This window comes from Salvelinus namaycush, chromosome 20, assembly GCF_016432855.1.
Source record: "Salvelinus namaycush isolate Seneca chromosome 20, SaNama_1.0, whole genome shotgun sequence".
NCBI lineage: Eukaryota > Metazoa > Chordata > Actinopteri > Salmoniformes > Salmonidae > Salvelinus > Salvelinus namaycush.
The window spans coordinates 17,588,808-17,876,956 of NC_052326.1; the positions used below are offsets into that span (position 1 = coordinate 17,588,808).

At 43.5% G+C, this 288,149-nt stretch overlaps 1 protein-coding gene across 1 annotated transcript; it reads left to right on the plus strand.

The window, feature by feature from the left end:
- The first annotated feature begins 91,276 nt into the window (after nucleotides 1-91,276).
- On the plus strand, nucleotides 91,277-229,343 carry LOC120065097 (succinate--CoA ligase [GDP-forming] subunit beta, mitochondrial-like). The gene is made up of 11 exons (XM_039015815.1): nucleotides 91,277-91,401; nucleotides 132,935-133,076; nucleotides 167,276-167,375; nucleotides 168,681-168,771; nucleotides 170,640-170,792; nucleotides 171,251-171,340; nucleotides 173,123-173,219; nucleotides 174,600-174,761; nucleotides 176,012-176,154; nucleotides 218,940-219,060; nucleotides 228,108-229,343. The coding sequence occupies exons 1-11, from the start codon at nucleotides 91,318-91,320 to the stop codon at nucleotides 228,221-228,223; spliced, it is 1,299 nt and encodes a 432-aa protein (XP_038871743.1). The 5' UTR covers nucleotides 91,277-91,317; the 3' UTR covers nucleotides 228,224-229,343.
- The last annotated feature ends 58,806 nt before the right edge of the window (nucleotides 229,344-288,149 follow it).

The following is a 288,149-nucleotide window of genomic DNA, read 5'->3' on the forward strand; positions in this document are numbered from 1 at the left end:
GTTCCTACTTTTGCTGAGCTTCCATCAGAATCTTGTACAAGGGGTCCTTTGTCCAGAATAATCGTTGTTTGGATTTAGAATGTCCTCTTCGTCTGTCGAATTAGCAACCAAAGCTAGCCAAGTGGCACGAAGCTGTCCATCTCCACCAAACGCAGAGAACGGAACATGCCAAAACTCCCGATAAACTTTCAATAATCTGATAAAACTATATTGAAAAAACATACTTTACGATGATATTATCACATTTATCAAATAAAATCAAAGCCGGAGATATTAGTCGTCTATAACGAAAGCTTTTCAGAAGGCAATCCAGAGTTCCTTCCCGTGCCTTCCTGAACAAAGGAAATTGGGGTCATGTCATTCCAAGAGCTCTCTTTTGACCTCAGATCAAGCTATACACCCCATTTCACGTCTCACTGCCTGTTGACATCTAGTGGAAGGCGTATGAAGTGCATGTATATCCATAGATTTCAAGCAAATGAATAGGGAGGCCCTGGAACAGAGCCTCGATTTCAGATTTTTCACTTCCTGATAGGAAGTTTGCTGCAAAATGAGTTCTGTTTTACTCACAGATATAATTCAAACTGTTTTAGAAACTTGAGAGTGTTTTCTATCCAATAGTAATAATAATATGCAAATTGTACGAGCAAGAATAGAGTACGAGGCCGTTTAAATTGGGCACGATTCTTTCCCAAAGTGAAAACAGCGCCCTCTATCCCAAACAGGTTTTAAAGGACAGAGAGAGACATACCAATCATGTCCTTTGTCATGAAATTCTCATGTTTCTCATTTAGCATATGAATTATATTCCATCTATTCTATCAAACGTAGAGGTAACTCATGAAAATGTTGACTTAAATCATTGCTATTTTGCATCTGTGAATTAAGATAATTAAATAATATCCATAGATGCACGATGTTAATATATGAGGCTACAGTTTGTATTGTGTCTTTAATTTATAGAACATACTGAACAAGAATGCATTGCAGATAATGCATGGCTAATCTTGAGCACTGAGTCAGAAGGGCACTGAGCCTGCTGTCCATGGTGCTGAAAAAGCAGCTGGAAGTATCATTCTAAAGCCAGTCCTACAAGCTGCAGCAGTAGCTGTCTGTGGTACTGAAACCAGCCCTACTAGTTGGTTTTGACTTGATGGTATATATACTGAACAAGAATATAAACGCAAGATGCAACAATTTCTCCGATTTTACTGAGTTACAGTTCATATAAGGAAATCAGTCAATTGAAATACATTTATTGGGCCCATATCTATGGATTTCACATGACTGGGCAGGGGTGCAGCTATGGGTGGACCTGGGACGGTATAGGCCCACCCACTGGGGAGTGACATTCAGAGACTTGTCCCGAAGCCACTCTTGTGTTGTCTTGCCTGTGTGCTTAGTGTTGTTGTCCTCTTGGAAGGTGAACCTTCGCCCCAGTCTGAGGTCCTGAGTACTCTGGAGCAGGTTTTCATCAAGGATCACTGTACTTTACTCCGTTCACCTTTGCCTTGATCCTGACTAGTCTCCCAGTTCCTGGCAGTGAACATTCCCACAGCATGATGCTGCCCCCACCACGTTTCACCGTATGGATGGCGGCAGGTTTCTTCCAGACGTGACGCTTGGCATTCAGGCCAAAGCGTTCAATATTGGTTTCATCAGACCAGAGAATCTTGTTTCTCATGGTTTGAAAGTCTTAAGGTGCCTTTTGGCAAACTCCAAGCGGGCTGTCATGTGCATTTTGCTGAGGAGTGGCTTCCCTGGCCAATCTACCATAATGGCATGATTGGTGGAGTGCTTCAGAGATGGTTGTCATTCTGGAAGTTTCTCCCATCTCCACAGAGGAACTCTAGATCACTGTCAGAGTGACCATCGGGTTCTTGGTCACCTCCCGAACCAAGGCCCTTCTCCACCGATTACTCAGTTCGGCCAGGTGACCAGCTCTAGGAAGAGTCTTGGTGGTTCCAAACTTCTTCCATTTAAGAATGATGGAGGCCACTGTGTTCTTTGGGACATTCAATGTTGCAATCCTTTTTTGGTACCCTTCCCCAGATCTGTGCCTCGACACAATCCTGTTTCGGAGCTCTACGGACAATTCCTTCAGCCTTATGGCTTGTTTTTTGCTCTGACATGCATTGTCAACTGTGGGACCTTAAATAGACAGGTGTGTGCCTTTCCAAATCAAGTCCAATCAATTGAATTTATCACAGGTGGACTCCAATCAAGTTGTAGAAACATCTCAAGGATGATCAACTTCGAGTCTCATAGCAAAGGGTCTGAATACTTATGAATACTTATGTAAAGAAGGTATTTCTATTTTTGTTTCTTTATACATTCGAGAATTTAAAAAATATATATATTAATAATAATAATAATTGCGCTGAGTGATTATGGGGTATTGTGTGTAGATTGCTGAGGATTTATTTTATTTAATCCATTTTAGAATAAGGTTGTAATGTAACAACATTTGGAAAAGTCAAGGGGTCTGAATATGTTCCGAAGGCACTGTATTTGCAAATTGTGAAAATTATAATAATGCTATTTCAGTGTAAGAGCTGTTTGAAAAGACCTCCTGATAGTTTTGCCTGTTTGATGGGATGAAGTTTTGGCCTTCCATGGTGACATCACAATGCAGTAAATTAATAGACCAATAAGAAAGAGAGTTCCAAACCTCTCTGCCAAAAACAGCTTATTTTCAGTTTTTAGCTCCCCACTTAGACCACTCCCAGGCAGTCCTAGCTAAATTCTTGCTTGCTATTTTTGTTAATTTCTGACAGTTTTAATTGAAAGAAAACAAATCAAATGACATTTTATTTGTCCCATGTGCCGAATACAACAGGTGTAGAACTTACCATGAAATACTTATTTACAGGACCTTAACCAACAATGTAGTTTTAAGAAAAATAAAAGGAAAATATTTACTAAATAAACTAAAGTAAAAAAAATAAAAGAGCAACAATAAAAGAACAATAACGAGATTATGTACAGGGGGTACCGGTACAGCAGCGTAAAAAAAAAGGTGGGGGGTGAATGCAAGCAGTTCGGGTAGCCATTTGATTAGCTGTTCAGCAGTCTTATGGCTTGGGGTAGAAGCTGTTAAGAAGCCTTTTGGACCTAAACTTGGTGCTCCAGTACAGCTTGTCGTGCGATAGCAGAGAGAACAGCCTATGACTAGGGTGGCTGGAGTCTTTGGACAGGTCCTGGATGGCAGGAAGCTTGGCCCCAGTGATGTACTGGGCCATATGCACTACCCTATGTAGCACCTTGTGGTCGGAGGCCGAGCAGTTGCCATACCAGGCGGTGATGCAACTAGTCAGGATGCTGTCGATGGTGCAGCTGTAGAACTTTTTGACGATCTGAGTACCCATGCTAAATATTTTCAGTCTCCTGAGGGAGAATAGGTGTTGTTGTGCCCTTTTCACGACTGTCTTGGTGTGTTTGGACTATGATAGTTTGTTGGTGATGTGGACATGACGGAACTTGAAACTCTCAACCTTCTCCACTACAGCCCCGTGAATGAGAATGGGGGCGTGCTCGGCCCTCCTTTTCTTGTAGTCCACGATCATCTCCTTTGTCTTGATCGCGTTGAGGGAGAGGTTGTAAACTGGCACCAAACTGCCAGGTCTGACCTCCTCCTTATAGGCTGTCCTACCACCGTTGTGTCGTCGGCAAACTTAACGATGGTGTTGGAGTCGTTCTTGGCCACGCAGTTGTGGGTGAACAGGGGGTACAGGAAGGGACTAAGCACGCATCCCTGAGGTGCCCCTGTGTTGAGGATCAACGTGGCAGATGTGTTGTTGCCTACCCTTACTGCGTTGGGGCGGCCTGTCAGGAAGTCCAGGATCCAGTTGCAGAGGGAGGTGTTTAGTCCCAGGGTCCTTAGCTTAGTGATGAGCTTTGTGAGCACTATGGTGTTGAACGCTGAGCTGTAGTCAATGAACAGCATTCTCACATAGGTGTTCCTTTTGTCCAGGTGGGAAAGGGCAGTGTGGAGTACAATAGAGATTGCATCATCAGTGGATCTGTTTGGGCAGTATGCAAATTGGACTGGGTCTAGGGTTTCTGGGATGATGGTGTTGATGTGAGCGTTGGAGCCGTTGTAGTAGGATTCAATCTTAGTCCTGTATTGATGCTTCGTCCGAGGGCATTGCGGGATTTCTTATAAACGTCCGGGTTAGAGTCCTGCTCACTGAAAGTGCAGCTCTACCCTTTAGCTCAGTGCAGATGTTCCATGTAATCCATGGCTTCTGGTTGGGGTATGTACGTACAGTCACTGTGGGGACGATGTCATCGATGCACTTATTGATGAAGCCGGTCACTGATGTGGTTTGTTCCTCAATGCCATCGGATAAATCCCTGGAACATATCCCAGTCTGTGCTAGCAAAACAGTCTTGTAGTTTAGCATCTGCTTCATCTGACCACTTCTGTATTGAGCGAGTCACTGGTACTTTCTTCTATGGTTATTACTTGTAAGCAGGAATCAGGAGGATATAATTATGGTCAGAGTTGCCAAATGGAGGGCGAGGGAGAGCTTTGTACGAGTCTCTCTGTGTGGAGTAAAGGTGGTCTCGATTTTTTCCCCTCTGGTTGCACCTGTGACATGCTGTTTGAAATTAGGTAAAACAGATTTGAATTTCCCTGCATTAAAGTCCCAGGCCATATGATTGTTTTGGAGCACCGCCTCTGGATGAGTATTTTCTTGTTTGCTTTTGGCCTTATACAACTTGTTGAGTGTGGTCTTAGTGCCAGCATCAGTTTGTGGTAGGAAATAGAGAGCTAAAAAAACATAGATGAAAACTATCTTGGTCAATAGTGTGGTCTACATCTTATCATGAGATATTGTACTCTACCTCAGGCGAGCAAAAATTAGAGACTTCCTTAATATTAGATTTTGCACACCAGCTGACAAATAGATTCAGACCACCACCCCTTGTCTTACCGGAGGCAGCTGTTCTGTCTTGCCGATGCACGGCAAACCCAGCCAGCTATATATTATCCATGTCGTCATTTAGCCACAACTCTGTGAAACATAAGACATTACTGTTTTTAATGTACTGTTGGTAGGGTAAACTTTAACGGAGCTTATTCAGTTTATTCTCCAACGATTGCACGTTGCCCAATAGCACGGATGGTGGAGGTGGGTTACCCACTTGCCAACGAATTCTCACAAGGCACCCGGACCTGCGTCCCCTGTATCGGTGTCTCTTCTTCATGCGAATGACAGGGATTTGGGCCTGGTCCGGTATCAGCAGTAAATCAATCGAATCCAACTTGTAAAAAAATATATTTATAATTCGTCCAGTTCAAGGTGAGTAATCGCTATTCTGATATCCAGAAGCTCTTTTCATAAGAGACTGTGGCAGAAACATTATGTACAAAATAAGTTACAAACAACACAAAAAAAAACACAATAGCACAATTGGTCAGGAGCACCTTAAAATGGCAGCCATCTCCTCCGGCACCATTACACATAGTAAGGTACTTAATTGTTAATCAGAAATAATTGTATATTTTAGATAAAAACGGCAGCATTGGACCTATAACATATCAATCTTACAAAGCATAACCTTGTGTAGCCTGTTTTAATCCTGACTATTGATTGAGTGACCTTTATGTATATGAACAAGCCTCGCAATGGGGCAAAAATTGATTATTACCTCCTATATCTGTTGTTCAAAGCTCTCAGAACCCCTGGCCTGTCAATCAATACACATAACTGTAGCTGAGATTCTTCAATCCAAATAAAGAAAATAATGAAGTGTCGATAATAATTGAAGTGTGTGGTGTTGAAACTGAATTAATGTAATGCATTAGAGAACTAGTTTCACTTTGTTCAGGCTGAAATAAGACATCTCAATGACTAGGCTAGTCGGCTTTACATATATAATCTCTCCCACATTTTGATCAACAGCTGCTCTGGCATTCTCTAGGGCTATACTCCTGAACCATATTCTGAACTTACATCCTGACTTGTTTGAAAGGTGAACTCTCTCCTGTGTCTGTCTCATTATTACAGAAGGTGTTAGCCTACTTAGAGGGAAGATAACAGTGCAAAAGATTGATCACCTGTAGATTTGCTTCTGTTGTATTGCACCTATTTAACATTTTTTTTTAGGTGTCGTTCTAAAATTAACCATGGTAGATTAACCAAATGTGATAATCAGGTTTATATCTTAAATTAAAGTGTGTTACAAAAGTGTGAAATATAACTGTGACTCCACTAACTTTAAGAGACATCTACAGCACATGAAAAATGAGCGCGTGTTAGGGATGACAGTAAGATTTACGGTGTAAAGTTTGTAAGAATGCTTAGCTCCACTGTCTTGCATCGAGAACCCTGAATCTCGAGTGAAATTGAAGTTGATGGTGAACTGTAGAGCTCCAACTAGGTCAAAACTATTTCTGGTCTCCCGCCATAAGAGGTGCTCTAACACACTTGCAGAGGATGGTGGCAGAATATCAATCTAGCTGCAAATGAACCAGCTGGCACTGCGGATATACAAAACTCCTGGTGCTTTCTGCCTGGTCAAAGCCAGATTCCAGCAGCCAGTAGCTCCTATACTGGATCTGGGCCGATGAAACTGAGCCCACACAACAGAGAGAGGGATCACACCCTGTTCTATTCATCATGCACTGTTTGAAGATTGCTGTCTTAACTCAAAGAGATGGAAGTTCAGTTGCAGATGTTTCAAAAAAAGTACTGCTAGTACAACAAAAACATGTATTTATTTCTGTAAACAATGTTTTTTAGTTTCTTTCAAGAGATTAACTTAATATGAACATTTATGAACCCATATTATCCCATTGAAAATGTTTTGTTTCTTTAACCAAATATTTATTACCATTGAGCTGCCCCTTGGTTGAGGCAAGTGAGTTGGAGGCATATACATTGAGTGTACAAAACATTAGGAACGCCTGCTCTTTCCATGATATAGACTGACCAGGTGAATACAGGTGAAAGCTATGATCCCTTATTGATGTCACTTGTTAAATCCACTTAAATCAGTGTAGATGAAGGGGACGAGACAGTTTAAGAATCACAGTCACCCCTATAGTATTAAAGTGTCATCTGCCGATTACAAAGCGTATGAAGACCTCAAAGTCTTTCAGAATGTTCTATCTAGACCTCAAGACCGGTGTCCAATGCCATTTCCAATTGTGGAAGACTTCAATTGTGGAAGACTTCAATGTAAAGATGAACCCAGCATTGTTCGCTTCTGACCACGCTCTAGACAATTCTACCAGGGCCAGTAGATTCTCAAACAAATCCAATACTATCCAAGTCTGTATTGCCTGTCTGACGTTAATGTCGAATAAGACTATAAAGGCAAAAGGGGACTTAAGGTTGATGTAATCCTCTTGTGTAATGGTTAGAGGAGTGATAAGGATCTGTGTTTGTTTTTCCCTCTCTACTGCATAGGCTAGGAATTGACTGACACTATCTAAGCCTCTGGCAATTATCTGACATGCCAGAAGGGTTTACGCTCTGAAGACTAATTAGTTTCATTAACCTGCGTCAAAGATAAAAAACAATTGCTTTAATTTAATTGAAATACTGGTACCTCATCCCTCTGCTCTCTCGTTGCTTTCCCGTCTCCCTTATCTTTCTCCGTCTTTCTCTTTCTAGAAAAGAAATTGCTATCTACAACCTAAAAGTGTTCTTCGGCTGTCCCCATAGGAGAACCCTTTGAAGAACCCTTTTGGTTCCAGATAGAACCCTATTTGGTTCCAGGTAAAACCCTTTCCCCAGAGGCTTCTACATGAAACCTAAACGAGTTCTACCTGGAAACAAAAAGGGTCCTAACTGGAACCAAAAAGGGTTCTCCTATGGGTACAGCCAAATAACCTTTATGGAACCCTTTTTTTCTAAGAGCGTACCATTGCCTCATTCCGTTCGTTCTATCTCTCCCTCGTTCTCCTCTCTCTGTTTCTCACCCTCTTTCTCTGTTTCTCACCCCCTCTGATAATACATTTCCAGATGCAGAGAAACACTTCACTGGTTTGCTGAGCTTCTGCACAACCTGTACCAATGTGTGAACTTATTTTCAGTGTCATATTCCGTGAGGCTTCTTAAATGTCTTGTCAACTCTCTCCCTCCCCTTACCATATTTCCAGACCCTGTCATCTGCATTATGTTGCCTTTTTTCACTTATATCATATCTGTTCTCAGTGTAGACTGGCAGGTTAAGAGCAACTAAGTCTTATTAGTAAACTGATAACTAATACATGGCCTATCTAATTAACACATGGAAATAATCTGAAAGCCCCAAAATACACCGTGAAACTCTGGAGAGGTAGTGTGAATTCAATACAATTTCATGATATACTTTCAAAGTTTAATATCTTGTATTTCAGATATGGTGATTATTTACTTTTAGAAATCAAAATGTGTCCATTTGTTTTGTGTGTCAGCTGAGATTGTGTGTCATTCATGCTGCTAACACAGGGAATGAACAGCAACAGAGAGTACTTTTAGATGTGACGATTTCATACATAATTCAGGGAATATTTAGGTTCTTGGATTTAAAAAAAAAAATCGATTAGAGAGGAAAAGTAAACACGATCACCATCCACCACTCTAGCAGAGTCTTCATCCTGACGGGACAGCAGTGAATAAACAGCTAACATCCTGCTGGTTCTCCAATAGCATGTCACATAATGCGTGTCCTGGGTCTTAGATACACAAAGACACATAATGAGCTTGGTATTGATGAAGCGAGAAATATAAAACACACACAGGAGAGACCAAATTATCCCACTCATCCTTCCTTGATCCTCCTCTCCCTCATCCTTCTGTATCCCCCTTTGTCTAATTCTGACTGTGTAACCATGCTGTTCCTCTATGTTGTATATACGCATTTGGTCCCTGTACACGGGAACGCCTGGATGAGAGATGACATCCATGGGCTTGTTTGGTCTTGCGTGCAAAGTGACACAAACAGGAATGCACAGCGGGAATTGTTCAGGCCTGCCCCCCTATGAAGATGTATTGGTGTTTCGACAAGAGAGCCAGCGCTCACCACTAATGAATGACCTTTTAGAACTGTGAGTGAATGAATTGAAACCCCACTGTCGATGCTTTGGCTATTCATGGACTCCCTATCTTCTTAAAGGAATTCAGCTGAAAATATCAGAGCTTCATCTTGACCTCTAACAAACAAAAGAAAGACAGGACAGTGCAGTTCAATTGAAATCTCCTGGGGTATTGAAGTACCAAGCTGAGGTTTCTACATTTCACTCTGTTGCAGCAATTATTGACAAAGCTACAGGAATAAAATCACTCTTATTGTGTAGAATTAGTCAATTTGTTTGATACTGGGCAGATATCACCTCGAGGTATACCAACCTGCATACCACTGCTGGGTGGTAATACAATTTCATTTGTCCACGTGCGCCGTGAAATGCTTACTTCGAAGCCCTTAACCAACCATGCAGTTTAAGAAAAATAAGAATTAAGAAAAATATTTACTAAAAAAACCAAAGTAAAAAATAAAAGAGCAACAATGAAATAACAATAACGAGGCTATATACAGGGGGTACCGAGTCAATGTGCGGGTGTACAGATAAGTCGAGGTAATTGGGTAATATGTACAGTTGAAGTCGGAAGTTTACATACACCAAATATATTTAAACTCAGTTTTTCACAATTCCTAACATTTAATCAGAGTAAAAATTCCCTGTCTTAGGTCAGTTAGGATGACCACTTTATTTTAAGAATTTGAAATGTCAGAATAATAGTAGAGAGAATTATTCTTTCAGCTTTTATTTCTTTCATCACATTCCCAGTGGGTCAGAAGTTTACATACACTCAATTAGTATTTGGTAGCATTGCCTTTAAATTGTTTAACTTGGGTCAAACATTTCAGCTAGCCTTCCACAAGCTTCCCACAATAAGTTGGGTGAATTTTGGCCCTTTCCTCCTGACAGAGCTGGTGTAACTATGTCAGGTTTGTAGGCCTCTTTGCTCGCACACACATTTTCAGTTTTGCCCACAAATGTTCTATATGATTGTGGTCAGGGCTTTGTGTTGGCCACTCCAATACCTTGACATTGTTGTCCTTAAGCCATTTTGCCACAATGTTGGAAGTATGCTTGGGGTCATTGTCCATTTGGAAGACCCATTTGCGAGCAAGCTTTAACTTCCTGACTGATGTCTTGAGATGTTGCTTCAATATATCCACATAATTTTCTTTCCTCATGATGCCATCTATTTTGTGAACTGCACCAGTCCCTCCTGCAGCAAAGCAACCCCACAACGTGATGCTGCCACCTCCGTGCTCCACGGTTGAGATGGTGTTCTTCGGCTTGCAAGCCTCCCCCTTTTTCCTCCAAACATAACGATGGTCATTATGGCCAAACAGTTCTATTTTTGTTTCATCAGACCAGAGGACATTGCTCCAAAAAGTACGATCTTTGTCCCCATGTGCAGTTGCAAACCGTAGTCTGTCTTTTTTATGACGGTTTTGGAGCAGTGGCTTCTTCCTTGCTGAGAGGCCTTTCAGGTTATGTCGATATAGGAGTCGTTTTACTGTGGATATAGCTACTTTTGTACCTGTTTCCTCCAGCATCTTCACAAGGTCCTTTGCTGTTGTGCTGGGATTGATTTGCACTTTTCGCACTAAAGTGCGTTCATCTCTAGGAGACAGAACGCGTCTCCTTCCTGAGCGGTATGACGGCTGTGTTGTCCCATGGTGTTTATACTTGCGTACTATTGTTTGTAGAGATGAACGTGGTACCTTCAGCGATTTTGAAATTGCTCCTAAGGATGAACCAGTCTTCTGGAGGTGTACAATTTTTCTTCTGAGGTCTTGGCTGATTTCTTTTGACTTTCCCATGATGTCAAACAAAGAGGCACTGAGTTTGAAGGTAGGCCTTGAAATACATCCACAGGTACACCTCCAATTGACTAAAATGATGTCAATTAGCCTATCAGAAGCTTCAATAGCCATGACATCATCTGGAATTTTCCAAATTGTTTAAAGGCACAGTCAACTTAGTGTATGTAAACTTCTGACCCACTGGAATTGTGATACAGTCAATTATAAGTGAAATAATCTGTCTGTAAACAATTGTTGGAAAAATTACTTGTGTCATGCACAAAGTAGATGTCCTTACCGTCTTGCCTAAACTATAGTTTGTTAACAAGAAATGTGTGGACTGGTTGAAAAATGAGTTTTAATGACTCTACCCTAAGTGTATGTAAACTTATGACTTCAACTGTAGGTAGGGGCAAAGTGACAGTGCAAATAGTCCGGGTAGCCATTTGATTAGCTGTTCAGCAGTCTTATGGCTTGGGGGTAGAAGCTAAGCATGGTTGGTCCCTGGATGCAAAACCAGATGCTGCTGGAAGTGGTGTTGGAGGACCAGTAGGGGCATTCTTCCCTCTGGTCCAAGGAGATCCCAGGGCAGTGAAGGGACATTGCCTTGCGTCGAGTGCCGTCTTTCGGAAGGGATGTTAAGTTGGTGTCCTGACTCTCTATGGTAATTTTAAATCCCATGGCTCTTATCGTAAGAGTAGGGGTGTTATGGATCAATTCCAAACCTGTCCACATTCCATCATGGCCACCTAATCGTCCCCCTCGTTCTTAATTGGCATACAGTATATCCCTCCTCACCTCTCCACCATGCTAGCTGATGTATGGTGAATGTTCTTGCACAAAAATGGTTGCTGTGCATTACCCAGGTGGGTGCCACACATTGGTGGTGGATGAGGTGAGTTTCCCTCCTACTAGGTAAAGCGCTTTAAACACCTCAGTTGGTAGAAAAGTGCTCAATAAATTCAATTGATTATTAGTTTATCAGAGTGGCTGGCATTCTCCTTTCACGTTGTCTTTAAAACGTGGGCTCCCGAGTGGCACATCTCTGCATCTCAGTGCTAGAGGTGTCACTACAGCCCTGGTTTGATTCCAGGCTGTTTCACAACCGACCGTGATTGGGAGTCCCATAGGGTGGCGTACAATTGGCCCAGCATAGTCCAGGTTAAGGTTTGGCCGGGATAGGCCGTCATTGTAAATAAGACATTGTTCTTAACTGACTTGCCTAGTTAAATACATTTAAAAAATACATTTTATCAATGATTTAACAGTATGTAGTAAACATGTATAGGCTTGTATTTAAGGAACAACTAATAGATAACTATAGGAATTAGTTAAGATAATATTAGGTAAACAGTATTTAAAGTTACTATTGTGGCCATTAAAATAACTCCTATCTCTCAATGAAGGTTAAAACGAAAATTGAAATGTGAAAAAGAGTTGGTTGAATTATTGATTCTAATATACATTTTTTGAAGGAAACGCATGAACCTTAAATGTGTAAAACCAAAATGTCTGCATTTCCAGCTATAAATTGAATCTATAGTGTTAGACCAGTTTTAAGGGATAATTGCTATCTGCCAGGTTCATGGGGCATAAGATGCTATGATTGATGGTGGCACTGCCGGATGATGCTGGTTGGGAATAGGATATTAATAAGCTGCCATAGAATAAACAGACAGCTACTGCTTACTTCCTCTCTGAAGCCTCACACCTCCCATCTCCATTTCAATCACTGCCTTCTGAGTGGGACGGGACACAACCCAGTACAGTACAAGACTCAGGAGCCACAGAGTGGGAGGAGCCACGCTCCCCTGGTTGACAACCCTGGTTAGAGTCTACTGCCGCACACTGACGTATCTATGCTCCTCATCATCCTTTGTTCTCTGTTTCTTCCTCTGTGATTTGTGAGTCAGAGAGTGCAGTTTGCAATTTTACCGATTCAATTGGCTTTCTGTCTATATAAACATTCTTTATCTCAGATCGAACCAAACTTCCTACAATCAATGCTGTTGCTTGGTGTCTTCCTACGATCATATGAATTAACTCTGCCACCAATATCCTGATCCCTCTGTGAGAGTCATTGGGGTTTGACTTACTAGTCACTCATCAGTTTCCTCTGGCATGGGTCATTTAGAACATATTTAGGGTAATCTACTCTAAATCTGAGTTAAGGAGAGGCAAGAGTCCTCTCTTAGAGAAAAGGATTCCAAAATGGTTCTTCGGCTGTCCCCATAGAAGAACCCTTTTTGGTTCTGGGTATAACCTTTTGGTACCAGGTAGAAGTCTTTTGGGTTCCATGTAGAACCCTCTGTGGAAAGGGTTCTACATGGAGGGTTCTACCTAGACCCAAAAGCGTTCCACCTGCAAACAAAAAGGGTTCTTCAAGGGGTTATTTTATGGGGACAGCCAAGGAACACTTTTAAGTTCTAGATAGCACCTTTTTTTCTAAGAGTGTATAGACCTGTCGTTTCTAATATGCAGTGTGCATTGTATCATTGCCTCCAAATATAGGGCTCTGTTGAGGGTTTGATGCAGCTCTCAGCCTGTAAGTAGGATGCACTAATGCACACTGACATAAATAGGTCCCACATATTTGGCAAAGCATCACTGGGATATATTTGGATGTGTTGCAATAAAACATCTATTTGCTCTCTCTCCTTTTCTCTTTTGCTCTCTCTCATCTTCAATGTCTTTGTCTGCCAAGTGAAATGTTTGCTTTTCCCTTCACCTCCAAAGGAACACTGTTAACACTAGAAAAACCATGGTTTATTTTCACTGGTGCTCTCAAGGCAACGTTCACACATGATGTCCCAATGAACACGGCTCTCTAGGAGAAGTATGTATGTAATGTGAATAAAGTGATCATGAATAAGCCTGCTTGTCATATTGTGAAGGGGGGATGTTTGAATGGGGCAGCTGTAGCTCGGCCAAGATGCTGTCTCTGTTGTCAATACTGTAAGTAAGATGAAGGAGCTGCTTAGCTGAAATACAATAAAGACATTTCTGCTCCGGAAGTGTGAAATTATTGGTCTGCAGGCATGTTTTCCTGTACTGTACATACTTAAATAACAATACAGATAGCAGCAGTTAATCACAGGGAATTGTCTGCCCATGTTATATGGTTCATTGATGTGGGACATGCACATTATCTGAGATGATGATGTAATCAGATGCAACTAGAGAAGCCTTGAGATCACAGTGAAGCAACGGTCAGGTTAAAGACTATTTGTGATACATCTCTGAATTGTTCAATGAAATCAAACCCACATTACACTATTACATTAGTCTGCATAAAAATATACTTTATTGATTATGACAAGTGTGATTGAATCTGGCGCCCAGTCTCGGTGGTCAGGTAAAGGCTTAACAGGACCAGGAAATTAAGCAACCAAGTGAACATGCTTTGAGCCTCCAAATTGCTGAATTGTTTCACCATGGTCAATAGTTACCGTATGCTGTATGCACTGCCAAAATGTGTCTCTGGCTTGAAATTAATAGATTGCTTTAACGCTTTTGTCATACCATAATCTCAGTGGATGATATGGACACTCAATGTGAAATTTATCAACATAAGACTTAGAGAAATACTGTCACCCTTAATTTGTTACGATTTCACATTTTTTCCACCAGAGGAATCCCTATTGTATTCTATTCAGTGTCTCATGAACCAAATGGTTTGGAGCTACGTCTACCAGGGAGCAATGAATGAGGCCTCAGTAAGACACATGATGAAGGCTCTGCAGTGGCCATTTAGATGGACTCTGCACATTCATTAACAACTCATAGCCCTTTTCTACAGTCAATGACTAAAAGTACCCTCTTTGGCCTCATGGGTGGAATGTAACTAATATTTTTACTAAAGATGATTAATTTTAAAAACTATGAAAATCCGATGTTTCTATGTCAAACAGTTATATTTCAGTCGTCTGTGATGTATATAAAGTGTAATATTGGGATGCAAACTTAAAATGTAATAGATTTCAACTCTATATCTGACATGGGTACAGGTGTCTTCTTTTTTTGTTGTTGCCCATAACCATGTGTGTGAGGTGTACACTTTTGTTTCAAGGTAGATTTGTTTAAGGCTACCAAGAATCACTCTGTGTGACCATGATTTAGCCCACTGCAGTAATTAAGGGGGAGATCTGTCTAGAGTATGGAGGCCTGAACAGTATCCGCTGTGTCAATACTAACCGCTGAGAGAGAATAGATAAGGAATAATATTTGACTTGATGTGTATGAAATTGTTTGGTGAAATATGCATAAAAGGAGAGTATTTTCCCATAATTTTGCACCTTTGGATAGATAGGTGTACTTCCGATTTTGATCATAATGATTTAGTGACTGCAAACATGTTTTCTCCCTCACTTTGCACTGGCCACGCCACATATTTCAATGTGGAGAATTGGGTAATATTTAGTTGATATTGTACGTTGATCAATAACCTTACAACATATTTTCACACACTCAAAATGGCAGACAGAAATGTGTTGAATTCCCAATGTGTTATCAAATTCCAATGGAAAATCAATGTCTGATTTTTTTGTTAAGTTGTCACCTAAATATGTTATCAATGTGCTTTCAACCATTTAAAAGCACAACAAAGTTTCAAATGGGATATTTTGTTTATTCATACAACAACTTAATGTGCTATCACTGTGCTTCATCTAATAACACAACCAAATTACCTGGATTGCGGTTGAGATTACATAAAAAAATTAAAAATGTAGTCATTTCACAGAACCTCTTATCTAGAGCGACTTACAGTTAGAGCTTTAATGGTAAGATAGTTAGGTGGGACAATCATATATCACAGTCATAATAAGTACATTTGTCCTCAATAAAGTAGCTATTAGCAAAGTCAGAGTTAGTAAGGGGGGAGTCAAGTGTGAGTGTTAGGCGTAAGGAGGCAGATTGCTCAGGTTGGGGTGAAGGGTTTGAGCATAACCTGAAGGTAAAGAGGAGCAGTTCCTCTTGCTGCTCCGTAGGAAAGTACATGGTACATGGTGCTGATAAGTGAGGCTTGAGATTCTGCACAGATTATTATAGCAATTGTGAAGATCTCCACAGACCTGTGACCTTTGCATGCTATCTTGAACATGCCCACTTTCTATGATTACATAAGAAGACATTTATAGTTACATGAGTGTAACGGATGTGAAATGGCTAGCTAGTTAGCGGGTACGCGCTAGTAGCATTTCAATCAGTTACGTCACTTGCTCTGAGACTTAAGTAGTGTTGCCCCTTGCTCTGCAAGAGACGTGGCCTTTGTGGAGCGATGGGTAACGATGCTTCGTGGGCGACCGTTGTTGATGTGTGCAGAGGGTCCCTGGTTCGCGCCGGTGTCGGGGCGAGGGGACGGTTTAAAGTTATACTGTTACATTGATGCTGTTGACCCGGATCACTGGTTGCTGCGGAAAAAGGAGGAGGTTGAAAGGGGGGTGAGTGTAACGGATGTGAAATGGCTAGCTAGTTAGCGGGTACGTGCTAGTAGCATTTCAATCAGTTACGTCACTTGCTCTGAGACTTAAGTAGTGTTGCCCCTTGCTCTGCAAGAGCCGTGGCCTTTGTGGAGCGATGGGTAACGATGCTTCGTGGGCGACCGTTGTTGATGTGTGCAGAGGGTCCCTGGTTCGCGCCCGGGTCGGGGCGAGGGGACGGTTTAAAGTTATACTGTTACATGAGGCTAACCACAAAATGTGGCCATGGATGTGCTACTCATTTTAAAGTTGAATAAATACTGTTACATTAGTTTGTAAGATAGTCTTAACTTTAGGCTATTTACTGTATGAGAAAAGTATTATTGAATTGTGTTTGATTGACAACCCAAGTGTTGTATGAGTGTTGATGAGCTTTTTCTGTTGGTGAGACATATCACGGCTACAGTTTGAGAGGCTCTATGTAAATACATTGACATCAGCCTCTCTGCAGCTGTCTGTCAAACGGTTACCTCATCATCACTTCTGCTTCTTCATCCTGCTCTTCTGTGTGGCTTTTGCATCGTTTTATTGTCTTTGTTTAAAACTAATGCAACACGGATGTGTTGCCTGGGGCATAGTAAGTGTGTCTTTGTTTTAAAGGTTATTCTGTTAGAAGCATGCCATTTCAGAAGAATTCAATCTTTTCAATAGCAGCACGTTCATGTCTAGCCTACTACTGAATACAATACTGAACCTTGAACAGATTGACAGTGTTCATAGCATTAGTCATACAGTAAAAATTGCGTGAATTATTTGTGTAACTTGCTCAGTTTCCCCAGGTCTAATGGAAAGCCATCCATTTGTTTGGTTATGGTACCCATAGTTCTCAGACATAGGAGTAAACTCTGACACCATCAATAGTCTTTACTCTTCGTCATGTGAAATATGCTAATCTAAAGTGTAGTCTTTTTAAAGAGCCGTGCGTGGAACACTGGCAGACATACATGGCACAGAAATCAGCCCAGAAATCACTTCCATCTATGATGCATTGGAACCGACAAGGCAAACAGTTGCTGGCTGGGGGAATGGATGTTTGTGTGACCACTCCATGCAGCTCTCTCTCTGGTATAAGGGTCTACTGTGCGTCCCTACATCTCTGATCGAAGCCTCAGATTTGTGGAAAAGAAACCAGCTGCTCATTATACTGGAGCCACTGTGTGTGTGTGTGTGTGTGTGTGTGTGTGTGTGTGTGTGTGTGTGTGTGTGTGTGTGTGTGTGTGTGTGTGTGTGTGTGTGTGTGTGTGTGTGTGTGTGTGTGTGTGTGTGTGTGTGTGTGTGTGTGTGTGTGTGTGTGTGTGTGTGTGTGTGTGTCCGTGTCCATCAGCAGACAGAAGCTTTAAACAACCACTAAACCACTGTCAATCATACAAGATCCACACAAACAGACAGTTAAGAGAGAACTTGTTTATTCTGTATTGATTTACATACTGTAGGCATTGTGCTTGGATAATTAGCATAATTGTGTACAGTACACACTTTGATCTGCTCTGCAAACTTATACAGATTGTCTTCTCAATCATCAAAGACACATGATATGACTGATTCTGATTTGTGTGTGGGTAAAGGATGCATGTGCGCAGGCATGCAACTTTTTGCTTGAGGTAAAGCTGAGCTTACTCTGCGGGCACTTCAAAAGATATCCCTTCTCGACTCTCCTCTTCTTCGTTATAATGACTAAAGAAGAGTTGCCTAAAAATCACCCTATCTCTTGAACTCTGGCACACTAATAAACATACAGTATCTCTCTATCTCTGGAACTCTGGCACACTAATAAACATACAGTATCTCTCTATCTCTGGAACTCTGGCACACTAATAAACATACAGTATCTCTCTATCTCTGGAACTCTGGCACACTAATAAACATACAGTATCTCTCTATCTCTGGAACTCTGGCACACTAATAAACATACAGTATCTCTCTATCTCTGGAACTCTGGCACACTAATAAACATACAGTATCTCTCTATCTCTGGAACTCTGGCACACTAATAAACATACAGTAAATGTTGTTCTTCACATGAACTTTTTGTTTGTTTGTTTACCAGGCCAGGTAACTCCAAATGTGTACAGCCTCCATATCAAATAGGATGAAAACCATCTAAAGCTACTACAATATTTGAAGAAATAATACGTTTGCCTTGCTTGTAAATTAATAAATTGCCTCTCGCATACTGCCACTGCCATCTCCGTTTTGTTTACTTCGCCACATAAAACATTTGTTCGTTTCATTTGTGGCTTTTATGAGAACAAAATATCCCAGAGATGTTTAGCCTTTCGACGTCTGATGTTGCCACGCGCTCATTAAAAATGCATGATCTAATTCTAGGCTTTGGGGTCTCTGAAAACTGCTATACTCTATTTCATCAGATGGAATTAAAAAGTGGCTGCTATTAATATGAGTAAGCTTCCCTCAAACCGGATTTACATATGCATACAGTAGGATGCCAGCACTTTGTACAAACGAATTACAAGTCACTATTTATTTATATTAACAGTAATCTAACCACTTTTGATATGGCAAACCAATCCCCATATCCAAAATGGGTGTTAAACAAATTGTTGAATGTAATGTTCAATACAAAACAATGAAAAATGCATTACCAGTCAAAAGGTTGGACACACCTACTCATTCAAAGGTTTTTCTTCATTTTTACTATTGTCACACCCTGGCCTTAGTTATCTTTGTTTTCATTTATTATTTTAGTTAGGTCAGGGTGTGACATGGTGAATGTATGTGTTTTTGTAGTGTCTAGGGTGGTTGTAAGGTTAGGGGGTTTATTAGAGTAGTTGGGTTTATGTTTAGTATAGATGTCTAGCTGTGTCTATGGTTGCCTGAAGGGTTCTCAATCAGAGACAGATGTCATTAATTGTCTCTGATTGGGAGCCATACTTAAGGCAGCCATAGGCACTAGGTTTTTGTGGGTAATTGTCTGTGTCTATGTTGCATGTTTGCACTTAGTCTTTTGATAGCTTCACGTTCGTCTGTTTGTTGTTTTGTTTCGTTTTCCTTCTTAAAATAAAAAGAAGATGTATTTTTCACGCGCTGCGCCTTGGTCCTCTCTCTCTCCCTTTGACGATCGTGACAGAATTACCCACCTCTCCAGGATCAAGCAGCGTGATAAGCGGCAACAGGAGCAGCGCAAGGAGGAATGGCAATGGGAGCGTAATCTGGACTACACAACGTGGGAGGAGATCGACAGGTGGGCGATCGACCCAGGGCGAGTGCCGGAGCCCGCATGGGATTCTCTGGCGCAGTGCGAGGAGGGATACCGGCGAATGGAGGCAGCACGACGACGCGGTAGGAAGCCTGTGAGTCAGCCCAAAAAATTTCTTGGGGGGGGGGCTTAGAGGTAGTGGGCCGAGGGCAGGTAGGAGACCTGCGCCCACTTCACAGGCTAACCGTGGAGAGCGGGAGTACGGGCGAACACCGTGTTACGCAGTAGAGCGCACGGTGTCTCCTGTACGTGTTCATAGCCCGGTGCGGGTTATTCCACCTCCCCGCACTGGTAGGGCTAGATTGGGCATTGAGCCAGGTGCCATGATGCCGGCTCAACGCGTCTGGTCTCCAGTGCGTCTCCTCGGGCCGGCATACATGGCACCAGCCTTACGCATGGTGTCCCCGGTTCGCCTACATAGCCCGGTGCGGGTTATTCCACCTCCCCGCACTGGTCAGGCGACGGGGAGCATTCAACCAGGTAAGGTTGGGCAGGCTCGGTGTTCAAGGGAACCAGTACGCCTGCACGGTCCGGTATTTCCGGCGCCACCTCCCCGCCCCAGTCCAGTTCCACCAGTGCCTACACCACGTAACAGGCTTCCAGTGTGTCTCCAGAGCCCTGTTCCTCCTCCACGCACTCGTCCTATGGTGCGTGTCTCCAGCCCGGTACCACCAATTCCGGCACCACGCACTAAGCCTCCTGGGCATCTCCAGAGTCCTGTGCATCCTGTTGCTGCTCCCCGCACTAGCCCTGAGATGCGTGTCCCCAGCCCGGTACCACCAGTTCCGGCACCACGCACTAGGCCTAATGTGCGTCCCCAGGGTCCAGTATGCCCTGTTCCTTCTCCCCGCACTAGCCTGAAGGTGCGTGTCCTTAGCCCGGTGCCTCCAGTTCCGGCACCACGCACCAGGCCTACAGTGCGCCTCATCCGGCCAGAGCCATCCGTCTGCCCAGCGCCATCTGAGCCATCCGTCTCCCCAGCGCCATGTGAGCCATCCGTCTCCCCAGCGCCATCTGAGCCATCCGTCTCCCCAGCGCCATCTGAGCCATCCGTCTCCCCAGCGCCATCTGAGCCATCCGTCTCCCCAGCGCCGTCTGAGCCATCCGTCTGCCCCGAGCCATTAGAGCCGCCCGTCTGTCCCGAGCCGTCAGAGCCGTTAGTCAGTCAGGAGCCGCTAGAGCCATTCGTCAGTCAGGATCTGCCAGAGCCGCCAACCAGACAGGATCTGCCAGAGCCGCCAACCAGACAGGATCTGCCAGAGCCGCCAACCAGACAGGATCTGCCAGAGCCGCCAACCAGACAGGATCTGCCAGAGCCGCCAACCAGACAGGATCTGCCAGAGCCGTCAGCCAGCCATGAGCAGCCAGATCCGTCAGCCAGCCATGAGCAGCCAGATCCGTCAGCCAGCCATGAGCAGCCAGATCCGTCAGCCAGCCATGAGCAGCCAGATCCGTCAGCCAGCCATGAGCAGCCAGATCCGTCAGCCAGCCATGAGCAGCCAGATCCGTCAGCCAGCCATGAGCAGCCAGATCCGTCAGCCAGCCATGAGCCGTACAGCCAGGATCCGCCAGAGCCGTCCAGCCAGGATCCGCCAGAGCCGTCATCCAGCCAGGATCCGTTCCTCAGTCCGGAGCTGCCGTCCCTCAGTCCGGAGCTGCCCCTTATCCTGGTGCTGTCCCTTATCCTGGTGCTGCCCCTTATCCTGGTGCTGCCCCTTAGTCCGGTGCTGCCCCTTAGTCCGGTGCTGCCCCTTAGTCCGGTGCTGCCCCTTAATCCAGTGGGGTTAAGTTGGCGGGTGGTCAGTTGGAGGAGGCTACGAAAGCGGGTAGTGACTATGGTGGGGTGGGGACCACGACCAGTACCAGAGCCGCCACCGTGGACAGACGCCCACCCAGACCCTCCCCTAGACTTTATGCTGGTGCGCCCGGAGTTCGCACCTTAAGGGGGGGGTTATGTCACACCCTGGCCTTAGTTATCTTTGTTTTCATTTATTATTTTAGTTAGGTCAGGGTGTGACATGGTGAATGTATGTGTTTTTGTAGTGTCTAGGGTGGTTGTAAGGTTAGGGGGTTTATTAGAGTAGTTGGGTTTATGTTTAGTATAGATGTCTAGCTGTGTCTATGGTTGCCTGAAGGGTTCTCAATCAGAGACAGATGTCATTAATTGTCTCTGATTGGGAGCCATATTTAAGGCAGCCATAGGCACTAGGTTTTTGTGGGTAATTGTCTGTGTCTATGTTGCATGTTTGCACTTAGTCTTTTGATAGCTTCACGTTCGTCTGTTTGTTGTTTTGTTTCGTTTTCCTTCTTAAAATAAAAAGAAGATGTATTTTTCACGCGCTGCGCCTTGGTCCTCTCTCTCTCCCTTTGACGATCGTGACAACTATTTTGTACATTGAAGGATAATTGTGAAGATTTCAAAATTATGAAATAACACATATGGAATCATGTAGAAACCAAACAAGTGTTAAACAAATGTATTTTATATTTGAGATTCTTCAAACAGTCTTGAAGGAGTTCCCACATATGCTGAGCACTTGTTGGCTGCGTTTCCTTCACTCTGCGGTCCAACTCATCCCAAACAATCTCAATTGGGTTGAGGTCAGGTGATTGTGGAGGCCAGGTCATCTGATGCAGCACTCCATCACTCTCCTTGGTCAAATAGCCCTTACACAGCCTGGAGGTGTGTTGGGTCATTGTCCTGTTGAAAAATAAATTATAGTCCCACTAAGAGCAAACCAGATGGGATGGCATATCGCTGCAGAATGCTGTTGTAGGCATGCTGGTTAAGTGTGCCTTGAATTCTAAATTAATCTCTGACAGTATCACCAGCAACGCACCATCACACCTCCTCCTCCATGCTTCACGGTGGGAACCACAAATGCAGAGATCATCCGTTCACCTACTCTGCATCTCACACGGCGGTTGGACCCAAAAATCTCAGATTTGCACTCATCAGACCAAAGAATCGAATGTCCATTGCTCGTGTTTCTTGGCCAAAGCAAGATTCTTCTTACTATTTGTGTCCTTTAGTAGTGGTTTGCAGCAATTTGACCATGAAGGCCTGATTCACGCAGTCTCCTCTGAACAGTTGATGTTGAGATGTGTCTGTTATTTGAACACTGTGAAGAATTTATTTGGGCTACAATTTCTGAGGCTGGTAACTCTAATGAACTTATCCTCTGCAGCAGAGGTAACTCTGGGTCTTCCTTCCCTTTGGCGGTCCTCATGAGAGACAGTTTCATCATAGCGCTTGATGGTTTTTGCAACTGCACTTGAAGAAACTTTCAAAGTTCTTGAAATTTTCCAGATTGACTGACCTTCATGTCCTAAAGTAAGGATGGACTGTCATTTCTCTTTGCTTATTTGAGCTGTTCTTGCCAAAATATGGACTTGGTCTTTTATCAAATATGGCTATCTTCTCTATACCAACCCTATCTTGGGGCGGCAGGTAGCCTAGTAGTTAGAGCGTTGGACTAGTAACCGAAAGGTTGAAAGATTGAATCCCGAGCTGAGAAGGTAAAAATCTGTTCTTCTGCCCCTGAACAAGGCAGTTAACCCACTGTTCCTAGGCCATCATTAAAAATAAGAATTTGTTTTTAACTGACTTGCCTAGTTAAATAAATACAATAAAAATATCTTGTCACAACACAACTGATTGGCTCAAATACATTACGAAGGAAAGAAATTCCACACCTGTTAATTGAAATGCATTCCAGGTGACTACCTCATGATTCTGGTTGAGAGAATGGCAAAAGTGTGCAAAGCTGTCATCAAGGCAAAGGGTGGCTACTTTGAATAATCTCAAATATTGTCACGACTTCGGCTGAGGTCGGCTACTCTCCTTGTTCGGGCGACGTTCGGCGGTCGACGTCACCGGCTTTCTAGTCATCACCGATCCATGTTACCTTTTTCCTTTTGTTTTGTCTTGATTACGCACACCTGATTTCTATTCCCTTATTATGTTCCTTATTTACCCTCTTGTCTACCTTTCTGTTTTGTCCGTGATTGTTTTGTGTTACCGTGTGTGTTGGAGGGTTTTCTCTATACGTTATGTTTCCTTGTTGGAGATATTCCTGGATTTGTATAATATTTTGAGTAAAGACTTTTGTGTTTTTCTCAAACCTGTGTCCTGCGCCTGACTCAGACTACGAACCCAGCATTTTATCACAAATCTAAAATATATTTTGTTTTGTTTAACACTTTTTTGGTTACTACGTAATTCCATATGTGTTATTTCATAGTTTTGATGTCTTTACTCTTATTCTACAATGTAAAAAAATATTCAAAATAAAGAAAAACCCTTGAACGAGGTGTCCAAACTTTTGACTGGTACTGTATATGAATCAGATTTCATGTATACTACTGTACATATTTTACATGATTACAACATTGAGCACCATGCTCACAAAGAGAGCCGTTCCTTTAGTCTTGGTGCATTATGTAGCAGGAAGGAGTTGTTGGCGGAGTTGGAGGGGGCACTCACACTCTCTGATTTCACTATTGATATCTCAGGGGATTCACTCCTGGCACCAAAATGTCTGAACACTTTAAGAACAGCCCCGTCGCATTAATTAAGCCTCTGACTAACACCAACACAGAGTCACTCCCAATCAATGCCTCTGGGCCCTAATTGTTTAAAATGCTTTGCTGCAACACTTCTGTGTTCAAAGCTATTGCCTCTGATACCATCTGGATACAGATATGTCCCCTATGTGCTGGTACATCCCTCATCAGCCAATTACATACCTCAGACTGGCAAACCAGACCGTAAATAGACACCTGGCCATGGGTCCAAGACCAAACGTTGGAGAATTAATCAAATAACAAATAGAATAGCACCCTGTCTTCTTCTTGTGTTCCATCCTTCATAATGCATGACCCACCATAAAGGCCTGCTACGGCCGAGAGGGACAGGCACGGAGGCAGGAACACTGGCCGGTTCAGGACGTGATTTGGTAACCTTCTGTTCTGTATGATGAGATCTGAGGGATTATTTTTGTTTCTCTGCTACTTTTTTAATCTAAGTTTTAAGTGCCTTATCAATCTTTGATGTGGACTGTCCTCCTGTCATTGTGTGATGGCTTTGATGTCTCCCTGCACTTCCACTACCTGAATCCCATGTATTTTTCATACTCTCTTAACCCTGGTAATCCTCCGGAACATAGATCTCCTCCGGAGTGTAATGGAGTGTGGTAGAACGCTAATTTGCACACAGCATTAGTCATGTAAAATATATATCCATGTAGTTTGCATGCAAATGAGCATATGGTCTCCCTGTTAAAATAATGCCAAATAACACAAAAGAGGGCTTATCAGAAAAAAATGGATAGAAAATACACAGAAAACATGATATGGTAATACATGTATTTTTGCTCTAGTTTAGTTAGGGCCGAGGGTAGATAGTCTGACTACATACATCCCTCTAGGCTTTCTCCTGTTTACCCTCAGCTCTACGGCTTTGCAAGGTAGGCTACTGAAAGGACTGATTGCACAGCGTGCACAGTGCTGGGTGTCACACATTAAAACCAGTGGTGTAAAGTACTTAAGTAAAAAATACTTTAAAGTACTACTTAAGTAGTTGCTTGGGGTATTTGTACTTTACTTTACTATTTATATTTTTGCCAACTTCCCAACTTCCCTACATTCCTAAAGAAAATATTGTACTTTTTACTCTATACATTTTCACTGACACCCAAAAGTACTCATTACAATTTGACAGGAAAATGGGCCAATTCACACATTTATCAAAAGAACATCCCTGGTCATCCCTACTGCCTCTGATCTGGCGGACTCACTAAACACAAATTAATAATTTGTAAATTATGTCTGAGTGTTTGTCACATTCCTGACCTTATTTCCTTTGTTTAGTCTTTGTTTAGTTGGTCAGGATGTGAGCTGGGTGGGTGTAGTCTATGTTTTGTGTTTCTATGTTGGGTTTGTTGTTTGGCCTGATATGGTTCTCAATCAGAGGCAGGTGTTTTGCATTGTCTCTAATTGGGAACCATATTAAGGTAGCCTGTTTTCACTATTGGTTTGTGGGTGATTGTTCCTGTTCGTGTGTTCCTGGTTTTTCTGTGTTCACTAGTTCGGGACTGTAGCTTCGTTGGTTTTTCGTCTGTTTATTGTTTTTGTTCATATTGAGAAGTATTCTAATAAATTATGGGTACGCACCACGCTGCGCTTTGGTCCTCCTCTCCTTCTACCGACGAAAGCCATTACAGTGTTGGAGTGTGCCCCTGGCTATCCGTCAATAAAAAAAACAGGACAATTGTGCCGTCTGGTTTGCTTAATATAAGGAATTTGAAAAAGTGTATACTTTTACTTTTGATACTTAAGTACATTTTAGCAATTCCATTTACTTTTGATACTTTTACTCAAGTAGTATTTTACTGGATGACTTTCACTTTTACTTGAGTCATTTTCTATTAAGGTATCTTTACCTTTACTCGAGTATGACAATTGAGTACTTTTTCCACCACTGATTAAAACCATGTGCTCTGTAGAAGTGCTGCTCTGCCATGTAATAAAACAAGTTTATAGCGCTACACTCCTGCCCACACTCCTTTTTCTCTCTTTTCATCTGTATGACAAAGTGCACTCTCCCCAGTCAGAGCATAACTCTCCCCTCCAGACAGCTCCAGGATTATGGGTGTGAGGAGGAGGTGAGACTGGGAGGATGGAGGCAATGACTCTGCTCTTCAAAGTCATCATGGCAGACATAGGTTACATAGATTTCTCTCGCCGGCTCCTCTTGACAATCTGCTGGTGTGCGTGATCAGGCCAGGGAAATGGGCCTGATGAGATGGGATTGGATGGCCCAGGCCTAGGATGAAGCCACCTGATCCCTGGGCCTCTGGTGAAGCCAAGGCATCTCTCTTCTCCCATTCAATAAGAGGAGGCAGAGTTTAAAGGCTGGAACTAGCTGATCACCATATGACTAGAGAGCTCTCCGCTCACTCTGTCTGTCTCTCTCTCCCTCTCTCTCTCCCACTCTCTGTCTCACTCTGTCTCTCTGTCTCACTCCTTCTATTCTCTTTGTGCCATTTTCCTATCATTCTCTTCACTTAATATCCTTGTCCGTCGTTCCTGCCATACCTGACTCTCCTTTTAAACCCCTTCTAAGGGATTAACATACATTACACAGTGGTTCTGTAAAAAAATACAATTTCCAGGTCTATGTTTCAGTAGAGACAGAACCTGGGACTCCCCAAGGTCACTAAAGACCTGAATACCCCTCCTTAATTCCTTTTGGTGGCGTGCCAGCGCTCTGGCACTGCATCTATTTGCATCACAGAGCAGACCAGGTGTTGCTTTTAGATTACACTGTGTGCTCACACGAGCGGGGAAATAGCTGTAATCAGGTTAGCTAGCCTAATAAAGAGACATGGCTCTTCCCTCTTCATGAAATTACAACCATTGTAGACACTCAGAGCCACTTATCCCTGAGTCAGTCTGACAACTACTGTCTCTCTCTTCTGATTGGACCGGCTGGGGCTATAGGCAGACTGAGCAGACTGGCCGCAGTGGAGAGGAGAATGGCTAGCTGAATTACCCTGCTCCCCAACAAAACACATGCCACCCAGTCCCAATGCCAGTCTCTCCGAACACATTTGGCACACAGAGTGGAGCATCTGCCATTGACTCCAAAGTCGGTTATGATTCCCAGTGTCCCTGTCACTGCTGTGGCTCTGTGGCTGTCTGGGTTATAGGCTCATTGACATAACCCACAGCACAGTGCATGTACTTACAGCTCACAATGCTCTCTATTAGGGAAATCATAACGGCAAACCACCAGACCAGTAATAGGTTACATGCTGATCTGAACTCCATGACTTGCGGTAATAATTGACAGTGTGTGTTGGAGGAAAGGAAGGTCCAGGCCAAATATTAATCGCAAATAAACCAGCCCCGGGGACAATCATTAGGAAACACACATCTCTCACTATCTATGCTATCAGAGCTATTGAATATACATTATTGATATTTGCCATAAGCTCACGTTTGTCATTCACAAATACATTGAGTTGGGATCAAAGATAATGAGAAGCCTGCTATGAATAAGTTATCCTGCACATGTATGGGAGAGGTATCAGGCATCTGCTCCTGGCTACATGGATGTTGGGTCAGTGCATGGGGAGGGAAAATCCTTGTGCCATTACAAGTCACTGTAAACACCTTGAGTGGGAGGAACTCAATATACTGTAGCGCTAAATAGAGGAAGCTAATAAGCCATTAAGCCACTGTTAGTCATTGTGGGTAACCATGTCTAAACAAATAATCAATATCTGGCTACCAAGGACAGGTGGGCTGAAACATGCTGAAATCTTTGCTTCGTACATTACAGCATTAACAACAAAATAACATGTCTGTTATTATAATTATTACTAATGTTTTTTGCTGTTGTATTAATGATATTCATCTTAGCAGAGATGTTGGATTTTCTGCAAATCTCTCTCCTCCTCTTAGCTAATCCCTATGCAGAGAGAGACACTGGCATGTGTGGAGTATCATGCTACAGAAGACACACGTCTGCCACGTTAAGCCTCTGTGATTCTCCTGGACGCTCTCTGCATGCCATGTAACCCTCATGGCTCCACTCTTCTCCTCTGACATCACTGTGCACAAACGAGCATAATCCAAGGTTGATTTGCCTATGGAAATAAAGATGGTTTAAAGAGTTGTTAAGATGCACCTGTGTACAGTACATGTAGTAAACAATTGATCATGCATTGGAGATTTTAATTGTTGTCACGTTCTGACCATAGTTCTTTTGTGTTTTCTTTGTTTTAGTGTTGGTCAGGACGTGAGCTGAGTGGGCATTCTATGTTGTGTGTCTAGTTTTCCCATTTCTATGTTTGGCCTGATATGGTTCTCAATCAGAGGCAGGTGTTAGTCATTGTCTCTGATTGGGAACCATATTTAGGTAGCTTGTTTTGTGTTGGGTTTTGTGGGTGGTTGTCTTCTGTCTTCGTGTGTCTGCACCAGACAGAACTGTTTCGGTTTTTTCACATTTGTTGTTTTGTATTTTGTAGTGTTCACGTTTATTGTCTTTATTAAACATGATGAACACTTACCACGCTGCGCTTTGGTCCTCTCCTTCGTCCACAGAAGAAAGCCGTTACAATTGTGTTAATTACCTTTTAAGAAATTGTTAAGGAAATGTATTGCAATGATGCACAAACAATGGTTTTAAATGTATAAAACATGCCTTAAAATTGAAAGTTTGAACATTTAAATGACTTTGTCCAGACAAGGAACCGTATATCATGGAAATTCACCAGCAACTGCAAAGGTTCTATTCTGGCATTTGTCCTGACTTGAGCTAAGGTTTAAGAAAACATCAAATGTATTTCTGTATCAAGAAACAACAAGAAAACGAGACTTGCATTAATCAGGGCTTTAAGATGAATCAAATAAATCAGCCCACTCACGAATACAAAAAGGTTTGTGTACAGTCGAGCATGGTCAGCATTTCTCAAGTAGCAGAACAATATAGCTACATTGACACTGTGAATTATGCTTCAGTTCATTTGCAAAATGGCTTTGATGGATTTAATACATTGGACCATTGCCTTAGCAGGCTTCTTAGGAACTGCACTCCTCCACAGTCTGTACATTTCCAATGCAATGCACCAACTGTGCCTCTTTTCAACTATACACTCATATGTTTAAGAACTCAGGAGACTGTAATACATTCACTATCTTAGTGGAAACATCACCTGATCTTATAGGAAGCCTTCTGAAACAACTGATGGGCTCAGTGGACTGAGTGACTGGTTACCAGGAAACCATCAACAGGCCTATTAATACAGAAGCTCATATCTAAATGCTCCATATGTTATATCTGGATGCTCCATATGTTATATCTGTATGGAACATATGTTATATCTGTATGTAACATATGTTATATCTGTATGCTCCATATGTTATATCTGTATGTAACATATGTTATATCTGTATGTAACATATGTTATATCTGTATGCTCCATATGTTTTATCTGTATGCAACATATGGTGTCAAATAAATGCAGGATCAAAATATTCCATGTGTCATGGCTTTAAAGTGTGCTGCTTAGATGAGTTTGGAAATTGTGGTCAAGATGTTGAGGGAATACGAGATGTGAAAACATCATCGGGCTTGTGTGACTCATAGACAGAAAAGAAATAGAATGCCTTCTTTGTTCCATTAAAGTAAAATAAATCCATGCTCTGAACTCTATCAGAAACCCTGTCAGTTAAAACTAAACAAGACATTGATTTTAGCAAAGACAGTCTCAACCTCAAAAGCTAGCTGGGAAAATGAAGGTCTTCAACAAGATCACGACTGTGTCTTTAAATGAAATAAGAACTCTGATAATAAGACAAATATGTCTGCTCATTGTCTGATCCGCACTGCTCTGTTGTGCCATATCTAGCGTCCTGTATCTGTAATAACAACAGGCTTTTGTACTTTTTGTTGTGCTTTGATTTGATGTGTTTTCATTGCAATGAATTTCCCTTGTTCCTTTGGGTTTAATGTTAGATTGGTAACTTTTCTCTGTACTCAAATTCTGAGTCACTGTGATAGTCACCTCTGTGACAGCCACAACCTAACTCAGGTACACAGAGCACTAGGGGTGATAGAGCACCTGGCCTTTTATACTAATTATAGTATGTCTATCGAACTAGATAATTTCTCATAAACTCATGAATCTTGAGAAAAAGTCCCCTCCCATCCCTTTGCCACTGCGAGCGCTGCAGTGCACCAAGTAGAGAAATGAATACCGTCAATAGTAGTTTACTTTGGAGCTGCTAGCATGTTGTCTCAGTCAGGGACAGGGAAGGGGGCAACTGCAGTTCAACTGTCAGTAGCAGAATAAATTCAAATCTAGTAAAGACTAGCTTGTTTTGACAGCATAGCTAAGTAGCTGGTTAATCAAGCCTACACATTAGCGATGATCAGCTGATATAGCCCACCGCAGTAGTGGTTCAGAGATAGCCTACTTAACTAACTCCCTTTCATCTTTGGTTCTAGCTGGCTTAGAGTAGCAATGTGTGATGAGTCAATGTGTTTCAACAGAAAATAAAGGTAAAATCATGGCTACAGGAGCAGTAGAAACGTATGAATGGAGTGAAGGTCAAGTTTTCACTTTGAGCACCTGCCCCACCAAAGGTCTGTGCAAGGCCTTGACCTAACCCCAACCATGACATAAGAGCTGTCTGGGGATGTGTTACTTACTTTCAAGTGTCAAGAGTCAAATCAAAGTATGGTGTGTCCGCTCTGACTTAGTCTCCCCTGTAGCACACTCTAGCCATCACTTAGGATTCCCTACAGTTGTGTTCACTGGTAGTGCCAAGCAAGTGCATCTCAGTCCACAGGAGGTTGTTTTGGAGGTGAGGCTCTTGCTTCTTTTGCCTGGTGAGTAGTCTACCGTGCCGTGTCGGTTGAATGAGAGTATAGTACTCTGACCTCATCTCCTCTGCACCACATTAAAAGTAAAATTTTGTGGAGCAGGTGGCCAACAAGTGTCATGGAAGGGGAAAAAAATACAACAGCTGCAGGTGTAAATTTGTTGTAATTATAAATGATGAAACATAGAGAGTATTTCTCATATTAAAGATTAAATGGATCCAGTTCTGATTCAGGCTCCCCCTCAAACTCCCCCTTCTGTCGGAAAAGAGAATGCCAATTACACACCTGGATAATTCTCCGCCACCAATCAGTAAATATCATTAAAACACTGATTAAATGCCAGGTGACTCACAAAGAATCTCAATGAGGAAAGTGCTATTTTACAAAAGTGCAGGTTGTATAATAAAGTGGTATTAAAATTCACAAATGTGATTTTTTATGACACATCTTCATCATTGTTACCATATTCTTACCTTGTTGCCCACTTCGTCTTAGTCAATGAAAATAAGCAATAAGTAGTATGTTAAATTTTAATATACAGTGACAAGAAAAAGTGTGTGAACCCTTTGGAATTACCTGGATTTCCTCATAAATTGGTCATACAATTTGATCTGATCTTCATCTTAGTCACAACAATAGACAAACATAGTGTGCTTAAGCTAATAACACACAAATTCCTGTATTTTTCTTGTCTTTATTGTATACATCATTTAAACATTCACAGTGTAGGTTGGAAAAAGTATGTGAACCCCGAGGCTAATGACTTCTCCAAAAACTAATTGGAGTCAGGAGTCAGCTAATCTGGAGTCCAGTCAATGAGACATGTTAGTTAGATGAGACATGTTGGTTAGAGCTGCCTTGCCCTATAAAAAACTCTCAAAAAATTTGAGTTTGCTATTAACAAGAAGCATTGCCTGATGTGAACCATGCCTCAAACAAAAAGAGATCTCAGAAGACCTAAGATTAAGAATTGTTGACTTGCATAAAGCTGGAAAGGGTTACAAATGTATCTATAAAGGCCTTGATGGTCATGAGTCCATGGTAAGACAAATTGTCTATAAATGGAGAAAGTTTAGCACTGTTGCTACTCTCCCTAGGAGTGGCCGTCCTGCAAAGATGACTACAAGAGCACAACACAGAACTCTCATTGAGGTTAAGAAGAATCCTAGAGTGTCAGCTGAAGACTTACAGAAATCTATGGAACATGCTAACATCTCTGTTGACGAGTCTTTTCAACACTCGTTTTTCAACACTCCACAGATTTCTTGTTAACAACTATAGTTTTGGCAAGTCGGTTAGGACATCTAAGTCATTTTTTCAAAAATTGTTTACAGACAGATTATTTCACCTATAATTCACTGTACCACAATTCCAGTGGGTCAGAAGTTTACATGCACAAAGTTGACTGTGAATTTAAACAGCTTGGAAAATTCCCAAAAGTATGTCATGGCTTTAGAAGCTTCTGATAGGCTAATTGACACCATTTGAGTCAATTGGAGCTGTACCTGTGGATGTATTTCAAGGCCTACCTTCAAACCCAGTGCTTCTTTGGTTGACATCATGAGAAAATCAAAAGAAATCAGCCAAGACCTCCACAAGTCTGGTTCATCCTTAGGAGCAATTTTCAAACACCTGAAGGTACCACGTTCATCTTTACAAACAATAGTACGCAAGTATAAACACCATGGGACCGAGTAGCCGTCATACCGCTCAGGAAGAAGACACGTTCTGACTCCTGGAGATGAACGCATTTTGGTGCGAAAAGTGCAAATCAATCCCAGAACAACAGCAAAGGACCTATTTCCACAGTAAAACGAGTCCTATATTGACATAACCTGAAAGGCTGCTCAGCAAGGAAGAAGCCACTGCTCCAAAACCGCCATGCAAAAGCCAGACTACGGTTTGCAACTGCACATGGGGACAAAGATCGTACTTTTTGGAGAAATGTCCTCTGGTCTGATGAAACAAAAATTTAACTGTTTGGCCATAATGACCATTGTTATGTTTGGAGGGAAAAGGGGGATGCTTGCAAGCCGAAGAACACCATCTCAACCGTGGAGCACGGGGGTGGCAGCATCATGTTGTGGGGGTGCTTTGCTGCAGGAGGAACTGATGCAGTTCACAAAATAGATGGCATCATGAGGTAGGAAAATTTTGTAGATATATTGAAGCAACATCTCAAGACATCAGTCAGGAAGTTAAAGATTGCTCGCAAATGGGTCTTCCAAATGGACAATGACCCCAAGCATACTTCCAAAGTTGTGGCAAAATGTCTTAAGGACAACAAAGTCAAGGTATTGAAGTGGCCATTACAAAGCCCTGACCTTAATCCTATAGAAAATTTGTGGGCAGAACTGAAAAAGCGTGTGCGAGCAAGGAGGCCTAAAAAAATAAATAAAATAAAAAATAAAAAAAAGGAGGCCTACAAACCTGACTCAGTTACACAAGCTCTGCCAGGAGGAATGGGCCAACATTCACCCAACTTATTGTGGGAAGCTTGTGGAAGGCTACACAAAATGTTTGACCCAAGTTAAACAATTTAAAGGCAATGCTACCAAATACTAATTGAGTGCATGTAAACTTCTGACCCACTGGGAATGTGGTGAATGAAATAAAAGCTGAAATAAATCATTCTCTCTACTATAATTCTGACATTTCACATTCTTAATATAAAGGGGTGATCCTAACTGACCTAAAACAGGGAATTCTTACTAGGTGTCACGCCCTGACCATAGTTTGCTTTGTATGTTTCTATGTTTTGTTTGGTCAGGGTGTGATCTGAGTGTGCATTCTATGTTGTATATCTAGTTTGTCTGTTTCTGTGTTTGGCCTGATATGGTTCTCAATCAGAGGCAGGTGTTAGTCGTTGTCTCTGATTGGGAACCATATTTAGGTAGCCAGTTTTGTCATTGTGGGTGATTGTCTATGTGTAGTGTTTTGTGTCAGCACTATTATTCGATAGCTTCACGTTCGTTGTTTATTATTTTTGTATAGTTCGTTCAGTGTTCTCTTTTTAAATAAATATCAAGATGAACACTTACCATGCTGCATATTGGTCCTCCGATCCTTCCAACTACTCCTCCTCAGATGAGGAGGACGACGAGCGTGACACTAGGATTAAATGTCAGAATTTGTGAAAAACTGAGTTTAAATGTATTTGGCTAAGGTGTATGTAAACTTCCAACTTCAACTGTGTATACATTTGCAAGCATTTCCAAAAACCTGTTTTCACTTTGTCATAATGTGGTATTGTGTGAAGATTGTTGAGGAATTGTTTTTATTTCATAATCTTTAGAGTAAGGCTGTAACGTAACAAAACATGGAAAAAATCTTTTAAAAAATATATATATATTTAATCTTTATTTATCCAGGTAGGCTAGTTGAGAACAAGTTCTCATTTACAACTGCGACCTAGCCAAGATAAAGCAAAGCAGTTCGACACATACAACAACACAGAGTTACACATGGAATAAACAAACATACAGTCATTAATACAGTAGAAAAAGTCTATATACAGTGTGTGCAAATGAGGTAGGATACGGGAGGTAAGGCAATAAATAGGCCATGGTGGCGAAATAATTACAATATAGCAATTAAACACTGGAATGGTAGATGTGCAGAAGATGAATGTGAAAGTAGAGATACTGGGGTGCAAAGGAGCAAGATAAATAAATAAATACGGTATGGTGATGAGGTACTTGGATGGGCTATTTACAGATGAGCTATGTGCAGTGATCTGTGAGCTGCTCTGACAGCTGGTGCTTAAAGCTAGTGAGGGAGATATGAGTCTCCAGCTTCAGTGATTTTTGAAGTTCGTTCCAGTCATTGGCAGCAGAGAACTGGAAGGAAAGGCAGCCAAAGGAGTTGTTGGCTTTGGGGATGACCAGTGAAATATACCTGCTGGAGCGCGTGCTACGGGTGGGTGCTGCTATGGTGACCAGTGAGGAAGGAGAGTTTACAGTCTAACCAGACACCTAGGTATTTGTAGTTGTCTACATATTCTAAGTCAGAACTGTCCAGAGTAGTGAAGCTGGACGGGCGGGCAGGTGTGGGCAGCGATCGGTTGAATAGCTTGCATTTAGTTGTACTTGCATTTTAGAGCAGTTGGAGGCCATGGAAGGAGAGTTGTATGGCATTGAAGCTTGTCTGGAGGTTAGTTAACACAGTGTCCAAAGAAGGGTCAGAGGTATACAGAATGATGTCGTCTGCGTAGAGGTGTATCAGAGTATCACCAGCAGCAAGAGCGACATCATTGATGTATACAGAGAAGAGAGTCGGCCTGAGAATTGAACCCTGTTGCACCCCCATAGAGACTGCCAGAGGTCCGGACAACAGGCCCACCGATTTGACATACTAAACTCTATCATAGAAGTAGTTGGTGAACCAGGCGAGGCAATCATTTGAGAAACCAAGGCTATTGAGTCTACCGATAAGAATGTCGTGATTGACACGATTGAGTCGAAAGCCTTGGCCAGGTCGATGAATACGGCTGCACAGTAATGTCTCTTATCGATGGCGGTTATGATATCGTTTAGGACCTTGAGTGTGGTTGAGGTGCACCCATGACCAGCTCGGAAACCAGATTGCATAGCTGAGAAGGTACGGTGGGATTCGAAATCGTCGGTAATCTGTTTGTTAACTTGGCTTTCGAAGACCTTATAAAGGCAGGGTAGGATAGATGTAGGTCTATAGCAGTTTGGGTCTAGAGTGTCTCCCCCTTTGAAGAGGGGGATGACCGCGGCAGCTTTCCAATCTTTGGGAATCTCAGACGATACGAAAGAGAGGTTGAACAGGCTAGTAATAGGGGTTGCAACAATTTCGGCAGATCATTTTAGAAAGAGATGGTGAGGAAGGCAATTTTAAAGAATTACCAGGCATCCTCTACTGACGGGATGAGGTCAATATCCTTTCAGGATATCCGGGACAGGTCGATTAGAATGGCCTGCTCGCTGAAGTGTTTTAGGGAGCGGTTGACAGTGATGAGGGGTGGTCGTTTGACCGCAGACCCATTACGGATGCAGGCAATGAGGCAGTGATCGCTGAGATCTTGGTTGAAAACAGCAGAGGTGTATTTGGAGGGCAAGTTGGTTAGGATGATATCTATGAGGGTGCCCATGTTTACGGCTTTGGGGTGGTACCTGGTAGGTTCCTTGATCATTTGTGTGAGATTGAGGGCATCAAGCTTAGATTGTAGGATGGCCGGGGTGTTAACTTCTCTGGGATATGTGGGACGGTAGCATCCCACTTGGCCAAAAGCCAGAAAAAATGTATAATTTATAAATATATTACTATAAAAATCTATCTTTCATGAAATCACACATGAAAGACACCAAATTAAAGCTACACATGTTGTGAATCCAGCCAACATGTCTGATTTCAAAAAGGATTTACGGCGAAAGCACACCAAACGATTATGTTAGCTCAGTACATAGCCACAGAAAAACACAGCCATTTTCCCAGCAAAAGATAGTAGTCACAAAAGCAGAAAGAGATAAAATTAATCACTAAGCTTTGATGATCTTCATCAGATGACACTCATAGGCCATCATGTTACACAATACATTTATGTTTTGTTCGATAATGTGCATATTTATATCCACAAATCTCGGTTTACATTGGTGCCATGTTCAGAAATGCCTCCAAAATATCAGGGGAAATTGCAGAATAACAGAAATACTCATCATAAACTTTGATGAAAGATACATGTTTTACATAGAATTAAAGAGTCACTTGTTCTTAATAATGCAACCGCTGTGTCAGATTTCAAAAAAACTTTACGTAAAAAGCACACCATGCAATAGTCTGAGACGGCGCTCAAAAATAACAAAATTTCTCCGCTATGTTGGAGTCAACAGAAATACGAAATTACATCATAAATATTCCCTTACCTTTGATGATCTTCATCAGAATGCACTCCCAGGAATCTTAGTTCCACAATAAATCGTTGTTTTGTTCGATAATGTCCATTACTTATGTCTAAGTAGCTACTTTTGCTAGCATGTTTAGTGCACATGTCCAAACGCTTGCGCAGATGCAGGCGAACTCGGACGAAAACTTCAAAAAGTTATATAACAGGTTGAATAAACTGGTCAAACTAAGTAGAGAATCAATCTTCAGGATGTTGTTATCATAACTATCCAATAACGTTCCAACCGGAGAATTCCTTTGTGTCTCTAGAAGTTATGGAAAGCAAGACGATATCGTTTGGAACGCGCATGACCAGGAACTGGCATTCTGCCAGACCAATGACTGAAACACCTCCCATCCGGCCCCACATCCCACTAGAGGCTTCATTCCACGTTCTACAGACTGTTGACATCTAGTGGAAGGCGGAGGAAGTGCAAACAGATCCATATCTTACAGGGAATTGAATAGGCGATGAGTTGAACATTGACCAGTCTCAGAATTCTCACTTCCTGTTTGGATTTTTTCTCAGGTTTTTGCCTGCCATATGAGTTCTGTTATACTCACAGACATCATTCAAACAGTTTTAGAAACTTCGGAGTGTTTTGTATCCAATAGTAATAATAATATGCATATATTAGAATCTGGGACAGCGTAGGAGGCAGTTCACTATGGGCACAAAATTCATCCAAAAGTAAAAATGCTGCCCCCTATCACAAAGAAGTTAAGCATGTCCCAGTTTAGGTCACCTAGCAGCACGAGCTCTGAAGATAGATGGGGAGCAATCAATTCACATATGGGATCCAGGGCACAGCTGGGGGCAGAGGGTGGTCTATAGCAAGCGGCAATGGTGAGAGACTTGTTTCTGGAAAGGTGGATTTTTAAAAGTAGAACCTCGAATTGTTTGGGTACAGACCGGGAGAGTAAGACAGAACTCTGCAGGCTATCTCTGCAGTAGATTGCAACACCGCCCCCTTTGGCAGTTCCATCTTGTCGGAAGATGTAGTTAGGGATGGAAATTTCAGGGTTTTTGGTGGTCTTCCTAAGCCAGGATTCAGACACGGCTAGGACATCCAGGTTGGCAGAGTGTGCTAAAGCAGTGAATAAAACAAACTTGGGGAGGAGGCTTCTAATGTTAACATGCATGAAACGAAGGCTTTTACGGTTACAGAAGTCAACAAATGAGAGCACCTGAATATCTGAATATTTTCCTAAGGCACTGTATGTACAGTGTCTATACACGCACTAAAGCTGTATAGCCTGCCATTGATATTGATGAGATAAATTCATAAGCACAGAAAAAGGTGTACAGCACTCCAAGTTGTTTCCTATACAAGCTAAATAATGGTTGAGAAATCCAATGTAGCAGTTTTCAGCATAAAATGTCTAGGTATTTAAATAGCTACATTGTGCAGCCTTGAGTTGTAGTCAGGTTTTATTTGGTTTCAGACAGACCCAAGCATTCATCAGATCTGAGATCTTCAAAAACATGAAGAAATGTATTGTAAACAGATGGAGCTTTAAAGAATATGTAGATCATTTTGACAGGTGTAGACAGTGGTATGGCTGAATGGAGACAGTAGACAATCAATTCAATTTTCCATCTCCCATAACATGTACATGTACAACCAGAGGGAACCAGTGATGTATATAGACAATTATAGCTGAATATCCCCAGCAAGCTTGTATTTTAAGGACTGAATAGAAAAGCCGAACAGGGCTTCACTAGTTCACCAAGTGAACTGTGCAGTTCCGGAAAATTATTTCTATTGTCTTGTCAACTAAACTGTATTTAATAGCATGGTCTGAGAATGGGGAGCCTGGTAGAATGTCAGTCCTATGCAGCACGAATGCAGGTCTTGCATGAAAGAAAACAGATTGAACTAACCTGGAATCCAATTTAGAGAGTTAATCAGGACTACGCTAAAGAAGAGAGAAGCAGAGGTGAAGTGGAACAGTGTCTGATAAGATTTCTGTGAGCACACATGAGAACCATTCTGCACGTTCCGTGGAAAAGATTGAGATTGTATGCCCCAGTGTGGAAATCTCAGAGAATGGAGAATCTTACGTGTGTATTTACTACAAAGAGATTAATGATAGGAATTGGGGATTGAATTTCACATATTTTTTCTACTTTCTTTGTTGTCTCTTGTGACCATCGGCCTTGCTCGCGTTGCAACTCAGGTCACTGGCGCCATGTTGGCCATGGGACTAATCTTAGTATCAGTGACGTCCAACAGCAGCCCTAACATTCTCTCGGTGGCCTATTCCTGAAATTTCTGTTAATGGCTCTACTAATACTCCCCAAGCCAGGTCATATTTCATGTTTTATTGGAAAGAGTGCACATTTGAGTTCATAATCGTCTCTGTATTGCGCCAGGGGCTCGTTACTCTCTCACTGCTGTGATTTATGTTGAACTAATCTCCACAGAGAACGCTCTTTATAGCGCGTTCATGTACAGTAATGCATGACCAGGATACCAGAGTACATTATAAAACACTGCAGGGACTGCTCTGTTATGAACCAGCTCGGGTGAGGGGCGGTTGAGGACGTGCGGGTGGGGGGTAAAGAGTGCACCTTTATTCTTTAATGGCCCTCTGCCCTGGAGGAAACCTAGAGGGGCACCAATTGGCATCCCTTGGCTATTATCCCCCCCACCTCAACATCTCTAACATTTAAATTGCAGTGCTACCCAGAGCATGGTAACAGAAGGGTTTGGTTTGAATTCCTCCATTTTGGTAACTGTGCTGCGGGGGGGATGTTTGGGTTTTAAATTGTTGATGTTAAGTTGGTCACAATCTCTCTTGGTTGAGTTGTTCCAACTTATGTTTGCCAACTCCAAATTTAAGATGGCCCGTTTTGGATTCTGATTAGGCTATGGGTGTGCCCTTTTTAGACCTGACCAGGCTGTTTCTGTGCAATGCCACTCCATAGGTTAAATATTATCTATTTCCTCATGCTGTATCTCAAGTCTAATCTGGTTAGCTGTTTTTACATTTAGGTGTTCTGAATCCAGCAACATTTTGGGTGAGTTTCTCCAATGAGGTGGTCCTTCTATGTTTTGGTTGTGGTTTCTTGTTTTTCTGCTTGTAATTTGCACATCAGGGGGAGGACCCCAGCTGTGATGAAAAGGAAGGGATTCATGATTCATGGGGTTGTAGATGTAGACACCCAGGCTAATGGGCTACATGGAGTTATGTAATGAAATAGAGCAGAATGATATTTAAGAATATTTCATCACCCTTTATTAGGAGCCAAGGTTTTCTAATGAATTCAAAATGTATTGCTATACATAGCAAGTTAATGTCATTATTTATTTATTTGCATGAAAACCCTGCTCTGTATCAAAACCATGTTCAGTAACTAACCTCTAGAGACCAGAATAGAAATGATTGGGCACACTAGGTTGAGTTAATCAGTTATTTGTGAAGCGTTATTTGTACCGGGGACATGCACTCTGATGATATCATTGTCTAGCATTATTTTTAATGTGTGTTTTTCTATAAATTGACCCTTGAGATGAGAGGAGGCAACTGTTTAAGCATTGCATTGTTTCATAGATTAATGTATAAATTAGTCCCTTAGAGAGAGAGAGAGAGAGAGAGTGGGTGGGGGGGGCACGGGCAGGAACAGCACCCTGGGGAGGAGATATTCCTTTGTTCTTCTGCCACACTGAAAAGGCAACATCAATGAAGTTGACTGTTTCCCCCAAAAAAAGAAAGATGGAAGAGTGAGGGTGATTCGTTTGGGATTCTGGAAGGGTCTCACCCCTCTACTCCACTCGACCAACTCTTCCAGAGAATGCAAAGAGCATTATGCATGAGGCCCAGAAGGTCTCTGAGCACACTCCATGTTGTCACCCTGCATACAATGTCACCCAGCCACCCTGCACGGGAACTGCATAACACATGTACGAATCAATGAGGGATTATGAGGTGATCATCCCTCCACACTGTTTGTATTGAGGTGCGATTAACAGCCAGTTTCCGCCGAGATAGGACAGTGTCCTTTCTCTCAATAGAGTTTTAAAAACTATGAAGAGAGTCACAAAGGAAGCCAGAGGTACTGTGTTGATTTCTTGTGAAGTGACCCTTGAATTTTTCATTCAGATTTGTTAGGATTTTTTCATGTCACCAATGTGAAACTTTCTTACTATGAAATTCAGAGTAAGGATGTGAAGATAAGAATGGTCCAAGTTCCACATATCAACCAGGTGTGCTTTTCAGATGAAGTCAGAATAATGCGGAAAGGAAGGGGATAAAGGTTGAACCACAGCCTGCTGAGACGGAACTCTGATGGCGTGTCCAGATAAACTATTGAAAAGAAAAAACAAGAGGCACATTCAGTGTTTTCTCATATTACAATAACAGAACATTCACACGCATTAAACCACGAATCAGAGATAAGACAAGTCATACATTTCACCTTTGTACTTTGTTTTGTTGTCTGTTTGTTTGTAGACCAGCTATATCTGTATGTTCCAATGAAGTGAATGGATTGTATCCATTTTCCTGCCTCACTGTAACGATTTTCCTCCTTTTCAGACGAGGAGTATGAAGGATCGGACCAATACGCAGCGTGGTAAGTGTCCATGATATTTTAAAGAACTGAACACGACAAAATACAAAAATAACAAAGTGAATGATAACGAAAACCGAAACAGTCCTGAAATGTGAAACAAACACTAACACAGGAAACAATCACCCACAACACACAATGGAAAACAGACTACCTAAATATGGCTCCCAATCAGAGACAACGATAAACAGCTGCCTCTGATTGGGAACCACACCAGACCAAACACATAGAAAACAAACAACCTAGAAAAAAGAACATAGACTGCCCACCCCAACTCACGCCCTGACCAAACTAAAATAGAGACACAAAAAGGAACTAGGGTCAGGACGTGACAGTACCCCCCCCAAAGGAGCGGACTCCGGCCACAAAACCTAAACCTATAGGGGAGGGTCTGGGTGGGCATCTGTCCGCGGTGGCGGCTCTGGCGCGGGACGTGGACCCCACTCCACCATAGTCTTGGCCCACTTAAGTGGCGCCTTAGGAGCGGCGACCCTCGCCGCCGACCTCGGATTGGGGACCCTTTCAGCGGGCCCCGAATAGACGGGAGACTCCGGCAGCGCCGAACAGGCGAGAGACTCCGGCAGCGCCGGAGTGAAGGGCGACTCCGCGACTCCGGCAGCGCCGGAGCGACGGGCAGCTCCTGACTGACGGGCGGCTCAGGCAGCTCCTGACTGACGGACGGCTCTGACAACTCCTGACTGACAGGCGGCTCTGGCAGCTCAGGACAGACGGGCGGCTCTGGCAGCTCAGGACAGACGGGCGGTTCTGGCAGCTCAGGACAGACGGGCGGCTCTGGCAGGTCAGGACAGACGGGCGGCTCTGGCAGCTCAGGACAGACGGGCGGCTCTAGGCAGCTCAGGACAGACGGGCGGCTCTAGGCAGCTCAAGACAGACGGGCGGCTCTGGCAGCTCAGGACAGACGGGCGGCTCTGGCAGCTCAGGACAGACGGGCGGCTCTGGCAGCTCAGGACAGACCAGCGGCTCTGGCAGCTCAGGACAGACGGGCGGCTCAGGCAGCTCAGGACAGACGGGCGGCTCTAGGCAGCTCAAGACAGACGGGAGCAGCTCTGGCAGCTCAGGACAGACGGGCGGCTCTGGCAGCTCAGGACAGACGGGCGGCTCTGGCAGCTCAGGACAGACGGGAGACTCTGGCTGCTCCGGACAGGAGGGAGACTCTGGCAGCTCAGGACAGACGGGAGACTCTGGCTGCTCCGGACAGGAGGGAGACTCTGGCTGCTCCGGAAAGGAGGGCGTCGCTGGAGGCTCCGGACTGGAGGGCGTCGCTGGAGGCTCCGGACTAGAGGGCGTCGCTGGAGGCTCCGGACAGGAGGGAGACTCTGGCTGCTCCGGAATAGAGGGCGTCGCTGGAGGCTCCGGACTTGAGGGCGTCGCTGGAGGCTCCGGACTAGAGGGCGTCGCCGTAGGCCTCGTGCCATGGATCCTCACCGGAGGCTTCGTGCCATGGATCCTCACAGGAGGCTTCGTGCCATGGATCATCACTGGAGGCTTCGTGCCATGGATCATCACTGGAGGCTTCGTGCCATGGATTATCACTGGAGGCTTCTTGCCATGGATCATCACTGGAGGCTTCTTGCCATGGATTATCACTGGAGGCTTTGTGCCATGGATTATCACTGGAGGCTTCTTGCCATGGATTATCACTGGAGTCTTCTTGCCATGGATTATTACTGGAGGCTTCGTGCCATGGATTATCACTGGATTGGAGAGACACACAGAAGGCCTGGCTCTGGGAGAAGGCACAGGACTCACCAGGCTGGGGAGACATGCAGGAGGGTTAGTGCTTAGCACAGACACAGAACTCACCAGGCTGGGGAGACATGCAGGAGGCCTTGTCCTTGGCCGAGGCACCGGATGCACTGGACCGTGGAGGCGCACTGGCGGTCTCGAGCGCAGAGCTAGCACCACTCGTCCTGGCTGGATCCCCCCTGTAGCCCGGCAAGTGTGGGGAGTTGGAACAGGCCGCACTGGGCTGTGCTGGCGAACTGGAGACACCGTGCGTAGGGCTGGTGCAGTATACCCCGGGCCGAGGAGACGCACTGGAGACCAGATGCGCTGAACCGGCATCGTCCCTCCTGGCTCGATGCCCACTCTAGCCCGGCCGATTCGAGGAGCTGTGATGTAGCGCACCGGGCTATGCGTGCGCACTGGGGACACCTTGCGCTTCTCCGCATAACACGGTGCCTGCCCAGTCACTCTCTCGCCACGGTAAGCACGGGGAGTTGGCTCAGGTCTCCTGCCTGAGTCCGCCAATCTACCCGTGTCCCTCCCCGCCCAAAAAAATCTGGGGCTGCCTCTCTTGCCCGTTACCTCGCGCCAATTCCTCGTAGTGGCGCCGCTCCGCTCTAGCTGCATCCAGCTCTTCCTTGGGACGGCGATATTCCCCAGCCTGTGCCCAGGGTCCCTTACCATCCAAAATCTCCTCCCAAGTCCAGGAGTCCAGAACCCTCTGCTCCTGGTTACCACGCTGCTTGGTCCTTTTTTGGTGGGTGATTCTGTAACGATTTTCCCTCCTCTTCAGACGAGGAGTATGAAGGATCAGACCAATACGCAGCGTGGTAAGTGTCCATGATATTTTAATAAACTGAACATGATAAAATACAAAAATAACAAAGTGAATGATAACGAAAACCGAAACAGTCCTGAAATGTGAAACAAATACTAACACAGGAAACAATCACCCACAACACTGGAAATGGAAAACAGGCTACCTAAATATGGCTCCCAATCAGAGACAACGATAAACAGCTGCCTCTGATTGGGAACCACACCAGGCCAAACACATAGAAAACAAACAACTTAGAAAAAAGAACATAGACTGCCCACCCTAACTCACGCCCTGACCAAACTAAAATAGAGACACAAAAAGGAACTAAGGTCAGGACGTGACACTCACTGCACCAGGATTGCTGAATAAGTCACTAGTGCATGACTGATTTTACATAAGAGTTGGCGATATTGCTTGCGTTCTATGACTGTCGACTGCAAGAAGACTGTAAGCCTGATCCACCCTGCTCTAAGCTAGTTCCTCCTGTAAAGAGCTTACATTTTTCCACCGATACTCAATAAACATCATGTACTGTATCTTGGTAATATACACACTCGATACAGATAACCAATAAAGATCATGCATCCTAGTAATACAGCTGTATGATATATGAAGTTTCAGCGGGTGAAAACACAAGTGTCACTTAGAATTCTGCCGGGCCATTTAGAGGAGTACCGGGAGTTCAGACAAATATTGGTTTTGTGTCAAAAAGCCACTTAAAAATTGGATGTGTTAATCTTCTTGCTAATGGCCCTCTGAACGTCTCCTTAATATTCTCCCCCCAGTCTCCTGCTACAGAGGGTGTCTCCACAAGGTTAATTAGTAGTGGGTCCCCTGTGGTTACCAAAGCGATGAGGGCTTCAGATAGTGGAGGATACCTCCACACAACACTGGAAAACAAGGTTAATGGGCCTCCAATCTCACTCTCTCACCCACAGTCATCTACATACAGTGTGTTACTTCCCATGGTGTGTTACTTCCCACAGTGTGTTACTTCCCACAGTGTGTTACTTCCCACAGTATGTTACTTCCCACAGTGTGTTACTTCCCAGAGTGTGTTACTTCCCACAGTATGTTACTTCCCACAGTGTGTTACTTCCCACAGTGTGTTACTTCCCACAGTATGTTACTTTCCACAGTGTGTTACTTCCCACAGTATGTTACTTCCCACAGTGTGTTACTTCCCACAGTATGTTACTTCCCATAGTATGTTACTTCCCACAGTGTGTTACTTCCCACAGTGTGTTACTTCCCACAGTGTGTTACTTCCCACAGTATGTTACTTCCCACAGTGTGTTACTTCCCACAGTGTGTTACCTCCCATAGTATGTTACTTCCTAAAATGTGTTACTTCCCACAGTGTGTTACTTCCCACATTATGTTACTTCCCACAGCATGTTACTTCCCACAGTGTGTTACTTCCCACCGTGTGTTACTTCCCACAGTGTGTTACTTCCCACAGTGTGTTACTTCCCACAGTATGTTACTTCCCACAGTGTGTTACTTCCCACAGTGTGTTACTTCCCACAGTGTGTTACTTCCCACAGTATGTTACTTCCCACAGTGTGTTACTTCCCACAGTGTGTTACTTCCCACAGTGTGTTACTTCCCACAGTATGTTACTTCCCACAGTGTGTTACTTCCCACAGTATGTTACTTCCCACAGTATGTTACTTCCCACAGTATGTTACTTCCTACAGTGTGTTACTTCCAACTGTGTGTTACTTCCAACTGTGTGTTACTTCCAACAGTGTGTTACTTCCCACAGTATGTTACTTCCCACAGTGTGTTACTTCCCATAGTATGTTACTTCCCACAGTATGTTACTTCCCACAGTATGTTACTTCCCACAGGGTGTTACTTCCCACAGTGTGTTACTTCCACAGTGTGTTACTTCCCACAGTGTGTTACTTCCCACAGTGTGTTACTTCCCACAGTATGTTACTTCCCACAGTGTGTTACTTCCCACAGTGTGTTACTTAACACAGTATGTTTCTTCCCACAGTGTGTTACTTCCCACAGTGTGTTACTTCCCACAGTATGTTACTTCCCACAGTATGTTACTGCCCATAGTATGTTACTTCCCACAGTGTGTTACTTCCCACAGTGTGTTACTTCCCACAGTGTGTTACTTCCCACAGTATGTTACTTCAAATCAAATCAAATCAAATTTTATTTGTCACATACACATGGTTAGCAGATGTTAATGCGAGTGTAGCGAAATGCTTGTGCTTCTAGTTCCGACAATGCAGTAATAACCAACAAGTAATCTAACCTAACAATTCCACAACTACTACCTTATACACACAAGTGTAAAGGGATAAAGAATATGTACATAAAGATATATGAATGAGTGATGGTACAGAACGGCATAGGCAAGATGCAGTAGATGGTATAGAGTACAGTATATACATATGAGATGAGTAATGTAGGGTATATAAACATAAAGTGGCATAGTTTAAAGTGGCTAGTGATACATGTATTACATAAAGATGGCAAGATGCAGTAGATGATATAGAGTACAGTATATACATATACATATGAGATGAGCAATGTAGGGTATGTAAATATTATATTAAGTGGCATTGTTTAAAACCTGTTGAGGATAGAGGGCGCTATTTTCACTTTGGGGAAAAATCGTGCCCAATTTAAACGGCCTCGTACTCTATTCTTGCTCGTACAATATGCATATTATTATTACTATTGGATAGAAAACACTCTCAAGTTTCTAAAACCGTTTGAATTATATCTGTGAGTAAAACAGAACTCATTTGGCAGCAAACTTCCTGTCAGAAAGTGAAAAATCTGAAATCAAGTCTCTGTTCCAGGGCCTCCCTATTAATTTGCTTGAAATTTATGACTATACATGCACTTCATACGCCTTCCACTAGATGTCAATAGGCAGTGAGAGGTGAAATGGGGAGTCTAGCTATATCTATGGTCAAAAGAGAGGTCTTGGAATGACATGACCCCAATTTCCTTTGTTCAGGAAGACGCGGGAAGGACATCAGCTTTGGCTTCTGAAAAGCTTTCCTTATAGACGGCTAATATCTCCGGCTTTGATTTTATTTGATAAATGTGATAATATCATCGTAAAGTATGTTTTTTCAATATAGTTTTATCAGATTATTGAAATTTTTCGGGAGTTTTGGCGTGTTCCGTTCTCTGCGTTTGGTGACGATGGACAGCTTCGCGCCACGTGGCAAGTTTTGGTTGCTAAATCAACAGACGAAGAGGACATTCTAAATCCAAACAACGATTATTCTGCACAAAGGACCCCTTGTACAAGATTCTGATGGAAGCTCACCAAAAGTAGGACCCATTTATGATGTTATTTCGTATTTCTGTCGAAAATGTTTACTATTAGTTTCCGCCCAGATTTTGGGCGCTCTCTCGCTATAACGTAAGCTGTATGTCGTACTAAAGTTATTTTTAGAATTCTAACACGGCGATTGCATTAAGAACTAGTGTATCTATCATTTCCTGTACAACATGTATTTTTTAGTAAAGTTTATGATTAGTTATTTGGTCAGAATAGGTGAGTGTCAGAAATATATCTGGAGATTCTGGAAAATAGTTGCTACGTTTTCACAATGTATAACCACTGATTTCAGCTCTAAATATGCACATTTTCGAACAAACCATATATGTATTGTGTAATATGATGTTATAGGACTGTCATCTGATGAAGTTTATGAAGGTTAGTGAAATAATTAATATCTTTTGCTGGTTTTGTCGCTATCGCTACTGTTGCCTTGAATCAATGCTGTTGTGTGGTTGGCTATTGTAGTAAGCTAATATAATGCTATATTGTGTTTTCGCTGTAAAACACTTAAAAAATCTGAAATATTGGCTGGATTCACAAAATGTTTGTCTTTCATTTGCTGTACACCATGTATTTTTCATAAATGTTTTATGATGAGTATTTAGGTATTTCACGTTGGTCTCTATAATTACTCTGGCTGCTTCGGTGCTATTTGTGATGGTAGCTGTGATGGTAGCTGCAATGTAAAACTATGATTTATACCTCAAATATGCACATTTTTCAAACAAAACATAGATTTATTGTATAACATGTTATAAGACTGTCATCTGATGAAGTTGTTTCTTGGTTAGTTTGGTTGGTTCTTGGTTAGTTTGGGTGGTTTTGTGCAAGCTACCTGTGCTGTGAAAGAAATGTCTGTGCTTTTTTGTATTTGGTGGTGAGCTAACATAAATATACGTGGTGTTTTCGCTGTAAAACATTTTAAAAATCGGACATGTTGACTGGATTCACAAGATGTTTATCTTTCATTTGCTGTATTGGACTTGTTAATGTGTGAAAGTTAAATATTTCTCAAAAATATTTTTTGAATTTCGCGCTCTGCCTTTTCAGTGGAATGTGGGAGGAGTTCCGCTAGCGGAACCCCGGGGCTAGACAGGTTAAAGTGGCTAGTGATACATTTTTACATAATTTCCATCAATTCCCATTATTAAAGTGGCTGGAGTTGAGTCAGTATGTTGGCAGCCGCCACTAAATGTTAGTGGTGGCTGTTTAACAGTCTGATGGCCTTGAGATAGAAGCTGTTTTTCAGTCTCTCGGTCCCTGCTTTGATGCACCTGTACTGACCTCGCCTTCTGGATGATAGCGGGGTGAACAGGCAGTGGCTCAGGTGGTTGTTGTCCTTGATGATCTTATGGCCTTCCTGTGACATCGGGTGGTGTAGGTGTCCTGGAGGGCAGGTAGTTTGCCCTCCAGGACACGTTGTGGATGCGTTGTGCAGACCTCACTACCCTCTGGAGAGCCTTACGGTTGTGGGCGGAGCAGTTGCCGTACCAGGCGGTGATACAGCCCGACAGGATGCTCTCGATTGTGCATCTGTAGAAGTTTGTGAGTGCTTTTGGTGACAAGCCGAATTTCTTCAGCCTCCTGAGGTTGAAGAGGCGCTGCTGCGCCTTCTTCACAACGCTGTCTGTGTGGGTGGACCAATTCAGTTTGTCCGTGATGTGTAGACCGAGGAACTTAAAACTTTCCACCTTCTCCACTACTGTCCCGTCGATGTGGATAGGGGGGTGCTCCCTCTGCTGTTTCCTGAAGTCCACAATCATCTCCTTTGTTTTGTTGACGTTGAGTGTGAGGTTATTTTCCTGACACCACACTCCGAGGGCCCTCACCTCCTCCCTGTAGGCCGTCTCATCGTTGTTGGTAATCAAGCCTACCACTGTAGTGTCGTCCGCAAACTTGATGATTGAGTTGGAGGCGTGCATGGCCACGCAGTCGTGGGTGAACAGGGAGTACAGGAGAGGGCTCAGAACGCACCCTTGTGGGGCCCCAGTGTTGAGGATCAGCGGGGTGGAGATGTTGTTACCTACCCTCACCACCTGGGGGCGGCCCGTCAGGAAGTCCAGGACCCAGTTGCACAGGGCGGGGTCGAGACCCAGGGTCTCGAGCTTGATGACGAGTTTGGAGGGTACTATGGTGTTAAATGCTGAGCTGTCGTCGATGAACAGCATTCTCACATAGGTATTCCTCTTGTCCAGATGGGTTAGGGCAGTGTGCAGTGTGGTTGCGATTGCGTCGTCTGTGGACCTATTGGGTCGGTAAGCAAATTGGAGTGGGTCTAGGGTATCAGGTAGGGTGGAGGTGATATGGTCCTTGACTAGTCTCTCAAAGCACTTCATGATGACGGAAGTGAGTGCTACGGGGCGGTAGTTGTTTAGCTCAGTTACCTTAGCTTTCTTGGGAACAGGAACAATGGTGGCCCTCTTGAAGCATGTGGGAACAGCAGACTGGGATAAGGATTGATTGAATATGTCCTTAAATACACCAGCCAGCTGGTCTGCGCATGCTCTGAGGACGCGGCTGGGAATGCCGTCTGGGCCTGCAGCCTTGCGAGGGTTAACACGTTTAAATGTTTTACTCACCTCGGCTGCAGTGAAGGAGAGCCCGCAGGTTTTGGTAGCGGGCCGTGTCAGTGGCACTGTATTGTCCTCAAAGCGAGCAAAAAAGTTTTTTTTATTTTTTTATTATTATTATTATTATTATTTATTTATTTTTTTTTGGGGGGGGTGGATCAGCTTAATATTGCGGAAAGAATGTTGCTTCCAATGTAATTGTCTGCATCATTTCCAATCCCCCATATTTTTTTGGGTAAATATATATATCCATTCACGTATGCATACATATACACATATATACATACACATACCTACATAGACATACATACTTTTTTTAAAGAGTATACCTTTATTATTATTCCCCGCAAACCCTACCACCGATCCCCCAATTGGAGTAAACTGATAAACATTTCTGTTTTTACCTTCAATTTATACATCTTATACACATTTTACAGACACAGTCTACTTTATAATAGTTCTCTCTTGTTTGTTCTTAGTCCTTCCTCTATTTCTGTTGTCCATCCAGTTTGATTTCCACTTGTAACTGTGCTATTTCACAATAGCTCCGCACCTATACACATTTCACAGATCCCGTATGCCCTACATTGTTTATCTTGTTATTAGTCCCACCCTTCAGCTCCACTCAACCTTTCCCATCTATCTTCCAACATCATCCATTTCGGATTTTTATTTGCCATATATTTTTCAACTGTGCTGTGATGCTTCACAAAAGATTTGAATCTTCCTATTCTCATAGCTTCCACGGATTGTAAATTAAAAATAAACATTTTTGCTAAAATAATTATTATATTATTGATTGATTGACTATGGCTTTTCAAATCCCCCAGTATTGCTATCTGTAGCGTTAGTTCTACGCAAATGTTGCAATTCTTCAACCATTCCTGGACCTGTGACCAAAAACGAGCTACATGCGGACAATACCAAAATAAATGGTCTAATGACTCTGCCTCCTCACAGCAGAATCTACAGAGCTGGGAAGATTGTATCCCCCATATATATAACATTCTATTAGTTGCAAGAATTTTGTACAATAATTTAAATTGAAAAATTCGAAGTTTTGAATCCGGCGTTGTTTTGCGTATCAATTCATAAACCATGTGCCATGGAATGGGTACATCGAAAATCTCTTCCCAACTATTTTGCAATTTATATGGCACAGCTGTAAGTTTTTTGGTCCTTAAATGAAATTGGTATATGTTTTTATTTATCACACTTTTTTTTAACCATTTATGTTCTTTAATATAAGGCCGACATACAAGTTCCTTACTTTTATCCCCTTCCACCTGCCTCTTCCATTTTTGTGGTAATGCTGCAATTAATTGGTTGTAATTTTGGGTAGAGCAGACATTTCCATATGTCTGTGTTAGCTGCATGTGTGACATTACTCCACCAGTCCTATTTATGATATCATTCACAAAAATTATACCTTTTTTAAACATTTCTTCGATAAATACAGTTTTTTTATCAATTACTATATTTGAATTTAACCACAAGATTTGTTGTACTATTTGTTCCGTCCTTTCAGGTGGATTAAACTGAAATTGCAACCAACTTTCTAAGGCTTGTTTAAAAAATAAAGATATTTTGGAGATTATTTCCTTTTCAAGCAACCGAAAGTGAGCAGGTGTAATCTGAATAAAGGGAAAAAGGCCCTTCTTGAACATAGGATGAGACATTCGTACCAATCTACTAGAGAACCAGTTTGGATTTAAGTATAACTTTTGTATGACTGATGCCTTTAGTGAGAGGTCTAATGCTTTAATATTTAATAATTTCTGCCCTCCGAATTCATATTCGTTATATAAATAGGCCCTTTTAATTTTATCTGGCTTGCCGTTCCAAATAAAATTGAATATTTTTTGTTCATATAATTTAAAAAGCAGGTCACTAGGTGTAGGCAAAACCATAAGCAAATAGGTAAACTGTGATATGATTAAAGAGTTAATCAGGGTGATTTTCCCACAAATAGACAGGTATTTTCCTTTCCATGGTAGCAAGATCTTATCTATTTTTGCTAACTTTCTATAAAAATTTATTGGAGTGAGATCATTTCTTTCTTTTGGGATTTGTATACCGAGTATGTCCACATCACCGTCAGACCATTTAATTGGTAAACTACATGGCAATGTAAAATGTGTATTTTTTAGTGATCCAATACGTAATATGGTACATTTATCATAATTTGGTTTTAATCCAGAGAGGATAGCAAATGTATCTAGATCCTCTAAGAGGCCGTGGAGAGATTCTAGTTGTGGTTTTAAAAGAAAACATGAATCATCAGCGTACAATGACACCTTAGTTTTTAGGCCCTGGATTTCTAATCCCTTAATATTAATGTTTGATCTAATTTTAACAGCTAACATTTCGATGGCAATAATAAATAGATATGCCGATAGTGGACAACCTTGTTTTACTCCTCTAGATAGTTTAAAACTTTCTGAGATGTAGCCATTATTTACTATTTTACACCTAGGGTTACTATACATAATTTTTACCCATTTTATAAGAGATTCCCCAAAATTGAAATATTCTAGGCATTTATATATAAACTCCAGTCGTACTTTATCAAAAGCCTTTTCAAAATCAGCTATGAAAACCAGGCCTGGTGTCCCCGATATTTCATAGTGTTCTATTGTTTCCAGTACTTGCCTTATATTATCTCCAATGTATCGTCCATGTAAAAAACCTGTCTGATTAGGATGAATAATATCTGACAAAACTTTTTTTATTCTATGCGCCAAGCATTTTGCTAGGATTTTTGCATCACAACACTGAAGTGTAAGAGGTCTCCAATTTTTTAAATGGACTGGATCTTTATATATACCACTTGGTTCCTGTTTCAGTAATAATGATATCACACCTTCTTGTTGCGTGTCTGATAATCTATCATTTATATAGGAGTGGTTAAAACAAGCTAATAATGGTCCTTTGAGTATATCAAAAAAATGTTTGTATACTTCCACTGGTATGCCATCCAGTCCTGGAGTTTTCCCATCCTTAAAGGCCCCAATTGCATCAAGTAGTTCCTCCTCTGTAATTAGGCCTTCACATGAGTCTTTCTGTACAGATGTTAATTTTACATTATTATTAGGGAAAAAATCCATACAATTAGTTTCAGTTAGTGGAGATGGAGGAGCCTGAAACGAAAATATATTCTTAAAGTACTTTACTTCCTCTTTCAAAATATCATTTGGTGAATCATGCGTGACTCCATCATTTGTAACAAGTTGTAATACGTTTTTTTTGGTAGCATTTCTATATTGAAGATTGAAAAAGAATTTGGTGCATTTTTCCCCATATTCCATCCAGTTCGCTTTATTTTTATAATATATTACACTGGATCTTTCTTGAATAAGTTCCTCCATTTCTTTTTGTTTTTCCTCTAACTTATTCTGTGCCTCTATGGTACCGTTTTTATTGTTATCTAACTGTACTGTTAGTCCTTCAATTTCCTTTGTTAATATGGACTCTTTTGATCGAAATTGCTTTTGTTTTATAGATGAGTACTGAATTGCATGGCCTCTAAAGGCACACTTAAAAGTGTCCCATACAATATGGGGATCTGCTGTACCTATGTTATGTCTAAAAAAGTCAGTTATAAATTCTTCTGTCCTAGTTCTAAACAATTTATCATCTAGTAGGCTTTGATTAAATTTCCAATATCCTCGCCCACGTGGAAATTCTGTAAGAGTAATATATATGCCAATTATGTGATGGTCCGACCGCATTCTGTCCCCTATCAAACACTTTTTAACTTTTGGTGCCAGAGAGAATGATATAAGAAAGTAGTCAAGGCGACTAGCTTGATTAAGCCTCCGCCATGTATATCTCACTAGGTCAGGGTATTTAAGTCTCCATATATCCACTAATTCCAATATATCCATGACATTCCTGATTTCCTTAAGTGCCTGAGGGTGATAGTTTGTAGTGTGATTTCCTTTCCGGTCCATAGAGGTATTTAAGACCGTATTAAAATCTCCCACTATAATAATAGAGTCTAGTGTTGCTTGTAGAGTTGATACATTCTTATATATATTGTCAAAGAAGCTTGGATCATCATTATTCGGACCGTATAGGTTAATAAGCCATATATGTTTATTGTCCAATAACATATTTAAAATAATCCATCTACCTTGAGGATCTGTTTGGACAAGTTGCACATTTGGATCAAAGTTATTATTAATTAAAACCATCACCCCTTTTGAATTTCTTTGCCCATGGGAGAAATATATTTCGCCCCCCCAGTTCTTTTTCCACAAAACTTCATCTAAAACTGTCGAATGGGTTTCCTGTAAACAGTAGATATTATAATCCTTCTCTTTTAGCCAGGTAAATACTGATCGTCTTTTCTTATTATCTGCTAAGCCATTACAATTGTAACTGGCTATACTTATTTCACCACTTACCATAATGAGACACACCTTTCAATTATTTTTATCAAAATATATGTTTGTAAACGTCCTATTAAAAAGTAACATAATGATTGAGTTTCTATATAGTTGTACCATGACATTTGCATCTCCACTAAGCAAACCTCCAATTGGTCCCCACTATTCCACCCGCCAAAAGCCCCCATCTCGAGTTGGGTTGTCATCCCAATGCCCGGCAGACCACCCCCGACCCCCCGCATCGCACAGCCCCGGACCGACTGGGATCCATCCTTCGAAAAGTGCACACAGCGCCATCCACCGAACCGAAGCAGATCCATTGCCAAATGCATTTCCATCGCCCTCACCTCGATTTTTATTACATATTGCTGTGAATCATCCTCTATAGTCCCTAACATCTTTTACTTCTTCCTTCGCAACAGTTGTGGGATACACACATACACCCACACACATTCAGCCCTTACCCCCACACAACCATAAGCTCACCCTCTCAACAATTGCACCATCCCAGAGCCCAACTCAAGATGGGTCATGATTTACAAATGTACTTGCAGTTGCAGCTGCATGAGAAGGCCTGCAAGACCGCGCAAAAAATGAGCATAAATGTAGAGATTTATTTACCATTGTCACATCCTAGATGATGGAGGTCAAATGTACACCTTCTTCCTGAAACACCCACAATACGGTCATCCATTTTGACCATGTTCCCAAGCATCTCCATGCAGTCCGATTGGTTTCGTGCCACCAGGGCCACAATAATATACCCCCTCTCTGAATGTCCGAGTGTGACCCCCTCCCCATGGGTTACTGCAGCTAGTGTTGCCAGCACTGCCACTGCCTGGGTGGGGGCACCCCACCGGAATCCCCACCGGCTAGGTACAAGGTCGTCAAGGTTCTCATTAGCAGCTTTGAGAATTTCCTTGTTTATTATGCTCTCCCTTTAGGGGGCTTTGGCTTTGCAGGACCAACCCTGCCAAGCAGGCTCAGAATCTTGAGGGGGCAGTGCTGCTCTTGGTCCCTGACCTCATTTTGGCTGCATACAGACCGCTTACAGCATGCACATAAAACAGTTAGGGACTTCTCCTTAGTATCTGGGCCATTCATGTGGGTGTCTAGGGTATAGGGCCATGGACCGTACCATTAAAATAGGATAATAAATAATTAGATATAATTTATTTTAAAAATGTAGTTCCCCATGATAGGACAATAAATAAATAAGACGTATAATTCATTATAAAAGTATATCCATCATCTGAACAACATTGAAAGCCCTCTCATACCCGGCCCACAGCAATACACTGGCTCTGGGATATGCAACTATTTCATTACTCACTCACTCAACTTTCCAAACATAACAAATAAAACTAAACACACACCACACCATCCACACATACTGTGCCTTCTGTTTACTTAGTTTTTATCTTCACTATGTAGAAATAGTGCTTGTGTTCAATTAGTTATATGTGAAGATTTATAGAAAAGCTATATTTTGTATTGTATTGTTACAATCAGTAACCGGGCTTGAATTGTGTTTATTTTCCTCATCTATGAGAACTTTGTAATTTTTAAAATAACCATGGAGTAATCTTTGTGTCTCTGAACAACTGGTTATCAATATATAGTTTATCAACGACGAGAGCTACTCGTTTCGCTTTTAATCTATTTTCTTTGAAAATTGGATACAGAACTTTGCGCCGTTCTGCAATTTCTTTCGGAAACTGATCATTCATGCCAATTTTGGTCCCAGCAAGTCTTTTACCCAGGCTTTTAACCATTATTTTATCTTTAAATGAAGCAAATTTGGCAACGATTGGGCGTTCGTACCTCTGCCCTCTCTGTCCGAGGCGGTGTACACGTTCAAGTTGGATCTTATCGATAACTTCGCGTGGAATCTGAAGCGCTGCAAAAAGGAACTCTCTAACTACAGATTCAGGAACCTCTCCTTCTTTCTCTTGGATACCTGTAAGTACCAAATTCTCTCTCATGGATCTAGTTTGTATGTCCAGTAAGCATTCCTTCAGAACGTTGTTCTCCTTTTTAAATTCATTCATTTCGGTTTCAATCTTATTGACTGTCCCTTTTAGCGCGTGTGTTTCCTTCTCCAAAGCCGCAGCTTTTTCATCACTCATCTCTAGGCTTGCCTTCAACTCTTTTATATCTTTACTAACTAATTCAAGTATACCCAGTTTGTCATTTATTGATTTTAACAGATCGGTTTCGACCTTTACCATTGCCGGTGGTGAGAATATTAGATCATCAGTGTCGGTTGAGGAGTCACGTTTTCGTTTTTGAATCGGTTCCCCTGTCTTACTCTCCGTCATGTTTGGGTGTTGCTTGTTTTCGTAATATTTGTCGATAAATGTCTCTAGTCTTAGGATTTGTTTTGTGTTATTATCCAGATTGAAGGTTATCACCCACCAGATTATTTAGTGCTAATATTTTAGTCTAATTTAGCAGATATTTCGAATATTATGTTTTATCTTGAGGTGCTCTACATAACTTCGTTCAGTCCGCCATTACCTTTACGTTACCTTTCTAAGCAAAAAAGTTATTTAGTCTGTCTGGGAGCAAGACATCCTGGTCCGCAGTATGTTACTTCCCACAGTATGTTTCTTCCCATAGTGTGTTACTTCCCACAGTGTGTTACTTCCCACAGTGTGTTACTTCCCACAGTGTGTTACTTCCCACAGTGTGTTACTTCCCACAGTGTGTTACTTCCCACAGTGTGTTACTTCCCACAGTGTGTTACTGCCCATAGTATGTTACTTCCCACAGTGTGTTACTTCCCACAGTATGTTACTTCCTACAGTGTGTTACTTCCCACAGTGTGTTACTTCCCACAGTGTGTTACTTCCCATAGTATGTTACTTCCCACAGTGTGTTACTTCCCACAGTGTATCTATTTTTGATTTGCATTGGTTGAGTTGTGAATTCAAATCAACATAAAATGTCACCATGTCATTGGATTTAGGTTCAAAGTTGGGTGAAAACGTTGATTCAACATCATCACATTTAATTGTTTTGTTGAAATGACGTGGAAACAATGTTGATGATTCAACCAGTTTTTGCCCAATGGGTTATTACCAGTGTTGGTCACTATTAAGATGGAGGTGTGTCTTGGGCAATTCTAGCCGTTGAAATGATTTGCAGTTCAGTCAAGACACAACGATCATTACGACAGTATGGAAAGCTTGCAAATTATAGCTGTTTTTTTTCTTGTTTCCACTACATTAGTGAATTACTAATTGACTTGCATGTTTTATTAAATTACCAAAATGATATACAGCACTATATTTTTTTCAGCCCATGTTTTTTGATGTAACTGATTCTCAAGTAGCTGTTGTATTTGTCAAACATCCCCTTAAGAGAAATAGTAGCAGCGCATAAGCCCCAGCGTAAGCACAATCACAGAGATGTGTTTGCATCAAGTCACACTTGAAATCTCACCCTTGAATAAAGCGTGTTTTCCCAAGAGTATACAGGATCACAGCGCTGAGTATCATGTGACCTCATGCCTCCTCACCCCTCCCCTCCCTCCACTGTGATCTCTGTAGGCACAGCATGAGTTATCACACCCCCCCCACCACCGCCCTGATTGCTTTGATAGCTTTATTGACATTTCCTCTGAGCATGGAACTCTTAGGTCCCATGCATTTTTTATGGCTGTCTGGAGACTACATGGATCCAGAATAATAATCACCATAATAAAGAAAAAATCTACCACAAGCATGTGCCTCTATCATGTTGACTATTTATGTATTAAGCACAGTGGCCCACCTCCAGTATCTCTCTCTTCTCTCCTCCCTCCCAGCTCCTCATCCTTGGTGCTATTCCTTGCAGAGAGAAGGGGATAAGAAGAATCCAGCTGCTTCTCTGAGGTCACAAGCAGAACTGCAGCTGATGTGGCAGAGGTTTGTAAGGGAATGAAAAGGAGAAGAAGAGCAGCTAAGAGTTTTAAAGTATGACCCAGCCCCCCTTTGGAGATGAATGTAGCACGGCGTGCAGCAAGGAGCTTGAGGAGGAGTTTGGCTTTCTGACTCTCATATGCACATCTAAGCTCTTTTCAGTCTCTGCCGGCCTGGCAGTCAGTGCGTACAGCAGGTGCTGTGTTTAGTATTAGTTATGAGATTCCAGCTCCCCAGTGCAGTGAAGCACGCAGTGTCTGATATTCAAGACTGAAATAAAACAGGGGCTGCCTTTGTAGCAGAACTTCAGATGTCACCTTTTTATTGTAGTGTTTTTTGGTCTGTTTATTTATTTTTGTATTTTGTATGTGTGTGTGTGACTAAAGCAGGCCAGGTTGACAGATTGAACATTACTACTTGTTAGCTACCTCTATTTCAACAATATGATGTCAACCTAAGGCTTGTGAAATGTTGCAGATTACATATATTCTTTAAATACCTACAGCTGTGAACGTTTTCAAGCACATCCTCTCACCGGCAAACTTAATCTACTAGACAGATCTCCATTCAGACTCTTCTGGTGATATCAACTATTCCATTTCAACCATGTCTCACCATCTTTGTTCACATAAGGATTGTCTGAGGATCCCTACAGTTACAACACACATGAAAATCAGGCATCTGTCTGATGCCTCCGTTTCATTTCCAACCATAGCCTACATCACATATTATTTGTCTAGTAAAAGGAACTCCTCCAGCTAAGTGAACCTGATAGTTATTTGGACTTTGAGGCTCTGGGAAGGATGTGCAGGTTCTGTAGGCTATTCGTATGGACTCAATCCTCACTCTTAAATTCACTCCAAATACAACATGTAGGCACATACATGTACTTGCTATTTACATCACATAATCATTATACTGTAGGTAGGCCTATATGTCCAAAACAAGCAAACTGAAGGTACTTGCAGGCAATTTCTACACTCAGGAAAGAAAATGGGAAAAAGCTGGACTGCTTGAATATGCCTATATTTATGACTGCAGCCATAATATTGGTGTTACCAAGATACTATTTAGGGTGTCCACCCACTCTGCCAACTGCCCAGTGGGTGAAAATTGCTTTGGCAATGAAATTTCACTTCCTTATGATATAAAATACATTTTACCAATACAAATATGATTATTCATGATCTGAATCGTTCAGTGGGGTCTTTCTCTATCATATCATTAACATAATATACAAAAACTCGTATTTCGTAACCTAATACATCTGATAATAAGCACCGAGCTCTGTCGGTTTCTCGTAATAACTTTTAAGAATTTAACTTTTTTTTTTGTCATCTTCAAAGTTGTTTCCGCAGGTCTCAAAAAGCTAAATTAGCATGACACGAGCTGAATGAAATGTAAAAGGCTTAGAAAATAAAAAGCTTGGGATATGCTCAGTGCTCTGTTGACATTTCACAGAGATATGCTTGTTTTTATGAGAAATCACAGGAATTTCTTATTAATATGAAAAGTGTATACTAAAATATGAAAACACTACATGTCATGTCTCAAAATCGATATCCATCTTATTGTTTAATGTCCTGTGGATTCGCAATAGCCTCAATGAGTTTTGGACCATTTATTTTCTTCGAGAATTATCTACAGAATCAACATATTATTTTACCCATTGGTCAAAAGATGTGTTTTTGATTGGACACCCTATACTATTGTGGACATCTGGGGAGGAGAACTCATACATACATATGTGATACTGGGGGCACGACAGTGGGACAAAACAGATTACTAATTATGTTTGCATTCTGTCATATGAAAAGATGTGCTGAGCACAGAAGACCATGCACTCTGATCTCTATCAAGAGTCTTAATGGTGTCTCTCTCTCATTTCATTTCCCCTTTAGGCAGCAGGTTTACTTTCTCTGTGACTAAGCTTCTAGATTCCCTGCCTGTTGACTCAGCAGTTAAGTGCATTCATTCCCATCTCTCATTTTGTATTCGGGCGGATAGAAAACAAGGCCTTCCTGTGGCTGCCTAATGCCTCATAAAGCTGTATGAAAACATACAATAAAGTGTGAATGCAGGGCTTTGACGGGGATAACAGCACAATAACAAGACTGGCAGCCATTTTGAAGCTCTTATGCAGTACACTCTAAAAAGTAGGGGTTTAACAAGAGTTCTTCTAAGATCCTCAAAGTTCTTTGAAGAACTTTAGGGTTCTTGGCACTGAAAAAGCCCCCCAAAAGGTTCTTCCAAGAACCTCATAGGAGGTGGGGTTCATCGAGGAACCTCCTTAGTTGGTGGGGGTTCTTGCAGGAACTTAACTACCCAACTGAAACACTTGGATTTAAATTTGAAAGGACAGCAGGTGTAGGCACTCAACTGAAAAATGTAAAAATCTCCTCTAAATTGATATTGTTTTATGATGATACCATCTATCTTTTCATATTTGTGCAAATCTTTCTAAAACAGAAAATGGACACAATTCAATGGAAATCAATCAATAAAGAGGTAAGAATATGTAGGCTATTATAACATGTTGAAGGCTAGCTGTATTGGGTGCAGATAATTGAACTGCTCCCTTTTGTCTCCTTGTCTGGAATACAGACAAGGAGGCATGCAAAGGTATGTCAATTGGTATGTTATGCAGATCACATTTACCATCCTCCTCTCTTATCGCTTCAATGAATATCCCATAGGCCTCTACATTATGGACAAGGTATGTGTATGAAACCATTATCCAAACAGCTTTTTTCATTCACATTTACCACAAAAACCAAGGTATGAATACTGTTGTCTGCATATTTTGTTAATCATCTGTATAATTACAATTTTTTGGATTCACCCTTCCTACACCTCTGATGAATATAACAGGAAACCTGTTTGATCACCATGAACAGCAAATAATTCTGGCTATGGATACGGAGAACATCAACACATTAACATCAGCATGCCAGAGGATATACCCATTGGACTTGAGGCTCTGCTGGGAGTTTACCTCATATTTGGATTTTTTAAATTTAAATTTTATTCTGCTTTGCCACTAAAATAATAATAAAACACAGAGAACTAAAATATTGTGTTATTGTTGTTTTTGTGATATGTATTATTATTATTATAATAATAATAACACCGGGGGAGTGGGGGGGTAGTTAAAAAATCTACCCCAAAAGGTTCTTCGATTATCCATTAAAAGGGGTTCCTTGAAGAACTTATAGGGGTTCCCCCACAGTTTACATTTGAAAAACCCCTAAAGGATTCTCCAGGAACCTTTTCTTTTTAGAGTGTATGTGGTGCCTGAGTGTATCATATATACTGCATTCAAAGAGGCACCGTTGCACATCCAAATCACTGAGAGTGTCTCTCTTTTTCAGACAGGGAGAATGAGAGCAGGCATAGAAGTGGGGAGTGAATAAAATGAAATGGGCCTATTTGCATTGAGCCAGAGGAGAGTGGCTGGGGCCTTTAATGTGGGCAAGGTGAATCTAAAGAGAAGGAGAAGAGACTCTCTCAGAATGGAGGAGCTTTGTCAGGGATACCCAGAGGGCCCATGGCTGTTCAGGCTGAGACTCAGCCTGCGAGGAGAGGGATGGATGGAGGATTATTCAGTAGCTTTTCTACTCGGTGCTACGCCACGCCGACCAGACCAGTTAATGAGACGGGCACCGCCTTGCTGTCAATGTCTCATTGACTTCTTAAGAGGGCATCATTAGCACCACACCGAACTGGGTTCAAACTCACTGGCGGAAAATGAGATTAACATACTGATCAGAGAGAGCAAGAGAACGTGTGTAAGAGAGTGAGAGAAAGACAGAGACAGACAGAGGCAGAAACAGAGACATCAAGACAAAAAAAGACAATAGAGTCCAGACTCCACTGGGCAGGGCCTGAGGTCTCAGCCACATGCGGTGAGTCCTGTGGGTTGTTAGTGAAGCCCCCTGCTGTTACATAAGTGTGAGGGAAGGTAGAGCAGACCACCTTCTGGGATCTGTGGCTCTCCTCTCCAGCGATCTCCATGCTTACAGCCTGCTGAGTGGAAATTGACAATGGATTATAGAGGGAAACCACAAAACACTTGACTGTCTCCCTCTACCCTCTATGGGAATGGAGGTGGGGAGCAAGGGAGATCAGATGTGTGACATCATTATCTCCCTCTTCGAGTAGTGCTGAACATTGTAGAAGAGACCTGAGCTGTACATGGGGTTGGACATAAACAGGGGCTGCATAGAAGTTAATGCAGTTTCTAATGACAATAACGCTGGAGGAACATTATACTTAGCAGACAAATTGAAGCTGTCCGCAACTCTCATCATTATCTACATTGTAGGAATTCATATGTTTTGGAGCCCAAGTCAAAATGGCCAATTCACTGCTCGAAACACATAAAATTAGCTTTTCCACTAAGAGTGTACATTCAAAGGCTACTGGGTGGAATCGCTGCTTTTAATTTGAAAGATTCAGTCCCATTGTTCTAAGCCCACACATTCCCTCACTTCCCCTTTCCACCCATCCTTCTTTCCTTTCCTTTCCTCCTCCCTTTCTCCATTCTTCATTTGATGCTAAGTAAAATGCTCTGTAGTTAATCTCAATGGCAATATCGTACCTGTACCATCTCATCTCGCAAGGGGAAGTATACATGTCATAACCATCCAACAGAGTATAATCTCATTTATGTTGGAATAAAAGCACAATGGGATGACATTGAGGAAGTTATCACACTGACACGTTGCATTGTCTATTTTTGCATGTTCTCTTTTTACACCCCAGGAACCATGCTATGATGAAGGCAGGAAGCCTGTGTTACGGAAAGAGTTACACTCTGCTACGAATAATGGTAACAGATTTGGCACCCATACTAATTCCAAAGTAACTGCTAAAGTATAAACTGATTGTAAATCAGGAATACAGCAAGCCATGTTTCTTTCCTAGGGACAAAACACACCTTTGCTTGCTCTGTGAGAGAGAAATTAGGAAAGTTGAAATTTCATGAGTCAGACACATTCATATTCTGAAAGGCATGTCCAACCGGGTGAAAATGTGCAAGTGAATCACCTGTCAATCACTCTGGTTAATTTTAGCTTCCATTAAATGTTATAGCCGACCAAGTTGATGACTCCAATTATATGACAACAATGCATTTTCATACATCAGGCATGTTTTGTTGACAGAATCAAATATTGTCCAGAGCCAGCATCATCACAGTGCCATCCGTTTTGTTACCAAATCACCTTATACCACCCACCACTGCGACCTGTATGCTCTAGTCGGCTGGCCCTCGCTACATATTCGTCGCCAGACCCACTGGCTCCAGGCCATCTATAAGTCCTGCTAGCACACGTTCCAGCAGGTATATCTCACTGATCATCCCCAAAGCCAACACCTCATTTGGCTGCCTTTCCTTCCAGTTCTCTGCTGCCAGTGACTGGAACGAATTGCAAAAATCACTGAAGTTGGAGACTTTTATTTCCCTCACCAACTTTAAACATCAACTATCTGAGCAGCTAACCGATCGGTGCAGCTGTACATAGTCCATTGGTAAATAGCCCACCCAATCTACCTACCCCATCCCCATACTGTTTTTATTTTATTTACTTTTCTGCTCTTTTGCACACCAGTATCTCTACTTGCACATCATCATCTGCTCATTTATCACTCCAGTGTTAATCTGCTAAATTGTAATTATTCGCTCCTATGGCCTATTTATTGCCTTACCTCCTCATGCCTTTTGCACACACTGTATATAGACTTTCTTTTTTCTACTGTGTCATTGACTTGTTTATTGTGTTATTGGCTTGTTTATTGTTTACTCCATGTGTGTAACGGCAGTCTAAGTCGTCCTCCTCCTCAGACGAGGAGAGGCGAGAAGGATCTGAGGACCAATGTGCAGCGTGGTAATTTTCCATGATTTAATTAACACAAAACAAGACACTATACAAAATGACAAAACAAACTAACCGTCACAGTCCTAGCTGGTGCAGACAAAACACAAAGACAGGAAACAACCACCCACAATCCCCAACACAAAACAAGCCACCTATATATGATTCTCAATCAGGGACAACGATTGACAGCTGTCTCTGATTGAGAACCATATTAGGCTGAACACAGAAACAGACGAACTAGACACACAACATAGAATTCCCACCCAGCTCACGTCCTGACCAACACTAAACAAGCAAAACACATAAGAACTCTGGTCAGGACGTTACAATGTGTAACTCTGTGTTGTTGTCTGTGTCACACTGCTTTGCTTTATCTTGGCCAGGTCGCAGTTGCAAATGAGAACTTGTTCTCAACTAGCCTACCTGGTTAAATAAAGGTGAAATAAATAAAAATCTATCTTTACTTCATTTTTGCTCTTGCCCTGGTTATAAAGTAGAGAAAGGCCAGAACACAGAGAATATTTTACTTGATGGAATATGGATCACTGACTATCAAAACCTCAAAACGAGAGACAGTGCAAAGAATAGAATAAACATGAAGCAAATTCACCTCATTTGCCATTATAAAATGTCCCACATTTGCACATGTCAAAAGCGAAATTCATTTTCACCGCCGAACAGATTTGTTTATTTGACTGAAATGGGGCTGAAGAAAACACACTCATCTTTTTTTTCGAGAGGTGGTTCATCACCTCCTCCTCCCCTCTGCCTGCACTCTCCCTCGTCTGCTGACACTGATCATTTCTAAGCGAGTGTCTCTCTCACTCTCTGTCATAATCACTGCTCTTTATGGTCCCTTTGCCCTCTTTTGCCCTTTAAAGATGTCAGGGTAATGAGTGTTCTGGAGGACTGGGTGAGTGGGTTATTTAGCTATTCAGTCGAGCTCCCACAGCCCACGCCTGCTCTCCTCTGCTCCTACCTCCCAAACCCTGTCTACTGAAGAGAGTGGCATGCTGGTACAAGACTAAAAACACAACGTCACAAAAGTGAATTGAGCTGGAGAGGTTCAGAGCAGAAGAGATACGCCTTTGATAATGTGCATGTTCTCTATTAGCTTCAGTCGTCTTTCTGTCCCTGCAATTTACTGTACAGAAATATGTCTAAATGTAGATTTAAAATGAATAACCTCAGCGAGGGCGGACTAGCACTTACAGTATTTGACTGATAGGGCATGGCTTATAACCTGTAGATGATAGATCATTCTCTTAATCCCACTCTCTTTGAACAAATTAAAAGTTCTACCTCGATTGTACTCTGAAGGTAGAGAATATTTGAACAGTAGGCTATTATAGCTTCCTTTCAGCAACTTGATGTCATTGTAACCTATAGACTGAATCAGGAATAATGGTTAAATGAATCAGGGTTGTCTTTTTAGAAAAAAAAACAAATCAAACCAATGTTTGATTAAGAAAATATTTAATATTAGGGAACCAGAGTAGGCCCAACTTAATCTATGACATTGTCACGTTCCTGACCTGTTTTCTGTGTTTTGGTATGTGTTTATTGGTCAGGGCGTGAGTTTGGGTGGGTAGTCTATGTTTTCTGTTTCTATGTTGGTTTTGGGTTGCCTGGTATGGCTCTCAATTAGAGGCAGGTGTTTGACGTTTCCTCTGATTGAGAGTCATATTAAGGTAGGTTGTTCTCACTGTTTGTTTGTGGGTGATTGTCGTCCGTGTCTGTGTCTGCGCACCACACGGGACTGTAGCGTTCGTTTGTAATAGTCTGTTCCTGTTCGTGCGTTCTTCTTGTTTTATGTAAGTTCTCTCGTTCAGGTCTGTCTACTTCGTTTTGTTGTTTTGTAAAATTATCAAGTGTTCTTCGTGTGTTTAGTTTCGTCTTGTTAAATAAAGTTCATTATGTATTCACAACCCGCTGCACGTTGGTCAAATCACTACTCCTCCTCTTCGTATGAAGAGGAGGAGGAACACCGTTACAGAATCACCCACCAAACCCAGATCAAGCAGCGGGTTAACGGACAGCAACGACAGCGCAAGAAGGAGGAATGGACATGGGAGGATGTTTTGGACGGTAAGGGTTGCTACACATGGGAGGAGATCCTGCCTGGAAAGGATCGCCTCCCATGGGAACAGCTGGAGGCAGCTCGGAGAGCGGAGAAAACCGGAGAGAGGAACCGGCGTTATGAGGGGATGCGTCTAGCACGGAAGCCCGAAAAGCCCGTGAGTACTACCCAAAAATTTCTTGGGGGGGGGCTAAGAGGTAGTGGGCCGAGGGCAGGTAGGAGACCTGCGCCCACTTCCCAGGCTAACCGTGGAGAGCGGGAGTACGGGCAGACACCGTGTTACGCAGTAGAGCGCACGGTGTCTCCTGTACGTGTTCATAGCCCGGTGCGGGTTATTCCACCTCCCCGCACTGGTAGGGCTAGATTGGGCATTGAGCCAAATGTCATGAAGCCGGCCCTACATATCTGGCCACCAGTACGTCTCCTTGGGCCGGCTTACATGGCACCAGCCTTACGCATGGTGTCCCCGGTTCGCCTACATAGTGCGGTGCGGGTTATTCCACCTCCCCGCACTGGTCAGGCGACGGGGAGCATACAACCAGGTAAGGTTGGGCAGGTTCAGTGCTCAAGGGAGCCAGTACGCCTACACGGTCCGGTATATCCGGCGCCACCTTCCCGCCCCAGCTCAGTACCACCAGTGCCTGCACCACGCACCAAGCCTCATGTGCGTCCTCAGAGCCCTGTACGCACTGTTCCTCCTCCACGCACTCTCCCTGTGGTGCGTGTCTCCAGTCCAGTGCCTCCAGTTCCGGCACCACGCACCAAGCCTCATGTGCGTCCTCAGAGCCCTGTACGCACTGTTCCTTCTCCCCGCACTCGCCATGAGGTGCGTGACCTCAGCCCGGTACCACCAGTGCCGGTACCACGCACCAGGCCTATAGTGCGCATCGAGAGTCCAGTGTGCCCTGTTCCTGCTCCCCGCACTAGCCTTGAGGTGCGTGTCTCCAGTCCGGTACCACCAGTTCCGGCACCACGCACCAGGCCTACTGTGCGCCTCAGCGGGTCAGAGACGGCTGTCTGCCCAACGCCGCCTGCACTGCTCGTCTGCCCAGCACCGTCTGAGCCATCTGTCTGCCCAGCGCCGTCTGAGCCATCTGTCTGCCCAGTGCCATCTGAGCCATCTGTCTGCCCAGCGCCGTCTGAGCCATCTGTCTGCCCAGCGCCATCTGAGCCATCTGTCTGCCCAGCGCCTTCTGAGCCATCCGTCTGCCCAGCGCCTTCTGAGCCATCCGTCTGCCCAGCGCCTTCTGAGCCATCCGTCTGCCCAGCGCCTTCTGAGCCATCCGTCTGCCCAGCGCCTTCTGAGCCATCCGTCTGCCACGAGCCATTAGAGCCGCCCGTCTGTCCCGAGCCATTAGAGCCGTCCGTCAGTCAGGAGCCGCTAGAGCCGTCCGTCAGTCAGGAGCTGCCAGAGCCGCCAGCCAGTCAGGAGCTGCCAGAGCCGCCAGCCAGTCAGGAGCTGCCAGAGCCGCCAGCCAGTCAGGAGCTGCCAGAGCCGCCAGCCAGTCAGGAGCTGCCAGAGCCGCCAGCCAGTCAGGAGCTGCCAGAGCCGCCAGCCAGTCAGGAGCTGCCAGAGCTGCCCTACAGTCATGAGCTGCCCTACAGTCATGAGCTGCCCTACAGTCATGAGCTGCCCTACAGTCATGAGCTGCCCTTCAGTCATGAGCTGCCCTTCAGTCATGAGCTGCCCTTCAGTCATGAGCTGCCCTTCAGTCATGAGCTGCCCTCCAGTCATGAGCTGCCCTCCAGTCATGAGCTGCCCTCCAGTCATGAGCTGCCCTCCAGTCATGAGCTGCCCTACAGTCATGAGCTGCCCTCCAGTCATGAGCTGCCCTCCAGTCCGGAGCTGCCACTCAGTCCGGAGCTGCCACTCAGTCCGGAGCTGCCACCCAGTCCGGAGCTGCCACTCAGTCCGGAGCTGCCATTAGTACAGAGTTGTCCCTCTGTCCTGAGCTACCTCTCTGTCCTGAGCTACCTCTCTGTCCTGAGCTACCTCTCTGTCCTGAGCTACCTCTCTGTCCTGAGCTACCTCTCTGTCCTGAGCTGTCTCCTCTATGTAGGAGGGGCCTTAGTGAAGGTTCCTGGACCATGGTCGGGGGCGAGGGTCGCCACTCAAAGGACGCTAAGGAGGGGGACAAAGACAGTGGTGGAGTGGTGTCCTCGTCCACCGCCGGAGCCGCCACCGCGGACAGATGCCCACCCAGACCCTCCCCTTGAGTTTTAGGGGTGCGCCCGGAAGAGGAGGAGGAACACCGTTACAGAATCACCCACCAAACCCAGATCAAGCCGTTACAGACATAGAGGTATCTCTCCAATCTATGAAGAATTTTATTTTATTTGTAATACATTTTTTGGTACTTTTTACCCCTTTTTTCTCCCCAATTTTGTCATATCCAATTGGTAGTTACAGTCTTGTCCCATCACTGCAACTCCCATACGAACTCGGGTGAGGCGAAGGTCGAGAGCCATGCGTCCTTCGAAACACGACGCGCCAAGCCACACTGCTTCTTGACACACTGCTCGCTTAACCCGGAAGCCAGCCGCACCAATATGTCGGAGGAAACAATGCACAGCTTTGGACCTGAAGTCAGCATGCATGTGCCAGACCGCCACAAGGAGTCGCTAGAACGTGATGGGACAAGGACATCCCAGCTGGCCAAACCCTCCCCGAACCTGTAATGCTTAGAGAAGATCTTATGTCAAGTGTTGTTGAAGTGTTGTGGTTGCAGGTTCACTTGGCACATCTAAAGCCTTTTCTTTTGGGTTTTGCTATAGGGCACCATGTGCTAACAGTAACTAAATAATATGTGTGAAATGCTTGATAGTGTATGTGATGTAAACAAAGGTCTACTTTCTTGGGGACCTGAATATTGACTGTTTTTTATCAAGCTGTCCGCTTAAGATGAAGCTTCTTACTGTTAATAGTGTCTGTAATCTGGTTCAGGTTATTAATCAACCTACCAGGGTGTTTACAAACACTACAGGAACATGTATTGATCACATTTTTACTAATACTGTAGAACTTTGTTCTGAAGCTGTATCCGTACCCATTGGATGCAGTGATCACAATATAGTGGCTATATCCAGGAAAGCCAAAGTTCCAACAGCTGGGCTGTATAATAGATCATACAAAAGATTTTGCGTGTGGGATTATGTTAAAAATGTTTGTTGGTCTGATGTGATTAATGAGGAGCATCCAGATGCTGCTCTTGATGAATTTATGACATTGCCTCTTCTAATTATTGATTAACATGCACCCGTTAAGAAACTGACTGTTAGAACTGTTAAGGAGGAATTGAAAAACTGTATGGTTGAAAGAGAGTGGCTAATAAGTCTGGCTGTACATCTGACTGACAGAATTACTGCAAATTGATGAATTCTGTGACCTAACTCAACAAAAAGATGAAAATGTGTTATGAACCAAGATCAAGGATATAAAGAATGATTGAAATAAACTTGATTACTTTAAATGAAATTAGGGTCAGAAAGACAAATTCAACTCCATCTTTCATCGAATCAGATGGCTTATTCATCACAAAACCATTTGATGTTGCCAATTATAAAATAAATTATGCAACCACAACTCCATTCTGCTCCTACCGTCCAATAGGCAGAAACTCAAACATGATGTACCCGTGACAAGAACCATTCAACGCTGGTCTGACCAATCGGAATCCACGCTTCAAGATTGTTTTGATTACACGGACTGGGAAATATTCCGGGCAGCCTCAGAGAATAACATCGAGGTATACACTGATTCGGTGAGTGAGTTTATAAGGAAGTGCATTGGAGATGTTGTACCCACTGTGACTAATAAAACCTACCCTAACCAGAAACTGTGGATAGATGGCGGTATTCGCACAAAACTGAAAGAGCAAACCACTGCATTTAACCATGGAAAGATGACTGGGAATATGGCCAAGTATAAACAGTGTAGTTATTCCCACCGCAAGGCAATCAAACAAGCGAAATGTCGGTATAGGGGCAAAGTGGAGTCGCAATTCAACGGGATACACATGAGACGCATGTGGCAGGGTCTACAGGCAATTACAGACTACAAAAAGAAAACCAGCCACATCACGGACAACGACGTCTTGCTTCCAGACAAACTAAACCCATTCTTTTCCCGCTTTGAGGATAATACAGTACCACCATTGCGGCCCACTACCAAGGACTGCGGGCCCCCCTCTCCTTATCAAGGCACAAGGCCAGACCCAAATTCAGACACAGGAGGCAGATGGTTGGAGTCTTACAATGCTTACAATGACTGACCGTTAGTTTGGGGTTGGAATCCGGATGACAGGCTGGCCGATGACCCAATAAGGGTGCAGAATGCCTTCCAGAACTGAGATGAGAACCCCGATTGGAGACCATGTCTACCGGGAGTCCATGGATCCGGAAGACATGCTGCACCATAAGCAGAAAGTAGTTTGGGGAAAGGGATGACGCTTGACCTCATCCTCATACGCTTGACCTCATCTTTACTAGATGCTGTTCTCCCACTAACCTCATTGCAACTCCCCTCCAAGTCTCCGCTACCTTGTATCCTTTTCCCTCTCGCTCTCATCCAACACTTCCCACACTGCCCCTACTCGGATGGTATCGCGCCGTCCCAACCTTCGCTCTCTCTCCCCCGCTACTCTCTCCTCTTCCATCCTATCATCTCTTCCCTCTGCTCAAACCTTCTCCAACCTATCTCCTGATTCTGCCTCCTCAACCCTCCTCTCCTCCCTTTCTGCATCCTTTGACTCTCTATGTCCCCTATCCTCCAGGCCGGCTCGGTCCTCCCCTCCCGCTCCGTGGCTCGACGACTCATTGCGAGCTCACAGAACAGGGCTCCGGGCAGCCGAGCGGAAATGGAGGAAAACTCGCCTCCCTGCGGACCTGGCATCCTTTCACTCCCTCCTCTCTACATTTTCCTCTTCTGTCTCTGCTGCTAAAGCCACTTTCTACCACTCTAAATTCCAAGCATCTGCCTCTAACCCTAGGAAGCTCTTTGCCACCTTCTCCTCCCTCCTGAATCCTCCTCCCCCTCCCCCCCCCCCCCCCCCCCCCCCTCCTCCCTCTCTGCAGATGACTTCGTCAACCATTTTGAAAAGAAGGTCGACGACATCCGATCCTCGTTTGCTAAGTCAAACGACACCGCTGGTTCTGCTCACACTGCCCTACCCTGTGCTCTGACCTCTTTCTCCCCTCTCTCTCCAGATGAAATCTCGCGTCTTGTGACGGCCGGCCGCCCAACAACCTGCCCGCTTGACCCTATCCCCTCCTCTCTTCTCCAGACCATTTCCGGAGACCTTCTCCCTTACCTCACCTCGCTCATCAACTCATCCTTGACCGCTGGCTACGTCCCTTCCGTCTTCAAGAGAGCGAGAGTTGCACCCCTTCTGAAAAAACCTACACTCGATCCCTCCGATGTCAACAACTACAGACCAGTATCCCTTCTTTCTTTTCTCTCCAAAACTCTTGAACGTGCCGTCCTTGGCCAGCTCTCCTGCTATCTCTCTCAGAATGACCTTCTTGATCCAAATCAGTCAGGTTTCAAGACTAGTCATTCAACTGAGACTGCTCTTCTCTGTATCACGGAGGCGCTCCGCACTGCTAAAGCTAACTCTCTCTCCTCTGCTCTCATCCTTCTAGACCTATCGGCTGCCTTCGATACTGTGAACCATCAGATCCTCCTCTCCACCCTCTCCGAGTTGGGCATCTCCGGCGCGGCCCACGCTTGGATTGCGTCCTACCTGACAGGTCGCTCCTACCAGGTGGCGTGGCGAGAATCTGTCTCCTCACCACGCGCTCTCACCACTGGTGTCCCCCAGGGCTCTGTTCTAGGCCCTCTCCTATTCTCGCTATACACCAAGTCACTTGGCTCTGTCATAACCTCACATGGTCTCTCCTATCATTGCTATGCAGACGACACACAATTAATCTTCTCCTTTCCCCCTTCTGATGACCAGGTGGCGAATCGCATCTCTGCATGTCTGGCAGACATATCAGTGTGGATGACGGATCACCACCTCAAGCTGAACCTCGGCAAGACGGAGCTGCTCTTCCTCCCGGGGAAGGACTGCCCGTTCCATGATCTCGCCATCACGGTTGACAACTCCATTGTGTCCTCCTCCCAGAGCGCTAAGAACCTTGGCGTGATCCTGGACAACACCCTGTCGTTCTCAACTAACATCAAGGCGGTGGCCCGTTCCTGTAGGTTCATGCTCTACAACATCCGCAGAGTACGACCCTGCCTCACACAGGAAGCGGCGCAGGTCCTAATCCAGGCACTTGTCATCTCCCGTCTGGATTACTGCAACTCGCTGTTGGCTGGGCTCCCTGCCTGTGCCATTAAACCCCTACAACTCATCCAGAACGCCGCAGCCCGTCTGGTGTTCAACCTTCCCAAGTTCTCTCACGTCACCCCGCTCCTCCGCTCTCTCCACTGGCTTCCAGTTGAAGCTCGCATCCGCTACAAGACCATGGTGCTTGCCTACGGAGCTGTGAGGGGAACGGCACCTCAGTACCTTCAGGCTCTGATCAGGCCCTACACCCAAACAAGGGCACTGCGTTCATCCACCTCTGGCCTGCTCGCCTCCCTACCACTGAGGAAGTACAGTTCCCGCTCAGCCCAGTCAAAACTGTTCGCTGCTCTGGCACCCCAATGGTGGAACAAACTCCCTCACGACGCCAGGACAGCGGAGTCAATCACCACCTTCCGGAGACACCTGAAACCCCACCTCTTTAAGGAATACCTAGGATAGGATAAAGCAATCCTTCTGACCCCCCCCCCCCCCCCTTAAAAGATTTAGATGCACTATTGTAAAGTGGCTGTTCCACTGGATGTCATAAGGTGAATGCACCAATTTGTAAGTCGCTCTGGATAAGAGCGTCTGCTAAATGACTTAAATGTAAATGTATGTAAATGTGGATGAAATGGGCAACCTTGGAGAACCGATTGACTACCGTCAGAATTACTGTGTTTCCATCAGACGGAGGGAGCCCAGTGACAAAGTTCAGAGATATATGAGACCAGGGACAATGAGGAACTGGTAGTGGCTGAAGGAGGCCAGAAGGAGCTTGCCGTGGAGTCTTGTTCTGAGAACACACAGTACATGCAGTGACGAAGACAGAGACGTCAGGGACCATTGTGAGCCACCAGAAATGTTGTCGGAGGAAGGCTAGTGTACGACTGGACCCTTGATGACAGGTCAGCCTGGAGGAATGAGCCCATTCCAGGACCGGACTGGGTTAGGGACAAACAGCCGGTTAGCCGGGCTCCTTCAGGTCCAGGTTGGGAGCGTTGCGCCTCGCGAACCAGGTTCTCAATATCCCAATCCAAAGTGACAGCAAGGCATGAGGTAGCGAGAATGGTTTCGGAAGTCGAGGCTGTGGCAGAGGAACTGTATAGGCTGGTGAGAGCATCAGGCTTCACATTTTTAGACCCAGGATGATAGGAAATAGTAAAGTTGAATCTGGTTAACAGAAGGGCCCACTGGACCTGCCTTGAGTTGAGACGCTTGGCTGAACGGAGATTTTCCACATTTTTATGGTCGGTCCAGACCAGGAATGGCTGTTCTGCTCCTTCCAGCCAGTGCCTCCACTCCTCCAACACCATCTTCACCACCAGGAGTTCTCGGTTGCCAACATCGTAGTTCCTCTCATCAGGATTGAGACGATGGGACAGGAAGGCACAGGGATGAAGCTTCTGGTCCTGGGCAGATCACTGGGACAGGATAGCCCCCACTCCAACATCCGAAGCATCCACTTCCACCACAAATTGAGGCAAGGGGTCCGGATGGATGAGAATGGGTGCTGTTGTGAACCAATGCTTCAGGTCCACAAAGGCTTTGTTGACAGCTGGAGATCATTTGAACAGTACCTTGGGGGAGGTGAGTGCTGAGAGGGGGGCCACCAGGGTGCTGTAATCCCGAATGAAACGGCGGTAGAAGTTTGCAAACCCAAGAAACCGTTGCAACTGTACCCTGGACGTTGGATGAGGCCAATCCACCACTGCTTTCACCTTTCCAGGATCCGTCTGAACATTGCCCTCAGCAATGACATATCCCAGAAAGGTGATAGAAGAGCGGTGGAACTCACTTCTCGGCTTTCATGAACAATTGGTTCTCCAGGAGGCCCTGAAGGAGCTGTCTGACATGGAGAACATGTTCTTGTGCAGATCGGGAAAAAACAGGATGTCGTCCAGGTAGACGAACACAATCAGGTTTAGCATGTCCCGAAACATATCATTGACCAAAGCCTGGAAGACAGTGAGTCCAAATGGCATGACCTGGTACTCATAATGTCCACTGGCTGTATGGAAGGATGTCTTCCACTCATCCCCCTCGCGTATCCAAACCAGGTGGTAGGCATTCCAAAGGTCCAACTTGGAAAACAAGGTAGCCCCCTGGAGAGGTTCAAACACCGAGGAGAGGAGAGGTAGGGGGTAATGATTTTTGACAGTGATATCGTTAAGTCCCAGGTAGTCAATGCATTGGCGCAGGGTCTTGTCCTTCTTCTCCACAAAGAAAAACCCTGCGCCGGCAGAAGGACGAACGGCCCAGTGGCCAGAGACTCCTCTATGTACTCCTCCATAGCTTTGGTTTCTGGTCCAGACAGAGAATACAACCGACCCTGAGGTGGTGTGGTGCCTGGGAGAAGGTCAATGGCACAATCATAAGGACGGTTGCCGTGGAAGTGAAGTAGCACGTGCCTTACTGGACACTTCCAGGAGGTCATGGTAATCAGTAGGAATAGCAGAGACATCCACAGTCTTGCTAACATCCTGAGGAGGATGACTTGGGGAAGGCTGTGCTGCTTGAAGGCAGTGGGAATGGCAAAAAGGACTCCAACCCAGGATGGAGCTTGGGGCCCAGTCAATCACAGGATTTTGTTTTTGTAGCCAGGAAATTCCCAACACAACCGGAACATGGGGAGATGCAATGAGGAGGAACTGTATGGTCTCACTGTGGTTACCAGAAACCCATAATTGAACGGGCACAGTACTATGGGTGACTTCCCCTATAGAGCGGCTGTCCAGTGCCCTAGCATCCATGAGCACAGAGAAAGGCTGAGTGGGAATACCAAGCTCCGAAGCCATCGTGGCATCCATAACACATTCATCAGCCCCAGAGTCAATAAGCACTCGGAGACACTTAGATTGGACTCCCCACAGCACAAGAGCAAAAAGGGGTGTGCAGGTGATGGGAATTAGGGAACTCCCAGTCTGACTCACTATAGTACTGGTACCCACTAGAGACAAGGTTTTCCTAATAGTGCAGGTAGCTATAAAATGTCCTGCCCCTCCACAGTTCAGACAACAGTTATTATTCATCCTTTGTGAGCTCTCCCAAACTGATAGCCTAGTTCTTTCCAACTGCATAGGCTCAGGAGTATCCAACTCACCCGTCGTAGATTCACATGAGAGCCTGGGTGACTTTGACTCCTCTCGGAAGAGCTGCCTTCAGAAACTTCCGGATTCCATAGGAGGTGAACGCGCAATATCGGGTGCACGAGTGTGCCCGAGACCAGACCTCCTCTCACTCTTGCGTTCCCTTAGGCGTAAAGCAGACACATGCACATTTGTGGCCTGCTGGAGGTCATTTTGCAGGGCGCTGGCAGTGCACCTCCTTGCACAAAGGCGGAGGTAGCGGTCCTGCTGCTGGGTTGTTGCCCTCCTACGGCCTCCTCCACGTCTCCTGATGTACTGGCCTGTCTCCTGGTAGCGCCTCCATGCTCTGGACACTACGCTGACAGACACAGCAAACCTTTTTGCCACAGCTCGCATTGATGTGCCATCCTGGATGAACTGCACTACCTGAGCCACTTGTGTGGGTTGTAGACTCCGTCTCATGCTACCACTAGAGTGAAAGCACCGCCAGCATTCAAAAGTGACCAAAACATCAGCCAGGAAGCATAGGAACTGAGAAGTGGTCTGTGGTCACCACCTGCAGAATCACTCCTTTTTTGGGGGTGTCTTGCTAATTGCCTATAATTTCCACCTTTTGTCTATTCCATTTGCACAACAGCATGTGAAATTTATTGTCAATCAGTGTTGCTTCCTAAGTGGACAGTTTGATTTCACAGAAGTGTGATTGACTTGGAGTTACATTGTGTTGTTTAAGTGTTCCCTTTATTTTTTTGAGCAGTGTATTAGCATGTGGGACAGAGTAGGAGGCAGTTCCCTATGGGAACGAAATTCATCCAAACGTGAAAATGCTGCCCCCTATACCAAAGAAGTTAAGGCAATAAGAGAGTCAAGGTCCACCGGCAGTTCCCGAGCAGCTAGCTCATCCTTTACCTCCTCAGATAATCCATGCAGAAAAGTATCGAAAAGAGACTCCGGATTCCAGGCACTCTCGGCAGCCAATGTGCAAAAGTCCATTGCGTAGTCTGCCACACTACGGGAGTTTTGACATAAGTCAAGCAGTTTGCTGGCCACCTTTCACCTTTCTCCTTTCTCCACCTTTCACCTCTGCCATAAATTCCTCCAAATGACCTCAAATGGCAGATTGTTGTTCCCAAACTGCCGTAGCACAGGAGAGCGCCCTTCCCAACATTAGCGTAATTATATACGCTATCTTCGATCGGTCTGAAGAAAACAAAGATGGCTGTAGCTCAAAAATAAGCGAGCACTGAGAAAGAAAACCCCGGCAGGTACCAGGATTCCCTGAATATCGTTCTGGAGGAGGTAAGCGGAGTTCACAGGGAGTCGGGATAGGCTGTACAAACTCACCACAGATAGGGAAACTGGCTGTATCACCGCCTGGTATGGCAACTGCACCTCCCTCAACCGCAAGGCTCTTCAGGGGATGGTGCGGTCTGCACAACGCATCACCAGGGGCAAACTACCTGCCCTCCAGGACAACTACAGCACCCAATGTCACAGGAAGGCCGATAAGATCATCAAGGACAACAACCACCCGAGCCACTGCCTGTTCACCCTGCTACCATCCAGAAGGCGAGGTCAGTACTGGTACATCAAAGCTGGGACTGAGAGACTTAAAAACAGCTTCTATCTCAAGGCCATTAGACTGTTCAACAGCTAAATAGAGAGTCTGCTGCCTACATAGAGACTCTGATTTGATTTGATTGGATAAAGCGGCCTTTACTGGTTCTAACAGCAGACTTATAAGCTTGCTGCCAGCTGGTAGCAAACTGTTGGAAAGAATTGTGTTTGACCAAATACAATGCTATTTCTCTGTAAACAAATTAACAACAGACTGCACTGTACTGCACTGACACAAATGACTGATGATTGGTTGAAAGAAATTGATAATAAGAAGATTGCGGGAGCGGTACTGTAAGATTTCAGTGTAGCCTTTGATATTATTAACCATAACCTGTTGTTAAAAAACGTATGTGTTATGGCTTTTCAACCTCTGCCATATCGTGGATTCAGAGCTTTCTTTAATGGAAGCTTATCTAATGTCAAACATGTAGAGTGTAGTGTACCGCAGGGCAGCTCTCTAGGCCCTCTATTCTTTTCTATTTTTACCAATGACCTGCCACTGGCATTAAACAAAGCATGTGTGTCCATGTATGCTGATGATTCAACTATATACGCACCAGCGACAACTGCTAATGAAGTCACTGAATCCCTTAACAAAGAGTTGCAGTCTGTTTTGGAATGGGTGGCTGTAATAAACTGGTCCTGAAAATCTCTAAAACTAAGAGCATTGTATTTGGTACAAATCATTCCTTAACCTGTTTGGGCTGCAGCCCGACACCGGTACACTTATGACAACATCCAGCTCAAGTGTAGGGCGCGAAATTCAAAAGATATTTTTTTTAAATATTTAACTTTCACACATTAACAAGTCCAATACAGCATATGAAAGGTACACATCTTGTGAATCCAGCCAACATGTCCGATTTTTAAAATGTTTTACAGGGAAGACACAATATGTAAATCTATTAGCTAACCACGTTAGCAAAAGACACCACTTTTTTTTACTCCACCAGTTTTTACTCCATCAGTAGCTATCACAAATTCGTCCAAATAAAGATATAAATAGCCACTAACCAAGAAACAACTTCATCAGATGACAGTCTGATAACATATTTATTGTATAGCATATGTTTTGTTCGAAAAATTTGCATATTTCAGGTATAAATCATAGTTTACATTTCAGCTACAATCAGAAATTGCACCGAAAGCAGCCATAATATTTACAGACACCAACGTCAAATACCTAATTACTCATCATAAAACATTTCTGAAAAATACATAGTGTACAGCAATTGAAAGACAGGCATCTTGTGATTCCAGACAATATTTCCGATTTATTAAATGTTTTACAGCGAAAACAAAATGTAGCGTTATATTAGCGTAGCCACAATAGCCAGAAACACTTGGGCGCCGACGACCAGTTCACATGCACGACAGATATTAGAAATAGCATCATAAAATGTTTCTTACTTTTGGTGATCTTCCGTCAGAATGTTGGACAAGGTGTCCTTTGTCCAGAACAGTCGTTGTTTGGATCTGGAACGGCAAATTTCCCTCATCATTTAGCATGGGCACTTGCCAAGTGGCACGGATTTCTCCAACGTCAACAAAGTCAGAGAACGGAACACGGCAAAACTCCCAAAAAAATTTCAATAATCTGATTAAACTATATTGAAAAAACATACTTTACGATGATATGGTCACATGTATCAAATAAAATCTAAACCGGATATGTTAGTCGTCCATAACGACAGCTAAACAGAAGGCAAATCCATGTCCCCTTTCGCGCGCTCCAGAAACAGGAAATGGACGGTCACGTCATACAAAGAGCTGTTATTCCACCTCAGACCAAGATAAACACGAAATTTCTTCTCTCACCGCCTCTTGACAACCAGGGGAAGGTGTATGAAGTGTACGTAGACTCTTACATATCATGCCCATGTATAGGCAGGAAGTTGAACAGAGCATCGATTTCTGACATTCCACTTCCTGGTCAGGAAATGTGCTGCAGAATGAGTTCTGTTTCACTCAGAGAAATAATTCAAACGGTTTTAGAAACTAGAGAGTGTTTTCTATCCAATAGTAATAATAATATGCATATTGTACGAGCAAGAATTGAGTACGAGGCCGTTTGAAATGGGCACATTTTATCTGGCTACTCAATACGCCCCCTGCAGCCCAAACAGGTTAACCTCTAACACCTCCCAAACCCGGATCCGGGATCACGCCCATCAAAAAAGCTGACTAGCATAGCCTAGCCTAAAGCCACAGGGATATCATATAATAAAATGTTCATGAAATCACAAGTCCAAGACACCAAATGAAAGATACATATCTTGTGAATCCAGCCATCATTTCTGATTTTTAAAATGTTTTACAGGGAAGACACAATATGTAAATCTATTAGCTAACCACGTTAGCAAAAGACACCACTTTTTTACTCCACCATTTTTTTACTCCATCAGTAGCTATCACAAATTCGACCAAATAAAGATATAAATAGCCACTAACCAAGAAACAACTTCATCAGATGACAGTCTGATAACATATTTATTGTATAGCATATGTTTTGTTAGAAAAATGTGCATATTTCAGGTATAAATCATAGTTTACCATTGCAGCCACCATCACAACTCTCACCAAAGCGACTAGAATAACTACAGAGACCATCGTGTATTACCTAATTACTCATCATAAAACATTTCTTAAAAATACACAGCGTACAGCAGATGAAAGACACAGATCTTGTGAATCCAGCCAATATTTCAGATTTTCTAAGTGTTTTACAGCGAAAACACAATATAGCGTTATATTAGCTTACCACAATAGCAAACATCACAACAGCATTGATTCAAGGCAAAAATAGCGATAACGTATAAACCACCAAAATATATAAATTTTTTCACTAACCTTCTCAGAATTCTTCAGATGACAGTCCTATAACATCATATTACACAATGCATATAGAGTTTGTTCGAAAATGTGCATATTTAGCGGCACAAATCGTGGTTATACAATGTGATTAGTGGTCAAAACGTCAAGCAATCTGTCCGGCGCCATCTTGGAGAGGCACCTATTCTAATCGAAAACTATTCATAAACTTGACTAAAAAAATACAGGTTGGACAGCAATTGAAAGACAAATTAGTTCATAACCTCTTGAGCCTATGGGGGCGCCATTTCGACTTTGTAAAAATGAGTTCCCAAATTAAACTGCCTCATACTCAATTCTTGCTCGTACAATATGCATATTATTATTACTATTGGATAGAAAACACTCTCTAGTTTCTAACTCCGTTTGAATTATTTCTCTGAGTGAAACAGAACTCATTCTGCAGCACATTTCCTGTCAGGGAGTGAGATTTCAGAAATCGAGGTCCCTGTTCTGAGGTCAGTTTATAAGTCCCCATGTAAGCCATCGGGCTACATGCACTGCATACGTCTTCCTCTAGATGTCAGTAAGCGGGGAGAATTTGAATGGAGTGGATTGCGCAATCTGGGACCCTATATAAGACCGTGGAACGGAAGTACCGTCCTTTTCAACGGTGCGCTTGGCGCAAGAAGACATCACAATGGCGTCCTGCAAACGCTTTCGTTTTAGTAGTTCTATATCTCCGGTCATGTTTTTATTCGTTATAGGTGTTAAAGACATCATAAGGTAGTTAATTTAAACCGACTTATAGCAGTTTATAGCAGTTTATTGCGATTTTCTGGGATTTCTTTGTCATGCGCTTTCACGAGTTGGACACGTCTCCAGTGGGTGGCTATCGTTAGCTGCTATTTCGACAGGAGAAGAGGACATCTTTCAACCCAAAGACGATTGTTCTGGAGAAAGGACACCTTGCCCAAGATTCTGATGGAAGCTCAGCTAATAGTAAGCAGTCTTTATGCTGTTAATTCGTACTTATGTTGACAAATGTCAAATAATAATTCCGCCATGAATTATGGTGCGGTCTCGCTTTGGCGCACGCTGTATTGCGCAGTAACGTTAATTTTAAAAATCTAACACAGCGATTGCATTAAGAACTAATTTATCTTTCATTTGCTGTCCAACTTGTATTTTTTAGTCAAGTTTATGAATAGTTTTCGATTAGAATAGGTGCCTCTCCAAGATGGCGCCGGACAGATTGCTTGAATTTTTGGCCACTAATCACATTGTATAACCACGATTTGTGCCGCTAAATATGCACATTTTCGAACAAACTCTATATGCATTGTGTAATATGATGTTATAGGACTGTCATCTGAAGAATTCTGAGAAGGTTAGTGAAAAAATTAATATATTTTGGTGGTTTATACGTTATCGCTATTTTTGCCTTGAATCAATGCTGTTGTGATGTTTGCTATTGTGGTAAGCTAATATAACGCTATATTGTGTTTTCGCTGTAAAACACTTAGAAAATCTGAAATATTGTCTGGATTCACAAGATCTGTGTCTTTCAATTGCTGTACGCTGTGTATTTTTAAGAAATGTTTTATGATGAGTAATTAGGTAATACACGTTGCTCTCTGTAGTTATTCTAGTCGCTTTGGTGAGAGTTGTGATGGTGGCTGCAATGGTAAACTATGATTTATACCTGAAATATGCACATTTTTCTAACAAAACATATGCTATACAATAAATATGTTATCAGACTGTCATCTGATGAAGTTGTTTCTTGGTTAGTGGCTATTTATATCTCTATTTGGTCGAATTTGTGATAGCTACTGATGGAGTAAAAAAATGGTGGAGTAAGAAAGTGGTGTCTTTTGCTAACGTGGTTAGCTAATAGATTTACATATTGTGTCTTCCCTGTAAAACATTTTAAAAATCAGAAATGATGGCTGGATTCACAAGATGTGTATCTTTCATCTGGTGTCTTGGACTTGTGATTTAATGATATTTAGATGCTAGTATTTACTTGTGACGCTATGCTAGGCTATGCTAGTCAGCTTTTTTACTGATGGGGGTGCTCGCTGGGTTACATTTTTAAAATTAACGTTACTTCAAGCATACAGCGTGCGCTAAAGCGAGACGCACCGAAATTCATGGCGGAATTATTATTTGACATTTGTCAACATAAGTACGTATTAACAGCATAAAGACTGCTTACTATTAGCTGAGCTTCCATCAGAATCTTGGGCAAGGTGTCCTTTCTCCAGAACAATCGTCTTTGGGTTGAAAGATGTCCTCTTCTCCTGTCGAAATAGCAGATAACGATAGCCACCCACTGGAGAGGTGTCCAACTCGTGAAAGCGCATGACAAAGAAATCCCAGAAAATCACAATAAACTGCTATAAACTGCTATAAGTCGGTTTAAATTAACTACCTTATGATGTCTTTAACACCTATAACGAATAAAAACATGACCGGAGATATAGAACTACTAAAACGAAAGCGTTTGCAGGACGCCATTGTGATGTCTTCTTGCGCCAAGCGCACCGTTGAAAAGGACGGTACTTCCGTTCCACGGTCTTATATAGGGTCCCAGATTGCGCAATCCACTCCATTCAAATTCTCCCCGCTTACTGACATCTAGAGGAAGACGTATGCAGTGCATGTAGCCCGATGGCTTACATGGGGACTTATAAACTGACCTCAGAACAGGGACCTCGATTTCTGAAATCTCACTCCCTGACAGGAAATGTGCTGCAGAATGAGTTCTGTTTCACTCAGAGAAATAATTCAAACGGTTTTAGAAACTAGAGAGTGTTTTCTATCCAATAGTAATAATAATATGCATATTGTACGAGCAAGAATTGAGTACGAGGCAGTTTAATTTGGGAACTCATTTTTACAAAGTCGAAATGGCGCCCCCATAGGCTCAAGAAGTTAAGTTGCAGCTGGCCGAGATCAGAGCGGCATGTTTTGCTCTTCATTGTAATCAGAGGGCTGATATACTATGCATGCCAGTCTCTCTTGGCTAAGAGTTGAGGAGAGACTGACTACATCACTTCTTTTTTTTATAAGAATCATTAATGTGTTGGAAATCCCAAATTGTTTGCATTGTCAATTTACACACAGCTCTGACACACACACATACCCCACCAGACATGCCACCAGCGGTCTTTTCACAGTCCCCAAATCCAGAACAAATTCAAGAAAGTGTACAATATTATATAGATCCCTTATTGCATGGAATTTCCTTCCATCTCTTATTGCTCAAATAAACAGCAAACCTGGTTTCAAAAAACAGATAAAGCAACACCTCATGGCAGAACGACTCTCCCCTATTTGACCTAGCTAGTTTGTGTGTATGCATTGATATGTAGGCTACGTGTGCCTTTAAAAAAAAATGTATGTAGTTCTGTCCTTGTCTATTGATGTTCTGTATTTTGTCATGTTTCATGTTTTGTGTGGACCCCAGGAAGAGTAGCTGCTGCTTTTGCAACAGCTAATGGGGATCCTAATAAAATACAAAATACCAATACCAAATGACTGCATATGCTATATAGGCATAGCTAGTATCGTTGATGATATACTGTATGACTTTAAGTATGTGTAATTTGCTCTGTTAAACCTACTCTTAGGAATGACTTTGATTGCAATAGTAAATATATTCAGTTATTAAGTGGAGATCTTTAAATAATCATTCTAATTATAGCACATTGGTAGTAGTCTGTGACAAATATCTAAGCAGGGCTGGGTTTGGTTAAGACTCTGGATGGGAGACCAGAAGGATAGCTGTAGATGGATCAACTCTCCAGTACGAAGTGTTGCCCAGCCTGTAGTTTTTTCACCCAGCCTGTTTCAAAGGTACAAATTCAGCATATTTTATACAAGGATTTGTTACCATGGTGACATAATCCTGTGGTTGAACTTTCACCATCAACATAAGAGTTGACGTCTTTTTTCAAATCCTATCTCACATAGATTCCGTGTCACAATATGTTGAAAAATGATATTGAAACAACATTGATTCAACCAGTTTGTGCCCTGTTTTCAATAATTTTCAATAGCTCATGTTCGAAGGACAACGGCACTGAGCCTTTTATTGTATTTATTATGAGATTGGAGAACACATTGGGAGGGATCTTAGAACAAACAGAATCTTTACAGATCCTTGATATCCTTCATCTGCACATATGGACTGCCCTCTTCAATTCAAATCACAGGTTTTCAATGGGTTTCAGGTCTGAAAACTGAGATGACCATTGCAAAATGTGGATTTTGTGGCCAATTAACCATTTCTTTGTTGATTTTGAGGTGTGCTTTGGGTTATTGTCTTGCTGGAAGAGCCACTTGCAGCCATGTTTCAGCCTCCTTGTAGAGGCAACCAGGTTTTTGGCAAAAAATAACCTGGTTCTGTGTAAAGTTGACCTTAATGTTTTACAGTAGGGAATACATACCTACTGTAAAATATGGTGGTGGATCTGATGTTATGGGGCTACTTGCTTCCACTGGTCCTGATATTTTAGGCAAAAACCTGGTTGCCTCTGCCATGAGGCTAGATTATTAATTATTATGTTGCTTATAATAAAGTTAGCTAGCTTGCTTAACATTGACAATATGGTCGAACTAGCTACATTACCCATATTGTTGTTGTCAAAAACAGATTTCTTGTCATCTTTTGGTTGAAAAGGTAAAAGGTAATTGGTGAAACATCACAACTCGGCAACTCAGGCAACAACATTTTTCTCTGAGTTTCCCACTTGTAATTACAAATTGGAGTGTCGCTCAAGTGAACTTCCGATAACTCCGATAGCATGTGAACACAGCATGAGCTCATTTTTTTGGAGTTCGCAGTTCTCACCAAATCTCCCTCTCTGTTCATACCATTTAGCATGGACATTGCCATTGAGGGCTTCTACCATTTTAAAGGTGTCAACTGGGTGGGGATTCCTATGGGTTGGGAGAGATCAGCAAATGATCAGAGCATTGTCTTCTTCTTCAAATTTGGTTTGTAAATGGCTTTAAGCTATATCACTGCCATCTAGTGGCCACAATAGATTAATGACACACAATATATGGTTCGGGACAATAGCACTGCAAGATGAAGTGAATCACCTATATTAGCTTTACACTTTTTTCAAACACAAAATAATAAGAAAATGGACTATATTAAAATGGATCCTCAATGGTGCTGCCCATGCCGTCATAGCCTCCATAATGGCACAGATACAGACATGAGATCTCTATCTATCTCTATGGTTCATACCCAGTTTGGCGCAGGGGTTCAGCTTCTCTCTGTTTGTTATTTTGACTAAATGTATGTGGTCTTTATTATTTTGAGATGAGGAGTTCTATGAACGACTGTAATTTATACTATGTAGGCTATTTTAGAGTGTAGAAGTAAGTTGGTATGACCTAATCCAGGTTGGTAGTTTCCTACAACTAGTATGTAGGCTATTTTAGAGTGTAGAAGTGAGATGGTATGACCCAATCCAGGTTGGTTACCAGCAACTAGTATTTCTACCAGGTTGTTTCGGGATAGGATACTAAATTTCTACCTGCCTGTCCATTCATACGAGGAGATTCTACTTTACATTCTACTTTTGTAATTTTTATGGATCAATTTGTTGGCCTATTCAAGTCGACAGCCACCCACTGATCACCTTGTAGTTGGCTAAATAAAATACCATTGGCCATGAGACACGTTACTTTGTCACATAAAGACCTAGCCTAATATGCTCTATTTGCATATTTCATATTGTTTTATATATCTAATAACGACTAGTAAGGTACTCTGCTACATGCCACATTCGCGTGAGTCAAATAAAAACACCCTAATGATTGGTTAATAAATAGTACCTCCAACAATGCAGGTAATGGCTGTATGGTGCAGTTGGTTAGAAGAATCTGCAGCAACTTGAAGGCAACTTCATAAAAAACTGCATGACCTTTGATCACATGATTTTTGTCAAATTCCTGCAGTCAACATTTTTATAACCATAATCAGCACACTTCCAATGATGGTCACCGACTTGAACTAGGAAACTCTCACATTTCCGACTTGCTAACCGGTTGTAGTTATACACGTGCCACATTCAACCAGTTAGCAAGTAAAAAATGTCTGAGTTTCTAAGTTCCGACTAGCACGTGAACGTGGCATTAGTCGCCACAGATGGTTTGTTTACATACTGTAGCAGGTTAGGAAAAGGGTTAAGGTTAGGCTTAGCTACAATGCTACTGTAGAACAAGGAAGTAGCCAGGAGCCAATAGAAAGAGAAGCAAAAGGGAGCTTGGTTTCCCTGAGCGGTTCTTCCCTGGAGTTTCCCTGGACAGGAGTGACATGCTGACCAGACAGGCCACGTCACGTGCGCGAGCGTTGCAAAATAAATTTAGAAATCCATGTTATTCAATTATTGCACCCACACTGCTCGTGCGCGCCAACGAGCGCCTGCATTGCCAAGGGCTAAAATAGAAGTCATTCCTATTTCTGATGCAGATCGCGCTGCAAGTCCTGCCTCTCCCATCTCCTCATTGGTTTATAGAAGCAGGTACCCACGTTCCATCTCCTCATTGGTTATACCCACGTGGGTGATTGAAAGACAAACTGTTTTGCCGGTCATCGTGGTATTACTATGAAAGTTTAGATGCCAATCACCATATAAATTCAAAGATGAAAAAGTCTGGAAGGAGGAGAGATGACTAGAAACGATTCGGTTGACCGTTTTATGTGTGGATTGATTGTCGGAGTAGAGGACCTTGTGCCTTTTAGGTAAAATAACAACTCAATGTTTATATCCCAGGACAAATTAGCTAGCAACAGCAAGCTAGCTAAATAGGACAAATTAGCTAGCATGTGCAAGCGAGCTAGCTAAATTGCCATACATGTTTAATGCTTTTCAACCTGTCCCGAAATTAATGTAATTGGTTCAGAGTTTGTTTTGATATTTTAACCTGCGTGTCGTGATCGCGTTTGGTGTGGTGGGACAAAATAAATGTATGCACAATGGCGCACGCGCGCAGCCGGTTTGGGTTCTGTGTCAGTCAGAGGGCACGTACGAGTGGATCCCTTTTGTCAAGTCGCCTTTCAAAGTTTGTTCCATTATGGGGATAAACAATGTCTGACTTGCGCCTACATGTCGACTGCATGAACTTTACAAAAATCATGTGATCAAAGGTCATGAAGTTGACTGCAGTCGACTGCAAGTTTCTGCAGTTGCTCTTCACCATGGGCGTTGATGATCAATTAAAAAAGTGTTTAACAAGTCAGGTGTCACGATCGTCTTTAGGTGAATGAGTGGACCAAGGCGCAGCATGATATGAATACATCTTCTTTTAATATAACGAAGACGAAAACTGAAGAACACTGACAAACTAATACAAACTCCGTGCACACATGCAACATAGACAATTACCCACAACCTACCTAATGCCTATGGCTGCCTTAAATATGGCTCCCAATCAGAGACAACGATAGACAGCTGTCTCTGATTGAGAGACAACCATTCCAGGCAACCATAGACTTACCTAAACACCTACACTGAACACAACCCCATGAACTCTACAAAAACTCCCTAGACAATCCAACCACCCAAGACGAGACAAACACACACAAACATCCCCCATGTCACACCCTGACCTAAAATAATAAAGAAAACAAAGATAACTAAGGCCAGGGCGTGACATCAGGCTGCTCAGCTGATTGGTTGACATACTGTAAATTGAGACATTTTATGACTAAACTTAACAAAATAATAAATTATATTAACAAAACAAGATAAATGACATAAAACATAATGGAAAAAGACTTTGTACTGCCTTAAATTATATCATGGGCAGGAAACCCAATTAATCTCCACCGTTCATTGAAGTTGATGGGTCATTTATAACAAACACTTTCGATATTGCTAATCACTTCAATGACTATTTCACTAGTGAAGTGGAAAAACTCATAAGTGAAATGAGAACATTGAACAGTAAACCATCATATTTTTGTATAAAATATCTAATAATTGAAGAGAAGGACTGCTGTTTTGAATTTGGTCAGGTTAGTGTGGGAGAGGTGAATTTTCTTTTAATGATAAGCCACCAGGTATAGACAACCTTGATGGGAAAGAATTGAGAATTGTAGCATCTAAAGGAGTATGTGTGAACACAGGTGTGGAAGGAAGCTGAAGTAATTTCACTGCCTAAAATTTCTAACAGCCTCCCAATCAGTTTGCTGCCTGTTTTTAGTAAACTAATGGAGAGAATTGTGTTTGACCAAAACCAATGCTATTTTTCAGAGAACAAGTTAACTACTGAATTTCAGCATGCACATAGAGAACACTCAACTTGTACTGCACTGACTAGATGACTGATGATTGGTTACAAGAAATGGGTAATAAGATGATAGTTGGAGCTCTATTGTTAGATTTCAGTGCAACCTTTGATGTTATTGATCATAAATTGTTATAAAAAAACTCACTTGCTATAGCTTTACATCAACTGCCATCAACTGCCATGGTTGGATAGTTATTTATCCAATAGAACCCAGAGAGTTTTAGTCAATGGAAGCTTGTCTTGGGCCGTTACTCTTCTCTATTTTTAGAAATGATTCACCACTGGTCTTACACAAAGCTAGAATGACTATGTATGCAGATGATTCCACACTCTACATGTCAGCACCCAAAGCCAGTGAGCTCACTGAAATTATAAATAAGGAGTTACAGTCAGTATCAGAATGGGTGCTTAATAATAAACTGATCTTAAATACATCTAAGACGTAAACCTCAACTGGAGTTGTGCATAAAGGGTGTGACCATTGAACAAGTTGAGGAAGCTGAACTCCTAGGTATAATATTGGATGGTCAATTATCATGGTCAAGTTATATTGACAAAGTTGTTGTGAAGATGGTGTGGGGTACGTATGTTATACAATGATTTTGACACAAAAATCAACTGTACTAGTTGTTCAGGCTCTGGTCTTGTCCCATCTTGATTACTGTCTGGTAATATGGTCAAGTGCAGCAAAGAAAGACCTAGCAAAGCTGCAGCTGGCTCAAAACAGAGCAGCACACCTTGCTCTTAACTGCACATACAGAACTAACATCAACAACATGCCTGTCTTTCCTGTTTGAGGGTTGACAAGAGATGAACTGCTTTTCTTTTAGCGTTTATGAGAAATATTACTGTGATGAGCATTCCAGATTGTCTGCATAATCAAATAACATTCAGCTCAGACACCCATACATACCCCACAAGACATACTACCAGGGATCTCTTCACAGTTCCCAAGTCCAAAGCGAATTCACACCAATGCATAGTATTATACAGAGCCATGATCGCATGGAACTCCCATCTCCAATTACTCAAGGAAACAGCAAAATGACCTTCAAATGTTTTATAAAACAACATCTCACGGCAAAATAGGGACTGTAAAATGACACACTGTCACGTTCCTGACCTATTTCTGTTAGTTTGTTGTATGTGTTAGTTGGTCAGGACGTGAGTTTGGGTGGGCATTCTATGTTTTCTGTTTCTATGTTGGTTTAAGGGTTGCCTGGTATGGCTCTTAATTAGAGGCAGGTGTTTTGCGTTGTCCTCTAATTGAGAGTCATATTTAGGTAGGTTGTTTCACAGTGTTCGTTGTGGGTGGTTGTCTCCTGTGTCAGTGTTTGTCGCACCATACGGGACTGTTCGGTATGTTTGTACATCGTCATTTTTGTGTAGTCTATTTTTCCCTGTTCGTGCGTTCTTCGTGTTTTATTGTAAGTTCGTATGTCTAGGTTTGTCTACACATTCGTTTTGTTAGTTAATTCAAGTCTAGTTCGTTTTCTGTCTTAGTTGTTTCGTCGTGTCTTTATTAAATCATGTCATTTCACAAAGCTGCGCCTTGGTTCAATCACTACTCCTCCTCTTCGGTTGAAGAGGAGGAGGACTGCCGTTACACACACACACACAAACACAGACACACTATCACACTCTCACACACAGAGGACATTACACACTCACACACACTCACACTCTAACAAACATAATAACACACTCTCATTTTCTCACACACACATAATATGCACTTGCATTCACACCCACTCACATACAATCATCATATATGCTGCTGCTACTCCGTTTATCATATACCCTTATTCATACATTTTCTACCTTTATCACTCCAGTATCCCTGCACATTGTAAATATGCTACTGGAACTGACTGACCCTGTTATAATATGCTTTCTTACTTTCACTTGTTTTTCTCATTTTAGTTTTTGTGCTACACTATGTTATATGTAGTATTACATTGACATTGATTATTGCATTGTTTGGTTTACAGCTTGCAAGAAAGGCATTTCACTGTACTTGTGCACGTGACATTAAAACTTGAAGAAATCTAAACACACATTGTTGTTTTGTTTGTATATACAGTACTAGTCAAAAGTTTGGACACACCTACTCATTCAAAGGTTTTTCTTTATTTTTACTATTTTCCACGTTGTAGAATAATAGTGAAGACATCAAACTATTAAATAACACATATGGAATCATGTAGTAACCGTTTGCCTTGATGACAGCTTTGCACACTCTTGCCATACCCGCAACCAGCTTCATGCTGTAGTCACCTGGAATGAATTTCAATTAACAGGTGTGTCTTGGTAGGATAAAATGTAAGCTTCCCCAAATTGAAACTCACGAGCTGCCTATGGTCTTCACTATAACACCCATAAAAAGTGTTTGCTCCCATGGATGCTGCTGAGGGGAGGACAGCAAATGGAATGGAGCCAATGGAATGGCATCAAACACATGGAAGCCATGCATTTGACACCATTCCATCTATTCCGCTCAGGGCCATTACCATGAGGCCGTCCTCCCCAATTAAGGTGCCACCATCCTCCTGTGGCGTGCAAACATAAGAGGTCCCATGAAAAAAAACGTGCTGCCTATGAAAATCAAAGGCCAATCCAAGTGATTTGTTCTGGCGCCTGCCAAAGACATGACTCAAACAAGAACCAATTTGCCATTCATACAGTACAAATGAATGTCATATTTGAGGCTCTCTCTCACTAGATTGTAGCCTACAATATACACACATGATTTCAGTTTGTGAGTGATATGGGGATTGGAGATATGTTTATTTCAACATTATAAAGCAAAACTTTTATAAACAATGGCAACCCTGTCATGTTGATCTGAGCCTTGCTGTTGGAAAACCACATTAGTGTCTGATTTTCGGATGTTGCAGTTTCACCTCCCCCGACTAAACTCCTCACCTTCCTCTACGGTCGGTTGCTTTAGCCTTACCACTCTAACGCGCCCAGACCCTTCTCCATTGAATATTTTTGCAACGCCCACTTCCGCCAGCCTTCCTATCACTGGTCAGATTGCGCGCACAAGGTCCTTCACATTGCTCTCTTCCGCGTCAACATGGCGGCATCCATCGTATCCCAGATTGTAGCGAGAGGACTACGTGGAGCAAGCGCCAAGCACTTGTTTCTTGACAAATTCAAGGTACCGACATCATTTATAAATGTTCACAATATGCTTCTGATGTTATAATGATGTTATAATGGCTGGTTCCAGTGTAGTGTATTCGCTGTCATTGTCACCGACAGGTCTCGAGCTTGCCAGCCTGGCTGCTGTAGCCAGAAACAAACAGCTTAAAGTTGAGAAACAGCTCGCTGATGAGCGTGTGCAGTCCATTATCTTACCAACGGTGATGACATTTCATAAAACACCATTTCAAAAGAAGACAACTATTATTCGAACACGACATCAGCACTGTCATATTTGATTTCCATCACAACATCTGCATGCGTTTTTGTCTTAACTGTCCTTGTGTAGTGCAATGTTAGAGCCACTAGATAAAGTACCTTTATCCAATCAGCTTGGTAATGTTTTAAATGCCGTTTTGAATAGATACTATATATTGTGTCATTGTTCTGGATCGCTATTGGTGCAATGGTAAAACTGTAGTGCTGAATTGATTATTAAGTGTCATTGACAACAGAATAGCTGCTAAATAATTAGGTATATTTGTGTGGAAACAGTTTGAGCTAGTTGTTTTGCCAGGCTGATCATGTAAAAACAATGTCATGAAGGTGCGTCGTGTATATAACTAAAATGTGATATTGATTGACCTCTGTTTTTCCCGTGGTAATTCACTATGCAACCTTTGACCCTAATTGACTGACTAAAATGCCTACATAAGTGTTTAATAGTAAAGTCAGCTTTCAAGATGTGGTAATAGTTCAAAGGTCAGTGCTATTTGCACTTTAAACTTTATAATTAATGTAGATAAAGTTTTAATGTTGCTAAATAGATTCTATGGTTTTGCACTTTGTGCATCATGGCAGATGTTTTGGGGTTTGCACAGTTGTGGCAGTTTGTCAGTGACACTTGGGGATAAAGATTAACTTGGGAGTGGATGTGGCTGGATGTCTTTGTTTACTGTATCCAAACCTCCATGAAATATACTGACACAATTAGAGGAGCTTATGTCCTCTGTACTACAGCAGTATTATGTAGTTGTGAAGAACACGTTTTTGAAAGAAGCATGAGTGATTCCTCACAAAACCCAGACAAAAATAGATTTTCATGCTGGATGGTTGACATATTTGACATTTGTATCTAAAAGCATAATTGAGGAATAATTCATAAAAGTTAGCATATTTATTAAATTTTTGGTCTTACCCAGGACTCCATTAAAACTCCAGTGTTTAATCTGTAGGTGCTACAAAGAAAACATTGGTGTCATGAAGCTTTACCGCTTGCTCTAATATAAGTCATATTTTGATTTGAATATTTTTTTTTATTTTTATTTTTTTTTACATTAAAGCTAGACATTGCCACGAGCAGCACCGGAGATATTAAGATGAGTGAGATGCAACACTTCACAGCCACACACACACACACACAGTATCTGCGCATGTGCACGGGCGTTTAACTGTTCACAGTGTGGTAGCCAGGGCATCAAAACAGCGGAGATGTTGAGCCTCGTGCTTCAACGCTCTAAGTTGTTGCGGAAATTGACCCACTATGCTGTCTACTTCATATCGCTGAGTAAACCTTTTAATTCATGAATATTGAAAAATATAAACATGATTATTGAAAAAAACAAAACTATTTGTCTAATAAAAACCTTTTAACTGGCACACAGAAGTACATATCAGGCATTTTGTTTGGGCTGAAACATTTGTATTTAGCTCTAATATAGGCAGAAAATAAATAAATAATTTGCATGACTTAAAATTGGATAACACATCTCAAACAGCCAGTTGAGTTGCCCAGTTAGGGTAAACTCATTTTGTATTGAAATTTGCAAAGACTTTTTAAATAATAATAAAAAGTATACATTTTAATTAACATTGTATGCTTCCTTTATAATTGAAGACGGGCATAGGTAAATAAGGACTGATATCAAATATGAATAAAATGATACAGTTGTGTATTAATATGTAAATTAACGTGTTTACTGTTTATATGCTCATAATTATGGCTGACCCCAATTAGTCGACTGGTCGATTGTTTGGTTGATAGGCTGTTGGTCAAGCAATAGCAAATATATATATATACACACACAGTGCATTCGGAAAGTATTCAGACCTCTTTACTTTTTCCACGTGTTGTTACGTTACAGCCTCATTCTGAAATGTATTAAATTGTTTTTTCCCTCATCCATCTACACACAATACCCCACAATGACAAAGCAAAAACTGTTTAGATTTTTTTGCAAATGTATAATTTAAAAAAATATCACATTTACATAAGTATTCAGACCCATTACTCAGCACTTTGTTGAAACACCTTTTGGAAGCGATTACAGCCTTGAGTCTTCTTGGGTATGACACTACAAACTTGGCACACCTGTATTTGGGGAGTTTCTCCCAATCTCTGCAGATTCTCTAAAGCTCTGTCTGGTTGGATGGGCAGCGTCGCTGCACAGCTATTTTCAGGTCTCCAGAGTTGTTCGATAGGGTTCAGTCCGGGCTCTGGCTGGGCCACTCAAGGACATTCAGAGACTTGTCCCAAAGCTATTCCTGCATTGTTTTGGTTGTGTGCTTTGGGTCGTTGTCCTATTGGAAGGTGAATCTTCGCCCCAGCCTGAGGTCCTGAACGTTTTCATCAATGATCTCAATGTACTTTGCTCTGTTCATCTTTGCATCGATCCTGACTAGTCTCCCAGTCCCTGCTGCTGAAAAGACATCAACACAGCATGATGTTGCCGCCGCCGTGCTTCACCGTAGGAATGGTGCCAGGTTTCCTCCTGACGTGACGCTTGGCATTCAGGCCAAAGCGTTCAATCTTGTTTCTGAGAGTCCTTTAGGTTCCTTTTGGCAAACTTCAAGAGGGCTGTCGTGCCTTTTACTGAGGTGTGGCTTCCATCTGGCCAGTCTACCACAAAAGCCTGCTTGGTGGAGTGCTGCAGCAATGGTTGTCCTTCTGGAAGGTTCTCCCATCTCCACAGAGGAACTCTGGAACTCTGTCAGAGAGACCATCGGGTTCTAGGTCTCCTCCCTGACCAAGGCCCTTCACCCCCGATTGCTCAGTTTGGCCGGGCGGCCAGCTCTAGGAAGAGTCTTGGTGGTTCCAAACTTCTTCCATTTAAGGATGATGGAGGCCACTGTGTTCTTGGGGACCTTCAATGCTTCAGACATTTTTTTGGTACCCTTCCCCAGATCTTTCCCTCGACACAGTCCTGTCTTGGAATTCTACGGACAATTCCTTTGACCTCATGGCTTGGTTTTTGCTCTGACATGCACTGACATGCACTATCAACTGTGAGACCTTATATAGACAAGTGTGTGTGCCTTTCCAAATCTTGCCTAATCAATAGAATTTTCCACAGGTGGAATCCAATCAAGTTGTAGAAACATCTCAAGGATGACCAATGGAAACAGGATACACCTGAGCTCAATTTCAAGTCTCATAGCAAAGGGTCGGAATTCTTATGTAAATAAAGGCAAACATTTCCAAAAAGCTGCTTTTGTTTTGTCATTATGGGGTGTGGAATCGGCTAAACATTGAGATATTAAATAAATGATAGGAAAGAAGCATAGAATCAAAGGAGTGAAAGAGACTGAGTTTCATGTCAGAAGTTAATGGTTCTATGAAGAAAGACAGAAGGCTTTGGAATGTGTTGGGTGGACGAGAGGAGAGCAACGTGTTGAGACAGATGGACATCTGTGGATTAGGGGAAGGAGTGGTTGAGCTCAGGAGGTGAGGACAGATTCCCTTAAGGGAGTAATAAGGGTTTGGTATCCTGTTACCCTCTTTCTGTTGAACCATAAGATGTAAGGATTGGAGAGAAGGGGTGTCTTAAGTGGGATCTATATAACTGTGATGGTGAGAAATGTTTGGCTGTCTGAATTACAGCTGTACAGAACCTTTGGGAATAATTAAACTTGGTTAAAGCTTCTCTAGTGTCCGTGAGTTAATTACTCTGTAAAATAAGAACCTAACAGGGGTATTGTGAGTAGATTGAGGAAAATGCACTGTATGGAAAAATACACTTTTAAAAATGTAAACTAATCGATATGTCAAAAGAACAGACGGCTTTCAGTCGACTAATAGTTTTTTTGTCGGGAACAGCCCTACTTATACAGTGGGGAGAAAAAGTATTTGATACACTGCCGATTTTGCAGGTTTTCCTACTTACAAAGCATGTAGAGGTCTGTAATTTTTATCATAGGTACACTTCAACTGTGAGAGACGGAATCTAAAACAAAAATCCAGAAAATCACATTGTATGAATTTTAAGTAATTAATTTGCATTTTATTGCATGACATAAGTATTTGATACATCAGAAAAGCAGAACTTAATATTTGGTACAGAAACCTTTGTTTGCAATTACAGAGATCATACGTTTCCTGTAGTTCTTGACCAGGTTTGCACACACTGCAGCAGGGATTTTGGCCCACTCCTCCATACAGACCTTCTCCAGATCCTTCAGGTTTCGGGGCTGTCGCTGGGCAATACGGACTTTCAGCTCCCTCCAAAGATTTTCTATTGGGTTCAGGTCTGGAGACTGGCTAGGCCACTCCAGGACCTTGAGATGCTTCTTACGGAGCCACTCCTTAGTTGCCCTGGCTGTGTGTTTCGGGTCGTTGTCATGCTGGAAGACCCAGCCACGACCCATCTTCAATGCTCTTACTGAGGGAAGGAGGTTGTTGGCCAAGATCTCGTGATACTTGGCCCCATCCATCCTCCCCTCAATACGGTGCAGTCGTCCTGTCCCCTTTGCAGAAAAGCATCCCCAAAGAATGATGTTTCCACCTCCATGCTTCACGGTTGGGATGGTGTTCTTGGGGTTGTACTCATCCTTCTTCTTCCTCCAAACACGGCGAGTGGAGTTTAGACCAAAAAGCTCTATTTTTGTCTCATCAGACCACATGACCTTCTCCCATTCCTCCTCTGGATCATCCAGATGGTCATTGGCAAACTTCAGACGGGCCTGGACATGCGCTGGCTTGAGCAGGGGGACCTTGCGTGCGCTGCAGGATTTTAATCCATGACGGCGTAGTGTGTTACTAATGGTGTTCTTTGAGACTGTGGTCCCAGCTCTTTTCAGGTCATTGACCAGGTCCTACCATGTAGTTCTGGGCTGATCCCTCACCTTCCTCATGATCATTGATGCCCCACGAGGTGGGATCTTGCATGGAGCCCCAGACCGAGGGTGATTGACCGTCATCTTGAACTTCTTCCATTTTCTAATAATTGCGCCAACAGTTGTTGCCTTCTCACCAAGCTGCTTGCCTTGTGCAGGTCTACAATATTATCCCTGATGTCCTTTACACAGCTCTCTGATCTTGGCCATTGTGGAGAGGTTGGAGTCTGTTTGATTGAATGTGTGGACAGGTGTCTTTTATACAGGTAACGAGTTCAAACAGGTGCAGTTAATACAGGTAATGAGTGGAGAACAGGAGGGCTTCTTAAAGAAAAACTAACAGGTCTGTGAGAGCCGGAATTCTTACTGGTTAGTAGGTGATCAAATACTTATGTCATGCAATAACATGCAAATTAATTACTTAAAAATCATACAATGTGATTTTCTGGATTTTTGTTTTAGATTCTCTCTCACAGTTGAAGTGTACCTATGATAAAAATGACAGACCTCTACATGCTTTGTAAGTAGGAAAACCTGCAAAATCGGCAGTGTATCAAATACTTGTTCTCCCCACTATCTGTAAAATTACATGTACTGAAAAATATTGTGAAACATATTGAAGATAACAGGCAGATAGAATTATATATATTTTTTTCATATTTACTATTTGCACAGACCAAAAAATCCTATAACAATATTTGTCCATAATCGCTAGCTTTGACTAAATTGCTTTCCCTTAATGGGCAACTCAACCGCCTTGTAGAGCATTTTTTTTCAAGAGGTCCTAACATTTTAAATTTAATTCCAAAATTATGTTTTAGTTTTTTACAGGCCTGTAATTTCCATTTTATACACAATTAATACTGAAATGTTTGATTTTTCTAACGTTCATGTCCTGGTTTTCAACCATTTTTGAATGTTTGTTTAAAAAAATACTGGATTCCGATAAGAAAACCACCTGATCATTTTACTCAATTACATTGGTTGAGATGATTAAATATGGCAAATAAAATTAATGTGTTTTCATTTTTAGAATTGGTTGTCAAAATTAGCTCAACTGCCCGGTTGAGCGGCCTGTTAAAGGGATTATACACTAGCATATCATATCATACATATCATTATACAATTGCATATCAAAGTAGCAGAGAAATAGTTCAAAATGGTCGCCCTCTGCTGGTGATTTGCAGGATGTGCAATGATACAAGTAAATGAAGGGCTATGATTTTCTTACATTGTGATTTACATTTTTTTATATTTTTTATTACTATCATTTTCTCTGTATAAAATGGGCCATACCTATTTTAAATTAGCAGAGATCCCACTCTGGAACTTTGATATCCCCGTAGAGTATATATTAAACTCGGCAAGAAAAGAAATGTCCCTTTTTGTAAAAATCCAAATAACTTCACAGCTCTTCATTGTAAAGGGTTTAAACACTGTTTCACATGCTTGTTCAATGAACCATAAACAATTAATGAACATGCACCTGTGGAAAGGTCATTAAGACATTAACAGCTTACAATTAAGGTCACAGTTATGAAAACTTAGGACACTAAAGAGGCCTTTCTACTGACTCTCAAAAACACCAAAAGAAAGATGCCCAGGGTCCCTGCTCATCTGTGTGAACGTGCTTTAGGCATGCTGCAAAGAGGCATGAGGACTGCAGACGTGGCCAGGGCAATAAATTGCAATGTCCGTACTGTGAGACGCCTAAGACAGCGCTACAGGCAGACAGGACGGACAGCTGATCGTCCTCGCAGTGGCAGACCACGTGTAACAACACCTGCATGGTACATCCGAACATCACACCTGCGGGACAGGTACAGAATGGCAACAACAACTGCTCGAGTTACACCAGGAACGCACAATCCCTCCATCAGTGCACAGACTGTCCGCAGTAGGCTGAGAGCGGCTGGACTGAGGGCTTGTAGGGCTGTTGTAAGGCAGGTCCTCACCAGACATCACCTGCAACAACGTCGCCTATGGCCACAAACCCACCGTCGCTGGACCAGACAGGAGTGGCAAAAATTGCTCTTCACTGACGAGTCGCGGTTTTGTCCTGGTGATTTTATCGTCGAAGGAATGAGCGTTACACCGAGGCCTGTACTCTGGAGCGGGATCGATTTGGAGGTGGAGGGTCACAGCATCATCGGACTGAGCTTGTTGTCATTGCAGGCAATCTGAGCGCTTTGCGTTACATGGAAGACATCCTCCTCCCTCATGTGGTACACTTCCTGCAGGCTCATCCTGACATGACCCTCCAGCATGACAATGCCACCAACCATACTGCTCGTTCTGTGTGTGATTTCCTGCAAGACAGGAATGTCAGTGTTCTGCCATGGCCAGCGAAGAGCCCGGATCTCAATCCCATTGATCACGTCTGGGACCTAATGGATCGGAGGGTGAGGGCTAGGGCCATTCCCACCAGAAATGTCAGTGAACTTGCAGGTGCCTTGGTGGAATAGTGGGGTAACATCTCACAGCAAGAACGGGTAAATCTGGTGCAGTCCATGAGGAGGAGATGCACTGCAGTACTTAATGCAGCTGGTGGCCACACCAGATACTGACTGTTACTTTTGATTTTGACCCCCCTTTGTTCAGGGACACATTATTCAATTTCTGTTAGTCACATGTCTGTGGAACTTGTTCAGTTTATGTCTGTTGAATCTTGTTATGTTCATACAAATATTTACACATGTTAAGTTTGCTGAAAATAAACTCAGTTGACAGTGAGAGGAGGACGTTTCTTTTTTTGCTGAGTTCATGTTCAACAATATATTGAAACATCTAAAATGTTAATTTCAATATTCATAAATTATATAATACTACTCATAATAATACTCCTCAATAATACTACTCATATTACAGAGTGGTAAAGCTTCATATGAAACGGATTAAACATTATGGAGTCTTAAAGGAGGCCTGGGTAAAGCCAAAATGTCATAAATATACCAACTTTTATGAATTATTTCTCAATTATGCTTTTGGATACAAATGTTTAAAAATGTGTCAATACTTCCTCCAAAGGACTATTCTATGGATACATTTTTTTGTCTGTGTTTTATGAGGAATTACTCGTATGGGCTATTTGGGGTCACAGTTTGAAGGTCGCTGAGTGCTTTATTGGACTATTGGCCACAATGTCTGTACTGAAAGTTCTATTGCTGTAGCTAAAGTAGACTAAATATATAGTGAGGTTCAAAAGTATTGGGGCAGTGAAAATGGGTGTTTTGGATCTGTACTCCAGCACTTTGGATTTGAAATTATACAATACTATGAGGTTTAAGTGCAGACTGTCAGCTTTAATTTGAGGGTATTTTCATATCGGGTGAACAGTTAAGGAATTACAGCACTTTCTGTACATTGTCCCTCAATTTTAGGGGACCAAAAGTTTTGGGACATTTTCTTATGTGTATTAAAGGAGTCACAAGATTAGTATTTCCATATTCTTAGCACACAATGATTACATCAAGCTTGTGACTCTACAAACTTGTTGGATCCATTTGCTGTTTGTTTTTTGTTTGTATTTCAGATTATATTGTGCCCACAGGGTGTCTGGGATGATGTGAGCCGTGACCAGCCTTTCAAAGCATTTCATGTCTACAGGCATCATTGCCATTATGATAAATGTAATCAGCGGTATTTCCCTTTATTCAGAGGTGATATGCATGGAGTGCACAGTTTCCCTGGTACCTACTTCTACCCACATATATTATCTACCTGAAGCCCTGGACACAGTTACTGTATAACTCTCCCTCCCACGACTAGGCTAACACGAACAGCACTCTTAGCAAGCGCAGAAGACCATCCCCCTACACACACATGGGTACTTGCTTTGAAAATCTAGTTTGGTATTCTGTGTATAGTGCTAAGTAAGCATATATTTTCATCTAGTTGGTATAATGAGACAGCTGTAGTAGCTAGGGACTATCTGGAAGAAGGCTTCGGATAATGAAAAAGCACACACTGCCAAGTTGTATTACATTGCACATCTTTATATTGAAAAAAACTTTAAATTTTGAAAATTATGCTAGTAACTAGAGTTTCCAGTGTGCATGTGATAAAGGAAGTAACTAGATTCAATTGGATAGCATTAGATGATATATTGTAGTATTTTCTCTTACCCTTGTGTTACTGAGATATCAAGACACAGGCTGTGTTGAGCTCAGCAAATCTTCCTCCAGATTCTAGCCTAGATGGGTGTGTTAATAACTTTCCTCAGCTTCAGGCGTTAAAGCACCCCCATCTCCCCTCCTTCCATTCAGCCTCTCCTTGTGTTCACACTTCATCTACATGCGAGCCTCAGCGCAATCTGCAGGGCCTGGGTGTCTGCCAGCACTCCAAACAATTCATCTTTTTACTCAGTGACAGCACACGCTCTTCTACCCCAGTGGTAAACTTATGCAGAACTTCTAATCTACTTTTTCTGTCTGCAGCACCTGGTTTTGATACCCTCTCTCTCTTATGGGCCCGCTGCCGTTGTGATAAGAGTAACGATCCAGGAGGCTGTTGTCTGTGGCACAGTATCAGAGCCCGTTCAAGATGACTGACTGACTGGCAGGTAGAGTCACAATGGTGTCTCATTGGCTGTGACAGTCATCTGCTCCACAGGGAATTCAATTTCCAATGATTTGTCAATAACAATGCGCAGGAGATCACAATATTTCAGATGGTTGCAGGATGGTGTATGTGGGGGAGAGAAAGTTATGGGTGTTTTTTCTCCTCATAAATCAATCTCCTAAATTATTTTCTGCACAGCGAGATAATCCTCTGGCTGTTTTATTTTATTTTTACTGTTGCCGCACTGTGCTGAATTTGTGAACATTTGCAAATTTTTTAAGGTGTCGCAGCTCTGGCCCCGTAGTACTAACCAGCCTCAGCCCAACGTCAGCGTTGTGTGTGGGATACTGGAGCGAAAGAGGCGCTCAATGAGACTGTCCTGAATATTTTAGCGAGGGGGTGGGGGCTGCGACGACTCTGGTTGCTGGAACTTCAAAAGCCAGGCGGTTTTCCCATCTGTCTACAGCAAGAGCACATTTACATTTCCTTCCCATGGGGGATACAGTAGACCAAGTTAGCTATAACTGGATTTGAATATCATTTTGCCAAGGTTAATAGCCATTTCTGTAGCTCATAAGAGGTGTTTAGGCTTTTTCAATAATTTAGAATGTGCTGCGATCATTCTGAATTTGGCAGCCTCCTAAGCAAGAACGTAATGAATGAATGCACTCATACCCATCCAGTCAATTAATTTCTTCTTTACTGATGATAATTAGGTTGAGAGATGCTGGGAAACAGCAGCAGTTGAAATGGAAAGATAAAGAGCAATATTGTAAAAATAAAATAAAATCAGGATATTTGCTACTGTAGGGCATTGGCCTTCACTAGGCCTATATGTATTCCTCTTGCAACAATGGTAAAGTGTTCACACTTCCGTAGCTCCCACGTCCTGCACAAGTCATCCCAGTATGAGGAGTGTGCTTTGACAGACTGAGCATCCACACATCTTTCCTCAGTCTTATCTTCCCTCATGACCTGACACCTGCAATTACGTCTCTCTATGACGTCTCTTATTAACTATGCTAATTGCTAAACGTCCTATCTGGAGACCCAGAGTCTTGAGTTTGTTCTCCTGCTAAGCCTGTCTGCAGCAGATTAGGCCCTCCTGTTCCTCACGTTGCCGATTGATGCAAATCTCCGTGATCTAAATCCTGTAGCTATGCTCCACTACTCCTGCCTCACCTTTGTTCCCCCTCTCTACCACAACACTGCTCCCATCCCAAACAGGCAGACGTTATGGTTCACGCCTTCCACCATGGCCTAATGGAGCCTCCTCCAGATCTCCTCAAATTCCTTTTCATGGCCGGGACATGACCTTGGCTTACACAGGCCAAGGACTTCCACTACATGTCTTTAGAATGGCAAGGACGAGATCAACTGAGATAGGACAGTGGTTATTAGTGATGGGGGGGGGGGAGTAGTTGCATATCGGGATATTATTTTTGACATATCGTATAGTTTTGGTAATATTATTTCTGCACCTGCACCAAAACTCCAGTATTTTTCCTTCATAGCTTGTTCTCCATATTTTTTTAAAATAGGGAGCCAATTAGTTTTCAGCACTTTTATTTCCATGACTGATCAAAACAACATGTTTTCTCATTGCTTTCTCGTGTCCATCTGCTGCAGACATATCGTGAGCAATGTGTTTGGAACATCGAATCTCAATAAAATCACAGTATTGTATCGCAATACACATAGAATCGTGAGAATCGCAATATATATTGTATCGACACCTAAGTATTGTGATAATGTTGTGAGCTCCCTGGAAATTCCCAGCCCTATTGAGGATGTTGTAGAAGAAACAAGGAAGTAACTACAGTACAGAGAGAGTAAGAGGTTCTGTTGAGTCCATTCCGTTCAAACAGCTTTTGACTATTATTTTATTTAACCTTTATTTAAACAGGGAAAGCCCATTGAGACCCAGAGTCTCTTTTTCAAGGGAGACCTGGCCAAGAAGGCAGCAACAATCAGTATATTACATAGTTAAAACATGCAACAATCCAGCCTAAATAAAATCATTTACACTCCTCTGTAACAGTCTCCCATCAATATTTTAAATTCATTCAGTGGCACTAACATATCTAGATGAAGCATGGATTGTAGACTATTCCATGCGTCTGGTGCACAAGAAGAGAAGGCACTCTTGCCTAACACTGAATATCCTGGGGACTTTAAGTAGCAACCACCTAGCAGACCGGGTATGGTAACTGCTGGTGGTGAAGGAGACCAGACTACAGAGGTAAATAGGGAGTTTACCCAAAAGGGCTTTGTAGATGAACGCATACATTTGTATCTTTCTGCTCACAAAGTGAGGTCCAACCTACCATTTGGTACAATGTGCAATGACAGGAAAACTGTGGGTGTTCTGTCATCAACATTTAATTAGTCCATTAATTTGAAGGGACTATACGTCTGTTTTTTCCGAATAAATGCTGATCTGAATTAAGCTACTAGGCCTAATGCTTCATCGTGCGTGATATTACTACATGGTTGGTTTATATGTGAGGATTTACAGATGATTCACATTGGCCTGTTTACGCTGCCTTTCTGCCCCTTATTTCAGGGTCGCCTCCATCACTGCTAACTAGTATGCAGTGGCTGTCTAATTACAATACAGCCCATCTTTATGAGTCAGAACTAATAGCAAACTACCTCATTAGCTGGAAAACATTTAACTGCAATCAGGACAAGCAATGATTTTTATAACAATTCAAAGTGCAGTGTCTATCCACATTCCAGGTTCTGGTCTTGTAAGTGAATCAGGATTCCAAACCCCTTTAAACTCAACCGGATGGTTCGCTAAACAGAGGCAAAGGGCATGAGTTCAAAACCAGAATAGGAACAAATCAATTAGGTACAATTGGCAAACTTGTAATTTGTTAATTTCTTAAACATTTGATAAAGCCCCTTAAGGAGCATTCTGGTTAATTAACTGGGAGGCCATCCATTGGTGCTAATTAGCCAGAGTCATTTCAAAGGGTTAGGGCCTGGACATGACTACTAATGAGAATTTCAACCCCAGGAGACATCTAGGGACGCCACTGTATTAGAAGAGATTCAGAACTGTCGACACATCCTCTAGAAGCTGTCTGGCTGGCTCTATCAGATTCAGAACTGTCGACACATCCTCTAGAAGCTGTCTGGCTGGCTCTATCAGATTCAGAACTGTCGACACATCCTCTAGAAGCTGTCTGGCTGGCTCTATCAGATTCAGAACTGTCGACACATCCTCTAGAAGCTGTCTGGCTGGCTCTATCAGATTCAGAACTGTCGACACATCCTCTAGAAGCTGTCTGGCTGGCTCTATCAGATTCAGAACTGTCGACACATCCTCTAGAAGCTGTCTGGCTGGCTCTATCAGATTCAGAACTGTCGACACATCCTCTAGAAGCTGTCTGGCTGGCTCTATCAGATTCAGAACTGTCGACACATCCTCTAGAAGCTGTCTGGCTGGCTCTATCAGATTCAGAACTGTCGACACATCCTCTAGAAGCTGTCTGGCTGGCTCTATCAGATTCAGAGCACAGAGGAGGGAGAGAATAAACACATGCATATATAGGATCACTTTTGTGGTGTTTAACAAAGACATAAAAACAACAAGAGTATGCACTTTTCTTGTGAAGCTTGTAGGCCTACATGCATTCGGAAGTATTCAAACCCCTTGACTTTTTCCACATTTTGTTACGTTACAGCCTTATCCTAAAATGGATAAAAAAAAAAAAAATCATCAATCTACACACAATACCCAATAATGATTTTTGCAAATTTATATCTAAAAAAAATTGTTTTATTTTACTGTTTTATTTGAGTATTCAGACCCTTTGCTATGAGACTTGAAATTGAGCTCAGGTGCATCCTGTTTCCATTGATCATCCTTGATGTTTCTTCAACTTGATTGGAGTCCACATGTGGGAAATTCAATTGATTGGACATTATTTGGAAAGGCGATGTCTATGTAAGGTCCTACACTTGACAGTGCATGTCAGAGCAAAAACCAAGCCATGAGGCCGAAGGAATTGTCCGTAGCTCTCCGAGACATGATTGATTTGTGTCGAGGCACAGATCTGGGGAAGGTTACCAAAACATTTCTGCAGCATTGAAGGTCCCCAAGAACACAGTGGCCTCCATCATTCTTAAATGGAAGAAGTTTGGAACCAGAAAGACTCTTCATAGAGCTGGCCACCTGGCCAAACCGAGCCATCGGAGAAGGGCCTTGGACAATGAGGTTTCCAAGAACCTGATGGCCACTCTGACAGAGCTCCAGAGTTCCTCTGTGGAGATGGCAGAACCTTCCAGAAGGACAACCATCTCTGCAGCACTTCACCAATCAGGCCTTTATGGTACAGTGGCCAGACGGAAGCCACTCCTCAGTAAAAGGCAAATGACAGTCTGCTTGGAGTTTTTCAGTGGCAGGGACTGGGAGGTTTAGTCCGGGTCGAGGGAAAGATGAACGGAGCAAAGTACAGAGAGATCCTTGATGAAAACCTGTTCCAGAGCACTCAGGACCTCAGACTGGGGCAGAGGTTCACCTTCCAGCAGGACAACGACCCTAAGCACACAGCCAAGACAACGGAGCAGTGGCTTTGGGACAAGTCTCTGAATACCTTGAGTGGCCCAGCCAGAGCCCGGACTTGAACCCGACCGAACATCTCTGGAGAGACCTGCAAGTAGCTGTGCAGCGACTCTTTCCATCCAACCTGGCAGAGCTTGAGGATATGCTAAGAAGGCGAGAAACTCCCCAAATACAGGTGTGCAAAGCTCATAGCATCATACCCAGGAAGACTCAAGGCTGTAATCGCTGCCAAAGGTGCTAAAATAAAGTACAGAGTAATGGGTCTGAATACTTATGTAAATGTGATATTTTATTTTTAATTACATTTGCAAAATGTTCTAATCTTTTTGCTTTGTTATTATGGAGTATTGTGTGTAGATTTCTGGAAAAAAACGATTTAATAAATTTTAGAATAAGGCTGTAACAATGTGACTCGATTCAGGAAACTAGGCGTATGTCGCAAGTCACGACTTCACAGAAGAGCCGTTTGAATGTAATAAATATATTTTTATCAAAATGTGTTTTTTTTGTTGGCAGAAATGCCTTCTCGAATATGTGAGCTTTCATGTGCCTTAATAAGAAACTATTATGCCATCTGTAAATATGAATAAAGTTGTTAAATTACGAGCCTAGTTGGTTTAGCCAAAGAAAAAGTTGGAAGCCTTACCGCTAGCCATGATTGGCTGAGATGATGAGTGGGCTGGACATGCCGAGAGATGAGTTTGTGGTCTGCGGTGTAGCATCTTGTGTCTATAAAATGAGCTGCTCGTTATGCGTAGATAATCCTTTCTACTGCAGTTTTTTCGAAAGATATAACATTAGCCATGGAGAACTGCAAATATGTTGTTGCTGCTCTCAACATTGCTGCCCTGAATTTATCAGGCGCTATCGACAAAGGTCAGTGGGGAAAAAGTTGTGATGGACTTCATTCTGGAGGATGATCGTTCCATGCTGACTCTCTGACTCTGAAAATGAATCAGACGATGAGGAAATCCCTGATTTTAGGTAAAAACATTTTCATTGAAGAAGACATTGTAGAGTCTTCTGATGACAGTGATGGGGAAGAAACGTCAATCAACAGTGATGTTGTCACGGAAGAAGTTTTGAAATCAGTGGAACACAACGGGTCAAACAAGTTGTGCAAACTAAACAGAAATGACACATGACATCTTATTTAATAAAAGTGGTTGCAGTCTGCCGTGACGCTTTCATCCATGTATACGTGTAAGAATCTAGCTACAGTTTCAGATATTTTACGTTTCTAATGTAGTCAAAGTTGTTTTCATTACAAGTTAAAGCTTGCTGTTAGCTAGCCAGCTGGAGTTTGATGGCTGGTTTGCTATCTAACATTGAACTTATTTGGTTAACTTAACTTTAGCTAGCTATGACATTCGGTTTGTATTGCTAGTAATGTTACTCCTCTGGATTGGGATTATAGTTAATTTTTTAGCTAGCTAACATTAACGTGACATGTCTAAACCAAAGACTCCAAGTTAAAGCTTGCTGTCTTAGTGATGTTTTCTCAGAATGCCATTTTGCATTGCTAGTTATAGCCTAATGTTAGTTAGCTAGCTAACATTGAACCGATTTGGTTAACTTAACTTTAGCTAGCTATGACAATCGGTTTGCATTGCTAGTTAATGCTTGCTGTTAGCTAGCCAGCTGACGTTAGATAGCTAGCTAACATTACGTGTCTGAATTTTTCTCAAATGCCATTTCACATCAATTCTATAATAATGCTAAAATATTTGTCTGGAGTTTCTTTCGGCATCAGTAGAACACGCCTGACTCTCCTCCACCAGTCATACAAGGAGAATGACCTAATAACTCCCATCAGAAAGAGAGATGGCCCAAGCAAGCAAGCAAAGGCAGCAGCGCAGACATCAACTACATGCACTATTTCTTCACCAACTACAGAGTTGGGGAAACACGTGTGGACCTGAATTGTGATAACTGCAATGGCCAAAACCTTCCTCCCATAGATGGTCTGCCTCTACAAGTACCACCTGGACTGGACAGCTAAACAAACTTATCTTTTTTGAGAAGATCAGGGAGTTCTGCAACAAAGAGGCTATGGACATCACATGCCCTGCACCAAAGTCAAGGGCAGGACAGAAACAGGCTCTCTCTTAACACACGCCATAAATTGTAGCAGCAATGTTTTATTTTTTTAAATCCTGCTACTCAGCCACTTTGCCCCTGATTGTATGCATATAACTACCTCGTCTATCACTGATATCATTATTGATATTGTTCTTGTACATACAGTCGTGGCCAAAAGTTTTCAGAATGACAAATATTAATTTTCACAAAGTCTGCTGCCTCAGATTGTATGATGGCAATTTGCATATACTCCAGAATGTTATGAAGAGTTATCAGATGAATTGCAATTAATTGCAAAGTCCCTCTTTGCCATGCAAATGAACTGAATCACCAAAAAAACATTTCCACTGCATTTCAGCCCTGCCATAAAAGGACCAGCTGACATGTCAGTGATTCTCTTGTTAACACAGGTGTGAGTGTTGACAAGGACAAGGCTGGAGATCACTCTGTCATGCTGATTGAGTTTGAATAACAGACTGGAAGCTTCAAAAGGAGGATGGTGCTTGGAATCATTGTTCTTCCTCTGTCAACCATGGTTACCTGGAGGGAAACGCATGCCATCATCATTGCTTTGCACAAAAAGGGCTTCACAGGCAAGGATATTGCTGCCAGTAAGATTGCACTCAAATCAACCATTTATCGGATCATCAAGAACTTCACGGAGAGCGGTTCAATTGTTGTGAAAAGGATTCAGGGCGCACAAGAAAGTCCAGCAAGCGCCAGGACCGTCTCCTAAAGTTGATTCAGCTGCGGGATCGGGGCACCACCAGTACAGAGCTTGCTCAGGAATGGCAGCAGGCAGGTGTGAGTGCATCTGCACGCACAGTGAGGTGAAGACTTTTGGAGGATGGCCTGGTGTCAAGAAGGGCAGTAAAGAAGCCACTTCTCTCCAGGAAAAACATCAGGGACAGACTGATATTCTGCAAAAGGTACATGGATTGGACTGCTGAGGACTGGGGTAAAGTAATTTTCTCTGATGAATCCCCTTTCCGATTGTTTGGGGCATCTGTAAAAAAGCTTTTCCGGAGAAGACAAAGTGAGCGCTACCATCAGTCCTGTGTCATGCCAACAGTAAAGCATCCTGAGACCATTCATGTGTGGGGTTGCTTCTCAGCCAAGGGAGTGGGCTCACTCACAACTTTGCCTAAGAACATAGCAATGAATAAAAAATGGTATCAACACATCCTCCGAGAGCAACTTCTCCCAACCATCCAGGAACAGTTTGGTGACGATCAATGCCTTTTCCAGCATGATGGAGCACCTTGCCATAAGGCAAAAGTGATAACTAAGTGGCTCGGGGAACAAAACATCAATATTTTGGGTCCATGGCCAGGAAACTCCCCAGACCTTATCCCATTGAGAACTTGTGGTCAACCCACAAACAAAACTCCACAAATTCTGACAAACTCCAAGCATTGATTATGCGAGAATGGGCTGCCATCAGTCAGGATGTGGCCCAGAAGTTAATTGACAGCATGCCAGGGCGGATTGCAGAGGTCTTGAAAAAGAAGGGTCAACACCGCAAATATTGACTCTTTGCATCAACTTCATGTAATTGTCAATAAAAGCCTTTGACACTTATGAAATGCTTGTAATTATACACTGCTCAAAAAAATAAAGGGAACAATAAAATAACACATCCTAGATCTGAATGAATGAAATATTCTTATTAAATACTTTTTTCTTTACATAGTTGAATGTGCTGACAACAAAATCACACAAAAATGATCAATGGAAATCAAATTTATCAACCCATGGATTTGGAGTCTGGATTTGGAGTCACACTCAAAATTAAAGTGGAAAACCACACTACAGGCTGATCCAACTTTGATGTAATGTCCTTAAAACAAGTCAAAATGAGGCTCAGTAGTGTGTGTGGCCTCCACGTGCCTGTATGACCTCCCTACAACGCCTGGGCATGCTCCTGATGAGGTGGCGGATGGTCTCCTGAGGGATCTCCTCCCAGACCTGGACTAAAGCATCCGCCAACTCCTGGACAGTCTGTGATGCAACGTGGCGTTGGTGGATGGAGCGAGACATGATGTCCCAGATGTGCTCAATTGGATTCAGGTCTGGGGAACGGGCGAGCCAGTCCATAGCATCAATGCCTTCCTCTTGCAGGAACTGCTGACACACTCCAGCCACATGAGGTCTAGCATTGTCTTGCATTAGGAGGAACCCAGGGCCAACCGCACCAGCATATGGTCTCACAAGGGGTCTGAGGATCTCATCTCGGTACCTAATGGCAGTCAGGCTACCTCTGGCGAGCACATGGAGGGCTGTGCGGCCCCCCAAAGAAATGCCACCCCACACCATGACTGACCCACCGCCAAACCGGTCATGCTGGAGGATGTTGCAGGCAGCAGAACGTTCTCCACGGCGTCTCCAGACTCTGTCACGTCTGTCACATGTGCTCATGTGCTCAGTGTGAACCTGCTTTCATCTGTGAAGAGCACAGGGCGTGCCAGTGGCGAATTTGCCAATCTTGGTGTTCTCTGGCAAATGCCAAACGTCCTGCACGGTGTTGGGCTGTAAGCACAACCCCCACCTGTGGACGTCGGGCCCTCATACCACCCTCATGGAGTCTGTTTCTGACCGTTTGAGCAGACACATGCACATTTGTGGCCTGCTGGAGGTCATTTTGCAGGGCTCTGGCAGTGCTCCACCTGCTCCTCCTTGCACAAAGGCGGAGGTAGCGGTCCTGCTGCTGGGTTGTTGCCCTCCTACGGCCTCATCCACGTCTCCTGATGTACTGACCTGTCTCCTGGTAGCACCTCCATGCTCTGCACACTACGCTGACAGACACAGCAAACCTTCTTGCCACAGCTCGCATTGATGTGCCATCCTGGATGAGCTGCACTACCTGAGCCACTTGTGTGGGTTGTAGACTCCGTCTCATGCTACCACTAGAGTGAAAGCACCGCCAGCATTCAAAAGTGACCAAAACGGTCTGTGGTCTGTGGTCACCACCTGCAGAACCACTCCTTTATTGAGTGGTCTGTGGTCACCACCTGCAGAACCACTCCTTTATTGGGGGTGTCTTGGTAATTGCCTATAATTTCCACCTTTTGTCTATTCCATTTGCACAACAGCATGTGCAATTTATTGTCAATCAGTGTTGCTTCCTAAGTGGACAGTTTGATTTCACAGAAGTGTGATTGACTTGGAGTTACATTGTGTTGTTTAAGTGTTCCCTTTATTTTTTTGAGCAGTGTACTTCAGTATTCCATAGTAACATCTGACAAAAATATCTAAAGACACTGAGGCAGCAAACTTTGTTAAAATTTATATTTGTGTCATTCTCAAAACCGTTGGCCACGACTGCTGTATATTATTTTATTTATATTGACACTTTCTGATATTGCTACTATGAGGGTAACTGTTTGGCGGTGCCGTTTAAACCTTCTGTAGTGAGCCATCCACATAGCAAGACTTAGCAAAGTATTGATATAGAAAATGAATATTGATATGTGGTCGTAACATGATTTTGTGACGTATCACAAAAGTGTCCACCACACAAATATATGGCGCATGCATCTGTTTATGTATTGTACATGTGCACCTCACTCCGGTTGCATGGCCTTAACTTATGTATGGAATACTATGTGATAAATGCATGTGTAAGAGTATATAAAGTATGCTAATGTACTGGTGTGAAGTACTTTACACCACTGCCCAAATGCCTTATTTAAAAATACTTTAATGTACTAAAGTCTTTTTTGGGGGGTATCTGTACATTACTTTACTAATTATATTTTTGGCTACTTCTACCTCACTACATTCCGAAATAAAATAATGTACTTTTTACTCCATACATTTTCCCTGACGCCCACAAGGCTGTTGCCTAAAGATAATCTAGTAGTTGCAATATGTCCTACTCATTCCTCTCATTAGGTGTTATGGTTAGTCTACTGTACAACTAGGCCATCTTGTCATTTAGGAGACCTTGAAATTTCTAAGCGTCTTCTGCAGAAAATAAACAACTTGACTGGACTCCCATAAGCTCCTCTTCCTATTCCCAAAGCTAGGCTGGGTCAATACAGACTTGCTCATGAATAAGCTTGTTAAAAAAAGACACGTATTCCCTTGTGGTGGAAAGCAGCTGCATTTTTTTGTTTTCTGCAAGGACTCTTTTAGGAATCAATCCCGTATCGATGTATTGAGTTATTCTGTCTCTGTGCTCCTAATGGAGGGAGCACTATGTCCAGCCTCTGAGACATGTTAATGATGATAGCCATCCCTGAGAGGGGTAGATCACTGGGCCATTGAAGGGGCATATCCATTCTTCTCTAATGCTTTAATGCAACCACTGGCCCTTTATGGAGCCGGCCAGAGGCTCTTTTATTCATACATCAAAAAAAGTTAAACTAAGCACTCCAGGTTTTGAATTTGAAGAGTGAATGAGTGATGTTGGCCTCTGTCCAGGTGTCCTACAATTTAGTGATTTCGCTCTCTGCTGTTTTGTATGGGCTCTTCATCCCATCCATCATCAGAGTTCTGTTCTAGAAATGTCCTGCTATGTTATTGTGTGGGAGCATTCCTTCGGTTCTGTGTTCTATTGGTTCATATAGGATTTCCCTCCCCTTAATGCATGGCCTAAAATAGGGAAATGGTTAAGGCCTAGCCTACTTCACGAGATGTACCAGCCCATCTTGACAAGGCGTTATTAAGGCCATTTTGTGGAATAGCAGTGATTTGTCCATAGAGGCTCGAGACAGGATTGTGTCGAGGCAGAGATCTGGGGGAAAGCTACCAAAAAATGCCACGGTGGCCTCCATACTCCATTGAAAGTAAGAGCTGAGTGTGCTTCTGGATGTGCTGAATGCCATATGGAGAAAGGAATTCTGATGTATGAGCAATTTGCTACCACCCTTGGTACCCTGGCATTGTCCTTCCACGTCACTCAGTTCTTGGCGGTGCAGCTGCACAATTTGATGCAGCTTCTGCCACAGCACTGTCCTCTGTCTGCCTTTTGTATGAGTACAGACAGTCACCTTGAGTGCTCCACAGCAGTGGTTCTCAACCAGGGGTACTTGGCCTATCCAAATCAAATTTTATTGGTCACATACACATGGTTAGCAGATGTTAATGCGAGTGTAGCGATGCTTGTGCTTCTAGTTCCGACAGTGCAGTAATATCTAACAAGTTCACAACTACAACAACAAGTGTAAAGGGATGAATAAGAATATGTACATATAAATATATGGATGAGCGATGGCCGTGCTGCATAGGCAAGATTCGGTAGATGGTATAGAGTACAGTATATACATATGAGATGAGTAATGTAGGTTATGTAATCATTATATAAAGTGGCATTGTTTAAAGTGACTAGTGATACATTTATTACATCCAATTATTTAAGTGGCTAGAGAATAGAACCTGTTTTTCAGTCTCTCGGTCCCAGCTTTGATGCACCTGTACTGACCTCGCCTTCTGGATGATAGCGGGGTGAACAGGCAGTGGCTTGGGTGGTTGTTGTCCTTGATGATCTTTTTGGCATTCCTGTCACATCGGGTGGTGTAGGTGTCCTGGAGGGCAGGTAGTTTGCCCCCGGTGATGCATTGTGCAGACCGCACTACCCTCTGGAGAGAGCCTTATGGTTGTGGGCGGAGCAGTTGCCGTACCAGGCGGCGATACAGCCCGACAGGATGCTCTTGATTGTGCATCTGTAAAAGTTTGAGTTTTCGGTGACAAGCCAAATTTCTTCAGCCTCCTGAGGTTGAAGAGGCGCTATTGCGCCTTCACCACACTGTCTGTATGGATGGACCATTTCAGTTTGTCCGTAATGTGTACGCTGAGGAACTTTCCACCTTCTCCACTACTGTCCCGTCGATGTGGTTTGGGGGATGCTCCCTCTGCTGTTTCCTGAAGTCCACGATCATCTCCTTTGTTTTGTTGATGTTGAGTGAGGTTATTTTCCTGACACCACACTCCGAGGGCCCTCACCTCCTCCCTGTAGGCCATCTCGTCGTTGTTTGTAATCAAGCCTACCACTGTAGTGTCGTCTGCAAACTTGATGATTGAGTTGGAGGTGTGCATGGCCACGCAGTCATGTGTTAAGAGGGAGTACAGGAGAGGGCTGAGAACGCACCCTTGAGGATTAGCGGGGTGGAGATGTTTCCTACCCTCACCTCCTGGGGGTGGCCCGTTAAAGTCCAGGACCCAGTTGCAGAGGGTGGGGTCGAGACCCAGGGTCTCGTAGGGATGCCGCCTGGGCCGGCAGCCTTGCGAGGGTTTACACGTTGGCCACGGTGAAGGAGAGCCCAAGCATTGGACATTAGACAGGTGGAAATCGGTCCTTTGGTCTGATGAGTCCAGATGTAAGGGGCGCGGCTCTGTTGCGACCTGCAGTGTGTGTGACGTTTGGTGTGGCGTTATCTTATGTTTTTAATTTGTACACTTAGTGGCGTTATTTTATGTTTTTAATTTGTACACTTAGTTTACAAACATTCTGCCAACCATGGATTTCCAGATTTCCAGACAGATACTGGTGGACAAGGAGGCATACAAGCAAAGGGTGGAGAGGACCCTCTCCTCAGGAAACGCAAGGGTGGCCTGGCAAGGGATTAAATCCATGGCTAGCGCCCCCCATATAGGCAGGGGAAAAACCAGTGCTGACCTTGGGGGATATGAGGGCCAGAACATGGCTAATGAACTGAATGTTTTCTTCTCAAGATTTGAATCAGACAACTTCGTGTCGGAGGTAAAACAAATGGAAGCATCATTACAAATGTTTGAGAGAGTTGTTGTTCAACAGTCTGATGTTCTAAAGTTGTTCAGGGGATGTAACACATACAAAAGCCCAGGCCCAGACAAAATAAGTGGGCATGTGTTAAAGCACTGTGCTGAACAACTGGCTGGTGTTTTTACAGACATTTTCCAATCCTCACTCAACCAGCAACACGTTCCAGTGTTGTGGAAAAAATCAATAATTATACCAATTCCTAAAGTATCGAATCCCTCTGTGCTGAATGACTATCGCCCTGTCGCTTTGACATCCTTAGTTATGAAATGCCTTGAGAAAATTGTGAAAAGTCATATTCTCAGTGTCACCCAGAAGCTCCTCGACCCATTTCAGTTTGCCTATCAGACCAGCAGAGGAGTTGATGATGCCATTCTTACCCTCCTTAACATGGTCTATAGACATCTAGAAGGTGCCAAATCCCATGTCAGGGTTCTGTTTGTTGACTTGTCTTCTGCCTTCAACACAATCCAGCCCTACATTCTGGCACAGAGACTCATTCGGGACTTTTCCTTAGATGGGGGGCTGGTTTTGTGGCTGTTGGACTTCCTGAGCCAACGCTCACAGCGAGTCAAAATAGGTCCCCATGTGTCGGATATACGCAATACCAACACAGGCTCTCCTCAGGGATGTGTTTTGTCCCCACTTCTGTACATCTTGTACACTAATAGTTGTACTAGTTCCCATACTGACAGACACCTCGTTAAGTTCGCTGATGACACTGCCTTGATCAGCCTGTTGCATGATGACGAGGAACATCATGGCCCGGTCCTAGATGACTTTGTAGAGTGGTGTGAGGAATCACACTTGGTCCTCAATACTAACAAGACCAAAGAGATGTGCATAGACTTCAGGAAGCGTACAACACCTACCTCTGCAACATCTATCAGAGGCCAGAATATAGAAATTGTAGAGGAATATAAATATCTGGGTGTCTTTTTGGACAGTAAGCTTCAGTGGAGTAAATGTACAGACCAGATCTACAAAAAGAGCCAACAGAGACTGTACTTTCTAAAAAAGTTGGGTTCTTTTAATATAGACTGTACTATATTGACTCTGTTTTACAAATCCTTTATTGAGAGTATTTTAACGTTTTGTATTGTTTGTTGGTTTGGCAATGCCACTGTCAGTCAGAGAAACATGCTGAGAAGGATTATTACCACAGCAAGTAAGGTACTTGGAGTCAAACAGACAGGCCTGGATGAGATCTTTAAGGTCAGGGCCCTCCGTAAGGCTCACAAAATCATTTTAGACCCAAGTCACCCCCTGTACCTGGACTTTGAATTACTCCCCTCTGGGCGCAGGTATAGGGCACCCCTCAGCAGGAAAAATAGAACGAGACAATCATTTGTGCCAGGTGTGATATCCCTCTTAAATAGCTCGGGCAAATGTTCCCATTGACCTTTAAGGCCAGCAGGCTAGTCTTTGTTTTAAATGTTTTAAATGTTTTATTTTTTAAATTTCTTATTTCTTACTATTATTTTTTTTTTATTGGTGCGTGACTGTTATTGAAAGTTGTATTGTCAATCTTGTTTTGTATTTAACGCCACTTTAAATGTGTACATGACACTGCAACAAAATTTCCCCATGGGGACAATAAAGTAAGTAAGTAAGTAAGTAAGAGCCCACAGGTTTTGGTAGCGGGCCGTGTCAGTGGCACTGTATTGTCCTCAAAGCAAGCAAAGAAGTTGTTTAATTTGTCTGGTAGCAAGACGTCGGTGTCTGCGACGGGGCTGGTTTTCTTTTTGTAATCCGTGATTGACTGTAGACCCTGCCACATACGTCTCGTGTTTGAGCTATTGAATTGCGACTCTACTTTGTCTCTCCACTGATGCTTAGCTTGTTTGATTGCCTTGCGGAGGGAGTAGCTACACTGTTTTTATTCGTCATGTTTCCGGTCGCCTTGCCATAATTAAAAGCAGTGGTTCGCACTTCTTGTGCGAATGCTGCCATCAATCCGCGGTTTCTGGTTAGGGAAGGTTTTAATAGTCACCGTGGGTACAACATCACCGATGCACTTGCTAAAAAACTTGCTCACCGAGCCAGCCTCGGACAACAACATTGATGTATGGAGCGTGGAATCCGATTGGTCGGACCAGTGTTGAACAGACCTTAGCACGGGCGTTTCCTGTTTTTAGTTTCTGTCTATAGCCTGGGAGCAACAAAATGGAGTCGTGGTCAGATTTGCCGAAAGGAGGGCGGGGGAGGGCTTTGTGTGCGTTGCGGAAGTTAGAGTAGCAATGATCCAAAATTAGGGATCCTTGTTTTCAGATTAGCTTTGTTAAATTCCCCAGCTACAATAAATGCAGCCTCAGGATATGTGGTTACCAGTTTACATAGAGTCCAGTGAAGTTCTTTCAGGGCCGTCGAGGTATCTGTTTGGGGGGATATACACAGCTGTGATTTGTAATCGAAGATAATTCTCTTGGTAAATAATGAGGTCGGCATTTTGATTGTAAGGAATTCTAGGTCAGGTGAGTAAAAGGACTTGAGTTATGATTACACCACAAGTCGTTATTCATAAGGCATACACCCCCGCTCTTCTTCTTACCAGAGAGATGTTTGTTTCTGTCGCCGTGATGTGTGAAGAAACCGGGTGGCTGTAGCGACTCTAACATATCCCGAGTGAGCCGTGTTTCTGTGAAACAGAGAATGTTAGTCTCTGATGTCTCTCTGGAAGGCAACCCTTGCTCGAATTTCGTCTACCTTGTTGTCAAGAGACTGGACATTGGCAAGTAGTATACTTTGGAGCGGTGAGCAATATGCCCGTCTACGGAGCCTGACCAGAAGACCGCTTTGTCTGCCTCTTCTTCTCCTTTGCATCCCAGTATCTCTACTTGCACATTCATCTTCTTCACATTTATCATGCCAGTGTTTAATTGCTATATTGTAATTATTTCTCCACAATGGCCTATTTATTGCCTTACCTCATTTGCGCATATAGACTTTTTTTCTATTGTGTTATTGACTGTATGTTTTGTTTATTCCATGTGTAAGTCTGTTGTTTGTGTCGCTTTGCTTTATCTTGGCCAGGTCACAGTTGTAAATGAGAACTTGTTCTCAACTAGCCTACCTGGTTAAATAAAGTTGAAATATATATATTTTTAAATGTGGATAGCCAGAGGGACACTCCAACACTCAGGCATCATTTACAAACAAAGCATTTGTGTTTAGTGATTCTGCCAGACAGAGGGAGTAGGGATGACCAGTGGTGTTGTCTTGATAAGTGCGTGAAGTAGACCATTTTCCTGTACGGCTAAGCATTCAAAATGTAACTTTTTGGTGTCAGGGAAAATGTATGGTGTAAAAAGTACATTATTTTCTTTAGGAATGTAGTGAAGTAAAAGTTAAAAAACAGAAACCCCAAAAACTAGGTAAGTAGTACTTTAAAGTATTTTTACTGAAGTACTTTACACCACTGCTAATTTGAAGGGGTCCACATACTTTTGTATATATACTATATATTGCGATTCGATACTGTGATTTTATTGTGATTCGATGTTCCAAACATATTGTTAACCATATGCTTGCTGCGGAGTGACAAGAACTACCCCCCCCCCCCCCCCCCCCATGACTAGTAGTAGCTCTTAGGTTATAACGTGTGTAGCTATAGCTTCAGTCGGCCAACAACAGACTTTTAGCCAGTTTGGTTATAGACATTCAATGTCTATTAAACTCAGCAAAAAAAGAAACGTCCCTTTTTCAGGACCCTGTCTTTCAAAGATAATTAGTAAAAATCCAAATAACAGATCTTCATTGTAAAGGGTTAAAACACTGTTTCCCATGCTTGTTCAATGAACCATAAACAATTAATGAACATGCACCTGTGGAACGGTCATTAGACACTAACAGCTACAGACTGTAGGCAATTTAAGGTCACAGTTATGAAAACTTAGGACACTAAAGAGGCCTTTCTACTGACTCTGAAAAACACCAAAAGAAAGATGCCCAGGGTCCCTGCTCATCTGTGTGAACGTGCCTTAGGCATGCTGCAAGGAAGCATGAGGACTGCAGATGTGGCCAGGGTAATAAATTGCAATGTCCGTACTGTGAGACGCCTAAGACAGCGCTACATGGAGACAGGACGGACAGCTGATCGTCCTCGCAGTGGCAGACCACGTGTAACAACACCTGCACAGGATCGATACATCCGAACATCACACCTGCGGGACAGGTACAGGATGGCAACAACAACTCCTCGAGTTACACCAGGAACGCACAATCCCTCCATCAGTGCTCAGACTGTCCGCAGTAGGCTGAGAGAGGCTGGACTGAGGGCTTGTAGGCCTATTGTAAGGCAGGTCCTCGCCAGACATCACCGGCAACAACGTTGCCTATGGGCATAAACCCACCGTCGCTGGACCAGACAGGACTGGCAAAAATTGCTCTTCACTGATGAGTCGCGGTTTTGTCTCACCAGGCGTGATGGTCGGATTCGTGTTTATCGTCGAAGGAATGAGCGTTACACCGAGGCCTGTACTCTGGAGCGGGATCGATTTGGAGGTGGAGGGTCCATCATGCTCTGGGGCGGTGTGTCACAGCATCATCGGACTGAGCTTGTTGTCATTGCAGGCAATCTCAACGCTATGCGTTACAGGGAAGACATCCTCCTCCCTCACGTGGTACCCTTCCTGCAGGCTCATCCTGACATGACCCTCCAGCATGACAATGCCACCACGCACAGAATGAGCAGTATGGCTGATTTCCTGCAAGACAGGAATGTCAGTGTTCTGCCATGGCCAGCGAAAAGCTCAGATCTCAATCCCATTGAGCACGTCTGGGATCTGTTGGATCAGAGTCCATGAGGAGGAGATGCACTGCAGTACTTAATGCAGCTGGTGGCCACACCAGATACTGACTGTTACTTTTGATTTTGACCCCCACTGTTGTTCAGGGACACATTACTCCATTTCTGTTAGTCACATGTCTGTAGAACTTGTTCAGTTTGTCTCAGTTGTTGAATCTTATGTTCAAACAAATATTTATACATGTTAAGTTTTCTGAAAATCAACGCAGTTGACAGTGAGAGAGGACGTTTTTATTTTTTTGCTGAGTTTATGATGGTAAATGTATCTTCTTGTATAACAGTACGATAAATAATTATGTTCTGAACTGCTAATAAGTTATGTGTTTCAAGGCTGCTAGTTGGTAGCTAGTAGGTGTAAGCCAGCAGGGGTGTAAAAGGGTCTATGCTACTATAAAAGGGTCTATGATACTTATTTGACTCACCACCTGGATTTGGTCTTGTGTATCAAAATTTGAAATTGTGTAGAGACTCAGAGCTACAAAATGGTATATCATACACTGCATTTGAGGAACAATGGGAAAGTAATTCTGCTTTGAAAGTTGATTAACCTTGTAAACTGACTTTTGAGGAAATGGTATTTGAATGTTTTGGTATCTAGTGTAGAGCTCTTCTTTGTCTACACCCATTCAGCATTGTTCACACCCTCTTAAGCTTTAGCCCCACCCACCTCGTTTCGCTCTTGGAGCGTTCAGAGCGCATACTTGATGCTCTGGCCGCTTATTTGTTTACCTCTGGATAACATGAAAACAGCTTAACCAGCTCCGCTGGCAACAATTTCATTACTCTTTTTTGCCGACGTTTTCTGACACCGGTCATATTCAACAGGTGTTGTACACTTTAGCTTAAGACATGTAGCTAGATAAGCAATGAACCTAGCTAGGTGAACAACGTGTAAGATAACGCACGTCACATAACGTTAGCTAACAAGCCAGCCAGCTAATGTTAGCTAGTTAAACTACAATGAACATTGTGCCAAATCATGTTGTTTCTACCCTGCATAAATATGCTGGGAGCTAACCAACCAGGTTCAATGTTAGCTAGCTAACATTAGGCTTTAATTAGCAAACGGCTCTGAGATACGAATAATAATGTCATACACGTAACTTAACTAGGGAGCCAGCCAGCTAATGTTAGTTAGTTAGCTAGCTAACAGTAAACTTTAGCTTAAGACACGTAGCTAGCTAGCTAGGTAAACAATGAACCTAGCTACAAAAACAACGTTTTTAAGATCACATGTCAAGTAACGTTAGCTAATAAGCCAGCTAACGTTAGCTTGTTAAAAAACAATGAACATAGTGCCAAATCATGTCGTTACTACCCTGCTTGAATCTGCGAGGAGCTAAGCGACCAGGTTCAATGTTAGCTAGCTAACATTAGGCTCTAACTAGCAAAGCAAATGGTTCTGGGATACAAATAATGTCATACACATTAGCTAGCTATCTAGACTATCTTACCCGTATACATCATCATGCAATGATGGACGCATCTCCCTGTCACGGATGGCATGCCACGGTTGCCCTTAGTTTGAAGATGTAATCCGGAGACAGGTGTTTTCTCCATCTCTTTAGCTACCATACTCTAATTCCACTGATTTCAAAACTCGATCCTCCAAAAGTGGGGAGCAACACTTATGCAGCTCCACTACACGATACTTAAAAAAAAAAAAAAAAAGCTGCGTTCGACAGGATTACCAACACAGACTGACCAGCTCAAATAGCCTTCTATATGGTAGACCAATCCGAACTTCTTTCTCGGCATGTCCAGCCCACTCATTATCTCAGCCAATCATGGCTAGTGGGAAGGTTGCTTACTTTTTCTGTGGCTTAACCAACAAGGCTCGTAATTTAACAATTGTATTCGTATTTACAGATGGCATACCAGTTTGTTATCAAGGCACATGAAAGTTCACATGTTCCAGAAGGCATTTCTGACAAAAGAAAACAACAAAAAAACGTTAAAATGGCTCTCATGTGAAGTCGTGACTTGCGACATACGCCTACTTTCCTGAAACGGGTCACATTGTTTTAGCTGATACAGAATAAAGAAATCCCAGGATATTGTCAGATGATTAGTTAGCTTTATTCAGAGTGCCAAATATTTTTCCAAAAACAATTGGACTTGGTATGATGTGGGTCTTTACCGTCTTATGTGGACAGTGGCTTCACTCCTGCTCGTTTAGTGCTCTCTCTACATCACTTTTCCGAAAGCTTTTTCCGAAATGTCTTCGGTCAAATATACATTTCTACCAAAATACAAATGTAAAGTGATATGACGTATTGGGACTTTTAGTTGGACTGATAATAAAGATCAGAATGTTTAACAGCAACCTAATTCTGAAATCTTCCCTTTAAAGCTGTAACTTTTGGACAACCTGACTAAATTCACATAGAAATGGGAGTTATGGATCTGTCATTCGCATTGAAAGCGAGTCTAAGAAGCAGTATATCTGTTCTAATGTGTGCTATTTCTATGCGTTTTGTTTTTGCAGCTTTTTCTTTTTGGTTTTGTACACCAGCTTCAAACAGCTGAAAATAAAAATTGTATTTTCTACACTTTTTAAGGGTTTTGTCACAAACTGAAATTAGGCGAATCATTAGAATTTTAGCAACAAGGAAATGGCGGAGCAATTTAAAGTTAAAGTTAAAAGGCTTATTTTTATGTCTTGAGGTGCTTTGCTCTGACATTTTGTGATCACTGGCTAAATGTCAAGATCGTAGCTGGAAGCAAAACTCTCACAAAATGTTTTGGTGCTACTCTACTCTCATTGGTACTTTTTTCTCTCGCTTGAACTTGGTGGCATAAGAACGTCGCGGCCCCGTCCAACCGTGGGGAAAACAACTTGTGCTTATCTAGGTTACTTCATTGGCTCACAGCAACAACAAAAAAAAGTGGTTTGCTTGCTATAGTCAATTACAAAACGATACTGAACAAAAATATAAATGCAACATGCAACTTTTTCAAAGATTTTACGTAAATCGGTCAATTGAAATAAATGTATTAGGCCCTAATCTATGGATTTCACATTACTGGGAATACAGATATCTATCTGTTGGTAACAGGTACCTTACATTTTTTTTAAGTAGGGGCCTGAATCGGAAAACAAGTCAGTATCTGGTGTGACCACCATTTGCCTCCATGCAGCGTGACACATTGGCTTCACGTAAAGTTGATCAAGCTGTTGATTGTGGCCTGTGGAATGTTATCCGACTTCTCTGAAGTTGCTTGATATTGGCGGGAACTGGAATACAGTTTTGTGCACGTCTATTCAGAGCATCCCAAACATGCTCAATGGGTGACATGTCTGGTGAGTATGCAGGCCATGGAAGAACTGGAACATTTTCAGCTTCCAGAAGTTGCTCACAGATCATTGTGACATGGAACCAAGTATTATCATGCTGAAACATGAGGTAATGGAGGGGGATGATAATGGGGCTCAGGATCTCATCACTGTATCTCTTTGCATTCAAATTGCCATTGATAACATGCAGTTGTGTTCGTTGTCCGTAGCTTATGCCTGCCCATACCATAACCCCACCTCCACCGCGGGGCACTCTATTCACAACGTTGACATCAGCAAACCGCTCGCCCACACGACACCATACACGTGGTCTGCTGTTGTGAGGCTGGTTGGACGTACTGCCAAATTCTCTAAAACAACATTGGAAGCTGCCTAAGTTGTAGAAATGAACATAAAAAATGGCAACAGCACTGGTGGACATTCCTGCAGTCAGCATTCCAATTGCATGTCCCCTCAAAACATGGGAAATCTGTGGTGTTGTTACAAAACTGCACATTTTAGAGTGACCCTTTATTGTCCCCAACACAAGGTGCACCTGTGTAATGTTCATGCTGTTTTTAATCAGTTTCTTGATATGCCACACCTGTCAGGTGGATGGATTATCTTGACAAAGGAGAAATGCTCACTAACAGGGATGTAAACAAATTTGTTCACAATATTTGAGGAAAAAAAAACTTTTTGAGTATGGAACATTTCTGGAATATGTTTTTTCAGCTCATGAAACATGGGATCAGCGCGTTACATTTTTTCGTTTTTTTTTCTTCCATTCTGCATTTTAAGAAAAGTACATGTCTAAAGATCACTTTTCAACATTGCCTGGTCCTGAGCGTTCTCACATGGAAAAACGTAATATTATAGGTCTTCCCTCATGCCCCTTTTCATGACGGTGCTAGCAGCCACGTGAGTTAGTGATAACTAGCTAACGTTACTGACTGGAACATTTAGCTAGCCAAGACCAACAATGCAAACAGACTATGCCACTACATATAGTGAGTGGAGTTACAAACGGACTATACTAAACAAGTAAAATGTCTTACCTGTGGTGAAATGTTTTCTACACACACACAGCTATATGTAGCCTACTTGGACAACGGGCCCCCACATTTCCCTCTGTCCCACGCTGAATAGCCTGAAGCCACAAGGGCTCTTCTCGCATGCTCTACTTCCTATGTGGGATTATTGTGAACCGTAGGTCAGGATTTTTGACCTGGTGTTACATGTACATTGAAAAACAAAGCAGCTTTTCGTCACGTTTTGTTATTTCTGTATAACAAATAATTGACAACGAAGTTGGCTCTTTTACCATGGGGATCAGTGGGGAAGAATGTTTGTTTCCCCAATTTGTGGGCGTGGTCAATTCCCCTCGACCAAAAAAATTGCAGTACAATTTTTGCTCATACTTTGATGTGAGGAAGACCAATGTTGATGGTCAGACAGGGATAAAGATGCCAGCAATGTGGAATTGTTTCCTTTGAAACAAAACCCTACATTTCCCAATTCAAGTTTCTTAATTCTGATTAGCCTAAACTTAAATGATCCAATACTGTCTTCCAGTATAAAAAACATATAAGAAGCCCTAGTCACCGCTATATGGTTGTGTCAATGTTTATACATGTGAAGTTCCTCGTCACTGCCTGGGTATATCCTATTGAGTAAAAACAGAGGCAAGAGCGCTAAATGTGCTCACTGATGCATACCCTCTCAGGTTAAGTCTCTCCAGCTCTAATTTCCAGTAACAGAGTTATGGCCTTTCATGTTTTATGACTTCACCACTCAGTAACATTGGCCTTTTTTAATTTTCACAATGACAATGAATGAGACCTGTCTCCCCTAGTGCTTTTTCTCCTTTTCTTCTTCTGTTTCTAAGGCCTATTCATAAAAACTGCTCTGTGTAGGCCTACTTTCTCTTGTTTTACCTCAGTGGATAGATGTGTGTGTGCACTTGATCTATGTGAGGGGAGTAGTGTATGCATGTGATGTGTTTGTGCCCTAAGTGTGATTTTCTTTTGCCTCTCACTCAAACCCTTGTAAATTTTTGTCTTATGTTGCACCTACCCCATATTTTCCAGGAATATTCTTAACATGTTACTGAATATGTCCTGAGTATTTTCAGATGTCATTATCAACAAAGTACAGTAAATGTAAAGCACATGAAAGCAACCGTGTAATGTTTGGATTCAGTCTTCTCAGGTTAACGGTTGTGTTTAGTCTAACATTTTCCCATTATCTCCAAACTGTTCCCTTTTCAATTGCTACCATGCTTATGCATTTCATATTTCTTCTGTAAGATGCATTTCAATTTAGCCCTATCCATATAGGCCAATTCCCATGAGTGTAGGGTTAATAGCACTGGGTAGGTAGTCTCCAGAGCGCTAATGAAGATAATTACTGTAGAACGAGTGTCTCTGGGGAGGGCAGCCTCCTGCCAGCCACCCCTTACTGCTATCTCTCTCCTGGTGCTGGCCTGCAGCGCATGCACGACTCACTACCTTAGCCACACTAGCTTCTCCGTCATGTGTGTACTAGCAAGCGATCTAGCAAGCTAGGTAGTGCTAGGTATCAACAGCCAATCCTGTACGGTCTGGAAGCTATAGTGAGCTTTGATTAGTGCACAGCGATATCGCAGAGTATGTATAAAGTTCTACTTTCCCAAAAGTAGGTCCCACACTGTTCCCGCTCCCTCGCCGCTGCTCGCATCGGCCAATGGTCCTCCCGCACGCTCCAATGTTTCAACGTTCCCAATGTGCTCTGTGGATCTTGGCCGTTAATCTTGAGTTAGTAAGGACTTAACCTTGACTCAGCAGTCACTTGACTTCGCTGTGACTTTTCCATGACTTACAGCACTTTACTGCTAAAAGAGTCAAACAGGAAATGAAATGGAATGAAAGAGAATCCTGTGAAAGTACATACTGTATGTGCCTGAAAATACTTTCAAAAGAGAATGGGAATGGCAAGCAAACTATGGAAATGCAATTTAAACGACAATCACCATGTTTTCTCTCGCTGGGGCTTCAAGATTTCAAATGTTGGCACTGTAGTACTTCCTATGACAAATCACACGCTAATCATATATCCCTGCATGTTGTCCCTTTTGTGGTGAAAGAAACACACAGAAATAACTGCATTTAGGCAGAGAGAAGAGGCAATGGGATAAAAGGGCTATTTGTGAGAGTGCCAGGGTAAAGCGTGGCTTTAGACCTTCCTTGGTATAACCGTGGTTATACAGACCGGTATGTGGGTGTTAGTGGACTGGGGAATAAAGTGCTGTGGGGGTGTCTCACTCCTCTATTGTTTAGTGCAAGCTAACTGTCAGCGCCTGTAGGGACTCCGCCAGCCTCACTTCCTATTCAGCAGCTGTTATTTTAGGATCTTTTTCTCCCTCTTTGGTGGGAGAGACTAGCCATCCCTAATCGCTCTGAAGTGTGTTTTCTGCTCCCCCTCTCCAACTGTTCGCTAGGTACACGACAGCTGCTTTATTTATGCTGGTGTTTTTCAAGTTGCCTGGAATTAAAAGGAGTAACAAAATAACTTTTTTCTCCTCGGCAGACTTTGTCAGAGCTTGTCAGGTCAGATTTAATATTGAGCTCCACTGGTTTTATTACTCCAAACTCATGCTAGCCTGTTAATGATCTACTCACAAGATGTGAGAGCTCTCAAGGCGATGTTGGATCTGAAATGTAACCCATTTCATCCTAAAGATGTCTCCTTTCTGTTGAGTCCTCAGAGACCCAACACCACTTCTCATTATACAATATTATTATTTTAAGATGCAGGTGTTATTATGCTGAAACACTGTAGGCTAGTTCTTTCTGCGCACTTCATAACACTCAGCGTGTGCACTAGGGCTGTGATTTGCCAGGGACATCACAATACGATATCACAATACTTAGACAAGGTGCTGATACAATATGTATTGGGATTCTCACGATTCCATACTGTATGTATTGCGATTCGGTACTGTGTTAAATGTTTTATTTTTTTAAATTTATTACAATTCGATGTTCCAAACATATTGCTCACTACATGTCTGCTGCAGAGAGACGAGAGGGAATGAGAAAACGAGTTTTGATCGGTCATGGAAAATTAAAGTGCTGGGAAAGAAATGTTCTTTTTACTTAAAATGAAGATGGAGAACAGGCTATAAAAAACAAATACTGGAGTTTTGGTGCAGGCACAGCCGACTAGTTATAAAATGTATTGTCAAAAATAATATTGCGATATCTCGTAGAAAATATCCTGATTTATGTAGCCTAACTGTATAGATTTTATTCTTCAACACTAGTGTGGAGTTGTTATAAAATATGTGTATGTATTGAAGTTCAGGTGAGATATTAATTAAAATGCCACTCTCACATCTGAACTTCAACACACACACCTACCACACACACACACACATAGCCAGTGTTCAGAGTTTAGACTACAAGGTGACTAAGAGGAGGGAAGTCCATGGAGTCCCAGAGATAACCTCACATTTAGTGCCAATAAGTAAAGGACAGGGAACTTGTTTCTGTTTGCCTCATGGAGCTTTGGAACATGTTCCGCTAAAGTGAAGTGGACATGAGAGCGAGAATGCAATGTGTTACCTTTTTTAAACAAGGACATAGGCCAAACACTCACAACACACAACTCGCCAGCTAACACGCAACACTGCCTCCACTCACTTATAACATGCAACACCTAACACTACTAGATGAGGAACAAACCATCAGACTGAATACTGGTTGTTGTTGTGTTTCTAAAAAAGCCCCCAGAGAAGTTTCACGAGAGGGTCAGCTCTGAGCTCAGTCTGTGGCTTTGAATAACTTAGGCGTAGGTAAATGCGTTGCCCGAAGTAGGGCAACAGAAGGGTTTTGAATGGAAGCAGTGGACGTGAAAAGCAATTCATATATCTGGTGCCCTGCCATTGAACTGTGTTATACTCCAGTGAGACAGACCGTCTGGCCATTATGAATGTAGGATGGAGCCAGTGTGCCACTGCCATGGGGACTGATGTAATTTTGTTTCACCCTAGAACTTCTCAGACACCCCCTTCAAAGAAAGAAAACAGGCATACTTGTGGAAGACGATTCCTTCCAGGCAGAGCCACAGGACCCGCATATGTCCCTCATTATTCCATGATGTAAGGGAGACTAATCAGCATACTGTAGTATAGGCTGCTTCCTATGGAAGCTGGGCGTTTCTGCTCTAATGAAGTCTCCAGTGCGCCTTACCTGGAAGGGGGTAGCAGTGAACAATGCATGCAATACTACGCCATCAAAAACAGGCTCTTGTAGGGCCTCCCGGGTGGCGCAGTGGTCTAGGGCACTGCATCGCAGTGCTAGCTGCGCCACCAGAGTCTCTGGGTTCGCGCCCAGGCTCTGTCGCAGCCGGCCGCGACCGGGAGGTCCGTGGGGCGATGCACAATTGGCATAGCGTCGTCCGGGTTAGGGAGGGTTTGGCCGGTAGGGATATCCTTGTCTCATCGCGCTCCAGCGACTCCTGTGGCGGGCCGGGCGCAGTGCAGGCTAACCAAGGGGGCCAGGTACACGGTGTTTCCTCCGACACATTGGTGCGGCTGGCTTCCGGGTTGGAGGCGCGCTGTGTTAAGAAGCAGTGCGGCTTGGTTGGGTTGTGCTTCGGAGGACGCATGGCTTTCGACCTTCGTCTCTCCCGAGCCCGTACGGGAGTTGTAGCGATGAGACAAGATAGTAATTACTAGCGATTGGATACCACGAAAATTGGGGAGAAAAGGGGGTAAAATAAAAAAAATTAAAAAAAGGCTCTTGTTACTCTTAAAAGCCCAATGCAGTCAAAAATGTGATTTCCCCCCCCCCCCCCCCCCGTGGTTTATATATCTTTCCACACTAAAAAGATGGAATAGTACTGTGAAATTCTGAATATGATAATAATGCTATTTTAGTGTAAGAGCTGTTTGAAAAGACGGCCCGAAATATCAGCCTTGGTGGGATGAAGTTTTGTCCTTCCATGGTAACATCACCATGAGGTAAATTAGTTAATAGACCAATAAGAAAGAGTTTCAAACCTCTCTGCCAATAACAGCACATTTTCACAGTTTCCCCCTCCTGACTCAGACCACTCCCAGACAGTCCTAGCAAAATTCTTGCTTTAGAAATTGCCCTTTGCTAAGAAGCTATTTTTGTTTATTTCTGACCATTTTAATTGAAAACCATCACAGTAAGGTACTTAATTGTTACGCAGAAATGATTTGATATTGAGATAAAAATGGCTGCATTGGACCTATTTTAACATGATTCATACTTTAGAAAGTCGTTTGCTCTATGCACAATGTACTTCTTATGAATGCACATACTATTTTCTTCATAAACTACTTAAAACAAATTGAATGGATGACTTGAAAGGTAGATTTGAACACATTGATTTAAATAAGTCTTACTGCGTGCTATTGTTGCACATTTTGAGGAATATTCAGAGGTGGAAACTTTCTATGGGAATTAATGGGAATATATGCAAATTAATGTTAATACCATTTAAATGTGATGTTTTTTGCATTGGATATATTTACCATATCATATGGAGACAGTAGTAGACATAATTGCACATTTATTAAATCCTTCCAATAGAAATAAAACAAACTATTTAGTTTAATTAAATAAGTTGACTCTTCAAATGGGATGATTTCACTGAACAACAAAAGGGAATATTGAATGATCCCCAATGATCCATCGCATCTCCCAAAAACATTTTCAACATACATCTGTAAAATGATAGTATAGAAACTAAAGAGGAAAGATCCTCAGATCCACAAAGTCCCTTCCACCAGGTGGCTGATGAGATGTTGGCACGAGTGCCATATTGCATATCCATCCCAAAGCCTTTGCTTGGAAGTGTACTTCGCCAGACTGCCAAGAACCTTGCCCTCATCCAGGCCAAGGTGGCAAGACACGGTCGAGATGATACCATAGGCCTTGTTGATCTCTGCACCAGACAGGATCCTCTTGTCAGCATACTTGGGGTCCAACATGTACGCTGCGACGTGTATGGGCTTCAGGAAGAAGTCTTCACACATTTTTATGTATTTCAGAACTGCAGTTTCTTCTGCTTTAAGCAACATTGAAGTGGGCAGGGCAGTACGGATTTCTTCTCTTACATCTGCAAGCAGAGTCTGAACATCAGACAGGATGGCATTGTCTCCCTCAGTCCGTGCGATGGCTATTGCTGTAGGTTTCAGGCTGCTTACCACTCTCTCCCAAAATAAATCATCCAGGAGGATCCTCTTGATGGGGATGTCCATACTGTGATATGGCCAATTCTTGGAGAGACTCCTTCCCCTCCAGGAGACTGTCAAACATGATGACAATACCACCCCAATGTGTGTTGCTGGAAAGCTTCAATGTGGTGCTCTTATTCTTCTCACTTTGCTTGGTAAGGTAGATTGCTGCTATAACTTGATGACTCTTCACATACCTAACCATTTCCTTGGCTCTCTTGTAGAGTGTATCCATTGTTTTCAGTGCCATGATGTCCTTGAGGAGCAGATTCTATGCATGAGCAGCACAGCCAAAGGGTGTGAGGGTAGGTCTCCTCCACTTTAGACCAAGCAGCCTTCATGTTCGCAGAATTGTCTGTCACTAGTGCAAATACCTTCTGTGGTCCAATGTCATTAATGACTGCCTTCAGCTCATCTGCAATGTAGAGACCGGTGTGTCTGTTGTCCCTTGTGTCTGTGCTCTTGTAGAATACTGGTTGAGGGGTGGAGATGATGTAGTTAATTATTCCTTGCACACAAACATTTGACCACCCATCAGAGATGATTGCAGTACAGTCTGCTTTCTCTATGATTTGCTTGACCTTCACTTGAACTCTGCATCCAGCAAATGAGTAGATAAAGCATGTCCGGTTGGAGGGGTGTATGCTGGGCAAAGAACATTCAGAAATCTCTTCCAATACACATTGCCTGTGAGCATCAGAGGTGAAACAGTTGCATACACAGCTCGAGCAGGACATTCATCAGCATTTCTCTGACTACATTCCTCCATTGAATCAAAAATACTTCTGATTCCAGGAGGACCATGAGCTGTTGCTATTGATAAGGTGTCTGATTCATAATTTTCACCTCGAATAGAAGTAGAGGTATTTTTGTCCGAGGTTGCTTGTTGTGAGGGAACTTTATGCACTTGGTCAGATTCTGTATCTTTGTTGCATTCTTCTCATATGATTTGGCACAGTATTTGCAAATGTACACAGATTTTCCTTCTACATTAGCTGCAGTGAAATGTCTCCACACATCAGATGGTGCCCTTGGCATTTTCCTGTAAAGATTAGAAAAAAATTAGTAAAGAATCAACAAATACAATTCCATGTACAGATAAATAGTTAAGCAGCTAGATTAAACAACTCCTTTTGTAAACTAAATGTTTTAAAATGAAGCATGTATGGAAACAGGTGAATTAACAATCCTCAGTTAGCAGGCTCAAGCAAGCTAAAACCCACATGGTAGCAAAAACTAACTAGCAGAAATTGTTAACAAGTTAGAAATGATTTAAACAGATTTTGCTGTAGGCTACTATTTACTAATTAACAAAAAATATTGTATGTCATATAAAATATATTCACCCCACCCAGTATTGTAATCAAAACTTACCAGAAAGCATGTAGTCCTTGGCTCAGACAGTGTAGTTGTGTGGGCTCAATACCATATCATTACTGTGCAAGAGCTTGAGAATCAGCTGTCATGTGATGGAAGAGTGCACTGTGCATACAGAGGGTTGCAATTCCTTTGAATTGGGGATAGTTTATGCCACAAGACCTAGAATTGCCTTATGTTTGTTCCACAAAAAAGGTTCACTGTTATAAATTAACTTCTTTGAAGAATTTAAGCAAAATTCCCGGGCTTAATTTCTCATGGTAAATTTCCGTAAATTTCCTGGAAAGTTTCCGACCCTTTGCAACCCTACTGCGGGCTAAGTTATTGATGTTCACACTGTGTCATGCAGCCTACTGTAGATATGTGTTATAGGAAGTGTGGGTTTGACCTTGCTTGCTTCCACTGTGAGGTTAAGCAGGGTCAGAGTTCCTCCCTTCAGTTAGTCGTGGATGCCGTCGAGATGGCCTAGTGCTCTCAGCCCGTCTCCTCTCTCCTCTTCTCATGAATGATGGAGAGGCTCCCAGGCAGCTCTGTTTGAGAGTCAGTGCTTCGGCTTGGCCTTGTCAGACCCCTCGCACCACTAAGTCAGATGGCAGCAGCCCCTCCCCTTCCACTCCTCATCTGCATCAGCCTTCAGTCAACCCTTCCTTGTCAGGATTCATTTTTTAAAGGATGTCTGAAATATGGCTTGTTTGATCAGCCCCTCAGACTTTGTTACACTTGAGGAGGCCTTCATTATTCATCAGCGGGGCTTGTAGTGGATCACGACGGGATTACGCCTGCTGGAGTCACACACACGTTCTTAAGCAGGGATGGAATAAGAAAAGAGAAATTAATTATCATGTGGCACTTTTTGCTTCTTGAAAGTACCAAATCTTGAAAACTTGACTGACATGCAAAACATTTTGGGACTCTATCAACAGTGGACTAATGGGAATTTTTTGGTGCAAAATATAGTTTAAGTAGATTTTACCTTTAAGTCTTGGAAATTCTGTAGTTTTTTTTTAGCATTCTGAATTTCTGTTACGGCAATGGCTTTGTTTTCCTTAACAATGTTAGACTGACTGCAGTCGGGGTAATGTGCCCATCTGACAACACTGAGGGCGTTTAACCTTAACACAGGTGTCTCACAGTAAAACCCAACGTCTGTTTAATAGTGCCAACAGCTGGAGCTGACAGCCTAGCTGCATCTGCTGACTGAGCAAACAGTTTGAACACATCCTAGGCCTGTCTACCAGTCTCATTATGGGGGATGGAGAGGCAGGGGAAAGGGAAAAGGGAGGCAGGGTGGAGAGATGGAACGGGAATGAATGCACTCTGGAGAACTGAACATAAGTAAGGCTTAATCAGACACGCCTGCACTTCAGGTATGGTTATTCCTCTAACCGAGAGTCAGTCAAACCTTGATAAACGTTTGGGCATATTGATAATTCCTGAACATCACCAGATGTTGAAACAGCGGCTTGTGCAGTGCAAAGTAATCTTTGCATGTAAGGCCTAATTTAAAACAGAAATCTTAGGCTGTCACTAAGGATACTCCTCACAGAAAACCTGTGCCTGTGTAGTCATATTCTTAGAAGTATGCTTCCTTTCAGGGGAATAGAAAACCAAGTTTAATCTCTCATGGCCTCAACTGCTGTGCTCCCTGATGTTGGATTCCTTCTAGCTTCCTAGTGTTTAGCTAATTACGTCTTCAGTTAAATATTTGGATACTTTTAACAAAACATTTCAGCAATTCCCTCTTTGTCTCTGTCTCCCTCTCTGCAGTGTGCACGGGTGAGTTCCAGGCGATGGCTGAACCTGCAGGAGTATCAGAGCAAGAAGCTGATGCAGGAGAGTGGGGTTACAGTCCAGCGCTTCTACGTGGCTGACAATGCCCCTGACGCCCTGCAGGCTGCCAAGAGACTCGGTGAGTGGACATCACACTAACACTTAGGCCTAGCCTACACTAAAACTGCAGTCTACTGCAACACTGGGTGTCATTCAGACTAAAACCATGACAATATGCTCTAGGGCTACACAGGGCCAAGGTTGCAGGAGTGGCATTAATCAAACATGGTATATTGTGTTTAGCAAACAAAATCTTTGTAGATTCTGGTGTCTCTATACTGCGGTTTGTTTGAGGAGCATCCTGCCACTGTCGTCGCTCTGTTAAAGCTCTGTTTACGTAGCAATCCCCAGACAGTCAGCCCTCTTCCAGACGTGCAAACTGCTGTGGTTAATCTTGGCTGAAGTGTTATCAAGTTTAATTGTGTGTGTGAGGTTTGTTTGGGAGCAGGGCCCATGTTCCTTGCGCTCAGTGATCATACAGGCTCAATTCTCGTCACCCCACTCAACCATACTAATTATTTTCACGCACGCACTCTCTCTTCAGTTTCACTTTCACTTCTTCTCTCTCTCTCTCTCTGTCTTTCTGTATTAATAAGATTTTATTATACACACACACACACACACACACACACACACACACACACACACACACACGTTATTCTATCCTCGTGGGGACCTCAAATTAATTTCCATTCAAAATCCTATTTTCCCTAACCCTTACCATCGCCCTAACCTTAACTGAAACCCTAAACCTTACTCCTAAACGCCTAGAAGAACCATCCCCCCCCCCCCCCCCCACACACACACACACACACTCATATTTTTAATTCAGTGTCTTTGCTGTGGACAGCCATCTCTAGCACATTGTTGTTGGCCAGTGAGATGTTGGGTGCTAAAGGCCTGCCCGGGGAGTTGTCAGTGTCTTGGCGGTGATGCGAGCCAAGATAAACGGAGGAGGAGGAGGTGTAATATCTCTGTGACAGTCCCAGTTGTGCTCTCTTTCACTCAGCGTTGAGAGAAGGGGACATGCAGTTGGACGGGGCCCAGATATTGAGCCCTCAGCAGACCTCTACTCTGCCCAGACCCTTTGGCTGCTGTAATCTCTGCTTATCTCAACCAACACAATGGGCTTTGCTGCTGTCCTGTAGTGTCCATGTTCACTGTTCTATACTGTAGCTCTCTCTCTGGTCTGTCTCTCTCTCTGTCTCTCTCTCTGGACTGTCTGTCCTTAAGGCGTCAGCATGCTTCAGATCGCATAGTCCCTTTAAAAGACCTTCACTTGAAAAACAAGAAAAAAGCGTCAATAGTACTGTTTAGTACTATTTTTTGCTGTAGAGATCTTAGTCAAGCAATTATACATTCAACTAAAGATGTTTGGTGCAGTATTATTCAATGAAAAAATGTGCATGGAAATGAGTTGTCTCTCGTTGAATGACAGCAAAGACCAATCCCCGGTGAAAGGGTGTAGATTTTGGCTCCGAACTTCGGCTTGCCGCCAGAACAATTTTTGCGTGGCCTGAACCGCAGAAAAAACCCTCACCGAACTCCATAACGAACAAAAATGTCATCATAATATATGCACAAACTCTACCGAACTGTTTCGGCTGGGAAACATGCGGACGCCTTTTGTGTATTTGTGTCCATCGACTGCTCTTGGCTTAGTTTAAAAGGGAGGGACTGGCTATTGATGCCTCATTAGTGCAGATGACAACGTTTGTCCACTGTGTGTTACACTTCCCAGCCACCTAAGGTCATATGAGTGGATATGTGTGAGAGCAAAGCTTTCTCTTTAATTTGCTTATTTTAGTTGGAATATGTACTGAGCTGCCCTGCTCCCTGTAGACAGAGAGCCAGTCTGTCTCCAGCCCCAGACTCTGAGCCCAGTATCAGGGTCCCTCTGGAGAGGGGGGGGGCAGCAGCATCACTGGGAGTGGACGTGACCATGCAAAACTCAAATGCATTTCTCGCTCGTGCACACACACACACACACTCTCACACTCTTTCTCACTCCCCAATATACTCCCCTCTGTCGGGCTCACTTACCCATAAAGCAGTGGACCTGACAGCTCAATTGGTTGAGCTGTGGTATCTGGAAGTCCACTCCTGTACAGTAGAGCTGTGCTCTCGGAGGTGGATGGTGATTGATTGTGCCATTACCACTTAGGAGAAATAACGTAGGGGCTTTTCCGCTTAGATCTTCAGCAGCAACTGCTTTTAAAAGATTCAAGCAGCGGTTATGGCTCTCTGACGTCGTGTCATAACGATTGCCACATCCATGTTTTTGAGCGAGGTGGCCGAACATTTAGTAACACAAACACAGATGGGCCAACCATAACTAGCCAATCGGTCACGTAAAGTAGACACATTTATTGGGCACCTCACTGGGACTGCTGAGTACTGGATGACTATAGCACCTCTCTCTCGTTTTCCAGAGGGCCACTCTGTGTGACTGACTGACACTGACTCCTGCCTGCCTGCTCAGAGCTAATGACCCAGCAGCACCTGTCCCAAACACAGCCCTGTGTGGAGGGCGCAGGCAGGAGGGCTGTACATTTTTAAAAATCCCCCTGCACCGTTCAGTAATCTTTCACTCAGTGAACACTGCCACCATGCCTCTCAACCACATCCCAACAATAAGATGGTGGCATTAGAGTATGCAGCAGTCGTGTGCTGATTAGGAAATGGAGTCTCGATAAATCAACCCAGAGGGGGTTTTGACACTTCATCTAGCAATGCAGTGCCTCACAATGTCCTGTCGAAATATCCCTCTTTCGAAAACCTATAAGATTTTTGTGAATTTGAGAAGGGGCTGACTATTTTTTGACATTTCTTCTCTGTAGAGCAGCATAGTCTAAACACCTGCTCAATAATGATATTCAGTGTCAGACAATGGAAGGCTGAACCACTTTCTCCTCAACAGGGATGTTATCCAACACACTGGGTATGGATTCAGCCGGTCTGCCATCATACTATTTTCAGATATGAGAACAACTCATCTAATGAATGAAGATTATTTATATTTTCCTTTTCAACATTGCCCATGCCCCTCCAGCCGTCTAAACACACACACACACACACACACACACACACACACACACACACACACACACACACACACACACACACACACACACACACACACACACACACACACCTGTCCCCAGCAGCCAATGAGCGTGTGATTATTTGAGCTACTTCGGATATCACAACCCTGTTGACAGATGCATCTGCTGTGTAAATCTTGATGTATTTTCACTCTAAATTCACTATAATACTGTATTTGTCTTGCCCTGCGTGTCCGGGAGCCTTAATGCCTGCCAAGCTTTCTGTCCTCTGAGCAGTGATCAATGAACCAGAGATTGAAAAACATTTGCTCTGATTTGATCTTCTCCACATGTTGAGCTTGTTTGATGAATGAGAGCAGTGTATTTTCTACACGCATGCACACACAGATGGCCACGGTCTCTCTCACCGCACATCACCTTTTGCTCCAGTTTCCATTCCATTCAATGTGCAGTATAAGGATTCATTTTCACATTCATAAAGGGTGCCTTCCTGCATATATTGTCCCACTGTATCATGAATCCAAAATGATTGGGACCCAATTTCTTAGAAGGCATACATGAATGTGGCATACTGTCTGTCTATTATCCTGGAGTCTTTATCATGCTGTCTCCATTTGCCCAGGTTGAGTCGGCTTGTGCGATCCTATAGGCTTTGTTTTCCTTATTATCTCAAATTAGCTCAGCATACAGCCATCTGTCATATCAGCACTACTGTCATATTCTCTACATCCTGCCACCTGAAGTCTAGCCCCCAGGTGTTTGCTCTTTCTCTCTCTCCTCCTGTTCCTTTTCCTCCCCCTGTCGTCTTCTGTTTCTCTCCCTTTGTCTCTTTTCCTCGCTGGTTTCAGCTTTTCTCTTTCTCCAATTTTACCCTTTTCTCCCTTCCCTGCTTCTTGGGTCATGTTGAACTTATTCAGAATAGACAAACCGGTAGAATCTCAATTGGAAGAGGCAGGGATGTATTAATTAATTTCTCACAGATATGAATATTCAGTGTAAACAGTGCAGCTTTATGCATGGCAGTCATCTCTTGTTAGAGGGGTAGTTTGATATGTCAGTGCACAGCATAATATTGAGACGGCCTGACATTAGGCTTACCCTTTGAGGCAGGAATGTCAACACTCCTCCAATGATCTAACAAGCAACTCTTCTACTGTTTGCATAATGCGTATTATACGTTATGCTGCCTTTTAGATTCCATGAAACATGTTTTTATTTCAACCTCACCTGTATAAAAGCTTTCAGAAAGCTGTGGTGAAGTACAGCACATGCATCAACAATTCATTGTACAGTGATCCATCCCTGATAGGCCTTATTCTTCTGCTCTCCAAACTTGACTCAGACAGGCACTTGATTTGGTCCCAGGCAGTGTGAAAGACTGAAATGTCTGAAATGATATCGAAAGAGAGTAGTGTCCCCTTAAGCCTTTGTTTTCAATCAGGGGAAAAGTGTGGCCATGATATTGTGTCTGCTGTAGAATCTGTTATGGCTCACATCACACATGCCTCAGGCCTACAACCTGTAAATTGAGTGAAAACTAATTTTATACCATGACCCAAGATCTTCCCAGAAAAATAGCTGCTTACTGTACCGCTTTGTGTTCTGAGGTAATGCTATTTAGAGGAGTGGAAGGGGACAATAATGCAATCCTTTATACTTTATATGACCACTTACTAGTACAGCAGTCTGTGTAATAGTTAGAGGTATGAGAAACAATGCCCTCTGAGTGAATGGTTTTTCTGTAACTAATGCATTCCACGATTGAAGTGCTTCGTGACTACTGTAACACTGTGAGAAAGAGGCTGTCGGTGCAAATGACGGCCATGCTCTCTTCGATCAGGGTTTCAAAATTAAATAGTATTTGTCACATGCACTGAATACAACGGGTGTAGACCTTACAGTGAAATGCTTACTTAACCAACAATGTAGTTTTTAGAAAATACCAACACACAAAAAAGTAAGAGATAAGAATAACAAATAATTAAAGAGCAGCAGTAAATAACAATAGCAGGGCTATATACAGGGGGTACCGGTACAGAGTCAATGTGCGGGAGCACCGGTGTCGAGGTAATATGTAGATGTAGGTTGAGTTGTTAAAGTGACTATGCATAGATGATAACGGAGAGTAGCAGCAGCATAGAAGAGGGGGGGAAGGGGGCAATTCAAATAGTCTGGGTAGCCATTTGATTAGCTGTTCAGGAGTCATATGGCTTGGGGGTAGGAACTGTTTAGAAGCATCTTGGACCTAGACTTGGCGCTCCGGTACCGCTTGCCGTTCGGTAACAGAGAGAACAGTCAATGACTAGGGTGGCTGGAGTCTTTGACACTTTTTATGGTCTTCCTCTGACACCGCCTGGTATAGAGGTCCTGGATGGCAGGAAGCTTGGCCCCGGGGATGTACTGGGCCGTACGCACTACCCTCTGTAGTGCCTTGCGGTCGGAGGCCGAGCAGTTGCTATACCAGGCAGTGATGCAACCCGTCAGGATGCTCTCGATGGTGCAGCTGTTGTAAAACCTTTTGAGGATCTGAGGACCCATGCCAAATCTTTTCTCCTGAGGGGGAATAGGTTTTGTCATGCCCTCATCATTACTGTCTTGGTGTGTTAGTTTGTTGTTGATGTGGACACCAAGGAACTTGACGCTCTCAACCTGCTCCACTACAGCCCCGTCGATGATAATGGGGGCATGCTCGGTCCTCCTTTTCCTGTAGTCCACAATCATCTCTTTTGTCTTGATCATGTTGAGGGAGAGGTTGTTGTCCTTGCACCACACGGTCAGGTCTCTGACCTCCTCCCTATAGGCTGTCTCATCGTTTTCGGTGATCAGGCCTACCACTGTTGTGTCATCAGCAAACTTAATGATGGCGTTTGGGTCGTGCCTGGCTTTTCAGTCATGAGTGAACAAAGAGTTCCAGAGGGGACTGAGCATGCACCCCTGAGGGGCCCCCGTGTTGAGGATCAGTGTGGCGGATGTGTTGTTACCTAGCCTTTCCACCTGAGGGTGGCCTGTCAGGAAGTCCAGGATCCAATTGCAGAGGGAGGTTTGAGGGCACTAGGGTGTTGAACGCTGAGCTGTAGTAAATGAATAGCATTCTCACATAGGTGTTCCTTTTGTCCAGGTGGGAAAGGGCAGTGTGGAGTGCAATAGAGACTGTCTCATCTGTGGATCTGTTGGTGCGGTATGCAAATTAGAGTGGGTCTAGGGTTTCTGGGATAATGGTGTTGATGTGAGCCATGACCAGCCTTTCAAAGCATTTCATGGCTACAGACGTGAGTGCTACGGGTTGATAGTCATTTAGGCAGGTTACCTTAATTGTCTTGGGCACAAGGACTATGGTGGTCTGCTTGAAACATGTTGGTATTACAGACTCAGAAAGGGAGAGGTTTAAAATGTTAGTGAAGACAGTACACATCCTGGTAATCCGTCTGGCCCAGCTGTCCGGAACAGCTGATGCTCTCATGCATGTTTCAGTTTTACTTTCCTCGACGCGAGCATAGAAGTTATTTATCTCATCTGATAAGCTCGTGTCACTGGGCAGCTCTCGGCTGTGCTTCCCTTTTGTAGTCTGTAATAGTTTGCAAGCCCTGCCACATCCGACGAGCGTTGGAGCCGATGTAGTACGATTCGATCTTAGTCCTGCATTGGAGCTTTGTCTGTTTATGGTTCATCGGAGGGCATGGAGGGATTTCTTATAAGCTTCCGGGTTAGAGTCCCACTCCTTGAAAGCGGCAGGTCTACCCTTTAGCTCAGTGCGAATGTTGCCAGTAATCCATGGCTTCTGGTTGGGGTATGTACGTACAGTCACTGTGGGGACGACGTCCTCAATGCACTTATTGATAAAGCCAGTGACTGAGGTGGATCAGAAGTTTACATACACTCAATTAGTATTTGATAGGATTGCCTTTAAATTGTTGAACTTGGGTCAAACATTTTGGGTAGCCTTCCACAAGCTTCCCACAATAAGTTAGGTGAATTTTGGCCCATTCCTCTTGACAGATCTGGTGTAACTGAGTCAGGTTTTTAGGCCTCCTTGTTCGCACACACTTTCAGTTCTGCCCACAAATTTTCTATAGGATTAAGGTCAGGGCTTTGCGATCCACTACCTTGACTTTGTTGTCCTTAGGCCATTTTGCCACAACTTTGAAAGTATGCTTGGGGTCATTGTCCATTTGGAAGACCCATTTGCGACCAGGCTTTAACTTCCTGACTGATGACGTGAGATGTTGCTTCAATATATACACATAATTTTCCTTTCTCATGATGCCATCTATTTTGTGAAGTGCACCAGTCCCTCCTGCAGCAAAGCATCCCCACAACATGATGCTGCCACCCCCGTGCTTCACAGTTGGGAAGGTGTTCTTCGGCTTGCAAGCCTCCCCCTTTTCCCTCCAAACATAACGATGGTCATTATGGACAAACAGTTATATCTTTGTTTCATCAGACCAGAGGACATTTCTTCAAAAAGTACGATCTTTGTCCCCATGTGCAGTTGCAAACCCATAGTCTGGCTTTTTTTTATGGCGGTTTTGGAGCAGTGGCTTCTTCCTTGCTGAGCGGCCTATCAGGTTATGTCGGTATAGGACTCGTTTTACTGTGGATGTAGATACTTTTGTACCTGTTTTCTCCAGCATCTTCACAAGGTCCTTTGCTGTTGTTCTTTGATTGATTTGCACTTTTCACACCAAAGTACGTTCATCTCTAGGAGACAGAAGGTGTCTCCTTCCTGAGTGTTATGACGGCTGCGTGGTCCCATTGTGTTTATACTTGCGTACTATTGTTTGTACAGATGAACGTGGTACCTTCAGGCGTTTGGAAATTGCTCCCAAGGATGAACCAGACTTGTGGAGGTCTACCATTTTTTTCCCTGAGGTCTTGGCTGATTTCTTTTTATTTTCCCATGAGGTCAAGCAAAGAGGCACGGAGTTTGAAGGTTGGCCTTGAAAAACATCCGCAGGTACACCTCCAATCGACTAAAATAATGTCAATTAGCAGAAGCTTCTAAAGGCATGACATCATTTTCTGGAATTTTACAAGCTGTTTAAAGGCACAGTCAACTTAGTGTATGTAAACTTCTAACCCACTGGAATTGTGATAGTTAATTATAAGTGAAATAATCTGTCTGGGAAAATTGTTGGGAAAATTACTTATCATACACAAAGTAGATGTCCTAACCGATTTGCCAAAACTGTAGTTTGTTAACAAGAAATTTGTGGAGTGGTTGAAAAACGAGTTTTAGTGACTCCAACCTAAGTGTATGTAAACCTACGACGTCCGTTTGTCTGTCTGAACCGACACCTCCCAAATAAATATACACTGCTCTAAAAAATAAAGGGAACACTAAAATAACACATCCTAGATCTGAATGAATGAACTATTCTTATTAAATACTTTTTTTTTATATAGTTGAATGTGCTGACAACAAAATCACACAAAAATTATCAATGGAAATCAAATTTATCAACCCATGGAGGTCTGGACTTCAGAGCCGTCCGTCAGTCAGGAGCCGCTAGAGCCGTCCGCCAGACAGGAGCCGCTAGAGCCGTCCGCCAGACAGGAGCCGCTAGAGCCGTCCGCCAGACAGGAGCCGCTAGAGCCGTCCGCCAGACAGGAGCCGCTAGAGCCGTCCGCCAGACAGGAGCCGCTAGAGCCTTCCGCCAGACAGGAGCCGCTAGAGCCTTCCGCCAGACAGGAGCCGCTAGAGCCTTCCGCCAGACAGGAGCCGCTAGAGCCTTCCGCCAGACAGGAGCCGCTAGAGCCTTCCGCCAGACAGGAGCCGCTAGAGCCTTCCGCCAGACAGGAGCCGCTAGAGCCTTCCGCCAGACAGGAGCCGCTAGAGCCTTCCGCCAGACAGGAGCCGCTAGAGCCTTCCGCCAGACAGGAGCCGCTAGAGCCTTCCGCCAGACAGGAGCCGCTAGAGCCTTCCGCCAGACAGGAGCCGCTAGAGCCGTCCGCCAGACAGGAGCCGCTAGAGCCGTCCGCCAGACAGGAGCCGCTAGAGCCGTCCGCCAGACAGGAGCCGCTAGAGCCGTCCGCCAGACAGGAGCCGCTAGAGCCTTCCGCCAGACAGGAGCCGCTAGAGCCTTCCGCCAGACAGGAGCCGCTAGAGCCTTCCGCCAGACAGGAGCCGCTAGAGCCTTCCGCCAGACAGGAGCCGCTAGAGCCTTCCGCCAGACAGGAGCCGCTAGAGCCTTCCGCCAGACAGGAGCCGCTAGAGCCTTCCGCCAGACAGGAGCCGCTAGAGCCTTCCGCCAGACAGGAGCAGCCAGAGCCGCCCGCCAGACAGGAGCAGCCAGAGTCGCCCGCCAGACAGGAGCAGCCAGAGCTGCCCCTCAGTCCGGAGCCGCCCCTCAGTCCGGAGCCGCCCCTCAGTCCGGAGCCGCCCCTCAGTCCGGAGCCGCCCCTCAGTCCGGAGCCGCCCCTCAGTCCGGAGCCGCCCCTCAGTCCGGAGCCGCCCCTCAGTCCGGAGCCGCCCCTCAGTCCGGAGCCGCCCCTCTGTCCGCCCCTCTGTCCGGAGCCGCCCCTCTGTCCGGAGCCGCCCCTCTGTCCGGAGCCGCCCCTCTGTCCGGAGCCGCCCCTCTGTCCGGAGCCGCCCCTCTGTCCGGAGCCGCCCCTCTGTCCGGAGCCGCCCCTCTGTCCGGAGCCGCCCCTCTGTCCGGAGCCGCCCCTCTGTCCTGAGCTACCTCTCTGTCCTGAGCTGTCTCATCAATTATGTGGGGACCTTGGTGAGGATTCCTAGGTCAAGGTCGGGGGCGAGGGTCGCCACTCAAAGGACGCTAAGGAGGGGGACAAAGACAATGGTGGAGTGGTGTCCTCGTCCTGCGCCGGAGCCGCCACCGCGGACAGATGCCCACCCAGACCCTCCCCTTGAGATTTAGGGGTGCGTTCGGAGTCCACACCTCAGGAGGGGGGTACTGTCACGTCCTGACAATAGTTCTTATGTGTGTTGCTTGTTTTAGTGTTGGTCAGGACGTGAGCTGGGTGGGCATTCTATGTTGTGTGTCTAGTTTGTCTGTTTCTGTGTTCAGCCTAATATGGTTCTCAATCAGAGGCAGCTGTCAATCGTTGTCCCTGATTGAGAATCATATATAGGTGGCTTGTTTTGTGTTGGGGATTGTGGGTGGTTGTCTTCTGTCTTTGTGTTCTGCACCAGATAGGACTGTTTTCGGTTTTCACATTTATTGTTTTGTTGTTTGTAGTGTTCACATATTCTTTATTAAATTATGTTGAACACTAGCCGCGCTGCGTTTTGGTCCTCTCCTTCATCCCAGGAAGAAAACCATTACAGTAAGGGTTTTGCAGTTTAAAATAAATCTCAAAGTGCCATGGTAAAGAGTGTCAATTGATCTCAAACACTGAGCGGAAGCATTCATATATAAAATATCCCCATAGTCTAGTAAAGGCATAAATGTAGCTGATTCTAGCCTCCTTCTGGCTTCAAAAGAAAAACAGGCCATATTCCTAAAATAAAAACCCAATTTCAGCTTCAATTTTTTTGTAAGTTGTTGAATATGCAATTTAAAAGAGAGGCCGTCATCAATTAGAATTCCAAGATATTTATATGAGGTTACAACCTCAATCTCCTTGCCCTGACAGGTAGTAATAGGTGAAAGGTTCAGAGGTCTATTTCTTGCATTAGAAAACACCATTAGTTTAGTTTTGTCAGTATTGAGGATAAGCTTCAATTGACACAAGGTATGTTGAACAGTATAAAAAGCAGTTTGCAAGTTCTGGAAAGCTTTTGTAAGAGATGAGGCACAACAGTAAATAACAGTATCATCAGCATAAAAATGAAGTTGTGCATTTTGGACATTTTTGTCTAAATCATTTATATAAATAGTGAATAAGAGAGGACCAAGTACAGAGCCTTGGGGCACACCATTCAGGACAGACAATTTAACAGACATAAGCCCATCAAATTGAGTGCACTGAGTTCTATCAGACAGATAGTTAGCAAACCATGCAACTGCATGCTCCGAAAGACCTACACGCAACAATCTCTGCCTTAGTATAGCATGATTAACTGTATCAAAAGCCTTAGAGAGATCAATAAAAAGTGAGACACAGTGCTGTTTTTTGTCAAGGGCTTCAGTGATATCATTTAAAACCTTCATGGCTGCTGTAATTGTGCTATGCTTCTTCCTGAAGCCCGATTGGTACATTGATAAAATAGAGTTAGTAAATAAAAACTATTTTAGCTGTTCACTTACAAGGGTTTCAAGTATTTTCACCAGGGGTGACAGCTTTGAGATTGGCCTATAATTATTTAAAAGAGTTGGATCTGATCTCCCCCTTTTAAAAGTGGTAGGACAAATGCTGATTTCCAGATCTTTGGAATTTCATTACATTCCAGGGTTAGATTGAACAGATATGTACGTGGTTCAGCTATGAAATCAGCTGCCAGATTTAAAAAGCAGGGATCCAAAAGATCAGGACCTGCAGGCTTTCTTTGATCTACGGATTTCAGGGCTTTATGTACCACCTGCACTGAGAATGGCAAAAAGCTAAAGGTTTGACCGGCTCTCACTGGTTCATCCACACAGGGTTGTACAGAGACAGAGGACACTGGTTCATCCACACAGGGTTGTACAGAGACAGAGGACACTGAATCAAACAGCCTACCAGATGATACAAAGTGCTCATTGAAACAATTCAGCATTTCAGTTTTGTCATATATAGCAACAGAGTCCTTCAAAACACATGACGGTAATTCATTAACATTACTGTTACCAGACATAGACTTAATAGCATTCCAAAACTTTCTAGGGTCATTCAGGTTATCAGTGGTAACAGACATAAAATATTCAGACTTGGCCTTCCTGAGAAGAAAAGAACACTTGTTTCTTAACTGCCTAAAAATAAGCCAATCAGCATCAGAACAAGATTTCCTTGCTTTAGCCCAGGCTAGATTACGGTCGTGAATAATACAAGACAGCTCAGAAGAAAACCATTGATTATCCCGCCCTTTAACCCTGAACCTGTGGAATGGGGCATGTTTGTTTACTATTTGGAAAAAACCATCATGAAAGAATATCCAGGCAGTTTCCACATCAGGGATAAGCTCAATCTTGCTCCAGTCAAAATAAAACAAATCATGAAAGAAAGCCTGCTCATTAAAACACTTCAAATTTCTCTTACGAATAAAACGTGGGTTTGTCTTAGGAACCTTAGTATTTCTAACAGCAACAACAGCACAATGGTCACTTAAATCGTTACAAAAAACACCAACCGCAGAATATTTATGTGGAACATTTGTCAATATCAAATCAATCAGGGTAGATTTATCTGGGCATTTAAGATTTGGGCGAGTGGGTGAGTTAATCAACTGGGTAAGATTCATAGAATTACAAAACATTTTTAAATCATCAGACACCGGCTTTAACCAACACCAGTTGAGATCACCAATCAAGATCATTTCACTGTAAAGAAGTTTAGACATAAGGTGCGTCAAAGAAGAAAATGCATCACCGAGAGCAGAGGGGGGTCTATAACAGCCAATCACAGTTATAGAGAGGCCCTTTGAAACCTCAATATTCAAAGCAAGAAATTCCAACTGTTTACAAATAGTTTCAGACTTTGCCACACTTACATGGAATTTAGATTTTACATATATAGCCACACCCCCACCTTAACCCAATCAGTGCGATAAACATTGTAACCACTTATACAAATATCCTTATCAAAAATAGACTTGCTGAGCCAGGTTTCAGAAAACACAATTACATCAGCATCAGTTGATTTAGCCCAAATCCTAACCCCATCAATTTTTGACAACAGGCTGCGTACATTTAAATGAAAAATACCAAAACCAGATCTTGATTTAAAATCAGAGGGGGTTTGGAGACATTGCATATCAGGGCCAGGGTTAGGTTGCACGTTACCTGATATCAACAAAAGAAGAATAACTAGGCACCTCTGTTTAATAACCTTGCACGGCTTCTCTTTTTTAAGAGACCTACTGCAAGCGAATTCTACAAGTGAGTTTCCAGACAATACAAAACAGTCATTTAAAACCATTAGAATTTGGTAGTGACACATTCGTACTGTTCACATCATGCCACAAATGCATCGGCACTTCGACGAGTGGACCGAGTAAAAAAGAGTGAGTTCCTGCAGACAAAATGTCTAATGAACGGGAGAGCACATTGTCAGATGTACTCACCCTGCGACAATGTTCGTTTTCTCCAGAGTTCAGTAAAGTCAGTGCACAAAGCAAAAAAATAAGAGGCCAACGAAGGTAAGGGGAGAGAGGGACAGCGTGTATGTGAGTCAATGTGAGTGTTTGCGCGTGTGAGTAGATTGGGTGTTGAGCGCGATAGAGAGAACGGGTTGAGCTGCCACTGACAGCCAGGCGAAGAGCAAAAAGGAGCAGCTTGGACAAGACACTCCGCGGACGAAGGAGGAACTCAGGCCAGCCAGAGATAGGGTTACTTTGGTAAACTTCAAGTAATGAGGTGCCGAGTTGAGGAGGACCCGTGATCTTTACACCAGCAAAAATAAAATAGTTTGCACTACATAACAACGAAGTTACGCAACCATAAATAAATAGACTATTAGTAGGTTAAAATGTACTAGTCACAGACAAACGACTTGACATGCTGCCATCTTGGATTAGCCTTGTGTTGCCTAGCTTCACCACCTGGGGGCGTCCGTCAGGAAATCCAGGACCCAGTTGCATAGGGAGGAGTTCAGTCCCAGGGTTGTGAGCTTTGTGATGAACTTACAGGGCACTATGGTATTGAAGGCCAAGCTGTAGTCGATGAACAGCATCCTCACATATGCATTCCTTTTGTCCATGTGGGTAAGGGCAATGGCAATTGCGTCATCCGTGGACCTATCAGGCTGGTAGGTGAATTGGAGAGGGTTGAGTGTGTCGGGAAGGGAGGTGATGTGGTCTTTGACTAGCCTCTCTAAGCACTTCGTGATGACGGAAGTGAATGCTAATGTAGATGTATACGCCAGGAAGACCCCATTGTGTGAGATTATATGAGTATGTTTATGCCCAGTGTGTGCAATGTTCCTGTGTTTGTATAACACCCACTTTCTTTCATAAAGGTGCAGCTGCAGCCAGCTACTATAAGCAAACCTGCTCAGGCCCCAATCACTAATAGAATGTGTGAGTGAGCGCTGTGAAGGAAAGCAAAACAAAAAGCCACCGCTGCTGTTACGGAAATCTGTGAGTTTGGATCATAAATAGACATAATTACATCTCTGATTTGTGTTTCTGTGGTAAAACAATTGGAATGCCTCTCAAATTATTTTGTAAATACATTATGAGGAATTTGAGCTGCGTTTCAGGGACCTCACAAATCAAAATGTAATTTTGGACTCATGGCGGCTGATATTGCGGGAGGAACATTACCGTTGCTCACACTTTAGGCCCTGATGCGTCGCCTCGCCAACACTTGTTCAGGCAGGAGGTATGGTGCCATTATTTTGGTAATGTTGCCTCTAAATTGCTTGTTTTATTAGGGCTATTCCGTGCTCCATTGAGCAGTAAATTTGTAATAAGAAATACAATTACTTTTTCTTCTTCTCGGTCTCGGCAGTGCATTCGTTCCAGTTTTTTTTAAATTCCTTTATCTGGATTGCGGCATACAGTGGGACCCATTCTCATTCCATTCTATTACGCTGCACGCTGTTTGATAATGATGCTTTTCCCACCAATGACTGGAAATGACTTGGGATGAGGCCTGCATTCTAGCCATGCTAAAACACACAGGATCAGGACTAGATGTAGTCCTACCTAGGGCTGTTGCTGTGACCTATTACCGGCAGTCATAAGTCATGACCGCAGTAAAACTCCACTTGACCGTTTAGTCACGGTAATCTCCTTTTTATGCACTCTGGACATGCTTTGGTAGTACCCAACTTTCTTGTGGCCATGGGGTCCTAATGGCCTGGTACTCAGGGCTCTATTGTCCCTCTAACCACTGACATAAATGCATTCGAAAATCACATCGAACATTTATCATCTCAACAGTGTCCTGCTTTTAAAACACCACTGTGATGATCAATTTAAAGAAAGAAGTTCAGCAGCAGGGTGAAACTGTGTGTAAAACATGGTCATTGTGGATGTAGTTTAAAAGCTTAACACACAACAAAATGTATAGTGCTTTCTAAGGTGATGATTCATTAAAAACACCAATACACATATTAGAGCTTATGCATTGGCTTATGAGCCCAAGCCCGAAAAGAAACCTGAATTAAAATTGATTGTGCCGTTATGCAATACATAGCCTACCGCATATTATGCATGGCAGAAAAACATAACAAAATATAAAAAATAAAACATAACATAATTGGTCTAGCCTATATTCTAAAATTAAACACATTTGAGTAATCTCCTTTTGAGTGTGGACCATATTATTATGCATACTGGATGGACTGGTTACCTTATGCTACCTCCAAACTTTCTATCTATGAGTCTGGGAGAGAACCTATAGCTCTAGACCAGGGCTGCCCAACTGTCCTGTAGGTTTTCGGTCCAACCCTAATTTAGCGTATCTGATTCAGCTAGTTAAGGTCTTGTTGAGCAGCTAATTAGTAGAATCAGGTGTGTTAAATTAGGGTTGGACTGAAAACCCACAGGAATGTACATCTCCAGGAAGAGGGTTGAGCAGCCCTGCCCTAGGCGATTCTGTTGGTTCATCGATTGTGCAGGGTGTATTACAGTTAGCCTACAGTTGTATTTGTAATAGCCTAGTAAAAGTTTTTTTTTTTTTCATAATTCGTTGGATGATATTACCTTTAGCTATACAGAATCTCACCACGATGCGTTTCCGTCTTCTCCCCTCGCTTCTTTATTCCTTTCTCGAGTGCCCAGATAGAGGGGCTGTCAACAGTTTAGTGAAATATGTTTAGTTGTGAAAACATGTTATTATCGATGTTCCCGAACAGATTTCACTTGGTTTCCCAAATTAAGCACTGGGTAGCTGCAGGAACCAGGTTGGAGAGCCCCTGGTATACAGAGTTTGGGCGGAATATCACCTGTCGCCCAGCGACGCGTGCTCCTCAAACAGAGGCTGATGCTTGGAGTGAAATAAGGGTTGTTATATGTATTTCTCAGCTGCTCATATGCTCCTCTATGAAACCCAAGTAGCCTACCTGGCATCATTGAAAAACGGACCCGGCGGTAAAGCGCATGGCCTCCATTCACTATTCGAGTGCATCTAGATGACAGGTAGGCTACTTTGCCCTGCCCCTGTTCCTACCCATTGGATAAGGGGCCATTCTAATCCAAAGTCATTTTACATATTAGTAAAGACAAGATTACATTGAGAATAGTCTGATGGTTGAAAATATGATTACTTGATGAGAGGACAGCTGTACAGACTTCTTAAGTCACCAATAGCCTATAGTTGCAGTGCAAGCTTGGCCGCCATAAGCCCGTCCTTGGGCTCGTGCTCTCGGACCCAGGTTCGAATGTCGTGTGGTAGAACTTGTAGAAGTTGCTCGAGGATGATGACCTCACCGATTTCGTCCTGTGTCTTCTCTTCCGGTCGAACCCATCGTCGGTAGAGACCCTTGAGGCGGTGGTACGTCTGTCGGCGACTCACCCGATGGCGTCGATGCAGCTCTGAAGCGTTGACGGTAGGTCTCCGGTGAGATATCGAACTTCACCAGCAGCGCTTCCTTCAAGCCCTTGTAGACATTGGACAGCCCCTCATCCATTGCTGTGTAAGCCTCTAAGGCCTTGCCCGTGAGCAATGGGACAAGCCTGCAGGCCCACTCTACCTCAGGCCACTGCCACGTCTTAGCCATGCGCTCAAACCTCAGCAGGTAGTTTTCAATGTCCTCCCCCTGCTGGTATGAGGGCATCTTTGGCTCCTTCCTCAGGAATGCTGGAAGATGGACGTTAACACTGCTGGACTGGTCTCCTGGTGCTGGCCTCATTACTGCTTGGGGAGCCTGCAGTGGAGTTGAAGTTCCTGCTGCGACGAGCCTTTGTCGTCCTGGTGTTGGCAGACCCAATCTTGGGCTCTCACTGACGAGTTCCGCTTGGTGAGGAGCTGTGAGGATAGATTGGCGTAGGCCCCGTAACTCCTGCTTGAGGTCTTCGTCCCTCCTCTCAAGGCAGGTGAAAAGTTGCTGGAAAAGGGCTACCATGGTTGGGTGTGGTTCTGGTCCCCCAACTGGTCCGTCAGTCAGCTGGTCTTTTATGGCTGTATCTGCTGGTTCAACCGGTAACTCACATGGTTCTGGTTGTGTTTGGCCCCTTGGTCGGGCTCCTAGTTCTCCATACTTGACCTCTTCTTCACCAGACGATTCCATGGTATTCCACCCCAGTTCAACTTCAGGTACCTTTTCTGCCAGTTGATGCTGCTGCTGAGAACGCAATCCTGTACGCATTCCTTTACCTCTCTTGTTGGAATTCACTGATTTGCGGTGCGCCATCCCACCACTGCCACCATATGTCACGTAGAGTAGGCCAGAAGGCTAAACTGGAAAACCTAACCTCTATCAAAATAAAAAGATGGCGGAACCGCAAAAGTTCTTCTGTGCAAAGGTGTTTATTTACAAGGTGATTCCGGAACAAAAAACAACAGTACTGCCATCAACCATCTACCTTATGGGACAGCTTAAAACAATGCTGCCCCATCCACAGCTCAATCCAAAATGCCTCTCTCATGAACTGAAAGAGAGGCTCCTTTTGTAGGGCTAGCCCCTCCCCTCAGAACAATTAACACTAATTAATTAAGCAATTAACTATACAAACCTACATTTTCCATTAACTAAACCTACTAAAGGATATACATTGCAACACGTTTTTTAAACAATACCACAACATAACATTTACAACATTACATCACTACTGACAGTATCTTTCAATATGCCCATATGCCCATTTACATTAATGAGCCATTTGGGACAGGCACTATAAAGTCAGCCCAATCCCTTAGCTCGGGTCCTTTTCCAGCATACCCAGAAGCTACAGAGATGGAGAGAGAGAGGAACAGAACGAACAAACAAAGCGCTCATCCACAACATTGATAAGTATAATAAATATTGCATATCTTAAATATGAACACTGACAAGTATGAAATGTATGTACTAAGACAGAAGTTAATTTGTGTGTCGACCCACATTGTTAACTTATCTTATAACGGAGCAGGGAGGAGTGATGAATGTGTGCGTGCGTTAAAGAACCAAATGCTGCCCGCGGCCAGTGACGGACTTCTACGTCACAATCATGCAGCCCATATGTTTAGATTTTTAAGACATTCTAAGGTTTTTGTCATTCACAACTAAAGTTGCCAAATAACTCTAAATCTAGCGTGTAGGACCTGTTTCAAATGATCACTTCACGCTCAACATAGCCACTTCATAGGCGCTACTCCGGAATGGGAAAAATCCTTTATTTTATTCAGTTAAATTATTATATTCTTACTATAATATCATATAAGATAGGCTATTTTATAGGCTATCTTGTCTGCTAAATGAACTAGCCTACAGTTTATGGCAAGCCACATAGTCAGATAACATACAGTAAGCCAACTCATATTCTGTTTTCCTGAAATACATTTTCTTCACATAATGTTTCTTTAGACCTGCCTAAAATAAATAAAGGATTTATTGTGATGGTGTCTAATTTATTTATTCTACTTTTTAAAATGTAGATGTTCCAAAGTCGTACATCAGCAGCTTGTATGTGTGGAGGTCTGGAGATGCTGAATGTGTTTGTTAATTAACGGTCAATTACCGTGAGACCGGCAGACTTTTGCATGACAATAACCTGCTGACAAAATGTTATAACCACCACAGCCCTAGACCTACCCTGGCATACATAGTTAAATAAATCCCGTTCTCCATCAACTTTAGAAGTAGCCTTGTTAATTGATTAACATCAAACAGTATGATATTGTCTTGAGTATCCAATGAGCCGTCAGATTCCGTGCAACCCCTGTCTCTGCTGAGTGAGGGATTTGGAGAAGCCTGGAGTCTGAGCATTGTAATGCTGGCCAACATGGATGGACTCTCCTAGTCTCTGTCCACACCTCCCTCCTTAGCCAGCCAGCACTTCAAGCACTGTTAAGCCCACTGTTATCTCCCCCTCTAGAAAACAAGCCTGTCTTTTGAAGAGTGCAAACACTCGCAATAACAACGAGTGCTGTATGAGTGGTGTCTCCAGCAAGATCACTCCTGTCTTTCAGAAGTGTTGGGATCGGGTTCAGCCACAGCTGGACCTAATACATCCTTTTATACTAGTCAAGTGGACAGGAGAGCACTTTTGTACTGTCTGATACCTGATGCTTTCACCTATGGGGCATTTCCACTTGAGACTGACCCCATTGTTTTACCAAAAAGGATCAGACTTTTGTGTTTCCGGCCTCCTCGGAACGGCTCCGTGTCCCACCGTGCCATGGCCTCGGTGGACCTGCTCTGACTTGGGGCAAAGGCCAGTCCACTGGTACTGTTCAGCCTGCATTTAAAGGCTAACTGAGCTAGAGCTGCACAATTAATCGTTTGCACATTGAAATCGCAATATTGACATGTGCAGTATCTATATTGCAATAGTACTCTTTAAAATAACCAATATCAAATCAAAGTTTATTTGTCACGTGCACCGAATACAACAGGTGTGTAGCCAGTGAAATGCTTACGTACAGGCTCTAACCAATAGTGCGAAAAAAAAGGTGTGTGTGTAGGTAAATAAAGAAATAAAACAACAGTAAAAATACATTTGAAAATAACAGTAGCAAGGCTATATACAGACACCGGTTAGTCAGGCTTATTGAGGTAGTATGTATATGTAGGTATGGTTAAAGTGACTATGCATATATGATGAACAGAGAGTAGAAGTTGTCTTTAAAGTGAACTCTGGGGTAAAACAATAAAGCAGAAACGTAGTTCTCTTTGTATTCACACTGCCCTTGCCTTTGAATGAAGACTCAACTTTCTTTGCCAGTTCACTTCACCTATTTTGGCGTCCGAGTCCTCTTTGCATTCACATTCTATGTTTAGAAAAAAAACAAGATTTTTCCAACATTCACTCGATGCACTCTGAGTTTTTACAAGGTGCAGGACATGCCATTCCATCAGAATGTTATTGGACAGCTACTGTAGATGTAGCTAATGGATTGCATTTAGTTACAAGATGAGACATAATTGTAATCAGAAGATACTGCATGTAAATGTTCATGTAAATATGATTAGTAACATAATAAACAGCAGAAGAATAACTGCAGATTAAATAATGCTGTAATTGAAAATTGTACACCCAATGTACACTACTGCCCCTTTAAGAGCTAGAATAGATGTTGTGCCTTTTTACACTTCAAATCCCACAATCGAATAAACAGCTTATAAAGCTCTCTTAGCTGAACTAAAAACTCCACACACATTTTGGAATTTCTGTTCATCCTTGGCAATCGCTAATCAATATCCCAAAAACACATACGTTTTTTCCACAAACCAGGGGTGTAATCATTATCCAAACAGTCAACTAAAATGAGAGTTTGTTGGACAAACTCAGGTAGGTTCCTCCCCGCTTCCGTTAAAGAAACATTTTGCAACAGAATCGGCATAATGAATACGCCCCTGAACATCATCTTCTCTCTTTTGTGGCACCAATGTGAGGTGTTATGACAGGAAAAACACTGTTGTGGTAGTCTGGTGTGAGGTGTTATGACAGGAAAAACACTGTTGTGGTAGTCTAGTGTGAGGTGTTATGACAGGAAAAACACTGTTGTGGTAGTCTAGTGTGAGGTGTTATGACAGGAAAAACACTGTTGCAGTAGTCTGGTGTGAGGGGTTATGACAGGGGAAATGTTGCAGTAGTCTAGTGTGAGGGGTTATGACAGGGGAAATGTTGCAGTAGTCTAGTGTGAGGTGTTATGACAGGAAAAACACTGTTGTGGTAGTCTAGTGTGAGGTGTTATGACAGGAAAAACACTGTTGCAGTAGTCTAGTGTGAGGTGTTATGACAGGAAAAACACTGTTGCAGTAGTCTAGTGTGAGGGGTTATGACAGGAAAAACACTGTTGCAGTAGTCTAGTGTGAGGGGTTATGACAGGAAAAACACTGTTGTTGTAGTCTGGTGTGAGGGGTTATGACAGGAAAAACACTGTTGTGGTAGTCTAGTGTGAGGTGTTATGACAGGAAAAACACTGTTGTGGTAGTCTAGTGTGAGGGGTTATGACAGGAAAAACACTGTTGCAGTAGTCTAGTGTGAGGGGTTATGACAGGAAAAACACTGTTGTGGTAGTCTGGTGTGAGGGGTTATGACAGGGGAAATGTTGTTGCAGTAGTCTAGTGTGAGGGGTTATGACAGGAAAAACACTGTTGTGGTAGTCTGGTGTGAGGGGTTATGACAGGGGAAATGTTGTTGCAGTAGTCTAGTGTGAGGGGTTATGACAGGAAAAACACTGTTGTGGTAGTCTGGTGTGAGGGGTTATGACAGGGGAAATGGTGTTGCAGTAGTCTAGTGTGAGGGGTTATGACAGGAAAAACACTGTTGTGGTAGTCTAGTGTGAGGGGTTATGACAGGAAAAACACTGTTGTGGTAGTCTAGTGTGAGGGGTTATGACAGGAAAAACACTGTTGTGGTAGTCTAGTGTGAGGGGTTATGACAGGGGAAATGTTGCAGTAGTCTAGTGTGAGGGGTGATGACAGGGGAAATGTTGCAGTAGTCTAGTGTGAGGGGTTATGACAGGGGAAATGGTGCAGTAGTCTAGTGTGAGGGGTTATGACAGGGGAAATGTTGCAGTAGTCTAGTGTGAGGGGTTATGACAGGAAAAACACTGTTGTGGTAGTCTAGTGTGAGGGGTTATGACAGGGGAAATGTTGCAGTAGTCTAGTGTGAGGTGTTATGACAGGGGAAATGGTGCAGTAGTCTAGTGTGAGGGGTTATGACAGGAAAAACACTGTTGTGGTAGTCTAGTGTGAGGGGTTATGACAGGGGAAATGTTGCAGTAGTCTAGTGTGAGGTGTTATGACAGGAAATACACTGTTGCAGTAGTCTAGTGTGAGGGGTTATGACAGGAAAAACACTGTTGTGGTAGTCTAGTGTGAGGTGTTATGACAGGAAAAACACTGTTGCAGTAGTCTAGTGTGAGTTGTTATGACAGGAAAAACACTGTTGCAGTAGTCTAGTGTGAGGGGTTATGACAGGAAAAACACTGTTGTGGTAGTCTAGTGTGAGGGGTTATGACAGGAAAAACACTGTTGCAGTAGTCTAGTGTGAGGGGTTATGGCAGGGGAAATGTTGTTGCAGTAGTCTAGTGTGAGGGGTTCTGACAGGGGAAATGGTGTTGCAGTAATCTAGTGTGAGGGGTTATGACAGGAAAAACACTGTTGTGGTAGTCTAGTGTGAGGGGTTATGACAGGAAAAACACTGTTGTGGTAGTCTAGTGTGAGGGGTTATGACAGGAAAAACACTGTTGCAGTAGTCTGGTGTGAGGTGTTATGACAGGAAAAACACTGTTGTGGTAGTCTAGTGTGAGGGGTTATGACAGGAAAAACACTGTTGCTGTAGTCTAGTGTGAGGGGTTATGGCAGGAAAAACACTGTTGCAGTAGTCTAGTGTGAGGGGTTATGACAGGGGAAAACACTGTTGTGGTAGTCTAGTGTGAGGGGTTATGACAGGGGAAATGTTGTTGCAGTAGTCTAGTGTGAGGGGTTATGACAGGAAAAACACTGTTGCAGTAGTCTAGTGTGAGGGGTTATGACAGGAAAAACACTGTTGTGGTAGTCTAGTGTGAGGGGTTATGACAGGAAAAACACTGTTGTGGTAGTCTAGTGTGAGGGGTTATGACAGGGGAAATGTTGCAGTAGTCTAGTGTGAGGGGTGATGACAGGGGAAATGTTGCAGTAGTCTAGTGTGAGGGGTTATGACAGGGGAAATGGTGCAGTAGTCTAGTGTGAGGGGTTATGACAGGGGAAATGTTGCAGTAGTCTAGTGTGAGGGGTTATGACAGGAAAAACACTGTTGTGGTAGTCTAGTGTGAGGGATTATGACAGGGGAAATGTTGCAGTAGTCTAGTGTGAGGTGTTATGACAGGGGAAATGGTGCAGTAGTCTAGTGTGAGGTGTTATGACAGGAAAAACACTGTTGTGGTAGTCTAGTGTGAGGGGTTATGACAGGAAAAACACTGTTGTGGTAGTCTAGTGTGAGGGGTTATGACAGGGGAAATGTTGCAGTAGTCTAGTGTGAGGTGTTATGACAGGAAATACACTGTTGCAGTAGTCTAGTGTGAGGGGTTATGACAGGAAAAACACTGTTGTGGTAGTCTAGTGTGAGGGGTTATGACAGGAAAAACACTGTTGCAGTAGTCTAGTGTGAGTTGTTATGACAGGAAAAACACTGTTGTGGTAGTCTAGTGTGAGGGGTTATGACAGGAAAAACACTGTTGCAGTAGTCTAGTGTGAGGGGTTATGGCAGGGGAAATGTTGTTGCAGTAGTCTAGTGTGAGGGGTTCTGACAGGGGAAATGGTGTTGCAGTAATCTAGTGTGAGGGGTTATGACAGGAAAAACACTGTTGTGGTAGTCTAGTGTGAGGGGTTATGACAGGAAAAACACTGTTGTGGTAGTCTAGTGTGAGGGGTTATGACAGGAAAAACACTGTTGTGGTAGTCTAGTGTGAGGGGTTATGACAGGAAAAACACTGTTGCAGTAGTCTAGTGTGAGGGGTTATGACAGGGGAAAACACTGTTGTGGTAGTCTAGTGTGAGGGGTTATGACAGGAAAAACACTGTTGCTGTAGTCTAGTGTGAGGGGTTATGGCAGGAAAAACACTGTTGCAGTAGTCTAGTGTGAGGGGTTATGACAGGGGAAAACACTGTTGTGGTAGTCTAGTGTGAGGGGTTATGACAGGAAAAACACTGTTGTGGTAGTCTAGTGTGAGGGGTTATGACAGGAAAAACACTGTTGCAGTAGTCTAGTGTGAGGGGTTATGACAGGGGAAAACACTGTTGTGGTAGTCTAGTGTGAGGGGTTATGACAGGAAAAACACTGTTGCTGTAGTCTAGTGTGAGGGGTTATGACAGGGGAAAACACTGTTGTGGTAGTCTAGTGTGAGGGGTTATGACAGGAAAAACACTGTTGCAGTAGTCTAGTGTGAGGGGTTATGACAGGGGAAATGTTGTTGCAGTAGTCTAGTGTGAGGGGTTAGGACAGGGGAAATGGTGCAGTAGTCTAGTGTGAGGGGTTATGACAGGGGAAATGTTGCAGTAGTCTAGTGTGAGGGGTTATGACAGGGGAAATGTTGTTGCAGTAGTCTAGTGTGAGGGGTTATGACAGGGGAAATGGTGCAGTAGTCTAGTGTGAGGGGTTATGACAGGGGAAATGTTGTTGCAGTAGTCTAGTGTGAGGTGTTATGACAGGGGAAATGGTGTTGCAGTAATCTGGTGTTTGGTGGGAATAAGTGAACCTGGGGAGCTTTGTGTTCATATTGCCCTAAAAAAAGGTAACCAGACCGTGGAATTCAAGTGAACAGAACTTAGACCACCTCTCGAGATGGTCTGTTCGCTTCGGAGGCGCTTTTGAGGGGTCAGAGTTCCTTTGAGTTCACACTGCACAAAGTTCACACAGCACAAAACAATTAAACGAACCGCATTGTCAGAGCTGCTAGGAGTACTGGGTGGAGGAGTCAAGTGCAGAGAGCAGGTATTCAAGAACGTGGATTTATTTCCTGTAGACAGGGAAAACGATCATGCCCAAACACACGGGCGCATGAAAATACCAGTCCAAACACACAGGACTAAACTGTCCGGAAAATATAGATTCCACATAAAAATCCAACACCAAATAACAGAGAACAAGCCCGCACAAAAGCCAGCGGGCCTACTGCCCTTAAATAGCCTACCCACAAAACTAAACTCAAAACAGGTGCACCCAATCAGCGCAAACTAACAGAAACAAAAAGAAGAGAATCGATGGCAGCTAGTAGGCCGGTTTTCGACGACCGCCGAGCGCCGCCCGAACAGGAAGAGGCACCATCCTCGGCGGGATTCGTGACACGCATTGAGTAAAAAAAAATAGTCTGAAAGGGATCAAGCGTGTGAACCCCCTAAGATGGCATGCAGTTCTGTTGCAGTCAAACAGTCAAATGCAGTCAACAGATTGTTACAAACAATAATGATGCTGCTTTCCACTTTGCAACTGTTCACCCTAGGATTTTGATCTATATCGCAAGTCAAATCGCAATCGCAATACTTGCTAAAAGAAATCGCAATTACAAAAAAAAAATCTCATGTCGTGCAGCCCTACAGTGAACGTGGGTTGACACCTTGCATGGTTAACACCTTATCACAAAGCAAATGTTTTGATGCAGAAGTTGTTGATTCTGCTCTTCACAAGTCTTTAGTGTCACACTCCTGATGGAAACACTAACACTAGAGCTGACATTACCATAAACATTGACGACACTGGTGTCTCAGGGGGAAATGCCCCTGTGTGTATGATGGGGATGGTTTGATAAGGTGCGTCTTCTCTAAATGGAAGTGGAATCACACCATGCTCGATGATGCTAGACATGAGTCTCTCTCTTAATGGAATGTGTGCAGTATCAGAGTGGGGAGTTGCATAATGTAATCACTGAGTTGGTCCAAAACTTCAGATATGTTGTGCTGGTTCTGAGAGGCTTGGGGAGAGGGAGATGTGGAGAAACAGGCAAACAGCATTGGGAAGTGAGAATAGGATTTTGATTGACATACACTTTAGTCATGAATGTTGTCAGCTAGCAGAGTACTCTCTAGAGGGCAGATAGAGATGGCAACAATAGTTTTGGGTCACAAACAGCAAGCACCCAATCCTCTGGCTGGCATAGACTCAATCAGGGCTTCCCTGCCCTAAGACGTGTGTGTGTATATGACAAAATGGAGTCAGCAAGTGGATTGCATGAGGAACTGTAATGCTATTAGGGCTGGACCGATGTTAGTATCATGGAAAGGAAACAAAACACAAAAAATATGGTGATCCTGGAATGGTCCCGGCCCTAACTGCTATTATGTGAAATATGGAGTTTTCCATTATACAACATTATCTTTACACTCTTAGAGAGAACTGAGGAATTATTCAGCATGGAGAACATTTATTTTTGCAATGATTTTTTTTGCAGAGAAAATATTTATTCTCTCTAAACAAGTTTGTGTGGATTCCCTCCCTGAGCACCATGCTGTTGTGATTTACGTGCATGGTGTTTGAATGGAGTATTATGCAAATGTTTATCAGGTAGCCAAGTGCATTTCCATAGCTATTAGCGTAACTGTTAATGTCAAATCAAAACAGCCATGCTCTCTGCTGCTTTCTCCCGATTTCAACTACCAAGTACAAACTGAAGTGCCACAGCCAGGAAAACATCAGCGTTCTCGTTTACCAGAGGATCAGATGGGGCAGAATGAGTGTGCAGCAAGTTAGGCCTACCTGCAGCTCCACAGACTATCTCAGTGACACCGCCATTTTCCCAGCATGCCTCTTGGTGACAGACAGAATGGCTTAGGCCCCCGAGAACCGGCCTGTCACACAGGAAGACGTATGGTGTGAGGAGTTTACCTGGTGTCGTTACCTGCCAAGAGGACATGTTCCTGGGGAGAGGACACGGGAGAGGAGGAGGAGGAGCTTGTTTAAGCACAAGTTCTTTAACGCAGACTGGACAAGACCGGACCGGCACGGACGGCCTAGACATGCTCGCCTACTGTATGCCCATATGCGCAGTTTATTGCAGTATGGAGTAGGCAGAGCAATGTATGTGATGCTAGTAGTATCTTAAAGCCATGTTGTAGACCTCCGCTTTCCCTGTATAGGCTTAGTCTTTAGCCATAGCATCATAGATGGCAGAAGTCTTAAAACGTGAGAAAAAGATATGCTCCACTGAAATTCTCTTAATAGCTGTAAATAGGCTTTGGAAAGTAAGGCTGTCTTGAAAGAGCAGATTTCTATAAGCAGCTTATGGTATTTCCTCCTTCTCATTATGTTGCTTAACCTGCTCATTGTATGTGAAGATACTGTGGAATTATTTCAGACATATTCCGTATGGTGTATGGATGGCGCTAATAATGTGGTATTATGATTTCCAAGAGCTGGCAAGTGTCTTCGCTGACATTTTCAACCTCTCCCTGATCCTGTCTGTAATACCTGCATGTTTCAAGCGGACCACCATAGTCCCTGTGCCCAAGAACGCCAAGGTAACCTGTCTAAATGACTATCGCCTCGTAGTCCCCTCCTGTACAACCTGTTAACTGTTTATTATCTATCCTGTTTCCTAGTCCCTTTATTCCTAGTTATATGTACATATCTACCTCAGTTATCTCGTACCCCTGCACATCGACTCAGTACTGTTACCCCATGTACAGTATATATAGCCAAGTTATTGTTATTTATTAGTGTTATTACTTATTATTTCCCTATTTTCTTTCTCTCTGCATTGATGGGAAGGACATCTAAGTAAGCATTTCACTGTTAGTCTACACCTGTTTACGGCGCATGTGACAAATACAATTTGATTTGATGCTTGAAGCTTATGACACATCACTGTGGTCCTAGAGTTGCAGGGGTTAAAGTGATATGAATCACTCCAGAGCAGTGGAAGGCACACCGTTCACTGCAGGAACTCTTCTCACCAAGTCCCCGCGAAACCCAGAAGGCTGCTGCGTACGTGCCGTGTTCATCTCCAATATGCTCATCATAATGACCTCGGCTCTTTCCCTTGTTGCTATTCCTATAGAATGCCACTATTGGTTTGGATGACAGTATGCTAGCCTTTATCGAGACATTGGTCTTGAAAACTTATGACCATACATCTGGGTATTGTCTCCCTCCAGAGTGACTAACATTCTCCACACTGGTCTAAGGATTTGAACTCTGCCTCTCTGTCATAGTGTGGCACTTAGTCCAGCTCTGGACTCGTTAGTTTTGGCACTGTGTGGACCCAGGTGGACGAGGCTAACGAGGAGTCAGCTGTCATGAGGGCAGTGACAGGAGGATGTGATACTGTAGCAGTCAGCAGAGGTCTAGGCTGAGGATGAACCCCTGTAGAGCTCCACAGAGACGGCATCATTAGATTCAGCCTTAAAGTGGGCTTTACCTGGCTTGGAGAGCAGAGACGCAGCAGGATGGAGAGTGCAGCAGCATTGCACAGCTCAAAGGGGTCATATACTCTGTTTTCGGTGGCTTACCATTAGCCTCGTAGTAGTCATAAAGAAATGAAGGCTTACAAGTTTGTATGCTGCATGAAACTCGACTTCATTACAGCAGCAGAGCAGAGTGATAGGCCTAGATGTGTTCTCGATACAAGTCATTATGTAGATTCTAAATGGTTAAAAGTGACTTGGAGAAGTAGCTTTTCATATTATCCCAGAATGTTATTAAATTCCGTTATTTCTTGAATTGAGAGTTTGATTAAAGTTGCATCACAGAAAATATGAAACAATACCCACTCGAAGCAGAATCTATTCATTAAGATTCAGTATTTTTGCAACGGAGGAGTCTTGTTATTTGCCGTACTTCTGAGAACACAAACGCAAGGCATGTTTCATAGGGAGTTAGCGAGGGACGGCGAGAGAGAGGGGATGGGCACAGTATAGGCAGGTCTGCCACAAGGCAGACAGAGTCAGAATCGTGCACTAGGCCTATCTATCGGCAATCAAAAGCTGTGTCGAAATGGAATGCTGTATTTCGCAATTTCCTGGCTTGCAATGTCTCGCAACTTCAGTAAAGCAGGGCCTGTCATCATTGAATAGGCTAGGATATTCTACACCCAACAGATCGAAGACTGAACACACACTTGCGTCATTAGCGAAGAGAAAGATCAGAAGCAAGGTGATTCCAATGTTTTGGGGGGGGAACAAAAAATGTTTTCTTAACATTAAGGGTCCCAATTTCATTTAATGTTTAAACTTTCACACCACTAATAGACAATGTTGGGGTTGTAAAGGCCCTTTTACTTTCTACTAATAGTGTTTGAATCCCTTATCCATAGGAGACACTGAATATGTTCACTCTTTGATTATCCTTATGTGTTTTCTGTCTCCCCAGAGTTTTGATTAGTCTTCTACATGTAGCTGCCACATTACTTGCAATAGACCAAAACACACATTGGGAAGCTGGGAACTGGGTGTGCTCAGTCTGACTTTCCCTATCCTCTCCATGGTGTGGCATGCAGACAGAAGGTTAGCGAGTGCATCTCATTTTGAGAGAGAATACTGAACCCGCTGCAATTGACCTACCCCTTTAACAGATCCATCGCTATTCACACAGCCATAACACATCTGGACAAGACCTATGTGAGAATGCTGTTCATTGACTACAGTTCAGCTTTCAACACTTTTGTTCCCTCCAAGCTCAGAGCCCTGAGTCTGGACGCCGCTCTCTGCAACTGGATCCTGGACTTCCAGTCGAGCAGACAACAGGCTGTGAGGATTGGCAGCAACACCTCCTTTGTACTGACACTTAACACAGGGGCCCCCCAGGGGTGTATCCTCAGTCCTCTGCTGTACTCCCTGTTCACCCACGACTGTGGCTTTGCACGACACCAACTCCATCAAGTTTTCTGACAACACCACGGTTGTAGGCCTGATAACCAAGAAAGATGAGTCAGCCTATAGGGAGGAGGTAAGTGAACTGGCATTATGGTGCCTGGACAACAACCTCTCCCTCAACATCAGAAAAACAAAAGAGTTGATTGTTGACTTCAGGAAGTAGAGGTGGGAACATGCCCTGATCCACATCAACGGGACTGCAGTAGAGCGAGTCAGCAGTTTTAAGTTCCTCTGCGTTCACATCAATGAGGACTTGACATGGACCAACATGACCACCACTCTTGTCAAGAGGGCGCAACAGCATATCTAGGCGGCTGAAGAAATTCAGCATGCCACCCCGGGTCCTTTACAAATACTACTGCTGCACCATCGATAGCGTCCTGACTGGTTGTATCGCGGCCTGGTACGGGAATTTCTACGTCCACAAACGCAAGGCCCTCCAGCATGTGGTGAAGATGGCCCAATACATCACTGGGACCGTGCTCCCACCCATCCAGGACATCTACTCGAAATGGACCCTGAGCAAGACCCGTAGCATCATCAAGGACCCCACCCACCCCAGCCATGAACTGTTCTCTGAGCCTGTTGGTATGTGCAAGCCATCAGAATGCTGAACACTTGAACTGGACTGACCACCTGCTCTAATTCTCTGCACATGCACTCACGTACGCTACACACCTCACAACTGCTTCTACCAGACTCTTATTAGGATTGGTAAATACTGCACAATTTAAACACTTGCCCCACAATCCCCCCTTCCCCAAAATACGTGTAAATATTGTACCATAAATCACACCCCTTGATTTTTCCCACATTTTGTTATGTCCAGCCTGAATTTAAAATGAGATTTTGTGTCACTGGCATAAACTCAATACCCCATAATGTCAAAGTGGAATTATGTTTTTATAAATGTTTAGAAATGTATTAAAAATAAAAAATCTGAAATATCTTGATCAGTAAGTATTCAACCTCTTTTTTTATGACAAGCCTAAATAAGTTCAGGAGTAAAAATGTGCTTAACAAATAAGTTTCATGGACTCACTAAGTGAGTCAACTCTGCACCACACCCGTACAATTATCTGTAAGATCCCTCAGTCGAGCAGTGGATTTCAAACACAGATTCAACCACAAAGACCAGGGAGCTTTTCCATTGCCTCGCAAAGAAGGTCACCTTTTTTTAGATGGGTAAAGAAAAGCAGACATTGAACATCCCTTTGAGAATGGTGAAGTTATTAATTACACTTTGGATGGTGTATCAATATACTCAGTCACTACAAAGATACATGCGTCCTTCCTAACTCAGTGGCGGGAGAGGAAGGAAACCGCTCAGGTATTTCACGATGAGGCCAATGGAGACATTAAAACAGTTTGTTTAATGGCTGTGATCAACAACATTGTAGTTACTCCACAACACTAACCTGAATGACAGAAGGCGAACTGTATGCTAAAATGTTTATTCTATTCTACTGAGATATTTACTTTTTATACTATTTTTTATTGTTGCATTGTCGAGAAGGAACCTGAAAATAAGCATGTTACGGGATACCATGAGTACGACGACTAATAAAACTTTAAACTTGAATTCTCTCCAGATTGATTTGTCATCTGTGTCTGTCCCTTTATACAGTCCCCCAGTGCACAGGCTTTTACAGCTTAATGAAATATAAGGCCACGCTAACTCTGCTGTCCCTAACCCCTGGGCTACATCCTTCCAGAGAGAGAGATAAGCAGGGCAGAACGTTTGAAATACAAAAGAGAGGGAAAACGTTGTCGAGGCAGAAGTAACAGCCTCGATGCTGACTGCTGTCTGTCATCAGTAAATAAGCTGGGAGTTCATTTGCGTTCATTACTGGGAAATGAGTTAGCCCGGGGACGGCTGTATAATTCAGATTACAGCTGATGCGATTGGAGATGTACTTCTGTGTGTCCCAAAGAAAAACGAGATAGAGAAGAAAATATCCCTTTTCAGATCCGTCATGCCCATAAATGGTTCCAATGAAATAGATAGCTGGTTATCCTATACTGCCTGCTTGTCCCTTCACGTTTAAAGTAGGGATTCCCTATTCTCCTCAACTTTTACTGCTTATATGCACAACTTCTGAGAATGTATTATTGTAATAATATTAGTGTCCCAGGTAAGATAAATAACTGTTGTAATCATGTCCTGGTTGTGCATGTTTTTGCATATTAAATGTTAGTGCTGTGTCATGGTCAAACCACACTTACAGTGTATCTGATTTCATCACTCTACATTCAATAAACTAAGTGCTGGCTCTGTTTGGCTCCTTGAGTTCTTTTGTTGTTTTTGTGCTACCTGCTGTTAGAAAGATATCTCTTTCATCTCCCAAAATGTAACGACTGTACCTCTTAACCCCCACATCAATACTATCAGCAATTGCTCATGGTGGCAGCACACAATTTCTTTGTTTTGTATTTGGTACTCTGATAACTGGCTGTAACAGAGAACACATTTTTCTCTACAAATCTGTTGCCTTCAATGGCTGCCATTGATAAAGAAATACCATAAATATCCCTCAAGATGTAGGCCTACTTTTTGATGAGCAAATACCAGACACATTGAATAAAATGTAGTCTGTGTGTGAGTCAGTAAGAGACTCACACCAATCCATAAATGCTATTCAGTACCGGGTGACATGTTCACACAAGTGTTGTAGACATGTGACCTTGTTTCCCCTTGTCTAGGGGCAGAGTGTGTGTGTTTAACGCAGTAATACTGCTCCTCTGGCACTGCATGTCTATGTAAACACTCTCTCATCCACTCACTGTCCTTCACAGTCATTAGTCTCCATTCCTGCCTGTGTTAGGTGATGTTTCATGTCTGGAGCATTAATGGGTAATGTCTCCTCTGCTCTCTCCAAGTGCTAGTTTCACTGGGATCTTTCGAGGGCGTCATTACTTCACCATGCATTTTAAAGGACAGGTTTTTTTTGCCTTGGTGGTGGCAGCTTCGGAGGAACCTACAATGATGACAGTGTTGGAGAAAAGTGGAAATAAATGAACAGGTTGAGTGAAGTGTTTGGTGTTCTTTAGATGCCACTGTTAAGGTTGGGTGTGTTTTTTTGTATGTGTAATCGAGGCCAATTTTCCAAGCGATTGATTTGAGGAGATAACGGTCCATTCATTAAAGGGTTTCTCTCTTCTTCCAATAAGTAAGCTTCATATCCTCCAATGGTGTCTGTTAAGTCTATCTAGCTACTCTCTTTCCTGTGTGATAAATCATCAGTCATTATTTGGGCTTTGGTGTGTTATCAGGGCTCCTTGATCTGATCCTAGTGTGAGATAGACTACTGTCCAGAACCACGCTCTGGAGCGCCGCCTCTCAGTTACCAATCATCTGTCTGGCTATATAGTCTACACATTTCCCTCCACTCTATTTTCCCTCATTATTTTTTTGTATTTTCTGTCCATTTCCTATCCATGTTGCGCCTTAATCCTCCTCATCCCTTACTCCTCTTCTCCTTTCAGAGAGCCCTGTCGTGGTCCTATTCTCACCTTGCACCAGGCCTCTTGTCAGTGCTAAGAAAGAACACCTTCCTCATTGGCTCCCTTATTTAAAAAGAAAAGTAATTTCCTCTGTTCAGTCCCTCTCTGCGGCACACACAGGACACTCAGGACACTCAGTTTTTTTATTAACATATTTATTTAGTTATGACGCCTTACAGTCCCTGCATGTGTTCACCTTTTATTCTCTCTTCTCTTCCCAGGGGAGAGAGCGCTCAATAATGCAATATTGGTTTAATCCCTGCCACCTTGTCAGAGGCTACTTTATCTGGGTTTTGTTCCTACTGTGTAGCAGCCTGAGCTTTTAGCCTCATCTGTAGAGCACGTCTAGAGACACTCCACTCTGCTTGAGGAGCCTCGCTAGTGAGGGAGCCATGTTCCTGGCCCAAGGTCAACGTACCTTTCTAGGCATGTTCTGGTTGCCCCACTGTTGGCCCATGTCGGAACTCCCTGCCAGGATAATGATAGCTCAAGACCATATGTATCCCATCAAGTGCCCTTGTTGCATCATTTGAATAGAGAGGGAGGGTGTTCAGGGGGCAGCTGGACAGACAGCTGAACGCTCTACCTGAAGTTCTCTCTCCTGGTGTGGAAAGGAGGACTTTGAGGGCAAGTAGGGCATATGGTGTTGTTCGTATCTTTAAAATGGCATGAATTTGGGACATGGCACAAATTATAGTGCAAATTAAGACATCGGTCAAAAAAATAATAATCACAGTTGCATTACATGTTTAGATTCATGTTTGTGTGTGTGCCTATGTCTTTGGAATCATGTCTGTTGATGGGTGCATGAGAGCCTGGTATGGGTGTGTTCACCTGCTGTCTATAATGGGCCTGTTCTTTCGACTGTCCTCTCCTGGGTACCCTCTCTATCCTGTCTTCTTACTCTGTAATTAGCAGTGCTGGAGGGGAATGTCGTACTTGAGCTGGAGTACCCTTCTTTCTGCAGCCCCTCATCCCGTCATATACTTCCCCTGCTAGCCCTATCTCTCCCTTTGTCCCCTCCTCCTAACCCTCCTCTCCTCTGGAGGGGCACAGGAGCTAATAGAGAAACAGGGCGATGGGTGAGATGACATCTGACTCAGAGACGGGGGGATGTGTAATGGGCCTCTGTGGTGATGTACTGATTGGAGAGGTCTAACGCTCCTCTCCTCTCTCACAACCTGGTTCTCTATCTCTCTATCCTGCTGACGGTGCCCTTCTCTCCTCTTTTCAGGTGCCAAGGAGATAGTCCTGAAGGCCCAGATTCTGGCTGGGGGACGAGGCAAGGGCGTGTTCGACAGTGGCCTTAAAGGTGGAGTGCACTTAACTAAAGAGTGAGTACCCCACAGGAGGTTGGTGGCACCTTAATTGGGGAGGACGGGCTCGTGGTAATGGTTGGAGCGGAATAAGTGGAATGGTATCAAATACATCAAACACATGGTCTCCCTCCGCAGCCTCCACTGGAGTACCCCCAACAACTTCCGCCCGCACTCACTTGGGTTTGTGGACCATTCAGAGTGTTTCTGTTTTGTTTTCTCGGTAACTACTGCTTCCGAGAGATGTCCTCCTGTAGTCATAGTTTTTACAAGATCCCTCCTAGATGCAGTGTTGCTTTCCCTGTGCTGCAGTTACCTAACACGCCAAGTTTGATAGTGTAGGGCAGGGTTTCCCAAATTTCCCGAAGAGTGCAAGTTTGTTTTTTGCCCTAGCACTACACAGCTGATTTAAATGATCAAATCATCATGAAGCTTCGATTTTTATTTATTTTATCAGCTGTGTAGTATTAGGGAAAAAAACTAAATGGGGACCCTTGCGGTCCCCAGCACCGAGTTTGGGAAACACTGTTTAGGGACAACTGCCCCCATTTAAACTTTGAAATAGTAAATGTATCATTGGGAAATTGTACTGTGCATGCATCACTGAACTCTACTGTGGTAGGTTACTGGAATTGTGCTCTTCTGTTGGAGCACAAACATATTGTTCTCCTAGCTCGCACATTGTTACAAAATCCTTATCACATACTCTGGCCAGTTACTAGAAATATTCTCGATGCTAAAATGACAAATGTAACAAAGGTAGCAGCCATGTTATGGACTGAACTGTGAATTACGACAAATTGCTACCAAATGTGTCATTGTCACCCTATTTCGGTATTTGGGATAGCCGGAAACCTTTCTATGTGAGCCATCTGAAGTTGAGCCTCCCCAGACAGTGATGTGTGCACACACACTCTACTACCATCTATCAAAGCAGAGCACAACCTCAGGCTTCATTTGTATTCTATAACCAGAGCAAAGCGAGAGCTGGAATGAGACGCTCACACTGCCTTTAAAGAGGAGCTGAAATCAGGAGAGCCGTATTCAAAGAGATGTGTAGACATATTGAAGATTCTCCTAAAACAGTGCTTTGTCAGAACATGTTACAGTCATGTTACAAATGTGCTGAACCATGTCTTTGTTGAAATGAAAAAGGCTCGCAGGAGCTGAAAATAATTACTGTCTATTCTCTGCCACGGTAATAGTCCTCTATTTTTGAAAGATGTTTGTCCTCTAGGTTTTTGTTCTTGTTTATTCTCGATTCAAATATCTATTAATGGAGTGGTTGTAATTGGGCCAATCCTGTCTCTTCTTTGACTTTAGCCCCTCGGTGGTGGGTGAGCTGGCCAATAAGATGCTAGGTTATAGCCTGACCACCAAGCAGACTCCAAAGGAGGGAGTGAAAGTAAAAACGGTGAGTCACAGCTGGATGTAAAAGATCATTCTGTTTTTCTAATTTCCGGTTTATTTCAATTCAGTAATACAGTTACATGAAATGAATGACTGCACAAGCATCGGGGCAATAATACATGAGTCTATATATTTTGTTGTTCCACTAGTTCTGGGGATAGGTCTCTAGTGGAGACATGCCATTTGAAGACGATGTCATTTGTTGTGTTTTTGTGCTATTTGCTATCATGGTTCATTGCAACAAATAATGCATGCGAGTCAGGGCCTCTCTGAGACCAAAGTGTTAGTCACGTAAACAACCATTTCCAAGTGTCACTAACAAGCAGGAATATAATTTTCCTCACTCACACTCTGCAGCCACACCAAAAACACACATTTGCAGGTAATGAAGGCTTCCTGTCTTGTAGCTTGTGTTTCTCCTCACTCTCTTTCTTTCTCTTTCCCCTTTTAGTGAAATATGGCCTAGAGCTCCCCATTAACGCTTGCTTTCATTCCTGCCAGCCAGGAACGCACCTCGCTCTGCTCCTGCCCCTGCTGCAAAGTTTAGGCGAAGTATCAAATGAGTGACACATTTGCCATTTTTATAGAAAGTGCTGGCGGGGGTGGAAGTTCACTACAACAACACCCGGGCTGAGGGGAAAGAGAAAAATGTAAACACAGAAATCCTAACTGCAGAAGCATTGTTGTGAGATGTCATTTCATATTGAAAAATGTGCTGCATTATCTATCCATGGCACGTCAGTTGACTGACATAACACAATGCCTGATAGTGTTTTATTTTATAAACTAAGCACAGAAAATTGATTTCTTGCAAAAGTGTATCATGATAAATCCTCCCAGAGGGATCTATGGTATGATACGCAGGCATGCATCATGTATTATACATTAAAACAGGTACACACAAGATTAATTTCAGAAAAATTAAGACATTCACAAACATGGGAGATATGATGCTATCTGGCTGTAGTCACAAGCCTCTCTCAAAGCCTGTTTCGTATTAGATTAGGCATGGGATCAAAGTAATAAAGTAGCCCGAGAGAGCTGCAGTGATTGAACAGGATCCAGGCCTGAGTATGCGCCCTCTTAACAGGCTGTAATTCTGTTGTCGGACTCTGTTTCCCTGAATGAGAACCAGGGGCGGCTGTCAACTTGCCCTTGTAACACGTCTCTTCACTTCACCATACTGCAGCCAACCTCTCCAGACATGACACAGAGCATGGTTCTACTGCCAGTATGGACCAGGGCTGGGGAGAGGGGGAGAAAGTCATAAAAGACAGAGGAGAGAGTAGCAGAGGGAGAGAGGGGCACAGAAAGGCAGTGAGATTATGAGAAAGACCGGGAGAGGGTGGTAGTGGTGTGGAAAAGGTAGATCAAGACGTTAAGCTGGGAGAGAGAGAGAGAGAAAGAGGGCTGCACTGTCCCTGTTTGCATGGGACATGGAGAACGAGCGTCGTCAATAAGTCCAAATTAACACGGTCCAGTTAGGCTGCAGGAAACTGATAACAAACAACCAACGTATCTCTATTCCTCTGTCTTTCCATGAATCTCTCTTTTCTATTTTCACTTTCTTCGTTTGCCATCTCCCAGCACTTTGCTTCATTTTCACTACAGCGTAGAATTAGAACCCCCAGTTTCTCTGAGTTGTAATGGTTCAGTATCTCTCCATCCTGCCTGTCTGTCTGTGTCTGAGGACAGTCTGTGTCTGAGGACAGTCTGTGTCTGAGGACAGTCTGTGTCTGAGGACAGTCTGTGTCTGAGGACAGTCTGTGTCTGAGGACAGTCTGTGTCTGAGGACAGTCTGTGTCTGAGGACAGTCTGTGATGGGAAGGCAGTAGCCTGACTCTGTAGACCGACTCTCTCCCTACTGACCAGGTGATGGTGGCTGAAGCCCTGGACATCACCAGGGAAACCTACTTTGCCATCCTGATGGACCGGGCCTGCAACGGGCCTGTCATGGTGGGCAGTCCTCAGGGTGGGATGGACATAGAGGAGGTGGCCGACAAAACCCCAGAGCTCATATTTAAGGTACAGTTCTGTGAGCTCTGAAGCAGCATATGTTACAAATGACTACAGATGTGAACATGGAACCTCTCACCATTCACTGGCGGTGTTATCTCTCCTCTCTCCCTCCCCTGATTGGTACAATAAATCCCTTGATCCCTTCTCCATGTGAGAATCTCATCTCTACAAGTGCCTGATAATTATAATGCCATCGTTACAGTATCAGGTTTCCTTTCCTCACATCTGGCAGGTTGCCACCACTTAATTGCAGCTTCCGTGATTTAATGAATATCCACTTTTTGTCATATTACCATGCAGTGTTTTTGAGTCTCCATTCTCTCTCTGTCTCGCTCTTGCTCTCTCTCTCTCTCGGTCTCTCTCTTGCTTTTTCTCTCTCTCTTGGTCTCTCTCTCTGTCTCTCTCTCTGACCCGCTCTGTCCCTCTCTCTCTTTCTCGTTCTCTCCCTCTCTCTGCTACCACAGGAAGTCGTAGATATTTTCGAGGGGGTGCGAGACGACCAGGCGCTCCGCATGGCAGCTCATTTGGGTTTCAAAGGACCTCTGGAGAGACAGGTGATGGGCCCGGCGAAGCTCTCTGAGCCGCAGTGCAGAGAAGCAGAATAGTGTACACACACTGAAGACCCACAGTACACAACTCAAGAGCTGTTGAAACTGGATAGGACACTGCCAGTCTACTGGGCTCTCTATGCTGGTTTATAGAAGTTCATACGTCCTTATACAACAAACAAAGCTTTATAGGTTCACCATTATAGCGCATAACAAAAATGTAGTCACTGAAGTACATTACATTTTTTGGATTCCTCTCAAAATCATGAACAGACAGTGTTGCTGTAGCCAGTCCTGGCCAGTATAAACTCCACAATTCACATTTGATATTAAAAGTTATTATCTGGTTCATTTTAGAGCCAATTGTCTTGTAGCATTATATTGCTAATTTGTATATGCCTATCTGTGAGCAGAGCAGCATAAAGAATTGGATTAGTTCAATGTTACAATGGGGAAAACGTATAAATCAACTTAATGAATACTTAAAAAAAAAAAATGAAATGAACATACACAGTTGTCTGAGAGGTACACCCTGTGTAATACTAGCCTGTTTTGGTATTGAATGGCCATTGATTTGAACAGGAAAATGATTCGCTAAGTGTCTGGCTTGTCAGTTTAGTTCTGAAACTCTGTGTCTTCTAAAACGCAGGTGTGGAATGGAACCTTCTTTGAAATAACTTTGCTTCTTTGAAAACTTTGAGATTACAAAAAGTGTGTGTGTGTGTTTGCGGATGTGTGTCTGTGAGTGTGTGGCAGAGAGTAGTGCTTACATCATTTTCTGTCAGGCTTTTTTCGTAATCAAAAGAGCAGCTCGGTGCCAGGGACAGACAGAGACATCCGCTGAACACCGTATTCTTTAAAAGAGGATTAGTACAATGACAGTCACTCCAATAGTAATACTGCGCCTGTTAGGATAATGTGGCACAAAATACACATTGTAATCTCACTCATAGCTAATACAACCATTGTGTGGCATATTAATGTATTATAGTGGTTTAATTACTGTTTTATTAGGGTATATAGGTGAAAGCTATGATCCCTTATTGATGTCACTCGGTGTAGATGAAGGGGAGGGACAGGTTAAAGAAGGATCTTTAAGCCTTGAGACAAATGAGACATGGATTGTGTATGTGTGCCATTCAGAAGCTGAATGGGAAAGATAAAAGATTGAAATGCCTTTGAACGGGACATGGTAGTAGGTGCCAGGCGCAACAGTTTGAGTGTGTCAAGAACTGCAAAGCTGCTGGGGTTTTCACGCCCACCAGTTTCCTGTGTGTATCAAGAATGGTCCACCACCCAAAGGACATCCAATCAACTTGCACAGCTGTGGGAAACATTGGAGTCAACATGGGCCAGCATCCCTGTGGAACGCTTTTGACAACTTGTGGAGTCCATGTCCTGACAAATGGAGGCTGTTCTGAGGGCAAAAGGGGGCCCAACTTCATATCAGGAAGATGTTCCTAATGTTTTGTACACTGTGTGTAGCCTATTTTTTTTTACAGTATGAGCTAAGGGCTTATTGAGTCGTGTTAGTTAGAAAATAGTAGGTTGTCACAACTCCTGAGAAAGGTGGTATTTAAAAATGTTAAAAGATCAACACCTGCACACACATACTGTACATGTGCGGACACACACAAAAACACATGCGCACATGCACACACATGCTCTGTGTGTATAAGGGGATTTGCCATGTTTTATTTAACGTGTATGTGGTGCTGAGTGGCCCTGGCGGGCCTGCTGCTCAGAGGCATCTTGTTTGGTAATAACTGTCCTCTGTGGAACTCACAGGCTGCAGATCAGATTAAGAGGCTCTATGATCTGTTCCTGAAAGTCGACGCCACTCAAGTTGAAGTCAATCCTCTCGGAGAGACTCCCGAAGGACAAGGTATGACTCTTTTTCTCATTCTCTTTTTGGTGTCTACATATTAGAAGGTCTGTTTATCTGGATCTGTCTCTGTTTGTCCTCTCTCTTTTCCTCTCGCTCTCTCTCTCTCTCGTACATCATGGGAGTGTTCTTGGTGGGATTTTAGGTATATATTTGAGCATATCCATCACTAATTGCCTCTTGAGGAACAATCCTACAGATAAACTCATTGTTATGAAACAAGATCTTGTTATAGGTCTGGTTCATCAAAGAAAATACCGTTTTGTAGCCTAGTCTAATCACTGCTTATGAATATTGATGAGAGGTCTGTTATTTTGTTGTGTACAACCAAGCTGTATTGAGAGGTGCAACTCTGCCATCCAACAAGCAAGGCAGAAACTTGTGTTTCTGTAGACTCCCATTGAAAGTAGATCAACTTGTTATTTAATTTGTACATATACGACAAGGGAAGATAACGAACTACCGAGCATGTCTGTTCAGTAGAGTTTAAACAGCACGCCACATGGTACTGAAGAACATCACTGTAGGCAATGTTACGGCATGTTTTTTTCCCACTTTAGTCTCTTACTTTGACTTGCATTTCAGCGTAACTGAACCCTCATCACCAAAGGGACGGTAAGACTAAATGACTGTTAAACTCTGAAAATGAATGTGATTGTACTACAGTTGGTCACATACAGCAGCTCCAGGAGACAGCCAACACTCCACTTAGCTGCAGTAGAAGTGACTTCCCATACATTTTTTTTCTGCCTAGTGTATGTTTGTGTGTGTGTCATGTTACCTTTATTACGCTTGGGAGCTTCAGCCCAGGTAGTATGTCACAGAGACGAGCCATTACATAGTGAATTTACAGTTGGTTCCATGGGGATCCCGTGTACCACTACTGTCATTTGTCCTCCAGGCTGTTATAGAGTGTTGATAGATGAAGGCTCCAATCACCCCTGTGTAAATGGTTGTGGTATGTAGTGGGCCTTACAAAGTACAAATCCATAAGGAGCATACCTCAGCATTTCAGCCCTGCAGTAAATACTTTGCCTGCAGGTAACATTCAGCTTGCAGTTTCTTTGAACTGCACCTTGTGAAGTGTAGAAGTATTGTCCATTATGCATAATATATTCCCCCTTTGAGGCACTGTCAATGCATAAACATGAGCTCCACCATTACAAATACTGAATTAATTAAGTCTAATTGGGTGAGATCACTTGCCACATTTTATTTAACATATTTCATTGAGTTTATAAATTATTACATTTCCAATTCACATCCTACTTTTTTTTCTCTATATCTCTTCCTCTTTTCTTCTTTGTCTATTTCCTTCGTCCTCTCTTTATTATTCTGTCCCTCTTCTCTTCGTATCTCTCTCTCTCTCGCTTCTTTCAGTGGTGTGCTTTGATGCCAAGATCAATTTTGACGATAACGCAGAGTTCCGTCAGAAAGCCGTCTTTGCCCTGGACGACATGTCAGAGAGCGATCCCACCGAGACGGAGGCAGCCAAATGGGACCTCAAGTACATCGGCTTGGATGGAAACATCGCCTGCTTTGGTGAGTTCTGATTATGTCTGTCCACACACATGCATGTTCTATTAATTCAGCCATGGGTAACCCACCCCAACTGGAATAGAGTTGCTATTTTCCTTATCAGACAATTGAAGGCTGGGAGACTACGTTCAAACTTTGTCAAACTACAGTAAAGCTGACTGGGCTCCTCTCCAGTCCAAATTGACAACCAGCTTTCTAACGACTCCAGAAGGAGGCTGCCATAACCAATGCTTTCTAATTAGCCATAATCCGCCCAAAAAGTCTCCAGTGAGCTGGATTGTTAGCCTTCTCATTATGGTCCTCCCCTGTCATAAATCAAAGCTTTACAGTGTAATTCTGGGCTGCTGGGGAGTCTCTTCTGGCTGCCCTGCAGCCTCATAAACATTGTGGCAGTAAGAGCACAGGTTAGCGGCTCTTTCCCCTGCGCAGCCTCTCCTCCAGAACAACAGCTCAGCGCTGATGGGCTCCTTAAAAGCTTTGTAACCCACCAAAGTGACAGCTGTTAAAGCCAGTTTCCTTTTATTGAGACTTCTGTCAGGGCACTTGCCAGGACGTAGGCTCAGTGCCGCTAAACCAAATGAGGTAAGACGTTTGTAGAGAAGCGTGTTGGCTTTGGCAGGAAGCGACTGAATCGCTTGGCTCCCTTGCAGCAAAGCACCAAGCAGCCCAGAGGACAGGGATGCGCTCACAAGGCTGCCTGATAATACGGCCCAACACTAGTGCCACAGAAACTTGTTTAGTCGGTGCTCGCTTTCTGAAGTCAAGAGCATTGCCGTAATCACATTTTCCTCCACTTTTCAACTTCTTCAAGTGTTAAATATCCCAATTACAAGTTTTAACAGTACCTCTTAAAGATTTAAATCCTCAAAAAATGTTGTTATTCCCTCTTCATTAGATAATTTATTCATTGATTTCACAGTGAGCCCTTTCATGTTTGTGTTGTTTTAATGCTGGTATTAGGTCATGTTTAATTGAATTAAATCCCAACTACTTGTCACTGTTTTCTCTCAAGGGTTTTCGTTTCAGTTCTCATCTTCATTTGGACTGTAATGGGGGAAATCTAACTTCATCAGAGAATGGGCAAGAAACCATTATCAGCATTCCAGAATCATCATTTGTCATCAAAATTGTGATCACAGTAACTATTTTGAAGGGACGCTCTGGACTTTAGAGGCCCTTCTCTGTTTTCTGAGACCAGTAACAGTTCTCAACTTTCTCTGTGGTTTAGTTTCACCTTTGATCTGTCATTCCAGTGAATGGGGCTGGTCTGGCTATGGCCACATGTGATATCATCGACCTCCATGGAGGGAAGCCGGCCAACTTCCTGGACCTGGGAGGAGGGGTGAAGGAGAAGCAGGTGTACGAGGCATTCAAACTGCTCACTGCTGACCCCAAGGTAGGAGACCACTTTATCCAGCACCACAGGGTGTGTGAGTGCGCTGTGGAGAGGAGTTGTACCACTTAAAGATAGAGAATAAAGCTGATTCACTATGCTACAGTAGCTAGTTCCATGTCAAACTGTCAGTTGGTCTCAGAGAGCCAACACACTGTTCCAACCACCTGTTGAATTCCCTATTTAACCAACCCAGCTGCTCAACACTTTACCCTAGCGATTCTGTAAATATTTGTTGCTGCTACTTTGTGTGACTGTTTAACCAGGAGTCATGTTAAAGCTTCTCTTTAAGGCCTTGTCTGGTCGGTTAGGCACCAGTCCACCTCTAACAAAGACACAACAGTTTAGTGGGTTTGGCACTGACAGCTATGTTTCTCCCAGAGATGGGGTATTAGAGATCTCCTAATTATAATGCCATGGTTTTATTGACAGTTTTGTAATGAATTACAGCCCCGCAGCCACAATAAAGCCAGCCTTTTAATGGCTTGTCCCTGCCGTCACAGTCTTCTCCCAATGCACAATGCAAACTCGTTACTGTACTTTCCTGGTGCAATTAAAGGTCCAGAACCTCAGAGGAGAGGATGTGGCAGCTTGGCTCTCTTTACGACAGTTGAATACTAAATGTTCAGATTGCCAATAACTCAGCAGCGAACAGTTGGAGGCTGGTAACAATGCCGCAGTGCTAGTTTGTTGACACTCATCAGAGCACTAATTCCCTGTTTGCTTTCACTTCAAATTATTGTTTTTTCTACCAGTCTATTTGACAATGGTTGTGTCTTCGTATGTGTCATAGAACAGTGTTAAATACTGGTTTCTTCTATACACTATTGAACAGGCCAGTTTACCACACATTTCTGATACATCAAAGATGAAGGACATTGAGAATGAAGGACATTGAGAACGAAGGACATAGAGGCATGATGTGGAATGTACTATGCACAAATATGGCATGATACTCATTGCAATACACAAGTCACTTGAATGACATTACTTTGCTTCACTTCAGTTTCATGTAGTCACTTTAATAGTTGACCAGAGTCATAATCAAATTTTGTAAAGAAAAGAGAGAAAAAAGAAACAGTAACACAACAGGAATAAAATATGCAAGAATAAGCTGTTATGCCAGTAACAGATCAATGTGCAGGGGTACAAGGTATTTGAGGTAGATATGTATATAAAGGCAGGGCTAAGTAACTAGGCATCAAGATATATTATAATAAAGAGTAAAAGTAAAGAACACGATAGCAGCAGCATATGATGAGTGTGTTTATGTATGTGTGTTGTGTTCGTATGCATGTGCATGTCGCGTGTGTACATATGTAGTGTATGTGAACATGTGTTGTTTTTGTGTCAGTGTGTGTGTGTATATACAGTCGTGGCCAAAAGTTTTGAGAATGACACAAATATTAATTTCCACAAAGTTTGCTGCTTCAGTGTCTTTAGATATTTTTGTCAGATGTTACTATGGAATACTGAAGTATAATTACAAGCATTTCATAAGTGTCAAAGGCTTTTATTGACAATTACATGAAGTTGATGCAAAGAGTCAATATTTGCGGTGTTGACCCTTCTTTTTCAAGACCTCTGCAATCCGCCCTGGCATGCTGTCAATTAACTTCTGGGCCACATCCTGACTGATGGCAGCCCATTCTCGCATAATCAATGCTTGGAGTTTGTCAGAATTTGTGGGGTTTTGTTTGTCCACCCACCTCTTGAGGATTGACCACAAGTTCTCAATGGGATTAAGGTCTGGGGAGTTTCCTGGCCATGGACCCAAAATCGATGTTTTGTTCCCCTAGCCACTTAGTTATCACTTTTGCCTTATGGCAAGGTGCTCCATCATGCTGGAAAAAGCATTGTTTGTCACCAAACTGTTCCTGGATGGTTGGGAGAAGTTGCTCTCGGAGGATGTGTTGATACCATTTTTTATTCATTGCTATGTTCTTAGGCAAAATTGTGAGTGAGCCCACTCCCTTGGCTGAGAAGCAACCCCACACATGAATGGTCTCAGGATGCTTTACTGTTGGTATGACACAGGACTGATGGTAGCGCTCACCTTGTCTTCTCCGGACAAGCTTTTTCCCGGATGCCCCAAACAATCGGAAAGGGGATTCATCAGAGAAAATGACTTTACCCCAGTCCTCAGCAGTCCAATCCCTGTACCTTTTGCAGAATATCAGTCTGTCCCTGATGTTTTTCCTGGAGAGAAGTGGCTTCTTTGCTGCCCTTCTTGACACCAGGCCATTCTCCAAAAGTCTTCGCCTCACTGTGCGTGCAGATGCACTCACACCTGCCTGCTGCCATTCCTGAGCAAGCTCTGTACTGGTGGTGCCCCGATCCCACAGCTGAATCAACTTTAGGAGATGGTCCTGGCGCTTGCTGGACTTTCTTGGGCGCCCTGAAGCCTTCTTCACAACAATTGAACCGCTCTCCTTGAAGTTCTTGATGATCCGACAAATGGTTGATTTAGGTGCAATCTTACTGGCAGCAATATCCTTGCCTGTGAAGCCCTTTTTGTGCAAAGCAATGATGACGGCACGTGTTTCCTTGCAGGTAACCACGGTTGACAGAGGAAGAACAAGGATTCCAAGCACCACCCTCGTTTTGAAGCTTCGTCTGTCATGCTGATTGAGATTGAATAACAGTGATCTCCAGCCTTGTCCTCGTCAGCACTCACACCTGTGTTAACGAGAGAATCACTGACATGATGTCAGCTGGTCCTTTTGTGGCAGGGCTGAAATGCAGTGGAAATGTGTTTTTTGGGATTCAGTTCATTTGCATGGCAAAGAGGGACTTTGCTCTCCCCTCTTTCTTCTGTAGTCCACAATCATCTCCTTGGTCTTACTGAGGTTGAGGGAGAAGTTGTTGTCCTGGCACCACACTGCCAGGTCTCTGACCTACCTGTAGGCTGTCTAATCGCCATCGGTGATCAGGTTTACCACTGTCATGTCATCTGCCAACTTGATGATGGTGTTGGAGTCATGCGTGGTGATGCAGTCATGGGTGAACAGGGAGTACAGCAGGGGACTAAGCACCCAACCCTGAGGGGCCCCCGTGTTGCCTACTCTTGCCACCTAGGGCCGCCCCGTCAGGAAGTCCAGGATCCAGTTACAGAGGGAGGTGTTCAGTCCCAGGGTCCCCAGGTTGGTGAAGAGCTTGGAGGGGACTATAGTGTTGAATGCTGAGCTGTAGTCCCCTCTTGTTCAGGTGGGAGAGGGCAGTGTGAAGTGGAATAGAGATTGTGTCATCTGTGGATCTGTTGGGGCGGTATGCGAATTGGAGTGGGTTGAGGGTGTCTGGGATGATGGTGTTGATGTGAGCCAAGACCAGCCATGTCATATGTATCTATAGGCTATATCAGAGATAAGCCTATATCAGTCTTGTTTTTTAGTCGGAGACTGAGGGCACGAATCACACACACACACACACACACACACACACACACACACACACACACACACACACACACACACACACACACACACACACACACACACACACACACACACACACACACACACACACACACACACACACACACGTACCAGAGATGAATTTTAAAAAGGTGCTAGTGAAACTCCCAGTCAAATGTCCACAGTGTATATATTATTTTTGGCCCTGCATGAAATCATCAAGGTGTCCTGAAAACAGAATAAAATAAGAGAGAAAGTAGAGGTTTAAGTGTTTCTCAGTCCTCTGAGGCAGTGTGATCAAATTCATACATTATGATGTCAAACGAGGTCATAATAGAGATGAATTTGTGGGGGAAACCGAGCCAGCTTTTAAAGACCGCATTAGACTTCACAGTTATTCCTGCATAGGAAGTAGTCTTCTCTTTATCCTGGCTTCAATTCGAAGCCCAAACCCTAGAGAAAAGGCAGTAGCTACCGGTTTCTCCTCCAGCAGTATAGAGGCGGGCCCTCCCTTATGAGCGAGAAATGAGAGCGGATTGACATTAAACCTCCGTGTACCGCCATTTGCATTTCATACAGGGATTTAGAGACTCATCAGATCTGTGGAGGGAATGTTAATTATTAGATTCTTGGCATGATAAAAATCCTCATTTACATTTTTCTTTTAATAAATTCCTTACACTAAAGATGTTCTGTGTCTCGGTTCCATTTAGGCCTAGGCTGTGAACAACTTGAGCCAGAGTGAGAATCAATAGCTGGGAATGCCAAAGATACACACTTTTTAAATGTTGAAATGTGTCCAACTGAATAAGGTACTTGAATGCATTTCAATGGTTTGTCATGACAAATACTTAATATTCATGCTTACAATTGAATTTCTTATGTTTTATTTGCTTTGGCATGGAAGATGTTGACTCGTTTCAACCTTATGAAATGTTAATCCGTGTTTGAAGACGAGTCAGCAGTGGAATGTTTATTTTGCCATATTCAATACTCAACTCGAAAGCCTTGTGCTTCACTCCCAACAGTTTCCACCTTGAGGTTTGGTGTAATGTGAGATGCCTAACAGTGACATAAAACTCTAGCTGTATACTCATTTTCACTAGTGCAGCAGTATTATACATTTACTGCAGCCAACTACAGTATGTATCCAGGGAAGCTGATATTCTGCATAAGTGAGTATATTCTACCCTTGTTAGCACAGCCTTATTTTAGCTGCTAGGTTCCTCATAGCCACTAGCAATTAATATGGTTATGTATAATATAGCTGGTGTCAATTGGTACATTGTGGCTATCAATGACTATCAAAAAGGTAACATTTAAACACCATTACCAAGGAGGATAATTTAGAAATAAATACCAGGTAAAATGAAGCATAACCTGGCTCGTTCTCTTATCTGGGAGATGGCAAACACTGGATAGCGTGTCCGTCCACTGCTCTCTCCCTCACTCTCTCTGCTCTCTTTTCTCTCTCTGTCAGCTCTCTTTCTGCTTTGATCTCTTCAGCTCGTTCTATTCCAACGAGAAGATGCAGTTGGGAGTGTACAGCTTCAGCTAGAACAGACAGGTCCTGGGATTGGATATGATTTAAATCGTGTTTGTGTGTTTTTTGCTTTTTTTCAGTTGGAGTACAGCATTGATTAGGTCAATTAGAAAGAGGGAAAGAGAGACCATATAGAATAGGGAATATGACGAAAATGTACAGGATGAGGGAAGAGGTTGGAGAAAAAGAAGGATGAAGAAAATGAAAAGAAAAAGGAAGACATTGAACGTAATATCTAAAGTAAGTGTTGGTGTGTATAATATGTGGGCAAAGCCTATTCATTTCATTGGACATGCAGTACAAGGCTGTTCAATGGTGTTTCAATTCTGTCCTCTGGCACCGTACGTCCCTGCTAGAATAACTAGCCCCACTCTTTCACAGGCATATAAAGAACTGCTTACTTTGACAGAATAGTTGTAGTATTGAGTTTCCCCCCCACATTACCTGTAGGCAGTGACCAAATACCCACAGCCAAATAACCTCTTTATTACACTACTTCCTGCTCAGTCCTGATAGGAAATAGCAAATGGATGTTTTGTCCTGCGCACTGTATTTCCTAGGTGGTGGTGAATTATGGCCCCTATAAGACGGAGCTGTGCTCCTAGGCTGTGTGTGACGGCAGGGAGTGACTGGGTAATTGTCACCTGTGGGTGTTTTCACAGCTTTGTGTGTGTGTGTGTGTGCCAGTAACAAGATGTAAAGGGAACAGACACAGCTAGGTTCTCTGATCCTCCACCTTGAATGTATTGGTACAGTAGCATTTAGTCCATTCAGTTGACCAGCTCCAAGGCAGAGAGGGAAGGAAAGAGATGGTGTGTCAAATCTTATTTGTCACATGCTTCGTAAAGAACAGGTGTACGCTAACATTGAAATGCTTACTTAGGGGCCCTTCCCAACAATGCAGAGAGAAAAATAGAAAAATAATAGAGAGAATATTTGACTAGGTAACCAACCTTGGGTGTTAATCACATTGTTGATTAGGCATGCTGAATGTGTGTACTCGCTCATATTCACCCTTGGCCTTCCTACTGGGTTGTGTGCGTTTCTATATGTGCACAAATGTGTGTGTGTGTATTGTATCTGCTCTGGAGGTGTGTGCTCACTCAGATCATCCAGCTTCACCTGTGCCTCCCCTCCAGCCCAAGCATTTGTTAGTGTCTGTGATGCACTTTGTGCGTGGGTGTTTGTATACGAAGGTGTTCACTCACTCAGACCTTTGTGTTCCTTGCGGCAGTGTGTGGTAGGCGTGTGTGCTTCTCTCAATGTGTTAGTTTCTGCTCTGCTTCACCTGTGTCTCCCTCTTGGCTAGTTGTGCCATCTTTGGCACGGTGTACCTCATGGAGAAGAGGTCCTGGCCCGTTCCCGTCACATTTCCACTCCAAATCGCCCCATTACATCAAGAGTATTCTTGAAAGGTATTATTGTCCACCTACTGCAGATATACCCAGTGTATGGCAGCTCTCTCCTCCCCCAGCCTTTGATCTGCTAAATCCTGTTAAGGCAGCGTTGTGAGGGGCTCTGAGGAGCAGGCCCAACCACTCCACTCTGGATCAGCCACTCCCTCTCTGGTCCTCTCTGTGCATATGGAGATGTCTTGGGCCCGCGTCGAATGTCAGAGCGCCTGCTTGGACATGGTGTGAGGCTGTCGGAGACTAGGAGACAGGGCTCATTGTTGGCCCTCTTTAAGATTCCCACTCTGCAACGTGATTGGTTGTGAATGGTGAATCATCCTCTCCGCACCACAGTTCTAGAGGCTCAGTGGGAATGACTCCTATTCATGTCCTTGGATCTGTTTCATCTACACCTCTCAGACAGGCTGAGGCAATCATGCACCGTACAAATAAAGACTAACACACACATGCCTAGCCCTCCAGGGACTTGCACAATCAGCCATCATTGAGTTGGCTGTGACGTCGGAGATCTGGGTTTGCTGTGGAAAAATGGTCTGTCGGCCTGCAGGCTAGGCCTCCGGGAACAGCCAGTCCCCTGTGTCGTAAAGACAAGCAATGATAAGCCAGAGAGAAAGCCCAGAAACAGGCTCCCACTCCATAATGGAGTTCATTCCCTCTGCATAGAGCATTAAGCCTGGCATTACAGACGGCAGGCTATGGGGAGCCATCACCTGAGACCTGTGCTGTGGGACCAGTAAACATTGGACTGGGGCGATGAGGAGGGGACATTAGAATGACGAGCAGGTCATGCCATCAAGAGCACCTTTTGCTAATAGTGGTAATGGCTCTCTGGGTATGTGTAGTGAGCTCTGAATGGTGAGATTGCTTTTCTATGGTGGCGCAAAGCACATATTGACAATGAGATTTGAATCGAGTGGTGCTGGTGAGTAGAGTAGGGGGCATTATTTCAGTAATGTATAGCTAGATCTAACCATTGGTTTGAAGGGATACTTAGGGATTTTGTCAACTTCCCCAGAGTCAGATGAACTCGTTGATACCATTTGTATGTCTCTGCATCCAGAATGAAGGAAATTAGCGGTATTTGCTAGATACTGCTAACTATTGTTTGCGTAATGACTGGAAGTCTATGGTATCTACTAGCATCCTAGTAGTTACATAGACTTCCAGACATTGTGCTAACACAAGTTAGCAACTTTCTTCAAACTGAACTACATGTTTCAAGCAGACCACTATAGTCCCTGTGCCCAAGAACATGCAGGCAACCTGCCTAAATGACTACAGACCCGTAGCACTCACGTTCGTAGCCATGAAGTGCTTTGAAAGGCTGGTAATGGCTCACATCATTATCCCAGAAACCCTAGACCCAGTCCAATTTGCATACCGCCCAAACAGATCAACAGATGATGCAATCTCTATTGCACTCCACACTGCCCTTTCCCACCTGGACAAAAGTAATACCTATGTGAGAATGCTATTCATTGACTACAGCTCAGTGTTCAACACCATAGTACCCTCAAAGCTCATCACTAAGCTAAGGATCCTCAGACTAAACACCTCCCTCTGCAACTGGATCCTGGACTTCCTGACGGGCCGCCCCCAGGTAATGAGGGTAGGTAGCAACACATCTGCCACGCTGATCCTCAACACTGGAGCCTTTCAGGGGTGCGTGCTCAGTCCCCTCCTGTACTTCCTGTTCTCCCATGACTGCATGGCCAAGCACAACTCCAACACCATCATTAAGTTTGCAGACGACACAACAGTGGTAGGCCTGATCAACAATGACGAGACAGCCTATAGGGAGGTCAGCGACCTGGCCGTGTGGTGCCAGAATAACAACCTATCCCTCAACGTAACCAAGACTAAGGAGATGATTGTGGACTACAGGAAAAGGAGGACCGAGCACGCCCCCATTCTCATGGACGGAGCTGTAGTGGAGCAGGTTGAGAGCTTCAAGTTCCTTGGTGTCCACATCACTAGCAAACTAGAATGGTCCAAACACACCAAGACAGTTGTGAAGAGGGCACGACAAAGCTTATTCCCCCTCAGGAAACCTCAGATCCTCAAAAGGTTCTACAGCTGCACCATCGAGAGCATCCTGACTGGTTGCGTCACTGCCTGGTACGGCAATTGCTCGGCCTCCGACCGCAAGGCACTACAGAGGGTAGTGCGTACAGCCCAGTACATCACTGGGGCTAAGCTGCCTTCCATCCAGGACCTCTACACCAGGCGGTGTTAGAGGAAGGCCCTATAAAAATTGTCAAAGACCCCAGCCACCCCAGTCATAGACTGTTCTCTCTACTACCGCATGGTAAGCGGTACCAGAGTGCCAAGTCTAGGACAAAAAGGCTTCTAAACAGTTTATACCCCCAAAGCCATAAGACTCCTGAACAGGTAATCAAATAGCTACCCGGACTATTTGCATTTTGTGCCCCCCCGCCCCAACCCCTTTTTTTACGCTGCTGCTACTCTCTGTTTGTCATATATGCATAGTCACTTTAACTATACATTTATGTACATACTACCTCATTTGGCCCGACCAACCAGTGCCCCCGAACATTGGCTAACCGGGCTATCTGCATTGTGTCCCGCCACCCATCACCCACCACCCGCCAACCCCTCCTTTACACTACTGCTACTCTCTGTTTATCATATATGCAGTCACTTTAACCATATCTACATGTACATACTACCTCAATCAGCCCGACTAACCGGTGCTTGTATATAGCCTCGCTACTGTATATAACCTTGCTACTGTTATAGCCTCGCTACTGTATATAACCTTGCTACTGTTATAGCCTCGCTACTGTTATAGCCTCGCTACTGTATATAACCTTGCTACTGTATATAACCTTGCTACTGTTATAGCCTCGCTACTGTATATAACCTTGCTACTGTTATAGCCTCGCTACTGTATATAACCTTGCTACTGTTATAGCCTCGCTACTGTATATAACCTTGCTACTGTTATAGCCTCGCTACTGTATATAACCTTGTTACTGTTATAGCCTCGCTACTGTATATAACCTCGCTACTGTTATAGCCTCGCTACTGTATATAACCTTGCTACTGTTATAGCCTCGCTACTATATATAACCTTGCTACTGTTATAGCCTCGCTACTATATATAACCTTGCTACTGTTATAGCCTCGCTACTGTATATAACCTTGCTACTGTTATAGCCTCGCTACTGTATATAACCTTGCTACTGTTATAGCCTCGCTACTGTATATAACCTTGCTACTGTATATAACCTTGCTACTGTATATAACCTTGTTACTGTTATAGCCTCGCTACTGTATATAACCTTGTTACTGTTATAGCCTCGCTACTGTATATAACCTTGCTACTGTATATAACCTTGCTACTGTTATAGCCTCGCTACTGTATATAACCTTGCTACTGTTATAGCCTCGCTACTGTATATAACCTTGCTACTGTTATAGCCTCGCTACTGTATATAACCTTGTTACTGTTATAGCCTCGCTACTATATATAACCTTGCTACTGTTATAGCCTCGCTACTGTATATAACCTTGCTACTGTTATAGCCTCGCTACTGTATATAACCTTGCTACTGTATATAACCTTGCTACTGTTATAGCCTCGCTACTGTTATAGCCTCGCTACTGTTATAGCCTCGCTACTGTATATAACCTTGCTACTGTTATAGCCTCGCTACTATATATAACCTTGTTACTGTTATAGCCTCGCTACTATATATAACCTTGCTACTGTTATAGCCTCGCTACTATATATAACCTTGCTACTGTTATAGCCTCGCTACTATATATAACCTTGCTACTGTTATAGCCTCGCTACTGTATATAACCTTGTTACTGTTATAGCCTCGCTACTGTATATAACCTTGTTACTGTTATAGCCTCGCTACTGTATATAACCTTGCTACTGTTATAGCCTCGCTACTGTATATAACCTTGTTACTGTTATAGCCTCGCTACTGTATATAACCTTGCTACTGTTATAGCCTCGCTACTGTATATAACCTTGTTACTGTTATAGCCTCGCTACTGTATATAACCTTGCTACTGTATATAACCTTGCTACTGTTATAGCCTCGCTACTGTATATAACCTTGCTACTGTTATAGCCTCGCTACTATATATAACCTTGTTACTGTTATAGCCTCGCTACTGTATATAACCTTGTTACTGTTATAGCCTCGCTACTGTATATAACCTTGTTACTGTTATAGCCTCGCTACTGTATATAACCTTGCTACTGTATATAACCTTGCTACTGTTATAGCCTCGCTACTGTATATAACCTTGCTACTGTTATAGCCTCGCTACTGTATATAACCTTGTTACTGTTATAGCCTCGCTACTGTATATAACCTTGCTACTGTATATAACCTTGCTACTGTTATAGCCTCGCTACTGTTATAGCCTCGCTACTGTTATAGCCTCGCTACTATATATAACCTTGCTACTGTTATAGCCTCGCTACTGTATATAACCTTGCTACTGTATATAACCTTGCTACTGTTATAGCCTCGCTACTGTTATAGCCTCGCTACTGTTATAGCCTCGCTACTATATATAACCTTGCTACTGTTATAGCCTCGCTACTGTATATAACCTTGTTACTGTTATAGCCTCGCTACTGTATATAACCTTGTTACTGTTATAGCCTCGCTACTATATATAACCTTGCTACTGTTATAGCCTCGCTACTATATATAACCTTGTTACTGTTATAGCCTCGCTACTGTATATAACCTTGCTACTGTTATAGCCTCGCTACTGTATATAACCTTGTTACTGTTATAGCCTCGCTACTGTATATAACCTTGCTACTGTTATAGCCTCGCTACTATATATAACCTTGTTACTGTTATAGCCTCGCTACTATATATAACCTTGCTACTGTTATAGCCTCGCTACTGTATATAACCTTGCTACTGTTATAGCCTCGCTACTGTTATAGCCTCGCTACTATATATAACCTTGCTACTGTTATAGCCTCGCTACTGTATATAACCTTGCTACTGTTATAGCCTCGCTACTGTTATAGCCTCGCTACTATATATAACCTTGCTACTGTTATAGCCTCGCTACTGTATATAACCTTGTTACTGTTATAGCCTCGCTACTATATATAACCTTGCTACTGTTATAGCCTCGCTACTATATATAACCTTGCTACTGTTATAGCCTCGCTACTGTATATAACCTTGCTACTGTTATAGCCTCGCTACTATATATAACCTTGCTACTGTTATAGCCTCGCTACTGTATATAACCTTGCTACTGTTATAGCCTCGCTACTGTATATAACCTTGCTACTGTTATAGCCTCGCTACTGTATATAACCTTGCTACTGTTATAGCCTCGCTACTGTATATAACCTTGCTACTGTTATAGCCTCGCTACTGTTATAGCCTCGCTACTGTATATAACCTTGCTACTGTTATAGCCTCGCTACTGTATATAACCTTGCTACTGTTATAGCCTCGCTACTGTATATAACCTTGCTACTGTATATAACCTTGCTACTGTATATAACCTTGCTACTGTTATAGCCTCGCTACTGTTATAGCCTCGCTACTGTTATAGCCTCGCTACTGTATATAACCTTGCTACTGTTATAGCCTCGCTACTATATATAACCTCGCTACTGTTATAGCCTCGCTACTGTATATAACCTTGCTACTGTTATAGCCTCGCTACTGTATATAACCTTGCTACTGTTATAGCCTCGCTACTGTTATAGCCTCGCTACTGTTATAGCCTCGCTACTGTATATAACATTGCTACTGTTATAGCCTCGCTACTGTTATAGCCTCGCTACTGTATATAACCTCGCTACTGTTATAGCCTCGCTACTGTATATAACCTTGCTACTGTTATAGCCTCGCTACTGTATATAACCTTGCTACTGTTATAGCCTCGCTACTGTTATAGCCTCGCTACTGTTATAGCCTCGCTACTGTATATAACCTTGCTACTGTTATAGCCTCGCTACTGTATATAACCTTGCTACTGTTATAGCCTCGCTACTGTTATAGCCTCGCTACTGTTATAGCCTCGCTACTGTATATAACCTTGCTACTGTTATAGCCTCGCTACTGTATATAACCTTGCTACTGTTATAGCCTCGCTACTGTTATAGCCTCGCTACTGTTATAGCCTCGCTACTGTATATAACATTGCTACTGTTATAGCCTCGCTACTGTTTTTTTTCACTGTCTTTTTACTGTTGTTTTTATTTCCTTACTTACCTATTGTTCACCTTATACCTTTTTTGTGCTGTTGGTTAGAACCTGTAAGTAAGCATTTCACTGTAAGGTCTACACCTGTTGTATTCAGCATGTAACAAATAGACTTTGATTTGATTTGGTTACAATTAAATGATGAGAACCATAGAGCACTGTGAGTTATCGGGGTCTCTTAAAAGATTTCTAAGCGTAACGTAAATGCTAATATCTCAGTGGAAACTCAGGAAATACTAACAGCCTCAGTATAACGGCTGATCATGGACTAGCAGCAGACCCCGTCAGACCTCAGCTGCCTGCTCAGTGCATCATGCCAAAGCCTCCTCAACCAACTATACTGTAGCTGACGATTTGCTATATTGTAGCTGTTCCACCTCACTGCTTATAAGATCATAGCTGAATGTAGGCTGTTTCTACTTGGTTTCAGGTCCTTTGTTCACAGAGTCCTGGGACTGGGCCAGGCATTGACATACAGAATGGGATGTAAATGGTAGGAGGAGAAGTCGAGGCTCTGGAGCTCTTGTCTAAAGCCTCTGAGTTGTGATGTGTGGCTATGGAGCTGCAGTTCAAAGAAACATTATGACGCTACAGACGAACTGGAAGCGCAGTGTGACGTTTGAACTCAATGTCAAAACGCTGGAGTTTTCCTCTTTTTTATACTCTGAAAACCATATATCAATCCTCCATACACTGAAGATATCTGGACTTTGGGAAATTGGAAACACTTCAGTTTGCCAGTTCACTTTGTTACTTTAGTCTAATTGGTTGGAGTAGAGTAGGTTGTTTTTATGAGTTGTTACTTACTCCAGGCAAGAAGCTCCAGTCAAGAAGCAAGAAGTTGTTTTTATTTAGATTTTCATTTTAGCAACAATGTTTTTTTTGTTTATGTTTTGTTTGAATGAACCCATGGCAATACTGATCTGAATTGCATAATTAACCAACTGTGAATGACAGGCGGGTTTATTAACACTAAGTGAATATTACTTCTCTTGACACAGGGTTTTTATCCTTGAGGATGTTTAGAGAGAAATGCCTCAGTAGTACATTCAGTACATGATAATGATACCTCCTCATTTCAGGACCAAATGTACTGCTTGTCGCTGTTTGGATCATTAGTTGCTGCGTCGTAACCTGCAGATTGGAAAAACAGTTGGCTATTTTTTGTGTATGTAGCATTGCAATGTTCTTATTTTAGTTGTTGGGGTGCTATTGGTGAAATGACACACTCCGATAATTGTGTATTGCCTTCATTTGTTTGTCCTAATTGTCTCTGTTTACCTCAGTCAGTGATCTCATTCTGTGAGCCCTCTAACCTTCCAGCTGCCGGGTGTAATTGTGTTGCTTATCGAAATAAATCAAATGTAACTCAGACTGGCTGCCAAACTAAATACCATTATCTCTTAGATCTATGTTCCACTTAGGCACTTTCATATGGATTAGCCTAGCTACCCTGATGCAGTTCTCTGGTGTAATTGTGAAGAAACCAAAATACAATTTGCTTCACAAGAGTTATAAATAACTGCTTTGGAATGTCCTTTACACACACACACACACACACACACACACACACACACACACACACACACACACACACACACACACACAGTGTGTTTGCTTGTTATCCCACTGTACCTAGTACTTTGGATGAATGTTAAAAACAAGAAGTTAGGCTAAATTGCAATAAGATCTCAATCTCCTCTAAATTGCACCTGCGGTCGATATGTGAATGGCCCTGAGAAGAAGCACTCCCTCCCTCAGAGTGCCATTCAGCTGGGATGATCGCCTTTCATCTGGCCTGGCATGTTTTAACCATCTCATCACCTCTATCGGTCCTATCGATGTCCCGAAAACTTCACTCACTTAATAATGAGCTTCTTTACACTGGTGTTCTCTCTTACTGTTTACCAGCTCCTCAGTCACTTCTTGCCCCGACACATGCACACACACAGACAATCAGATACACACATACCTAGTCAGACAAACACACATACACACCAGTGGAGGCTCCTCAGAGAAGGAAGGGGAGGACCATTTTAAACATTTAAAAAAGGTTATCCTTTTTAGATAAAACTATACTAAATATATTCACTTCACCAAATTATTTATTAAAACACTGTTTTGCATTGAAGGTCTACAGTGGTCTCAACAGCACTCTCTGGGGTAGCACCATGGTGTAGCCGGAAGACAGATAGCTTCCGTTCTCCACTGGCTACATTGACTTCAATACAAAACCTAGAAGGCTCATGGTTCTCACCCCCTTCCACAGACTTACACAGTAATTATGATGACTTCCGGAGGACGTCCTCCAATCTTATCAGAGCTCTTGCTCTGACATGTTGTCCACCCAAACAAAGTGTCAGAAAATGAATGTAGTACTGATAACATAAGCTACAGCTAGCTAGCACTGCAGTGCATAAAATGTGGTGAGTAGTTGACTCCGAGAGAGAAAGAATAGTTGAACAGTTTTTAACAAATAATTTATTCCAAAATTAAGTAGAAGCAACAAGAGGGAGAGCTAGCTGTATTTTTATTCAACTTTTTTTTTTCACTTTCACTTACTTAGCTAGCAAATGCAGCAAGCTAGTTTAGCCTACTCAAACAACCAGGATGCTATGTTAGCTAGTTGGCTATGGCCATCACACACTGGAACTCTTCCAAGTCAAAGTAAGCTTTTGGTTTTATAAAGGTATTGCCACCGGGGCCCTCCATTGTAGCTGCTGAACTGCTTGCTGCTGACTCGAGTAGCTATGTTGACTATGACGTTAGCTAATATGGTGACAACGATGTAGGCTGTGTGTAGCAGTTAGAGTTTATGATATAAAGATTTGGCTTGGATTTTTTTTTTTTTGCCTGGTCACAGAGCAGCTGTTGTGTTGTGCAATGAAGTCCACAAGCGAAGGGAAAAGGTGAGAAGAGGAGAGCGCGTAGATGCCAGAAGAAATTATACAATGAGCAAAGTGTTCGTGCTGTTTTGTATGTGGCTGCTATGAAAGTGAACTGTGTTTGCAGATGATCAGGGGTGTACTCATTCCGTTAAATCTGTTGAAAAACTATTCTTAAACAGAAGCAAACGGAACGAAATCCTCCATGAAGGGGGAGGAATCCTCCATGGAGCTGATGATGTGTGTGATTAATCTGATCTCCCCTTCATGGAGCTCATATCAGGCTCATCGTCTGGCCACCACCATACCGCTGTAGGACATATTTTATATACAAGACACCTGTCAATAGCATGTCTAATGGCTATTTATGTCTTAGTATAGATTGTTAATGTATTCACCTTGTATTAACACCATCCCTTTCCACCCCCTGTTGACTAGACCATTCCTCCCCCTTCTCCCATGGCCCTGTCTGATTGAACAGTCTCCTGTCTGCCATTCCTCATCTGGGATAAATCAATATGTGATCTGGGATTGGACCTGGGCTAATTTGAGCCCTTCTCTCACTCTTATTGCTGCAAGAAGCGTTTTGTCATTTCAACGGTAGGCCCCAGATGGGGCAAGGTAGTAGCGTTAGAAAGGCCTTCAAATGCCATAGGGGCACATAGTCTATGATTTAGTGACCTTCTAGAAGTCAAGCAGTGCTCCTTTAATAGGAAAAGGCTGGACGGCTCCATTTTTCTCATGTTCTACAGCACCTCCTACCACATGATAGTATTAAAGATTGAGAACCGTTCTCAGTCACTGACTGTGTTAGTCAGCAACAGGAGGTCGATTTTTTCCCCCCCTCTTTCGCATGTTTGGAGAAATGGAACATAATAGTTCATTTTCACTTATGAGGCACACTGCCTGAGGACCCAGTCTCACTCCACAGGGAAATGTACCCAGAGCACTCTGACAACTCAGTTCCACCCCCCACTGATCATTAATATGGCATGAGAACCGTAGCCCTGTTTCTTCTTGACATCCTCATGGTTCCATATTACAGTAACCCAGGGCGATGCCCCTCATTATGACCCTGGCGTGGCATGTCCAGCAACGAGCTGCCTCGCTCTCGCTACACCGCTCAATTTAACAGATGATGCTTCCCTCCATCCGGACAGGCGTCCATGTCAGGCGTCTGTCTATCTCTCCATCTGTCTGTCCGAGGCGTGTGCGAGCGTCACAGGGGTGTCCTGCGTATTCCGAAAAATTGAGCTGATGGTGTAGCTGAGGCCACACTCATTTTACGCATCTTGGTTTTGATGTAAGCCTACATGCACGCTGCTGTGGGCTCATCTGAGGCCATGCCACCCAAACACTGAGACAGATGATAGGATCAGGCCTGCTTTATGAGCCGTGCTCTACAGTGCAGTGCAGCAGCACGTCCTCTTGTCCTCTGTCACTGCCTGACGCTGTATGTAAACATGGAGCAGTCTAAAGATGCTGATGCCAAAGCGGTCAGGGATAACGTCATGTTGATAGGTCATTTGTTAATTGCTGTGAGAAAGATGATTAAAGCAGTTTTAAATGTTACACTAATCATTATAGCAGACTTAATTTTGGCTCTAAAACCTAGAGAAATGACAGTGGTTGTCGATGAGGAGCAATTGGTGTATGCTGTGTGTCATTAGCCTTGATATGACTCATCCCAAGTCACACAATACACAAGAGATGAATGTCGACTCCAGTAATTAAATGATCGCTTCCCTTTATTTGAGCGATGGAGGGGAACACGGATGATAATTTACCCGACAGTCAAGGCTACAGCAGGAGATTAATTTAGTGTGTGCGTGTAGTGCTATACTTGTGAGGACCAGAAGTCCACACAAGAATAGTACACACAGGACAATTCAGATAACTGGGGACATTTTGCTGGTCCTCACTTATACAAAGCCTGTTCTTAGGTTTAGGGGTTAGATGAATGGCTAAAATTAGGGTTGGGTTAGGGAAAATAGGATTTTGAATGGGAATCAATTGTTGGTCCCCAAAAAGTCCTCAACTATACTTTGGTAACACCCCTCTGTGTGTGTAAGTTTCTCTGTTAATATCAGTTGATATTCTCAGTAGCCTGTGTATTCAAATAAAAAATCACATTTTATTGGTCACATACACATGGTTATCAGATGTTATTGCGAGTGTAGCGAAATGCTTATGCTTCTAGATCCGACAGGGCAGCAGTATCTAACAGGTAATATCTAACAATTCCACAACAAAACCTAATATCAATCAAATTCCACAACAACACATAATATCTAACAATTCCACAACAAAACCTAATACACACAATCTAGTAAAGGAATGGGATAAGAATATATAAGTATAAAATATATGGATGAGCCGTAACAGAGCGGCTAAGATGCAATAGATAGTAAAGAATAGATAGTGAAGGATACAGTATACATTATATACATATGAGATGAGTAATGCGAGATATGTAAACATTCTTAAAGTGGCATTATTAAAGTGAAAACCACCCAGGAGTAAATGTCAGTTGGCTTTTCATAGCCGATCATTAAGAGTATCTCTACCGCTCCTGCTGTCTCTAGAGAGTTGAAAACAGCAGGTCTGGGACAGGTAGCACGTCCGGTGAACAGGTCAGGGTTCCATAGCCGCAGGCAGAACAGTTGAAACTGGAGCAGCAGCACGGCCAGGTGGACTGGGGACAGCAAGGAGTCATCATGCCAGGTAGTCCTGACGCATGGTCCTAGGGCTCAGGTCCTCCGAGAGAGAGAAAGAAAGAGAGAATTAGAGAGAGCATACTTAAATTCACACAGGACACCGGATAAGACAGGAGAAGTACTCCAGATATAACAGACTGACCCTAGCCCCCCGACACATAAACTACTGCAGCATAAATACTGGGGGCTGGGTCAGGAGACACTGTAGCCCCATCCGATGATACCCCCGGACAGGGCCAAACAGGCAGGATATAACCCCGCCCACTTTGCTAAAGCACAGCCCCCACACCACTAGAGGGATATCTTCAACCACCAAGTTACCATCCTGAGACAAGGTCGAGTATATCCCACAAAGATCTCCGCCACGGCACAGCCCAAGGGGGGGCGCCAACCCAGACAGGAAGGTCACGTCAGTGACTCAACCCACTCAAGTGACGCACCCCTGCTTGGGACGGCATGGAAGAGCACCAGTAAGCCAGTGACTCAGCCCCTGTAAAAGGGTTAGAGGCAGAGAATCCCAGTGGAGAGAGGGGAACCGGCCAGGCAGAGACAGCAAGGGCGGTTCGTTGCTCCAGAGCCTTTCCGTTCACCTTCACACTCCTGGGCCAGACTACACTCAATCATATGACCCACTGAAGAGATGAGCCTTCAGTAAAGACTTAAAGGTTGAGACCGAGTCTGCATCTCTCACAGACCATTTCATAAAAATGGAGCTCTGTAGGAGAAAGCCCTGCCTCCAGCTGTTTGCTTAGAAATTCTAGGGACAATTAGGAGGCCTGCGTCTTGTGACCGTGGCGTACGTGTAGGTATGTACGGCAGGACCAAATCAGAAAGATGGGTAGGAACAAGCCCATGTAATGCTTTGTAGGTTAGCAGTTAAACCTTGACATCAGCCCTTGCCTTAACAGGAAACCAGTGTAGGGAGGCTAGCACTGGAGTAATATGATCACATTTTTGGGTTCTAGTCAGGATTCTAGCAGCCGTATTTAGCACTAACTGAAGTTTATTTAGTGCTTTATTCGGGTAGCCGGAAAGTAGAGCATTGCAGTAGTCTAACCTAGAAGTTACATGGATACATTTTTCTGCATCATTTTTGGATAGAAAGTTTCAGATTTTTGCAATGTTACTTAGATGGAAAAAATCTGTCCTTGAAACAGTCTTGATATGTTCAACAAAAGAGATATCAGGGTCCAGAGTAACGCCGAGGTCCTTCACAGTTTTATTTGAGACGACTGTACAACCATCAAGATTAATTGTCAGATTCAACAGAAGATCTCTTTGTTTCTTGGGACCTAGAACAAGCATCTCTGTTTTGTACGAGTTTAAAAGTAGAACGTTTGCAGCCATCCACTTCCTTATGTCTGAAACACAGGCTTCTAGCGAGGGCAATTTTGGGGCTTCACCATGTTTCATTGAAATGTACAGCTGTGTGTCATCCGCATAGCAGTGAAAGTTAACATTGTTTTCAAATGACATCCCCAAGAGGTAAAATATATAGTGAAAACAATAGTGGTCCTAAAACGGAACCTTGAGGAACACCGAAATTTACAGTTGATTTGTCAGAAGACCAACTATTCACAGAGGGAAACTGATATCTTTCTGACAGATAAGATCTAAACCAGGCCAGAAGTTGTCCGTGTAGACCAATTTGGGTTTCCAATCTCTCCAAAAGAATGTGGTGATCGGTTGTATCAAAGCAGCACTAAGGTCTAGGAGCACGAGGACAGATGCAGAGCCTCGGTCTGACGCCATTAAAAGGTCATTAAAAGGTCATTTATGTTGCTGTTTTAAACCTATTTCCTACAATTTTACACATTTTGCCATGGAGCTGACAGAAAATGTACTACATTATCTTTACTACATACTTTATTTCTGTTGTTGTATATATCTGTTATTTAAGTTTACACTGAACTTTTACCATCCCAAAAAGTATATACAGTGAGCTCCAAAAGTATTGAGACATTGACACATTTTTTGTTGTTCTTTGCTCCAGCAATGAAATTATACAATAAAGTGCACACTGTCAGCTTTAGTTAGAGGGTATTTTTATCCATATTGGGTGAACTGTTTATAAATGACAGACATTTTTTGGTACATAGTTGCCCCCTTCTTATACTCTTAGTGTACGAAACATTAGAAACACCTGCTCTTTCCGTGACATAGACTGACCAGGTGAATCCTGGTGAAAGCTAGGATTCCTTATTGATGTCACCTGTTAAATCCACTTCAATCAGTGTAGATGAAGGGGAGAAGACAGGTTAAAGAAGGATTTTTAAGCCTTGAGACATGGATTGTGTATGTGCGCCATTCAGAGGGTGAATGGGCAAGACAAAAGATTTAAGTGCCTTTGAACAGGGTATGGTAGTAGTGGCGTGGCGCACGGGCTTGAGTTTGTCAAGAATTGCATCGCTGGTACGTATTTCACGCTCAACAGTTTCATATGTGTATAAAGAATGGTCCACCACCCAAAGGACATCTAGCCAACTTCAAACAACTGTGGGAAGCATTGGAGTCAACATGGGCTAGCATCCCTGTGGAACGCTTTTGACACTTTGTAGAGTCAGTGACCCAACAAATTGAGGCTGTTCAATCCACGGTTTCTATTTAGGGAAGGTTTAAATAGTCACAGTGGGTACAACATCTCCTATACACTTCCTTATAAAATCGCTCACCGAGTCAGCATATACGTCAATGTTATTATCTGAGGCTACCCGGAACATATCCCAGTCCACGTGATCTTGAAGCGTGGAATCCGATTGGTCAGACCAGCGTTGGATAAACCTAAGCACGGGCGATTCCTGTTTTAGTTTCTGCCTATAGGAGGGGAGCAACAAGATGGAGTCATGGTCAGATTTGTCAAAAGGAGGGCGGGGGAGGGCCTTGAATGCATCGCGAAAGTTAGAGTAGCAATGGTCGAGCGTGTTACTCACTCGTGTACAGCAATCGTTATGCTGTTAGAATTTAGGTAGCCTTGTTCTCAAATTAGCTTTGTTAAAATCCCCAGCTACAATAAATGCAGCCTCAGGATATATGGTTTCCAGTTTGCATGAAGTCCAGTGAAGTTCCTTGATGGCTGTCTTGGTATCCGCTTGCGGGGGGATATACACGGCTGTGATGTTAACCGAGGAGAGTTCTCTTGGGAGATAATACGGTCGGCATTTGATTGTGAGGAATTCTAGGTCAGGTGAACAAAAGGACTTGAGTTCCTGTATGTTGTTACAATTACACCATGAGTCGTTAATCATGAAACATACACCCCCGCCTTTCTTCTTACCGGAGAGATGTTTATTCCTGTCGGCGCGATGCACTGAAAATCTCGTTTGCTGTATGGATTCACAGCATGTCCCCAGCTAGCCATGGTCCCGTGAAACAGTGTATGTACAATCCCGGATATCTATTTGGAAAGCAACTCTTGCCCTGATTTCGTTGACTTTGTTAACTAGGGACTGGACATTAGTGAGTAATATACTCGGCGCGGGGCGTGGTGTGTGCGCATCCGAAGCCTCACTAGAAGACCGCTCCGGCACCCTTCCTCCGGTGGCATTGTTTTGGGTCAGCCTCTGGAATCAGTTCAAATGCCCTGGGAGGTGCAGACAAAGGCTCCGCTTTGGGGAAGTCGTATTCCTGGTTGTAGTGCTGTTTGTGCTGGTAAGTTGACGTCTCCCTGATATCCAATAGATCTTCCCGGCTGTATGTAATAACACTTAAAGTTTTCTGGGATAACAATGTAAGAAATAATACATAAAAAAAACAAAATACTGCACAGTTTCTTAAGGACTTGAAGCGAAGCTGCCATCTCTATCGGCGCCATCTTGCCTAATGTGTAGAACTGCATTGTTGGTTAAGGGCTTGTAAGTAAGCATTTCACGGTAAGGTCTACATCTGTTGTATTCGGCGCATGTGACAAATAAAATATGATTTGATTTGACATGCTGCTGCTGTTTGTTGATGTAATTTAGACTCCCTTCTCTCATTAACCCTGAGATCTGTGACAGGTGGATTCCTCAGCCTCTCCAGCTCTTCCAGAATGGACACCTGTTTTTGAGCATGAGGAGCAGCCCTCTGTGTGCAGAAGGCCATGCCATAATGAATTTTATGAAATATAGCCAATGTAAGGAGAAAGACGTGCCCATCCCTGGCTCCTCTGTCACATCAGGTTTGTCCACTCTGTGGGAATGGAGGAGAGAAGGTCACTTACAGTGCCTTCAGAAAGTATTCATACCCTTGACTTATTTCACATTTTGTTGTGTTACAGCCTGAATTCAATATAGATTAAATCGATTTTTTTCATTTTCACCCATCTTCATACAATACCCCATAACGGCAAAGTTAAAACTTGTTTTTAGAATTTTTAGCAAATTTACTGAAAATGAAATACAGATATCTCATTTACATAATTATTCGCACCCTAAGTCAATACTTGCCACATATTTTCAAGTAGATTTAAGTCAACTGCAATTCAGCCACTCAGGAACATTCACTGTCTTGGTAAGCAACTCCGGTGTAGATTTTGGCATGTGTTCGTCTCCCAGTGTCTAGTGGAAAGCAGACTGAGACAGATTTTGCCTGTGCTTAGCTCCATTCTGTTTATTTTTTATCCTGAAAAACTCCCCAGTCCTTAACAATTACAAGCATACCCATAACATGATGCACAGCCACCACTATGATTGAAAATATGGAGAGTGGTACTCAGTAATGTGTTATATTGGATTTACCCCAAACATAACACTTTGTATTCAGGACAAAAAGTGCATTGCTTTTCCAAATTGTTTTCAGTATTACTTTAGTGCCTTTTTGCAAACAGGATGCATGTTTTTGGATATTTTAATTATTTTCACTCTTTCATTTATGTTAGTATTGTGGAGTAACTACATCCTCACTTTTCTCCTATTGCAGCCATTCAACTCTGTAACTTGGCCTCATGGTGAAATCCCTGAGTTTCCTTTCTCTCTGGCAACTGAGTTAGGAAGGACGCCTGTATCTTTGTAGTGACTGAGTGTATTGATACACCATCCAAAGTGTAATTATAAACTTCACCATGTTCAAAGGGGTATTCAAGACATTTTTTATTTTATTTATTATTTTTGGATAACATAATTCAACTTATTATGATTATGGTGTATTGTGTGTATGCCAGTGCCAAAAAAATCTTAATTTAATAAATGTTTAATTCTGGCTGTAACACAACAAAATGTGGAAAAGGTCAACAGGTGTGAATACTTTCTGAAGGCACTGTAGATGGAGCTCTGGAAAACAACATCTGGGATCACTGTTGGATGTCAGCGATGTCTGTCTCTTTGTGATCTGCTTTCTGCAATTCCAGGAAACGAAATAAATATCAACTTTATTAAGACCTGATAACCAACTGAAAGGATATGTGTTATAAGAAATATCCTGTTTATTTGGGTTGTCTTGTACTCATATACCTCTATCTGTTTCACCTGTATCCCAGCCCCTCTCTCCTCTCCCCTGGTATGGTTTGCTATGCTACTGTAAGCATCACTGGCAGCAGTTCAAACATATTATTGTCACTGTAATTGGCTACTCCAGGCTTGATTTGATATGTGCCTCTTGTCTGATCCGTACACCTCTTTACCGCGCTAATGGAAAGATGAGTCCCACATGAAATGTTTCTCTCATCAGATCGCTGTTCAAATCGTACATCTCACGTTACCCTTGTCAGGAGCGCTGCTTTATCACAGTCTGAGCATGTGTGGTAGAGGGAGGATTGCGTTAAAAATAGAAAGAACTAACAAGGGTGAATTGAGCCAAAGTGCTTGTGAAACTTGAAAATGAAATATGAACCTTAGATTTATCATAATAATGACTAGTACCACACATTATCAGTAGTCACCTTGTTGAAATTTGTGTAGAGGTGTGTGTCTGAGAGGAACATGGGCATCAACTATTTCACTGTACTACTATTCCTACAGTCACAGCACTGCTACCAGTCCTAACACTTACACTGCTCATTTTAATTTCCTCCCCCAGGTGTAAACTGACTGATGTTGCCAGACTAGCTGATACAGTTGTCTCCTTTAGCTTGATCCCCACAGCTGTGGTCAAGCTGACATGGCTGTCTCTCTCCAGCTGCAGGTGCCTGAAACGTTGTGCTACATGTACACTCATATCCTCCTATCTCCTGGAGCATCTGCTGTTGTCAGAGCAGGTAGAGATGGACAGCAGATGGCTGGGCTCTACCATCCTTTACAATGCTGCACTCTGTTATCCATATAGAACACAATGCAGCACAGGACCTTCAACTAGGCCAACAAAACCACTGATTTAAAGAGTCATACTACATACACCCTCTACATGTCCTGTTGTGACCACTAGATTTAGGTCTTGACTAGTTTGATTGACCCTACACTCTGCAGTATATAATCTATAGGGTATACTTTTTAGCACTTATGTATAATTCACTTGTTAATATTGCTTTAAGGAGATTTGTTTGATTTAACAAGATGTATTTATTTCCCCTTTTACCGTGCCTCCATCACGCTTTTGGGATTTTTCAACACAGCCAGCCCTGCACCCCTGTGAATGAAGCATATTTCAGAGGCAGTGTTTTTGGTTCACTTCCCTCCAGCACTCCAGCCCTGCCAGGACCTGACTGTATCAGTTTGTAGAGCCTTTTCACATTTCCTATTTCTCAGGCCTGCTGTCATGGCCCTGTCTGCCAGGCAGCAGGAATGAGGGAAGGAGACAGTGGGAAAGCGAGAGGGAGAGTCGAAGCTTCTCCATTTAATGCCCAGCAGTGATTACACTGTCCATCAGCCGCCAGGACGACCTGCATCAGCCACAGGATTGATGTTTGACAGAATAATTAGGAAACTGTCTCTGGTTAAAATCACTGGAGCTCATCTTTGGGTAAAAGGACTTCCATTTGCTAACTCCCCCCACTTGTCCCCGCTTCGTTCCCCAGCCCTGTCCTAGCCATCCACAGAGTGCTCTGGGAGGGAGAAAGTTGATAGAGTGGTACAGTGGGGTGTGTTGGTGTTTCTGCTAGTGAAACTGGAAAGGCAAATAGAAGGGAATGGGGGGAGAAGTGAGTCAGAGTGGAGCAGTCATTGCCACAGGCAGCAGCTCAGTAGAAGTAGGAATGGGAGGGAGCTGAAGCAATTGGGGAGGGAGGTTGGGGGAATGGAGGTAAGAAAAATAAAGGCCGGCCAGTAGCATTACTAGCTGTGATTGGCTGGTCTCAGTAGTGGGAGAATACTCTTGGTATTTTGTTAGAGCGTTGTGAAGTGAATTGAGAAGAGGCCACTACACTACCCCGATTCTCCCCTGGCTTGTCTGGTATGGCTGATGATGAGCTCTTCATTAGGCTGGCCCCTAATGGACTGACCCATTAGGTCAAAAGGCTGTGTCTGTTCCACCTGCCTGATACTCTAAATCCCCTGACTGCTCCTGTACTGACCAACAGACAGGGAACCAGGCTCTAGATGAGGCCCTCCTCTCTCCTCTGGGCTTTACCCGGGGAAGGTTGTTGCCCTTACCTGCCAGAGAACCAGCCTCTAGATGAGGCCCTCCTCTCTCCTCTGGGCTTTACCCGGGGAAGGTTGTTGCCCTTACCTGCCAGAGAACCAGGCTCCAGCTGAGCCTCTATCTCATTGACTGAGGTCCCCCCCATCCCTCCCCTGAGATTTTGGCAACTCCTCTGATCCCTCTAATACCTAAGCAACCCCTTAATGGCTAATTGATATGCTGCAGAGTTCCACAGCGCAGCTTCAATGCCTGCAGGTCTTAATGTCAGCCCAGGAAGAACTGGTCATCTCACTGAAAGACTGCATGCAGGGTGCCTTAGAAACAATCCCCCTCATCTTCATAAGTCCAACCTGGTCTTTGTTCGGGTTTTGATGACACGTACAGGCAGAGACATGGAAAACATCATACAAGGGCTCCCATTGACACAGAGGGCTGGGGAAAAAAGCACTAACACCCTCAGTCAGTGTATGTATCCGTGTCTGGCTTTTTGGAAATTAAATCTTGATTGCATCCATCTGTTTCACCCTAGTTTCTGGTTTTCTGGCAGTTTAGTGTCCCGCTCCCCAGACTCGCCAGGACTGGGCGAGTGGAGGAGGGAGAGGGTTTGCAATATGTGTATTCTATCAATTTCTAAATTACTCATTTAGCCAGAGCCGAGTCGTAGCGAAAAGTAGTCATTGCCTTTCAATAACTGCAGTGATTCAGTCATTCACTCAGATGAATAACAAATGAGTGTGTCTAAAAACGGTCTCTATTTTTGGAGCGCAGAGGGTGAAAGCACTATATAAAAAATAACCCCCCCATCTATCAGGATTAAAGCTCTCCTAGGTTATTTCATCCCCACTAAATTGGCTCTCACTAAACAGCATCAGAGAAGGGAATTACTCAGTTCCTCCTGGGACTCTCTCTCTGCTGTCTCATTGTTGCTCTAAAGAGTACAAATGCCTTCCCTAGGGTGCTTATGGGTCACTTCTGCCCTTTTAGTGCTGTTAAGGTATTTCAGGATGCATTGTGAGGAAATTGCACTGTTGTGTTTGCCAGTTTTACACTCCTACAGAAAATCTCACAATACCACGATTCAGGCATTGTCAACGAGTGTGTGTGGTATTGTTAACGAGTGTGTGTGGTATTGTTAACGAGTGTGTGTGGTATTGTTAACGAGTGTGTGTGGTATTGTCAACGAGTGTGTGTGTGGTATTGTCAACGAGTGTGTGTGGTATTGTCAACGAGTGTGTGTGGTATTGTCAACGAGTGTGTGTGGTATTGTCAACGAGTGTGTGTGGTATTGTCAACGAGTGTGTGTGGTATTGTCAACGAGTGTGTGTGGTATTGTCAACGAGTGTGTGTGGTATTGTCAACGAGTGTGTGTGGTATTGTCAACAAGTGTGTGTGCTTATTTGGTGGTTGCATTCTTTCAAAGACATGAGCCTGTGGCTGTGTTTACGCAAAATCTAAATAATGTAGCTAATCCAGTCGTTAACTCCTGAAATACGTGTTACTGTCAGGTGTAAATTATGGGATTCATCTGTGTGGGTGCAAGGCTGAATAGTCTGTTGGTTATGTTGGTAATTTAGACTTGTTTGTCCACTCACTGATTTGACTGTCTCTGGCTCATAGGCATGCCCGCCTTGCTGTCTGCTGTGCGTCAAAAAAGCCCAGTTGTTTACCCATTAGCAAATGCACTTCACTAAAGAAGAGCGGTGTGTCTATGCAAACAGGGTGACAAAAAGAAGTTGGAGATGATTTGCCTTGCAAAACCACCCAGCTGCCCTTTAGATGGCTCATTGGCTCCCATGATCAGGTGCAATCTGAACTGGAATCATTTGGATAATTGACCTTCTGTGTGAATACATTAGAATACATTAATTTTGATTGGCCATGTAGCATTATGAAGAAAGTAGGAATGTTAGGCTTTTATATTCAGCGCTGGTTTGTTGTGCTAGGTCTCGGAGGTGATTATGTATGCAATTCCCTGCTATTATGCATTCCTTCAATTTAAAAAAGTAATTCTCGCTCAGAGTAGAGCAGGGCACCGCTGTGCTGGCTAAACTCTGCAATGATTGAAAGGCAAAATATCTAAGGATGGTGTATAGTAATCACTGCTCATGTTTTAGAATGTCAGTCCCTGTGTCTGAGAGAGAGACACGCAGCGGTGGCCAAGTTAGGTTGCTGTGGTAGTAGGTGTGGTCGAATGGTGTGGTTTTATCAAATCAAATGTATTTATATAGCCCTTACATCAGCTGATATCTCAAAGTGCTGTACAGAAACCCAGCCTAAAACCCCAAACAGCAAGCAATGCAGGTGAAGAAGCACGGTGGCTTGGAAAAACTTCAAATGTTCATAAATGACCAGCATGGTCAAATAATAATAATCACAGTAGTTGTCGAGGGTGCAACAAGTCAGCACCTCAGAAGTAAATGTCAGTTGGCTTTTCATAGCCGATCATTAAGAGTATCTCTACCGCTCCTGCTCTCTCTAGAGAGTTGAAAACAGCAGGTCTGGGACAGGTAGCACGTCCGGTGAACAGGTCAGGGTTCCATAGACGCAGGCAGAACAGTTGAAACTGGAGCAGCAGCACGGCCAGGTGGACTGGGGACAGCAAGGAGTCATAATGCCAGGTAGTCCTGAGGCATGGTCCTAGGGCTCAGGTCCTCCGAGAGAGAGAATTAGAGAGAGCATACTTAAATTCACACAGGACACCGGATAAGACAGGAGAAGTACTCCAGATATAACAGACTGACCCTAGCCCCCCGACACATAAACTACTGCAGCATAAATACTGGAGGTTGAGACCGGAGGGGTCAGGAGACACTGTGGCCCCATCCGATGATACCCCCGGACAGGGCCAAACAGACAGGATATAACCCCACCCACTTTGCCAAAGCACAGCCCCCACACCACTATAGGGATATCTTCAACCACCAACTTACCATCCTGAGACAAGGCCGAGTATAGCCCACAAAGATCTCCGCCACGGCACAACCCAAGGGGGGGCGCCAACCTAGACAGGAAGATCACGTCAGTGACTCAACCCACTCAAGTGACGCACCCCTCCTAGGGACGGCATGGAAGAGCACCAGTAAGCCAATGACTCAGCGCCTGTAATAGGGTTAGAGGCAGAGAATCCCAGTGGAGAGAGGGGAACCGGCCAGGCAGAGACAGCAAGGGCGGTTCGTTGCTCCAGAGCCTTTCCGTTCACCTTCACACTCCAGGGCCAGACTACACTCAATCATATGACCCACTGAAGAGATGAGTCTTCAGTAAAGCCTTAAAGGTTGAGACCGAGTCTGCGTCTCTCACATGGGTAGGCAGACCATTGCATAAAAATGGAGCTCTATAGGAGAAAGCCCTGCCTCCAGCTGTTTGCTTAGAAATTCTAGGTACAATTAGGAGGCCTGCGTATTGTGACCGTAGCGTACGTGTAGGTATGTACGGCAGGACCAAATCGGAAAGATAGGTAGGAGCAAGCCTATGTAATGCTTTGTAGGTTAGCAGTAAAACCTTGAAATCAGCCCTTGCCTTAACAGGAAGCCAGTGTAGGGAGGCTAGCACTGGAGTAATATGGTCACATTTTGGGTTCTAGTCAGGATTCTAGCAGCCGTATTTAGCACTAACTGAAGCTTATTTTAGTGCTTTATTCGGGTAGCCAGAAAGTAGAGCATTGCAGTACTCTAACCTAGAAGTAACAAAAGCATGGATACATTTTTCTGCATCATTGCGTTGATGGAAAAAAGCTGTCCTTGAAACAGTCTTCAGAGATCAGGGTCCGGAGTAACGCCGAGGTCCTTCACAGTTTTATTTGGGATGACTGTACAACCATCAAGATTAATTGTCAGATTCAACAGAAGATCTCTTTGTTTCTTGGGACCTAGAACAAGCATCTCTGTTTTGTACGAGTTTAAAAGTAGAACGTTTGCAGCCATCCACTTCCTTATGTCTGAAACACAGGCTTCTAGCGAGGGCAATTTTGGGGCTTCACCATGTTTCATTGAAATGTACAGCTGTGTGTCATCCGCATAGCAGTGAAAGTTAACATTATGTTTTCGAATGACATCCCCAAGAGGTAAAATATATAGTGAAAACAATAGTGGGCCTAAAACGGAACCTTGAGGAACACCGAAATGTACAGTTGATTTGTCAAAGGATAAACCATTCACAGAGACAAACTGATATCTTTCCGACAGATAAGATCTAAACCAGGCCAGAAGTTGTCCGTGTAGACCAATTTGGGTTTCCAATCTCTCCAAAAGAATGTGGTGATCGGTTGTATCAAAGCAGCACTAAGGTCTAGGAGCACAAGGACAGATGCAGAGCCTCGGTCTGACGCCATTAAAAGGTCATTAAAAGGTCATTTATGTTGCTGTTTTAAACCTATTTCCTACTATTTTACACATTTTGCCATGGAGCTGACAGAAAATGTACTCCATTATCTTTACTACATACTTTATTTCTGTTGTTGTATATATCTGTTATTTAAGTTTACACTGAACTTTTACCATCCCAAAAAGTATATACAGTGAGCTCCAAAAGTATTGAGACATTGACGCATTTTTTGTTGTTCTTTGCTCCAGCAATGAAATTATACAATAAAGTGCACACTGTCAGCTTTAGTTAGAGGGTATTTTTATCCATATTGGGTGAACTGTTTATAAATGACAGACATTTTTTTGTACATAGTTGCCCCCTTCTTATACGCTTAGTGTACGAAACATTAGAAACACCTGCTCTTTCCGTGACATAGACTGACCAGGTGAATCCTGGTGAAAGCTAGGATTCCTTATTGATGTCACCTGTTAAATCCACTTCAATCAGTTTTTAAACCTTGAGACATGGATTGTGTATGTGTGCCATTCAGAGGGTGAATGGGCAAGACAAAAGATTTAAGTGCCTTTGAACAGGGTATGGTAGTAGTGGCGTGGCGCACGGGCTTGAGTTTGTCAAGAATTGCATCGCTGGTACGTATTTCACGCTCAACAGTTTCATATGTGTATAAAGAATGGTCCACCACCCAAAGGACATCTAGCCAACTTCAAACAACTGTGGGAAGCATTGGAGTCAACATGGGCCAGCATCCCTGTGGAACGCTTTTGACACTTTGTAGAGTCAGTGACCCAACAAATTGAGGCTGTTCTGAAAGAAAAAGGGGGCGCAACTCAATATTAGGAAGGTGTTCCTAAGGTTTTGTACACTTCGTGTATGTATTAAATAAGTCAAAAGTTAAGTATTTGGCCCGTATTCCTAGCACACAATGACTACATCAAGCTTGTGACTGTACACATTTATAGGATGCATTTGTTTGTTTTGGTTGTGTTTCAGATTATTTTGTGCCCCAAAAAAATCTATGGTTAATGTAGTGTCATTTCGGATGCTACCATGATTACGGAAAGTCCTAAATGAATCATGAATAATAATGAGTGAGAAAGTTAGAGGCATAAAAATCATGCTCCCCCAAAAATGCCTCTTATTGTAATGGTGAGAGGTTAGCATGTCTTGGGGGTATAGTATTTGTGCGTCTAACTTTTCTTACATCATTATTCACAAATAATTCAGTACTATCCATAATCATGGTAGCAAACATATTTACCATTCATTTCTTTTAGGCACATAATAATCTGAAACACAACCAAAACAAACAGCAAATGTATCAAACACATTTGTAGAGTCACAAGCTTGATGTAGTCATTGCCTGCTAAGAATATGGGACCAAATACTTAACGTTTTACTACTTTAATACACATATAAGTGAATTTGTCCTAATACTTTTGGTCCCCTAAAATGGGCGGACTATGCACAAAAAGTGCTGTAATTTCTAAACTTTTCACCCGATATGGATTAAAACTTTAATCTCATAGTCATTGTATCATTTCAAATCCAAAATAACAATTTTCACTGTCCCAATACTTCTGGAGCTGTGTGTGTGCGCGTGTGTGTACATTTTGGCAAATTTATAGAAAATGAAATACAGAAATATCTAATTCACATAAGTATTCACACCCATGACTCAATGCTTTGTAAAAGCATATTTGGCAGCGTTTACAGCTGTGAGTCTTTCTGGGTAAGTCTAAGATCTTTTCACACCTGGATTGTGCAACATTTTCCCATTATTCTTTTCAAAATTCTTCAAGCTCTGTCAAATTGGTTGTTGATCATTGCTAGACCATTTTCAGGTCTTAACATGGATTTTCAGATAGATTTCATTCAAAACTGTAACGCGTCCACTGAGGAACATTCACTGTCTTCTTGGTAAGCAACTCCATTGTAGATTTGTCCTTGTGTGTTAGGTTATTGCCCTGTTGAAATGTGAATTAATCTCCTATTATCTGCTATTCATTGTCTGCTTTTTTTAACCCATCTACCAAAAGGTTTCCTTGTTTGTGAGGAATTGGAAAGCCTCCCCGGTCTTTGTGGTTGAATCTGTGTTTGAAATTCACTGCTCGACTGAGGGACCTTACAGATAATTGTATGTGTGGGGTACAGATATGAGGTAGTCATTCAAAAATCATTTTAAACACTATTATTGCAGACTGAGTGAGTCCATGCAACTTATTACGTGACTTGTTAAGCAAGTATTTACTCTTGAACTTATTTAGGCTTGCCATAACAAAGGGGTTGAGTACTTATTGACTAAAGACATTTCAGCTTTTCATTTTTTATTAATTTAAATGTTGGAAAACATCATTCCGCTTTGATGTTATGGGGTATTGTGTGTAGGCCAGTGACAGGATTAAACACCGTCACTGCTAAATGTATACAGGAGGATTGTGTTTGGGATGTGTTTGTGTGGCTGTCTGTTTTTTCCCTTTCCAGTCTAATCTAAACATTGCTGACTCCCTACCATCATACAGTAGTGCTTTGAATGGAGAAATACTGTGTATGTATGCACACGTGGCCCTGCATATCTCTGTTGTCCCCTTGTCATCCCTCAATGATCGACAGCCATTAACCCTTGGTGAAGGGGTTGAGAAATATTTATGTCTGCCTGTCAGCGGTGAGATGCCGCCCTCTCGGGATGAATAATAGGCCTGCTTTACAGTGTCCGCATTTGTCAAATCTAATGCACAGCATCATGGCATCTCTGTCTGTGTCTGTGTGAGAGAGAACATGCACAAGATCCTGAGGTGAGCAGCAGGAAATGAGTTCCTCATCCCTGACTGACAACGTCCCCTGCCAGTATTGGTCTCTGTGCTCCCTTCTCTCGCTCCTGTGCCGTCTGCCTGCTGCCAGTCTCCCCCTCTCATTGTCTTGTCTTTCATGTCATCCCCCTGTTGCCCACTCTTGTCCTCCTGTCTGCCCCTATTTCTGTGAACATTTGACCTCAAGTGTTGTCCCACTTATTCTCTCTCACTACTCTTCTCATATTTGGCAAATATTAGCCCTTCTGCACTTTCACTCTAGATTGCTTGCGTTCTTCTTCTTCAGGACATATTGACAGTAGATATATTTCCCATGAAACTATTCTAGTGTCGAATGTCTACCCCCCCAGCCTGGATAACTGATGCTAAATTGGGCTTTGGGTCTAGAGCCATTTAGTGTGCACTTTTTTCTGTCCTCCCATCTGATAAAAAAACAATGGATGGCAAAACGCTGAAGGACTTGAAAGAGTGCAGGGCCGTTCGACAGACGGCACCATGAGATATGCCCACCATGTCTGTGTTATAAATCGGCACTTCAATCCCTACAACAAAGACACTATCCAACGCAGCTCCATCTCCATGACAAAGGGATAGGTGAAGTGCACTTCACCGTCTGCTACAAAGTCAGGTTCCAAACTCGATGAGGCCCCCAGGGGCACTTGTGCATGGCCTCCGAGCACCCAGTGCATGCTTTTGGCTACTGATGGGCCTGGTAGCGTAGGGAGAATATGAATGATGTGGCCTGGAGAAGTGCAGTGTAATGGGAGAAAGATCAGAGGCTGGGGCTGTGATGGTGCAGAAGTACAAATTGGAATTGGTTTATTGGGTTGGTCTAACGCTGCTTGAATATCATAATGAGACACTCCTATGTCATCGGGAGTATTTACTCCACTTTATCCCTGGTCTCTTCCCTGTATGTCAGTCATGCATAACGGGTGACTGTCTACAATAAACGGCCCTATTGTGTCAACAGATTAAATGCCGTGCTTTGCATTTACCTTCACCATGATGTCTATCCCCTACCACAACCTTCAGAAATCTGTCTGTTGTCTGTATACTGTGTACTGGTAGAGCACTTATTATTTCTCATTGATTCTGAAGGATTCAACATTCGATAAGTGAAGACAAATATGAATGTAAGGTTTTATAACATACAACCCATTTTGAGTGTGTGTGTGTGTGTGTGTGTGTGTGTGTGTGTGTCTGTATGCTTGAGTGTATTGGTGCGTGTTTAAACCTGTGGTTAAAGTCTGTGTGAGTTTTCTTACTGTATTGTCCTCCTTAAGGTGTATGTAACTGTAAGAGTCAGAGAGAGGCTTCAATAAACCTCCACTGTTTGATGAAACGGAGTGAAACTGAAACATACAACATAATGAAATCGCTGATATAGCTCAGCCTAATAAATGCTCAATAGACCTGATAGATATAGCCACAGTGTACAATACAATGCTTAGACAATAAAAAAACATCTCCTGCATTTAAAAAAGAAGCACAGTCTTGTTAGCTGCTTTGTGTTGGCCATATTGACGAGCGTGTTGAAAACAGAACGAGTGTCTGAGTGAAAGGACGGCCTTACCCCCCTGCCACGTTCACCCCGCCCCCGCTCTGTCACGAGGGAGACCTTGAGCCGGAAATGACCGGCTCCAGTATCAATTCACAGGGACACTGCTGTCCCCCCATCCACCCCCCTTACTTTCACTTCCATTCTCCACCTTCGCCTCTCCTGGCTCGCCGCAAACTCATTTCTGCCTTGATTGGTTTCTTTTCTTCAGCGGAGAGAGGAGAAGCGTGCTGGCTGTGCCTAGACAAGTTCACGTGGCAGGGGGGCCTGAGGAACAGAGGGACATCTTCAGATTTCACAGCACAGTGACAGCTGGATGTCACAGGAGAGAGAGAGAGTGGACATATTGTATAGGATAAGACATTGTGTTTCAGAGTTGTTTGATTTGTATTATGTCAGTGTTAGGCCATGTCAGAGCTCAACAAACGTGTTGACGTTCATGCTTCTTGGTATCTAGTGAAGACAAATGCTATGAATGGTTTCCAGCGTATGTCATGATATTGATTGTCACCTTCCCTGGAAAGTGCTTGGTTATTCCAGGAAAAGGAAATGGAAGAAATTAGAGAATGGTGCTGTACAGAATCGTATAACTTCTTCTACAACCATTTTTATAACTACAGTTTCCATACTTTCATATATGCAAATACCTTCCAAATGGCATTTGCACACATTTCTTTATCTAAAGTATTACTCAGAGAGACAGTGTTTGCAGTATATATGCAGTTAACCCTGTAAAAGATGCAGTAATGCTATCTTTCCCTGTGTCGGTAGAGACGTCCCCCGCCCATCGAACAAATCCAACTATTTGTCACATGTACCGAATACAACAAGTGTAGACCTTACAGTGAAAGGCTTACTGACAAGCCCTTAACCAACAGTGCAGTTCAAGAAAGAGTTAAGGAAAGTTTCACAATAAAATAACAATAACGAGGCTATACAGGGGGTACCGGTACGGAGTCAATGTGCGGGGGTACAGGTTAGTCAAGGTAATTTGTACATGTAGGTAGGGGTGACGTGACTATGCTTAGATAATAAACAGTGAGAAGCAGCAGTGTACATAACAAATGGAGGAGGGGGGGGTGTCAATGTAAATAGTCTGGTGGCCATTTTATTAATTGTTCAGCAGTCTTATGGCTTGGTGGTAGAAGTTGTTAAGGAACTTGGCGCTCCGTACCGCTTGCTGTGCTTTTGCAGAGAAAACAGTGTGTGACTTGGGTGACTGGAGTCTGTCAATTTTATGGGCTTTCCTCTGACTAGTGTACATTTTTTGGGCCTTCCTCTGACACCGCCTAGTATATAGGTCCTGGATGGCAGGAAGCTTGGCCCCAGTGATGTACTGGGCCGTACACACTACCCTCTGTACCGCCTTACGGTCAGATGCCGAGCAGTTGCCATACCAGGTAGTGAGGCAACTGGTCAGGATGCTCTCGATGGTGCAGCTGTAGGACTTTTTGAGGATCTGGGGACCCATGCCAAATATTTTCAGTCTTCTGAGAGGGAAAAGGTATTGTCGTGCCCTCTTCACGACTGTCTTGGTGTGTTTGGACCGTGTGGACATCAAGGAACTTGAAACTCTCTGGCAGTTGTCAGTTGCAGAGCGTTCCTTAACATGAAGTGAAAATTCAGATGGTGGTGTCAAGATGTCTGTTTGTGAGCAGGCTTCTTTGACATAATGCTCCATCTCTTTCACTTTGGGCAAGGAGGAGCTGTCATGCTTCAACAGGCTAGATAATTATTTCCCTCTTATCCTGCTTCGCCAGGCCCAATCCCAGCATTCAATAGGAGCCACGACCCGCACTGCACCTCGCCGCCCTTCTCCCTCTCTCCATCTCTCCCTTTCTCCTTCTCCATCTCACCTGGCCCAGCGCCAGAGGAGTAGCACACCACAGGGAATGCATTTGCAGGGAGAGAAATAGCCTAGATTTGACAAGATGGTGTCAAAATAGAAAGCCAGAAGGATACAAAGACGAACTACATCAAATTAACTGTCTTATCGTCCAGGCCAAATTGCAGTTTGTTGAACTAAACACACACGTACATATGCCATTTAATATGCAGACTGTGTATGCGTGTTGTATGCCTGACCATGTATGTGTTGTGACCTCAGAAGTGACAGTAATTTTGGGAGGTGGGTTCAATCTGTGTTTTTGGGTAGAACTGGGAGCGCCATTTCTGCTTTATATGGTGATGTCTTAGCCTATTGGAGGAATAGGGGAAGTGGGGCTTCCAAACTGTTGTGCTCACCTATCCGAATTGGCTCTGTTAACACTAAAGGGGTGTGTCCTGTGGGAGGACGTGGGGACCTAAATAGAATTGGGCCCCATCCCACAACAGAAAACTGCTCATTTGAAGATGGATGATTAGTGCCTATAGGCTGTCTTCATTTGGAAAGGCTGCATATTAACCTTTAACCCCTAGGCTGGGCACTGCAGCCCTGTGGAGGAGCAGGAATAAACAGGCCAGGACCAGCAGGCCTGTCAGAGGAGGCTGCTGTCACCAGATAAAGCAGAACAATGCCCTTAATAGGCATCAGAGAGACCAAGGATTTCCAAACATTTCTGCACAATTTGCTAGGTTGTAACAAAGGGAGAGATGTGTTTCCTCTGACAGATTAGCAGTGGTCAACCGTGGTAGACTGCTGTTAGTGTGAAGCACAATGCTAAATGTGTGTCAGAGTGATAATTCAGCAGTACACACTCACCACAGGGATCCCTGCAGCAGCCAGAGAAAATACAATGCTGGTTAGTTCAAGTGAATGGTTGGAAATATGTTTTTAGGTGTTGACAAGTCTATAGGGGAGAATAGTATGGTTTCTTCTCATGTCCATTTTGCATTCCCTGTGGTGTGCATTTTGTAGGTATCAAACGGGTAGAATTTTGACTTGTGGGGTTATAATGTTGTGTGTTTACTCGTATCACCTGTCAGTGATGGTAATCATGACATTCATCCTCTGTGTGTTGAACATAAAATATAAATGTGTTTTATAAAATGCATTGACACTCTGGGGAAATGCCAGTTCCTCTGTCAGTGTAGAATCTTCCAGGCTACTTTTCATGTCTTAAATGCAGTTAGCAGGCTGGATAATAGAGTCTGAAAAGACTGTTTCTCCAGTGAAGCCCTTTCCCAGTTGTGAAAGAGCCTTGACAGGGTATTGGAGCGGCGGCAGTTATGATCCTGTTATGTTTAATCATTCACTGGACCAGAAAGTACTCCTCATACGGTAAAGGCACAAAGGTTCTCAAAGGATCCTGGTACAATATACTTTTTTCCTTTCTGCTCTGCACCGAATCAAGAAATAGCATATGTTTATCCTAACTCAAATGATAATGTTTCCAAAGCGGCTCCTGTATCACAGGGGTAATCAGAGAATACTACAATGTACTCTGATCTTAGAGGTCTGGGAGGTTTTGAATTGCGTCAGAGTGGATTTGAATTCATCTTTAGTGTGATGGTTAGAGTTTGAGTCTGCGCTGGAATCGGCTGGATCACATTTAAAATGGACTTTTGATTGAAAGCAATTGACATAAAGGGATTGACTCTAACTTTACTCCAATTCACTTCTGCCATTAATCAGTGTGACATTTAAAGACTCAGGTCTACGGTGGCTCTGTGGTTCTACTGCAGCGCCTAGTCTGTTAAGCCATCAGTACAGTATATACGGTCGTGGCCAAAAGTTTTGAGAATGACACAAATATTAATTTCCACATAGTTTGCTGCTTCAGTGTCTTTAGATATTTTTGTCAGATGTTACTATGGAATACTGAAGTATAATTACAAGCATTTCATAAGTGTCAAAGGCTTTTATTGACAATTACATGAATTTGATGCAAAGAATCAATATTTGCAGTGTTGACCCTTCTTTTTCAAGACCTCTGCAATCCATGCTGTCAATTAACTTCTGGGCCACATCCTGACTGATGGCAGCCCATTCTTGCATAATCAATGCTTGGAGTTTGTCAGAATTTGTGGGTTTTTGTTTGTCCACCCGCCTCTTGAGGATTGACCACAAGTTCTCAATGGGATTAAGGTCTGGGGAGTTTCCTGGCCATGGACCCAAAATATCGATGTTTTGTTCCCCGAGCCACTTAGTTATCACTTGTGCCTTATGGCAAGGTGCTCATCATGCTGGAAAAGGCATTGATCGTCACCAAATTGTTCCTGGATGGTTGGGAGAAGTTGCTCTCGGAGGATGTGTTGATAACATTTTTCAGTCATTGCTATGTTCTGAGGCAAAATTGTGAGTGAGCCCACTGCCTTGGCTGAGAAGCAACCCCACACATGTATGGTCTCAGGATGCTTTACTGTTGGTATGACACAAGACTGATGGTAGCGCTCACCTTATCTTCTCCGGACAAGCTTTTTCCGGATACCCCAAACAATCGGAATGGGGATTCATCAGAGAAAATGACTTTACCCCAGTCCTCAGCAATCGAATCCCTGTACCTTTTGCAGAATATCAGTCTGTCCCTGATGTTTTTCCTGGAGAGAAGTGGCTTCTTTGCTGCCCTTCTTGACACCAGGCCATTCTCCAAAAGTCTTCGCCTCACTGTGCGTGCAGATGCACTCACACCTGCCTGCTGCCATTCCTGAGCAAGCTCTGTACTGATGGTGCCCCGATCCCGCAGCTGAATCAACTTTAGGAGACGGTCCTGGCGCTTGCTGGACTTTCTTGGGCGCCCTGAAGCCTTTTTCACAACAATTGAACCGCTCTCCTTGAAATTCTTGATCATCCGATAAATGGTTGATTTAGGTGCAATCTTACTGGCAGCAATATCCTTGTCTGTGAAGCCCTTTTTGTGCGAAGCAATGATGACGGAACGTGATTCCTTGCAGGTAACCATGGTTGACAGAGGAAGAACAAGGATTCCAAGTACCACCCTCCTTTTGAAGCTTCCAGTCTGTTATTCAATCTCAATCAGCATGACAGAGTGGTCTCCAGCCTTGTCCTCGTCAACACTCACACCTGTGTTAACGAGAGAATCACTGACAAGATGTCAGCTGGTCCTTTTTTGGCAGGGCTGAAATGCATTGGAAATGTTTTTGGGGGATTCAATTCATTTGCATGGCAAAGAAGGACTTTGCAATTAATTGCAATTCATCTGATCACTCTTCATAACATTCTGGAGTATATGAAAATTGCCATCATACAAACTGAGGCAGCAGACTTTGTGAAAATTAATATTTGTGTCATTCTCAAAACTTTTGCCCACGACTGTAGGCCTGGCAAATATCTAGTACACATTCAGGTGCAAAATGGCTGTTGTGCATCACCCAGGTGCAACACATTGGTGGTGGATATGTCACGTTACCCCCTCGCAGTATAAAGCTCATTGAAGCTTGATGTGAAGTAACATGTTGGCAAAAGAGCTTTCTGAATGTGGTATTGTATTATCTTCATCCAGTTCATGAACACGGAGGATACCAGGAGCTTAGCTGTGTGTTTTAGAAATTTAAGTGCTCATGGTGGTGCTGTGTGACTGCAGTTGGTCATGTGTGCTTACCTAGTGTATCGCCTACCTAGTGTATCGACTCTGTAACCCACAGCATTGCTTTTCAGCTTTCTACTCTACCTCTGTGGTTAGTATCTGAGGGAGTCACAGTGTTCTGGATTTGTGTTTCATTGTTACTTCACTCAGTACGACAGTGGTTTTACAGTTTCTTTCGCCCACGCTCGGGGTCCTGAGATGTTCTGTGTGTAGCTGAACAATAGATTTTTGGTTTGCAATCTCAACATTAGAATCAAGCTTGTGATAACACTTTATTTTTTATTTAACTAGGCAAGTCACTTACGAACAAATTCTTATTTACAATGACAGCCTAACAAAAGGCAAAATGCCTCCTGCGGGGATGGGGGCTGGGAATAAAAATATAAATAAATGTAATAAAAATATAGGATTAAACACACATCACAACAAGAGAGACAACACAATACTACATAAAGAGAGTAATAAGACAACAACATAGCATGGCAGCAACACAACACACAACATGGCAGCAGCACAACATGGTAGCAGCACAAAACGTGGCACAAACATAATTGGGCACAGACAACGGCAAGAAGGTAGAGACAGCAATACATCATGCAAAGCAGCCACTTAGCCTAACGTCTCAAATCTTTCTGTTGCAACCATAAAAAAGACAGTGTGGCAAAAATGTATCCCCTTTACATGGGTTGGGGGGCTGGGAATCTTTTTCCCGTGTTTTTGAATTACGAAACTCCACTGAGGTAAAGCCATAAAATAATTATATAAAATGCTTTTACTTGCATGCTAGCATACATAAATCATGTCTGATGTATCATTTAATATACGTAGATGTCATAAAGAGACGCATGAAAGGTAAAAATATGGTGCTACTCAATAGAGCCGGGATTGAAAAATGTACTGCTGATAGCAACAGAATAGGGCTTGTTGTACTGGGCTCCAGAACCAGCGTCTTGATCTCTATTGCCCCCCAGTGGTGAGGAGACTGAATAGCAGGACATTCACCAGTTTGTCGCTGGATCGTTACCCACGCAACCCTGAGTTGTGGCCTGTCAATCAGCCCCTAGCGTTCATGGGTAACTTCAATCGTTCTGTGTGTTGCCAGAAACAGACAAAACCACAGGGTGAAGGTAAGATTATGTGAGATGTGCTTGTCTTACTGAACAGGATTTCTATTGTTGTATTGTCCACAAGTGTTGTTACTATAAACCACACTGGGGAGCCACCAAAGTGGTCCACAAGTCAGATCATGGGCATTGATTAGGCTTGCTTGAGTGGCATTTTATAAGGTTATACGAGTGTAATATGTATGTTGATGCATAGATATACCCTTCCCAATGTGGTGTCCTCAGAGTATAGCTAGATCATCTAATGATCTACAGGGAGAGATCAATGGCAGGGCTAAGGTTCAGCAGAGCCTGGAGTATTGACAGATCTCACCCACCAGAAGCCACAGTGTCCCCACTCTGTCCGTCTCTCTCACACACTCTCTTTCTCTCCCTAGCTCGCTGTATCTCTTCCTTTCTAGTGCTATCTCCTCTGTCTCTCTCTCCCTCCTTCTCTGTGATTTTTGTCTGAATGTAATGCTGTAACTGGGCAGAAGCAGTGCCGGGATTAAACTAGTCTGTGCCTGGGGCGAGAGCTACCCAGGGCCAAGGGGAACACACACTCACACCCCCAGGCTGTGGAGGTAACATGAACCTTTAGAAAGGAACACTCAGGCCCTGCTTCAGATGTAACCTAGCAGGATGTAAGGCAGACAGTGGAACTGTTTTATATAACCAATGAAGCTGTCTTTCTCACACCAGCTCTCTCACTCACTCTGCCTCTCACTTACTGTAGACTGAATGTTCTGTGGAGAACCAATATGTTCTGTGTGTGTGTGTGTGTGTGTGTGTGTGTGTGTGTGTGTGTGTGTGTGTGTGTGTGTGTGTGTGTGTGTGTGTGTGTGTGTGTGTGTGTGTGTGTGTGTGTGTGTGTGCGTGTCTTTGTGACAGGGCTGTCCCTGTGTTATTGGTGATGGCGCTGTGTCTCTAATAGTGTGGTATCAGTCAGAGATGACAGTAATGAACAACACAGCCACCTGAGGACTGCTTCTCCTTGGAGAATGACAGCTGCTCCACATTAATATGGCTGTCTGACACGCACACACGTACAGTGTTGTATACGTCCATTGTATACGTCCTCAAAGAGGACGTATACAATGGCGAAGATGCGATGTTCACTGCCTTAATGCATGAATAACACACTCAACAAACGACAATGGAATTCTTCGTTAGTCTGTTCACATTACATTCAAAACAGGGGTCACTATGGCAAACAGTCTTGCTCTTTTTTGATACACACGCAGATCTCTAGATTTCAGCGATGTGGCCCTAAGAGATTGAAAGGCCTGTTGCCCTTAGTGCAGTCTATTGTATGAAGTATCATGGGCATTCCTAATATCTCTCTACACGCCCCTGATCCTGTTTCTCTGTGTGTAAACATCATTACCACACACACACACGGTTCTCACACACACCGCTCTCGTTCTTTCTCGATCTCTCTCTCACACACACAGACACACACACACACACACCGTTCACACACGGCAGCGTTTACAGATTAGCAGAGATTATAAACAAACATGCAGGATTAATCCTGTCTACTCACACTCAACTTTCCACACAACTGCCCAGGGTAATTACTGTGTTATGTGTTAGTGTAATCACCTCGCCAGACATCACACAGTCTGTCTTGAGTTTTACTGTTTTATTCTTTGCACGCCCTTTCACATTACTGTATACATTTTTGGTACATCAATATGTGCAATACTGATTGGTGTCTGTACAGCTTAGAATAAAAGTATAGTACTGTATAAATCTGAATGTTTCCTCCTTTAGGACTATATTAAAACCATTTCCTGTTCTCTGTGCCACAGGTGGAAGCCATCCTGGTGAACATCTTCGGGGGCATCGTCAACTGTGCCATCATTGCCAACGGTATCACCAAGGCTTGCCGTGAGCTGGAGCTCAAAGTGCCTCTGGTTGTCAGGCTGGAAGGTGGGTACAGTACAGGTGGTGCTACAACCACAACTCTACACCCGACCTATGCACTGTTTGACTGTTCTACACACTACCACCCACGTGCTCTATCTGTACTCAACACCATATTTCTTTCACTACTCCAGACCTCTACTCCACTCTTGTGTCACATGCACCTTAGCACTTTCTATGAACTGTCTGTGTTATTTCACACGGGTCTCATTCTCTATCTTATTCTTGAATTCGGTGCAGTAAGCTACTCCCGTTTTAAGTAAGTTATTTTAGAACGACCTCTTTCTCATATGACAGTCCAGTGTGGTCCTCTTACTGGTGAGGAAGACAATCCATTTATCACGTGTGTCACGTTCAGCAGAGCTTGTTAGCGACGACGACCAGAATAACAATGTAGACGGCGTTGATTGGGTCACCTCTCACCTGCGTATGCTAATAAGGCGGCATTGCCGTGCGTTACGGTGTGTCGCCATGACACCTGGGCGTTACAGCGGGACCCAGCTGGTCATTAGGATAATTGGCAGGAAACAGCTGACTGGCCTTGTCCAGAGAAAGAGCAGGGGACTCTCTCCATTAGTTCACAGCACTCCATTTGTCTCTCACATCCCCATGCTTTTTAGGTCAGCACTACTGTTTCTGGGACACAACCAGGCCAGTTACAATAAGGTAAGTCTACAAATACTGTATGGGCAGTTTAGCATTCTTTGAAAATGAGGAAAGGACCAACTGTGTACGCATTGGCCGTGCTAAAATGTAGACAAATACAGGTTACCTTTTGTTTTGGTGGAAAGTTTAGTAACTAGTGGCAGTTACTATACAAACCCAGCTTCCTTTTGTTTGGACACAGTGCTAAGAGGCAAGTTATTATGTTAAAGGTAAACTGCACTCCTAATCCGCGTGTGTTTCTTCCGGTGCTAAGTAAGAAGTGCAGCGGCCATTACTGAAGCTCAAACGAAAGTTGTCTTTTTAATGTGGTTTAATGTGGCTGTTTCTTGGGTGTGTCTTTGCCATTCAATTACAACAAGCAAACAACGGCAGTAGTGAGTAACTTAGTAACAATGAGGTAAGCTATTCTAGCTCTGCTAAGGAGAGAGGTTTTGAAGTTGAGAACTTCTCCCATCCTGACTGACTCCATCTCAAGGTGATCTGCTAATTCAGTTCTGCTATATGTGTAGTCTAAAGCCTGCGCTGACCTTGTTTAGCCAACCCGACTGCAGCTAGTTAGCATAGCTTGGGGATAGCTACAGCTGGCTAGTATATCTAGCAAGCTTGCTGATATTTAGCATGGACTGTCTTCAGTCAGCTCAGCTATCAACACAATATTCTATCACTGGCTAGTTTGGTCTCGTCTCTGCTTTTGTTCTCTGTTAGATATTTCCTGGGGGACAAATGCCAGAATGAATATCCCTACAGGTGTAGGTTACATGTGAACATTGTACAAATGTTATTGCCCAGCTTGAGTATAGGTACATTTATCAACAAAAAATCAGTGGGTGTGTTTGCTGTAAACAGGCTATCATATTGATTTGCTTATAGACTGTATGCCTACACTTTACCTAGCAAATGAAAATGTATTGTGTAGAGTACAACCACAGATAGAACAAAGAGCATACACACCTTTGGTTGAACTTCAGCTGTCCAATAATTAGCATGACATTCCATTCTATGGTCTATGTTAAGGATTTGGCTGTCTAACACACACTGCCATGCACAGCTCTCTGGGTGAGGTTCTGTCTTCAAGTCTCCAGTGGGTGATGAAGTCCCTTCTATCTATGTAATGTATTACAGGTTATGGACAGGTGCAGTCAGGTGGCAGGAGGGGTGGAGTGCATCACACTCCATCCTGGATATAACAGAGTTTGCCTCAACCCATGGGTTCAGCAGGCAGAGTTCAATAAATACAGCTGGATGTGAGATGCAGGAAGATGGCACTCTTCTCATACCACTCTGTAGCTACTGACCAAGTTTCCTCCAGGAGTAATATGAGATGAGTGCAATTTCTGAACTTACACAATGTACAAAACATTAAGGACACCTTCCTAATATTGAGTTGCACCCCCACTTTTGCCCTGAAACAGCCTCAATTCGGCAAGGCATGGACGCACGGTGTCGAAAGCATTCCACAGGGATGCTGGCCCATGTTTACTTCAAAGCTTCCCACAGTTGTGTCAAGTTGGCTGGGTGTTCTTTGCGTGGTGGACCATTCTTGGTGCACACAGGAAACTGTTGAGTATGAAAACCCCAGCAGCATTGAAGTTTTTGACACAAACCGGTGGCTGGGCACCTACTACCATACCCCGTTCAAAGGCACTTCAACCTTTTTATCACTCTGAATGGCACACATACACAATCCATGTCTCAATTGTCTCAAAGCTTAAAAATCATTATTTAACCGGTCTCCTCCCCTTTGTCTACACTGATTTGAAGTGGATTTGAAGTGACATCAATAAGGGATCATAGCTTTCACCTGGATTCACCTGGTAAGTCTTTGTCATGGAAAGAGCAGGTGTCCTTAATATTTTGTGAACTCAGTATATGTAGATATTCTAAACAACGTGTTTTGATAACTTTACAGTGTAACAGTTCCATGTAGATTAAACCATCCTTCACATAATACTGTAGAAGCAGTGTTCTGCTGATATAACAATGTGCAAATATTACACTTGTCTTTCATCTCCGATGACGTGGATGTCGATTAAGGCAGCCCCACGCACCTCTCTGATTCAGAGCGGTTGGGTTAAATGAGGAAGACACATTTCAGTTGAATGCATTCAGTTGTACAATTGACAAAGTATCCCCCTTTCCCTTTCTATTGTCATTCACAGCCCATTTCAGAATCTGTACCAATTAGCATGTTGTCTGTTGGTACATGTTAGTCGTCATCCCTTCGTATGGTGTCCCATATAAGACAGTTCCCTGACACGTTTGAAGAATACACAGGCTCCCCCCACCATTCAGTTCAATAATAACAAAAGATGATGAAAAGTAATAGATGTGTCTTGTGTAATTGTTATGCAGTGTGCAGTGCAAGGTCTCTCCCAGTTCAGACATCTGTATCAACCTGTCTTTTAGTCAGGGGACTCCATGACAAACAATCTCTCCTGTCCCCCATCCTGTAGAAAAACAAGGTAGAGTTGATACGGCACTGATTACATTGTCAATGATTGTAAGGTGAATTCCAGGACAGACAAGTCACAGTATTCTGACCTATGACCAGATCAAATGCGACCAACCTGAAGTGGGACCGGTGCCTGGTCACGTACTGTCTGATATGGTAGGGGGGTTTCCACAACACTGCTGAACAACAAATCCACCAGGTTTTGGAAGTAGCCTGTGAATTAAATATCATCACTCAATAAACGTATATCTTTAGTTTGGAAGTAATTATACTAATAAACTAAGTACAGACTAGATTCAGGCCGTGACACTGACGCCGTTACTATGCAACCAGCTGTGTAACATTACGTTGCTGAATGCTTGCAGACACGTACTGGTACTCAGACTGGACAAGTACCGTCCGTCATTTATTTATTTTGCCCAACAATATACACAATAGACTTTTATGAGAACAGGCATGTTGCACTAGTAGCAGACGAAGCCCCCGAATGCTAGCTAGCTATTTCTAACCTAGCCTTTGATCATGACTCCAAGTTCCATCACAGTAAAGGCAGAATACCACCAGGGCCTGAGTTATCGAGAGCATGTGCTAACCCTAACAACATGCCTGTTCTCATAAAATTAGCTAGCTACCTAACTTGTATAACTAACGTTAGTTAGCAGGGATCTTCTTAGCTTAGTTTGAGTTGAAACATGTTTGATAGCAAGCTGGCTAACGTTACATCCTATCAAACCTTATCGTCATGTGCAATGTTCGCTAGCCATATCTTCCTTTCTATGACGTTACACATTAGGGAGAGGCTATGTACATTACAGTATCATAGCTAGCTAGTTAATCACCACACACCAGTCACAGCTATCATGTTGTACATTTGTTGTATGTAATCCATTCCTTGCCATCTTGCGCAATATTGTTGAATGTTTTTTAAGTTTGCACCAACTTTATGGAAGCCCATTTTCACTCCTATGCCGGGCAAGTGTGCGTGCGTTGGAGACTTGACAACATGTCCACAACACATGACAGTTGGGCCGGACAACACCTTGTTGTCTCTGGGCAGTTGGACATCATTGGCACAAGTGGGCATGTATGTAATTTATACCCAACCCATCAATACCCGTCATGACGCACTCACTTCCAGATCTCGTTTTGGACGAGACTGACTTTATGACCAAAATTATACTACACTATGTAGTCAATTCTGATACTGCAATTTCTGGCTCATCAATGACACACAGGCCGTTATAACCAGATAAGTTGGTTCTAGGGGGCAGTTCCCCTTTAAAATCCATAGATGGGTTTGAATTTCCTGAATGGAGGAAGCAGCATTCCGTGTGGTCGATACTGCTTTGACCACACACACATACATGTGTTTTTGTGTTCACTCTGCCAATATGTTTTCCTGGAAGACACAAAAATAGAACATTTAATTGGCGGTTTCACTTTTCACAAACATGCAACAAACGGCCCCTGGCTCTCAAATTGGGGACTGGCTCAGAAGGTCATGATGACCATTGGGTAGAAACAGAGCCCTGATGGGTTTTAATCCTTGGTTTAGCTGTGGTCATTACAGCAGGGGCTGTTTTCTGAATTCTCTATTGAGGGCTGAGTGCCACAAGGTGTGGAGTTAAGTTGATGCCAGTGGTTGTTGTATGAATGGACAGGCTTTCATTAATTGGTCATTTAGTTTATTGATGAACACTGCTGATTACCTGGTTGTCAAGCTCACCAATTCCAGTAGCCATACCTGATGTACAGTGCATTCTGGAAGTATTCCCTAATCAATCCACACACAATACTCCATAATGACAAAGAGAAAAGTTTTTGTTATTTTTGCAAATTGGTTAAAAATAAAAAAAAACATACCTTATTTACATAAGTATTCAGACCCTTTGCTATGAGACTCGAAATTGAGTTCAGGTGCATCCTGTTCCATTGATCATCCTTGATGTTTCTACAACTTGATTGGAGTCCACATGTGGTAAATTAAATTGATTTGACATTATTTGGAAAGACACACACCTGTCTATATAAGGTCCCACAGTTGACAGTGCATGTCAGAGCAACATCCAAGCCATGAGGTCGAAGGAATTGTCTGTAGAGCTTTGTGTCGATTGTGTCGAGGCACAGATCTGGGTAAGGGTACCAAAACATTTCTGTAGCTTTGAAGGTCCCCAGGTAGCCTAGTGGTTAGAGCGTTGGACTCGTAACCGAAAGGTTTCAAGATCGAATTCCCGAGCTGACAAGGTAAAAATCTGTCGTTCTGCCCCTGAACAAGGCAGTTAATCCACTGTTCCTAGGCTGTCATTGAAAATAAGAATGTGTTCTTAACTGACTTGCCTAGTTAAATAAAGGTAAAATAAAAAACAGTGGCCTCCATAATCCTTAAATGGAAGAAGTTTGGAACCACCAAGACTCATAGAGTTCCGCCCAAACGGAGCAATCGGGGGAGAAGAGCCTTGGTCAGGGAGGTGACCAAGAACCCGATGGTCACTCTGACAGAGCTCCAGAGTTCCTCTGTGGAGATGGGAGAACCTTCCAGAAGGACAACCATCTCTACAGCACATCAATCAGGCCTTTATGGTAGAGTGGCCAGACGGAAGCCACGCCTCAGTAAGTTGTGATACAGCCTGGAATCGAACCAGGGTCTGTAGTGATGCCTCTAGCATTGACAAGCAGTGCCTTAGACCGCTGCGCCACTCGGGAGCCCCGAAAACAACCCTAAGCACACAGCCTAGACAACACAGGAGTGACGTCGGGTTGAGTCTCTGAATGTCCTTGAGTGGCACAGCCAGAGCCCGGACTTGAACCCAATCGAACATCTCTGGAGAGACCTGACAATAGCTGTGCAGCGACACTCCCCATTAAACCTGACAGAGCTTGAGAGTATCTGCAGAGAAGAATGGGAGAAACTCCACAAATACAGGTGTGCCAAGCTTGTAGCGTCATACCCAAGAAGACTCGAGGCTGTAATCGCTGCCAAAGGTGCTTCAATAAAGTACTAAGTAAAGGGTCTGTAATTGTGATATTTCAGTTTAAAATGTTTGCTAAAATGTATAACTTGTTGTTGCTTTGTCAATATGGGCTATTTTGTGTAGATGGTGAGGGGGAAAAAACATTTAATCCATTTTAGAATAAAGCTTTAACGAATATACACACAAACCCACACACTAAATGTAAGGTGCTCGATGAGGAACTACTGCGTACTCCTTGAGACTCTGACCTCAGTGTTTGTGTGCGTTTGTGTTATGTGTCTGTGTATGCATGAGTCTGTTTGTGTTAATAAAATTCCCCTTATACTCACCACAGGGTCTAGTGAAAAAGTGATTATTCCCTTCAGGCCATTCCATTGCTATTTATTTACACAGCCATTATGTTGCTGCTTGTCTGTCTGTCTGTCTCTGGGCATGGAGGCCAGGGATACTGGGGGGATATAGCCATTTTCCAATGTAATTAAAAAAGGACTAGTGGTCCTGCAGAGGTCGAAATGGCTCCGTCAGTCCTGACAATGTCATTATAGCTTAAATAGAACCATCTACTGCTATCTAGCTACAGACCAACACACAAACACACACACACTCAGACACACCAGCATGCCTGTCACATGCTCATTACCACAAATATAAACTCTCACTCGCTTCTCCGTTTATCGCTCTAGCACACGCTCTCTCAGACACTCAAACATGCACACTTAGGGAAGGAACTATAGGCTCTGAGTAACTAAAATTGTAGTTTCAGAAAGAGAGCAGGAGGCCCTCCCTCCTCCTCCAGGTCCCAGACTGTGGCAGTGTATTCCCCTCAGCCGGACAGTCCTCCAGGGTACAATAGGCCCCTGCTACAGCCTGATTTAGGAGAATTATCATAATCAGATGAAAACTCAGGCAGGGCTGGCTGGGGCTGGTGCTCCTGGTGCCAGTGTAGCTCCTGCTCTGTCCCAGTGCCATGTTTAGATCCCCATACTACAGCCACAGGAGGGAGGCTGACAGCCCAGATATCCCAGCTGAAGGTACTGGACAGGGCTAGTCCTCATCGCACAAACTGCATTGACACACTATTTGTACTGTGTATGGGAGGATGCATTGACCATGTATGTTCTTTCAGTACACTGTGTTGCATAGAGCTAACAGTTATTTATTCCACACAGTAGAACTCATTCCATTCTGTAGGCTATTTCTATCTGTAACATTGTGAATGTTCCTTCCTGCTGAAAGATTACTGAAATTGTATATAGTGTGTCTCTTCTTAAAGGGACAGGTCTCTCCTGGTGTTTCCTCTAGGCCAGGCTGTGAGTAGGTCTTCGGCAGCACCTACTGGCTGTAGGTGAAACCACACTACCTGTACAGTATCAGTAGCCTGGGCTGCTGCTGTAGACAGACAGACACTGCTCCCTGCTGCTCACTCCGGAACTGCACTCTTTCCACACACCCTCTGCAGTCACACAGTGTCACTGAAACACACAAACACGCACTGTTTGTTTTTTGACCAGCTGTGTGTTTGTTGAACCCTATGTATGATGAGATTCTTAGAAAGTGTCTGTTGGTGTTAGATGTAGGAATTAGTTCTAGGAATCCCGACAGAGCCAGCAAGTATATTCCCTCATACCGTATTTATGTCTTTCTTTCCATATAGAAACCAATTGTATAGCAGCACAGTGTGAAGACCCATATAAAGATTCAAAGGAATGTTTGTTGTCTCAGATTGTATTTGTTAACCAGCTGATAACATTGAATTTGACATTTTAGTAATTTAGCAGACGCTCTTATCCAAGAGCGACTTACAGGAGCAATTAGGGTTAAGTGCCTTGCTCAAAAGGCACATTGACAGATGTGTCACCTAGTCGGCTCAGGGATTCAAACCAGCAACCTTTCGGTTACTAGTCCAACGCTCTTAACGGCTAGGCTACCTGCCCCGTCCATGGCCTCCACAGAAATATGATCCCTGTGATTCGTCAATCTAAATGAAGTTGATAGGACAGTGTATTGAGCCTCTGAGTGAAAGCAGTGCCCTTTGAGATGAAGATCTAACAGAGGACGGAGGATAATAAGCTACGATTTTTGGTTCGAAAAGGACTTTAGATACCATATTTGCTGTGTGTCTACCCATAGCCTTCCCCTCCTCTACTTAGATCACACAATTGATTGCTTTGTGCAGAACTCAAGAAATATGTTTAGAATGACATTATCTCACTGGACAAAAGTGCTGAAATATTAGGAGTTAAGTGGCGGCGGTAATATAATTCCTGCTTCTATTGATTAGACAGCCAAGCTCCTGAGATTGCACACATCATGCAATCTTAATTAAACACCAGCCAGGAGAGCCGAGCCGACGCGTGGACACACACACACACTGTAGTAATGTGGAACACCTGCGTTATGTAAATTCCCTCCTCCCTGCTGTACCGTTCTCACCTGTGAAATCAGTGAATCAGTGAACACCACATAAACAGCTGGCCTCTTTCTATTATTTGGCTTTTTCTAGGCTTTTTTTTCTCTTCTGTTTTTTCAGCTTTCTCTCTTTCGCTTCTCTTTTCTCTATCATTGCTTTGTTGGTTAACCAGTGTAGGCCCCAGGGTTATAGTGACTCAGGGTGTGTCTGCATGGTTAGAGCTTCACTGGGACATGATCAGATCAGCAGAGACCTGCCTCCTCCTCAACCCCCCCCCCCCCCCCCCCCCCCCCCCCACTGCAGCCAATGGAAGACAGTACACGCCCTCTGCCCTTTTCAAGACCAGTGGCTTTCACACTTTCACAGACAAAGTGTTGTATTTTACCAATAAATTATGCCATGCATCCTTCTTTGGTGCATCCTTCTTTGGTGCATACGTCATTGGGTTCAGTTAATTTCTCCTGTGTTCTGTGTCTTTTTAGTCAGTTTGATGATATGCATCTTTCTACGTCATAGGCTATTCACTGTGTGTGTGTGTGTGTGTGTTTTCTAGGGACCAATGTGCAGGAGGCCAAGAGGATCCTGTCAGAGAGTGGACTGCCCATTGTAGCCGCCAACGACCTGGAAGACGCTGCCAAGAAAGCTGTGGCCGCCATTGCCAAGAAGTAGTGGCCCTCAAGCCTTCCATAATGCTGACCAGCCCTTTCGTTCTGAGCGCCCTGTTCCCCCTCCTCAGTCCACCCAAACCACAGGGCATGTACACCAACCCTTCAGCCCTATCGAACCTTTCACCTTCCTGTCTTATCATGAATAACTGCAATATTTATGTTGGTGCTCCATTAGGAAATGACTTGGCATCCTGACTCTTTAATTGTGCATTCCATTTTGATAGGCTGAGAAACGTAACTGTGTTTCTCTAGCTATATGATTACCTTTTCATAGAATCAAGCATACAATGGTATTATTGTTTTATCAAACCATATAACACAAAATGATAGACATTGACTTAATAAACTAAATGGCAGGTTCCAGACTGCATTTTCCTATGCCATTACCATCACTGTGAAATCATTAGAAAACTATAACTTTATTCAGGAAATGCTCTGTGGTGTGTAGCTAACGTGGTACACCTGGAGTATTAGAGATCAGCATTTGATACATGTTGTTTTGTTTGTGTTATCTTTGATTTGTAGTAGGTGACCTCACGGGTTTGCCTTGGTTGAAGTCCAGTTTATTGATGCCTTAATCAGAGCTCCTTGGTATGTGAAATCGCAACACATGGGTCACTCTAAATCTCATACTACATGATGAGTGTTATGTTTGAAACAACTTCAAACATAACGTTGAAAGCATTCCACATGGATGCTGGCCCATGTTGACTCCAATGCTCCCCACAGTTGTGCCAAGTTGGCTGGAAGTCCTTTCGGTGGTGGACCATTCTTGATACACATGGGAAACACTTTTTTTGGTTAGTACATGATTCCATGTGTTATTTCATAGTTTTGATGTCTTCACTATTATTCTACAATGTAGAAAATAGTAAAAATAAAGAAAAAACCTTGATTGAGTAGGTGTCAACTTTTGACTGGTACTGTACCTTTTGATCATTCATCTGTGCCTACTTCACGAGGCCAACCAGCCAACATGGCCAATGTGTTAGATATTGTTTAAGCAAAACATCATTGTAATTTCCTTTTTATAATCATGAATGTTTGTCGACCCGTTGAGATTAGGTCAACTGTACAGTATGAATCATTTGAGAGCTTAATGAAGGTGAATATTTCATAAATTGTGTCTGTGTGGATTTGTTATATGCTGTGTGTATGTGTTAATCTGGTTTTAGTTTTCTACATAGTTGTCCTGTACACCTATTTGTGTGTCTTACCGCCTTGGTGGAGACTGAACCTGACGACTGGATACATTTCAAATCCAAAGCTTTTAATAAAGCTGTTAGTACATGTATTTAGTCCAAAGCTCTTCTAATAAATCTCAATGAATGTGTCCTAGGATGAGAGGAGTGACTGTCCTTCATGGGCCGGAGTGGAGTGAGCTGTAAAGAAAGTGAGGGAGAGAGATTAATTCTATCCCTGTCAGTCAGACTGACTGATGGATTATCTGTCACAATATCAAAGAGGACAACCACACCCACCAGATCAATTGCCACCTCCATGTGAGTCACATCAAGACACATACTGTAGATCCAAAATACAGTTTCTCTCATACAGAGAGAAGATTTGAATCTAATGCCCTTCCCACAAGCTTTATGCATACATATTCGTGGGGCGACGCACAATTGGCATAGCGTCGTCCGGGTTAGGGAGGGTTTGGCCGGTAGGGATATCCTTGTCTCAGTATGTAAAATGTAATAAAATGTATGCACTCTACTGTAAGTCGCTCTGGATAAGAGCGTCTGCTAAATGACTAAAATGTAAATGTAAATGTACATATTCTCACACTCTCGCTCACTTTTTCTCACACGCCCATTAGGCAGCGGCCTAGAGCGGGAGATTAACGAGGGCGGCATTTTCCGAGCTAAACTGACCAAGACGCACCTCCAACAACACATAACACCTCACCGTTATTCTGCCCAAAAACAATGATAATTTCTCTCGCCCAGTGGGATAAGGGCTATTTTCGGTGAGCGCTAATGCCGCCCCATGATAAACAGTGCCCACTTTAACAAAGGCAGGGGCGCAAAATATGTAGTTTGTCCACACCCAGCACGCCTCATCAGGGTGCTGTTGGAGAGATGCTGCGGTGCTCCACCAAATTAATCCAACATAATTCACGTAGCCTACAATAGAAAGAATAGTAGCCTCTGTGGCTTTTCTGTAGCCCATAGACTGGAGACCAGATGTATTACAATGTCATGAGACAGACACTTTTTAAATCATTAACGTCAGTTCATGAAGAGCGAGATTGCAGGAGAAAGTCAACTAAAAAGGCAAGGGGGCAGACAGCTTTGGCGTGGCCTCGGTATAATCAGACTTCACAAACAACAACAGGGCTTTGTTGGAGCCTATTTCTTCCTATTAAAAAAAAGAAGACGCAGGCCTACCTGTTTGACTGACACAATTATGCTATCCATAGATTTGTCTGTATAGCCACATCCTCCAATACTGTCACCATGCATTCCTTATTTACCTCCGTTTCTGTGAAGGGCTTGGTGTGTTTGGTTAAAACCAAGGCTCGAATTGAGTGAGGGTATGCCATACCCTTGGTTAAAGAAAAGTGCAAAAAGGATACCGATTGTTAGCTTTTGAAATAAATAAAAAGTATCCAGATTATTTAAAGCTTCTATAACAATGCTTAACTCTGTGATGCCTTATGCTAGAAACAAGCTTTAAAATGCCCGCAAAAGACGTGACTTCGATGCATAGGCCTATGGGGATATATTGGTTAGTCTCTGACATTCTGAAGCTGAGCTGCGGCCTTTAGTATTCGAGGAGACAAAAAATGGACTTTGCTATTCTGTCGCTATTAATTGAGCTTTTCACTTTCCGAAAAGATAAATGTTTAAACCCAGGCAGCTTTTAGAAAGGAAGAAAGGAAAGGGGGATACCTAGTCAGTTGTACAACTGAATGCATTCAACTGAAATGTGTCTTCCGCATTTAACCCAACCCCTCTGAATCAGGGAGGTTCGGGGGGGCTGTCATAATCGACATCCACGTCTTCGGCGCCCGGGGAACAGTGGGTTAACTGCCTTGCTCAGGGGCAAAACTACAGATTTTTGCCTTGTCAGCTCAGGGATTCGATCCAGCAATCTTTCGGTTACTGGCCCAACGTGGCCAATGTGCATTTTTACAAGAGCATTTTTACAAGAGCTTTTTTGTATATATGAAAGTGGTGGGGGGGCACATAATAGGCTAACCATTAGGGAAGCACTTCTGTTATTGGGTTAAGCAACGGACGAGTAGCCAGCAGGTGAAGTTTACATTTTTCTGCGTCGGTCAAGCCTCTGTCTGGGTGGAAAGGTAGGTATTGAAAGTGCCATGCTTAGATTCATGAGGACGTCTAAGATTGAATTATTTGCACACAGCAACCGTTTCTTTGCAGACAAGACACACTGGTTTGACATTGGAGAAATATGGTAAGAATGCCTCTTTCTCTGTCCATTCTTCCCGGGAACTTCTATTTTCATTTTCCACCTTTCTTTTGAGACTTTTTGAGAGCAAAATGTTCTCTTGATTGCAAGCTGGTTTTCCCCAATTAACTTACAAAGAAATATAAAACATATCTAATTTATTAGAGACATTGGTGATGTTATCAGTGTAATCAGATTGAAAATAATAGGCTATGTTATTGAACTGATATAGCCTACTAACCATTTTACATAATATTTTACAAGAACACAAGTTCCAGTCATGGCCTGTGTGTGTGTGTGTGTGTGTGTGTGTGTGTGTGTGTGTGTGTGTGTGTGTGTGTGTGTGTGTGTGTGTGTGTGTGTGTGTGTGTGTGTGTGTGTGTGTGTGTGTGTGTGTGTGTGTGTGTGTGTGTGTGTGTGTGTGAGAGAGAGAAAATCTAGATGATTGATCTGAAAGGACTCACTGACAATTGCCATAATGAATTCATGAGCACTGGGGGTCAGACTGGGCTACTTTTGAAAGATCACCGAAATTTCTGGATGCTTGGTCCAAAGCACAGATAGTGAAAAAGATTCCTAACTAGAGGCCTTAAACCTGCAGTAGAGAGACCTACGGTGGGCACAGTAACTAATATCCCTTTCATCAGACCAAAATCCCACTACCGGTAATTTACCATGTCCAATAAAATCAACCTGTCCGGGAGTATAGTCAGACGGGGCCACAGTGTCTCCCGACCCCTCCTGTCTCAGCCTCCAGTAATTATGCTACAATAATTTATGTGGCGGGGGCTAGGGTCAGTCTGTTATATCTGGAGTATTTCTCCTGTCTTATCTGGTGTCCTGTGTGAATTTAAGTATGCTCCCTCTAATTTTCTCTCTATCTCTTTCTCTTCTCTCGGAGGACCTGAGCCCTAGGACCATGCCTCAGGACTACCTGGCCTGATGACTCCTTGCTGTCCCCAGTCCACCTGGTCGTGGTGCTGCTCCAGATTCAACTGTTCTGCCTGAACCCTGACCTGTTCACCGGATGTGCTACCTTGTCCCGGACCTGCTGTTTTCGACCCTCTCTCTCTACCGCACCTGCTGTCTCTAACTCTGAATGATCGGCTTTGAAAAGCCAAATTACATTTACTCCTGAGGTGGTGAACTATTGCACCCTCTACAACCACTGTGATTATTTTTATTTGACCCTGCTGGTCATCTATAAACGTTTGAACATCTTGGCCATGTACTGTTATAATCTCCAACCGGCACAGCCAGAGGAGGACTGGCCACCCCTCAGAGCCTGGTTCCTCTCTAGGTTTCTTCCTAGGTTCCTGCCTTTCTAGGGAGTTTGTCCTAGCCACCGTGCTTCTACATCTGTATTGCTTTCTGTTTGGGGTTTTAGGCTGGGTTTCTGTACAGCACTTTGTGACATTAGCTGATGTAAAAAGGGCTTTATAAAATACATTTGATTGATTGATTGATTGGCCAGCAAACACTATTGGTTTGTCAGTTCTAAAAGGTTTATCCAGCCCATTTACAAGGCAAATACGTGGAAATTAAGGGGCTGTTTGAAAGAGGGCCATATAAACATTGTCTTGTGTTTTTTACAGCTAACATACCACAAGTTGCTACAAGTCATATGTGGTTAGGTATCACCTTGTTTGTCTTTCCCATTGCAGTGTCATCTTCTGAACAAGTCCAGCTTCTTCCCCAGATTTCGAATGGTGGCGGCCTACGGTAGCCTTGTAAATGGGCTGGATGGTTCAATAATTGCCTTATTTCATGCTCTTCTTACGGTGTGTCAGAAATAACCCGGCTGATGGATTGGACTGTGGAATTTAAAGCTTGTTAAAGTGGGCTTTGACGTTGACATTGTTTAATTCAGAAGAGAGGCAGAGGTCAGAAGAAAATGTGTACGCTGATTTACTCTCCAAAATTAGTGCAGCACTGTCATATAAATATAGATGAGGGGAGAACTATTGGAGGTCACCCAGTGGATTAGATCATTTACACCCAGCTCTTAACTTGGCTAATACCTTCTGAGACAGAGAGCAGGCTAACACCACATACATACACACGCTTGCTTATTCTTTAATTAAACTGAATTATTACACCAGGAGTACATTCCTCACTTTTTGACTCCCTTTATTTATCCATGTAATTGTTCATTTTGATTTCTGAAAGCTTTGCATGATTTTTTATTATTTCTCAGAATTGATGTCAAAACAGTAATTGCCACTTTATGAAGCTGCCTTTTGTGTTTAACTCTAAACTGAGAACTAACGCTCTTCAAAAAACATTATTTTGGCTCTTCGGCTTTAGACCATAAGGTCAATTTGGCCTTGCGGTAAGTATTGGTTATTTATTGAGTCATTTGTTGGCAAGAACCACTAATATATTAGTTCTTAAAAAACAAATGGCATTGTAAATTGCATACAGCTATTGTACTTTGCCTTTTTTGGGGACATTGGTAGTCCAATATATAAGAGTTTCAGGTGGCTTGTTTGGCTGCCAAGGCAGTGGACAGATGAGGGTAGGAGGCTAGAAGGACTGTGTGTGTGTGTGTGGGGGGGGGGGGTGTTATTGAGCATTTTCCGCAGCAAAGCTCTACCTTACTATCCACGAGGCCCTCAAAGCAGGACAGTGTCCTTGAATTTCTATGGCTATTTTCTCATTATAACACTAGCACACTGAAAATGTCCTTTTTCTCTCACCTGCACCTTTAATTGTTCAACTTCTAAATCAATTATGACACAGCCCTCACTATTGTCATTGGTTGCACTAATTGCACTGTTTGTCTACATAACCTGGTTCTAGCATTCATGACATTACCCTGAAGAAGGCACTGTGATGACGAAACGTTGCTGTTTTATCCAATGAATTACTGGGAGTTTATATATATAGAGTGTGCAACTCTTTATTTTTACAACTTCTAAATCAAACCATAAAAATATACTCTGACAGGTTTTATGGCAAAAAGCAACTATGAGTCTGAATCAAAATGTCAGGGGGAGAAAGTCTCTGAGACGGTTTATATTCTGTTTGTCCATGGTTGTTGTTCAAGTCTTAACATTTGGCCGGCAGAAAAATGTATTTCCCTCTCCTGTAATTGTTGCCAGTGTGTCTGTAATTGAAGGACTTTAAAATCGATTAAAACTACCTTCAAGAAATTTAGCGCTGAAGATTTTTTTGAAGTTTTGGTAGGAGACACTTTAACCTCATTCATTGTTTTTAGTGACAAACATTTTCTGTTGGTCAAGGATTTGATGGATTCAGGAACACCGAATCCATCTTGACCTCAACTAAATAATGTAATGTTTTTTGCAAGGGCAACAGATTTGGAGTTCTTGCACTCTTTTCTACCATGGATATAAAAAAAAGGAATTGAGTCTGCAATTGCTTATGGGAAATGAACTCCTATATTGGACCAACTGCCATACAGTATTTGAAACTCAACAATGACCTCTGCCTTTATCACCTTTTCCCTATCCCTCCCTCGCTCTCTTTCTCCCTCCCTCCCTTGCTCTCTCTTTCTCCCTCCCTCTCTCTCTCTCAGGCTACTGTACCTCTTCACAGACAGCTGTTCATTCCCTCTCTCTCCCTCTCTCGTCAGTGAGCAGTTAATCGCCCTTTATTAATTAAAAGAGTGAGCGAAAGAGGCATGAACTGAATACACCCCGCCATTCAGCCGTGTCGTCTTTTCAAATATTTGTTAGTTCTCCATTGTTTCATAAACTTTCGCCTGAGCAAACTTTTGACAGTGATTTGTATGTGTTTGTGAGCTGTCTTTGATCCAATTATCTTTAAAGTGGTGTCAGGAGAGAAGGCTTCAATAACGAAGGAATCTACTGATACACTGACACTAATTAAAAGCTCATTTGGTGTGACCTCTGAACGCCTCTTTAATTAAAACAGAAGCACAAGCAACATAATGCTGTTTCAAATTGCCTGATAATTAGGCTCTGGAGCTTCCTGGTGGATTTCTCAGCAGGTGTGCTTGTGACATGCTCACACATTCCAGAGTCCCACAATGCACTCCTCTGAGTTTACGCCCATAAAGAAGAAAGGGGACATGAAATCCTGAGAGGTTAAAACAATAGGTTATTAATGACAAAACAATGCAGATATTTCAGAAATGTGCTGCATTCATTTTCTTTAAACTGGTTTGTTATACGGGCTTTATAGACCTAGATAAAAAATATAAAAAAACATTAATGCACACAGGTAGTAGACCACTCGAACCAGTTCGCGCACTACGATTTAGAAAGTGAGAAAGAAACACAAAAGAACATTGTGTCGTTGTCTACGTGTCTCAGTTTTGTGTGCGAGCGTGCACGTGTGCGTGCACGTGGCGAGGTTGAAGGTGACTTTGGGAGTTAATAGCTATAACCAGAGGGTTGCGCGGTCTCTTTTTCCGTCTCCTTCCTCAAACTCGGGGTGAATATATGAAGCCTGTGCATGTCAAGTGCTATTGCCGTCAAACGTGCTTGACTGCAGCGTACGATCTGAGGAGAGTGTGCGGAGCGCCAAGGAAAAGTGGCCTGTCACCTGTGATTTTGTCGATGTGCTAAAGCATGGCGGTAATGAGGAGATGAAGGCTGCAGAAGCGGTACAGAAGCGATGAAGCACACACACTCACACAACAAGGTGATGAAGTTTGGCATCCTGGCTTGTGTGGAGATCTCCCCTTCCACTTAACACTTTTTGATGCAAGCAGGCATGGTAATCAGTGTGCATGTGGGTTTACTTGTTTTCCTGTGTGTACCCGAGTTAATGTGATAACAAGGTGTGTGGGAGGGTGTGGGGTCGTATGTGTGCGTGTGATAGTATTAGTGTATTTGTTTGTTCACGTGAATGTGTTTCTGGTTGGCGGGCGGGGAGGATGTTTGAGTATGGAAATATGCTTGTTTGTATGTGTAGAGCTTTGTCTGCTGATTGTTTGTTGAAAAAGTGCAAACTTATCTGGAGAAAGTGTTGATTGGGTGTCTAACAGTAGCCTACTACACAGCTTCATTAGCCCTGATGTGCCTCCAAAGCCTGGCAAGGCTGGAGATGACGATGCCTGGGTTATGTTTACATTCAACTGATCTACCACCACTGTAGTTATGGATGTAACCCGTGTATGATCTAAGGACATCAATTTCCTTTGCTGTACTAAAGGAAGTCTGTAAATGTTGTACATGCTATACACAGGTTTCCCATAAAATCCCCAAAAGTATCTTCCCATACAAAATTGTGCACAGAGATGGGGACTGCACTGAGTAATATTGTAATGTCATTGTCAATATCTGTGTGTGTGGTGTGTCTCTGTCTGTGTGTGTGTGTCGCTAGCGCTCTGTGAGATCAGTGTGGCACCCTCTCCTAAATGAGCACATTACTTACATCCACTGGATATTTCAAACACTTCCAGTTGTAAAATTCTCCATTACATGGGTCAGCCAAGGGCAATGGGAGACGAATAAGTGCCTATCCTTTTCCAAAGGCTCGGCCCCACCAATAACTCCCTCCTGCTGAGATCTCTGTCAGTGCTCTGATTGCCTTTTATAAAGCCTCATTCACACAGACAAGTAGCTTTTTTTCTCAATGAGCCATTTTCCCCAGCATGTCAGATACTCTGATATTAATGAATGCACAATGACAGTTCTTAGAGAGCGAGACGGCCATCCTGCCGCCGGGAATTTACCCTCAGTTCCTTGGCCAGAGAAAGAAGTATGAGACTGTAAAAACAAATAGGCGGAGGTCAGAATCTCATCTCCTCCCAGAGATTAAAAACTCATTTCTCAAAGCAGAGCTGCTTTATTGAGGCTGATTCTTGGGGCCCTTCATGCAAATGGACGTGTGATTAGACTGGGTGTTAGCTTGGCAGAGCCGCAGTGGGGTGAAGACACCGTGTCCCTCTGTCCAATTACCACTGTCTGTCTGTATTACAGCAGGGACCCATGTCCACATGCATCATTAGGGGACAGAGCTCTCCATGAAACACACACACTAATACAAAAACATACTAACACACACACACACACTAATACAAACACATACTAACACACACACACACTAATACAAACACATACTAACACACACACACAAACTGGAACAGCCTTTGGACGTGAAGTGCAGTGGCAAATGCCACAGATCCCCTTTAACATATTAACTTAGATACAGCTATTGGAGTAGTGTTCAATCAAAGAGGGTTACACAGTGTTTAACCACTAAAGAATGACCATTCCAAGAATCTTCAGAACATTGTTCTTATTAATCTGGTGGATCACGTAAGGGATCATCAACCATGGGCTATGCGTTCTATGGAAAATAATGAACTTTGTGGATAAACTTTTGCTTTCAAGAGCAGCTCAAACATGTAAGAATGAGTTATAGCTATTGAATTCTACCATGCTGATATACCGTGTGTTATAGGGAAGTAATGCATGCTCTAGAATGCCCTTCAAGCCAATCAGAAACGAGTATTCAACAATGCCATGGTATAAAATAAATAAACTGAGTGGTTCGAGCCCTGAATGCTGACTGGCTGACAGCCGTGGTATATCAGACCGTATACCACAGATATGAGAAAATATTTAGTTTTAATGCTCTAATTACATTGGTAACCAGTTTAAGGTAGCAATAAGGCACCTCGGGGTTTGTGGTATGTGGCCTATATACAGTACCAATGCAAAGGCCTGTATTCAGGCACTCCGTGTTGCGTTGTGGATAAGAACAGCACTTAGCCGTGGTATATTGGCCATATACCACACATCCTCGGACCTTATTGCTTGATTATAAAATGGAGGAATAGAGGATTTGGAAGTGTTTCTTCTCTATGGGAGAAAAACGTGATCTCAGTGGGATTCTACACCAGTGAAGTTTGTACCCTGATGTAAGCTTCACATTGGGCCATTCTCTACCGTAGTTCCTGAATGGATCAGAGGGTTCTTCCACTGCACAATGAAATCAATAAGTTATAACCCTAATATTATCAAGTTCATCTCTCTGACGCTACTGTGGTAGGTCATGAATGTTAACTAACTGGTTTGAGTGGGTGTAATAGTTGTGGGTATCCGTTCCATGCTGTTTGACTGCCTGTAGATGAGCCTGAGCTTTTCTTTGAATAGGAAATGTGTTCCTGCATAATGGCTCTGAGATGTGATGCAATAATGAGCTGAAATCTTTATGATTTCACCAATCATTAAAAAGCAGCGCCTGATGCCTTTTTTATGAAGGGGGCCCCAGCAAAAAGGTCTGGGGAAGATGAGATGTGATGTTCATACAGGTTTGTTTCCTCATTAACCTTATTTTATGCAAGCTAATGCAGTTCGATCTGAAGTTTATGAAAGACACCATCTTATTTAATTTTTTTCTCCCCGCGATCCTTTCAAGTTGACCATCGAAGTCTGAGGGTCATGTCTGCTTTTCGTGTGGACTGAATTCACTGTGAGTTTTCTCTTTAATGAGCCTGGTTTCTCTGGCAAGGTCAGGGCCGTGTGCCACAGCCACAGCAGCTGACATGTACTCAGTGTATATCCTTCCTCACCATGTTATTGAGTCACAGCACTGATACAAGGTCAGAGAAAACAAGCTCGTACCTAACTCCCCATCTCCCATCAACACACACATGGACACACACTTCCTCCTTCCCCTTGTTTCCCTTCCCTTCCACCCCACTAAAGTTGCCTGACTGTGACTAGGACGTGTGTCATCCTCCTGGCCTGCAGGGCTATGTCTTTTAATAAGGTATGTATATTTATCTCATACCCCCTGTCCATGTCTCTATCTAGATCAATATGGATTAGTATTTCACACCAAATCAAAATTCACCCTCAGGGGGTTGATGAGGATACAACCTGAACCAGTGGACATTTTAAGGAAGTTTATATTACATAGAATTCCTATCTAATACGATCTGTGTTTATGGAGTATTGGAAACATTATCTAACCATTCCAATCAAATATCCTATAGATGAAGACTGACAGGCACATAGAAGGCAAGGTCATATACAATAATACACCTCGGTTATGTTAAACTGAATGGCGATTAAGGCTTTGTTATTCCATAGTTGTTTTTGAGTTAGTGTCATATTCTCAATCTGTGCTGCTGTTCAAATGGGGTCTTTAGGGGCATATGATGGAAATGGTTGATAAGGTACTTAATAAAGTAGTTGGTGTTCCCAATTCATTGTTTTCTTCTACTGGGACTAACCAATTGTCCTTGAATGATACGCACAGAGTGAATAGACCTTTAGAGCACACAACAGAGTACAAAAGAGAACCCATGATTTGCTTTTGGGCCTATAACCTGGAAAGGAAAGACATGTGTTGCCATTATCTAATACTTTTATGAGTCATTCCCAACAGCTCAACAGAGGATCAAAATATTATATTACAGAATTCAAACCCTTATACTCTAGCATTGAAACAGCTGTCAATTTGCCACCCTGGTAGAGCAGGTAAGTTGTTTGGTGAGTTTGACTTCCACCTGTCACCCCACCTGGATCCATTATCCTTGACTCGTCCTTTAGGGAAGAGCTGCCTGGGCTGCACACTCCATGGAAGACTCCATTCGGTACGTAATGACATTGACGAGCCTCGTTCTGCAGCTGCTGGAGCATCCTGTGGGGGTGAAGTATGTAAGAGCATCAACACCCCCTCCAACTCCTTCCCTGTCCTCTTTCCCTCTCCTCTCGCCCTGCTCCTCAGCGCTGCATATGACATTTCATAAAATATTCATAAAAAAACAATCTCTAAACGGTGTGATTAGAGGCAGGATTTAATGTCGGCCTTATCCGAGGCTCCGGTTTTGCAGTCATCCTCCATGTGCATTACGGGAGCCCATGCTACAGTGCCGCTGCACACAAACGCCGGGTGCCACACGCTCAGCCAATGACCTCTGCCGGATTTTGTCGTGTCACATGCCCTGCTCAAACCTCATCCTTGAACGCATGCTGGATTCCTTAACCTCTCCCCTTTGATGTGACATCAGTATTTATACCACTGCTGTAGTACACACAGATAGAACAGCAACCAACAGTTGTATGGAAATGTTCTGGAGAGAAAGGCCTGACAGTCAGCCCATTCCTGCTGAATGGGATGTAGAATAGGTCTGTCTGCACATTATTGCATTTCAGATTATTAATTACTTGCCAATTACTTAAACAAATATGGTACATTAAGTGCCTAATTTCCCAGCTAACTCTGAACAGATGGATACTGCTGTGCTGGATAATGAGTAGGCTACCTGGGTCCAAGCAGAGTGATGTCATGCACTACTAGCTGCCCTGCCTTCCTTCACGACATGTAGTAATAGGTCTGCATATTAGGGGGCTATTGAACCTGATATTACTGGACCAGGACTTGCATATGTTTCAAATGGCCCTATGGATGAGCTTCCTCTATCCATGTATTATTCATTCATTATAGTTAGTTATGGAAAGTCCAAAAATAAGTGAATTCGTACTATGTGACACCACTTGATAGCAGTGTAATGTTTTGGAGTGTGTTCCTGTATGTTCAGAGTGATATCGAGGTGGACTTGGAATAAGCCTTATATTTAAGGATTATTTTGAATTGTACACATGTGCAGCTAAAGGCTGAGTACATAGGCCTATATGAGTAAGCACATCAAAACAAAAATAGATATACTATACAATATTAGAGTTAAGCAGCATTAAGCAATCTCACAAAGTAAGGCGTAGGGCTGTTGTAGTATCTGTCAGTCTGAGTAGGGGGAAGGTTCAGTTTGTGACGGTCAGGTAGATCTGCCGCTGACATGGCCTCTCATCCGATGCAGCCATTTGTTGTAATCCTGTGATTTTGCAAGCTTCTGGGCAAAGGATCTGCTGAGGTGGGTGCAGCGGGACTCCAAGGTCTCCAAGTCCAGATCATTGCATGCAGAGTCAGAGGAGGTGTAGGTGGGGTCCATGATGATTTTGGTTGCAGATCGTTGGATCTTCTCAAGTTGGTTGTGTCGTTGGGCTGTGAGACCTGGGTTCCATACTGGAGCGGCGTACTCAAGTACTGGACAGACAAAGCAAGTGTAGACTGTCAGAAGGTCTTTTGGTTGGAGGTTGAAAAGGCGAACACAGTTCATCATCAAGAGCTTTCGGGTTCTTTGGTGGTGATGTCAGAGAAGTGTGTGTCCCATTTTAGTTTGTCTTGGAGCGTTATGGCGCTGGACACCACTTCAAGTGTATGACAGGAGATTAATAGTGGAGGGGGTGGGTAAGGAATCAGGAATGTGGCTGAAGCGTTTGTTCATGACTTTGCACTTTGTTGGCTTGAATGTCATCTTTTTTTGTTCTGACCAATCGGCTAGTTGGTTGAGGTCCTGTTGTATGGTGGAAGTGCCACAAATGGTTATTGATTCAATGAGGTTCAGGTCATCCACAAAGTTAGATAGGGTACCCTCTAATGCATCATTGACATGAGCCACAAACACAATTGGACCGAGCTGTGTGCCCTGGGGGAGGCGACAGGAGAGTTCTTGGGCCTGGGATGGAGTCTCATGGTATCTTGTCACCTGGCTACGGCCAGAAGGGAAGTTACAAATGCATGGCATGATCTCTGGTCGGACATATAATTGCAAAAGGTGTTTCATTGCAATGATGTGATCCACAAGATCAAAGGCCTTGTTGTAGTCTGTCAGGACCCATGTGCTGGAGGTGCCTCTGGTGTCTTCTGTTCTGTACAGCTGGTCAGCCATGCTTACAAGGCAGTGGGTGGTTGAGCGTCCCTTGAGGCAGCCAAACTGTTGGTTGGAGATGTTCTTTTGGATATCCTGTGTTACCCATTCAGCAACAAAACCTTCATACACCTTTGCTAGAAGGAGCGTGAGCGAGACGGACTGTAGCTGGTCAACGCTTGGTGGATTACTCTTCAGCTGGGGGACCACTCTTGCCTCCTCCCATTGATGTGGAACCACTCCTTCACACAGGCTCAGTTGTGGTAATGATGTGGTGACAGATGAAAACTTGTCATTTATAGCATTGGCAATGGTTGTCTGGGTCAAGCCCATCAACTTTGATCAAAATTATTTTTACTGCTGCTCAGAAATGTAATTTGATAGTACCATGTGGCTGTGTTCACCCTCTTGTTTTTCTGGATTTTGGTGTGGTAAAATGTTGACTTGCTACCTGGATCTCTCTCTGAGTTTTGTTCCTCAGAGTGCGCCATGAAGGCCAGTCTTTTTCACTGAAGGCTTTCTGTCTGCTTTTTATCATCTCTTTGATTCTACAGTAGGTGAAATCAACTCCTTATCCTGTGTATGCATCCTAACCACCTGTGTTGGGAAGTAAGCTGCAATGGCCTGAGACAGGGTGTTATAGAAGCTGTCTGTTTTCTCCTGTGTCCTCTTCACATTTGTTAGTTCTGGCCATTTATGGAGGGAAAGCCACTAACCACATGCTCTGATCATTGACTCTTTCATTGCTTGAATTACTTTTTTCCTGGTTGTGTTAGTGACAGAATGAGACTTGTTTGTGATAACTACAATATTATGATCACTGAAACCCAAAGGTGACGTTGTTGTAGGGGTACTATAAAAGTCCTCTAGGTTAGTAATGATGAAGTCAAGGATGGCATTCTGTCTAGTGGAATGTTAACAAGGTTTTGTAATCCATTTCCTGAGCATAGTCCAGACACAACATGGTTGAAATCACCCAAGATAAGGATCCCAGCATCAACGTACTTTGTTCTGATAGTATCAAGGCTGTCCATTAGATGTTGAATGAGTTGATCTTCTGAATTGGATTGAGGGGGGGAATATACCAAACATTATAAATGATCCAACTTGCCTTGGTAATCGTTTAGGTCAAAGCCTTGGCCACAAACACTCCAATTCAGGTGGTACCTCTATGAATGGGAGCTTGTGTGCAGAAATGTCCTCTCTTTTATAATGTCCTACACCCCCTCCCCTTTGACCTTGTCTTGGTTTGGAGTAGGTGTTGAAACCAATTTATTTCCCAGAGTTCAGGTGGTACATCTCTGACACAGCAGCAATTTCAGCCCTCTCTGTTAGCAGGATTTATTGAAATTCATCTAACTTGTTAACCAGTTAACTTATCTCATAATCATCTGTCACACCTACATGCACGTTTTCACATAGCTCTCCTAATATTGCAACATGGTTCAAATTTGGGGGTGACATGCTCTGTTAATTAATCTCCCTCTCTAGAGTCAAGGTGGGAGGTGTGTGTCTGTGTGTGTCCGTGTGTGTTTGGTTCCCCTCTACCCCTTTCAAACTCCTCTGTCACCATGAGAACCCTAATGGGAAAATCTCCCTAATTAAGATGCATGAATAATTAAATCCATCCCATGCTAATTAGTATTCCATCAGCCAGTGTGGAGATGACGACCTGTCAGAGCTCTACTCTGTTTGGTGCCGGCTGGGGCCACAAGTGAAGGAATGCATACACTTTGAGGCTTGGTTGAAGGACTATGTTCTCAAGCTAGACAGATGTATACAATTTAGATCAGGAGTGTCATATAGGCAGTATGTTTTCCTATAGCAAGTTAAAACTTCTTATGGCTGCAGTCCCGGTAACGGGACCGATATGACAACAGCCAGTCCAAGTGCAGGGCGCCAAATTCAAAAACCAGAAATCTCATAATTAAAATTCCTCAGACATTCATGTATCTTATATCATTTTAAAGGTAATCTTGTTGTTAATCCCACCAAAGTGTCCGATTTCAAATAGGCTTTTCAACGAAAGCACTACAAACGATTATGTTAGGTCACCACAAAACCACAATAAGCATAGCCATTTATCCCAGCTAAATATAGCTTCACAAAAACCAGAATAGAGATAAAATTAATCACTAACCTTCGATTATTTTCATCAGATGACACTCATAGGACTTCATGTTAAACAATACATGCATGTTTTGTTTGATTAAATTCATATTTATATCAAAAAATCTGAGTTTACATTGAGGCGACTAGATTGACTAGTTGCAAAAACATCAAGTGACTTTGCATAGCCACATCGTTTCAACAGAAATACTCATCATAAATATAGATGATAATACATATATACACATGGAATTATAGATATACCTCTCCTTAATGCAACCGCTGTGTCAGATTTCAAAAAAACTTTACGGAAATATAAACCATGCAATAATCTGAGACGGAGCTCAGGTGTTTAGCCAAATTAGCCACCATGTTGGACTCAACAGAAACCAGAAAATACATGATAAATGTTTCATTACCTTTGATGAACTTCATCAGAATGTAGTCCTATGAATCCCAGGTCCACAATAAATGCTTGATTTGTTCGTTCATGTCCGTTATTCATGTCAAATTAGCTACTTTCGAATTGTTTACTAAACACCCTAACCAAAGTCTCAAAGCGCGACCACTATAACGTGACGAAATGTCCAAACATTCCGTTACAGTCAGTAGAAACATGGCAAACGATGTACTGAATCAATCTTTAGAATGTTGTTAACATACATCTTGAATAACGTTCCAACCGGAGAATTACATCGACTTCAATTGAGAGATGGAACACAGCTGCCTCTCACGTCCACGCGCGTGGGGAATGCATGGTCACCTCATGGGACCTGATACTAAATTCTGTCTAATTCGACCCCCCTTCACATTAGACTCATCAGACTTAGTTCTGTTGATTGCTGACATCTAGTGGAAGCCGTAGGAAGTGCAAACCCATCCACATCTCTCTGTATTTTGAATCAGCCCTTGGTTGAAAATATGACACCCCTAGAAAAAATACAAACAGGAAGTGGAACTTCTCAGGTTTTTGCCTACAATATGAGTTCTGTTAATCTCACAGACTTAATTCAAACAGTTTTAGAAACTTTAGAGTTTTCTATCAAATACTAATAATAATATGCATATATTGCAACAGAGACTGAGGAGCTGGCCGTTTACAATGGGCACCTTTCATCCAAGCTACTCAATACTGCCCCTTCAGCCATAAGAAGTTAACTTTCCAGATTAGATGAGTAAAGTGTTATTGGCTTTACAGTTTCTCAATCGCGTAGAAGCATTTTTTGGAACAATGTTGTCGATTTTTCAAAACAGAGTCCACAAGACACAGAACTCTGAAGCCTATTGCAAAACAGCAAGGACCCGATTCAGACTTAGGAAATGCTCGCTTTTCCTACACACTTCTCAGTAGTTGTTATTCAGACTTACCTTATGCAGGTGCGTAACAGGCTTTGCAGGCGTGGGTCCCTTGCTCTCTGAAGAAATTTAAATCAACCACTGAAAACCCTCCCACTTGCTGGCCAAAATATTTTCTCCTGGGAGTGTTCATTCAATAGGGTTTTTAGTACATTTATATTAAGCCATCCCTTTAAATATGGAGTACATTTAATTTGTCGACAGACATTGAGAGAACTGATTCAAAATATAGGGATCAATGAAAGAAAGCCATCTGAATACAGGGTATTCAGACCCTTTTACTTTTCCCACATTTTGTTACATTAGCCTTATTCAAAAATGTATTAAATACATATTTTTCCTCCTCAATCTACACACAATACCCCATAATGACAAAGCAAAAACAGGTTTTTCTTTGCAAATGTATTAACTGTACAGATGCTTTGCTATGAGACTTGAAATTGAGCTCAGGTGCATCCTGTTTCCATTGATCATCCTAGAGATGTTTCTACAACTTGATTGGAGTCCACCTGTGGTAAATTAAATTGATTGGACATGATTTGGAAAGGCACATACCTGTCTATATAAGGTCCGTTGACCTCTGAGACAGGATTGTATCGAGGTACAGATCTGGGGAAGGGTACGAAAAAAATTCTGCAGCATTGAAGGTCCCCAAGAACACAGTGGCCTCCATCATTCTTAAATGGAAGAAGTTTGTACCACCAAAACTCTTCCTAAAGCTGTCCACCCGGCCAAACTGAGCAATCGGGGGAGATGACCAAGAACCCGATGGTCACTCTGACAGCGCTCCAGATTTCCTCTGTGGAGATGGGAGAAACTTCCAGAAGGACAACCATCTCTGCAGCACTCCACCAAACAGGCCTTTATGTTAGAGTGGCCAGACGGAAGCCACTCCTCAGTAAAAGGCACATTACAGCCCGCTTGGAGTTTGCCAAAAGGTCCCCAAAGGACTCTCAGACCATGAGAAACAAGATTCTCTGGTCTGATGAAACCAAGATTGAACTCTTTGGCCTGAATGCCAAGCCTCACGTCTGGAAGAAACCTGTCACCATCCCTACGGTGAAGCATGGTGTTGGAAGCATCATGCTGTGAGGATGTTTTTCAGCGACAGGGACTGAAAGACTAGTCCGGATCAAGGGAAAGATGAACAGAGCAAAGTACAGAGAGATCCTTGATGAAAACCTGCTCCAGAGTGCTCAGGACCTCAGACTGGGGTGAAGGTTCACCTTCCAACAGGACAACAACCCTAAGCACACAGCCAATACAACGCAGGAGCGGCTTCGGGACAAGTCTCTGAATGTCTTTCAGTGGCCCAGCCAGAGCCCGGACTTCAACCCGATCGAACATCTCTGGAGAGACCTGAAAATAGCTGTGCAGCAACACTCCCTATCCAACCTGACAGTGCTGGAGAGGATCTGCAGAAAAGAATGAGAGAAACTCCCCAAACACAGGTGTGCCAAGCTTGTAGTATCATACCCAAGAAGGCTCGAGGCTGTAATCCTTGCCAAAGGTGCTTCAACAAAGTACTGAGTAAAGGGTCTGAATACTTATGTAAAGATAATAACTTTGCAAAAATGTGTAGGGTATTGTAGGTTATTGTGTCTAGATTGATGAGGGAAAAAACAATTTAATCAATTTTAGAATAAGGCTGTAACGTAACAAAATGTGGAAAATGTCAAGGGGTCTGAATATTTTCAGAAATGCACTGTATATGCATATTCGTCGCCGTTTCAGCATCAACTGGTAGATACATTTTTTGTAAATTGCTTAGTCAAAGTTTAGGGTTAGAAAAATATGAATTATTGGAGAGCCTTTATGCACTAAATATAGTGATGAATCCAAAATAGTTGTTCGATTCATCCTGAAAGTTGCCATATTCAGATTCACTGAATTATATATTGGAAGGTGGAAAAAAGTGTACAATAGGGGTTGAACAATAGTCCTATGAATCTACCCAATAATAATTAAAATAGGCTACAGGCTAAATGTCACTAATCATGACAACGGTCCAGTCTTCATTAACCATGTTCCAAGCTCCAGGTTTAAACTGCTACATGTGGTCTGAGTTCCATAATGATTCCAATAGGCTACATATCCCAAATTAACATTAGCCTAATATGATCCTCTATTGTTAGCAACCCTCAGGAACAACTACACGGACGTGACAGAGGAGAGAAAGGTACATGGAATGGAATGATGCAAAATGTAAGCTACAAATGGAATTAAACGAACACTAACTTAAACTAACACTAACACTAAGTGACAGTTATAAATGTATGTGGGTAGTACTGACGGTGGCTAATATTTAACATAATTCAAATTGTAAAATATAACTGAGAAAAGCCTTGGGTCTCCAAATTCATCCTTGCAAATTATGAGGGCATAGAATTACAATTCTGAATAACGACACAGCTATTTATAGCCTTCTTCACCGTAGAAAAGGCGTTGCAATGCATGTCATGTTGATATGATTTTCAGTTTGCTTCCATATGACTGGTTTCACATTTGTCTCCAGGGATCATAAGGAAAAATCATCTAAAACAATTGCTATGTATATTTACAATCCCCTTCTCCAAATGGATTGCTCATTTTAATTTTCCACTTGAAACCAGCAGGTTCACCTTATTCATGGCGTGTGAAGGTGGTGGAATTATTAGGGAACTAAGTCAAGGTCAGAATAAGGCGTATCTGTAGACACAACTTAATTTTTTAAAATCTCTACCCCAACCGAATAGTGGGTGAATAGCATGCTTTTCTCATGTTTAAGTTCCATGTCAGAATATGCTTAGAGAGAAAAGTGCATAAAAATGTAACTTAGTTCCATTTACACACGCTTAACTCGGGTCGGGATGTCCCCCTAATTTCGTTTTAAATGTAGTTGTCTTCTTTTTTTTTTTTTTAAATACATTCATCAAAACTATGTTATACCGTCAAAATTCCAAATATATATTAATCAAAAGAACATGACTGCCTGCAAAACGATTAACGCCAACATACTTATCTCTTGAGTTAATGCCACTTGGGCTCCCGAGTGGCGCAGCGGTCTAAGGCACTGCATCTCAGTGCTAGAGGCATCACTACAGACCCTGGTTTGATTCCAGGCTGTATCACAACCAGCCGTGATTGGGAGTCCGTAAGGCAGCGCGGGTTAGGGTTTGGGTTTGGCCGTCATTGTAAATTAGAATTTGTTCTTGCCTGACTTGCCTAGTTAAATAAAGGTAAAAAAATATATAAAACAGAAAGTTAGTCTGTCTTTTAAAAATCACAGTGACGTGTATTCATGGAGGCTTCCACAATATTTTTTTCTCTTTGTTTCATAATTTGCCTCAAATTCTCTGGGCACAGAAAAACAATCCACAGTAGAAATACATAAAGATGACTACAATGGCGGAACACAACTGACATGAATGTATAGGCCTAAATCCACACAAATAAACAAGCTCTATAGTCGAAGGTCACAATGGTGGAGATGACTTGGGAGTAAACCAAAGTTATGAAGAAGTAACCTAACTTCCTTCTCTGCATCTCTGCATGTCCGCAATATTGTAAAACATCATGACAGATACAGTCCCCATAGCCTAGATCTTTCCATATTGTACATGGTATGACCCTGATGGGGTGATTTAGAATTTTCTGCAGTAGTATTTACTGATTGTCAGAAACAGTGAACACATTTGATGAAAGAAATGTAATTAATATTCTGTGAACAAAACACAACAGTGAATTTTGTATTCACTAAAGACAATTGTATTTAATGTTTTGCAAAAGGTGGTCTAATATATGCCAGGCAGGTACTACGGAAAGAGAATTATCGGTAAAATGTATCAAGTTTACAGCAGGTATAGAAAATGCAGAGAAATTATGGTGTGCTATGTATTTGAGCATTTGATCATTGCTGTTCTGCTATAGACATGTTTCAACACAGATCCAAAAAATTGCTTGTACGCGATGGAGAACAACTGTAATCTATTACTGTGTGTTGACTAGAGAGTAGCAGAATGAGATGTGTCCAAAGATGAAATACTCTGGGCTTTTTCAGCTAAACTGGGCTGTTTATTTGTATTTCCTATCCTTAAAGAGACAAACGTCTCATAATAAAGTACAAACATGCTATACATGCTTCATTTGCCACCGCTGTGGCCCGGTAAAGAGATTCCTCCATGGAGATATGACATGTTAATAAATTCAATAACAAGGTCTTAAGAAGTGAATTTAAATGTCTGTAAATCACAAAGGTTAACAAGGCTTTGACTTATAATTACTGTTGGGCCAAATAACTGGTTGTCTTTATTTACTACCATAACATTACTCCTGGTGGAATGGCTTTTATGATCATTATGCTGTCTGCACATTGCTGGGGACTACAAGCAGCATTCTAGAAACTGTGAATCATGGATGAATCAATATAGATATTTCATTTTCTGTTTTATTTCCCTACTCAGTCCTAGTGCTGTGCTATCGCAGGATTATCTCAAGTTATCATAAAGGAAAAACATGCACACACACACACACGCACACACACACTCATATGGGGTGAACTCTTTGTGATGGATTTAACCTTGGCTCTGGGGTAAACATATGGGGAATGTTCTGAGAGGACCTCAACCCATCAGCTGTGGTTTTCATGCAGTGCTCTGTCCCTCTGGGAATCACCACCAACACAACTATTGATCCGCTGTCATACTCTCAGACTCTTTTTCTCTCTTAAAGCATGGTCCTGGGGGAGAGGGCTGGAGGTGGTCTGTGTGTGTGCTAATAATACTTTACCATGTGGTCATGGACCCCTTGTCATATTGGGGTGTTAATGGTATGTAGGTTTCATGTGGGCTTGAGGTTTTGTGCTTTGTGCATTTTTAGCGCTGTAGGCTTTCCTGAAGGCCAATATGGTGGTCTTCTCCACTACATATGATATGCATTAATATCACATTGATATCACATTCTGTTTGATTAATAATTCAATATTTGAATTATGGTATTTTGTATGTACAGTATCTTAGTGAATGCATTGGGTTCTATGATATTTAGGCATGGTAGTGTGAGTTGTCTGTGGACTGCTGTTACTAAGTGGCTTTGGGGCCGTGCTCTTGCCACATTATAGACATCACCTGTCATTTATGCACATGGGGAGAGAGAGAGAGAGAGAGAGAGAGAGCTTACATACACACTAGTCTCCCTATACCCTTTGAAAAAACAGAAGAGAGGGGGTCATGGTGAATCATTACCAGTCCTATGTGCTGTGAATAAATAGCAGGCCATTTTCACATCATACATATTACCCTGACTTAATCTGATATCTCCAACGTGGGCCCAGATTTTAGTGGCCCTGTGGGTTTGGGGAGGAGGAGGAGGGTTTACCCAGGAGGAGGCTTAATCCTTGAAGCGGTGAGTAGATCTGTCCTGTTTCCCACGGGTAGATGTGCTACAGATGCCAAACTGGACATCAGAGGCATTAATCATTGCCTGCCTGGTGGCTCTCCTCTCCCCTTTCTACCTTCCTACCTGCCTGGATGGTAGTGGGTAGGCCCAGTTTGCCTCTACTGTTTAAACGTGCAGATACACACATACCATACTATTTTGTCAATCGATCAATAAAAGGTATTTTAGAAAGCCCTTTTCACATCAGCAGTTGTCCTATACAGATACCCAGTCTAAAACTCCAAAGAGCAAGCGATGCAGAAGCACAGTCGCTAGGGAAAAACTCCCTTGTAGAGGAACCAGGCTCCGAGGTGTGGCCAGTCCTCGTCTGAATATACTGGGTAAGAGTACACGTGGCCATTAAGGCCAGATTGTTTTCAAGACATCCAAACGTTTCATAGATGACCAATTTCACTCCGTGACAAGTCACCTGAGACTCAAAGCCACAAGAGGGTAGAAAACATAGATGACCAGCAGGGTCAAATAATAACCACAATGGCTATAGAGGGCGCAACACTTCAGGATTCAATGTCAGTTGGCTTTCCATAGTCAGGCATTCAATGTCCATGCCATGCTAAGCTATACACACATTCAATGCCCATGCCATGCCAAGCTATACACACATTCAATGTCAATGCCGTGCCAAGCTATACAAACATTCAATGTCCATGCCATGCTAAGCTATACACACATTCAATGTCCATGCCATGCCAAGCTATACACACATTCAATGTCCATGCCATGCCTGGCCAAGCTATACACATTCAATGTCCATGCCATGCCACGCTATACACACATTCAATGTCCATGCCATGCCATGCCAAGCTATACACACATTCAATGTCCATGCCATGCCACGCTATACACACATTCAATGTCCATGCCACGCCATGCCAAGCTATACACACATTCAATGTCCATGCCATGCCACGCTATACACACATTCAATGTCAATTCCATGCCAAGCTATACACACATAGTGTACCAGCCTGTCTACTTACCTAAGATACCACACTAGCTATGTACTGTAAGATCCTTTAGTGCCACCACCAGCAGTCACACTAGGGGATCAACCGTCACAGATACATCACATTGAAATCTGGATACATTCCAATCAAATCATGTTTCAATCTTGCCCTCTCTCATATTCTTTGTAAGGGCTTTTGTGTTGAGTGACTTAGTGACATTGGTACACAATCTGTCCTGACGTATGGAAGAGTGGGCTCATTTTTCTCTGTGTCAGACTGTGTCCTTCCTGATGAATTCACAGGCCTCAACAGAGCGGATTGGCTTGCAGTGCGGCTACAGGCAAGTGATTGATGACGGGGAGAAAAGTCCTCAGCCTTGCTCTGATTTCCCCAGACCTGACATTCTGTCAGCCCCAATCGCCAGGCAGGCATCAGGCTTCCGCCCAACGACCATGCCATCTCAGACTTACAGCGCTGTTACAGACATATAATAGAAATAACAGCGGTGGAATGTGACCCATAATGCATCATTACTTTAAAGTCTCTGTGATATAGTGAAAGGTTGGACAATTTCAATGAAATATCACAAAACCACAGTTCATCTATTTCCTCATAGAGATGTAACCTAATTAGACTTTTGTTATCATTAGTACACTGGTTTAAGACTCAATTCTAAATCACTTCTCAGAATGACTTCTCAGCTGCTTTATGAGAAAAGAGCCATTAGCTTAAGTTCTCAGACTTAGCTTGATGGCACTGCATCAGCCGTTTGGTTGAGCGCTACACTGAGAAGCCATGCAGGTTTGGTGCATTGCCTCTTCAATTAGCAGCTCATCTACTCTATCTACTCTATCCAAAACCCCTGCCTGGTAGGCCTGTGGTAGCTCCTCACTCTCCTCTCACAGGGCGCATCAAGCTGCTGAGGCAGAACACGCCTGTCAGTCCAGTAGCCAGAGGCGGCACACCACGTAGGGGGTTATGGGGAATCACCAGCCAAACCCTGGGAGGAGGAGACCAGATGAGGCCTTAATGACTAAATTACAGCCCTCACTTTTGAGGAGTCATCAGATTTTCTGCACCATGCTGGCTATGCCAGTCCTACCCGTCTGTTCAGACGGCCCTCCCCTTCCCTCTCTCCATCCGATGGCAGCCTGCCTAGCGGACTCAAAGTGGTGCCCGATAATTACCACCCACCCACAGGGAAGCGTGGGTAAATTCCGGCATGTTCCTGGGTGGATTGAAGGGGTGTGATTGGCTCAGGCTGTCGTGCTGATAGATTACTTCTTGGACACCTGTCTCAGCTAAGAGGGGAGCAGGTGAGGGCCACGCAGACACTAAATGGATTTCTTTTTGATTTTAGCCTTTTTTTCTGGCAGGCATTTACTTTTTCTAAGCTGCAGCTGCAATTCCTAAACGATTTTTCTCTGTCAGCTCTGGAAGATACAGAAACACCAGAATAGAGACCATACAAAGAGTGGAAGATACAGAAACACCAGAATAGAGACCATACAAAGAGTGGAATATACAGAAACACCAGAATAGAGACCATACAAACAGTGGAAGATACAGAAACACCAGAATAGAGACCATACAAATCAAATCAAATCAAATTTATTTATATAGCCCTTCGTACATTAGCTAATATCTCGAAGTGCTGTACAGAAACCCAGCCTAAAACCCCAAACAGCAAGCAATGCAGGTGTAGAAGCACAGTGGCTGGGAAAAACTCCCTAGAAAGGCCAGAACCTAGGAAGAAACCTAGAGAGGAAACAGGCTATGAGGGGTGGCCAGTCCTCTTCTGGCTGTGCCGGGTGGAGATTATAAAAGAACATGGCCAAGATGTTCAAATGTTCATAAATGACCAGCTTGGTCAAATAATAATAATCACAGTAGTTGTCGAGGGTGCAACAAGTCAGCACCTCAGAAGTAAATGTCAGTTGGCTTTTCATAGCCGATCATTAAGAGTATCTCTACCGCTCCTGCTCTCTCTAGAGAGTTGAAAACAGCAGGTCTGGGACAGGTAGCACGTCCGGTGAACAGGTCAGGGTTCCATAGCCGCAGGCAGAACAGTTGAAACTGGAACAGCAGCAAGGCCAGGTGGACTGGGGACAGCAAGGAGTCATCATGCCCGGTAGTCCTGACGCATGGTCCTAGGGCTCAGGTCCTCCGAGAGAGAAAGAAAGAGAGAAGGAGAGAATTAGAGAGAGCATACTTAAGTTCACACAGGACACTGGATAAGACAGGAGAAGTACTCCAGGTATAACCAACTGACCCTAGCCCCCCGACACAAACTACTGCAGCATAAATACTGGAGACTGAGACAGGAGGGGTCAGGAGATCCGATACAAACAGTGGAAGATACAGAAACACCAGAATAGAGACCATACAAACAGTGGAAGATACAGAAACACCAGAATAGAGACCATACAAACAGTGGAAGATACAGAAACACCAGAATAGAGACCATACAAACAGTGGAAGATACAGAAACACCAGAATAGAGACCATACAAACAGTGGAAAATACAGAAACACCAGAATAGAGACCATACAAACAGTGGTAGGTCTATTTGTATGTGCATGCATACATATTGGCACACATGGCAGGTTGTTGACCGAATCTTCTGTATTCTGCAAACACACAATCACACACTCAAAACATACCCTGCCAGATTGACCCACAGTCCAAACAGAGCAGTGTGTGTAGCAGTATGGATCTTGCTCTCTGCCACTGGAGTTGTTCCAACAGGTCCCCCAGACCAAGCCAGGGTGAATTCATTAATTCAGCCGCTGACACATCAATTTATTCATCTCCAAATTCCGGAGCAGCCAAGCCAAACATTTGTCACATAGTTAGCATCTTTTGACAAGCACAGGAAGCAGCAGGTCCCGTTTCCTGGGCCCCAGACCCAGGGCCCGACGAGCAACAAACAGCACCTTATTAAATCACCAACCTGGAGCTGGACGAGGGATAGCAGCCAAGCCACAGACACATTACCGTGGCAACATTCCCAGCATCCTGCCCATCAGAGCCCAATCAAATATTCTATTACATTATTCTCCAATTTCTGCCCCTGTCTGGCTCAGGGCCCTGGGGCTGTCTGTGTACTGACGGTGGAGGGAATGTTTCCTCTACAGCCATCTGTCTTGATGGGCGGACATATTGGAAATCAAAGCAGGAACAGGATGGGGGCAGAGAGGCAAGTCCCAGGGCTCTGTAGGGGCTCCTCTCTGGCCAGCAGCATTCCAGCTATACACAGAGAGAGGGGGGAAGCTATAGACCTACACAGACACACAAACACACACACACAGACTGACTGACTGGAAGAAAAAACAGATAGATACAATCTCCTCCACATAGAGATGTTATAGATAAATAGGGACTGTACAAGGTATAAATGTAAACTCATGTGCATGTGTGTTTAATGTGAAAATAATGAATTAATGAGACATACTCCAGTGAGTTTTTGGAGTATTTCTCCGCATAATGAGTTTTGTATGAGTCAGAATGTTTGAGTCAGCAGATTCCCACTGGAACACAGGAGATCAACCCCTAAAACTTTCAGGAAGTACACAGGGTGGGAGAGATAGAGAGATAGGGGGAGACAGATACACAGGCAGACAGGAAGAGAGAGAGAGAGAGAAAACAAGAAAGAGGGAGTGAACTGCCATAAAATGGAAGAAAGTAGTGTATGAGAGAAGACATAGTGACAGATATTCACTTAAGATATGTAATAAAAAGTGAAGACCCCCTCCCTCGCTCCTCCTCAATTATACCGGCATCTGCTGTTCTGTTGCAGCCTCATACTGTTGCACTCTGAGGGTGGCTGACTGAACACTCTAATCCTCCCTCTATCCTCCTACCAGAGGCACATCTTTAGGCTTCCCTCGTGTCATCCCTCACTACAGATGAACTGGGCTTAGTCTCTAAATACTGCAACGGCAGCTTTTTTCCATGGGAGGACAAATGTAATAATTTATTGAAAACGCAAGATTTTCACGATATGATCAGTATGTCCACTGCCTCCAATGCAGATGTTGCAGTCTGTGGCAGTGGAGTGCAGGAATACAGTGGGGTCTCTGTGGAGGGAGGGATTGCCCTACTACTTTAGGGGGCATAATGGTGAGGGCAGAGAGTGAGGTCAGGTCAGGTAGTGGGGGTGGGGTGTAAGGAGCTGGGAAGGTGTCAGAAAGTGATAAGCAGGTTGTGTAGAAGAGGAGGATAGAATTGTCACTAAAGACAGAGGGGATCTAGATGGGCAGACAGCATTTGATTGGATAGAGGGGGTGGAGGTCAGGTGTTGATTGGTGGGACATGTCACACAGGAGATAAGGGTCAGAGGGTTGTGAGGAGAGGGAAAATATGACCTGGCAGTGTTTTCCATAATCGCCAGCCATCAGCTAAATAGCCGATAACAGACTCATTTTAAGCCGGCTACTTTTTCCTCTTCATAAATAACTGTGCTTCTTTTCATTTAAAAGTTTAAATTTGCTAGTCAGAAAAGTCTGTATAGCCTTATCCAGCTCGAATGAATGATATGCGTCTTCTAGTGATCTATTGATAGGACAGGCGCCTTTCAGTCACAAAGTGAGAGATGACAGGGAAACTGCTGGTTTTGCAGTGTGCTGTCTGTCTTGCCTCTCGGTACCGGTGTTATTTTTGTACGCTGTGGTTGGTTGCAGTTGAATTTCTTTTCACGGAGGAGGGAGAGCAAGATGCTTCTTCATCGTCTCCTGTGAGTGAATTTACACGTCCCATGTCATGTATGATGAGTTGAAATCCCCTTAATTATTGTTTTGCGGGACATTCATTTACTTGTCACTGTAGCCTAGTGATTGGTTGTTCGCAAACTAACAGCTCTTTTAGAAGGGATCTGTTAGGTGAACGGAATGAATCGTATAGTTGAGAGAGCAGTTCATTTGGCTCCAGAATGTACATACTGGTAGGCTACTATAGGGAGTGGAGAGAGCCTCATTCTGTTCCAAAATATGATAATCAAAACAGAATGAAGGTTTAAAAGCTAATGTCATGATACTCATGTGGTATTTTTTACTGCTGCTTTCTGTGTAGCAAAGCCCATGTTTAACACCTGCTTCATTCTTCAATCACACCTGTTGGTCTATTCATGGGGGCCTCATCCCTAAAACGGCAAGCCTGGGGAAGTCCCATGCAGAAATCAGCTAAAGAGGGGTCAGAACCTGGTGTAAATCTGTGGCACCTCGCAACTTGTCAAACCAATCAAATGCCTTGCTTGGGCGGAGCTCCAAAGGTGTTCACCAGATTAACGCGTTGTGTGAGGACAAAAAATGGCAAAAAAACAAATAATGAATCTCATTAAATGTTACCTGTAATGCACATCTCCTGTAGCCTAATGGTCTCCTTAATTTCATACTGTACCTACATTACAAGGGTTGGATTTGCACTAAACAAATGTTTATGTCAGCACTTAAAGGGCATGCACAAAATCTGGTATATGGTTTGCCTCATACATTGTCTACTAGTATCATTTTAAATTGAGAACATACTATTAGGAACACCTTCCTAATATTGAGTTGCACCCCCCCCCCCCCCCTCCCCCCTTTGCCATCAGAATAGCCTCAATTTGTCAGGGCAAGTGTTCCACAGGGATGCTGGCCCATGTTGACTCCAATGCTTCCCACAGTTGTGTAAAGTTGGCTGGATGCCCTTTGGGTGGTTGACCATTCTTGATACACACAGGAAACTGTTGAGCATGAAAAGCCAAGCAGCGTTGCAGTTCTTGACACAAACCGGTGCGCCTGGTACCTACTACCATACCCCGTTCAAAGTCACTTACATATTTGTCTTGCCCATTCACCCTCTGAATGGCAAACATACACAATCCATGTCTCAATTGTCTCAAACATCCTTCTTTAACCGGTCTCCTCCCCTTCATCTACACTGATTGAAGTGGATTTAACAAGTGACATCAATAAGGAATCATAGCTTTCACCTTGATTCACCTGGTCAGTCTGTCAGGGCTCTCCAACCCTGTTCCTGGAGACCTACCCTCCTGGTCTATATCATATCTTCATGTTTTGTATACTCAGTGTATAGCTCAACATGTGTGAGTTTAGCTATTCTCTGCTTCAGATGACAGATTAGGTAGGCCTCTGGCTCTGGCCTAGTAGGCCTCTGGCTGCATTGGCGATGCATGCCGTAAACTGCAAAATGGAAAATGGATAACACAGAGACAGAATCCCTTCCCCTTTTAATTGCAAGATTGCGATATGTGATTATCCAACATTGACACTAGTTCATTTTGAATAATAGTTTCAGAAATTAAAACAAGTTTAAACACTTCAAATAATCTCTCGCTGTAATGACACATTCCTTTCTCTTTCTCTTTCCCTTTCACACACACACACACACACACACACACACACACACACACACACACACACACACACACACACACACACACACACACACACACACACACACACACACACACACACACACACACACACACACACACACACACACACACACACACACACACACACGTGAGAGGGAAAGCGAAAGGAATGTGTCATTACAGCGCGAGGTCATTCCATTGAGAGAGGTGTGGGTCAGTGATGGCTGGTATAGAGACAATGTTGTTGCGGCCCTTGTCACTCTATACACAGCCATGAGACTGAAAAGAGAGAGAGATGGAAAGACTGGAAGTGAGAGAGAGGATGATGTCAGTATAGAGAGAGGTGGAAGTCAGGGACCGGGTGTCGTGTCGTGGTAGTATCTCTAATCCCTCCACACGTGTTTACTGAGGTGATGTCAGTATAGAGAGAGGTGGAAGTCAGGGACCGGGTGTCGTGTCGTGGTAGTATCTCTAATCCCTCCCGTGAGGTGATGTCAGACCTCAGAGGACACCCTCAGCTGTCCGGGCTGCTCTCGTCAGGCCCAGCATACGGAGGCAGTCACGCGAGCAGGGCTACTGTTTCGCCCTTCATGAATTATGTATCTTAAACAAATTTACAAGCCCCCGGAAGCCTCTTGGAAGCCTCTTTACCCTGCGGGCATCTATGGGGGAGAGAAAGAGAGAGAAATAGATATGGAGAGAGAAAATAGAGAGAAATAGAGGGCAGCTCATCAACTCATCTCTGAGAGAGGGACATCCGCAAAGACCCTCTGAGCCTCTCCCTGCCCCTCTGCCCCCTTACATCGCTCCATTTGCTCCCTACATGAGCCGCCAACACCCCCCAGCTCCCAGCAGGAGAATAGGGGGCATTTCAGTGCACTCTGACAGAACAACAGGGGGCCCAAAGGTGGAGGGCCTGAGGCCACAGCTGAGTGGGCAGGGGGGTGAAGGAGGATGGGAATTCAGCCACCATGCCCATTATGTGGCCGGCGTGAAGATCAAACCAAGGGCACATGCTCCGGGCTCTCCTGTAGGCCTGTCCCCAGTGACGACGACAACGTGTGTGTGTGTGTGCGTGCGTGCGTGCGTGCGTGCGTGCGTGCGTGCATTTGACCAACTGGAAACAAATGCTATTTCTAGGAAGTTTAGGGTTAGAATTAGGTTTAGGATCTAGGATTAGGGTTAGAATTAGGTTTAGGATCTAGGGTTAGGGTTAGGAGCTAGGGTTACTAAGCTATATAGAATATAGTTATAGAATTGTTTCATACCAAGGATCATTTAGCTATTTGATTATGAGTTTTAACACCCCTTTAACACTCTGGATGTAATCAACACATGGTTTGATTGGCTTGCTACGTGGTCATTAAAGCAGTTGCATTTGCTCTCACTCTGGATGTAATCAACACATGGTTTGATCAGCTTGCTACGTGGTCTTTAAAGCTGTTGCATTTGCTCTCACTCTGGATGTAATCAACACATGGTTTGATCGGCTTGCTACGTAATCTTTAAAGCAGTTGCATTTGCTCTCACTCTGGATGTAATCAACACATGGTTTGATCGGCTTGCTACGTGGTCTTTAAAGCAGTTGCATTTGCTCTCACTCTGGATGTAATCAACACATGGTTTGATCGGCTTGCTACGTGGTCTTTAAAGCAGTTGCATTTGCTCTCACTCTGGATGTAATCAACACATGGTTTGATCTGCTTGCTACGTGGTCTTTAAAGCAGTTGCATTTGCTCTCACTCTGGATGTAATCAACACATGGTTTGATCGGCTTGCTACGTGGTCTTTAAAGCAGTTGCATTTGCTCTCTCTCTGGATGTAATCAACACATGGTTTGATCGGCTTGCTACGTGGTCTTTAAAGCAGTTGCATTTGCTCTCACTCTGGATGTAATCAACACATGGTTTGATCTGCTTGCTACGTGGTCATTAAAGCAGTTGCATTTGCTCTCACTCTGGATTCCATACAAGATTCAGTATATCAGACACACACACAACCAATGACCACATCACTACGTGAACAGAAGGCATTATTTAAGTACCCATTGTGTCTTTCTTTGACCCCTTTTACAAACCCTAACTCTAGATTGGTAAGACATTGCACCTACAGCTGACCCTAACCCTACAATGTATTAACAATCTAGGGTTAGTAGGCACGTGCCAGACAGTGCAGAGTACCTTCCACTTTGCCCTTCCAGTCTCCAAAGTACCCTTTTGGGTGGTGGTATAATTACACACAAAAATATTTTTGTTCGGAACCCACTGCTGCCTGCAAGTCGTCATGACGTCATCATGTTCTCCACCTCCCACCCTGTCCCCGTTGTTTGTGCATGTTTCCTAGTCTGACCTGTATGGAGATTGTGCTCGCCCGTTATACAAACATGCATGGCTTGAGAGATGCAGTCACCGGTCGAGTGTGTGTAGCTATTTACCTAGTTTAAATATCAACAGTACTGGATAACACTTGATTCAGCCTACATCATCATCATCAATATTTGGTCTGGATGGCTGATATGCACAGCAGATAGAGGCAGAAAGACATAAAGAGGAGCAGCTGGATCAACTAACCTGCGACCCAACTCCATCCCTTCTTCAGTCAGGAGTTGAACATGTGTGTCAGTGCAGCAGGAACAGAGGTAGTCTACACTTTAGCTTACCAACATATACTAAAATATCCAACCAATATCCAACCAGCCAACCAGCCATATATCGTGAGTTAGAAGATTATTAACATTATATTATGAAGTTATTATTTGATATGAGCAGTGAAGATACATCACAATCAGTAAAAGAGATTGAGCTAGCTACCTAGCAGATTTACATCACTCACCAATGATCAGCTGATAGCCCACACTCTTTTCCTGGAAACACTTTAACTAGCTTGCTTACAATTTGTGATGATGAGTGAGTGTGTTGTTGCAGAAATAAATAGGGCTATGCTCAAACATTTTGGTGTATTGAGATTGTGTCGCAGAGCATCATGGGAGTTGTATGTGTTGAGATGAACACATTCTAAATAAATGGTTGAACTGAATTTCTGTCTCCCGTCTCATCATTATTTAATTGTTATAAAGACGTGGTTGTGAAACCCACGAGACATAACAAAAGATTGGTGACGAGTAAATCTGAACCTGCAAGATCTATTCTCTCCAGAAGAAAGTTTCAAACTTATTTTCCGTGTTACAGTCTAGGCTAATGTTAACACATCGTATTGCTATCAGTGCATAGTGAAAAGTCGAGCTCGCTAGCTAAGAGAGAGTTAGCGTCATCATGGATGCCAGTAAAGGATTAGTGACGAGCGTTGTAGCGGGAAAACAACGTGATAAAAAATTGAGGGAAATAGAGTGAGTAAAGGAAACGACATCTATTCAACTGTGAAGACGAACTTTGGAATTAAAAACTGCTTAAGGAGTGAACTTGAGGATGAAACATCAGTGAGCGAAGTGAATGAAGATCACATGACTGAGGAAAATGTTGTCGTGGCTGAGGACAATATTGAAGTGAGTGACAATCAGGAGCCTATTGAGATAGGAAAAATGGCTGGAATTGTTGAAAACATTGGAAAGTTCGATAAAAGTATTGAGCAGTGAAGCTCATATACAGAACGGTTTGAATATTTTGTTCTTGAAAATTGCATTGATTTGGACAAAATTGTGCGTACATTTTTTGTGTAATGGGGCCAAAAACATTTAATTTACCACGCAAACTGCTACAGCCAGACAGGCCAGGTAATAAGACGTATGGGGATATTGTGGAAATACTGAAAGGACACTTTTCACCAGAACCATTCGTTTTTACTGAAAGGTTTAGGTTCCACAGAAGGAATCAGTAAGCGGGAGAATCAGTGTACAATGTTTGCTGCTGCATTAAATAGACTTTCAGAGCACTGTGAGATTAATGATGTTCTAAATGACACCATTACAGACAGACTAGTATGTGGGCTATGGAGTGAAGCTACACAAAAGAGACTATTTACTAAAAGTAATCTGACCTAGGAAAAGGCCATTGATGTAATGGTGTTCATGGAACTAGCTCCGCAGTTGAGTTCATCAGGACGAGTGCACAGAGTTGCAACTGAAAATCAGAGACAGGGAAATCAAGGCACTTGTTTCTGCTGTGGTAAGGCAGGACATCAGGCCCCTACATGCTGGTGTAAGGACATGGATTGCCTGGCCTGTGGTAAAAGCACTCTAAAAAGCATTACGTCGGACAGTATGTATACCATGTGTATCCTGTACATACGACTAATAAAACTTGAAAAGGGCCACATCGAGCGAGCCTGCAGAAACAAAAAGAGCTCAGAGAAAACAGACTGAAAACAAGAAAGACATTCCAATGAAAGAAAAAGTGACATGTTCACGCTGTTGAGCAAGAGGACACAGGTAAAAAATAATATCTCACAATATTTACACTAATAATAAAACCTATTAAACCTACCCAATACATTCCCAATTTGTCCTAAATGTCTTCCTGATTAGTGACTAGACAAGGAAGTCACACTGAATATACTGACTGTTACTGGGGGGCCGCACGGCTACTATGTCTCTCCCTTACTAGAGGGCCAGTCAGTGCATATGGAGATCGACAGAGGGGCAGCTGTATTTCTTGTGTCAGACAGTCCACAAAAAGACACTGAAATCCCTTCCACTTGAACCAACATACATCATCGCTTTGAGGCATCACTGATATGTCAGTACAGTTAAACGGATAAACTGAAAAGCTGCCACTATGTCGTTAAATGAGACTATCCATCACTACTTGGACGTTTGTGGTTGGAGAAAATCACACTGGACTGGCCATCGGTGAGTACAATAACACATGGAGAGCTGGGTAGTATGAAAAACATTACATTAAAACTTAGCATTAAGCCAGACAGCAAACCAAAGTTTCTGAAAGCACGACCCATACTTTATGCTATCAGACCAAAAGTCGAGGCTGACTTGGACGCTCTAGTTAAGAACAAAGTACTTGAGCCGGTCAATGTGAGTGAATGGGCAACACTCATCGTACTAGTCCTTAAGAAAGATGGTGGAATCAGGATATGTGGAGACTTTAAAGTCACAGCTAACCCTGTGTTGTCTGCTGAGCAGTATCCCTTACCACACATAGACAAGCTTTTCGCAGGCTTAGCTGGGGATCAAAAGTTCAGAAAAATCGACTTCTGCTAAGCCTACTTGCAGATGCACATGGATGAAAAGTCAAAGGAGCTGCTGACCATCGTGACACACAAGGGGCTTTTCAGGTACTGTTGTCTACCATTTGGAATCACAAGTGCACAGCGCTGTTCCAGTGTGCGATGGACCAGATATTGAGTGGATTATCAAGAGTACAAAGCTACCTAGACTGAAAAGGACAAAGAGGACCATCTCCAGAACTTAGATGTATCCATACGGAGACAAATGTGCATTCTTCCAACCACCGGTTGAATACTTCAGACACGTCATCGACGCTACGGGCCTTAAGGAGACGCCGTCTAAGATCAAGGCTATCTTGGACGCCCCTGCTCCTCAGAACATCAGCCAACTAGGTACTTTCCTGGGGTTACTGAATTACTACGGACGTTTTATCCTGAGGTTAGCAACAAAGTTGATGTCACTGCATCAGTTGCTTTGTCAGCACAAAGCAGGGAAATGGACTGAACAATGCGACAAAGCATTCTTGAAAACCAAGAAAACACTCCTGAAATCTGAGGCATTGACACACTTTGACCCATCATTGCCCACTCAAATAGAGTAGCTTGTAATGCTGGTCCCTATGGTGTAGAAGCAATCGCATCCCATATCATGACTTCCGGTGAAGAGATGCCGATCGCTTTCGCATCTAGGACATTGAACAAAGCAGAAAGTAACTATGCACAGATAGAACAAGAAGCCCTAGGCATTGTCTTTGGAGTGCGTAAGTTTCAGCAGTATCTATATCGGAGGAAGTTCACCCTTCTTACAGATCATCGTCCGCTGATGAGCACCTTTGGACAGCATACTGAGATTCCGTCACCTACTGCAAGCAGAATGCAAAGGTGGGCTTTGATGTTGTCAGCACACAGCTACAACATCAAGTAACGCAAGTTAGAACTGCACTGGAATGCAGATAGACTTTCCAGGTTACCACTACTTGTGGTCAAGCCAGAGTCACGCCAAGTGGACATCTACTGCAGTCAAGTGGAAAATTCACCATTCACTTTGACATAAGTGTGGAGAAACACCAGAAACGACCCAGTGTTATCTGAAGTGATGGACATCATCATCAAAAGTACAGCCGGAGGGGATGCTCCAGAACTGAACCTTACCTTTCCAGAAGAACTGACCTATCAGTACAGTCTGCTTGTTTGCTGTGGGGGAGGAGAGTAATCATTTCCGCCTTCGCTGAGGAAACCAGTGTTGCGCCTTCGCTGAGGAAACAGCTACACTCAAGTCATTGCGGAATGGTTTGCATTAAGGAAATCACACAAATCGCACAAAGCTACTTCTGGTGGTCTGGATTGGAAGGAAGCATTGAGCAGAAGGTGAAAATGTGTTCCCCATGTCAGAATGTAAGCAACGTACCTCAAATTGCACCTCTTTATCCATGGAATTGGCCGGAGGAGGCGTGGCAATGCATATACATCAACTTCGCAGGTCCATTCGAAGACAGAATGTTTCTCGTGTTCGTGAATGCTCATAGAAAGTGGCCAGATGTTGACATCATAAGGTCTACTACTGAAGAGAAGACCATCGAGAAGCTTGGAGAACTGTTTAGTCGATTTGGCAAGCCACTCTAACTAGTTAGCGACAACGGACCGCAGGTAGTGTGCCAAGAAATGGCCACGTTCCCACAGGTGAATGGTGTACAGCACATCAGGTCCGCCTTGTATCACCCATCAACCAATGGGCTGGGGGAGAGATTCATACAGACCGTGAAATATGCCTAAAATCCTATCAGGGTCAAGGAACACTGCACCAACGCTTGAACAGCTTCCTGCTATCCTACCGGAACACACCTCACGAAACCACCAAGGCTTTGCCTGCATCGCTACTCATGAAGAGAGGGCTACGCACAAGCTTCAACCAACTCAAACCTCAGAACGCAAAGGACATCATCTTGAAAAGGTGACTGTTGTTCATAATGGGAGAAGGGTTAGGGTTTTAGCTGTAAGTGCAATGTAGGGTTCAGGTTTTCTTCAGAGCCACCTCTCCTTTCCTCTCCTCTCCTGTCTACTCTCCAGTAGCAGGTCACAGACTGTTCTGTAATTAAGACCTGAGGAGAGCTGGGAGTGAGACAGAGCATGTGATGAGTCTGCTCATCAATCCACAGGCCAGGCAGGGCTCAGTGCTCTGGGTCCCTCCTCTCTCTGGCTCCTGTGGAGACTGACTGGGACACTGAGAGGTGGACTGCAGGGCAGAGGGAAAGCCAGTAGTAGAAGGTAATACCCATTATAGCCTGAGTTATAAGTCTGGTGACTGTTTCTTAGAGAGGTTTGACTATAAAATAATAGGCAGGTGTTACAACCGGATGGATAGAGCAGTGATGTCAATGTTGCCTGGGGAAACTGATGGGAATTATCGTCTTTGAAACATGATGTAAGCAAGTGACGTCATCATAATTCATCTCTCTATCTTCTTACCTTCCTAACGATGAGGCTATTTGATCTCTGGGAGCAGTTAGCTAATGGTGGAGATAAAGGTATGCCAGTCTCCTCCTCTCCCTTTATCCACCTCTTCTTTTCTTCCTCCACTTCCCCCTGCCGGGCTCCTTGGCGAGGCCAGACGAAGTGAGGGAGGAAGATGACAGCCTTACTTACTGTGAACATCCTCATCAGCGCTGCGGATCGATCACATTAACATTACCTCACACTCCAATCAATGGCTGGCCCAGCTACTGAGCTGTGCTTAACGTGAAGACAAAGGAATGAATTTCTCATCATCTTATGTCGTCTATCATCCCTAACTCCTCCTTTTGAGCTCTCTCTCTCTCTCTCTCTCTTCCTCCCTCTCCCCTATCTCACACACAATGCCCATGCACACAAACACATCTCATTATCTCTCTCTCTTTATCCATCTCTTTCTTCCCTCCATTTCTCTCTCCTTTCGCTTTCTCTGATGGGGACCCAGGTGTTGGTGGAAATGGAGGAGATGAAGACAGTGGACAGAGCTATTGAAAGCAAGCAGCAGGAGTTAAGTGGAACAAATACAATCCCTATTTTTGTTTCTTGTGGGTAACTGAACATTACCAATCCAAATATGTTCTTGCATGTGCATGCGCAGACACACCAACACTGATAACAACCTTGTAACTATACTATAGCTTTGTTCCAATGTCCTGCAGCGAATATTCTCTGTCATCTTTCAGAATTGATAGTGACCCCTTTTATATCAATTTCTCTCCAACACAAACAGCAGAGCCAGCAGACTGTGGATGGAGCCCCTGCAGAACAGAAGGATTACTGTCAGTGTCTCACCTCTAAGGCATAGCATGCCCAAATCCTTAGAGCAACTTTGGAGCAAATTTATGAATGTGATTTACATAAAGTTAAACTTCCCACATGCAGCCAAGGAGGCCATTCTAAAATAAGCTGTGGTGACAGAGCCAATGTGTTATGTGTGTCAGGCCCGGGGCAGGGGGGTCTCCCAGGGGAGCGCTGGCCTGGAAATGACACAGAGTGAGGGAAGAGCCCAGATGCAGGGGAATCAGTCATCTCATCTGCTGGGGCGCCAAAAGGACAAAGATGCATTACCGGAGCTACGGACACAAACACATGAAATTTCAGATATAAAGGTTTAAAGGTGATTTTAGAGAGGGATTAGGGAGAAGAGATGATGCAAGGGCACTTACAGTATGCTTTCAGTACCATGAACACTTCATATTTTCAAAGGTACTGTGGTAGCTATATTTTCCACAGCACTTATTTACAGAAAAGAGCATTATCTATGACCATTTTCCATCTGCTATATTGAGGATTTCTTACAAACAAATTGTCCTTCCAAGATGTTTTATGTATAACTAGGTAATAACATGTCAAATATAACAACAAGGGGCCAAAGACAGCGATGAAAATAAAATTACTTAAATATAGTGATATATTAGGATGAAATAATCGTCCGTAGAGCTGTCATGTCATAGTTGGCTGAAAATAGCCATGTATACCGCAAGTTCAATATTTTCTGCAACATCTTGACAGAATCGTGATCTGAAACTAAACGGACACCTTTTTGATAGAATCTATTGTGAGAAACTATGATGGAATCTCTGGAGAGCTGAAGTGATAGAAAAGGAGGAACACAATCCAGTGTCAAATGGAACATGAGGTGAAGAAGAATTATTCCCTCCGGAGCCACACAGAATTCCCTGGAACATTCTAACAGGGCCATGGCACGCAACAAGCCACATTTGGACCTGTAAAAAGCATGAGCTTAACAACCAGGCACATGCAACATTCCATAAAGAGAAAGAAAAGTGCCACGGGTATCAACAACACCACAGACCCCATGTCCCCCATGCATGCCTCCACTGTTACCAACCACAACTGTGAAATTACCAGAATGCCTTTCCACTTAACTGTGAAAAGGTGAAAAAGCAAAATTGTCAACACCTAGTTTTAGCTTGAGACCCCAAAGACAACTGTTACCGAGTCAGAAAGCCATCAGAGAATGAGAGCAGGAAGGAAGGATTCATTTAACCGTGTCAGGAATGTTTCCTCTTAATTACCTCACTGCTAGCCATGCAAATCTGATTGGCCGTTTCTGACAGGAAATTCATAGTGCGATATTAATTACTCCTGCAGGATCCATTCTATATTTAATATGCAGGGTGCATGCCAGTCATTACCAGCCTGTGTTTCAGCCTGGTCTGCATGTCAGCAGTAATCAAATCTAAACGTTAACAACAGCACGTTCACCAATCAATAGAGGGGGAGGAGGTCATTTACAGCACAATATTCATTTATTCTTTCATGTGTGTTTGTCTCTCTACACCATGTTGAAATCCTGTTAACACATCTCACAACCCTCTTCATATTCCCCCAATATGACTCCCTCTGTGTTTTTCTTTGGCATCACATTTAACATAGGCCTACTTAGCCTTTTTAAATATTATTCAGTCCACACACATTCAATATTTTTAATTCATCCTTTATCAAACATCACTGCTGGTTAGGGCTGCAAAATTCTGGTAACTTTCTGGTTTTCCAGAAATCCTGGTTGGAGGATTCTGGATTTCCTGCTTATTCCCGCCTGAATCTTCCAACGGGATTTCTGAAAGATTTGATAAAGTTACTGGAATTTTGTAACCCTAGTGCTGGTATATAACAGATTATTTCTACATATAAATCTGACAATGTTTCTTCTGTGAAATTGGGGTCCTGGTTAAATAATGTTATAATCAAAAGAAAACTATACATGTACACCGCTCCATTCAGATCATTTATCTAATCAATGTCATTATGTAATAAAACATTTTTTACATTCACTCAAATTATCACTGAAAAACATTTGGTTGATAAATCAGATTTATGCATCACATAATGTATCTGAAGTAAATGCTCTAGTGTCCCAGTTTACCCATCAAGCACTCCTTCTGGTTTAACCTCAGATTTGACAAGGAAGTGACCAGGGTCTGTCAGAATGCAATCAACCCTGGCTCAATCAGCCTCAACAACAGTGTTCAGTTACTGGGCAACAGTCAGAGGAGCATCGAAACAGCTCAGATAACGTTGCCCTGAGACTTCAACAGTGGAGCAACACTGACCTCTAGTGTCTGAGAAAATCACAGAAAATCTCAGCCTGTTAATCTCTCACCCCGCAGCTACTTGAGCTCTCAAATTGCTTTCTTAAATCATTCAGAACGTGAGAGGGGACATAGAGGAATACCAAAAAACAAAAACAAAGCACTGTGCCAATTACTAGCCGTGGTTCCACATCAGACTTTAAAAAAACGAATCAATCACTTTCTCCCTACGTGTGTGTGTGTGTGTGTGTGTGTGTGTGTGTGTGTGTGTGTGTGTGTGTGTGTGTGTGTGTGTGTGTGTCAAAGGAGTCTGGTGAGGGCATAATGGTTCATAATAATGGATTGACTGGAGTGAATGGAATGGTATCAAACATTCCAGCCATTATCATGATCCCATCGTCCCCATTTAAAGTGCCACCGGCCACCACTGGTATGTGTATGTGTTTCTGTGTCTGTGTCTGTGTGAGCAGATCAGATTGTTTGGAATATACACCCTGCTGGTCAATGAGCTTTGTTGATGAGTACAGAATAAGTCAGCCATGTGTTGTTACCTGTGTTTGGGGTCATTTTTTAGGCATCCATTGCTCTGCCTGTTAGTTCCCAGTGGCTCCCTGTGTTCAGAACCATACCTTATTGAGCCTATCCAGGTCTGGGAGCACAACTGGAGGTGGCCTCCTCACTGCCTGTCTAAAACAAAACTGAACTGAACCATTCCAGAACCTGATCTGGAGGGCTTGGTTTAAGAGAGGGGTACAGGAGAGAGAGCTGTGTGATGGGTGCACTATCTCAAGGTCACTAAACATCTCAGTATGGCAGTGGATACAGGGTTTACTGCCCTCCTGTGACCTTTCGCTGTTGCAGTGAGGATGTAAAACTCTGGGCTACGATATGGGTGGCACACACACACACACATGCACGTGCACACAAACACACTTGTTTTTCTATTCTGGTGGGTGCCTAAAACAGTTTTCCATTCAAAATCCTAACCCTAAACCTAATTATAACACTAACCCTAAACCTAATTATAACACTAACGCTAAACCTAACCCATACGCTTAAAATAGTCTTTGTCCTCGTGGGGACGTGGGAAATGTCCCCATGAGGGATTATTTTCCTTGTTTTACTATCCTTGTGCGGACATTTGGGGATTTCAAGTCCCCACAAGGATAGAAGAACAATACCACACACACCTCTATTTCAGTTAATGACACCCAGCACAGGTGACCTCTCGCCATGTTCAAACTCCCTATCCATCCACAGGGCTGGCATGTGTTAATGGCACTGGCACCCTAAGCCTGTGATGAAGTGACATGTCCAACTGGCACCATGTTCGCATGGGCAGGACTGAACAGATGCCATTCATTTCTGCTAGCCAAAGTGGCCCAAAGATCAGCTGGCCACCATCTCCAAAAAACCAGCAGCCAGTAATAAGTGAAATTAATGTACAACTCAGTAATGACAAAGCAAGAAGCCACATGACATACAATACATTACCAAAAATATGTGGACACCTGCTTGTCAAACCTCTCATTCCAAAATCATGGGCATTAATATGGAGTTGGTCTCCACTTTCCTGCTATAACAGCCTCCACTCCTTTGGGAAGGCTTTCCACTAGATGTTGGACAATTGCGTCGGGGACTTGCTTCCATTCAGCCACAAGAGCATTAGTGAGGGCACTGATGGTGGGCAATTAGGCCTGGCTCGCAGTAGGTGTTCCAATTCATCCCAAAGGTTTTCGATGGAGTTGAGGTCAGGGCTCTGTGCAGGCCAGTCAAGTTCTTCCACACCGATCTCAACAAACCATTTCTTTATGAACCTCGCTTTGCGCACTGGGCATTGTCATGCTGAAACAGGAAAGGGCTTTCCCCAAACTATTGCCACAAAGTTGAAAGCACAGACTCGTCTAGAATGTCATTGTATGCTATAGCGTTAAGATTTCCCTTCCCTGGATCTAAGGGGCCTAGCCCGAACCATCACCAAACTTTACAGGTGGCACTATACATTGGGGCAGGTAGTGTTCTCCTGGAAACCACCAAACCCAGATTCGTCCGTCAGACTGCCAGATGGTGAAGCGTGATTCATCACTCCAGAGAACACATTTCCACTGCGCCAGAGTCCAATGGCGGCGAGCTTTACACCACTACAGTCGACACTTCACATTCACATGATGATCTTACTCTTGTCTGCGGCTGCTCGGCCATGGAAACCCATTACATGAAGCTCCCGACGAACAGTTATTGTGCTGACGTTGCTTCCAGAGGCTGTTTGTAATTTGATATTGAGTGTCGCAATTGAGGAAAAACTATTTTTACGGGTTACACGCTTCAGCACTCGGCGGTATCGTTCTGTGAGCTTGTGTGGTCTACCACTTCGCTAGCTGAGCCGTTGTTGCTCCTAGACATTTCCACTTCACAATAACAGCACTTACAGTTGACAGCAGCTCTAGCAGGGCGGAAATTTTACAAATTGACTTGTTGGAAAGGGGGCATCCTATGACGGTGCCACTTTGAAAGTCACTGAGCTCTTCAGTAAGACCATTCTACTGCCAATGTTTGTCTATGGAGATTGCTTGGCTGTGTGCTCGATTTTGTACACCTGTCAGCAACGAGTGTGGCTGAAAAAGCCTAATCCACTAATTTGAAGGGGTGTCCACATACTTTTGTATATATAGCGTAGTTCTCTCCAACTCCCTTTCTCTGTTCCTCTCTTTCATTCTCTCAACCACCCACCCCACCCCACTCTCTCGCTCTTTCTTCTCTCTCTCCAGCAGCGGGCATGTTGGTTGCTGATGCATTCCTATGACATATTGAGGTAATAAAAAGCCCTCCTCGGGGACGGCCCTACTGGACTAATTAAACACCTCCTCTGCGACCTTATTGCGGGAGGCTGTTGCCATGGAATCGTAATACATCTTCTAGGCCCTGTGTCAAACTAAATCTCCCATCTCCAATTTATAGGGGGAGAAAAGTTGCAAGGTCATTACCTCAGAAGGCCCAATTACACAAAATAATCTCCTCAGTACAAATTAACTGGATTGACCGCCAGCACAGAGATACTGGTTTGATAGGAGGGGTACGGGTACACTGTTTGTGTTTGTCGAGCACGTGAGATGAATGGAGAAAGGTTGTCTTATCACTATGTGAAGTGGGCTACAGCCTCCGGAGATATTTGTTTTACATCACATAAGTGTTTGTGATGAGGAAAAGCTTTAACATATTATAAAATGTAAAAACAAATATTCTGATCACTGTATGTGCTCTGAAAACTCACCAAACTTTTCCTGAGATATTTACTTACTAGAAGCAATTTGAATATCAAACTCACAAAAATTAAGATTACACAAGTGCACACACTTTATAAACACCATACACTTTGCTGATTGTGTTGGCAGGGACAGAAAGTTATCCTGGTCACACCCCCCACACATGCGATATAATTGAAAAGCCAAGAATGTCCTCTCGAAAGGTACAACAGGACTTAATATAGTGGGATGTATAGCCTCAGAGATAAGGGGGGGGGGGGGGGAAAAAATGTCCATTAGAGTGGACAAAAAATGAATTGCTGGTCTCAGGAGGATAGTTCCCCAAACAATAGAATGAATAAACATGGTTGACTGAACTCTTTATTACCAAATAACACTATTTTCCCTTTGAGACATTTTCATGCATAAGCAAATATATTTTTCCAGCCTCAGGCAAGGGAAATAAACGTACAGACCATTCTTGAATAAGCAATCCGGGGGACGGTTTACAGTTATTCACCTTCTGATTAGTTACCAGAGATAACATAAATAACATAATACATATCCTGAGCCATACATCTCACTTTGCTCAATAGCATAATTACTTCTTTTCTATAAAAGTGTGTGAATGAGTGGGTGGGTGTAGTCTAACAAGGCAAGCTGAGAGATTAACGAATCAACTAAAGGAAAGTAAAGAGTGTGAAACTGAGGCAACAGGTGCCATGTGTGGTCAGCCTGTGAGACTTCAGCGTGTGCGCTGTGTGTGTGTGTGCACTGTGTGTGGATTAAAGGTGTCCTTTGATTTGGCCTGTCATGCACTGGGGGTCAATGCGACAGACGACTCAACACCTGTCACACGGGACCCACACTCATCAGTCATCCACTCCATATGCTGCCCATTAAAGCCAGACACATGGGAACCTTCCTGGCAAAGTCCAAACACCTACTGACCCACTCCACATCTGTTTACAAAGCCTTAATCACATTGGGTCCTATTCCGAATGTACGCCTTTCCTACGCACGCCTTCTCAGTAGTTGGTATTCAGACCTACCTTATGCAGGTGTGTAACAGGCTTTGCAGGTATGGTCCCCTTGCACGCGCTGAATACATTTAATTCAACCGCTGAAAACCCTCCCACTTGCTGGCCAACAGATTTTCTCGTGGAGTTTTCATTCAATAAGGTTTTCAGTACGTTTATCTTAAGCCATCCCTTTAAATACAGTGTACCTTTAATTAGAATTTTGTCAACAGACTAACTAAAATACATCGAGAACGGGTTCAGAACATAGGGATCAATGAAAGAAAGCCATCTAAATATATGCATTTTCATCCCTGATTCAGCACCAGCTGGTAGTTTAAAAAAGACTCTGATTTTGTAGAGTTAGGAAAGTATGTATGAATCATAAAAATCAGGTTTGGAGAGCCTTTACGCTCTAAATATATTGATTAATCAAAAACCCAGTGTTTGATCCTGAAAGTTGTCATTATTCAAGGTCAACCCATGAAATATTGGAAGGTGGAAAAAGAGTATACAACAGGGGTTGAACAATAGTCCTATAAATCTACCCTGATCCTCACTAATCAAGGAAGTGTGTGACAGCGGTCCAGAGTTCCATAATGATTCAAATAGGGTACATTTCCCAAATTAATGCACAACGTTAGCCAAATATGCTAGCGACCCTCAGCAGCAACTACACAGATGTGACAGAGGAAAGAAAAGTAAACGGAATGGTATGATGCAAAATGTAAGCTACAAATTAAAGACAACTAAAACTAAAGTTATAAATGCATATGGGTATTACTGATGGTGGCTCCCGATAGCGGCTAATAGTTAACATGATACAAATTGTAAAATAAAATGGAGAAATGCCCAGGTACAAATATAATTAAAACAATCTAAAGCACATACATCAACTCGGCAGGTTCAACTCTACCGAAGGGTCTCCAAATTTTATCCACGCAAATTATCAGGGCACAACATTTTCTGAATAACGGCACAGCTATTTATAGCCTACTTCACTGTTGAAAAAGGGCACAATTCATGTTGATATGATTTTCAGTTTGCTTCCATATGACTGGTTTCACATTTGTCTCCAGGGATCATAAGGAAAAATCATCTAAAACAATTGCAATGTATATTTTCAAACACTTATCAGTTTATAAATAACAGTCCGAGGAGAACGCTGTTACTTCGATCAAAAAGTAGATGCTTTTTCCACTCTACCCCTTTCATTGTTTCTTCATGTATAAAGGTAGTGGAATTATCAGGGAACTCAGTGAAGGTCAGAATATGATGTATCTGTAGACACACGTCCACCACAGCTTCATTTCTTAGATCTCCACCCCCAACGAATTGCGGGTGAATAGCATGATATTCTCATGCTTAAGTTCAAGGGCAAAAAAACACATAGAGAGTTCCAGAAAAGGGAATTACATTCCATTTATGAGCACTTAACTCGGGTCGGAATTGGCCCCATTCAGCAGAGAGATGGCGAGAAAGAAAAGAGAAAGACACAGAGAGGAGAGAGAGAGAGAAAGAGGGAAGAGAGAGAGAGAGAGAGGGATCGAGTGTGTGAGTGCTTGTGAGTGTGCATTCGTGAGTCTGGGTTTCTGAGAAAGAGATGCAGAGGGGATTCTCTTCAAAAAGCCAGGATTCAAAGAGCAGGGAGTTTCAAAAGGAACCAGCACTGAGGGCAGTTTGGTTTGAACTGTGTTTGGGAAAAGGACTCTGGGTAAGAAAGGCATTCCTGAAGAGCATTAAGTGAGTTTCTGTGAGAGAGAGGAGAGGAAAGTAGGATGAGAAATAAAGAGAGGAGGAAGCTATTGGCTGCATAGAGAGAAAACTCTGCAGAAGGGCTATGGAGGGATAGTACAGGGGAGGTGCAGAAGGAGCAAAAGTGTGTGCTAACATTGAGGGAGGAAGAGGGAGTAAGAAAGAGAGAGAAGACAGAAAGGCAAAGAGATATTGGGACACGTAGTGGTAGAACATTGGCCCCAGGCTGTGCTACGTGCTGTGACTCCCATCTCCTCTGTTTAGGAAGCTGAGTGTGTGTGTACGGCAGGGGCCAGCAGTGGCCTACATACCCTGCTCGCCCTGGTGCTGGAGTGATGGCTACAGAATAACCGTGTCAGTGGCCCTGTGCCCCGCCATACCAGCTCCTTCACACACACGTAATAAACACACTCCATCACCCGTTCAAGATCAGCTGCACAGACCAATCGCCAGCAGCCGCCCAAAGAGAGCAAATTAATTATAGATGTACGTTAAATTACTTTCATTACATCCCCTGGTCCATGGATGGGACAGAGAGAGTGACTAATGAAATAGTGTTTCAATACCTCCTCTAGCCGTGAACGCTCTCCCTCTCTCTATTGCTCCCCCTCTCTCTTTCTCTCTATTGCTCCCCCTCTCTCGTTCTCTCTATTGCTCCCCCTCTCTCGTTCTCTCTATTGCTCCTCCTCTCTATTGCTCCTCCTCTCTCGTTCTCTCTATTGCTCATGCTCTCTATTGCTTCCCCTCTCTCTTTCTCTCTATTGCTCCCCCTCTCTATTGCTCCTCCTCTCTATTGCTCCCCCTCTCTATTGCTCATCCTCTCTATTGCTTCCCCTCTCTCTTTCTCTCTATTGCTCTCCCTCTCTCGTTCTCTCTATTGCTCCTCCTCTATATTGCTCCCCTCTCTCTTTCTCTCTATTGCTCCCCCTCTCTCTTTCTCTCTATTGCTCCTCCTCTCTATTGCTCCTCCTCTCTATTGCTCCTCCTCTCTCGTTCTCTCTATTGCTCATCCTCTCTATTGCTTCCCCTCTCTCTTTCTCTCTATTATTCCCCCTCTCTATTGCTCCTCCTCTCTATTTCTCCTCCTCTCTATTGCTTCCCCTCTCTTTCTCTCTATTGCTCCCCCTCTCTATTGCTCCTCTTCTCTATTGCTCCTCCTCTCTCGTTCTCTCTATTGCTCCTCCTCTCTCTTTCTCTCTATTGCTCCTCCTCTCTCTTTCTCTCTATTGCTCCTCCTCTCTCTTTCTCTCTCTCTATTGCTCCTCCTCTCCATTGCTCCCCCTCTCTCGTTCTCTCTATTGCTCCCCCTCTCGTTCTCTCTATTGCTCCTCCTCTCTCTTTCTCTCTATTGCTCCTCCTCTCTCTTTCTCTCTCTCTATTGCTCCTCCTCTCTATTGCTCCCCCTTTCTCTTTCTCTCTATTGCTCCTCCTCTCTTTCTCTCTATTGCTCCTCCTCTCTCTTTATCTCTATTGCTCCTCCTCTCTATTGCTCCCCCTCTCTCTTTCTCTCTATTGCTCCCCTCTCTCTTTCTCTCTATTGCTCCCCCTCTCTCTTTCTCTCTATTGCTCCCCCTCTCTATTGCTCCCCTCTCTCATTCTCTCTATTGCTCCCCCTTTCTCGTTCTCTCTATTGCTCCCCCTCTCTCTTTCTCTCTATTGCTCCTCCTCTCTATTGCTCCTCCTCTCTCTTTCTCTCTATTGCTCCCCCTTTCTCTTTCTCTCTATTGCTCATCCTCTCCCTTTCTCTCTATTGCTCCCCCTCTCTCTTTCTCTCTATTTCTCCCCCTCTCTCTTTCTCTCTATTGCTCCTCCTCTCTATTGTTCCTCCTCTCTCGTTATCTCTATTGCTCCCCCTTTCTCGTTCTCTCTATTGCTCCCCCTCTCTCTTTCTCTCTATTGCTCCTCCTCTCTCTTTCTCTCTATTGCTCCTCCTCTCTCTTTCTCTCTATTGCTCCTCCTCTCTCTTTCTCTCTATTGCTCCTCCTCTCCATTGCTCCCCCTCTCTCGTTCTCTCTATTGCTCCTCCTCTCTATTGCTCCTCCTCTCTCGTTCTCTCTAATACTCCTCCTCTCTATTGCTCCCCCTCTCTCGTTCTCTCTATTGCTCCCCCTCTCTCGTTCTCTCTATTGCTCCTCCTCTCTCTTTCTCTCTATTGCTCCTCCTCTCTCTTTCTCTCTATTGCTCCTCCTCTCTATTGCTCCCCCTCTCTCTTTCTCTCTATTGCTCCCCCTCTCTCTTTCTCTCTATTGCTCCCCCTCTCTCGTTCTCTCTATTGCTCCTCCTCTCTATTGCTCCCCCTTTCTCTTTCTCTCTATTGCTCCCCCTCTCTCGTTCTCTCTATTGCTCCTCCTCTCTATTGCGCCCCCTTTCTCTTTCTCTCTATTGCTCCTCCTCTCTCTTTCTCTCTATTGCTCCTCCTCTCTATTGCTCCCCCTCTCTCTTTCTCTCTATTGCTCCTCCTCTCTATTGCTCCCCCTCTCTCTTTCTCTCTATTGCTCCTCCTCTCTATTGCTCCCCCTCTCTCTTTCTCTCTATTGCTCCTCCTCTCTATTGCTCCCCCTTTATCTTTCTCTCTATTGCTCCTCCTCTCTCTTTCTCTCTATTGCTCCTCCTCTCTATTGCTCCCCCTCTCTCTTTCTCTCTATTGCTCCCCCTCTCTCTTTCTCTCTATTGCTCCTCCTCTCTTTCTCTCTATTGCTCCTCCTCTCTATTGCTCCCCCTCTCTCTTTCTCTCTATTGCTCCTCCTCTCTATTGCTCCCCCTTTCTCTTTCTCTCTATTGCTCCTCCTCTCTATTGCTCCCCCTTTATCTTTCTCTCTATTGCTCCTCCTCTCTCTTTCTCTCTATTGCTCCTCCTCTCTATTGCTCCCCCTCTCTCTTTCTCTCTATTGCTCCCCCCTCTCTCTTTCTCTCTATTGCTCCTCCTCTCTCTTTCTCTCTATTGCTCCCCCTTTCTCTTTCTCTCTATTGCTCCTCCTCTCTCTTTCTCTCTATTGCTCCTCCTCTCTATTGCTCCCCCTCTCTCTTTCTCTCTATTGCTCCCCCTCTCTCTTTCTCTCTATTGCTCCTCCTCTCTTTCTCTCTATTGCTCCTCCTCTATCTTTCTCTCTATTGCTCCTCCTCTCTATTGCTCCCCCTCTCTCTTTCTCTCTCTTTCTCTCTATTGCTCCTCCTCTCTATTGCTCACCCTCTCTCTTTCTCTCTATTGCTCCCCCTCTCTCTTTCTCTATTGCTCCTCCTCTCTTTCTCTCTATTGCTCCCCCTCTCTCTTTCTCTCTATTGCTCCTCTCTTTCTCTCTATTGCTCCCCCTCTCTCTTTCTCTCTATTGCTCCCCCTCTCTCTTTCTCTCTATTGCTCCTCCTCTCTCGTTCTCTCTATTGCTCCTCCTCTCTATTGCTCCCCCTCTCTCGTTCTCTCTATTGCTCCCCCTCTCTCGTTCTCTCTATTGCTCCTCCTCTCTCTTTCTCTCTATTGCTCCTCCTCTCTCTTTCTCTCTCTCTATTGCTCCTCCTCTCTATTGCTCCCCCTTTCTCTTTCTCTCTATTGCTCCTCCTCTCTTTCTCTCTATTGCTCCCCCTCTCTCTTTATCTCTATTGCTCCCCTCTCTCTTTCTCTCTATTGCTCCCCCCCTCTCTTTCTCCTCCTCTCTATTGCTCCTCCTCTCTCTTTCTCTCTATTGCTCATTCTCTCCCTTTCTCTCTATTGCTCCTCCTCTCTCCTCCTCTCTATTGCTCCCCCTCTCTCTTTCTCTCTATTGCTCCCCCTCTCTCTTTCTCTCTATTGCTCCCCCTCTCTCTTTCTCTCTATTGCTCCTCCTCTCTATTGCTCCCCCTTTCTCTTTCTCTCTATTGCTCCCCCTCTCTCGTTCTCTCTATTGCTCCTCCTCTCTATTGCTCCCCCTTTCTCTTTCTCTCTATTGCTCCTCCTCTCTCTTTCTCTCTATTGCTCCTCCTCTCTATTGCTCCTCCTCTCTATTGCTCCCCCTCTCTCTTTCTCTCTATTGCTCCTCCTCTCTATTGCTCCCCCTCTCTCTTTCTCTCTATTGCTCCTCCTCTCTATTGCTCCCCCTTTCTCTTTCTCTCTATTGCTCCTCCTCTCTATTGCTCCCCCTTTATCTTTCTCTCTATTGCTCCTCCTCTCTCTTTCTCTCTATTGCTCCTCCTCTCTATTGCTCCCCCTCTCTCTTTCTCTCTATTGCTCCCCCTCTCTCTTTCTCTCTATTGCTACTCCTCTCTTTCTATTGCTCCTCCTCTCTCTTTCTCTCTATTGCTCCTCCTCTCTATTGCTCCCCCTCTCTCTTTCTCTCTATTGCTCCTCCTCTCTATTGCTCCCCCTTTCTCTTTCTCTCTATTGCTCCTCCTCTCTATTGCTCCCCCTTTATCTTTCTCTCTATTGCTCCTCCTCTCTCTTTCTCTCTATTGCTCCTCCTCTCTATTGCTCCCCCTCTCTCTTTCTCTCTATTGCTCCCCCTCTCTCTTTCTCTCTATTGCTCCCCCTCTCTCTTTCTCTCTATTGCTCCTCCTCTCTCTTTCTCTCTATTGCTCCCCCTTTCTCTTTCTCTCTATTGCTCCTCCTCTCTCTTTCTCTCTATTGCTCCTCCTCTCTATTGCTCCCCCTCTCTCTTTCTCTCTATTGCTCCTCCTCTCTATTGCTCCCCCTTTCTCTTTCTCTCTATTGCTCCTCCTCTCTATTGCTCCCCCTTTATCTTTCTCTCTATTGCTCCTCCTCTCTCTTTCTCTCTATTGCTCCTCCTCTCTATTGCTCCCCCTCTCTCTTTCTCTCTATTGCTCCCCCTCTCTCTTTCTCTCTATTGCTACTCCTCTCTTTCTATTGCTCCTCCTCTCTCCTCCTCTCTATTGCTCCCCCTCTCTCTTTCTCTCTATTGCTCCTCCTCTCTATTGCTCCCCCTTTCTCTTTATTGCTCCTCCTCTCTATTGCTCCCCCTTTATCTTTCTCTCTATTGCTCCTCCTCTCTCTTTCTCTCTATTGCTCCTCCTCTCTATTGCTCCCCCTCTCTCTTTCTCTCTATTGCTCCCCCTCTCTCTTTCTCTCTATTGCTCCTCCTCTCTCTTTCTCTCTATTGCTCCCCCTTTCTCTTTCTCTCTATTGCTCCTCCTCTCTCTTTCTCTCTATTGCTCCTCCTCTCTCTTTCTCTCTATTGCTCCTCCTCTCTATTGCTCCCCCTCTCTCTTTCTCTCTCTTTCTCTCTATTGCTCACCCTCTCTCTTTCTCTCTATTGCTCCCCCTCTCTCTTTCTCTATTGCTCCTCCTCTCTTTCTCTCTATTTCTCCCCCTCTCTCTTTCTCTCTATTGCTCCTCCTCTCTATTGCTCCCCCTCTCTCTTTCTCTCTATTGCTCCTCCTCTCTCTTTCTCTCTATTGCTCCTCCTCTCTTTCTCTCTATTGCTCCCCCTCTCTCTTTCTCTCTATTGCTCCCACTCTCTCGTTCTCTCTATTGCTCTCCCTCTCTCGTTCTCTCTATTGCCCCCCCCTCTCTCTTTCTCTCTATTGCTCCTCCTCTCTCTTTCTCTCTATTGCTCCTCCTCTCTCGTTCTCTCTATTGCTCCCCCTCTCTCGTTCTCTCTATTGCTCCCCCTCTCTCTTTCTCTCTATTGCTCCCCCTCTCTCTTTCTCTCTATTGCTCCCCCTCTCTCTTTCTCTCTATTGCTCCCCCCTCTCTCTTTCTCTCTATTGCTCCTCCTCTCTCTTTCTCTCTATTGCTCCCCCTTTCTCTTTCTCTCTATTGCTCCTCCTCTCTCTTTCTCTCTATTGCTCCTCCTCTCTATTGCTCCCCCTCTCTCTTTCTCTCTATTGCTCCCCCTCTCTCTTTCTCTCTATTGCTCCTCTCTCTTTCTCTCTATTGCTCCTCCTCTCTCTTTCTCTCTATTGCTCCTCCTCTCTATTGCTCCCCCTCTCTCTTTCTCTCTCTTTCTCTCTATTGCTCCTCTCTATTGCTCACCCTCTCTCTTTCTCTCTATTGCTCCCCCTCTCTCTTTCTCTATTGCTCCTCCTCTCTTTCTCTCTATTGCTCCCCCTCTCTCTTTCTCTCTATTGCTCCTCTCTTTCTCTCTATTGCTCCCCCTCTCTCTTTCTCTCTATTGCTCCCCCTCTCTCTTTCTCTCTATTGCTCCTCCTCTCTCGTTCTCTCTATTGCTCCTCCTCTCTATTGCTCCCCCTCTCTCGTTCTCTCTATTGCTCCCCCTCTCTCGTTCTCTCTATTGCTCCTCCTCTCTCTTTCTCTCTATTGCTCCTCCTCTCTCTTTCTCTCTCTCTATTGCTCCTCCTCTCTATTGCTCCCCCTTTCTCTTTCTCTCTATTGCTCCTCCTCTCTCTCTATTGCTCCCCCTCTCTCTTTATCTCTATTGCTCCCCTCTCTCTTTCTCTCTATTGCTCCCCCCCTCTCTTTCTCCTCCTCTCTATTGCTCCTCCTCTCTCTTTCTCTCTATTGCTCATTCTCTCCCTTTCTCTCTATTGCTCCTCCTCTCTCCTCCTCTCTATTGCTCCCCCTCTCTCTTTCTCTCTATTGCTCCCCCTCTCTCTTTCTCTCTATTGCTCCCCCTCTCTCTTTCTCTCTATTGCTCCTCCTCTCTATTGCTCCCCCTTTCTCTTTCTCTCTATTGCTCCCCCTCTCTCGTTCTCTCTATTGCTCCTCCTCTCTATTGCTCCCCCTTTCTCTTTCTCTCTATTGCTCCTCCTCTCTCTTTCTCTCTATTGCTCCTCCTCTCTATTGCTCCCCCTCTCTCTTTCTCTCTATTGCTCCTCCTCTCTATTGCTCCCCCTCTCTCTTTCTCTCTATTGCTCCTCCTCTCTATTGCTCCCCCTCTCTCTTTCTCTCTATTGCTCCTCCTCTCTATTGCTCCCCCTCTCTCTTTCTCTCTATTGCTCCTCCTCTCTATTGCTCCCCCTTTCTCTTTCTCTCTATTGCTCCTCCTCTCTATTGCTCCCCCTTTATCTTTCTCTCTATTGCTCCTCCTCTCTCTTTCTCTCTATTGCTCCTCCTCTCTATTGCTCCCCCTCTCTCTTTCTCTCTATTGCTCCCCCTCTCTCTTTCTCTCTATTGCTACTCCTCTCTTTCTATTGCTCCTCCTCTCTCTTTCTCTCTATTGCTCCTCCTCTCTATTGCTCCCCCTCTCTCTTTCTCTCTATTGCTCCTCCTCTCTATTGCTCCCCCTTTCTCTTTATTGCTCCTCCTCTCTATTGCTCCCCCTTTATCTTTCTCTCTATTGCTCCTCCTCTCTCTTTCTCTCTATTGCTCCTCCTCTCTATTGCTCCCCCTCTCTCTTTCTCTCTATTGCTCCCCCTCTCTCTTTCTCTCTATTGCTCCTCCTCTCTCTTTCTCTCTATTGCTCCCCCTTTCTCTTTCTCTCTATTGCTCCTCCTCTCTCTTTCTCTCTATTGCTCCTCCTCTCTCTTTCTCTCTATTGCTCCTCCTCTCTATTGCTCCCCCTCTCTCTTTCTCTCTATTGCTCCCCCTCTCTCTTTCTCTCTATTGCTCCTCCTCTCTCGTTCTCTCTATTGCTCCTCCTCTCTCTTTCTCTCTATTGCTCCTCCTCTCTATTGCTCCCCCTCTCTCTTTCTCTCTATTGCTCACCCTCTCTCTTTCTCTCTATTGCTCCCCCTCTCTCTTTCTCTATTGCTCCTCCTCTCTTTCTCTCTATTGCTCCCCCTCTCTCTTTCTCTCTATTGCTCCTCCTCTCTATTGCTCCCCCTCTCTCTTTCTCTCTATTGCTCCTCCTCTCTCTTTCTCTCTATTGCTCCTCCTCTCTTTCTCTCTATTGCTCCCCCTCTCTCTTTCTCTCTATTGCTCCCACTCTCTCGTTCTCTCTATTGCTCTCCCTCTCTCGTTCTCTCTATTGCCCCCCCCTCTCTCTTTCTCTCTATTGCTCCTCCTCTCTCTTTCTCTCTATTGCTCCTCCTCTCTCGTTCTCTCTATTGCTCCCCCTCTCTCGTTCTCTCTATTGCTCCCCCTCTCTCTTTCTCTCTATTGCTCCCCCTCTCTCTCTATTGCTCCTCCTCTCTCTTTCTCTCTATTGCTCCTCCTCTCCATTGCTCCTCCTCTCTATTGCTCCCCCTCTCTCTTTCTCTCTATTGCTCCTCCTCTCTATTGCTCCCCCTCTCTCTTTCTCTCTATTGCTCCCCCTCTCTCATTCTCTCTATTGCTCCTCCTCTCTCATTCTCTATTGCTCCTCCTCTCTTTCTCTCTATTGCTCCTCCTCTCTCTTTCTCTCTATTGCTCCCCCTCTCTCGTTCTCTCTATTGCTCCCCCTCTCTCGTTCTCTCTATTGCTCCTCCTCTCTCTTTCTCTCTATTGCTCCTCCTCTCTATTGCTCCCCCTCTCTATTGCTCCCCCTCTCTCTTTCTCTCTATTGCTCCCCCTCTCTCGTTCTCTCTATTGCTCCTCCTCTCTCTTTCTCTCTATTGCTCCTCCTCTCTCCTTCTCTCTATTGCTCCCCCTCTCTCTTTCTCTCTATTGCTCCTCCTCTCTCTTTCTCTCTATTGCTCCTCCTCGCTTTCTCTCTATTGCTCCCCCTCTCTCTTTCTCTCTATTGCTCCCACTCTCTCGTTCTCTCTATTGCTCTCCCTCTCTCGTTCTCTCTATTGCCCCCCCCTCTCTCTTTCTCTCTATTGCTCCTCCTCTCTCTTTCTCTCTATTGCTCCTCCTCTCTCGTTCTCTCTATTGCTCCCCCTCTCTCGTTCTCTCTATTGCTCCCCCTCTCTCGTTCTCTCTATTGCTCCCCCTCTCTCTTTCTCTCTATTGCTCCCCCTCTCTCTTTCTCTCTATTGCTCCTCCTCTCTCTTTCTCTCTATTGCTCCTCCTCTCCATTGCTCCTCCTCTCTATTGCTCCCCCTCTCTCTTTCTCTCTATTGCTCCTCCTCTCTATTGCTCCCCCTCTCTCTTTCTCTCTATTGCTCCCCCTCTCTCATTCTCTCTATTGCTCCTCCTCTCTCATTCTCTCTATTGCTCCTCCTCTCTCTTTCTCTCTATTGCTCCCCCTCTCTCGTTCTCTCTATTGCTCCCCCTCTCTCGTTCTCTCTATTGCTCCTCCTCTCTCTTTCTCTCTATTGCTCCTCCTCTCTATTGCTCCCCCTCTCTATTGCTCCCCCTCTCTCTTTCTCTCTATTGCTCCCCCTCTCTCTTTCTCTCTATTGCTCCTCCTCTCTCTTTCTCTCTATTGCTCCTCCTCTCTCTTTCTCTCTATTGCTCCCCCTCTCTCTTTCTCTCTATTGCTCCTCCTCTCTCTTTCTCTCTATTGCTCCTCCTCTCTCTTTCTCTCTATTGCTCCTCCTCTCTATTGCTCCCCCTCTCTCTTTCTCTCTATTGCTCCCACTCTCGTTCTCTCTATTGCTCTCCCTCTCTCGTTCTCTCTATTGCCCCCCCTCTCTCTTTCTCTCTATTGCTCCTCCTCTCTCTTTCTCTCTATTGCTCCCCCTCTCTCGTTCTCTCTATTGCTCCCCCTCTCTCGTTCTCTCTATTGCTCCTCCTCTCTCTTTCTCTCTATTGCTCCTCCTCTCTCTTTCTCTCTATTGCTCCTCCTCTCTCTTTCTCTCTATTGCTCCTCCTCTCTCTTTCTCTCTATTGCTCCTCCTCTCTCTTTCTCTCTATTGCTGCTCCTCTCTCTTTCTCTCTATTGCTCCCCCTCTCTCTTTCTCTCTATTGCTCCTCCTCTCTCTTTCTCTCTATTGCTCCTCCTCTCCATTGCTCCTCCTCTCTATTGCTCCCCCTCTCTCTTTCTCTCTATTGCTCCTCCTCTCTATTGCTCCCCCTCTCTCTTTCTCTCTATTGCTCCCCCTCTCTCTTTCTCTCTATTGCTCCCCCTCTCTCTTTCTCTCTATTGCTCCCCCTCTCTCATTCTCTCTATTGCTCCTCCTCTCTCTTTCGCTCCCCCTCTCTCTTTCTCTCTATTGCTCCCCCTCTCTCGTTCTCTCTATTGCTCCCCCTCTCTCTTTCTCTCTATTGCTCCTCCTCTCTATTGCTCCCCCTCTCTCTTTCTCTCTATTGCTCCCCCTCTCTCTTTCTCTCTATTGCTCCCCCTCTCTCTTTCTCTCTATTGCTCCCCCTCTCTCTTTCTCTCTATTGCTCCTCCTCTCTATTGCTCCCCCTCTCTCTTTCTCTCTATTGCTCCCCCTCTCTCGTTCTCTCTATTGCTCCTCCTCTCTCTTTCTCTCTATTGCTCCTCCTCTCTCTTTCTCTCTATTGCTCCCCCTCTCTCTTTCTCTCTATTGCTCCTCCTCTCTCTTTCTCTCTATTGCTTGGGAACTTGTCCCGATTTGGTGTTTTGGGAACTTGATTGGGAACTTGTCCCAATTGGTGTTTTTAAATCACTGATGAAGGATTTTGAGGCTGATTCCCTGACCTGTCAATGTTTTTAATTTGCTGTTTTTGATTTTGTTATACTCTTGTGAATTCTATGGTTTTTACTAGATTACTTGTAGTTTTTCATGTTGTCTGTCTGTCATTTTTGTAATGACTTGGTGCTGCCTATCTTGGCCAGGACGCTCTTGAAAAAGAGATTTTAAATCTCAATGAGCCCTTCCTGGTTAAATAAAGGTTAAATAAAAAATTAAATAAATATTGCTCCTCCTCTCTCTTTCTCTCTATTGCTCCCACCCTCTCGTCCTCCTATTTTCTACACCACCTCCTCCCTGGTCGGTACCTCCCCTCCTTTACTCCCCCTCTCTCACTCCTTTCCTCCCTCTGAATATCTCAACATGGCTGACTGCTGAACAATGGGAAACTGGTGGTTCTTTTCATTCCATGGAGGGCTGTGAAGAAAAGGCAATGTCAAATGTTGGTGTGAATAGATAATGCATTAAAGAAGGTCTGCAGGGGGGAGATAGATAACATGGAGAGAGGGGTGGATTGTGCAAAGAAGACCAACGTGACCCAGGATCCATCACTGCAGGAACCCTAACAGGGCCGTGAAATAGGTTCTGTCCCATGTAGGTACTGGGGGGACAGAGGAGGGGAGAGGTAGATTATTACCACAGTTCACAATAAAGGAAAAAGTCATCCCTGCAGTAAACCATCTCTCATACAAATAATACAAAACTCACACATACAGTGTGTAAATAAAACAATAGACCAAACTGTTAACCAACTGGAGTCAGGCCAGAAGAAATACCCTTGCTATAATGTTTAAGCTGGTCAATGTTTGTCAACAGGTGATATTGATTTCCTGTTTCACCTGGCTCAGTTGATAATGGCCTCCATCTTCAATCAAAGGAGATTCTGCCTTCCTACATTCAAAGCAGCCTCCAAAAAGGACTAGCACTATTTATTCTGACTATAGTAGCTAGTTCTGGTGTCACAAAGAAGTTTCTGCACTCTGTATTGTAAAGCAATCTAAACTGGCATTTCTTGCATGGTAAAAATGTCAAACCGTACACATGGGGACATATTCTGACATTTAAGAAAGCAGTTCATCAAATTTAAGCAGTCTTTGATGAAACTTGCTTTCATATGGTTAATAATGCCACCACACAGGGTACACTCCAAGGGGAATCACACATTACCAAACATCCCAACTACAACACATAATGAAGAATCCCTGGGCTGCCTAGTGTGGAAATAGCACAGGTCTGGCATTAAACTCCAGGGCAAAGGGATACTCTCTAAACCAATTAAAAGAACATGTCATCGCCACCACAGACAGACATGAAATGCTTTGAAAGGCTGGTCGTGGCTCACATCAACACCATTATCCCAGAAACCCTAGACCCACTCCAATTTGCATACCGCACCAACAGATCCACAGATGATGCAATCTCTATTGTACTCCACACTGCCCTTTCCCACCTGGACAAAAGGAACACCTATGTGAGAATGCTATTCATTGACTACAGCTCAGCGTTCAACACCATAGTGCCCTCAAAGCTCATCACTAAGCTACGGACCCTGGGACTAAACAGCTCCCTCTGCAACTGGATCCTGGACTTCCTGACGGGCCGCCCCCAGGTGGTAAGGGTAGGTAACAACACATCCGCCACGCTGATCCTCTACATGGGGGCCCCTCAGGGGTGCGTGCTCAGTCCCCTCCTGTACTCCCTGTTCACTCATTACTACACGGCTAGGCACAACTCCAGTACCATCATTAAGTTTTCTGATGACACAACACTGGTAGGCCTGATCACCGACAACGATGAGAACTGACCATGTGGTGCAAGGACAACAACCTCTCCCTTAACGTGATCAAGACAAAGGAGATGATTGTGGACTACAGGAAAAAGAGGACCGAGCATGCCCCCATTCTCATCGACGGGGCTGTAGCGGAGCAGGTTGAGAGCTTCAAGTTCCTTGGCGCCCACATCAACAACAAACTAACATTGTCCAAGCACACCAAAACAGTTGTGAAGAGCGCACAACAAAACCTATTCCCCCTCAGGAGACTGAAAAGATTTGGCATAGGTCCTCAGATCCTCAAAGGATTGTACAGCTGCACCATCGTGAGCATCCTGACGTGTTGCATCACTGCCTGGTATGGAAACTGCTCAGCCTCCGACCGCAAGGCACCACAGAGGGTAGTGCGTACGGCCCAGTACATCACCGGGGACAAGCTTCCTGCCATCCAGGACCTCTATACTAGGCGGCGCCAGAGGAAGGCCCTAAACATCGGCAAAGAATCCAGCCACCCTAGCTGATACCGCACGGCAAGCGGTATCGGAGCGCCAGGTCTAGATCCAAGAGGCTTCTAAACAGCTTCTACCCCCAAGCCATAATACTCCTGAACAGCTAATCAAATGGCTACCCATTGCACCCCCCCCCCCCCCCCCCCCCCCCCCCACGCTGCTGCTGCTCTGTTATTATCTATGCCTAGCCACTTTGACAACCCTACCTGCATGTACATAAATATCTCAAATACCTCGACACCGGTGCCCCCAATACCTTGACACATTGACTCTGTACCGGTACCCC

Coding starts and splice junctions, on each gene's coding strand:
- LOC120065097 (XM_039015815.1), top strand. CDS start 91,318: ATGGCGGCATCCATCGTATCCCAGATTGTAGCGAGAGGACTACGTGGA. Junction 133,077..167,275: donor GCAGGCTGCCAAGAGACTCG/GTGAGTGGACAT, acceptor TCCTCTTTTCAG/GTGCCAAGGAGATAGTCCTG. Junction 167,376..168,680: donor GGAGTGCACTTAACTAAAGA/GTGAGTACCCCA, acceptor CTTTGACTTTAG/CCCCTCGGTGGTGGGTGAGC.